This window comes from Microcebus murinus, chromosome 11 (assembly GCF_040939455.1).
Source record: "Microcebus murinus isolate Inina chromosome 11, M.murinus_Inina_mat1.0, whole genome shotgun sequence".
In the NCBI taxonomy this organism is placed as follows: Eukaryota; Metazoa; Chordata; class Mammalia; order Primates; family Cheirogaleidae; genus Microcebus; species Microcebus murinus.
The window spans coordinates 64,324,693-64,613,050 of NC_134114.1; the positions used below are offsets into that span (position 1 = coordinate 64,324,693).

At 35.5% G+C, this 288,358-nt stretch overlaps 1 protein-coding gene, 1 long non-coding RNA gene and 1 pseudogene across 13 annotated transcripts; 1 reads left to right on the forward strand and 2 right to left on the reverse strand.

The window, feature by feature from the left end:
* Window positions 1–33,438: 33,438 nt before the first annotated feature.
* TMEM161B (transmembrane protein 161B) lies at window positions 33,439–115,458 on the reverse strand. 8 transcript variants are annotated; one of them, XM_012781462.2, is made up of 13 exons: window positions 115,323–115,453; window positions 94,171–94,274; window positions 81,690–81,773; window positions 79,211–79,308; window positions 74,785–74,941; window positions 55,235–55,386; window positions 54,661–54,721; window positions 54,032–54,172; window positions 51,263–51,376; window positions 48,100–48,274; window positions 46,581–46,677; window positions 45,287–45,399; window positions 33,439–44,828 (listed from the first exon to the last, which is right to left on the reverse strand). In XM_012781462.2, exons 1-13 carry the CDS (start codon window positions 115,323–115,325, stop codon window positions 44,769–44,771), a joined length of 1,359 nt encoding a protein of 452 aa, XP_012636916.1. In that variant the 5' UTR covers window positions 115,326–115,453; the 3' UTR covers window positions 33,439–44,768. The 8 variants fall into 8 exon arrangements, with proteins under 8 accessions (XP_012636916.1, XP_012636918.1, XP_012636915.1 ...); XM_012781464.2 differs by lacking the exon at window positions 46,581–46,677; XM_012781461.3 differs by having other exon boundaries at window positions 33,439–45,399.
* A 28-nt stretch (window positions 115,459–115,486) lies between these two features.
* On the forward strand, window positions 115,487–221,100 carry LOC105880432 (uncharacterized). 5 transcript variants are annotated; one of them, XR_012921706.1, is made up of 6 exons: window positions 115,551–115,789; window positions 118,658–118,764; window positions 123,842–123,953; window positions 195,055–195,156; window positions 220,362–220,501; window positions 221,023–221,100. It is a non-coding gene; the product is annotated as an uncharacterized LOC105880432 (long non-coding RNA). The 5 variants fall into 5 exon arrangements; XR_001158226.3 differs by lacking the exons at window positions 115,551–115,789; window positions 195,055–195,156; window positions 220,362–220,501; window positions 221,023–221,100 and adding exons at window positions 115,487–115,524; window positions 125,539–125,756; XR_001158232.3 differs by lacking the exons at window positions 195,055–195,156; window positions 220,362–220,501; window positions 221,023–221,100 and adding an exon at window positions 125,539–125,756 and having other exon boundaries at window positions 115,556–115,686.
* Window positions 199,901–201,146, reverse strand: LOC105880431 (large ribosomal subunit protein uL4 pseudogene; annotated as a pseudogene).
* Window positions 221,101–288,358: the final 67,258 nt, after the last annotated feature.

The following is a 288,358-nucleotide window of genomic DNA, read 5'->3' on the forward strand; positions in this document are numbered from 1 at the left end:
CTCATATACCCAGAGAAATGCAGATTAGTCTGGAAAAAGATATAAAACTTATCTACAGGTTGGGTGAACTTAAATCAAAGGCAATAACATTTTAAGTTAGTTTTTATTCAGACATTTAAAGTGCATTGTTAGAACGTTTTCATAAAAAACAAAAGGTCAATTAGAAGATGATTTAATACATTTATATTAATGTGTTTGCATCTAAGGTTCCTATCTTGTAAGTTTTGTAGGTCCTATGATTAGTGGTTTTTTTTTAAAATCATGTTATTCATCTTTCATAGAACTCATTTGTTTTAAAATTGTATTGTCAATTTTGTTTTTGTAATCAATTGTGTCAAATAGTAACTTATATGCCTAATCATTCAGAAAATGATCATATTTTATTTATAAATTTCTAATAATGTATGATAAACATATAGATTCATAAAGTGAAGTTTTTTAATAATGGCAGTTTAGGTTAAACAGACATTCCTGAATATTGCATTTAACTTCTGTATCTGTTGCACTGAGCTAATTTTAGAAGATGGCTTAAGGTAGGGTTTAGTGTGGTCACTTAAGTTATAAAAACATGCTTTTATCTCACGTTAGCTCATTCCCTTCATGATTTTGGGCAAATCATGTAATGGTTTTTGTGCCTCAATAATTTCTTTTTGAAAAACATGATAGTACTGTGGTGAGGAATATTATTTTTAAGTTCTTTATATTTGCTGTGATAACTGCTGAGTAGAAATTACAATGGAATTAATTAAACCATATGAGAATTCTTTAGGAGTTATGTATATATTGTGTTCATCAGATGTTTAAATTATTCCTTCATGTATGATGTCCAGGGGCCAAGTACAATGAAAAAGATGTACTGTTTTTCAAATTGAATTTTTAAAAAATTAGGAAAAGTAAAATTTCTAATTGTTACTTTTAGTATTTATTATATTTTTTTTTCCATTACTTTTTTTTTTTAATTATTTTTTTTATTTTGGCATATTATGGGGGTACAGATTTTAAGGTTTCAATAAATGCCCATTTCCCCCCCTCCCCCCAAAAGTCTGAGTCTCCATCATGACCATCCCCCAGATGGTGCACATCTCACTCACTATGTATGTATATACCCGCCCCCCTCCCCCCTCCCACCTGCCCAATACCCTATTACTGTAGCACCTATGTGTCCACTTAGGTGCTACTCAGTTAATACCAGTTTGCTGGAGAATATATCTGGTGCTTGTTTTTCCATTCTTGGGATACTTCACTTAGTAGTATGGGTTCCAGCTCTAACCAGGAAAATATAAGGTGTGCTATATCACCATTGTTTCTTAGAGCTGAATAGTACTCCATGGTGTACATATACCACATTTTATTAATCCATTCTTTGATTGATGGGCACTTGGGCTGTTTCCACAGCCTTGCAATTATGAATTGTGCTGCTATAAACATTCGAGTGCAGGTGTCTTTTTTGTAGAGTGTCACTGGATCATTTGGGTAGATGCCCAGCAATGGGATTGCTGGATCAAATGGTAGATTCACTTGTATCGCTTTAAGGTATCTCCATATTGCTTTCCACAGAGTATTTATTATATTTTTAATGAGAGCCTGTAAACAAACAGTATAGGGTGTGCTGTGCATTGTCAGCCCTATGATATGGTATTTTATACTGTTGGGTTAAAAATCACTGTCCTTCTCTGCCTTTTGTACGTTAGAAGCTGATTATAAGCTGAGAAAAGCAGAGCACTCTGCTTTTGCTCAATATCATGGCTTATCCAGTTTGAAATTACAACCAGAGAAATGGTTTTTTGTTTCAATAAAAATATACTTGAATGATGAATTTATATGAACACAAAGTCCTCTGAAAAATTAATGGCTTTTAATTTGTTGTCTTCTTGAAAACTGAATTTAAGGAGTATTTAAACAGAAAAGTGTCAGAAATCAAATGCAGTATTTCCCTCTCCCTTTTATAGATGTTTAAGTACTTGGGTTTTTGTATAGATTTTTGTATTACAAGTGTGTATTTACAATATGTGTAATGTATATAAAATAAAATAAGAATAAATCTGAATTGCAATTCAAAAAAAAAAAAAGTAATCTTTGACCCCTTCTTCTATCCGAACAATGCAGCCCTAACGGCAGAGTTGGGCTGAACACGGCAGGCATCCATGCTAGCGGAAAGGGGTCCCTGCTATGGTTTGAATGTGTACCCCCCAAATTCTTATGTTGGGACCTAAGACCAATGTATAGTATTAAGAGGTGGGGCCTTTATGTAATTAGGCCATGAGGGCTCTGCCTTCATGAATGGGATTAGTGCCTTATAAAAGGGCTGGAGGGAACTAGCTGAGTCGTTATGTCCTTCTGTCTCTTCTCCCGTGTGAGGACATGGCATTTGTCCCTTCCAGAGGATGCAGCAACAAGGTGCCAATTTGGAAATAGAGACCAGGTCCTCACCAGACACTGAAACTGCCAGTGCTCTGCTCTTGGACTTCCAGCCTCCAGAACTGTGAGAAATAAATTGTTATTCTCTATAAATTACTTAGTCTGTGGTATTTTGTTATGGTAGTTTTGTTATAGTAGCATGAATGGACTAAGACAGCCCTCATGGTGCATAGCCGGGAGTTGGAGCCCAAAAGGGGTGAGGAGGGCATCCACGTAAGGGATGGTCCAGTGCTGTTTTCAGAGCTGAAGTGGGGTACGGAGCTTTTACGTAGAGGGTAAATATATACCTAAGAAGTCAAATAACACACATTTCTTTTTTTTTGATACAGAGTCTCACTGTGTTGCCCAGGCTTGAGTGAGTGCTGTGGCGTCAGCCTAGCTCACAGCAACCTCAAACTCCTGGGCTCAAGCGATCCTTCTGCCTCAGCCTCCCGAGTAGCTGGGACTACAGGCATGTGCCACCATACCCCACTAATTTTTTCCATATATATTAGTTGGCCAATTAATTTCTTTCTGTTTATAGTAGAGACGGGGTCTCGCTCTTGCTCAGGCTGGTTTTGAACTCCTGACCTCGAGCAATCCGCCTGCCTCGGCCTCCCAGAGTGCTAGGATTATAGGCCTGAGCCACCACCGCCGGCCTAACACACATTTCTTATATGGCATTAGGGTTTTAATTTACACATTTCTAACCAGTTGCTTCAGATAGCTTTGTACTTATGGCTATGCCAGTCCCGTGCAGGGAGTCACAGCCTAAGCAGGATGAGCAGAGCATCCACACTGGGGAGTGCATGGTGCTGGTGATATTAGATTAGTTACAAACAAGAAGATTGGGCAAATATAAGTAAATCAATGAAGGATAACAGGATCAGATTTCTCACTGTCAAAAAAGGGAGTTACAAATTTGGAAAAGGAGATTAAGTGGATCCTGTGGTGTCTACTGTCCACTGTGAAGTTCTAGAAACAATGACAATCCAAAAGAAATAAATGCACCAACGTGTTCAACTTATGCTTTCTAAATATCATTCTCCACTAAAGGAAACCAAGGTTTCTTGGAGCAATGGTTGATTACAGAGTACAGAAAGTACAAGACTAGTTTGGAATGCTTTGCTGGCCAGGAAGTAACAAGTGCTCAAAGAATGATGGGGGCATGTCAAAGGTCACAGGAACCAGCTTGAAGAAGCTTCCATTGGCTAAATCTGGGACAATTTGAGCATCAAGGTAAATAATGATAGTAACTAATAATGGCCTATTGAATAAACATGAGTTTATATGATATAAATAAACATTAATTTATACAAAGGACCAAGATATTTATATTATTTTAAGGTACCTCTCCACAAAATACTTACCAATAACAAAGGGATAAAGACTACTTTCCAGAGGCAAACACAACCTAAATCAAAGAATTAAAGTGAATATCACCAGTAATTGTGTGCCAGCAGATACATGCAATGGGAGAAGCTTAGTGTCACTTGTGTGATAGTCCTGCCAAAGTTGAATAACCTGAATTTACTCATGAGAAAACATCCCCTAAGTCCAAACTGAGATCATCCTACAAAATAACTGGCCTATAGTCTGCAAAATGGTTAAGGCCATGAAAACCAAGAAAAGATTAAGGAGCTATTTCACACTGAAGGGCTGGAATAGAGACATGACAACTAAATTCTATTCTGCACTAGATCACTATAAAGGACATTATTGGAACAATTGGTGAAACTTGACTGTGGTCTAAAGTTTAAATGGAAGTCATATATCAGTATCAAATTCCTAATTTTGATGATTGTATTGTGATTGTATAAGAGAATGTCCTTGTTTGGCAAGATAACACATTAAAGTATTAATGGGTGAAAGGGCATCTTGTGAGCAATTTACTATGAAATGGTTCAGCAAATTCTTTTAAAAAATGTGTCCTTTTTACTACACTTGCAATTTTACTATAAGTTTAAGATAGTTTCAAAATAACTAAAGATAATAATAATCTTTTTTTTTTTTGAGCCTTTCTATGTATAAATCAAGCTCTTTACTAAGTCCTAGGGATATAGTAGGGGGGAAAAAAAACCTTGGTTTCTGCCACCCGGTTCTCATAGCAAGGAAAACAAGAGTCAAACAAGTAATTACACATGAAAGGGAGGAAACTATTCAACTGTAGAGATTCAAGGCAGGCCTCCATGAAAAGGTGATCTTTATGCTAAGGATGCATAGGCTTAGCTGAGTGAAGAGTAAATGAGTGTGTGGGCGCTGTGGATTTTGGATTTTGGCAACATGACATCACATGGCAATGCTGTAACTGTGTAAAAACCACTAGACATGCAAAGAAACAGATGAACAGATGATGGATGTCCACCATCAATTGTAACGGATGTTAAAGTGTACATGCCAATAAATAGCTTTAGTTCTCAATAATTAATTTAATTTATTGAGATAATACCTCCTATTAACATGTATGAAAAGTAGATTAAACTTTGAAAGAAAAATATGCTATAACATCTTGACTTTTTTTAGGCACACAAATGGAAGCACATAAATATCTTTAAATAGCTCTTTCTCTCAAAGAAATTCAACATATTTTCATTTATTATTCCATTTTCAAACATTATTGTTAAGAAGGAGAAGTGGTTCATTACTACTACTTAACACTTGGGGAAATGGAGGCAAATGATTTGCACATAATTATTTAGATGTACAGTCAGGACTACATCCTTAATTTTTAAATTTCATCCAATTTTTTTTTTAATTACTTGCATTGAAAACATGTCAGCCATGTTCATAGGCTCAGAACATGAAAAAGAGGAAAATATTTTATATAGTATAGAAACAAAAATAGATTTAAAAAGCGAGAGCACTATTGAACACTCAGTACAAATATACTATTATATATCTGATCAATGTTGTTAACTAGAATGTTTTTCCCACTATAGCCTCACTCAATTTCTCTTCTGTCTCCAGTCCATTTTACTTTTTGATGACTATTTGACTTCTTAAAAATTTCAGACCTTTCCCTTTGCAATTCATTCTCAAACATATATGATGAGCTTCTACTTCAGTGCTTCTTAGCCCATTTTTATTTATTTTATTTATTTTTTTAATTTCAGAATATTATGAGGGTACAAACATTTTGGTTACATATAATGCCTTTGCCTAGCCCAAGCCAGAGCTACAAGCATGCCCTTCCCCCATACAGTGTGCTCTGTATCCCTTAGTTATGAGTTTATCCGTGCCCCCACAGCCCCCCGCCTGATCAGCATCTGATGAATATTATTTCCATGTGAGCACCTTACTGTTGATCGGTTAGTAGTACCAATTTGATGGCGAGTACATGTTGTGCTTGTTTTTCCATTTTTGTGATATTTCACTTCGAAGGATGGTCTGCAGCTCTACCATTGTTTTTTGTAGTTGAATAGTACTCCATGGTATACATATACCACATTTTATTAATGCACTCATGGATGGGCACTTGGGTTGTTTCCACATCTTTGCAATTGTGAATTGTGCTACCATAAATGTTCAAGTTCAGATGTCTTTATTACAGAATGTCTTTTTTTCCTTTGGGTAGATGCCCAGTAATAGGATTGCTGGATCAAATGGCAGTTCTACTTGTAGGTCTTGCGGTGTCTGCGTATTACTTTCCACAGAGGTTGTATTAGTTTGCAGTCCCACCAGCAGTGTATGAGTGTTCATATCTCTGTGCATCTATGCCAACATTTATTATTTGGGTACTTTTTGATAAAGACCATTCTCACTGGAGTTAGGTGATATCTCATTGTAGTTTTGATTTGCATTTCCCTAATGATTAGAGATGTTGAGCACTTTTGTATATGTTTGTTGGCCATTATTCTGTCTTCTTTTGAAAAGTTTCAGTTCATATCCGTGGCCACTTTTTGATGAGGTTATTTTTCTGTTGTTGTTTCTTGTTAACTTTCTTAAGTTCTATATAGATTCTTGTTATCAGCCCTTTATCAGATGTGTACCATGCAAATATTTTCTTCCATTCTATAGGTTATCTATTTACTCTCATGATAGTTTCCTTGGCTCTACAAAAGCTTTTTAATTTGATCAGGTCCCATTTATTTATTTTTGTTGATGCTGTGATTGCTTTGGGGGTCCTCTTCATAACTTCTTTGTCTAGGCTTTTATCTATAAAATTTTCCCAACATTTTCTTCTAGAATTCTTAAAGTTTCATGCCTTGGGTTTAAGTCTGTTATCCATTGTGAATTGATTTTTGTGAGAGGTGACAGGTGGGGATCCAGTTTTAATCTTCTGCATGTGGTTAATCGGTTTTCCCAGCACCATTTATTTGAGATTCTTTTCCCCAGAGTATATTTTTGTTTGCTTTGTCAAAGATTAGATGACAATACAAGGATGGTTTTATATCTGGGTTCTCAGTCCTGTTCCAAAGTTCTATATCTCTGTTCTTGTGCCAATGCCATGCTGTTTTTGTTACCATAGCCTTGTAGTAAAGCGTGAAGTCTGGTAGAATAATGCCCCAGAATTTGTTCTTTTTGATTAAGATTACTTTGGTTATACAAGGTCTTCTCTGGTTCCATATGAAGCATAGAATTATTTTTCCTAGCTCTGTAAAGAATGATGATGTTACTTTGATAGGGATTGAATTAATTCTGTAGATCACTTTAGATAGTATGGACATTTTAACACTATTGATTATGACAATCCATGAGCATGGTAGGGTTTTCCATCTGTTTATATCTTCTACAGTTTCTTTTCTCAGTGTTTTATAGTTCTCCTGGTATAGGTCTCTCAACTCCTTTTTAAAATATATTCCTAAAAATTTAATTTTCTTTGACGCTATTGTGAAAGGTTGCAAATTTTGGCTTGACTTTTATTGGCGTACATGAATATCACTGATTTGTGTGCATTGATTTTATAGCCTAAGAATTTACTGAATTCATTTGTCAATTCTGGAGTCTCTTGGTTGAATCCTTGGGATTTTCTAGATATAATATCATAACATCACCAAAGAGTGAGAGTTTGACCTCTTCTGCCCCCATTTGGACACCCTTAATTCCCCTCTCTTGTCTGATTGCTGTGTCAAGGACTTTCAGCACTATGTTGAATAGAAATAGAGATAGTGGGCAACTTTGTCTGGTTCTATTTTTAGTCACAGATCTCTTTAAGAATTTGATAGAAGTTATGAACTTCTTACTTCTCCAAATGTTCACACACAGAAATATATGCATGAAATTTCAAGAAGTTTAGTGAGCACCCCCCCTTCTCAATGGACCCCAGAATGAACCCCTGCTATTCTGAGTGCCAGCCATTGATTATCTCAATTTTATTTTCATAACCCTCAGTGGAAGGTACAGGATTCTTCATAAGATAGCAGAGGAAACAGGGCCATATTATGTGGCATATCTAGCATTTGAATCAATGCGTCTTGCCTTCCCTGGGTCATTTCACCTACATATTCTTACATACAAAATAGACCTCTACACTCACTCACCTAAACCTAAAGTCTTACATTCAGGTCCATCCTTCCAATCAGCTGCTTCCATGTGCCAAATCATTTAACCATGTTTCCACTAGGAAAAATTAAATCTAGGAAATCTGCCAAACCCTTTAAGATGCTCATAGAATTATTATTTTAATAGCTATTCTCTTACTATGAGGTCTCTGGTGGCACTTCCAAAAAAATTAAAAACTCTCTCTAGCTTCTAAAGTCACTGGAAGCTATTTTAGAAGTTTCCCAGTGAGGAATAGTTCCATTGTCCACCACCGCTTCTATTTGTCACTATCAGGCTGATGACAAATAGGGGTGTCACTGGGCTTGATTTTTTAAGTTCTTGTCCTTCTTTTTCTGGCCTGTTGACCTTCTTGGTGACAATGTATACTCTTCAATAGACCTTGAAGACCTATAGTCTTCAATAGACTATGACTTTCATCCTCCTTCAATATTAAACAAAGAAAGAAGTATATGATAGTCGAATAGGGTTTTGAAATTACTAGTTACATGTAACTGAAATTCAAACAAGTGAAAACACTACCTCAACCAGGCAGTTACTTGGTTTTTTTTAAGATTTATACATCTAAAGGTGAAATAAAAATTTCACCCTCTTGTACTTCTATGCATCAGCAGGCAAATGGACAAGGTTATTGTTGTTGTTTGTTTGACCAATTGATTAATTATTAGAACAAGGGGGAAAATGAGTTAAAGTCCCATTATATGAATTAAGCATGGGCAGATTAAGGTTTTGTGAAGCCTGAAGCATAAACAATTTTGCATATCCTCCTGAAGAAAAAATATATAATTATGTATACAAATTTAGGTTAAAAAGTGAATATTTACTTAGAATAAAAATTGCATCAAATCACAATTATTATTATAACATTTAAAATTACACAAATGTCACAAAATCCGGGAAAATAGCAATACTTTTATTAGGTGACCCATCTCTGACCCAGCATCTCATGACATGATGCTGGATGAGTCAGCACAGTGGGAATTAGGAATATTCTAGAAGTCAGGTCAATATTTAGATGGCCACCAATAACCTAACTATACATGAGACTGGCAGAACACCACATAAACATACTCCACTAAGCCCAAATGACATGTATCAGCAATTCAACTTCCCTTGGCTGGACACCCAGCCACTCCAACTAACATCACCCAACCTCAAGGGTGTTGGAACCAGGGGGGATGTCTGAGTAGAGTCAGCCATTTTACACAACTTTGAATTTTTCAGCTATTGTTAAAATTGGAGACAACACAGAAAAACAGGTAGTACAACTTTTTAAATTTTACCTAGCAGCAAATAAAATTGTCTTCTGAGACTAGCACATGGTCTTTGCCTTGGCATTGAATCTGGAAAGACATTGTGCTGTAAGATTACCTCTCCTCTCTGCAGGACAGAACTCATACTTCCTCCATTTTCTCTAATCTGAACCTCACCTCTAACCTTCTCAAGCTTGGTCTCTGGATAAATGTATGCTTTATATACTTAGTGTTTTCTGCTACAAGTTGTATTTTGTTACCAGTTACAATGATAAAGAGTTTTAGGAAAGGGACTCTGAGACAGATTTTTATCTTTTTCTTAATCTTGCGGACAAGGAATCCTGCTCAAAACAGGTTTATAATTCAGACTCTCAAACTTCTAAAATAGTGTTTTAAATAATGTTTTATACTGCTACTTGTATCTGGGATTCTAGTATATGTCATTTTTTTCAATATTATTGCAACTGCTTAGTTTAAGGTTTCTGCTTTGAATACCCTGTCTTTTCTTAACGATCAGCCATCTACCACACAAACTCCAATTTTCAAGACAGCTTTTGTCTTCCATGAAGTTTTCCCTTAAAATCAAATGTGTATTAGTCCTTAATGAAGCACTTACCATACTATATGGCAACCACATCTCTCAACTAGATTATGAGCCACTTCAGGGCAAAGACTGTCTTGTTCACATTTACATACACAGCACATATTAAAGTGGCATAGTAACCACTAAATGTTTGCTGGGCAAACTAATGCATATTAGAATGAAGGATACACATTACTAAAACACACACTTTATAGAGGTATGACTATCATTGTGAACACTTGGGACTCTGTCTTGCTTTTTTCACTTAACTGTTACCACACAAGGCAATAGGTTGTAGAAGTTGATAGAGGTTTTATTTATTATCAAATAGCCTCAAAAGGTTAGTCAGTGGAACTTTCAACTCTTGCAATCTAGGAATAAAATTCCCCAGCTCACTATAACCCTAAAACATAAAAACTCACAACTAACCTATTTGGGTTCCATTATGGACAGATTCATATTAATCGCCTTCTGAATCCATTGCCCTAGGGTGCCATATTCTCCAGAGTCTTCATTTTCTTCTTAACTGAGAGGAGTTGATAAAGGAATTCTTTTCTTTGATTTTGAACTTTGGAAGGTCCTGGCACTTCCTCCTACCACTGGACGCCCCAGTGAAATTGTGGGAAATCTTTGCTTTTGTTTTACTTGGTTCTTCTGCTTTGATTTCCTTTGCTCAAGTATGGCAGAAGTAGAAGACACTCATCTAGAATCTTAATATGTAGAGGTAGATGTAAGAGAAACACCATAAAGCAATACTATTTTTGCTCTGCCTAGCAGGAGGAGCAAGTCTCTGAAAGAGTTTTTAGGAACTGAATTGCTGAAGGATATGGATCTCAGACTTTTTTATTTCAGAGACTAATAAACCAACTTTTGATAGTACTAGTATAATAGTAAACTAAATATACTATTAGCATCTCTTTAAAGCAAAATATATTTTAACATCACAAACTCTGGAAATAATCTCAGAATAAATAATCATTTAAATTGTATCAATTTAGCTTCATTAAAAACATATTACATTGTCCTATTCTCCCATTCTTGCTACAGAAGAGGAAGTATCCCATTACATTAAAAAACCCAACTATGAGCTCTATTCTTATTGTCTCTGCATTCCTAGGGTCTAATATTTACATAATTTAACTTTTAGACAAACTTCATATATATTTTAAATAAGATTTTTATTTTAGAATAGTTAGTTTTAGATTTACAGTAGTCCCCCCTTATCCATGGAGGGATACATTCCAAGAATTTGAATGGATGCCTGAAACCATGGATAGTACAAAACCCTATATGTATTATTTTTTCCTAATCATACATACTTATGATGCAGTTTAATTTATAAGTTAGTTACAGTAAGAGATTAACAATAAATAATAAAATAGAACAATTGTAACAATATACTGTACTAAAGGTTATGTGAATGTGGTCGCTCTCTCTTTCAAAATTGGTATTGTGTTGTATTCACCCTTCTTCATGTGATCTGTTAATCTGAAAACTGAGCTAACTAAATGGCTAATGGCTGCGTAATATATACAGCATGGAGATGCTGGACAAAGGGGTGATTCAAGTCCCAAAGTGGGTCAGCAAGAAGTCCTCCTCTCTCTCTTCAGAATGACATGCAATTGAAAACTTATACATTGTTTATATCTGAAATTTTTTATTTAATATTTTCAGACCATGGTTGATCATAGGTAACTAAAATCACAAAAACAAAACTGGACTAGAAATAGTGGTTCATGTCTGTAATCCTCCAGCACTTTGGGAAGCTGAGGTGGGAGGATTGCTTGAGGCCGGGAGTTCAAGACCAGCCTGGGCAACATAGTGAAACCCTGTTTCTACAAAAAAGATTTTCTTTATTAATTAGCCAGGTGCCCTTGTGCACACCTGAAGTCCCATTTATTCAGGAGGCTGAGGTGGGAAGATTGCTTGAGTACAGGAGTTCAGTTGCAGTATGCTATATTATCATCCCACTGCACTCCAGCCTGGGTGACACAGAGAGACCTTGTCTCTTAAACAAACAAAGAAAGCAAAACAGCAGATAAGAGGAACTACCATACAGAAAAATTGCAAAGATAGTACAGAGAACTCCAAACTCACTTGCCCTCATTATTATTTACATATTGGTATGGCACATTTATCACAGCTAATGAATAAATTCCAATACATTATTATAATTAAAGTTTATATTTCATTCAGATTTCCTAGTTTTTACCTAAATCCTCTTTCTGTTCCAGGACTGTGCCTAGGATGCCACAATACATTTACTTGTCATGACTCCTTAGTTAGTCCCTTCTGGAATTTAAGTTTCTCTGAACTTCCTTGTTTTTGACATTCTTTTTAAGTTTTTTGTTTTTTAATTTTATTTCAGGAAATTATGAGAGTACAAACATTTTGGTTACATTTTATATCTTTGCCTCTCCCTAGTAAGAGTTGGAGGCATGCCTTTCCCATCTTCAATGCTCACCATGTCTCTACCCCCAACTCCCTAATCCCTGGAGAACACTACCACCATGTGAGCATAGTGTTAATCAGTCAGTACCAATTTGATGGCAAGTACATGGGGAGCCCATTCTTCTGATCTTGTGTCACCTCACTTTGGATAATGGGCTTAAGATCAATCCAGGAAAATATAAGTGGTGCTAGATCACTGTGGTTTCTTATAATTGAGTAATATTCCATTGTATACATATACCAAATATTAATAGTCCACTCATGAATTGACAGGCACTTGGGTTTTTTCCATGTCCTTGCTATAGTGAATTGTGCTGCCATAAACATTCAGGTGCAGATGTTTTTATTATAGAATGTCTTTCACTTTTTTGGGAGGATGCCTAATGGTGCTATTGCTGTATCGAATGGTATTTCTATTTTTAACTCTTTGAGGTATCTCCAAATTCTTTTCCACAGAGGTTGCACTAATTTGCAGTCCCACCAGCAGCGTAAGACTGTTCCTGTCTCTCCACATCCTCACCAGCATTTGTTGTTTTGGAATTTTTTGATAGAGGCCAATCTCACTGGGGTTAAGTGATATCTCATTGTGATTTTGATTTGCATTTCTCTAATGATTAGAGATGTTGAGCATTTGTTTTCATATGTTTGCTGGCCATTATTCTGTCTTCTTTTGAAAAGTTTCTGTTCATTTCCATTGCCCATTTCTTCATGGGGTTGTTCGATTTTTTCTTGTTCATTCTTTTAAGTTCCAGATAGATTCTTGTTATCAAACCTTTATCAGATATGTAGAGAGCAAATATTTTCTCTCATCCTGTAGGCTGTCTATTTGCTCTAATGATAGTTTCCTTGGCTGTGCAAAAGCTTTTTAATTTGATCAGATCCCATTTGTTTATTTTTGTTGCTGTGGTGGTTGCTATGGGGGTCTTCTTCAAAAATTCTTTGCCTAGGCCATTGTCTGAAAGGGTCTTCCCAACATCTTCTTCTAGAATTCTTAAGGTTTCATGCCCTAGGTTTAAGTCTGTTATCCATCTTGAGTGGATTTTTGTGAGAGGTGAGAGGTAGGGATCCAGTTTCATTTTTTGCATGTAGCTATCCAGTTTTCCCGGCACCATTTGTTGAAAAGAGATTCTTTTCCCCAATGTATATTTTTGTCTGCTTTATCAAAGATTAGATTACCATATGCAGATGGTTTCATCTCTGGAATCTCAGTCCTGTTCCAAAGATCAATGTCTCTGTTCTTGTGCCAGTACAAAGATGCTTTCATTATTATTGCTTTGTAGTACAGCTTGAAGTCTGGAAGACTGATACCCCAAGTCAGGTATTTTGTAGAATGACCCTCAATTTGGATTTTTCTGATGTTTTTCTTATGATTAGACTGGTGTTATGAGTTTCTGAGAGAAAAAGGACGGAGATAAAGTGCTATTCTAATCATGTCATATCAAAAGTACATAGTATTAACATATCTTATCATTGTTGATGTAAACCTTGATCACTTGGCTAAGGTGATGTTTTTCAGATTTTTCCACCATAAAGTTCTTTTTTCTCCTTTCCATACTAGACTTTTGTAAGGAAGTCACTATACATGTCCCACGTTTAAGCAATGGGGAGTTATGTTCTCTCTCCTTGAAGGTGAAATATCTATGGAAACTTTGCAACTTTTCTGCATTGGAAATTTGTCTATCCTCCATTTATTTACTTATTCAATCACTTATTTGTACCAGTATGAACTCATGGATATTTACTTCATGCTTTGGATTATAAATTAATACCACTTTATTTATTGTACTGCTCAAATTGTTCCACTTTGGCTACTGGGAGCATTTTCAGTTGGCTCCTGTGTCCCTTTTACATAATCTTAATTTTTTTATGTTTGGTTTGATTTTGGTTCTGGCTTTTTGGTTGTTGCTGGTGGTCATAGTTATTTTTTGTTTTGTTTTGGGCACTTCCTTACATTTGGGCACAAGAAGTCCCTTACTTGTCCTGTATATTTCTTGCTCCAACTCTAGAATTAGCCATTTCTCCAAAGAGCCCTGGTTCATTTTATTGAAGAATGGTATTAGAAACTAAGATACAGATGTTAGGAATAATAGGCCATGTAGCCTTTTCAGATTGTCTTTTATTTAGCAATATGCAGTTAAGACTCATCCAAATCTTTGCATGACTTGATAACTCCTTCATTTCCATTGCTGAATTGTACTCCATCATATGGACGTACAACAGTTTGCTTATTTTTCTACCTATTGAAGAACATCTTGGTTGCTCCTAGTTTTTGTTGATTATGAATAAAGCTGCTATAAACATTTGTATGTAGATTTGGGCATTCACATAAGTTTCCAAAACAGTTGGATAAATACCTAGGAGTGTGACTGCTGGATGGTATGAAAAGGCTACATTTTCTTTGTAAGAAATTGCCAAATTGCCTTCCAAAGTGACTGTACCATTTCACATTCCCATCAGTAATGAATAAGAATTCTTGTTTTACATCCTTGCCAGCAATTCGTATTCTTGGGTTTTTGGAATTTAGCTATCTTAATAAGTATGTAGTAGTGTCTAATTGGTGTTTTATACACACACACACACACACACACACTTTTTATGTATAAATATATGACTCAGTGAATGAATAGTTTAATGATTTAATCATGAGTTTACATCATGTTACATAAGCAGAGGAAGCAATCATTTATTTCTCATTTCCAACTCCTGACTCCATTAAAAAAACCTAAGCATTAGGGCAGTAGGAATATTATTCAACGGACAACTTTCACATTGCCTAGATACCACATAACTAAAAATTTTTGGCCAGGTACGAAAGCTCATCCTTGTAATCTCAGCACTTTGGCAGGTCAAGGCAGGAGGATCTCCTGAGGCCAGATGTTTGAGGCTGCAGTGAATTATGATGGCACCACTGCACTCCAGTCTGAGCAACAGAGACCCTGTCTTTCAATAAAATAAATAAAAATAAAACTATTAAAACCCTGATCAAAAAGTGTATGACAATACCAAATATTAACAGATCCTATAATTAGATATTGGTATAGATAGTTGCCTAATAATAGTTGAATAGCTGCTGAGGAGCTACTTGTCTTATTTATTATTAAAAATAGCATATGCATTCCCCACATGCCAAGTAATCAATCAAGCATTGAGTGCCAAGCTTCAAAGCTGCAGGCCCCAACCCCCATGTCAGACCCGGCTGCAGAGCTCTGCCACCCCTCAACATCCTTCCCTACTACGTACATGGAAAATGATCTTTGGTGCAAAAACGGTTGGGGACCACTGCTTTAAAGGATTACATCATCTTACTTTTGGTCTGAGCTAAGAAGAACCAGGTTATATAATATTTTAGAGGAAGAATGTAAGCAACCACCTAATTAAAAGGCTAAAATAATTATTGATCTTCGATCTCACAGTTGCTCTATGATTTAGTTGGCATCTCTTAAAATCAAAGTTATTAAATATACCGCATTTAAAAGCAGTATAAATTCAAAGTTTAGAGTGATCGATTTAACAATGCTGAAAACAAAAAAATTCTTAAAACATTGATTGAAACATCATTTTGTACATTTGGAAGTCCCTTCTTCAATATCTATTTGCTAATCCCAATCAGCATGATTAAGATTTCAAATACTTAGATACTAATACTAAAATATTATTACTAAAATTCTAAATATTTCTATTGTAGCCATTTTGAGCTTCCATATTCAGCAATTGGAAATCAGATTAGCTTTGATTTTTTTTTTTAGGAGTGGGTCGGGGTAAAATTAAAATTTAAAAATAGATTAGCAGGAAAGTATTTTCAGGTATGATTTCATAATGGTTACTTGGGAGGGACCCCACTATTTTAAGTTGATCAGATACTTATCAGTAGCATCATTAATTTTAACTTTTTCTCTGAATCATAATATTTATATAGGAAACTGCATTTATAATTTTATAGCTCAAATTTTCACAAATAGAACACAATCCTATAGCTAGTACTGAGATTTAGAAGTAATACAGTTCCAGCACCTCATAAGCCCTTCAAGCTACTTTACAGTCATTGCACCACCCATACCTTAACAGCATATGTTTGTTTTGCCTGTTTTAGTACTTTGTATAAATGGAATTGCAAAGTAATCTTGTTGCATGTTGTCTTAGTCTCAGTGTTGGTGAGAGTTATCCACACTGTTGCATATGGTTATAGACTATTCATTTCCATTGCTATGTACTACATTATGCTATACCGTGTTCTGTTGTGACTCTATCACAATTTACCCATTTTAGTGTCACTTGTCACAGTATTCCACTGTGAATATACCACAATCTATTCATTGTGATACTGAATGGCATTTGAATATTTCTCAGTTTAGGACATTTGTCCAATACTGCTGTCACATATGGTATAATACATATCTTTTAATAACCTTTGTATCGAATTTGGGGAGTTAATACCTACTAGTGAAATTGCTGAGTTATAAGGAGCATATGCTTAGTCTTAGAAGAAAATGACTAAGTTTTTCAAAGTGATTGTCCTAATTTACATTCGCATGCGAGTTTTCATACTCCACATTCTTGTCACTGCTTGAATTTTCCACCTTTTAAATTTTAGCCCTTTTGTTAGATGTGTGGTGGTATCACATTCATTGTACTTTTAGTTTTGATTCTCCTGATGACTAACGAAGTTGTGCACATTTTCATATTATTGACAATTTGGATATCCTCATTTGTAAAGTGACATTTTCTATTTTCTAGCATCTTTTAGAAATACATAAATATAACTGATTGTAAATGTACTTTATAGATTCTGGGTATGAGTTCTTTTTGAATATATTTATTTTTTTTATCTCATTCTCAGGGCTGCTGCTTTGTCATCTTGATGGTATTATTTGTGAAAAGAGATTTTTAATATAGTCCAATTTAGCCATTTTCTTTTATTAGCAGTTTTTTTAACCAATCTTTGCCTAGTCACATGTAGATTAGATCTGTAATCTAAAATGAATTTTTATATATGGGTTTTTGAGAAAAGGGTCAAGATATACTTTTTTCCATGTGAATATGCAAAGGACTTTAAATTATTAAATGAAAGATCATTTTTTTGTATTTAATTGCAGTATGACCTGTCAAAAAGTAGTTGTGTATGTATGGGTCAGTTTCTGGACTCTCTAGTCTATTTTATTAGTCACTTTTTTTTACTTTTTTAAATAGGGTATTGCTCTGAAACCCAGGCTGGAATGTAGTAGCACAATTGTAACTCACTGTATCTTTGGACTACTAGGGTCAGGTGTTCCTCTCATTTCAGCCTCCTGAGTAGCTGGGACTATAGACACGTGCCACCACGCCCAGCTAGTTTAAAAACATGGTGTTTTGTTTTTCTTTATAGAGACAGGGTTGGTCTCTATGTTGCCCAGGCTGGTCTCAAACTCCTGGCCTCAATGATCTTCTCACCTCAGCCTCCCAAGTACCTGGGACTACAGGTATGTGCCACCATGCCTGACTAGGTCACATTTTTAAAAAGCCATTTAGCAATACCAAACTGACTTTATTAGAAGAGCTTTAGAATGAATCATTTTATCTGACAGTGTAAATTTCCTGTGGTCTTCTTTTTCAAAATTGCATTAACTATTTTTGGTCCTTTGCACAGGAACTTTTAAATCAACTCCTCAATTTTCACAAAAATACCTGCTGAGCTTTTTATTGGGCTTGTACTGAAATTGTAGATTAATTGGAGGGAATGGCATCTTTGTAGTAAGACAAACTCATGAATATATCTTCCTCCATTTATTTAAAATTCTTCAATTCCTCACAAAAATGTTTTGTGATTTTTTAGTGAAAAAGCCTTGGTGCATCTTTTATTAGATTTACTTTTAAATATCTGAGAACTTTTTTTTTTAATTTTTTTATGCCCTCGCCCAACCCCGACAAGTCTGAGTTTCCAGCATGACCATCCCCCAGATGGTGCACATGTCACTCCTTATGTATATATATACCCGCCCCCCCTACCCCTCCCACCTGCCCAATACCCTATTACTGTAGTACCTATGTGTCCACTTAGGTGCTATTCAGTTAATACCAGTTTGCTGGAGAATATATCTGGTGCTTGTTTTTCCATTCTTGGGATACTTCACTTAGTAGTATGGGTTCCAGCACTAACCAGGAAAATATAAGATGTGCTATATCACTGTTGTTTTCTAGAGCTGAATAGTACTCCATGGTATACATATACCACATTTTATTAATCCATTCTTGGATTGATGGGCACTTGGGCTGTTTCCACAGCCTTGCAATTATAAATTGTGCTGCTATAAACATTCGAGTGTAGGTGTCTTTTTTGTAGAGTATCATTGGATCATTTGGATAGATGCCCAGCAATGGGATTGCTGGATCAAATGGTAGATTCACTTGTATCGCTTTAAGGTATCTCCATATTGCTTTCCACAGAGGTTGAACTAGTTTGCAGTCCCACCAGCAGTGTAGGAGTGTTCCTCTCTCTCCGCATCCACGCCAGCATTTGTTATTTGGATACTTTTTGATAAAGGCCATTCTCACTGGAGTTAAGTGATATCTCATTGTAGTTCTGATTTGCATTTCCCTGATGATTAGAGATGATGAGCATTTTTTCATATGTTTGTTGGCCATTCTTCTGTCTTCTTTAGAAAAGTTTCTGTTCAAGTCCTTTGCCCACTTTTTAATAGGGTTATTTGATTTTTTTTCTTGCTGATTTTTGTGAGTTCTAAGTATATTCTAGTTATCAGCCTTTTATCGGATACGTAGGATGCAAAAAATTTCTCCCATTCTGTAGGTTGTCTGTTTACTTTCATGACTATTTCTTTGGCTGTGCAGAATCTTTGTAGTTTCATCATGTCCCATTTATTTATTTTTGTTGCTGCTTTGATTGCCTTTGGGGACTTCTTCATAAACTCTTTGCCTAGGCCGATGTGTAGGAGAGTGTTTCCAACATTTTCCTCTAGAATTCTAATAGTTTCATACCTTAGGTTTAAGTCTGTTATCCAGCGTGAGTTGATTTTTCTGAGAGGTGAAAGGTGTGGGTCCTGCTTTAGCCTTCTACAAGTGGCTATCCAGTTTTCCAGCACCATATATTGAAAAGGGATTCTTTTCTCCAGCGTATGTTTTTGTCTGCTTTGTCAAAGATTAGATAGCTATATGAGGATGGTTTTATATTAGGATTCTCAGAGCTGTTCCACTGGTCAATATTCCTATTTTTGTGCCAATACCAGATTGTTTTAATTACTACAGCTTTGCAATATAGTTTGATATCTGGCATATTAATACCTCCCATTTTGTTTTTGTTGCTTAGAATTGCTCTTGATATTCGGGGTCTTCTTTGGTTCCATACGAAGCGTAAAATTATTTTTTCTATATCTGTGAAGAATGCTGATGGGATTTTAATAGGTATTGCATTGAATCTGTAGATCAGTTTGGGTAGTATAGTCATTTTAATGATGTTGAGTCTGCTGATTCATGAGCATGGAATGGATTTCCATCTGTTTACATCCTCTGCTATTTCCTTCCTCAGTGTTTCATAGTTCTCCCTGTAGAGGTCTTTTACATCGTTGGTTAAGTATATTCCTAGGTACTTTAATTTCTTTGTTGCTATTGTGAAGGGTATTGAGTCTTTAATTTGGTTCTCAATTTGATTGTTGTTGGCGTATACGAATGCCTCTGATTTCTGTGTATTGATTTTGTATCCTGAGAATTTACTAAATTCATTGATCAGTTCCAGGAGTTTCTTGGTTGAATCCTTGGGGTTTTCTAGATACAATATCATATCATCAGCAAACAGTGAAAGTTTGATCTCTTCTGCCCCTATTTGGATACCTTTAATTCAACTTTCCTGTCTGATTGCTGTAGCCAGGACTTCCAGCACTATGTTGAATAGAAGTGGAGATAGTGGGCAGCCTTGTCTGCTTCCAGTTCTAAGTGGGAATGTTTTCAGTTTTTCCCCATTCAGTATAATGTTGGCTATGGGTCTGTCATATATGGCTTGTATCATTTTTAGGTATGTCCCTTCTATGCCTATTTTCTTAAGTGTTCGTATCATGAAAGGGTGTTGAATTTTGTCAAAAGCTTTTTCTGCATCTATTGAAAGAATCATGTGGTCTTTGTTTTTGCTTCTGTTTATGTGGTGAATTGCATTTATAGATTTACGTATGTTGAACCATCCCTGCATCTCTGGGATGAAGCCCACTTGGTCGTGATGGATTATTTTTTTAATAAGCGCCTGGATTCGGTGAGCTAAGATTTGTTAAAATTTTTGCATCTATATTCATTAGGGATATTGGTCTGTAGTTTTCTTTTTTTGTTGCATCCTTTCCTGGTTTTGGTATCAGAGTAATATTCGCTTCATAAAAGGTGTCGGGGAGGTTTCCGTTCTTCTCGATGTTGTGGAATAGTTTCTGCAAGATAGGTACCAGTTCTTCTTTGTAAGTGTGGTAAAATTCGGGTGTGAAGCCATCTGGACCAGGACTTTTCGTTTTAGGGAGATTTTTAATTGCTGTTTCTATTTCAGCAGTTGAGATTGGTTTGTTCAGGGAATCTATTTCTTCCTGATTGGGCCTAGGGAGGCTATGTGTTTCTAGAAATTTGTCCATTTCCTCCACATTTTCCAATTTGTGTGAATAAAGATTTTTGTAGTACTCATAAATTATATCTTGTATCTCTTTGGGATCAGTTGTGATATCTCCTTTTTTGTTTCTGATGGAGCTTATTAGATATTTCTCTTTTCTGGTTTTCGTTAGCTTAGCCAGTGGTGTGTCAATTTTGTTTATTTTTTCAAAGAACCAACTTTTTGTTTTGTTAATCTCCTGAATAGCTTCCCTATTTTCATTTTCGTTTAGTTCTGATTTGATCTTGTTGATTTCACTTCTTCTGCTGGGTTTGGGGTTGGTCTATTCTTCTTTTTCGAGCTCTTTGAGTCATTTCATTAGACTGTCTATTTGTGATCTTTTTGACTTTTGGTTATAGGCATTTATGGAGATAAACTTTCCTCTCAGAACTGCTTTAGCTGTGTTCCAGAGAATTTGATAACTTGTCTCTCCATTGTCATTTTCTTCATAGAATTTTTTTATTTCCATCTTGATTTCTTCATTTATGAAGTAATCATTTAGTAGGAGGTTGTTTAATTTCCACGTTTTTGCGTAGAAATGTGAGTTTCTGTTACGGTTGATTTCTACTTTTATTCCACTGTGATCTGAGAAGATACATGGTATGATTTCTATTTTTTTAAATTTCTTGAGGTTTACTTTGTGTCCTAGGATATGGTCAATCTTAGAGAATGTCCCGTGTGCTGATAAGAAGAACATATATTCAGTGGATTTTGGGTAGAATGTTCTGTAAATGTCAGTCAGACCCAATTGTTGTAGAGTTTTGTTTAAGTCCATTATTTCTTTATTAATTTTCTGTTTGGAGGATCTGTCTCGTGCCGTCAGTGGGGTGTTGAAATCTCTGGTGATTATGGAGTTGCTATTAATCCATTTGCTTAGCTCCAGTAAGGTTTGCTTTATGAATCTGGGTGCACCTAAGTTGGGTGCATATATATTTAAAATTATCTCTTCTTGTTGAAGTGTGCCCTTCACCATTATATAATGACCGTCTTTGTCTTTCACCACTTTTGTTGCTTTAAAAACTAAATCGTCTGAAATTAGAACTGCCACACCAGCCTTCTTTTGGCTTCTATTTGCTTGGAATATTGATCTCCACCCTTTTATTTTTAGTCTATATGCATCCTTGCAGGTTAGATGTGTTTCCTGAAGACAGCATAGACGTGGCCTGTATTTTCTTATCCATTCAGCCAGCCTATGTCTCTTGAGTGGAGAGTTTAAGCCATTCACATTTATTGAGAGAACTGATAGGTAAGGTAGATTACTGTTCATTCTGTTGGGTTGGATGTTGTTGCTATGATTTCTGTCTTGAGCCATTGTAATATCTGGCCTTTAATATCTTTGGGTTTTGGTTGGTTTTATATTCGTGGGTTATTGTTATGATGTTCCGTGCATAACGCTGTTTTAAGTACTTCTTGTAGGGCTGGTCTTGTCTTGGTGAATTCTCTGAGCCTTTGCTTGTCTGAGAATGTCTATATTTCTCCTTCATATACGAAGCTTAGTTTTGCAGGGAATAATCTTCTAGGCTGGGCATTGTTTTGTTTCAAAAGAGTGAGAATGGGGCCCCAGTTCCTCCTTGCTTGTAAAGTCTCATTAGAGAAGTCTGGTGTTATTTGAATTGGCTTTCCCTTGTATATCACTTGCTTTTTTCGTCTTACAGCTCTTAGAAGGGCCTCTTTAGTTGATACTTTGGTTAGTCTGATGACTGCATGTCGTGACGTCTTCCTGTTTGCATTGAATCTCCCAGGGGTCCTCTGAGCTTCTTGAACTTGTATATCAAGATTTTGAGCAAGGCCTGGGAAATTTTCCTCTATTATATCTTCAAACAGCTTGTCCAACCCTTGAGTGTTATCTTCTTCCCCTTCTGGTAACACTATGACCCTCACGTTGGGTTTCTTCACATAATCCCACAGCCCTTGTAGGCTTTGCTCTTTTCTCTTGTTTCTGTGCTCTATTTCTGTGATTGATTTATTTAATTGGAGGGTGTTATCTTCAAGTTCTGAGATTCTTTCTTCTGTTTGATCTACCCTGTTCTTGAGACTTTCCACTGTATTTTGTAGTTCTTTGAATTGATTCTTCATTTCCAGGAGTTCGGTTAAACTTTTCTTCATTGTGTCCATTTCTTTTTCCATATCCTGGAGGCTTTTTGTGGTTTCTTTGTGTTGGTTATTGAGTTGTTGTTGCAGCTCGGTGAGTGTTCTTATGATCCACATAGGAAATTCCTCTTCTGTCATTTTGGTCGCCTGATTTTGGTTGGTGCCCGTTTCTAGGGGGCTGGGGTTCCTCTTTGAGGGAGAGTTTTCCATTTGGTTCCCCATATTTCCTGAGTTCCTTCGCTGATTTCTTCCCATATCGATCAGTTGTTGTTTCTTTTCTTTAGGTTTTTTTTTTGGGTATTCACACGCCTTGTTTAGTTTCTGAGCCAGAAGGTGGTGTCTGTGGGTGAGATTCCTCCACTCCGTCCTGATAAGGGTGTGCAGGATGCTCTCCCTGTCAGTAGGTGGCGCTTGTTTGGAGGAACAGGCTACGCTATTGTTTTTATGCCCTGTTATTAGCTCTTTTTCCTGTAGAGAGAACTCTAGTGCCTCAGGTGGTGGGTGGGGCCCTGGGACTTCCAGGTGTGTCCTTTTCTCCCCTTCAGTGAGGGCTAGTCTAGGAGAGAGTCTGGGCAGAGCTGGGTTGGGTAAGCCTGCCCTCAGGCAACACCAATGTCGTTAGCAGGGGTCAAAGTTCTGTTCTCTGCTTCCAGGCAAAGCTTTCAGGTCAGGGCTGGAATGGCCCTGCTTAGTTAGAGAGTCTACGTGTGGGGATGGGGCTGTCTGAGACCTGCAGTCTGGAGCGGGCCTGGCTTCTTTCCACCATCCCCAACTCCGCAGCTACTGCTGGGCCTCTGCCCGCAGGCCAGATCACACGCCACCACTCCTCCCCTGGCTGTGCTACCTGCGGGGAGGTTCCCTAGGCGGGAACACCACCTGGGCTGGGTGCAGGGCCTCCCTTTGGAGGGAGGGTTGCCCTCTAGGATGCTGATCTGCCCCTGAAGGCACACACACCGCAGTAGGCTGTTCACAAATATCCCTTCTGTGCCCCAGGCAATGCGAGGCCTCGGTGCACGGGATGTGGTCTGCAGGTCTGACCTCTGGGTCCCAGAGTTCAAACTATATCCCCACCAGGGAGAGCAGTGCCAGTCCCAATTCACCCACAGGGAGCCCAAGCTGAGTCTATGTCTCTCAACCTCAGAGTCTGCCCCGTTCTCCTGGGATCACCGTGCCAGCAGCACCTGGGAGGGCTGGCAGGTAGGGAGCTCACAGTCTGAGTTCCCCTTAGTCAGCTGTAGGGCCCCCAAAGGGAAGGTTCAGTCCCTGTAGGTGCCTCCGGCTGGTGGCTATATTGTCTGTCTCTCTAGGCAGCCTCGGGTAGGGTCAGGGGAGAGGAGGAGGAGGCAATATGGCGTCTGCTGTGCAGCTTGGGTCTGTGCACATGGAGGTGCCCCGAGGGAGTTGGGAGCCCGGTGCTGCCTCCGCCACTGGCTTACCGCTCACTGGCAATGGCCGTTGCTGGGCTGGTGTCTGCAGGTCTCTCCACTCACTGGGGAGCCCACCAGCAGTCCGGGATGCAGGGGAGGGGAAACAGCCGATACTTCCCACTGGTCTCCAGGCTGCTCCAGCGGTCCCAGCTTCCAGTTCTCCTCCATGACCTCCTCCCGTGGAGTCTACCGTGGTCTCAGGTACTCCTCTCTTTCCGACCCTCATCCAATGTAGGCTCATCTTCTTGCTCTTTTCTTCTGATTTCTGCTAGAATCTATCTTTTCTGCAGAGACACTCTGTCTGGCAGTGTTTCTCATCCGCCATCTTTTTTTCTGGAACTTTTAATATGTTATTATCAAAGGTAACATTTAAAATATTTTTTTGTCAATGAGTTGCTGACATGTGAAAATACAACTGATTCTTTAATACTGACTTATGCCCCGGGACCTTGCCAAATACACTGGTTAGTTCTCATATTTTGGTGTATTTAAAAACTATATTTTTATAGATTTAGGGGATACAAATGGAGTTTTGTTATATGCATATAATGCATAGCAGCAAAGTCTGGGCTTTTACCATAACTATCACTCGAACAGCATACACTGTACCCACTGATTTTTCATCCCACAACTCTCTCCCACCGTTATGAGTCTACAATGTCTATTATTGCACTCTATATGTGCATGTGTACACATTATAAATTATTTATTTTAGGTACACATACACAATCTTATTATTGAATGACAATTTTGTCCTTTCCAATCTTTTTTTAAATTTATTTCAGGATATTATGGGGGTACAAACATTTCCAATCTTAATGGTTTTTTTAATGCTTTTTTAAAAAAAGTCTTGCCTTATTCTACTATAAGTAGAGGATCAACAATACAAGCTTGGGTGGAAATGGCTGTAGCAGGAATCCTTGTCTTATTTCTGAGCAAACAAAATAACACGCTTCATGATTGATGTTTGCTGTTTGTTTTTGTTATTCTTCCTCCAATTAAGGATGTTTCTCTGTATTCCTAATTATCTATAAGGCTTTATTATGGATGGCTATTCATATTGTTAAATGCTTTTCTTGAATCACAAGATTTAGCCCTCCATATTTTTTTTTTCTGTTCATTTGATGAATTATGTCAATTGGCTTTCAGATGTCAAACTCCCCTTGTGAACCTGGTGTAAATCTCACTTGGTTGTAATGAATTATCCTATCACCAAATTTGATTTGCTGATACTTTTTATCAAGGATAGTAACATCTGTTAATATAATCATGGGTGATTGGTTTTTAATATATTCCTTTCTTGTAATATCTTTTCAGGTTCTGGAGTCAATACTATCCTTTCTTACAAAAAGCGTAAGGAAATATTCACTCTTTTCTATTCTCTGGAAGAGTTTGTGCAAAATCAGTGTTACTTCTTCTAGTATTGGGCAGAATTTGCTGATGAGGCCATCTGGGCCTGAAGTTTTCTTTATAGGGAAGTTTTGTAATAATGGATTTATTTTCTTTGACAGCTAGTAGACTATTAAGATCCTCATACTTCTTCTTTTATTGCTTTGGTAGTTTGCCTTTTTAAATAAGTCTGTTCATTTAATTTAAATTGTCAAATTTATTGATGTAAGGCTCTTTATAATACAGATGAATATCCCTTATCCAAAATGCTTGGGATTATTAGAAGTGTTCAGATTTCATATCTTTTCAGATTTTAGAATATTTGCATTTTACTTACTGGTTGAACAACCCAAGTTCAAAAATCCGAAATCCCAAATTCTCAAAGTAAACATTTCCTTTGAGCATCAAGTTGACAATTAAAAAGTTTTGGATTGTAGAGCATTTCAGATTTCTGATTTTCAAATTTGGGATGCTCAACCTACATATTCTTTGTTTTTCAAAATTTTATTGTAAATATTTTAAGTAATAAAAGTTTTGCAAGGCTGAATTTTACAACACACGTACCCTCCACTTGGATGCTATCATTAAAATTTTATTACACATTTTAAATGTATATATCCATCAATCCATCACTCATCATTCCAGCAATCTCATCTTTGAAGAAATTTCAAAGTAAATTAGAGATAATACAGTTCCCTGTATTCCTGCATAAATATTCCATGCATATTATTAGGGTCCAATATATGTTTAGTTTTTTTTTTTTCCCTTTGAGGTAAACATTCAGGGAAATGCACAAATTTTAAGCGTATATCCATTGAATTTTGATAAATACAAGGTATTCCAAATCCTACTGATATAAAATATTATTCTCATTTCAGAAAGTTTCCTTATGTCTTTTCCCTATCTCTACCCCCCATTGCCCAGAGGCAACCATTCTTCTATTTTTCATCATACAATAAACTATTCTAGAAATTTATATAAATGGAATTAAAGCATGCATTCTGTTGTATGAGGCTTCTCATTTCAGTCTATTATTTTAAAGATTTATCCAGGTTTTGCATGAATCAACAGTTTGTACCTTTTCATTGCTGAGTATTATTCCATTGCACAAATATATCATTATGTTTATATATTCTACTCTTAATGAACATGGGCTTTTTCCAGTTTGAGGCTATTATGAATAAAGCTGCTATGTATATTCTTGACAAGTCTTTTTGTAGAATGTTATTTCTCTTGGGTAAACACATAAATGTAAAATTGTTGGGTCATAGGGTGGGTGTATATTTTGTTTTATAAGAAATGACTAAAACTTTTTGTAAAGTGGTTATATCATTTACAAAGTAGTTGTAGCATAAAGTATGAGAATTCTAGTTGCTTCATATCCTTGTCAACATTTGGTGGCATCAGACTTTTTACTTTTAGCCATTCTAGTAACTATGTAGTGGCATTTCATTGTGGTCTTAATTAGCATTTCCCTGGTGACCAAAGATGTTAAGTTACACATCTTTTACAATAATATGTGAATAATTCAGAACGTCTCTGAATGGAGTCTTAGCGGGGAACAAAAAGTCTCTAGCAAGAAATTAAAATTGGGAGCTGGGGCCTATCTCTTCTAACTAAGATGGAGTTAATGGGAACCAAATTTACTCTTCTATTTTACAAAAGTAAAAACCAAAGGAAATACATGAAACAAATTTTCAATTACATTGAACAGGCAGCAGAAGACCAGAAAAAAAAAATGAAATAAATGAAATAAACATTTGATTATTTCAGCTTATTGACTTTAAGTCACACAGCACAGCGGAAAAACCTAAACAGAACCCAGCGGTCGGTCTCCCTGAGTTGAGAATCTGGTAAAGGAAAGGCAACTAGAGTTCACAGAAGAGTGCCAGAAAGGAAAGTTGCAAAGCAACAGAGATCTATCCAGGTAGAGGCTTCCCTCACATCTTCAGCTGAGTTCTGATTAATACATGTATATGAGGAAATTTCCCAATGTTGGGGAAAGAATCACCAAAAAGGAACAAGCAGAATAGGCAAACAGGCACAACCTCAGGATTCATACAAGGATGGGAATAGTTTAATTCCTGCTCTCACCAGCCAAAGTGGGGAAACCTTGTAATACAGGGGAGACTGGTAGAGGACTCAAAAGGGTATTGCCTCAGTAGTGAGTAAGTTAGTACTAAATTAGAGCCTGTTTCAAAAGAATCAAAACTGTCTCCTAACCAACCTAATAACTTAGCTACATTCCAGCACAAAGCTCAAGAATACCAGTCATGCATTGGTTGGCAACAGGGATGGGTTCTGAGAAATGCATCATTAGGCAATTTCCTCATTGTGCAAACATCATAGAGTGTACTGAACACAAACCTAGATGGTATAGCCTACTAAATACCTAGGCCATAAGGCATACCCTATTGCTCCTAGGCTACAAACCTTTACAACTTGTTACTGTGCTGATTGGTAAGCAGCTTTAACACAATGGTATTTGTGTATTTAAACATATTTAATCATAGAAAAGGTATGTAAAATATAGTATAAAAGAAAAAAAATGGTACACCTGTATAGGGCACTTACCATGAATGGTGCTTGCAGGACTGGACGTTTCTTTGGGTGAATCAGTGAGTGGTGAATGAACGTCAAGGCCTAGGACATTACTATACACTACTGTGCACTTTATAAACTATACACTTAGGCTACACTAAATACATAAAAATTTTTTTCCTCAATAATAAATTAACCTTAGCTTACTGTAACTTTCTTTATAAACTTTTTTTAAATTTTTAAGCTCTTTTAATAACTTACCTTAAAACATAAACACATTATACAGCTGTACAAAAATATTGTTTTTAATGAAATACTTTTATTTTCTTTGCTATTTTTTAATTCTTTTTAATTTTCTTTCTTTGTAGTCTTATTCTGTGAGCTTTTTTATTTTTAAATTAAATTTTTTTTAACTTTTCAAACTTTTTTGTTAAAAACTGAGACACAAACACACACATTAGCCTAGGCCTACAGAGGTTCAGGATCATCAATATCACTGTCTTCCACCTCCACATCTTGTCCCACTGGAAGGTCTTCAGGGGCAATAAGATGCATAGAGCTGTCATCTCCTAAGATAACAATGCCTTCTTCTGGAAAACCTTCTAAAGGACCAGCCTGAAGCTGTTTTACAGTTAACATTTTTCTTTAATAGGTAGGACTATACTCTAAAATAACAATAAATAATATAGCAAATATCTAAACCAGTAACATAGTCACTTATTATTTTTAAATATTATGTGCTATGCATAACTATATGTGCTATATACACTTTCATATGACTGGGCATGACAGGTTTCTTTGCACCAGTATCCCCACAAACGCATAATGCATTGCACTATGATGTTTTGATGGCTATGATGTCACTAAGATGATAGGAATTTTTCAGCTTCATTATAATCTTATGAGACCACTGTCATATATTCTATCCATTATTAATTAAATAATGCAGCACATGACTGTATTTAAAGAAAAACAAAAATATCCAGCACTCAACAAGGAATTTGGAATCTGTTCATTGATTTTCAGGAATGCAAACAAGCAAGAAAATATGAACCACAATGAGAAGAAAAATTAGTCAATAGATACAAGTCCTAATATGACACACAAGAAAATTAGTAGATAATGACATTGGATCTCCCATTATAACTATATTTCTATATGTTCAAGAAAGGAAAGCATGAACACATTAAGGAGACATGGAAAAAATAAACATGATGTTAACTGAACGTCTAGAGATTTTTAAAAGTGTCTGAGATAACAAAAATTCACTAGATGAGTTAAACACTGGACTAGATGCTGCAAAAAAGAAAAAGTTAGCAAACTTGAATAGCTATAAAAACTATCCCAAAGGAAATACAGAAAGAAAAAAAAAAACCTGGAAAAAAAATGAACAGAGCAACAATGAGTTGTGGGACAAATTCTATCAAACAGACCAAAAAAGTTTTTATTACTTTACAAGTCAGCAACAAATATAGCTGAATAATTATAAGCATGGTACTTCTAATCCTCAAATTGAGAGTCAAGATCAGGAAAGTGCTCTTCCACTCAAAATACATTTGTTAAAACTGAAATCCACAACTTCTGCCAAGACCTTTAATATTTGCAAACAAAATCAAAGAAAATTATTATCAAGTTTATTCCATGTCTGATTATGTAATTGAAGTCTTTTATGTTTTATACAGGTAGTGCTTTTGCAGAACATTTTATGTAACCATCCTAGGCACTTTTAACAAACTAACACCTTTTTTGCTTTCAACACATTCTTTCGCAGAAAAAGATGTCAAGAAAATGCCTGTAAAATCCAACGATGCACTGTAATCACATTTCTACTTCTTTCCTCAAGAGGAAAAACTAGTCAGCCTTTAACATGCCTGAGATAAAAAGCCAGTGGTCAAGAACCTCCATTCCAGGCAAGAAGCAAAGAAAACTATACCAAGGATCACCATAATCAAATTGCTAGAGGTTGAACACTTTTTCATGTGTTTTTTGGTCAACTGTGAAGTGCCTATTCCTTGCCCCTCCTTTAATATTTTTAAATTTTTTTGGTAGTTCTTTAGATATCATAAATACCAGTCCTTTGTCTCACATTTTGCAAATATTTTACATCAAACTGTAACATTTCTATTTTTTTAGGTTTTTCTTATGAGAAGTTTTAAATTTCTGTGAAATCTATTTTATCATTAAAAAATTTCTGGCCAGGAGCGGTGGCTCATGCCTGTAATCCTAGCACTCTGGGAGGCCGAGGCGGGTGGATTGCTCCAGGTCAGGAGTTTGAAACCAGCCTGAGCAAGAGTGAGACCCCATCTCTACTATAAATAGAAGGAAATTAATTGGCCACTTAATACATATAGAAAAAATTAGCTGGGCATGCTGGCGCATGTCTGTAGTCCCAGCTACTTGGGAGGCTGAGGCAGAAGTATTGCTTGAGTCCAGGAGTTTGAGGTTGCTGTGAGCTAGGCTGACGCCACAGCACTCACTCTAGCCTGGGCAACAAAGAGAAACTCTGTCTCAAAAAACAACAAAAAAAAATTTTATGGTTACTATTTGTTTCCTAAGAAACCTATGTTCACCACTAAAATTGTCAAACTATTTTTTTAATAGTAACCTCTAAAAACTTCAGTTTTAGCTTTTATATTTGGTTCTTGGTTTTTGTATGTAATATGAGGTGGGGATTGAAGTTCATTCTTTAAACTGTGGATATCCAATTATTCTAGAACATATTGTTGCAATCTCTCTCCTTTCCTCATTATATTGCTTTGACACCTTTGTCAAAAATCAAATGTTTAAGTGTCAGTCTATTTCTGAATTGTATATTCTCTTCCATTGATCCATTTGTCTATGTCAGTAACAAAGTGTAGATTCATAGTAAATCTTCAAGTCCTCTTTTTTTTTTCTTCCTTTTCAAAATACTTTGGACATTCTAGGTACTTCATATTTCCATATAAATTTAGAATCACCTAGCAAATATTAAAAAGTTTGGTGGAATTATTTGGATTGTGTTGAATTTATATAACTGAGCCTTTTAATTCACGGATGTAAAATATATCTTCACTTACTTCTATCTACAAAACCAATGTTTTTTATTTAGATTTCAGCGTAAAGGTGTTGTACATTTTGGTAAAAACTTCTAACTTGCTTTTTGACACCATTAAAACTAGAATTTTTAATTTGAATTTTCAATTGTTCACTGCTGATATTCTTAACCTCTTTACTTTGAAGGTATTATGTTCCTGTTCAATGACCTCTTTTATTATGATGAAATATATCTCTTTAGTAATAATGCTTGTCTTTTTTTTTTTTTTTTTTTTTTTGAGGCAGAGTCTCACTCTGTTGCATGGGCTAGTGTGCTGTGGCATCAGCCTAGCTCACAGCAACCTCAAACTCCTGGGCTCAAGCAATCCTACTGCCTCAGCCTCCGAGTAGCTGGGACTACAGGCATGTGCCACCATGCCTGGCTAATTTTTTCTATATGTTTTTAGTTGTCCAGCTAATTCCTTTCTATTTTTTATAGTAGAGATTGGGTCTCACTCTTGCTCAGGCTGGTCCCAAGCAATGCTTCTTGTCTTAATGTAGACTTTGTTATAATAGTGTAACTACATTAGTTTTCTTTTAGTGTTTCACCCTTTATATTTTTACTTTTTTACTTCACACAGCTGTGTGTTTTTAGTTTAGATTTGCCTCTTAAAAGCACCAGCTATAGTTTCCTTTTCATTAAGTAATCTAAAAACACTTTTATTTGAGGTAATTAGTCCATTTACATTTAATCTAATGACTGATATAGTTGTGTACATTCCCACTACTCTTAATTTCACACTGTCTTATTTATGTTTGTTTTTTCCATCTTGTAAATTAACATTATTCCATTTTCCTCTTCCATTAATGCTTTTATTGCTATTTTTGAGATTACAATGTGCATCTTCTTTTATCACAAGTTATAAATTACTTTCACTGCTTTCATGACACTGTTAAAAAAATACATTCTTTTAACTTCTTTACCCTTTCCTTTGTGTTATTGTGAACTTTAGGTCTGCTGAATTTTTAAATAACATAAGACATTCAATTCTTTTTTTCAGTCTATATTTATTTGCTTATGTATATATAATGTCTCCCTTGTGTACTTCCATGTTTTCATCTGGGATTCTTGTCCTTCATCTGGCAGAACTCCCTTATATATTTTAGTGCAGTCCAGTTGCCAATAAATTCCCTTAGTTTTTCTTTACTAAAAATCTTTATTTCACTATTATATCTAAAGGGCACAGAATCCTACTAGCAGTAATTTCAACATATTAAAGATGTAATTTCAATAGAGATAGCGACACCAGCAAGATGGCAGAACAGAAGTCGTAGACTATTCACCCCTTCGCAGAGACGCCACCTCAACAATACATGACCAATTCCGTTGGGGAGAAATACAAAAGCCAGTTAAGAGGCTCCTGCAACCCAGGTGAGCAGGAAACCAGATGCATCCAACCTTGGTAGGAAAACTTGTGGCACTCACTTGCCACAGTCCTTTCTCCATAGGTCAGGGAGGAGCCACTGAGAAAAAAAACTCCCAGTTCATACATTCTCCCTGGGGAGGGAAAGAAAAGACTGAAACGTAATATACGAGACTTTTCAGGGCGCTGCCCTCAGACACTGGTTTCACAGTGACAAGACCTAGCATACTCTTGCTCATCTAGTCCTTGTTGCATCTACTGGTTTCTTATGTGTTTTTTTTTTTTTTAATTTGACACGACTAATTCTAGTTGTTACAGTGGGATCGTTAGAATGCTACAACCAAATACATTCAATCCAGATGACTCATCATTTTGTTAAAGGACATGCAAAACTTTTGTCTAAATACATTTAAAGCAAGATGAGAAAAACAGTTACAAATTAACTAGATTTCTGTCATCTCTAATATGCAATTACATTATTAAAACACACAACCATACCACATTGTAAAAAATCCTTAAAGAATGCTAAGGTTTTACTGAATTCTGTATAAGCTTGTCTTTTGAATCATATTACACATATCCAAAAATAAAAATTTAAAAGGTGAAAACTAAAAACTGGGGTTAGTGGGGGGAGAATCTGTGTTCACTGAAAGTAAATTTTCTGCTTAATTCCCAAACTATATATCTTTGGTGCGCTTTTACTGTAAGAACAACACACACATACACTCGGCAATATTATGATGGTTTTATGTCTGGGTTCTCTGTTCTGATCCACTGGTCTAGGTCTCTGTTACTGTGTCAATACCATTTTGGTTACTATAGCCTTGTAGTATAGCTTGAAGTCTGATAAAGTGATGCCTTTTTTTTTTTTTTTTTTTTTTTTTTTGAGACAGAGTCTCCCTTTGTTGTCCAGGCTAGAGTGAGTGCCGTGGCGTCAGGCTAGCTCACAGCAACCTCAAACTCCTGGGCTCGAGTGATCCTTCTGCCTCAGCCTCCCGAGTAGCTGGGACTACAGGCATGCGCCACCATGCCCGGCTAATTTTTCATATACATATCAGTTGGCCAATTAATTTCTTCCTATTTATAGTAGAGACGGGGTCTCGCTCTTGCTCAGGCTGGTTTTGAACTCCTGACCTTGAGCAATCCGCCCGCCTCGGCCTCCCAGAGAGCTAGGATTACAGGCGTGAGCCACCACGCCCGGCCTAAGTGATGCCTCTTGATTTGTTCTTTTTACTTAAGGTTGCTTTGGCTATGTGGGGTCTTTTCTGGTTCTATACATAGCACAGAATTATTTTTTCTAGATCTGCAAAAAATGATGTTGGTACTTTAATGGTAATTGCATTGAATCTGTAAATCACTTCGGGTAGCATAGACATTTTATCAATGTTGGTTCTGCCAATGCATAAGCATGTTTTTCCATTTGTTTACATCCTCTGTGATTCCCTTCCTCAGTGTCTCATAGTTCTCCCTGTATGAGTCTTTCACCTCCTTGGTTAAATATATTCCTAGGAATTTTATTTTCTTTGTTGCTGTTGTGAAAGGTAATGAGTCTTTGATTCTCAGCTTTACAGTTGTTGGTGTTTAGGAATGCTATTGATATGTATTGATTTTGTAGCCTGAAACTGCTCAGTTTATTTATCAACTCCAGGAGTCTCTTGGCAGAATCTTGAGGTTTTCTAGAAATAAGATCCTATTATCAGCAAGAGTAGTAATTTTGACCTCTTCTTTCCCCCATTTGGATACCATTGATTTCCTTCTCTTGTCTGATTGCTTTGGCTAGGACTTATAACACTATGTAAACAATAAAAAAAACCCAAAATACTGAACTTCACTCAGTAGTATTTTTCCTTAGTAATAATATTGGTACTGTAATTTTAATTAATCTGTTTAGGGGTAGGGAGAGACTAGCATTTACAACCTATAGGAGATACAAATTATTGAATGCTAACATTGATATTGTGTTGAAATACACAGTTTGCTTTGCTGTTTATGAGTCAAAGAGAACCACCAAAGATACTTCTTTGGTAAAAGTTTATTTTTAAATTTGTGAATGGTAATAGTATAAAAACCATTTCACTATAGCTTAATGCAGGTAACACTAAAACACATAACATAGGCATTCATCCCAGGGTTTAAAACCATCATTATGGGGTGTAATATACTTAACTACAAGATCTATTCTACCATCAGAGATTTCATAACCTTTGACCAATATTCTGTACATTTTGAGGTGAACCAATTTTAAATATACTGTTCTTTTTTGGTATACTAGCTATTCCAATTTATACCAACCAAATGGGATAGAACCCTTTTGATTCTTTTTTTTCTTTTTTAAATACAAGTGCTTAAATGTGGTCCACTGTCAAGCTGCAGGATGCAAGGAAAACTGGTCAAAAATAAACAGCCACAATAAATGGACCTATAAAGAGTGCAGTGATTCCTTATTTAAAGTATTACAAGTATTCATATCATAAAACTGACTTCTACGCTTGATCCTTTGGAAAAAGGACCACCAACCAGTACTTGCAGGTATTTGTTTGTGAATACAGAAAACACTATCCAAAATCTTGATGATGGAAATGTTCTACATATGCACTGTTCAATATGGTAGCCATTTTTAAAGACATAAATGCCTCTTAGTACGTTTCTATATTGCCATACAAACATGGCTAGTTTTCTTACAAAGAAACATTTAAGTGTGATGACTAAAGATTGTTACCAATTCTTTGACATTTCCCCTCCCTTTTAACCTAAGCTGGTCTTTGTCTGAACTAACTAATAAGAGCTAGAAGCCCTACATTGCTTGACTACCTTAACAGGTAGTCAAGGCCCACATGAAAAGGCCCTGAGAAATGGATTGGGAGGATAGGCTGAGCCCAGCTTCTCAAGCCTTCTCCATGAAGGCACCTGGCATGTAAGTGAAATCATGTTGGACTCTCCAGCCCCACTGAGTAACTCAGTATATATGATATGGAGTAGAATCATCAGAGAACTGCACCCTGCCTGAACTGCTGGCCCAAAAAATCAGGACCAATAAAATAGTTGTTTTAAGTCACTAACTTTTAGAATAGATTTGTTTTATTTTGGGTTTTGATCAATAAATAATTGGAACAGATGGCAGTCAATGACAATAGCTTTTGGAAGGAAAACACTGCCAAAATTTTCTTTCCTTTGTCAAAATGTTTTAGTCATTTTTATGAACTGCTGAGAAGTATAAACTTTCATTTTCTTCTTACTTGTTGGTTTTAGATACATAATATCATGACTTGATCTTATTCAACCTGACAAAATAATTTGCTTATTCAAATTAGAATGCTCGTATATACTATAAGGAATAATTTTAAGTCACCAAATAATTTAATTTTTTTACTTAATAAACTTAACACAGTATCATGAAATGAAGAACTTTCAAAGATCAAATACTTGGCTGAGAAAATCATTTATTTACATTTGTATATAGTCTACATGTGGATGGCTACAGACTTATAAAGTTATAAAAAGTATAAAAATGAATCCACAGCATAATTTATAATCTTCTGAAAATACTATTAACACCATCATTGCAGCACAAACATACTAAATAACATTCTATAAGTAATACCTTTCTTGCTCAAAACCCAGGTAGAAATGTTACACTTTGGGGACAAAACTAAAAATACTTATCAGCAGGGCTGTCCGGAAAGTATCCAGCCATTGTTAATACAATAACAGTTGGCATGACATTGATGTAACCTGGCAGCCAAGGAGAGTGGACTGTAATGTGCATGTGTGAACAATGACTTCACTGTACTAGTCAGTGGGCACTAGACGCTGTTGAGTGAGCATGTGGACTGTATGGCCATCACATTCAAGATGACTAAATAGAGCAACGAATTTCCATCAAATTTTGCCTTAAGCTTGAACATTCCTCCGAGGGAACAATTTGGATGATTCAAAAGACTTTTGGAGATGATGCAGTGAATGTGGCACAAATATAAGTGCAGCACAAATGCTCAAAGATGGTTGAAAATCTGTTGAAAGTGATCCACATTCTGGAGGGCCTGCAACAAGAACACCTGAGAATATTGAACATGTCTGGTTTAGACTAAGAGACACTGGAAGAACGGTATGAGGTTCCAAAGTGCCTACTTTGAAAGGGAATGAGGAGTTATTGTCCTATGTACAATGGATCTTATATCTTGTGTCTTCTTCGATTAACAGCATTATTTTTCATATGACATTGCTGGGTACTTTGCAGACAGACCTTGTACACATCTATGAATATTATAAGCTCTCCTAAGATTACAGAAATCTCCATTTTCCTACTATTGATCCTAAAGAATTACATTTGGTATGCTTTTGTTAAAGAAGATAAAGTTACTTAACTTACTGTTGTAAAATATAATGTCAAACATTTTGTTTGCTTAGTCTTTGAGGTGGAACTAGATAATAGAAATGCACTGATGTTTGTTTTTGGTCTAAGCCATTTGGAAGGCCAAATAGCTGAATGCCTCCTTCAATATCACTTCTGAGTGCTCCAAACTTGTACTTAAAAAAAAAATTAAGTAGATTTAGGTGGTACAAGTGGCTTTTTGATACATGAATGAACTGTATAATGCATAAGCATGTATTTGATCAACAAATCTCTGATTATGTAACACAAAGACTCTGTTCAGATATATATAGTTAATACGCATACACAAAGTCCTAATGATTTTCAAGTAGTTAAATAAACAGTGAAATAGATATTTAAGAATATTAGAGTCATACAAAAGATAACTTTAAGAACAGTATTATATAGTTTTATACCAGATAATACTTACATAAATTTAAGTAAGAGATGTTAGACCATAGCATGCTTCTAATCCATGAGGAAAATTTGGTATACTAGCACTTATTCATTAACAAAAACCACATTTAATTAGATACAGGTATACCTTGGAAATATTGTGGGTTCAGTTTCAGACCACTACAACAAAGCAAATATCACAATAAAGCAAGTCACAAATTTTTGGTTTCCCAGTGAATATAAAAGTTATGTTTATACTATATGGTAGTCTACTAAGTAGGCAATAGCATTATGTCTAAAAACTATACATACTTTAATTAAAAAATATTTTATTGCTGAAAAATGCTAAGGATCATCTGAGCCTTTAGCAAGTTATCTTTTTGCTGATAGCAGGTCCTGCTTTGATGTGTTAGCAGGCATGAAAAACAACCTTAATCTCCTGGTACATGTCCATCAGAACTGTTTTTGAGCAGCAGGTCTCAACAGTGGGCATAAATTTCAGAAAATCATGCTGTAAACAGATGTGCTGTCATCTAGGCTTTGTTGTTCTATTTATAGAGCACAGGCAGAGTAGATTTAGCATAATTCTTAAGGGCCCTAGGATTTTCAGAATGGTAAATGATCATTTGCTTCCACTTAAAATTACCAGCTGCATTAGCCTGTAACAAGAAAGGCAATCTATACTATGAATCCAGGCATTGATTTCTTCCCTCTAGTTATGAAAGTCCTGCATGGCATCTTCTTTCAATGGAAGGCTGCTTCATCTACATTGAAAGTCAGCTGTTGAGTACAGCCACCTTCTTCAGTGACCCTAGCTAGATCTTCCACATTAGCACTTACTGCTTCACCTTGTACTTTTATGTTATGGAGATAGCTTCTTTCTTTAATCCTCACAAACCAACCTCTGCTAGCTTCAAACTTTTCTTCTGCAATTTCTTCAGCTCTCTCAGCCTTCATAGAATTGAAGAATTAGAGCCTTGCTCTGGATTACACTTTGGATTAAGGCAATGCTGTAGTTAGTTTGATCTTCTATCCACACCATGAAAACTTTCTCCATATCAGCAAAAAGGCTATTTTACTTTCTTATCATTTGTGTATTCAATGGAGCAGCACTTTTAATTTCCTTCAAGAACTTTTCCTTCACATTCACAACTTGGCTGTTTGGTGCAAGAGATAGCTTTCAGCCTATTTCAGCTTTTGACTTGCATTTCTCACTAAGCTTGATCACTTCTAGCTTTTGATTTAAAGTGAGAGATGTGTGACTCTTCCTCTCACTTGAACACTTACTGGCCATGGTAGGGTTGGAATTGGCCTAATTTCAATACTGCTATGTTTCAGGAAATAGGGAGGCCCGAGGAGAGGGAGAGAAGAGGAGGATGGTGGGTCACTGGAGCAGTTACACTACACACATTTATTGATTAATTCACCCTCTTATACTGGCATGGTTCGTAGTGCCGCAAAACAATTACAATAGTAACGTCAAAGATCACTGGTCACAAATCACCATAACAAATAATAATAAAAACATTTCAAATATTGTTGAGAATTAGCAAAACGTGAGACAGAGACATGAAATGAGCATGTACTGTTAGAAAAACGGTTCCAACAGACTTGCTCCACTCAGGGTTACCATAAACCTTCAATTTGTAAAAAACATCAATATCTGAGAAGTGCAATAAAACAAAGTATACCTTTAATTCCATTTAGGCTGTAAGTCTTATTTAGAAATTCTGCACACCCTATGAAAACAGATTTTTTTAAAGTGTTACTTGATGTCAAAATTCTAAGGAGTAAAAACCTCAAAATCACGTACAGCATCCATGATAAGCAATCTCTGATTATTTACTTTGAAACAAACAGGCACAGCCCTTCAATCAAATACCACACTTGAGCAGGTTTAGAGACCAAGATCCCCTTGAATGAAGGGGAGGCCAGCTTCCCTTGAGGAAGGACCTGGGTATGCTACCAAAAACTTATACTTTTAATCTTTCTCCTTATAGGGACCTATAGTCTTTTTTACAGAGTAATTATGTATTTGGGAAAAGGAAATAGTCTGACCTTTTGGGGATTACTAGACACTGGTTCTGAATTGACACTAATTGCAGGGGACTCAAAATGTCCACACGTCAGAGTAGGAGCCTATGGAGGTCAGGCAATCAGTGGAGTTTTGGGTCAGGTCTGCCTCACAGTGGGCTTCGTGGGTCCCCGAACCCATCCTGTGATTACTTCTCCAGTTCCAAAATACACAATTGGGACATATATACTCAGCAGCTGGTAGAGTTCTGACACTAGAAATTCAAGTATAGAAAGAAAGGAGTCAAGTAATTTAAGAATATAAAGAACGCAGAGAGGAAAAAAGGAAAATGTTCAAAAGAATTACTTTTCCTTAACTAGTGTTGTTTTTTTAAAATTTTACTAATTTTTTGATTGTAATGATTGAAAAATTTTAAATAATTTTTTATTACTATAATTCAGTTGTCAATATTAACTTTAAATATCTGCCACTTATCCAAAATAGGTACAAGACCACCTATTATAATGATAGAAGTTTAAATATGTGAAAAAACTTGTATTTATGCTTGAAGGAATTGCTAAAAATAGAAATGAAAGAACAAGTAAATATATACACAAATACAATTATAGTAATTCCTGTGTCTTATTATTGCTACCTGAAGTAATTCATGTTTCTTTTTGTTAGTCTTTTGGAAATTTATACTCAAAAGTAGGAAATGTTTCACTGTCGGGTAACAGGATGAAAAATGCATTCCAAACAAATACAGTATATGTTAAAGCTAATTTTTGTAAAGCACTATTTTAAAAATGTGATAAGTTAATCCAAATCTGTCTTTAGTCATATTACCCTTAATGTTTACCTTTATGTAACAGATTAATTAACATATTAAAGGACTATGGGTTGAATTTCTCTGCCAAATGGACACATACTGCTCTAGGGTCCTACAACTCTTCTGAATCTCTTTGAGTCTTTAAAAGTTCTACTGAAATAAAATGTAAACATGTCCAAATTAAGTTAAAAGCACTTGAGAGAAAAATTATAAAAGGTGGACTCAGAAGACGATATTATCACACGCAAACATTCAACATTTGATACAATGGCTACACTCTTTCCTATACAACACACCAATTGAACAAAGAAATACATTTTCTATTAAAAAAAATTTCCTTAGTGACCTCAGCTAGCAAACTCATAATAATTAGGGTGTTTTGCCTACCAATGAATCACAGCAATGTTAAGAGAAAACCACTACGATGGTCCTTGTTTCCTTCGATTCATTACTCAGAAATCACCTTTTCAAAAGTGAGGCTTCCCTTGGTTGCCTTTTTTAAAATTTTAACTTTATCTCTACCCTCCAACTTCATACTCCCCTTTCCTTGATTCCTTCCCATGCCCCTAACTCACTGGATTTTACCACTATCTAACATATCCTTCATTAAACTCTTCATCTTTGTTTATTATCTTCATTCCTCCACTAGATGCTAAGCTGTGGAGGAAAGGAATTTTGTTATTTTGTTCACTGCTATATCTAGGGCAAGTGGAACATTCCATGGCACACTATAGGCACTCAATAAGTATTTATTGAATAATTAAATAAGTACAAATCAAAATATTCCCAAGAAAAGATTTTCTGTGAAGTCATCTTCGAATAACAATACCCTCCAAAATGATCCATAACCATCCCTGAAGACAAAAATAGCTCTATGTTTTTCTTACGCTGATATAAAGGAAATCAATTATAAGATTTAGAAATATATAATCATACATTTAATGTAAACTCTTAATTTTAAAGATGATAAAACTGAGGTCAACAGTGATAATAATTTAGTTCTACTTAATTAATATGGATTGAAGGCTTAGTAAGTACAAAAAATAGCTAATTATAAGCAGAAATGGGATGAGAAGAAATGCTTTCTGATTCTTAGATTAGCATTCTTTCCACAAAATTATGCTACTTCATTTAAGAGCATGAATTGCCTTTTGCTAAATGAGAATAAAGAGAGAAGCAACTATATGTTGAGAGATATAGGGTTAAAAAAAATAAAAATAAAAAATAAGATGGAAGGCTGGGCGTGGTGGCTGACGTCTGTAATCCTAGTGCTCTGGGAGGCCAAGGCAGGGGGATTGCTTTAGGTCGGGAGTTGGAGACCAGCCTTAGCTAAAAGAGATCCAGTCTATACAAAACATAGAAAAATTAGATGGGCATGGTGGAACACATTTATAGCCCCAACTACTAGGGAAGCTGAGGTGGAAGGACTGCTTGAGCCCAGGAGTTGCAGTGAGCTGTGATGACACCACTGCACTATAGCATGGGTGACAGAGTGAGATCGAGTCTCTAAATAAATAAACAAACAAACAAACAAACAAACAAATAAATAAATAAATAAGATGGAAAAACAGAATCTCTGACCCATTAGAAATAGGCCCATCCACCATAAATAATTTGTAGCTAAAAAAAAAAATGGGTCCAATGGTAACAGAAAAAAATATATAAAAAGGCTATACTTTTTTCTTAGGAAGAAAAAAAATAAGTGAAAATGTTTATCACTTCAAAGAAGGGAAAAGTTGATATTAGTCTTCTCATCATCCTTAGTGTCAGAGTTTTCATGGCATATAACCAAGCTCAGCTATAAAGCCAGGGTATGGACATAATGAGATGAATAGGAGTTAAAAGATGAGACTATACAACTATCTGAGACACTGGGTTTAAGCTCCAGTATCGAAGTGTGTTTAAATCTGATTCTTTAAGCCACCTAAAGCTCTGTGAAGACACAGGATAATCTGCATTCAAAAATCACTTAGTTTTATTTTGCTGAATGGAGTCATATACCTTGATAAACCATTTTCAATTATGTGATGGCTCAGAAAGTATGTATGAATTCAGAGAATGTTGAGACCTCATGCTTTGCAATACTGAGAATTTAATCTTTCATTTGAAAGAATAAAATCTATCCAGTGAAGTTCCAATTATAGATTTCATAATGAATTCTATTTATTGCTTCCTGGACCTGCCAATTCCATTAATGGATGAATATCTCTTCCGAATCATAACTCAAGAAGAAACGTCACTATTTTACCAATGATATTTATATCAAAAACAATAAGACAATGAGCCCATTCTGTTTGCACGCATTGGTCATTTTATATACAGTAATTGGAATTCAGGGGAAAATACCAAAGATAATCAAAATGTACACAGATATTAAGATAAAATTATGTACTTTTCATTTCAGACAAATCAACAGGGGTAGAAGCAGAAATATAGCTCTGATTTGGAGTAGAGGGAGGGTGGAGAGGAGTCAAATTGTCAAATAAAATTCTACAAATCATAGTAATATAAAGCAAGATTATAAGGGTTTCTATAATGTGGCAAACATATATAATTAAAATATCTGAACTTTGGAGCACATTATATTGACTAGAATACAATATAAAAGAACTCTACTGGTCTAATTTAGGGATATTAAAATATTACTTCGTTACATGAAGTACAAACTTTTGCACTAAAAGAAGGTAAAACTTTTGCACTAAAAGCAGGTGTCTTGGTTCAAAGACAAAATGTGTACATAAGCCACTTCAAATTTGTTTTAAAAGGCTAATAAAAACTAAACCAAATCTATTGCTTTAAAATAATGTGCAGTTTGCCCAAGTTCACAGTTTACTTAGGTAGAGGTTCAAGTTTTAAAAGAGTGAATCAACAGAATTTTAGAAATACAACATGTATAATGATTTCTATGCTTTTCCACCCATAACTACTCCACTGTACAATCTTTGAAACTCAAAACAATAACGTTAATTTTTTAAATGTAGCTATTCGGTAAGAATGGTTATAAATACCACCACCAGGTGAGATTCTTTTCAAGTCCAACATGTGAGAACTTTCACATACAAAATAAAAGTCAAACTGTGGTATCATCTTTTTGTAAGATACACACTTATTTTGGTGATGCTGATGTAACTCAAAGTACATTTGAAATGCTTCTTCTGGAAATACACATGAAATAATCATTAGGCTATATATTAATTTCAATCAGACTTTCTTTAGTTTAAGCACTTATTACTCAGTCTTTCAAAATACCAGCTATTTTAAAAATATTTAAATATACACAAAAGACAGGAATTTGGTGTATTAAAGTTTTTCAAGTGATTGTGAAGGCTTAACCTTGACAGTAATTCCAAAATGGGTTTCAAACTTGCTTTCAATAGTGTTAACAGCACTGAAATATATATATAGCCTTCCAAGAGAGTTATATGCAAAAAAAAATTTATTTGTTAAAAAAGAAAAACCCTGTTTATCTCTTGTAGTCATTCACTTTGCAATCTTAACCCTTCATTTTGATCTTCAGATATAAAAAACATCAAAAGGAACTTTACTCTTTTTCTTTTTTCATTTTACTTGAGTGTTTCATTCAAAGTTCCTCAATTTTGGTCAGTAATAAAACAAAACTTAATATTTCTAATTCTAGAAACTACAAATTCAAAACAAGTACCATTTAATAAGGGTATATATGACACCTGTGGGGACTTGGTTAGCGAGGGAAAGATTCTGATTTTTTGAAAATGACAGAAAAAGAATTATAAATTGGGAGAAATCACCTAAGCATCCATAAAACTTTAAGTACTTTCACACATAGGCAACACAAAGAAACGGCTTGCTCTGTTGAACTTTCAAAATGTATTTTAATCTCATTCCAAAAAGAAATAAAATTTCTAGATATAACTACATCCCATTCAAATCACTTTTTAACATACATTCAGCAACATAAAATATTATAAGAATTCAATATTTTCATCTTTTATAATCTCAATATATTATATGTTTAATATATAATATATACACAATACATACAGGTAGTCAGCAGGATTACAAAGTAATTTTTTAAAAGTCTGATCAATATTGATAAATATTTTTAGACTATTAAAAGGAACTATTCAGGATCATAGAATAAAATAAAATATGGCAGGCCAAACCTAACAGCAAGATTGCAGATGTTATATGGCCTATCATTTAAAAAGAACTCTCAAGTTGGGTAGTATACATTTTAAAACATCTTGCTACTCTCAAGCAGCAGTACTTGTAGATATTCAGCACGTACATCTCCATTAAATTTAAAATAACTATGCAGCTTTCTTTACTGTAATATACAGTAGCAATGTCTTGCTTTCTGTTGGATTTTACTGTTGTTGTTTGAACAGTAACTGATATATTACCAACAGAAGTAACTTTAGCTCTTTTCCCTCCCCTAAAGCATGGCTCAGGTTGAAGACTGCTCTATAGGTAACCACGATGACTATTAACAGTACCTTAATACCATTAAGCACAATCAGTAACTGGAGTCATATGAGATGTTTCAACGAAGACTGCTGGAGGTTTCTGTAAACCAAGGTAATCATAAGTATTACCCTTGTAGATAGCCCTCTCACATCAGTAAATACAAAGAGTTAAAATTCCAATGCCACAGTGTAACAGTGAACAATCTATTCTGTGATTTTAAATATTATAGCATTAATTCACCCTGAGAATACAGAGGAAACATTTAAAATAAGATATATTGATATGTTCTTTTTATCTTTGTATTTGCCTTCTTCTGGTTTTCATCAGCCCTTCAAGGGCATACATATTTGAATTTAAAGTAAGACTTGTATTTCCTTTTTGTTAACTGAGATTCACGCCACAGTCAGATACTGGTGATAGAAAAGCCCAAAAAGGCTTGTAGAAAAGAGGCAAGCTGCAATCCACCAGGTCAGAAAAGATAGAAGTCCTCGAAAGAGGAGAGGAGTAAAAATATTTTTTAAGCTGCTCAGTGCCACAGTTATTTGTGTAACAGTTACCTTCATCTTCCCATCAGCAGATGGTAATTCAGAGTAAACAGAATTGGAGAGTAGGCTATTATCCACTGGCAAGGTAGACAGAGATTCTGGATAAATCCCCCAAGAATGATTACCTAGAAAATTCAAGACATAAATAAAACTTGAAAAGTAACTAATTCCAAAGCTTTATATTGAAAAAACAATTCTTTAGCCTATATTTGAAATTCACAAGAAGTTTAGTGACACAGTATATCATTTTATGTTAAAAAAAAAGTAAAATAATAATCTTATTCTATATTTCTAAAAATTAACTTGACCAGACTATCTGGCCTCATCAGTAAAGGTACACATAAAAGCAAGAAGTCTGATATACTTTTAATTAACTGCACTAAAATCTGGTCAAATGATAAAAACAATTTTTTCCTTGTTCAAGACATGAATCAACTACCTCTACTGGAGTAACAGGGAACGATTCAGTAGTTTCTGAGAAATCCTTTCTACCTCTAGAATATCAGAATAAATTTCTTTCTCAGAAACTATCTACGATTTCAGTGTGAGAAACTATTAATAACTTCCAGAAATTTTTTTCATCATATACTTTCCTACATTGGATAGGATATGAGTCACATAATTTACAATCGAGCTATCTACCACTTTACGTTCCTTAGATTCCTAAAGGGCATTTATACCTATCATTATCTCTATGGTATCTACTAAGCACACCTAAATAATACTTTTAGTTCCTCTGGGCTTCTTAAAACCCCACATGGCAGACTGCCTGATCTAGGCCAGGGGAAATGATCAATGCAATAATAGATAGTTCATCAATAACACCACACAAGGACTTGACAACAGCTTAGTACAGGAGAACTTTATTCTTTCACATAGAAATCTTTACCCTCACAACATAAGTTATCTAAAATAGACTTCACCAGATGATTCTGTAATTTATGTAAATTTACAAGTAAAATTGTAATAATTTAAATATTAGGCACTAACAAAACCTGAAATCATCCTCTTATAACACAAAAGTAACTAAGATCAACAGTGTTCACTCAAGTTTACTTGATTAATTTAGAAACTAACCTTTAGTAAACAATTCTTATAAATAAAGCACAAAGTTATAAAACCATATGGGCCTCAGTTTTTAAATCAAGATTATCAATGAACTTTCACAGCTAAAACTGTGCCATGCTTCTTAAAACTTTTAAAGAGAAACAATTTTAAGAGGCATACTCCTTTGTAGGTAACGAAAAGTATTATTAATTACAGGTAGAAAATAAAAGATGTTTCCCAGTTGCCAGGGCATGCCTACCTAATGTTTTCAAAAGCAGAGTTGTGTGAAGCAGCATTACCAGAGGTGCCACATACTGCAGTGCAATGACACAAAGGTAATAAAAGACTCGAGCCACCTGCAACCAACAATATTCTTAAGTATCTAATACAGCTGACATGTTATGAGTGAATTAAACTTTCATGTAATTGTCAAACTGGAATGCTTAAGAGATAAGCAATCCTTTCATGAGAAGGAAGCTAAATGTTAATAAGTTTGCACTCCATTATAAATGTCCCCTTTATGAAAACTGACTTCAGAAAGGCCCCATTTGAAAAATTAGTTATTAAAATGTGAGAATATTAATATAGATTCCATAAAATTAGTTCTTTATACACAGAAATTAATATATATGTATATATTAGTTCTGTATACATACAAATTTAATCATTAAAATTTAAACAGTGTACATTCACTTACATCTCAACAACAAAATTCTTACATCTGTAAGATCTACCTAAAACATCAAACTAAACAATAGTAGACAACATTATATATGACCATAAACTCTTCATAAATCAATATTAAATCCCCATTCTACATGAACACATTTGATTAAAGTCAAATATGGAGAATATAAAAATATATGAAAGGTGAAACAAAAAAAGTGTTTAAATCTTGATAAATGCCCCTGACCATGGAAGTGAATCAAAAACAGGTAACGCAACACCAAATCGCTGAAAAAGACATGATCAGGCCAGGTGCGGTGGCTCACACCTGTAATCCTAGTATTCTGGGAGGTCAAGGTGGGAGAATTGCTTGAGCTCAGGAGTTTGAGACCAGCCTGAGCAAGAGTGAGACCCTGTCTCTACTAAAAATAGAAAGAAATCAGCTGGACAACTAAATATATATAGAAAAAATTAGCCAGGTATGGTGGCGCATGCCTGTAGTCCCAGCTACTCGGAGGCTGAGGCAGGAGGATTGCCTGAGCCCAAGAGTTTGAGGTGCTGTGAGCTAGGCTGATGCCACGGCACTCTAGCCCAAGCAACAGAGTGAGACTCTGTCTCAAAAAAACACATTATCAGGTTATAGTTCTACTATAACAGTAGATGGATTCCTATCCCTTTCCTTCTCTGGAATCCTCATTAAGTTAAATACTTATATTTTATGTTCAAGTACATGGAATTAAAAGAAGTAAATTTAGCCACTAGTATTTCCTATCTGTTAAGTCATAAAGTCTGAACAATATATTATGTCTTTCAAATCAATTAGAAGAGTTCCTTTTAGCAATGGTAGGCATACCACAGCTTTATATCTTCCAACTGTATCCTACTTAAAGCACTTAAGACAGCCGGAAGAGGAATTGAGATCCTTTCTTAACTTAGCACCAAAATCAGATCAAAGTCTCTTTGATATGTCAGCTTTAGATTATTCAGTTTATTTACAATAAGAATACTATGTGTTAAAACATTAATTACTGTCTATTAAGGGAAACCAAATTCTTCTTTTTTAACAACACAGATTTTGCTATTTTTCAATTTGACTATGGTATAAAACTTACCATTTTCTGTAGCTCAACTGTACTTATTCGCCCTGCTTCTTTTTTCATCTGATCCACACATTTTTGGGCTAAGTTTAAATAAGCTTGCAGGTGACTACGCATCATGGCCAACCGTAAAGCACACAGCAGGATTATTAGCCAGAGTCGCAGAGTATCGAATGTAGCTTCTGTCATTCTACAGATCAAAAAGTTGATAGGGTGCTCTCAAAGACCACAATATTCTAGCATGCTAGTTATATGTTAATGTTCACCATATAAAAGAAATCTACTCTTAGCTACAGTTGGAGACATAAAAGAATCCCATTCGGCCATAGACTTATCTATATAATACTTTCACTTATATAATAGAACTAAATAGATAAATGTATCATAAAAGTATAAGAAGAAACATATCTAGAAGGAAAAAGTAGAGAAATACTTGGGATCCTTTTCTACCCTCCTCTATGGAAGAAAAATTGGCTGTGACACAAAATTAGAAGTTGGGGGCCCTTAAACTAGAGACTAGGGGGAAGAAAGAAGAAAACTGCAGAGATTGCCTGTGGAACTAATCAAGTTAATGACCTATCATTGGCTATAGTTTAGTCTGATTATATACATATTTGGATGAGATCCTCACTCTGCTGAGTTTCTAACTGGAACAATGGGAAAATTATTAATAAAAATTCTGATACATTATGAAGAAATCTGATGCCTCAGATTCCTCTACAATTCACTTAACTTGCTTTGTGCTGAAGCTGGCTCAGTTCTGAGCAATTCCTCAAGGCTAAGGTGAGGATTCCAGGTGAAAGGATGTACCCTTAGGACATCTTTTCAGAAACTAGATCACTGGTGAGGGCTCCTTAAAGGGTTTAGAAAGAAGGGAAAATTAACTTCTGAAAGTTTTTTGGGGTTTAATGTTCATAAAAGACCATGGTTTCTTCCCTGATAAAAGACTACATTGTGAGTAATTCAAAAGTAATGACTAGACCACCCCTGGTATTTAGTTTAATCTATAGCACATATCAGGCACTTAATATGACTCTTAAAATGCAGACTGCTTTGCCAGATAGGACCTGGAACTTAGCAGGGACATGGTCTCCCTGAAATTCTTAAGAACATGAAGGTGGAATACATGAATATAAAGAGTACATGAGAAAAGATTTTTTTAAAAAAACCTCATAATACTTCTCCCTCAAACAGGCTCCCAACCTCTGTCTAGTAGCAAGCACCTAGGAAAGAAACTAAACTAAAAACTGGGGAAATAATGTTGAAGAATAATACAAGAAATAGAAAAGGCAGAAAAGACATGAAAGTATACAATTTTGTTTCATCTGTTTATGCAACAGTTCAAAAATGCAGATGGGTCAAAGAGGGAAGAAAACTATATGAAGAGGACCTCAAGTCTTCATTTATGAACAACGGTTTTCCTGTAATTTAATATACACCAAGAGGAAAGTTCCTTATCCCATTATTCCATTATTCCATATCCCATTATTCCATTAAGTATTCACTACTAATAAATTCATGCAAAGTTTAGTCAGGCTGAGAGTGGGAAGTATAGAACCACCAAATGTTTTATGTATACCAAATATGCCTGAATAACCTTAGCCAAATTATTTAAACTCTGAGTCTCTTATTTCATCTCTAAAATGGGATGAGAAGAGCAACCACAATAGACAATTACTGTAAAAATAATTTGTAAAAAATATGTAAAGTATCAATACCTAAGCATAACTGGTATATCATAAATACTACTTTCCTTGTTTTCTCAATTTAAGGTCAATATAAAATCAGAGAACATAATTACAGGAATATGAAATCCAATTTTTATAACCAAATTTCAAGGAAGGATTAGGAATGCTTTTAGCATTGAAGACATGAATTAGAAGTTTCTCTGAGATTTTGTCTAGAAACTTATGATCCTTAGAATTATATTTAAATACTTAGGGTATCTGTCAAGTTAAAATTACCATTAAGGTTTAGTTGTGTGGGGAAAAAAATATTGCTTCTTCAATGAATATTTCCCTAGTTCAATAGAATTAACTGTAAACAAACAAACAAACAACTGTCATGGTCATCACCAATTATATACTCCAAAACAAATGAATTTGTAACCCAGATCTAAAAGAAGTACATAAAATGTGCATTGTGGAATCTATGACTACTCGAGTTTTTCTACTTTAATTTTGATGAGGCAAAGCAGTGAAAGGAATATTTATTAAGCACTTACTTCCAGCTGGTTGCATTACATGTGTTCTTTCATTTAATTCCAATGATAACCTTGTGAGGTAGATACTACTATCTTCATTTTCCAGATGTGGAAACAGGGGCTCAGAGAAGTTAAATATCTACCTCAACTGACAGTTTTAGTGAGAGGCAGAGCTGGAGTTTGAACGACCTCTGTCTGAATCTTTCTAATACTCAAACATAGTTCCACAAGGCTAATGAGTTAACATATCAAGTATAGTTATTAATGCCTTTTAATAAATTGTTTCTATGTTTCCTTACCATCTTCTTCTGTTAAAATGCGGTTTGCTAACTGGAGAAATACGAACTAGTATTAGATAATAATGTTAAAGCATTATTTTAAATTTTCTTACATGTGATAATATTGTTATGTAGAAAAATATAATTTTTAGAGATGCATATTAAAGTACTTAGGGATAAAATTATTATGTCTCTAATTTAATTGAAAAATACTTCATCAAAAAACAAAACCCAAAAAATTAATGAAGTAAATATGGAAAATGTGAACAACTGTTAAATACAGGTGATGAGCGTATGAGTTTCCCTTTATACTATCCTTTTTTTCTCCATAATTTTCACAATTAAAAAAAATAAAAGATCTGCAGAAGGTATCAGAAGGTATCTAAACAATAGGCACAATGACAACAGAAAAATGTCAGATGACAACAACTGAACATTAAGAAGAGAAAAAACTTACAAGTATGCAAGATAGTATTAGTGCAAGGTAATAATCACTAACATTCATTAACAAAGATCGCAACAAGGTTAAATGATGGCCTGTAGCTTTAATTTTATATCACATCTTGTAGCATTTCTATTGATGTTTGAAAAATACAGTGTCCTAATTTATCATTTAAGAACTTTACAAATAACATTTAGGAAAGCAGTTTTGATTATGTAACGAACTGAAAATTAGCCCTCAAATACCCATACTTACAAAGGGACATTTTCTTTACCCAGTGGTGGGTTCATAATGTAGTCTTTGGTGATTGGTTTTACCCAGAGGAGAACCATAAATAAAGGTGCCAAGAAGTTGATATGAAGTAATGTTCTGAAAGTATGTAAGAAATAAACATAAAAATCCAGAAACAACATGTGCTTAAAAAAGTACAGAAACTTAGTCTTACTAAAATGAAGGCAGGAACTATTTGCAGTATGTTACATTATAGTACTACTGTCACTATTATTCTACAGTTATCGTTATCATTTAACACTGATTTGAGCCCATGAAAAACTATATCGTTATCTTAAATTTTTATCCAGGAAAGTTAAAGACTTGCTCATGACAACATAATAGGTTAGGGGCAGATCTAGGACTAAAATCCAGATTTGTTCACTTCTATTCTAGTATTCTTTAATAATCCTATACTATATCCCTGATTCAATAAGCAGATATTTTAATGATTCTCTAACTTTAGAGAGTCAATGAATCTAATGGATTTTCAGAATGGTAGAGTCAACTGAATCAAAGTGCCTGGTCATTATTTACAAGTAAATGACAGTGATTAGCCAGTTCCATAACACCAGAAAGCATATGGCAGCAGGAACCTACTGCAACAACTTGTAAACTGAGGAAATGTTTCAATATGTAATGATCATTATCATGTTTAAATTACATTGTTAAACTCATAAGTGATTCCACATTTTTATTTCTTTTTCAACTGTTATTAACATATCTGAAATTTACTCATCCTATATATATGTCAAGAAAATTTACATTACTCTTGACAAGGCAATATACCTAATATAGCAAAGAGTTTCAGGACTGAGCCGTAATTTCACTATTAATTGTTCAAGTTTGTAATCTACAGAGACAGATGGCTGGCAAAAATTTTTCTTATTTTAGAAAAAAAGGCAAATTCTTCAGACTATTTTATTACCATGTACTGCTTTCATTATCAACCACACTTAAGGGCTAAACTGGAGGATTAAAAATACACATACAAACATACGCATTTTAAAATATCACTACATAGGCAAGAGACAGTGATGTGTACACAAACAGGACTGAGTCAGGAAGCCATAAACAACTGACAGGGAAAGGTAGAACTCTGGTTCTAACCTGATATTAAAATAGGTCCTAGTGCCTGGCCACAGGGGGTGAACAGAATGCTGCTCTTTGCGCCAGTCATGTTATTCTCATAACAGAACTAGCTTGCCCATACCCTTGTATCAAGGCAGAGTGCTACAACACGAGGGGCTACAATAAACTGAAAATAAAATAAAATCCCAAATCTCCAAGGGAAAAAAAATCTTTTAAAAAAGCCATGTTTTACTAAAAAGGACACTAAAAGGACCTAACCCCCCCCCCCCAACCACCACTAAATGCTTTAAATGTTTTTATAAAGTGATTCTTTCATCCCACAGCCTGGGTAAACCATCAGATCTGGGGGAAGAAAGAAGCAGTATTAGGTATGCAGTGTTGCTAGGGAACACTCTAGTATCAAGGAGCAGCCCACAGCGGTTTCAGTAGCTTGTGAAGGGCTCCCCTCCACCCACCCTTTTCAGCTTATTTAAATCATAACACTGGGGTTAGTGGACTGAAGTGTGTGTGCAGAGAGGAGGGGGAGAACCAGGTTTTGTTTTAAAAGAAGCCATTAGAGAGACGGGTGGTGGGAGAAAGGCAGGATGTAGCCAAAAGCATGCTGAGTAAAAGGAGGGAAAAAAGAGAGGGAAGAAGGAGTGTGTAGTGGGAGGTGAGAATAAGTAAACACACGCACAAAGAATATGTAGAAAAATGGAGGTGAGGTAAAAAAAAAAGGCTGTCAAAATTAAATTAAAGGAAAATGACACAGGTAAAAGAGAATGTGAAAAAATTGGCATCATTAAAAATAGGGTTTTAAAGAGCAGAAATGTTAGAAAATACAATCACCCAGAGAACTTAATGACTATAAATACGCATATCAAAATGGAATAGTCTCAAGTTGGGCTTCCACTGCAAAACAAAACGATGAGACAGGAACTTTGATCTGAATTGAGTTGAAGTAGATATAAGCCTGCCTTTCTGTCAATATGTCTACATCAACAAAAATCTGTGACAATGACAACCACAAAGAATATAGTAAATGGGCTTTGAACTATATGGAGAGATTCAATATGATTTTCTCCATTTCAAAACTAAAATAGAATGTTAGTTCAAAGTAATCTACAATATGTAACTTCATACCATATTAGCAGTCTCACAATAAAATAACGTATAATTTTAACAAGAGTCTAATAAGTAGATCAATGACTTAAGGAAAATAAACATTTCTTATTATATAAAGCTTTCATCTGGAAAATGTTTTAATATATTTAAAATGAGACATTAAGTTATTTAAATAAATTTAAATAATATTTAGATCAGTATTCTTAAGTAAAATGATCTAATTTTTACAGAGAAATTTCCTTAGGTCCTCAGTTCAGTTGCAGAGATTGCAGTATCATAAGCATCTGAATTCAAAAGAACTAACATAAATTTGGGTATTTCCATATTAACAGGTAAAACAGAAATCCTAATCAATGGTATTTTTTAATATAAGACAAAATTTAGAAGCAAATAAAAGAAACTTGCTGATATTTGAAAGAGAAAGTAGTGTAACATCAAATGGTTATTTGATTATTAATTTTCAATACAATAATTTATGATTACATTACAATAATATACCTTCATTAAGATGGAAAACATATATTTATCTGCATGTGCTTATGTACATTTTCCGCTTACTGTGTAATTTTTTCTGTTGCCAAATTCAGGGCATCCAGATGCATTTGAGCCAGCCGTAATCCAGGAAATGTCAAAAAAGCCCCAATAAGTGAACAGAAAATAGCCAGGAAAAATTTGAAAGTAAGTTTTGAAACAGGACCCCTAAAAATAAAATTTTTAAAAAAGCTGATCAATTTTTATAATTAATTTTCTAAGAGTTTCCTTTCTTCTAATTGATTACTTTACAAATCACAATAATAACAGTAAAACAAACAAGTTTTTACAAAAAGACTGCTGCTATTCAAGTACCTATAATGGATCTTGGTGAACTGTAAACTAAACCAGGTTATCACTTTAGTTACAGTCATAACAACCCAACTTACATATTCAATACGAAATTAAAATATGATTTGGACATATATCTAGTTTAATTTCTGAAGGCAGAGGAATTAAATAAAATAAAATCTATATAAGAATTCTATAAAAGATACTAATTTTACATAGCTGTAAAAATTATGAGTACTGATATTTCTAGAAGTGACAATCCAACTTAAAAAGAACTCTTTTCACTGATTTAAAACAAGCATTTATAGTAAATATTATTTTATTAAAAATAGCAAATTTAAATGCTTAATTTTCCAAAAACTTACTGAGATTCTAAACCTTGCTTTTCAAGAAATTGCATCGCACTGTCTGAAAAATTTGTAAACCCTGTAGAAAAAAAAGAGATTACTCTTATCACTAGGGTAAAATACAGAATCTTTCCTTGGAAATAAAACACTAGAAAACAGAGCATCTAAATTTTGAAGTGACTAGCTTAGCTCTTTCATGTGTTAATTAGTATGCCATAATGCAATAAAATTTGGTTATTAGCAGGAACAGTCTTTGAAAACATCCCTTTGATATTTGTACATTCCATGAGTGTGCATAAAATTTGCATTAATTCTTTAACTATGTGAGTAAACTTTAGCATTACAGAAACTTATTTAACTGTAAGAAAAATGAGGAGACAGTATTTTTGGAAAGAGGTTAATAAAAAACTTAGCTAAAACAAAGGGAAAAAAGATCATAAAAATAATAAAGGTTAATTATTTAGAACACTGCAGAGTATATAACTAAATTTAATTTTAAAAAATTATCAGATATAATACTTCAACATTGAGGTTAAAAATATTAACACTAGATAAAACAAAACTGATGTTTAAAGTTGTATGAAACTATTACCTGTTTCAAGTCCAAATTCGAGATAATTTTCTGTTACAATCAAGACTGCCATTGCTTTGACGAAGAAAAAAAATCCAAAGGTGACACAAACTGATCTTTCACCGCCATCTTCTACTTTAAAATAGTGTGTAGTTAATGAAAATAGAACTTTGCTGCAGAAGGAAAAGTTCAGGAAAAACCACAAATAACTTTGTGGGAGCTATACACAACCATCTTAACAGGACCTGAACTCCAATAAAATTTGGTTACAACATTTATTTTGATTCTATAACATGCTTATCTACAAGATACCCTTTGGAAGGAAGTGAAAAACTATTAACAAAAATCTGAAGTCTTCCATGAACCACGACATAAAAACAAAGCAAATCTAAGTGCAGTTTATAACATTTTTAAATTAAGGAAAAGTGCACCCACATATTAAGTTTTAATTAGGAAATTTATTTCTAGTTTACTTCACTCAAATTTTACTAGGAGGTTATCACAGGAATTTTATGCAATAGGTTTTCTGTGACATGAAAAGCAAGGGTAGAGGTTATTTTAGGGATATATCTTTACTGAGCATATTTGTCAAACAGTTAACAATTATAACTCAACACACAACACACATCACGGGTATCATCTGTAATCGCCCAACAATTAAAATGAGAATCTCTAACACCCACTGTTGATCTGTGAAATTTGAGATCACCACTTGCATTAAGCAAAAATCTCTAGAGAAAACAACTTCCAATTGAGTATTCAAAACCAGCCAAAGTTTCAAAATGCTTACCTATTAAAAAATACTGAAGAGATCATCCTATCTGAATCACCCCCCCAACACACACACACACACACACACACACACACACACCCCAAGATTAAATCAGTGCATGTGGATATCCAGAGCTACAACTCAGATCTCTACTATACCAAACTGTTCTTAAAAGTATAAAACAAACAAAATAAGGTACTTGGCAAACAAATCTAGAAAAGCAACTTTTGTTGCTTTTAAACTTTATATCAAGCACGGAAAATAGTAACAGCTATCATTTAGTATTTGCGCTGTGCCAGGAGACATTACCAACTAACTCATTTAATCTTATTATCACTACTTTACAGATTTCTTAAAAACCTTAAAAAATAGGGCCAGGCACAGTGGCTAACACCTGTAATTCCTGCACTTCGGGAGGCCAGCTTTGAGGCTGGGAATTCAACACCAGCATGGGCAACATAGTGAAATCTTGGCTCTACAAAAAAACACACCAAAAAACAAACCTGAGTGTGGTGGTGCACGCTTGTAGTCCAAGCTACTCAGGAGGCTGAGGGAGAAGGAACAACTGAGCCCAGGAGTTTAAGGTTGTAATGAACTATGTTGGGCCACTGCACTCCAGCCTGGGTGAGCAAGACCGTCTCTTAAAAACAATGTGGCAGAGAGGTTAAAAACCTGTCACAAAGCTAGATTAGAGGGAACTGGTGTTGAAATCAAGGCAGCCTGGATCCAGAGTCTATGCACTTAACAATTGACTGTACTGCCTCTACCAAACTGTATGCAACACTTAAGCTAATGTGGTAGTTTAGTAGTAGTAATAAATGAAATCTTTTCAAAACAGAGCTGCCCTGACAGAAGAGTTCAAACACTGTCAGAATAAGAATCAGAATCCTTACTCAGGAAAAGTTGGGCAAGGATTAAGACTCCCATCATTTCTCCTTAAAAGTTGTCCTTTGCTGCACTATTTAAAAATGGTTAATATAGTTTTTATAGGTCACTAAATATGAAATGTCCAAATTTGAATCAAAAGTGTAGTTTATTATATCTCAAACAAGAAGCAGTACAATTAGGCAAAGTATGTGCTTAAACTATTCACACAGTCTTGCCATCTTAACAGTAGCTTGTTTATGTCAGCAGTGAAGAAGCCCAGAGAGTGAGTGTAGATGAAATCGGGAAAGGCATTTTCCATGGCTTGTTGAGAATTGAGTATGGGTCTTTGCAATAAGTGGTCCAAAGCCTGGAAGAAGAGGTAATCAGTTAGTGCAAGGTCTGGTGAATACAGTGGATGACACAGAGTTTACAAGTCCAGCCTCTGTAGTTTGAGCAGCTTTGTGTGACATGTGGTCGAGCATTGTCTTGCAAGAGGATTGGCCTGTCTCTATTGACCAGTCTACGCTGCTTAATCACAAGCATCCCCATCATTTCATCTAACTGGTTGTAGTAGACATCTGCTGTAATAGACTGACCAGGTTTCATGAAGTTGTAGTGGATAATACCAGCACTGGATCATATGACACCATTAGCTTTCTTTGACGAATATTTGATTATGGACTGTGTTTCAACACTTCATCTTTATCCAACTGTCGTGCCAAATGCTTGCGATTATCAAAAAGAATCCACTTTTCAACACATGCCACAATACGGTGTAGAAATGGTTTCGCCTTTATGTCACGACAACAAAGAAAGGCAACCTTCCAGATGATGATTTCTCTTCTGACATTCATTTAATTAATGGGGAGCCCATCTATCCAGTTTTTTTACCTTGCCGATTTGTTTCAAATGGCCCAATACTGTTGAAATAGTAACGTCAAACCTTACTGCTAATTCACGCATAGGTTGAGATGGATTCACTTGCACTGCAGTTTTCAGCTCATCATTATCCACTGTGGCTCATATTCAAGATTAAGGTCACCAGATTTCTCAAACCATCCAAGTACTGTGCCTTCATGAGCCACATCCTTTCCAAACACTTCACTGATATTTCAAGCTTCTGTGCTGCATTGGTTCCACGATAGAACTCATATTAAAAAATAACACCAACTTTTTACTTACCCATGGTTTCACAAAAATTGCTCTAAAAAAATTTTGAAAGATAATCACAAGCCCAAATGTGCATGTGAAAGACTGATGATGTACCTTCACAGTAAAAATAAAACAAGAAGTGTCGAAGTGAACTGTCAGAGATATCAACTGTCAAAGTTAGTACTTAAGGATATCAGACATTTCATATTTAATAACCTAATATTCCTTCTCTACTCTTAGGGTACTCAGGTCATTGGATATAAACGTAGAGTCCCAGCTGCTCTAACTATGGGCACCTACCTCCATGTAGGCCAACTTGATGGTGATGAAGATAACTTTCTGATATCTTTCAAATGTAACTTGAAATAAATCTCTACTAGAATGTAAACTCCATGAGAGCAAAGATTCTTTTTCCTTTTGTTCACTATTACAGTCAGAGTAACAAGAACAGTGCCTGGCACATAATAGGTTCTCAAACAATTGGTAAAGAAATTTTGCCACAGAAATAATGTTTTACATGGTAGTTCAGATAAGCAGAAATAGAATGATATGAATAACAACATTTTCCCTGAGATAATATACCTGAAGTCCAAAATAATCAATGCTTTTTTAGAAAAAGTTTTACTCTAAAGTCTGTTTTTATTGGTAATAATAAAAATATAAATTATTTACTACTCACAGGTACAAAGAATTTTCTGGGTTTTATAAAGGCTAACACTTTGTTTTCCTAAGGCTTATTAGCAGATAGTTTCCCTTAAAAATGTCAAAAAAAAAAAAAAAAAAAAAAAAAAACCACTAAGTACAGGGGTATCTCATTTTTACCTACCTATTCCTAGGGCAACCAGGACCTCAGAACAATGAGCGATGGGAAATACTTTTATTAGCCTCCTTTAGTTAAGCACCTTGCTTTTCATTGAGTATTGTCCCTTTTCTTGCCATTCATTGTTCTTAGTTCATCCCATTCTAGTCTCCTTTTCACACAAATCTGTTTTTTTCTCAAATACCACCATTCAAGATAAATAAAACACTTTCTCAACTTTATTTTCCTAATTACTTATTTAGCAATAGCAGTATTTTCTTTGAAAACATATGGTCCTGTATGCTACATTACAGATCAAATGAATTTTCATGGGCTAAATTTGGGAGGAGGGAGATGCTATTTATAGTATTATTTCTCTAAGAAAAGGAAACTTTATTTTCAGGCATTTTAGAATGCAATCTACATGTAAGTTGGAGGTATTATCTAAAAAATTGCTATACTAGCAACTAATTTCTACTTTTTAACATATTTCTTTATAGACTATTATAAAGGTACTATTTATAATATCATATTTTATAAATTAAGTACTTACTTCTGAGACAAGACAAAATCAAATAATAAAAAGCTAGATGATAACCCCTGAACTTTCTGATTAAAAAGACTTCTGCAGGTTTACATATTTGCTATAACAAATATATGCTTTAAGATACAATGAACTAGAAAAATTTATTAATATAAAAAGCTTCAGTTTACATATTCTGAAGACATTTATTTACCATGTTTGTTACTTTCATTCAAACTATCTTCTTATATCCCCCATAACTCAGGTTACATATAATGGTCAAGTACTCGAACAAATTACTTCTTTAATGTACGGAATAAATTACTAAACAAGTAAATGCCATTAGTTTACATTCAATACCCCCCATATATGCAGCTCCCTAACATAAGGTTATATTACTCAATTTAACTCTGCAATATTCTGGTTATACAATAATGCAGAAATCTGAAACTCTACTGAAGTAAAAAAGCTGATCCACATAATAATAGGTATCAGTTATTCCAATGAATTTAGCATTAGGAGAAAGGAGAAGCTAAATTATTTTTAAAATACAAGATATAAATTTTAAAGTCTTATAAACCTGCAAAACCAACAATCTGAGCCAAGTATTGTAAGAATTTAAAGACTAATATTTACATTCCAGTTCTTATTTTGCAATGTAGTATCTGGTGATGTTTCCATGTTATTCCTTCAAAAATTCTTTATAAAATCACCTAACATCATTGTACAAGTTTTCCATAAACATATTTGTCAATCTTCTTCCTAGTTTGGATAACAGCCACTAAATCATTTAAAAATAATAAGAACATACTGCAACACTGTAGAAGTTAGCACATTCAGTAATACCAAGCTTAACCAGGATTATCAAATTTACAGACTGTCAATTTCAATTAAAATGACTTACAGAGTTTCACAAAAACACATTTAGATTCTATGTCATTTTAAGAAAAAAAATGTGAATTTTTTTCACTTTTCTACAACTTAATCTTTGCACACAAGTTACCACTATTCTTTTCTCCTTTTCTATAATAGCATTCATTTCAGAGTTTTTGCATTTATGCTCTCACCTCAAAGACAAACATTGGTACTCTACAGTTATACTAAAAAGACTTTCTGAGGAAAAAAATTGGAAAGACTATCTATATTGAGAGACTAAGACCCTAACAGTAATCAGCAGTTTCCAGCTAGAGAAGACACAGACAGGACCTGCCTCACCATCAATGCAAACCTATCTATCCCCTTAGCCTGAGAAAAAATACATTGTTTCTAATGAAAAATGCTTCTGATAGGAGCCAGCTGTGTGTGCTGAGCAGAAAAAAAGGTTAAAAGGAATTCATCTAAACCATCCTGCATAATCTTAAATTCTTGGAATAGTTTTATAATTAACCAAAGGAATAAACATGCTGTAGTTTAACTTTACATTATTATTTACTTTTAGGTACTTTAATAAAGAAAAAAACGACAAAATTAAGACTTCCCTGCTTTCTTCTAAGAACTTTCTAACTTCTCCTCAGAGGATAAAACAAAGTATTATACACAGACGAGTCTAGTACATAACTACTTTTAAAATCATGCAATTTTAAAGCATAACCTTACTACATGTATGATTAATAAGTGATATTACTCACTTAGTAACAGAGTTGAAAGCCAGGTTAATTAAGTGTGAAAAGGATGAAAGCAAACAACAGAGAACAAAAGATCTGATTTTAAATAGAGTAAATAGGACCTAGTAAAGCTTTTTTCCATGCAAATTGTGGTTTTTCTTTTACAAAGTAGAGACTCTATCTCTGAATACCATGTTTTCTAAAAAACAAATTAGGAAAAATTATTATAAGTCTTAAAAGAAACTTTAAACCTCAACATTTAAGATAGAATTTAAGAAACACAAAATACTATTTAAGACTGGTGATGAGATTCTACAATACAGTTGCTCAAACTTTTCGCTCCAGGATATTCTGAATTCCATGTTTTTTACTTACTTATCTTTTCTCCAAAACAAACAAATAAACAACAAAAAAACCCAAAAGCCAGTGGTTTATTTTACTAGTACAGGCTGAATATCTCTTAACCAAAATGCTTGGGATCAGAGGTGTTTCAAATTTTAGATATTTCCAGATTTTGGAATATCTGCATATACATAATGAGATATCTCGGAGATGAGACCCAAGTCTAAACCTGAAATTCATTTATATATCATATACACTGTATGGACACATAGCCTAAAGGTAATTTTATACAATATTTTTAATAATTTTGTACATGAAACAAAATTTTGACTGCATTTTGAATGCAACGTGTCACATGAGATCAGGTGTGGAATTTTCCACTTGTGGTGTCATGTTGATGCTCAAAAAGTTTCAGATCATGGATCATTTTGGATTTCAGATTTTCGGATTAGGGATGCTATATCAAACACCTGGTCCATCTCTTTTTCTTGGCACTGTAAGCAAGAGCTTACACAAGAGAAGAGAACAAGGAAAAGGGAGTAAAGGGAATTTTGAAAAACAAAATATAAAAATACCAAAACCACAACCAAACTGCTTTTGATTACACAGCTATGATCTCTCTCAGAGCTTAAGGGCCCTAAGCTCAGGTTTGAAAAACCCTGCTTTATTTTTACTGACTGGATACTAGAATCTATAAAGACACAATTTCCAAATCCTTCATTATACCTAAAAAAAAAAAATAACATCTTTGGCCAAAAGTGATGCCAAATGATCAGAATGAAATTTCCCAAAAATAATATCTACCGCCACACTTTGTTACTCTAAAATAATAAATTATAAAATATGTCAACTAAATTCAAGGAAAACAAACTTAGATGCAACTTGATACAGGCATGAAGGATGATAGTGTCCTTATTAGTGCTTTATAATTTCACTCCACAAATGCCTAAAATCCTATAATCTCTACATCCTCAATTCATATTGCATACTGGGATAAACATTAAAACCACGTATTTACTGAGTCCCACATTAAAACAAAGTCTTAACCCATATGTAATTCTATGACCTGGCCACACCCACATGTTTAGCTTTCATTCAAACTTCACCTAAATCAGAATAGTGTATTTACCATCTCTTGAATGTAATCACTACATCGTCTTGGATCATAATCTCCATCACCTGAATTCCCCTCTTCCCTTCCCCCCATCTACTCAAAGACTCAACTAATGTGTCATGCTTCAAGACACCATATCCTCTCCTGCCCAATTTCTTTGCTCTTCTGAACTCACTGTAGCACTTACTACTATAATTTACTTGCCACATAATGCTATCATGTTATCTCAAGCTGTAGTGTAACAAAGTTGCAAAGACAGAATTCTCTATGGCTAGGCATGGTGGCTCATGCCTGTAATCTTAGCACTTTGAAGTGGGAGGATCACTTGAGGCCAAGAGTTAGAAACCAGCAAAATCCTGTCTCCACAAAAAATAGAAAAATTAGTTGACTGTGGTGGCACCTGTAGTTCCAGTTACCTGGGAGGCTGAGGAAGGAGAACAGCTTGAGCCCAGGAGTCTGAGGTTTGCAGTGAGCTATGCTGATGCCCCTGCACTCTTGCCCAAGGTACAGAGCAAGACCCTGCCACAAAAAAATAAAAAAAGATTCTAGATCCAGAGTGCCTGGCTGAATTCTGGTTCTACTCTGTGGTGCTCTTCCACATGAAAATTAATTAACCTCTCTCTGTGTTTCTTCACTTCTAAAATGCAGCCATTATATCCACCACTTCAGAGAGTTATTGTGAAAATGAAGGATTTTTTTTCTAGTTCTCAGTAACAACTTGACGTTTTCTAGATAACTGAATTAAATATGAAACTTCTAATACCAAAAAGTAATTAAGGAATGTACAAAAGGACAGATGTATCACATACGATACAATTCCTAGGTGTTTTTAAATCTTTTAACCTTTTCCATAAAGATCTAATTTAAAAAGAACAAGATTCCTAAAGTGGTAGTGGTGTAGTGTGGGCTGAATATATACTAATAGGCGGGGGCTGACCTCTACATAGGTACCAACTGAACTCCCAACTCTCCACTCCCACTGCCTTCCTATGAAGCCAGGTAAGAAACCCCACTCTGATTACAATAGAACACTAAGATTTTACCTTTGAAGAAAGTAAACCTGAGGCACAGCAGAGTTTAGATTAAGTCAACTGTATTGAAACTAGGATGATTAAGTGAAAGTCTACATACTAAAGGTAGTACTCATCTTGGAAACAAGCACAGTAGATTTGTACACTCCAAGCAGGAGATTAAGAAACTCTCCTCTAGATAAACTAAAGGGCTTCAAAGAAAAGACCAACAGACAATGACATTATGGGCTACCTAAAATAAAACCAGCTTCATTATTACCAAGTTATTCTTTAGTAAAACTAACCAATATTTTAGGTTTTGCAGGCCATATACAGTCTTGTAGCATATTTGTTCAACTCTTTAAAAATGTTAAAAACCATTCTTAGCACAAAACCTGTACCAAAATAGGCTGCAGTCCAGATACTGCAAGCCATAGTTTACCGACCTGTATTTAGAGCATAACATCTTATAAAAAATACAATAGAACAGTGACAGGAAAAAAGTAATTTAGAGGGAAATAAAAGATACAGACAGCAGAATAAAAAGTTTTAATATACATATAACTATGTATTAATTAGACATACATATACATGTGTTTATACACAGATATCTATACATATATGACATCTATATTCTATAATGCTAAGGAAAGATAAATGCATCCTTCAAGTAAGAGCAGGATGCTCTAAAAAGCAATGGTTAGAATCAAAAATAAGCTCAGAAAAATTAAAAATAGGACCAGCAAAATTAAAGAAAACATAGGTTTGGAAGATGAAGTTGAGGAAAAGTTCCCTTAAGCACAACAAAATGACACGCAGAAAATAAGAAAAAAGGTAATAAACAAAATCCCAGTACACGAAAGTAAAAAAGATCCTCATGAAGTACATCATCATGAACCTTCAGAAACCAGACAAGAGAAGACTGAAAATTTCCTGAGAAGGAAAATAAAGCAAAACAAGTCATATGTAAAAGATTTAACTATCATAATGGTACAGTAATTCTTAATAGCAACTTTCAAAATTAAGGATCAACAAGGCAATGTCTTCATATAAAGAAAAATGTCTTCTATAAAGAAAAATACTGACAACCTAGAATTCTATATCCAACCAAATACCAAAGAAATAAATGGGAATATAAAAGTACGACACTTTCAAAACCACAGAGTCCAAAAATAGTTACCTCACATGCCTACTTTGGGATAAAGCTCCACCAAAAACATCTGAACAAGCAAAGAAAGAGAAAAACACTGAATTCTGGAAATGTGAAACTAAATTTGGGAGAAAGATAATGGGAATTCCTACGATGATAGCAAAAATAAGTCCCAGGATAATAGTTATGCAGCTAGCCTGAAGGGTAACCAACCCAAATAAAAGCCAAAGAATGGAGCTCTCTAGGAAAGGCATTTCCATAAGAAAGAAAAAGGAACTAATATAAGTTATAAGTAACCTTGTGGAAAACTGTACTGAAAAGCTAACGGAATTAGTAATAAAGAAAAAAAAAGTTGATTTTTACAAAAAGCAAAAATTCTGAAAAAATTGCAAAAGAAAAGCAATGGTGTTTAACAGAACCTAGGATACATACAAATTCACAGTATGTGTGTGTGTGTATATATATATATATATTTTATTAATCTTTAAAATGTCATGTACTGAGATTATTTCTAGGTCCTATGAATTAAAATATACTGAAATGCTCATGATGATCAATTAACATTAACCCACGATTAGAAATGTTTACTATGCTTGTGAACACTATCATAAAACATTGATTTCAATACAATCTAGTCCTTTACACACAAAGACCTGAGACAGATATAGATAAGCAGATTAAATATACCCAGAATAAAACAAATCAAGTATTTAATCTATTTTATAGAGAAGTAAAGTTAACAGGCTGCTTTTGTAAGGGTTATACTCTCCCTCCAAAAGAAAAAAACCAGTTGAAGACCACTCTGGGATTCTATGAAAACAGGAAATAAAATTCTGATAGAAGAGACAGAAGAGATTATTTTTGTAGACTCTTCATTATGTTTCAATTCAAACATTGTTCTACCAAACCTTTAGAGCAAAGTGCATTACATTCTATTATAATTATATATAATAAATCCAAAAAGAAGCACATGGTAGTAGACCAAACAAAACCTTTTAAAATGACAACTGTTACCATTAGACCTAACAGGATATAAATCTGGCTTTTTTTTTTAAAGACACACAAGAAATAACTACTACGGTGTGGTGACCCATTTAGAGTTCCTCAGTGACAACTGTGGTAACTTTGAGAAATTTGATAGACTAAGGCAGTAACTAAGTTTCTCATTGAGCTAATTTGCAAATTTCTCTAATACCTATATAACAAATTATTTTAAAAGAAGGAAGAAAAATCCTTGTATGCTCTAATCCCAGGGGTCTTCAAACTATGGCCCTTGGGCCACATGCAGCCCGCCAGGTGTTTTTGCCACTGCTGCCTGTACTTGTCCCGGGGCCATGTGCGCCGCACTCTCCAATGGTCTGAGGGACAGTGAACTGGCCCCCTGTTTAAAAAGTTTGAGGACCACTGTTCTAATTACATGAACAGTAAGTTATTCACATAGAAAAATAAATCATAAACTATATCTGAAATATTATAAGAACATCTTTCAAAATAAATTTCCATCAGAGTTATTTCCCTTGAAACAGATCTTCATAAATTATCCATAATTTATGAAGTAAATTAGATGTATTCACTTTTGCCATTTTGTACACAAATACAGCCTGATAATATAAACATATAAACGTTACGATAATGTCAAAATTAGGTTTTTACATTTATAGACATGTACAACACTAGTTTTAACACTAGTTAAAAACATGGTATTTAAAAAAAAACATGGCATTTATTTATTTATGGCTTCAACAATGGAGATAATAAAAGTCAAGTACTTTCATTCTGAATAAACACTTTTCCCCACCACTATGCCCCTACATATTTTCACAGATCATTCTGTAAGTTAGACTTTAATAAAGAAAATTATACTAGTAAATATTCAAACCTGCATATGGGAAACTAATGATACAAATAGTCATTTTCTTTTAACAATTTTTTTTCTCTTTATCCCTCATTTCTAGCTGAATGGACCACCTATTTTACATGTTAAGTTATTTTGTTTTATATTACAAAATATCTACCCTTGAATCAAAGAATGTTAGGAGTGGAATAATTTTTTTTCTGCCAAAGGCTGACATTTTTAAAGTTCTAATTTAATGTTAACATCTTTTGCAATTGGAAATAGGCCATATTTTATAGATGCAAATATAAAACTTCTAATAGCAAAGAAAAATCAAGGATAAGAGGGAAGATTTATTCAGGAAGAAGTATTTTAAATATTTTTACCTTCAAGGTGAAAATAAGAGCTTTCAAATGAACAGGCTTAATTTTTTTAGCTCTAAAATGGCAAATTTCTGTCAGATCTAGGAAAACTACTTAATTAATATATACTTATCAAGGTATCATTATGTTTCAACTTTGTTTTATACGCACATTGCTTTAAAGACCCAATTCTCATATTAAGAAAACATGTCTTCTATGCCCTAACATCCTGAAATTATTCAAAGACATTTTATCAATTTTTTTGAGAAATAACGAACCATATTCCAAGAATATTTTGCTGTCAATACACATATATGATTAATAGTATCCTAAAGAATAAACATAGGTTTCTCAAACATTTTGCACAAATTTATGACTATCTTCTTAAAATAGATCATTTCTATTCAACTAAGCAATTGTCATGTAAATTCAAAGCTTTTCTACTATATGAAAAAAAAGATTATATTCTTATTTTTTGTGACCACAATCAATAAAAAAATCCTAATTTTTTTCAAATGATTAAACTTCCATCTATTTTTCCATAAGAAAAGGTGAAATACTCAAAACACACTACACTTCACATTCTATACTGCAAAGAAACTAGAAACCACACCAAAAATCAATTAGTGATGTACACTGAAAATTAACAATAAGTATATTAATTATTATGACCTAGCAGCAAGTAAAATCCTTTTAAAAATAGTCTAATCCTGTCTTCCAATGTTAAAAAAAAATAAAGAAAAATAAAAAGAAATAAAATTTGGATAATTTTTAACTAAAATATATCTCCTATGTTTGATATGCAGGTTCAATTACTTTAAGTATAAAAAAAAAAAACCTAAAATTCTTTCGGGTATAAGCAAAATATCATGATGCATGTTTAAAACTTCATCCCCTAGTTAGCCAGCACCAATTTAACTAATCTGTGAAGAGAAATAACAGCCAAAGATTTTTGAAAGCATAAAACATAAGCATTTAAAAAACAAAAGAGGGCTATCCTTAAATTTTTAGTTTCAGAAGGAAAATTATCACTTTGCAGCTGAAAGAGAAAAAAGTGAGACTCAGTTATAAATTAAACAAAATAAAGCCTGGTTTATGCCTATAATCCCAGTACTTTGGGAATCCCAGGCAGGAGGACTGCTTGAGGCCAGGAGTTTCAGAACAGCCTGGGCAATATAGGGAGACACCATCTCTACCAAAAAAAAAAAAAAAAAAAAAATTAACTAGGCAGGGTGGTGTACACCTGTAGTCTCAGCTGTTTGGGAAGCTACAGGAGGATAGCTTGAACCTAAGAATTTGAAGTTACAGTGAGCTATGATAGCACCACTGCACTCCAGCCTGGAGTGACAGAGTGATTCCCCGTCTCAAAAAAAAAAAAAAGATAAATTCTTACTACTCGAGTTCCCTATTTAACTCAAGGTTTCCATCCCGAAATCTGAGTAATTTGGCAGCATTATGTTACAGAAAGTCTCCAAAAGTTTATAAAAAGAACAAATCTTGACATAACATACTATATTCAACTTTTCAATAATAAACAAGTACATTGGCTCAGATTCACTAATTTTGAGTCTTTGTTCCCCTCTCACTAGACCTTCTACTATATTTCATGTACTTTACTTCAAGGTTTAGTGTTCCATTTTCCTCATTAGTGTAAAGCAGAACATTTTTGTAAACTAAAAGAATATTGTAATTTGGAATCTTTTAAGGAATTTAGAAGTGGTGACTAAATTATGCTAGTTTCCTATAGTTGCCTACTTTGCACAGCAAACAAATACAGCATTTAATTTGTAGACCTTTAATTTACAAATCTACATATAGAACTGAATATTAAACCAGAAAATCTTAGAATTTATTTTAATTTAAACCATTCATAACTTTTAGCTTTGTATAAAATGTGTATGCGTTGGCAACCAAGGCAAATTAAAATTTTAGAACACAGTCCTATAAACATATATAATAGGGTTTTGTACCATAAACCATTCACATTATAAAACATGAGCACTGTGGAAATGTGACTAATGATCTAGTCCTTTGCCCACATGTAACAGGACTACGGAGAAGCTTTATCATTCTTTGTAGAATAGCTTTCTTCTTGCTCAAATTTATGTAATTGACTCAATATTACTCTCTGTGCTAGAGCTTATTCCTAAGTTTCTTTGAAAAAAAAATCTATACATTGTAGAGTATTTTAATTTTTAACAGTTACTTCCACCAAAGGTCTCTTTTTTGCAAGCACCATTGTTACCTTTTTACTTTTCATTTATTCATAAATTAAAATATGCTTCATATCATAAAATCAGTAGACATTTCTGCAGTGACTAAGATTTCATGGACCATCATACAGGAAAGACAATTACTAGAAGTGTTCTGTCCTCATTGCAAAGCTTTCTTCACTCTTTGTGTTCCCCATCCGATGTAACTTGACATAAATGGAAGTGGAACACAACTTGGTCAAAGAAAGTGGTGATAACTACAAAGAGGAAAGAAGAGTAGAACTGAGAATCAGTTTGGGTTTAGGAGTGAGACTGGAAGCAGGTGTGATAGCTGAGATGCATGAACAATTGAGTTGAAGCAGAAAGCATAGCTGATGATAAGAGTAGACTCAGTCCTAGGTTTCAGGATTCAAAATTTTAGTGTCATATATTTTATAAAGTAATTCTTGTACTTTTAGAACTCTCAAGATTCTGCAGAAATTATAATTGCTGTCCCCTACATAAGTATGTCAAATATAACTGATGGATGAAGAAAACAAAATGACAATAGAAAAAAACAATTTTATTCCTCACTTGTTAATGAATTCATTACTTAAGTTATATGTATCTAATTTAGGGACCATTTTAACAAAGAACATTTCATCAAAAAGAATATCGAAATTAAATGAGGTATTTATAACTCTAGAATTAAACAGAGGTATTGTCCTATATAATAAAGGAGAAATGTGTTTGACTAGTAAGTAAACACATACAACAAGAAAATGAAGAGAAGCCAGACAGGTCACATCTACTAAGATTCCGTTCCTAGGGTATAAAAGGAAAAACAGATAAATTATAAATAAGATAAAAGATAGGGTATAAACAGATTCCTCACTGGTGTTAATCTGGATATCTGGAATTTAATTCTGGTCTCCTATATGCTGTTAAAAGGAATACATCATATTCTCACATGCTACAGGAATGAACAACAAAACAAAATCACACACCCAAGCACGCACCTACCCCCTTTATGGAGGGTCAAAGTTGGCAGAAAATAGCCTGGATTATACACTCTTCAGCACTTTCTATCCTCTCTGGGATGGGGAGACAGCCAGCTACAAGATTCCCACAGGGATGCTATTGTTTAGTGCCTTTCAGTACTTAAAACTAAGCAGAGCCAGTTTAGTATGTGAGATCTTTGCTCTCACATTAGGCATTACTGAATAAAGATAAAATTTATTCACATATACAATAGAGCATCTATTAACAAGTATGTTTTTCCATAATAATTTTACTAGTAGGTAGGCATTAAGAGATGAATAAAATTAAAACTGGTTATCAAAAATATTCATTCACACATAGGTATAAACCATAAAGTGAATGAAAAAATATACCATAATAAACGATGTTTTGGAGAACATGAGAACTCAATAAAATATGAAAAAGTACCAGTACATGTAGTCAGCTAGTGCTAATTATCAAATTAAAATATTTTTAGTGTGTTTTATATGTCTCCACGTCTAAGGATAGGGCTTTATTCTGATTGAATGGTTATTTTCACATATTTAATACTACAGAATTAAACAGCAACATTTTAAATGCTTGAACTTGAATCTGTTCTTGACATTAGTGCTACACTGGACTGTGGATGTTTCTCAACTAGTAACACATGATCAGTATTTCTACCCAGTACGTTACTATATACTCTTGAAAATGTTGACTCTTAAGGCTTTGTTCTCACCCTTCTGGTCTAAATTATATCTAAATCAATCCAAAAGAGTCAACAGAGAGATAACACAGTGGTGATGAAATGTCAAATCATATCATATATTTAAAATGGTATTCACTTACAGCTCTAAAAGATGGTTCTGCAGTCTCTGGCTAAATATAAAAGATGTGAGACATGCATCTTCTCCACTCACTCTTAACTAAATAAACCACATAAAAAAGAAAGTAAAAATCTTCAAGAACAAATAATAAGAGACAACTGCAGAAAAAAGTCAACAAAATTTTGGAAGAAAGTTTAAGTGGATGGAAAAGCATTAACTAATTTAGGTTTCGGCTTTCTCTGTTATGCTGGGTCTGCAAGAGGAGGAACCCAATGAGAAGAAAGCAAATTCATTTACTAGAAGCCCTGGAAAAGTCAAGAATTGGACACACCAGGTACCTCTAAATGCAAGGTTGCACAATAAATGAAAATAGGAAGACTGGTTGGAAGTCTGTATTATGAATAATTAAGATTTCCCAGATTTTTTTTGTCTTGCCTAATCATATAGATTAGGTGTTGGCTTTTCACCAACTCTGACAAAAACCTATAATGATTACTATCTAAAGATGTTAAACTACAGAAGAATGGCTTTGGAGTATTATCCAAAAGTTAGGGTGACAATGAAGAATAAAAAACCATAGGGGAATAAATAAATGTCAGTACACTGATTGTTGAGACTCTAACCCCCTTCTTGGATCAATTCCTGTAACACTGGCTGTCACTTACTCTACAGTTGGGAAAATGGACAATTCCTCTCTGGAGAAATTGAGAGCCCTCAAATGTACAGGCACTGATATTTATAAGTGCCCTCCAAAATACTGTTAGGTCCCTGCTCAATCATCCACAAAAAGGCCTAGCAATCAACAAGGTAAGCTCCAGCCACTTGCAAAAAACTTCCAATGTTTAAGGGCCTTCTTATATATAAACAGATACTCAAAGATCACAAGTCATTTTAGAATAATCTCCGCCTGTGATTAAAACAAAAAGGGGAAAAAAAACTCAGAAAAGAATGCAAGGCACAACTTAGAATATGCTTATTTATTTCTAACATGCTTAGAAATAGAAAGATATTACATATCCATGACACAAGAATGTTATGAAATATAACATTTAAAAATGTCTTAAAAATTAAAACAAATTGATATAAAAATTCAACACAAGGGTTAAAAGACAAAATTAGGAAGAAAAAAATCAAGAAAATAGTATAAAATAAACGAAAAAAGGGAAATAAAAAAAATTAAAGAATCATTCAAGGAAACTGAATATCTCACTAACAAGTTCCTAAAAAAGATGATAGAAAATGATTTAGTAGTAGTCCCAGCTACTTGGGAGGCTGTGGTGGGAGGATCTCTTGAGCCCAGGAGGTCAAGTCCAGCCTAGACCATATAGTGAGATCCCCATCTCTTATAAAAAAGAACAAAAAGAAAAACAGCAGCAAATTAAGTACATCACTTACTTTTGGTCTCTTTCTAAACCCCATTAAAATGATGGCAAAGGAATCTGTTTTTAGGAATATAAATAAAGTGAATGAAAAAAGAAAAAAAAGGCAATAAAATTTTGGAAGCTAGAAAGCAGGCAGATAAATGATTTACTAAAAACAATGAGAAAGCTGAATCAGAAAGCCAAGAAACAATCTGATTTTACTACAGAACTCCCAGAAAGGACAGAGAATTGGTTAGATGACACACAACTCTCTATATTGGCGTGCAAGTACCAGTTACTGAATGTGTGTAGTGGGAGTAATAGTAAGTATTAATAACAAGTACTACTAAAAAAAAGTACATTTAAAAAGTAGTCAGTTTAATCCACCCCTATCTAAATTAGCTTTGGCGATTTATGCTTTGGAGAAGGTAAAAAAATATAATCTCTGGCCTTGCCACATTATTCAACAACATGCCCTCACCATGTGCTCAGAGCGCCCATTCTAGTTTCCAGTGTCTCCAACCTAAATATGGACAGGCCAACATATATCACTTGAGCTATGTGAGAAAAGCCTGTAACATGAAAAACAGCAGCCAAACCAAACTAACAGAAGCAACATATAGTAAAAAGATATCTTAGCAGAAAAAACCTTTTAACAAAATCTATCATTAATATCTTGAAACAGACATAAGAAGATAATGTAATAACAAAACAAGCAGGATTCCATAAAGGGGGAACAAGGGAAGAGAAGAAAAAAACTCCTTAAAATTAAAAATTATAGCAGAAATTCAAAACAGTAAACTCAATAAAATGGTTGAGAAGGTGAATACATTTTCCCAAAAAACCAAATAATATAAAAATATAAACATGATCATATATATGAAAAGAAGATGATAGTCTTAAAAAACAGTCTAGGAGATCCAATATTTGAATAAGCATTCCAAAAAGAGAGAAAATGGGGAAGAAGAAATCACCAAAAAACTAACCCAAGAAAATTTTCTAGAATTCAAGAACATGTGTTTCCAGATTGGTAAAGTACCAGCACAGGAGATGAAAACAGATCCTCAATAAGGCACACAGTCATACAATTTCAACATACTAGGTAGCTAGCTAAAGGAAAGACAGTAAAAATTCCACACAGAAAAAAATAGAACATAAATACTCAGAAATTGAAATAGCAGCTAGAATTTTTAGAGTAAGAATGAAACTTCAAAGACAATGAAATAATGCCTTCAAAATTTTCAAGAGAATAATTTCAACCTAGAATTCAATTCTCAGCCAAAGGACCAATTAATTTTTAGGGCAAAATTAAAATGTACTTCGCATGCAACCTTTTCTGAAGATGATACTGGAGGATATACTCCACCAAAATGAGAGAGTAAACCAAGTAGGAGGCAGGCATGGAATATAAGAAAAAAAGAGCTCCAATTTGAGAGATGCAAAGAGAATGCCTAATAAGATAATGACTGAAGGCAAGGGCACAGCTGCATATCAGATAGGAAGGGCAACCAATCCAGACTCAGGCTTACACGAGGGCTCCGGGAAACCCTCTCTATGAAGATGAAATTGACACACTCCATGATACTTCTGAAGATATTGAGATTTCAAAATAAAATAAAATAAATCTCCCAGTAGTAAAACATAGGAGTTTTTGGATTTAAAGGGTAAATCTAGACCTTAACACAATTAATAATAAGACTTCAGAAACCAAAAAGAATAAAGAGAAAAAGCTTCAGGAGGGTCTAGGTGGGGGTAGAGGGAAGTAGGTATGTAAGAAAAGCAAAAGGGCATCCAATTTCTCAAGAGCCTTCAAAATTGAGGAAAAATTATTCCTAAAATTCTTAGAATTTTCTACTGAACAAAACTATCACTCAAGTATGGGGAAAAAAAATAAAGATAATTTCAGGCATGCAAGATTTCAAAAAACAATTTACCATCCTTTCTAAGGACACTATAGGAGAATGTACTCTGCCAAAAGGAAAGTAAACCAAGGAAAAGGAGATCATGGGATCCAGAAAAAGGTTAGATGGAATTCTCAGGAACATAATGAAGGAAGTGCCAGGATAACAGCTATGCAGGAACTTTAGAAAACTCAAGGCTGCAGGAGAATATTTCTGTGGGAAACACCAAAAACGAAGTATGTGAATTACTGAAATTCTATTAATTTGTAGAAGAGTTTAGTTTCCACATAATAAAAATAAAAAATTGTTCATGGAAAGTAATAATACACTGTAATGCCTGGCTATCAATAAGTTTTCATAGTTATAACATGGTAAAACTGACTATAAAGTCAATACAATGTTATCTCTAGTTAGTTATTTTGGGAGAATGAAAGGGAAGGAAAGAGGAAGAAAGGTACAACAATATATAAAATTAAAGTAGTACCATTATCCCATAATATTTAAACATAAGGAAAGAAATCCCAAAAGAAATGCCTAAAAGAGATGAAAGTGGCAGCCTCTGTCACATTAGACTTCAATAAGAACGAAAAGGCAGGAAATTGGCTTTTTAAACTACTTACTGTATCTGAAAATTGTTTCAATTACACAAAGTAGAATTCAACAAAGAAAAGTTGACCTAAAATCTTTTTCAAATCAAAGATTAGATTTAATGGTGTTAACTGCAAAATAAGTTAATATTAATGATGTTTTGAAGGATACATTGCAAAAGACAAAACAAGCAGGCACCAGACTAAGCTGATGTTCATTTCCTGTGTCGGCTTCATAAAATTGTAGTAGACTTCAGTTACTAGATACACAACTGTAGCAGCCACTGTGAAATCCACCAGCCACTGGTATTCTGGAAAGTAATGCAATGCTGCAAAATAAAGGTTAAAAAAAAAGTTTCACTTAAATTTTCTTAAGAAGCTTATGAAATTTATTAAAAATTAAGTAGGCTAGACTTATTCTATTTGTCCATTTGCAATGAAAAGTTTGCAAATGTAACACTCTAAAAATGCAGGAAATAGACTGAGAATGTTAGCATCCAAAATTAAATTTCAATGCTTCGTATATTAAATAATTAAAATAAACCTGAAAGGATAAGCAAAAATTATTTAAATTGTTATTAAAATATGATTGTAAATGTGTTGGTATTTTCTTAATTAGCCATTTTTTATACAAATCATTAAATTTTTTTTAAGGACCTACCTATAACCTTAACTTAAGAATAAAACTTAGAAATATAACAGATTTACTTATATTATTCATTTCTGTGAAATAAGAAATATTTTACAGTTTGATATAGTTATTAATTGCACTAGTCGTAGATTAGTAATTTTGTGAGTTACTGTAGATTAAACTAATAAATAATACTTTTTATTCTCTCTTCTGTTCTGCAAAAAAAGCTGAATGTCTATTGGTTTTCCATAAAACCATACCCCTTTAACAAACTATTCCATTATAATCATTTGTATTAAAATTAACATTCTTTGAAAGTAAATATAATTCCACCACCCTCTGCATCTCAGATATTTTAAACTTCTTATCTGGTATAGATAATCTGATTTACTTCTACTAGAATGTAGTCCAAAAGACCAACATCATTTTTTAGAAGGCCTCCTAAAAATGTGGAAGTAATTCATGTACATAAACATCAATACATATGTTCTTACTAGCACATAAGAAAATGATCTACATTACCCTGGAAAACTCTCAATTGTAAAATGTAATACAATTATACCTGATATAATATCCTCATAAAAAAAAGTATTTTAAAAATAAAATACCACTGAAAGACCTATTAAAAATGTCAAAACAGACTAACCAAAATTATACCGTTACTATAAGGTGATAGCAAGGTTTTTAAAATACCAAATTTTTTTATGATTGGGTAAACTTTTCAAATTTTCTGAGTTATTTTAACACTCTTAATTTGCTTCAAGTTATTTTAACTGCTTTAGATATTCTGCTATGATTGAGCTTCTGAGTAACAGCCTGAAAGATTTATTCTAAAATGGCTGTAGGATGCCTACCCTCAATCACTCATCACCTCCCCTTGCAAAGAAAAAAAAAAAAATCCACACTGAACCTTTTAAATACTGGAAGGAGGAAAAGGAGATGGATAGAAAATATAAACAAAAATCCATTCATCTAAATGTTTTAAATTTTTATTAACAATAATTGAAGTAAGTGTTCTAATTCTCTAAGGTTATCCACACTAACAGGGGCTTCCTCGATGGAACTCACTCATAGCAAACAGCTAAGTGACATTTAAAAGTTCTTATGTTCTGTAAGAGGTTCTTATAATAAATAGCTAATATGAACTAAGAAAAACTTTCAAGATAGTTACTGGGATATCAACAATACATACATTCAACAAAAATTCAAATTATATATATTCTTGGTTATATATTTAAGTGTTGTATTCTTTTTGTATTAAATAATTATATATGTGCCTTTTAATAGAATATTGAAGTCAAAAGACATTCAGACAGAAAATCCTCTACTATTAGCTAAACAAATACATATACGCAACATGCAATCACAAAGGATTATATATATTTATAAGCATAAACATCTCCTTGCTAGTCTGGTTAACTGGAAATGCCCTTGACATTGTATGACCAGTTGTTAAACTAGTACCATTTGCAATGAATTCTCAAAATGGTACAAGGGAAACCAAATAGTCAATAAACTATACGCTGAAGCTACATTACCCTAATTTCAATATTTTAAGTTCATTAAAATAGCCTAATTCTCACTGACTGGCTCTAAGACATTTAGTGTGTAACCCTGCCTAGGTTATTTAATTCTTTCTAATGAGGGGGGAAAAAAGGATAATAATTACCCACCTCAGAATTGTGAGGATTAGCTAATATAAGTATTATAATAATGTTTAATATTCAATAATTTTAAGATATATTAAAGTTAATTAGCTGTTAATTATTCAAAAAGCATTAGCTATTAGTAAAAATATTAAAAACTAAAAATAACAAAGAATGTGTACATATTCTTGTATTTATACATGTCTGTGAACATTTTATACAAATAAACACATGTATGAGATTAAGAAAACAAACATGACAACTACTAATCAAATAGTCGAAGTACCTTTAAATGTTTTAAATGTTGCATAAAAAATAGTTAAAAAGAAAAAAGATGACATAACCAGTCTTAAGAGTCTGAATATTAGACAACTGATTTCTATTGTTCTCCACTGATATTTTTGGGATCTCAGACACCCTTTCCATATATATTACAATCTTTGTAGATGTATTAATCAACTTTCAAATTTTTTGAAGCCACTTTGTACCAAAAAATAATTCTATATGAGATGCTAGATAAATCTGTTAAGGTTTCTTGCAGGTGATCTGATTTAACCCCAAAAGGGCCAAACTGCCCTTTTCGATATGATAGCCTATATGACATTATTAAAATTACATTTAAAAAAACACATATTTTATTTCTTGATTTATCACATAAACCATAAATTGGTCAAAAATCAAAGTCACTTGGAGTACTTTTAAAAATATAAATTCTCAGAACCTAATCTAGATTCACTGAATCTCCAAGGGTGGGATTCACTGAATCTCCAAGGGTGGAATAGGAAATCTTCCTTACTTCTTTCTTTCCTCTCTCCCTCCCTTCTTTCCTCTTCTCCCTTCCTTCCTTTCTTTGTGACAGGGTCTCACTCTGTCACTCAGGTTGGAGTGCAGTGGGGTGATGACAGCTCACTGAATGCTCAAACTCCTAGGCTCAAGCATTCCTCTCACTTCAGCCTCCTGAGTAGCTGGGACTATGGGCCTGTGCCACCACATCCAGCTTTTTTTTTTTTTTTTTGTAAAGACAGGGTCTCACTATGTTGCCAAGGCAGGTCTCAAACTCCTGGCCTCAAATGATCCTCCTATCCCTAATGAATAGAATTACAGGCATAAGCCACTACATCCAGCTGGGAATCTTTATTTTTAGAGTATCTCAAGTGATTTTGATGCATACCAAGGTTTAAAAACCAGTGTTTTAAATAATATATCATCATCTTAGATGCCTTTCCTTTCTAGGAACAATTTCATATAAATTTCATTTCAAACTTAAAGTCATTGTAGTCATTATACAATTATAGAAATTAAGATACAGGAGGAAAATTAAATGACTTATATTCAGAGATACCCAATGGGTAAAGGTGATCTTAAATAAGTGAAGTTTTCTAATTCCTAATCCAGTTCATTATTCTAAAACTACTTTCCTTTCTACTAAAATGTGAGAATAAAATTGAAATATAGCTAATTTTTTTTCTTTTTTTTTTCCAGACCTTGTGAATAGGAAGTAAAATATAGGCAATTTAATTCAAATACAGTTGACCCTTGAACAACGTGAGTTTGAACTGCACAGGTCCACTTATCTGTGGATTTTCTTCTGCCTTTGCCACCAGAGACAGCAAAACCAATCTCAATGTGAAGATGTTGAGAATGAAGATATTATGATGATCCACTTCTCCTTTATTGAATATTAAACATATTTTCACTTCCTTATGATTTTAATATTTTCTTTTTTTCTAGCTTACTTTATTGTAAGAATACAGTATATAATACATATACAAAATATGTGTTCATTGACTGTTTATGTTATTCATAAGGCTTCCAGTCAACAGACTATTAGTAGTTAAGTTTTGGGGGAGTCAGAAATTATACTTGGATTTTCGACTATGCAGGAGTCAGCAACCCTACCCCCTACCACCCCACCGCTCAAGGTTCAACTGTATTCAAATGTAGTTTTGCAAGTCACATTAGAAAAGGAGAAGGCTGGCATAGATAGCAAAAAAAAAGAAAAAAAAAGTCTAGAATTCTAGATTATAAAAACTGTGATCTCAATTTAATAAACAGAAACTGTGTAACAAATTTGTGTAAGTCAGCCTTTTCTGAAAAATGGGCAAAATAATACAAGCTAGGTGAACAGAAAAAGAAATTTAATTCAATGAAGTCATTTTTAAGTTTTAAGTTCTTAGAAAGAGTCCATATTCTATACAATGAATTTAAAGATTAGAAAAACATTTAAAGCAAATCTATCTACAATAGATAGAATGAAAGTACTTTCACTACCATAATATAAAACTGAGATTTCCAGAATATTTTATCAAGATTTCCCTTACCTAAAGTATCCACTTCTGTAACTGACTTTGTTTCTAGATGAAGGTCAATATCCTTTGGAATGGTTAATGGCTTACTTTCAATGTGACCATTATATTTCCTATAAAAATCAGACAAGTGACACAAAAAACAAGTTACCTACACTGTTAATCCAAGTGCTTGTTTCAAACTAATTACAAATGAGATTTTAAATTTCACAGTGAAGAGAAGCAGAATTTCTAATTATTTCATCAAAAAGGAGGGCAAGATAATCAAAGGTAGTTTTAAAGGGGGGACTACAAAATGTGGAGGTAAATTATCATGTGCATATATAGATCAGGTAAAGAATTGCTTAAATTAGTGACAGCAACAAAATCATTTCTCACCCATTTCTCCTACTCTCTCTTCTGTAGATTCAAAGACAACCTAACATCTCTTTCTTTAGGCACAAGAGTAAACACAAATGAAGACAAAGTATACTTCTCTTTGAAATGATATTAAGCACATACATACATATAAACAGACCTGTAACTATACACAAGTCAAGAGTTGAAGAAATATAAGATTTATATGCATGAGAAATTCAGAAACATGAAAGACTAACTTGGAATAGCTTTTACTAAAAATCACATGTGAAGGAAAACAATAGAATTGTTTGAGTGCACTTGTATGATTTCCAAATTTAATTCCTAAAGACAAACATATATATAAAGCAATAAACTAAGTTTTAATAACACTAATTTCAAAACTGGAAAATAATTTTGCATTTATTCTTAAATAAGTATAAACTGGGAAAACGTCAATAAAAATTATTTCATGTCAATAAGTCAAACAATGATTTTTGCTACTATAAACACATCATCAATAATTTATCTTTTTGTAAATATAAAACATGTTCAACAGATAAAAATTATTGTAAAATAAAATTATTGATTATAAACCATGAGAATTCAAATATTTACAAAATGAATCCTATACCTACAGTCCCCAACCCCTGGGCCGAGGACAGGTACCAGTCCATGGCCTATAAAGGACTGGCCTGTATCCCACTTCCCCCACCTGCCCTAACTCATGGAAAAATCGTCTTCCATGAAACTTAGGAGAGGGCAGGAAGAGCAGGAGGTGAGCTGAACTCCCCATTACTCCCATTACTGCCTGCCTCCCCCAAACCCCAACCCTGTCCTTGGAAAAACTGTCTTCCGTGAAACCCACCCCTGGTGCCAAAAAGGTTGGGGACTGCGGCTATAATACATAACTAAACTTTACAAATGTTGGATATGATAGCTATAATAGTTAAGAAACATAGAAACTAAAAACTAACCTGGAGGGATTAAAATCCTGGGCCTTAACAGTTATGCGAACATGGACAACTCATCTAACGTCTCTGATCAACAGCTTCTCATTCATTAGTAAAGTGTACGTTAAATTATCAGCTAATACTCAGGGTTGCTGTGTAGATTAAAAATAACTGTGTAGTGCAAACATGTTTTAGAAACTATGTTAGGCAGGAATTTTTCATTAAAGAACCTAACTACTGGAATAAAAAGAAGGAAGGTTTACAATTAATATTCTAATAAGCTTCAAGGTATATCTGTAGTAAGTGAAAAAGAGGGTGGTAGTAGTATCAGAAAAGATAGTCTTTTCAAATTTCCAATTTCAGAGCAAATAATCATTAATATTTAAGGAATTTTTTTTTACCTACAAATGTAGTATATCAGGTTAACATAATTTTTATGACATACATACATTAGAAATTTGGTGATAATTTGTTGCCATTTACATCTTAAAATATATTAGAATCATGATTTCAGAGTCAGAGAGGATGAGCTAAGTAGATTTCCTGGAGCCTGAGATGAGAAAACTAAGGCCTGTTCAGAAAGGCTAATTAACATGCACTTTCCCTGAGAATTCAATTTAAATAGAGATACAACATCTTAAAGCTGGAAGGATCCTTCAAAATAACTATGTTCATTCTTTTCATTTAACAGATGAGGCTACCATGGTCCATTCAGGCAGTTCTCCTCATAAACTTTAAACATGGATAGGATATTCAAGAGTTACATGTGACTTACAGAGTTACACTGTCCATCCCTTTTATTTTAAAAATGAAGAATATGAGAACAAACGTAGGTCAATTTGCCCAATAACACAACACAAAGTAGTAGCAAAACCTGGAAAAGAACCCAAATCAACTGACATCTTTAAATGTGTTGCAGGATAAATAATAAAGACATGGATTACAGTTCTCTCCCCAATCAACCCTGACTAAATTTTAATATGATGGCGATTCTGTCTCATAATTTACACACAAAGAAAAAGTTAACCATTCTTGAGTAAAATAATCACTGTTTTGTGTGTCTATAGTAGATTACTACATATTGGATTTTCATGGATTTTGATTTCAAATTTATCAACTGCTTACAACATAATCGGTAAATGTTCCCTAGATACATAAATTGTGTTAAACATTTGACACTTGACAAGCTCAACAATATAACTTACCTATCTTTTCTGCTTTTTCCTTTTTGTTGTTTCCCTGCAAGAATTCTTAATTCTTCTTCTGTAGGATGTTGATACCACCTCAGACTAAGGAAAAAAAGGGGAAAAAAGGAATCATTTCAAATAAAGCACTTATAATCACCAGAATTATTTGTTTACCCTATAAATAGTTATTGAGATTCTTATTTTTGAAGACACTTAGGGAAATAGATGAAAACTGTAATCCAAAACAGATACCATTGCTTAAGCCTTAAAAGGGTTCAGGTTAAAATCCAGCAAATACTCACCAAGCACTTACTAGATGCCAGGCCCTGCAATGCTGTTTGTATGTATGTTTCTTACAACTGAGAATGTATTAATATATATTAAGATTATATAGGCTTACTGTTAAAAGTAAATGAAGTGAACTCTGCAGTAAGGCCGGGGAGTGAGGGAGAACACATTAATTCTCCAGCAATCCTTCATTTCGTGGAACTGATAGTCATAGTTTGAATGCTTTCACATTTACATTTCCTTTCTTTCTCTAATTTAGTTTGAGAATAGAGAAAATATTTAATTAAAAACCTTTTACTCATGGCTGTATTTAACCTTCAGTTAGGGTTCCAACAGAGATGGGTGTGTTCACCTCCACCGCATAGTCAAGATACTGTAATGTGGAGGAATACACAAGATCCAAACAAATCATTTATTATTCCCTCCCAGGCATCAACTGGCTCATTCTAAATTTCATGTCTTGCCAAGTGGTCCTACGATCTATCAGTCACTTAAATTTGATATTCAGATCTTACCTTCTATGTGCCCTCTCCACATGCTATCATCAATTCTGTTCAACTCATAAAATTCTAAATTCTGCCTGCTCTACTGCAAAGATCTTAGTTCAAACCTTAGTTCAGCATATCGTCCTCTGTAGCTCTATTGCAAAACTCTCTAATTGGCCACCTAGCCTTCCCCTGGACATATTCCTCACCAAATTCATTCTGAGCTCACCTTTAGTTATTTTTCTATAATGGAAATCTTATCAAGGTACATGCCTGTTTAAATCTTTTCCAATGCTTCTCTCAGAGTAAAGCAATGAGTAAGGTAATTAGGCAAGGACTCTGCCCAATTGTTATAAAGAAATGCAGACCTTGTACTGCTAGACCTTCCAATTTTTCAACTGAAATAATTCAGACTTTTTAATGTGAAATATCCCAATTTTTAAAAAATATTAGCAACTGATTTCCTGGGGGCTTTTTTGTTTTTTTAGAGATAGGGTCTCACTCTGTCACCCTAGGCTGAAATGCAGTGGATTGAACAGAGCTCACTGTAACCTCCAACTCCTGAACTCAAGTAATCCTCCTATCTCAGCCTCCCAAGTAGCTGGGACTACAAGTACATACCACCATGCCCACTTAGTTTTTAAATTTTTTTTTCATAGAAATGGGGTCTTGCTATATTGTCCAGGCTGGTCTCAAACTTCTGGCCTCAAGCCATCCTCCCATTTCGGCATCCCAAAGTGCTGGGATTACAGATGCGAGCCACCACACCCAACTTGATTTGTTTTTAAAAACACTACAGACCTAGCAATTTGAGTACTGAGTACTGATGTTAAGGAATTGTTATAAACTTTTAGCTATTATAATAAGATTGTGGTAATTTTTTAAAAGCTGAAATACCTATGACTAAAATAATAAGATGTTTGGAATTTGCTACAAAATATATTGGGGGTAGGGGAGATAAAGGGGAGTACAGATAAAACAGGTTTAGCCACCAGCTATTAAATTGTGATGCACATAAGAGTTTGTTATATTATTGTCTACTCTGTAAGTTTGAAATTTTCCATTAAAACACACATTACAAGGCCCAAATATCTATGGGGCTTGTGACCCCCTGCTTCCACAGCCCTTCATGACTGACCTCTACCTACTTCTCCAGATAATCTTCAACCATTCCCAATTGAACGTGACACATTCTAGGTTGACCAAATGATATTTGATTCCTTACAAATTCTTTCATCTCCTGCTGCTTTTGCAAATATTCTTCTCTCTGCTTTTAAACACCTGGAAAACTCCTAATTTACCTCTTGTTTACAGAGCAATCTCCCTGTAGTATAATAAAGAATATAACTGCTCTTTGTCCCAGGTACCTGGCACAGAGCTTCAGAAGTCCTTATAATATCCTGAGTGGTAGGGGTGTCGTTGTTATGCTAATGAGGTGACTCAATGTAGGCCCCAGATAGCTCTAGGTTGGGTGCAGGTTAATCAATCTAAAAAATCAATGACTTAAAACTCCAGAAAAACTCTGGACACCAAAGATCAGAGGACTTCCTGGCTGGTTAACACATTTTTGTGCCCAGAGAGTGAGATCCCTGACTTCACAAGGAAGGAGCATAGAAACTCTGCACTTTCCCACACCTCACCCTATGTGTATCCTTTTAATGAAGCTTAATAATTGTAAGTATAGCAGTTTCCTGAGTTCTGTGAGTCATTCTAGCAAATTATTAAACCTGAGAGGATTATGGAAATACCCAAATTTGTAGACAGTCAGTCAGAAGTGCAAGTGGCTTGGGTACCCCAAGAACTTGAAGCTGATATCTGAAGTGAGGGTGGTCTTGTGGAGGACTTTACCTTTAACCTGTGGAGACTGAGCTAACTACAGGTAATCAGTGTCAGAACAGAATTACAGCATACCCAGTTGGTGTCAATGGATTAAAGTTGATTAAACTTTGGAATAGATTAAAATGGAATGCTCCCCTAAACTGAAAGTTTTTTGGAATAAAGATTTTATGATGGCCTTGTTTTTATACACTTCAAAGCTAGTACAGTTACTGGCATATAGTAAGTGCTCAAAAAGGATGACTAAACCAAAATGAATTCAGTTCTTCTCTTAATAGTTTTAAAACAAAATGCATAGCTCAACAAAATGTCCCTGAATTATAATTAACAGATGAGGAGGCACTTTCTGAAATTTCAATTGAAGTCCAGAATTTTAACTTACAGTTGATTCTCGTTATTCGCAGTAGTTACATTCTATAAAGTCACCGCGAATACTGAACCATTGCTCCTAGGGGAAATATAGGGTTAGGTTCCTGCAAGCCTCAGGTCATAATATTTTCATTAACTGATTAAAACATAACCTTGTGTTATCTGTGTTTCTGTTTAAAGATGCCTTATTGAATACATCTCGTTGATGCACTAACACTGAATTCACAGCCAACAGCACTGTAACTCATGCCTGAGCAAAGTTTACTTATTACCTGTAATTCTATGTATAGCATCTTACTGAGTACTGTGAATCATTCCAGCACATTTCTACCATGCAGCACATCAGAGCCTTCTTGCACTCAGGAATACCAGACAGTATCTTCTGGTACTATGCTTGGGGGCCATTTGAAACAATGAAATCACTAACAAAAAGCAAAAATGTGAAAAGTGTGGCCCTAAATAGATAATAAAAGGGAGACTTGTTCATAATTTGACAGCTGAAACAAGAAGGCAGAGTGTTGCTTTGTTAGTTTTCAACTGGAAACATGAGCATTGGGCCACTCAAATTTTTCATCACTCTGTCCATCAATAACCATAAAAGCACCACACGTACTGATTTTGGAGTTACAAATAAATTTTATCGAGTAGGCAAATCACAAATACAGAATCCACAAATAATGAGGATGAGTGCATAACACTTGGAAGAACAATAAAGCAATAACTCATTTATAAAGACTAAAATTAGTTGTTCAGTTTTGAGAAACAATACATAATTAGTAAAATAACTTTTAGTATAGGAAAACTTAGGTTATACTTAGAGCCCTATAATATTGAAATTTTTTATTTAAGATCCTTACAGTTTCTAAGAAACATGCTTTTTAAATACACTCAAGCCCATTTAATCCTATTTTGTAAACTAATTTTTCTAAAATGGATTAGACTTATTACAGCTCCTACTGGATAGTTCATGGTGACTTCACTAGTAACAATTATTGTTCGAAGGTAGAATCTAAAGATGCTGGATGCTTTCAGGGCTACTTACTGCTCTATTCTGTTATTCCACTACTCATTCATTCATCAGCTATTTGTGGTGAGCTTTCTGTGTTCAGGTATTCTGGTAGGCAACAGAGATATAATCATGCCCAATAAAACCTGAAGTCCCTGCCTTTTTCATGTTTATATGCTAGTTGGGGTAGAATTTAACCAATTAAAAAACTGAAAAATAAATGATAAATTGTGATATTACATGAAAGAACCAAACAAGTGAGAATGAGAGACAGTCTCAGATATTGGGTTAAAAAAACTTCTCTGTGGCAACATAAAGAATGAGAAAATGGAGGCAGAGAACAGCAAGTACAAAAAGCACAGAGACATGAAAGAACACAGAATATTGCAGTAACTAAAAAACCACGGAGGCAGTAGCATTAAGGAGAAACACAAGAGGGAGGCTGATGAGATAAGAAAACAGATCATGCAAATCCTCACAGGTCATGGTATGGAGTTTAGATTTTATGCTAAAACAATGGTCTCAAAGCAATGGAGAGAAATAATTCAATATATATTTTAAGATCCCTTTTGCTGTTCTATGAATTAGAGGGAGGCAAGAATAGTAGGGAAGATATATCTTGGATAGCAAACCAAAAGGTCTTGCTGAAGGGAGTGAAAAAAGCAAACAACACAGTATGATAGCCACATTTCTGATTTGAGGAAGACAGTGGTATACTTTGTAATATGGAACAGAGCAGGAAGAAATGAAGAACTTAAACATGTTGAGTTTTAAGTGTCAGAAGGGAAACTGCATATTAGAACCTAGAGTTCAGTAATGATTTGAGGTCAGTACATAATTGTGGTATTTAAATCCATAGGAATTAGTAAAATCGCCTAAAAAGAAAGTAAAACATGGTATAAGACTAAAGAGTTAATAAGGAAATGCAAAAGCAGAGTCTACATAGACAACTCATGTAATTAATTTGGCTATAAAGGGACACAAGACAAAAACTAAGAAATGGATATGGAAGGACTTTGTTTTTTACAGAGGGAGGGAGGCAAGGAGTGACTTTTATTTCTTTTCATTACTTTTAATGGGAGATATTTTTAAAAAATATATGTGTGCGCTGCCAGGAATGATCCAACAGAAATGATACAACTGATGACACAGAAGAGAAGGAATGTCCAAAGCAGCAAAGTCCAGGTGAAGGAAGAGAGAATAATGTACAGAGTACAAATGTAGGAAATTGGGCTGTGACAGACAGGATACTTCCTCCATAGGACAAAATTTAAATATATACACTTAAAAAAAAATACAGAAGAGGGGTTGCACATGTAACTAGGGTTGTGGATATGGTAATGTGAAAATAAGTGATGGTGTCTGGTTTTAGGAGCTTATAGTAAGGTTGAGACAGGCATGCTGAAGGTATGAAGAGAAAGGATTCAGGCTGAAAAACTGTCTGAGAAGTACAGCATACAAACATGGAGCAGCCATCTAAAGTCCATGATCATGGATTCAAAGTAAAACTCAGAAGTACAGTTGCACAATTTTCTTTAATAGTCAGTGTGTCATACACAGTTTGATTCCATACTCCATGGTTCCCATTTACTATACTTTGTATTCTGGTCTCAATTTTTAGTCTTTTCCTTTGCTGTTAGTTGATATGTCTATGTCAGCAAAATGCCTGCTTGCAATTGCTGCACTATGCCTTTCTAATTTGGGTTTGGAAGACAGATATAAAAGTATTAGATTTAGAGTCTATGTAGCAGTCAATAATAGTTACAAAAATATAATTAGATAAAAATGATTTATGTTAACATGTTAAGCAAAAGGAACACAATGTAAAATTACGCACACAATATATCACAAGAAGGAGAAGAAATATAAATAGAAATGATCAAAAAGAAATGCAACCAAATTTATATAGTGATTATCTTTGGGTGATGGGAATATAGTCCATCAACTTATTTTTATTTTTTTATCAATTTACCATCTTTTTCCACATTGTAGGCATGTACTGTTTTGAAATGTGAAAAAAAATTGAATTAAAGTTTATTTTAAAAATAGAACATTAATAGGACCCCACTAGAAAGTGCACCTCTGGCATTTAAGCCAAAGATATTAATCTCAGTGTACTTTATGACTTTTCCTTTGGTTATTCAATGGCTTTTTTCACTTACGCTCAGATTATCAGCAGCATCTCAGATAATAAAGCCAATCTGGTATTATATTCCACTAAATTATTAAAATAATTTTTCAATGATCATTCTTGTATAAACCACTTACATAAAATATTATCAGACCAAGACAACTCTTACTAAAGCAGTTCAACAGCACTGAAAGAATATGTAGCAGAAAATACAGAATGTACTGACGTATACTTTATTTTTAAAATTTAAGGAGCAATGTCATTTATAGCAAACCACTTCAGAAATTTTGACAACTAAAACTTTTAGAAATGTAAAATGAAACCTAAACACAAATATAGAAAAGCATAGTTTTAATAGAGCAAGCTAAAAAAGCTTAATACATAAATAATCATATAAAACTCGATTTCAGGGTATACAACATAAATCACTGTTACAGAGTGAATATTTATGTCCCCTTCAAAATTCTTATATTGAAATCTGATCCCCAGTGTGGTATTTGAAAGTGAGACTTTTGGGAGATTATTAGATCATGAGGGTAGAGCCCTTGAGAATAGGATTACTGCCCTTTTAAGGGACCGGAGGGCTAGCTTGCTCTCTTTCTGCCTCATTAGCATATAAGAAGTTAGCAGTCTGCAGCCTGTGAGAGTGCCCTCACCAGAACCCAACCATGCTAGTATCCTGACCTAGAACTTCCAGCCTCCAGCACTATGAGAAATAAATTTCTGCTGTTTATAAGCCACCCAGTCTATAGTACTTTGTCACAGCAGCCCGAACTGACTAAAACAGTCACCGAAGACAGTTTTAGTCTCCATTTTAACTTAGTCTCCATAATTTTGACCAGTGAAGGGTAGAGGGAGAACAACTCAAGAGAAAACAAATACCATATTAAACCTAGGTAATCTTTTCAGTGCACACAGCTAAAATATCATTTGTTATACAAACATCCTCCTGTTATTTGTTGGAAATTTTAATAGAATATCACGAACATTCTGGAACTGAAAGTTAAGACAGCTAAGGCAAGAAGAGCAAGGACTCTGGCATTCCATAAGGGTAGTAGCTGAAGGTTTAAACCTTTCCCTTAAGTCATAGGTCCCACCTACTGTGCATTTGAATAGTAGGTTTCTCTCATCAAGGAGAACTTGCAGATTGTTGGACCAGGCAACATGCAACAAAGAACAGGCAAAAAGAATGAAAGCAAGTAAATATTAAGGTGTTATAACACCCTCTTTACCCAATATGGGATGATACAAAATCAGAGTAAATCTGACCATAATATATTTTTGATGAGGGACGTATGAAGGGAAGTAGACCAAAGTTAGAGCTTAGGAAGATAAAGGGGTAGAGAAAAATGCATGAGGTTTGAGCTGAACAATTAGGAAAATGGAAAGCAGGTTCAGCAAGAAAGCTATTATAAAGAATAAGCAATATCCTATTCCTCATGCAAAACCCACTATTCAAATGTACAAAGAACGTAACCTATCACTTACCTCTCCAAGGAAAGTGGGGCCAAGCAAACTTCAAAACAAAAAGGAACTTTAATTAAAATAGAAAGTGAATACTTTGGCTACAAATCACAGGTATGCGGTATATGATACAAAGAACATCTTTAACTGATATGAGCAACTGTTAGAACAAGTGTTCCTTAAAACAGGGAAAGCAGTTCACACTATAGGTACAGAGAAAGCAACTCTCAGGACTTTTCTTCTCTTTGGGAAGGAAAAGAGAAGGAGGGTAGTCTGAGAGCATTAGGCCCTTCACAGTTGAGTTTTTCTAGATAAATAATACATCTCATGGGTTATGGACCTAAGATATCTTATTACTCAAGTTCTTGTTAAAGGAGGAATTTCTTCAGCAAAATCTCATAGTACAAAAAGGTACGTAAAAAAGAATAACATTTCCTATAATATTTTTCTATAAAAAACTGAAAGAATGGAATAATTTAGTGACATGGGATTACAATAATTTAGTAACATGGAATAAATTTAATCTCAAGTGTCAAGGTACAGGTTGAACAGATGATATTTCTTATACTTTACTTTATACTTAGCATGTTTTCGATAATCAGAATTAATGCTGGAGCCAGATGTAGTGGCTCACATCTGTAATCCTAACACTTTGGAAGGCAGAGGCAGAAGGAGCACTCAAGGCCAGAAGTTCAATACCGGCCTGGGCAACTTAGTGAGAACCAGTCACTACAAAAAAAAAAAAAAAAAAATTAGCCAGGTATGGTGGTGCACACACCTGTAAGTCCTAGCTACTTAGGAGACTGAAGGTGAGGCAAAAAGATCACTTGAGCCCAACCTGGGTTGACACAGCAAGACTCTGTCTCTTTAAAAAAAAAAAAAAAAAAAAAAGGAAAAAAGTCAATGCTGATATGTCTTTTAAGTTAGTTTAGAAAAAAAGTTGATTATGTGGCCATAGAACATAGTAAGTTAAGAGACACTATATACTGAAGGATATATTCTAAAAGGCAAAGTACAGCTAAAAAAAAAAAAAAAAGATAGAAAATAATCTTAAATAAATTACTCCGTAGACTGCCAATAAAAGTCATCAGAAAAGTTGTATTTGTCTCCCCCACCAAATTTAAAACAGTGTTCAAATATGACAGTTTGGGATAAGATCTGGAGTTGACGAGTAGCCATAAATCAAAGAAATACTAGACTATGACTCAGACTTCCAGTTTATGATGTATGGATCTGTTTCATTTCTCAGTATGTAAAATTGAGTAAATCATTTAAAACTTATTTTCTCATTTATAGAAATGGGAAAAAATATCATCCATTGTAGAAAAGAACTAGGTACTCATCAAATTTGTTATTCCCTAGGGACATTTCCTAGCCTCCCCTGCACTTTGCCCAGAACTAGTTATGGAGTCTCAGCCTATGTAATGTGGGCAAAAAATGATGCATCTACTTCTAACCTTGATATTCCAATCTCCAGAAAGATCCATAGCCTACTCTCTCTTCACCTGTCAACTGGCACAGCAATCTAACAGAGGACTCCAAGGTAGCATAAGGAACACAGGTGAAGAAGGCCAGAATCCCAAAGTCATAATGTTTAACAGAAGATAGCTGAACGTGTAACCTTAAATTGTCATTTGTGAAAGGACCTACCCAGAGAGCTGCCTAATCCCTTTCTGATTCTGCATTTGACCCTGATTCCTATCTAAAGAAACTAAGTAAAAAACTTTTATTATTAGTAATTTCATACAGTGAGATTTTGAAGGTCACAATATACCCCAATGTCATTTTCCCTCCTACCTAGCTCAGTGTATACAGATAAAAAATGAAATAAAAGACTTAAAAGATGTTACCAGTATAAAGCTTTATATAATTATAAATGTAATATTAATAAACTTAAACCAAGCTAAAAGACTATATACAGTTTTTTAAGACAGTAAAAGTTTTTTAAAAAAACACTAATAGCAATATATGTATTAGTTAACAAGTTAGAAAATTAGTCAATTTTTTACATTAAAAATCAACAGTCTGCTAAGTAAAAATTGCTTATTCCTTCAGGTATAAATATTTATTCCTTCAAGGTACTGAATCCTTCAGGAAAATGGCTTACTTATCAAGTCAACATATACTTGTCCCTGGGTATGGGGGGGAAGGCTGGTTCCAGGACCACCCAATTCCCCAACCTCCCCAGCCCCAGGACACCAAAATCCAAAGACACTCACGTCCCTTATATTATATAAAGTGGCACAGTATTTGCATATAACCTATGTATCTCTTCCTCCCATATACCTTAAAATCATCTCTAGATTACTTATAATACCTAATACAATGCAAATGCTATGTCAATAGTTTTTTATTTTTTTAAAACTTGTATTATGCTTTATTTTTTTTCCCAAATATTTTCAATCCACAAATGGCTGAATCCATGAATACAGAGGGCCAACTGTACTAGAATAAGGTGCCACTTCAAACACTTCATTTCAAAGGGACAAAGGTCAATGAGAGATGGGGACAAAGATTAATTAACATGATAGCAAAAGAGAAGCCATAACTTTTAAGAAAATATGAACATTTATTTACAATTTCAAGTTAGGACACCAGTGGAATAAATGAATATTAAGATATATACAGAAACCAAAAAAGAGTTTCTTCTGCCATACTCATGATTCATCTATCATGGTATCTATACATCTATTCATTTGAATAGTTCTATTTAATAATTTTATTCAATATAGTCATTCCCAAGTCATCCTATACTTCTCACAGATTTTAAAAAGTCATCATAAGCCTCTCCCTTAAATTCTTTTAAACATTTTATAGATCCTAAATTATGTCCTGAGAGCTCTCTCTTCAACTCAACTGCATCATATGACTTAAAATGCAGACTGTCATTTCTGATCATTAATATTTTTACGTGGAAAATTTAGAGGGATTTTTAAATGTTTTTCAATATTTAAAAGTATCATTTCATATTACAAAAGGTTGGTAAAACAATAATTCTACCAAAAATGTAAAATTAATGATCTTATTCAACTGTTAGGCAACAACACTCAGCATTGACTTTCAGGACCTCAAAATTTCTAACATCTAAGAAAGGTAGATGATCTTCAAAACACAAAACAAAACAAAACTGGGAGAAAAGGAAACTAACTATTGCAGAAAAGTAACTATTATTTAGAACCTAATTTGGCATTAAAGACAGCATTAATTACCACAAAAGTTAACCTGTCTACAAAAGCAAATCAAGATCACAAAGAAAATCAACCTCATGTTTTATTTTTAAAAACTGAGCTCCCCCGCAAATTAGGTATTTATACTTACAACACATTCTTATTTAAAAAGTAAAGATTTTAAACATAAATTATTTTCCATAATAATAAGAAAGATAATTAGGTTTTTGAGATCTAAAGTTTTGGCTTTTACTGGTTTTATAGAAACAAATGAAAAACAGAATATGTAAGAACAAGAAAATGCATATAGACTAAAATGAGACAAGACTCTCAAGATTTTTAACAGCCAAAAGAGATCTGGAAGTACCACTGGATCATAAGCATAAAGTTTAGAAACATATAATTCTCAGAAGAAAATAGCATCTTAATGTATTTTATGTAGTTTACTCACTGAGATCCCATTTGCTCAGAATTAATAACAACATGCCCTGCTGATGTTTACCCTTTCAAGATTTATGAAAAATGGTTTTGCTAAGCAAAATAAGTAAACAAGATTGCACCAGGCATGTTAAACCTACCTAGTAAAAAACTAGTTATAGATGATTGATTTTCACTTACAAATAGATCTGATAGAGGCTTTTCAACTTTATCAAAACTTTAGTCATTATTTATTTTGCTAATAAAATATACATTAGTAAACAGCTGTTCTCTCATTCATTATATACAAACACCCCAAAATTTTAAAGCAGTCTGAAAAATATTTTCCCATATTTAAACATCAATACGGAAAAAATGGAAAGCATAGAGAAGAATATAAATAATTTAAAATAGAAAACAAATTCTATGAAATGTAAGCTTTGTGGATGGAATGGCCCTGAATTAAAGGCTTATTTGTCCTGCAGAACATGAAATCATTACTAGGAGAGCTATCCATTGTTTTCTAACTTCAAAATGTCTAAACAAAAGAAAATCTACATGCAGAGAAAAAACAGAACTTGGTTATTTATTAAAATAAATGATTAATTGAAGTAAATAGTCATAGCACCAAATTTATCACTTACCTTTCAAAACTACACAGGATTTTGGCATGTATTTCTTTTTTGTAAACTTTTCTTGCTTTTGTCTCACTGTATCTATCAGCCACACTCCTTTTACCTTTGATTTGATTTTTTGAACATATTTCAGCAAGGCAATTTAGCTCCTTTGTGGAAGGAGCAGGGATAGTAGTGTGCTTATAATGCAGTAGACAAAATTAAAATCCCATAGTATAACTTCATCCCACCCTTGCTAAAGTTTAAAATTCTTAGTAGTAAAACAAAATCCCCCTAACTCTAATAATAAACTCTGAACTGAATCTGCAACAGAACATGTTTTGAGTCATTTTTTTCCCAACAACGGTGAAAATATTTAAGCACTCAATTTATAATTTCTCATTCCCTCTTGATCATTCTTTTTAAAGATTACTAGAAAAGTTAGGTGGTATTTTCAGTGGCTGTGGACAGAACGAATTAAAGAAACGTAGGAGTAGGCAGAGGACTGAATTCTAATCTGTGATCCTATTATCTTTGTGCTAAACAGATAAATTACTAATATTTCAACTAAGAGAAACAAGGAAGTTCGATTTTTGTCATAACTTTCCTTTGTCATACTTTTAGAAATAGAAATTAGCTCTTAACTTCTAGGAAGTCAGTCAGCTTGGTAAACTAAATAGAGATTGAAAGTCCCAGTGACCATCAGCCTATCCTTGCCTTACCTGCCATTACAGAGTAGCCATCGAGCAAGAGAATAGTGTGGTATAATCTTCTGCATGACACTGGCCATCACCATGGTAACGACCAGCTGTATACCTATCACACCCTGTGTAAAAAAACAAACAAACAAGTTTAACAATGAATGAATCTGGATTTGGGAACACTGCTGGAAAACTTTCTGTACATTTTGAAAAATATATTTTAAGAAAATGATTTTGTTATTAAAATGCATTACAGTCTGCCCTCCATGTCTGTGGGCTCCGCATCCACATCTGCAGATTCTACCAACCACAGACCGAAAATATTGGGAGGAGGCAGTAAAAAACAACAATACAATAATAAAAAAAACAAATAAAAAACAATAAAACGTAACAGCTATTTACATAGCATTTACATTGTATTGGGTATTATAAATAAATAATCTACAGATGATTTAAAGTATACACGTGTGTAGGTTATATGTAAATACTAGACATTTAATTATTTTATGTTTCGTTTTTTATTTAGAGACACGGTCTCACTCTATCACCCAAGCTGAAATGCATTGGAGTGATTATAGCTCACTGTAACCTCAAACTCCTGGGCTGAAGCAATCCTCCCACCTTAGCCTCCCAAGTAGCTGGGACTACAGGCACATTGTCACAGTGTTTGCCTAATTTTTACAAAAATTTTTTAGAGACGGGTCTCATCATGTTGCCCAAGCTGGTCTCAAACTCCCAACCTCAAATGATCCTCCCACCTTGGCCTCCTGAGTCACTGGGATTACGGGCGTGAGCCAATAGGCCTGTCCCTGCACCATATTATATAAGAGATTGAACATCCCTGGGTTTTGGGGTACTGGAGACTGGGAGGACTTGGTCCTGGAACCAGTCTCCTTTGGATAGAAGGACCACTGTATTATTCTGGCATTTTGGTATTCAGGACCACATACTTCAGTTTATGTAGTTTCATCTTATAATTCTCTACAAGTTATGTAAGGGTCTCACATCCATATGAACTAAAGTTAAATGCATTAGCATATGTATTAGAAATCTATTCTCAAGCAATGTTCTGAGGCTGGGTGCAGTGGCTCACACCTATAATCCCAGCAGTTTAGGTCAAGGCAAGAGGATTGCTGAGGCTAGGAATTTGAGAAAAGCCTGGGTGACACAGTGAGATTGTCTCTAAAAAAAAAATTGTTAAAAAATTAGTCAGGAATGGTGACTCACTCCCATAGTCTTAACTAACTACCCAGGAGGTTAAAGTGGGAGGATCACTCGAGCCTAGGAGTTAGAGGCTGCGCTGAGCTATGACTGTGCCACTGCACTGCAGCCTGGGCAACAGAGCAGGACTCCATCTATAAATTTGAACTCATGCTGTCACCACCAACTTCCAGTGAATGGACCTTCAGCAATGTCCAACAATCCTCTTAGTTTGCTTCATTAAGCCCCCCCCCCCATTCTCCATGATAGCTCATTCAAACCATTTTCCTTCTTCTCACACCTCAACCCCCTTCAAACTTCTAACTCTCCACTCAGGCATTTTCTTCTACTTCACAGAAAAAACAGACACAATCAAATGGGAACTCTCTCACTTTCCACCAACAAGCTCACAAAAGTCTCTTGCATCTGCATCTGTCTATTTCCACATTCCCCAGAAATAACAGAACATCTTCTATATAAAGCAAATCCCTTTGTCTGTGTTTCAGAGCCCACTTTCTTTCATTTTCAGGAACCTCAGCCATTGAATGGCCTCGTTCCTCTATCTTCTTTAATCTCTTCTCTTTAAATCCTTCCTATCAACACTGTAACACCTACAAGTCTCTTTCATGTTTCTAAAAAATAACAATAATTTTCCCTTTTTCTACAGCCTCTCCCCATCCTCATATTCACAACAATTTTCAAAAGACTTGTTCTCACTTTTTCCATTTTCTCACATTCCCACATAGTACCCACCCAACTTCTACTTCAAGCAATTCCACTGAAACACATACCATCAAAATCATTCCATCTTGACATATTATTTTTCTGTATCTTAAATCTCAGCAATATCCCACATGAATCCCACATGATAAACCACATCCACCTGCTTTACTTCCACATTGATGACCCATCCTTTATATTCCCCTTTCCTGGCTTCTCCTATAACCAAGCAATCCAAAAGTAAAGTTGAATTCCTACCTCAAATCTAATATACAAAAGGAGCACACAGAAAACATAAACATTTAAAAAGAAAAAACAGTATGGCATATTAGTTTTAAGAGCCGAGACTCTGAACTCAAACTGCCTCGGTCAGAAGCTGGTTTCTATCATTTTACTAGCTGTGTAACTTTGGAAATGTTTCCTAAATATTCTGCACTTCTGGTTCCCTTTTCTACAAAATGGAGTTAAGGCCAGGGACAGTGGCTCATGCCCGTGATCCCAACACTCTGAGAGGCCAAGGCAGGAGGGTAGCTTGAGGACAGGAATTTGAGACTAGCCTGAACAAACTGAGACTCTTATCTCTATAAAAAATTAAAATATTAGCCAGGCGTGGTGGTGTGTACCTGTAGTCCCAGCTACTTGGGAGGCTGAGGCAGAAGGATCACTTGAGCCTAGGAATATGAGGTTGCAGTGAGCTACAATGATGCCATTGCACTCTAGCCCAGGCAACAGAGCAAGATCCTGTCTCTTAAAAAAAAAAAAAAAAAAAAAAGTGGAGTTAATAATTCAACATACTTTATCAAGCTGTGGCTGGAAATTGTGCCCAGTACAGAATAATTAGTAAATGCACGTTAGTACTATTTGTTGTTCTTATCACTGGTACAGAAGGACAAAATTTTTCTTACAATGTCAAGAATAGAGAAAACTTTTCAAACAGTGATATCAGTTCCCTAAGTGATAAAAGGCCAAAAAATGTTGAAAAGGTCAATTTTCTGCAAGAAAAAACAATATAAACAATGTCAGAAGACTAATTAGGAAAAAGTATTTATATATCATATCACAAATGGATAATTTATTAGGTATTATATAGAGATTTCTTATAAATCAATAAAAGATCAGTTGCCTAATTTGAAAAAGAAAAAATGTGCACAGTTCTCGAAAAAGGAATTAAATATGGTTCTAAAACAGGACTGCTTTTAAAATGTCTACTAAACCTGCCTCAACAACGGTTTTATTTGTGGATACTTTAAGGCCTTAAACTCTATCAATTGGGTTGAAATTCAGATCATTTTTATATTTACCTACATCAAAGATTACATTTTGACCTTTTTCTTTCACATTTTCTATCACTTGAATTTACTATTCTATTTTCTGTGTAGTTTGTGTTGGAAGTTCTACAATCTCCATACAATGAATGCCATTACAAAGAACCCTTTCAGGCAGAACAAGGCCAAGAAATACATTAGCAAGTATGTCAGAAGGTTGCTGTATTTGAGATTACAGACTTAAAAGTACAAGATCATTTTTCAGTCAAGGAAAGTTGCATGGACAAAGTGAACTTGAATCTAGCCTTAAAGGAAGTGATGGCATCACAGAAACTATCAGGTCATTTAGTATAGTCTCTCACAACATATATTATATAATATTATAGAGTAGATATGATTTTTGCTCCTTAATAACAGAAATCATATCTTAGTCATATCTAACAGTCACAGCTGTTAAGTGGTATTTATCTGGAAGATATATATGATGAAATGTGACAAATTGGGAAAAAGTGACACCTTGACCAACTCTCTCCTTTTCCTCCAAATCACTTAACACAATGAAATATTGCTACAGACTTACTATTAAAGATGAAAAAACAAACAACTGATTTTTGAGCCAGATTGACTAGAATCAGGAATATCAACTAGATTTCTGCAATAATCCAAACCAGAAACAATAAAACTTTAAATTACAGTGGTATCTTTGGTACCCAGAAGAGAAATGCATTTTAGAGATGTTGTTGAAGAACTCAGAGACTGACCAAATATGAAAACAAAGGAGGAATTAAAGATACTGACCCCAAGAAAGTCAAACACCATAGTATAGTGGCACGTTCTCAGTGATGTAATGTTTGACTGAAAAATGCAAAAATGTAGCCTCACTCTGTTCCTTTACTTTACTATATGATTTCCATCTTTTCAAAGGATGATTTATCAAACCTCACCTGTATACTGTATTAAATAAATATTTATTATATTATTATATTCTTCTAACTTTAACAAAAAATTTTTATAGAGATAGTGTCTCACTATGTTACCCATGCTGGCCTCAAGTGATCCTCCTGCCTCCCAAAGTGTGGGATTACAGGTATGAGCCACCATACCCAGACATATTTTCTAACCTTCTAACAGAAGCCAACAGATCTATCCCAGAATGTATCTGCTATTAAGTGACTATAAATGTGCTAATATAAGAATCTACATAATCTTTAGGAGAGATAATCTTAAAATTATATGGGAAATATTTCACTAGTCATTCCTTTTTAGATATATTTTTAAAAGAGTCCTTGAAATATACTTTCAAAATAGCAATGATTTTAGAGAATTATATGTATTATCAATTTCATAATTACTAGTACTGAATTTGATCAACTTTTAAGATATTACTATGCAATTGACAATTACAGTGCATATACCAAGGATTTACATATTAAGGTATAAAATATCCAATTCATTAACTACGAACGATAATCATTTAAAATTAAAAAAAAACTATTCTAATAACCTGTCTTCTTTGCCTAACTTAGCATCTACGTATAAGTTTATTAAAAAATCGGAATTTTAGCATGTTTAAAAATTAAATTCCCTGAATATTTGTCATTATTTTTAATTAAAGGACGATGCTTAATAAATTTAACCATTAACTTAAATATCACAATAGAAAACTATTCAACTGGGCAGAGATGCAGTGAAGCTATTATACAAAGTCTATCAAGGCTGAAGTCTCAAACACACAACCATATGGGTCATTAACTCAAGTACCCTTAATGGTTTTATTAAGGCTACAAAACAATAACTTGACCAAAGAGATAGTTTCTGTCTGGATTCAATGCCTGTAGGCCCTGATTATCTTGCTAACTGGAACTGGGGAAAGTCATTTAGGAAATAGCTCATAAGCACCCAAGACGGTGAAACATTAGGGTAACTTAGGTTTCAACCTTTCCACATCTATTAACCTGAGGCCATGAAGAGCAAGAAAAAGTCATTTGTCTTTGGTCTCTAGAAGAATGATCATTTCAATTTTTGCCACAACTGTTTCTTGACAGGTTACAAAAATTCTTACCAAAGAACAATATCCTCCAAGAAATAAAATACACCACCAAATAACAATATCTTACCTTGTGTTTGTCAATACTGAAAATAAAATTCTAAAACCTAAATGCAAACATGCTGCAATTTAAAAATTTGAACTTTGAATATTGTGTCACCTAGTGAAGTTGACATTTTATGTTTCATTAAACTAGTTCTCCTACTAACAAACAAATTGGAAAAAAACACACATTGTCCACCATTAGATGGCACATTTGCATGTGTACCTGGGACTCAGACCACTCCAAATGGTTTCAATCATCATCTCCCTGAGTAAGTTAGAAGGGAGAGAAAACAAGAGAATATTATCGCGCTGCCCTTCCTATTTTTTGTTTCTCAGCTGTTTATATGTTTTAGTGACAGCTAAGTAAGTTGAGAAAGACTTCTTTGGGATACTCAATTTATACTCTAAAAGAAGATGCAAACTATGTCATTTGAACCCAGGTTCACATAAAACTTAGAACATAAACCATCTCTGAATAATTTACAAATGAGAAAAACAGGGTCCAAATAACCAAGATCACAGACTACCCAGTTACAGACTCACCCAGAACCTATACAATTTCTAACTTAATGCTTTTCCCACTAAAGACTATTTGATGCATTCAATGAACATTTGTTGAGCAAAAACTACATGTGTGGAGATTAGACCAACAGCAAGAGGGAGAAAGCACACATCAATGAGCAGCCAGTCCACTAGGAAAGTAAACAGACCATTCCAGTACAAAGTGATAAGAGGATAGGAAAAGGATTCTATGAGAAGAGAACAAAAGGAGAGAGAAATTACTGAGAGCAAAATGCTATGAAAGGGTATTCTGGAAGTAATACATGAATCAAGACACAGCAGACCCAAGTAGTGAATCATCAGTGATACCTACTTCGCATGGAAAGAATGTAAGCCAAACTAGATAACTGAAGGGCAAAAGAGTGGGGAACCTGCAGCCTTCTGATTTCAAGATTGTTTTTTAAGCATCAAAGGAGGCAAGAAAAGCTTCATCTTTCTCTACTACACCACTTTTAATAAAAGGATTTGTTCTGTAAAATTTGGATTCTGTCAAAAGGCTGCACTTAAGGACCTAGAAGGCCACAGGCGGCCGTAGGTAAGCAGATCAATATTTAAGAAAAATTACTCTGGATAAAGAATAGATGAGGGACAGCCCAGCAGCACTCAGAAAACTGCTCAAGGATGAGAGGAGGACCTGAACTAAGTATAAGAAGTAGGCCTGTGGTCTCTCTTACTTTGGTGACAAGAACTATTATGTCAATATACATTATGTGACAAATAATTTAGGATCTAAGTCAATGTTAAAAATCACTTTAAATCCAAATTATGTCACCAAAGAAATTATATCTATAAATAGAAAAAGCAAATGAAAATTCAATTAACAGCAACATGCTGTCTATGTACTATGCATCCAATATCTTGATAGATATTTTCAGGGACTTGGCACAAGGATCTTTATGTTTCACTATTAAATCCCAAACACTTAAAGCAATGCCCTTTAGATAGTTCAGGGCACATAGTAGGGCACTTGATATTTGAATGAATGGTATTACTGTAAAAGAATCTGCCTTAACAGAGCTTAAAATCCAAGATTAACATAGTAGATAATAACAAATATACATAGTAAGATAATATTTGAGCATAAAATTACACAGTACTACGAATAAGAGTTATAGAAATTTTAAAAAATGGATATGAAAGTTTCATAGGGCAGATGAAACCTAAGATGGAAACTGAAATCACATAAATGGAAAAGTAAAAGGAAGGTAATTCCAGGCTAAATGACAAATGTGAACGTAGAGAGTATATACAACAGCAAAAAGCCTGGCTCAAAACCAGAGCAGACTTAGTAAATGGAAAGAAATTGTGAGAAATAGGATGAAGACCCAATTTCAAATCATCAAGAGTCTTTAAAACCAAGAGAAGGTATTTAGCTGAAGTGTTTAATAAAAAAATCACCTTGAAGACTTCAGAACAGGCATGGGTAGGGAGTTGAAGTAATGCAAGTAACATATAATGAAAATTAGACATAGCAATATATGATTATTATATATTAATATATATCTTTAATATATCAACTAAAGAGAAAATAAGATACAAATGGTTGAAACTAGGAGGAAAAAACAAAGATAAAAGCTACTTCAGAAGAAAACTAATCAAACCCTGAGTGTGACTGAACATGAAGTATAACAACTGTAGAATAAAACTGAGGAATGTCTCAAAGGTTATTTCAAGATGATTTAGTTTGGGTGACTGGCAGAATACTAGAACCACTGACAGGAAAGTCACAGACTGAAAGAAACTCAAGGAAATGGGCTGACAAGCCTCAGACAGGCCTCCCAAGGATAGCACCTTGACTGCATCCTCAGCCTTTCAGAACACACAGAAAACATACTTTTGCTGGTACATCAAGGAGGATCAATCTGAGACAGAATGGCAATAATTAGGTTTGTAAGAGTTTTGCCAATTAATTTATTGTGAAAACTACCAAGTGAATCAGATATCCAAGTTCACTAAGGATTCCATTCAATTACTGTCTTAATGATACACTGGAAGCCAAATTAGAAGCGGGGTGCTTGGTAAGTAGTGACTTAGAGCAGAAAGCAACAACTATCATTGAAGGATATTTCATTCAGGCAGTGATGAACATCTGATGAAATATACAGAATACTTCTCTAGAGTGTAAAATATTCTCAATCCCAAATAACTTCTGGGTAAGTAAATATGTTCCATTTTGGCTATCTGAACTGTTTTCCTAGACTTTCACCTGATAAAGCTTCTTTACAATTGATACATTCTCTTTAGATAAAACCTATTTAAAAATTACTGTATCTTTTGATATATAAATATGTGGCTATCAACTAGACTATCAAAGGTCCTGGAACCCATTCAAATCTAAGTTCGAGGTAAGAGGACTTAAATCATTTTTCCATCACGTGTTGATTTTATCAAACTCTTACAGTGTAACCAGCCCTCACTGCCACTTACAAATAAAATGTGATAAGTGGTATGGTAGAGGTCAGTGTTATGGAAACACACCAAATAAGGGAGTGATTAAATCTACAAAGGAAGTCTGGGAAAGACTGGTTCACAGAGGTGACATCCAACAAGGTTAAAAAAGTATCCCACTGTCAGAATAGGAAAGCAGAAGTTTAGGCAGATATATCTAATCATACAAAGAAAGCAAATGGTATGATCCAGAAATAATGAGAAGTTCCACCTGGCTATACTTTAGTATGGGTTACACACAATGGACTTTTCTGCAAGTACTTGGAAATATCCCCAGGATCTTAAGCCTGGAAGTAACCAAATCAAATAATGTATTTTAGAAGAATGGTTCTGCCAACATAATGGGAAAAAAACAGGAGAGAAAAAGTAATTGGAAGCAAGGAACTAAACTAGAAATCCACTGAAACAGTCCAAGCAATACCATAAAAGCTTGAACTAAAACAGCTTCAAAAACAGGAAAAATATCAAAAAGAATTAAGAAGGTTTTTAGAGGAAAAAACAAATTAGGCATGAGATGAATACCTATGAAAATAGGTAAGGATTAAACTCAGGTGATTATGTAAAAATAAAATGGAAATAATGGGCATAATTATTCCTTGGATAAACTAAGTAATAAGAGAAAAATATGATGGTTGCTAGAATATATATATGTGTAAATATATATTTATAAAGGGGAAATGTACATGCTTAAGGCAAAAGGGGAAGAACCACTGTTACAGAGGTGCTGAATAGTGAAGTGTGGGAATTTAATCACTTAAGGATCAGAAACAAACAAGAACAAAGGCATTATGCAGCTACTGATGTGGCAAAAGAAAAAAAAAGAAACAAATAAATGAGACCAAAGATTTAAGAATAAAGTACAATTTTATGAGACCTCATCTGTCCTACTGAACAGAAGCACAAATAGGTAGGGGAATGTATTAAATTTGAAAACTGAGGTCTTCGCAGGTTAGGTGAACTTGGCCAGGGTAGTGGAAAAACTAGGTTAAGATTCTGGATGTCCTGCTCTAGTAGATATAGTTAATTTGGGAAAACTCATCACAGATTATTTCAAAGTCCTCAGATCATCTCCTAAGAAATACAGTGGGATGAGGAGTTAAGCTGTAAAAGAAAAGGATGGGGAAGGGACAGCTGAAAGTTGTGAGACTTATGACAAAAAAGGAACATAGAAATTAAATGAATGATTGCCAAGCAACTGCAGATCTGCATGATTCGTAGCTTAGATACATCAGAGAAATGACTGACCTAGACTTAGGACCTTAAAAAGGTTACAAGAATAGGAAAATCCAGATAATTAAGTTGCTAATCAAAAGAGCCAAAGAGAGCACAAACACGGACAAAGTTTTCATGAAGTCCTTGAAAAGTAATCACAACAAGGTCAGGATCTTTGAAGGAGGAAAAAAAGCTGTCATAAAATAAAAATCAGGATTACCACTCTGGCAATGTGACTTAGAGGAGGTTTAGACACTTAAGAAGAAAGGTCTGATGAAATTATAAACATGGATGACTGACAGAACCAAACTGGGTTTTGGAAAATAGTTATTTCCAATAGGTTCTTTAATAGGATTGAAAACTGTCTAGATTTAATCCCAAAGAGAAATTCTTCCATATAATGTCAAAGCTGGTAAAAGCATCAATAAAACAATCATGAACAGACTAGGAGAATTTTGTCCCACAGACCATCTCTCATATCCCAGGGTTCATTATATGGGCTATCCTGGCCTCTATCTGGTATTATTATAACATAGCCGCAGCCCTTACGGACATAGTAAACTAGACTGAAGTAAGAAATGGGGGTCTATGCTAAATATGAAATGAAAATAATGGAGGAATTTGGTAAGAAAGCAATTAAAGATTACCTAGTGACATCTAATATAGATTTATTGATTGAATCACATGAAATCGCTGATATTTAACTGTCTTGACCTAAAAAAACAAAATCACCATTACATATAGCTCAACTTAATCCTACAAATATACATAAAACATAATTATTAACAACTCTCATTTGAACTTAAACATACAGATTTTCAAATTTCATTGTTTACAGACTAAGTTTGGTTTGTCAGCACCAAAGTTTCACAGCACAAAATATGTTTTTCATTACGTTAAAGTAGAAAGTACGAGCATGAATTTTTTGCTATTTTCTAATTCAGAAAAAACAAGAAATTTATTTTAGGCTAAGAATCCTCAATAAAATACCTAAATATATTCTAAATTTCTCAACATTCTGCAAATGTTATAGTCATTTATCAGAATTTGAATAAATTTAGAAATAAGAGAAGACATTTTCCTCAATATACATTGATAAGGCAAATGGAAGACCAACAACAAATAGAAAACAAGGATAAAGATACTTTTTCATAGAAACAGAGGACATTTTAATTAAATATAATTCATAAACCATTTTAACATATTGTTGAAATTAATAGTTGTTTATTTTAAAAGATAACTTTCCTCAGTTACAGGAGGTTGAATAAATAATGCAATATCTCATATAAAGCCATACCACAGTCACTAAAAAGTTGACAAAGAATAAAGTATTTTTAAAGATGTTATCCAGCCACACCATCTCTGGCCAACATATGCATACATGTTTCATTATAGTACTGATAAGTAACAAATAAAAGTTTCAATGAAAGAAGGCATCCTATATTCTGCTACCCTCCCTTAACTGTAAGAGTATTTTCTGATCATTGTAGAAAATATTCCTACAGGTCTATATTAAAGAAGCTTTCAGCCAAAACCAATAAATTACAAGACATATTTGAACAAATCATCTTGTTCAGACTAATTCCTAGTCTTCACCAGTCACATGTTCCTAGATTCTCCAGTTTCTACTAAAAAACAGATGCATAACTCAAAAATAACCTTTATCATGTTCAACTGTGACCACCAATTTAAGGGTATCTCCCTCACTAAACTATATTCATCTCATTTCCTCAGCCCCACCTCCATTCCCAGGACAGTGCCTAGCATGGCAGGTTTTCAATGGAGGTTGAAAAAATACTCACCTTTTGATGAAATAAAATAAAGCATAAATTTGTTCACTGCTCTTCACTATATTCAGGTCCCTACAGTGTGTCAAGCACTGAACTTCAGTATAAGAAAAATTATTTGCCTTAAGAGCAAAAAATAATATATTGTGCTTTCTACATACCTCAAAGATAGAAGTATATCTGTTTTTACAAGATAATCCTCTCAATTTAATGCAGCAGCTTTCTGTTACAAATACTTTCTTTTAAACAAACTAAAAATTACTACTTTGGTAAGTGCACTAATAAAGCTCATTAAACAAATTTAAAATAAAAATTTCAACTTAATCTAAATTTTAAGCCATATACAAATGCCAGAAAACTCTAATGTTTACCTCTAATGTTAACTATTAGGTAAATGTATTCATTGAGAATATTTTAATGTGCTGAATAATTAAACACACTAGGATCGAAGTAGTTCTGTCACTAGATATACAGCAATTAGATAAGCTCCCTCTGGGATTCATTCCTTATTTACAAAATGACAAGAACTGGCACATGATCTCCAAACTCCCAAGCAGATCTTATTGCCTATGATTGCAATATTTTAACTAAATATACAATTAATCATTGGCATTTACAGATTTAACATTTCTAAGCCACCATCAAAGCCTGTGATATATAGTTATTGCTAATGGCAATGAATAACCCTTCCACATAAGGATTAAATGAGTTACTACTTGCAAGACCTGAAAGGAAATCAAAGATCCAAATTATCTAATGTAAAGTAGACCAAAGTAGTCTCACCTCGATTAGTGATTTGTGGGAGTTTCAGTCAGGAAAGATTTGTGAATGCCAATAATTCTATACTTTTTTTTAAAAATGTATCTCAGATACTTGGCCAATTCTCTCTTTTTAAATGATTCATTTTCTTTATAATTTGCGAATTTTCTATTTACTGGCTATCAATAGAAAGAACTATGATGACCTTAAACACTTCTGGTATGAATGATTGGGAAGCTCTCTGTAAGAATCAAGTATAAGCATTCAATAAATGTTAGTTGAAATCAAACTAGAAAAGTTTTAATACTAAAGAACAATATGTCTCAATTAAAGTTATGATCTACCTTACAATGAATGTTTCCAAAGCATACTTATCTGTCCCTACTGACTAGAAAACACATTTTGTTGGCAATTACTTCTAATTCCACTTATTCAGACCCTTTTCTATTTTTCTTGTCTTAAAGATTATAATAAAAAAAAGACCAGTATGTTTGATATGAAACATCCTACCCAAGTAACTAAACTGGCATTAAAGGACATGATGAGACTTCATTGTTCTAAGGTTAATTAATCTAATAGGGGAAGGGAAGATGAAGTCAGTAATTATCAATTTAAACAGAAATAAAATTCTAGTAATGAATTTAACTACTAATAAAAGCAAAACTTTTGGGAAAAAATGTCATGGTTTCTTTTTTGAGTAAGGCTGAATACAGAAACAAATGGTTCTAGTCATGGAACACCATTAATTAAAGTCATATCCCCACAAATCATAAGAATTTGAACTATTTTGTAATCAATCATTTATACTCATCATAAAAATGGTCAAAATTTTCTGAATGATAAAAATGATTAATAAACATTCAAGTTGAAGAACTTTTGGCTTTGGTGGAACAGAATCTTCCTATATGACTTTTGTTTTAGAAAAAGGAAGCAGGAAACTATGACATTGCTTTTTCTAAGTGGATCAGTGCATTGGGGCAAACAGTGGCAACCACCAGGTAAAAGATAACAAAAATCAGCTAAGCACTGTGCAAAGGGCAGGCATACAAGACGTATATAAAGAAATAAGCAATTCAGATTAATATTTCAAAGGGCTTCTAATTACTAATCAAAGATCAAAGTATTAACCTTATTTAAAAAAAACAGCCATAGCCTTATAGTGTCAAGTACTCACAGCATTAACTGTTGATAGTCCATAATTATGTATTTATAAAATTGAGACAACTTGTTGAAGCTCCTTCTTCATAAGCCAGTTTTACACAGTGGAGAAAAGTATTTATCTCATATCTTCCTCACAATCCAAACCTCTCTACTTACAAGATGTATTGCAAAGATCCTACCATTATCACCTATTTTTCCTCTAGAGGATCTCTGTAATAAGTAAATTAATAAACAGTTGATGGCTGTAAAAAAATAACAAGGGATGAAGACCTTTGAAAATTCTCCTAGCAGTAAAAACCTTTGCAGGGACTGTTTGCTGAACATATGGGAGGGAAGCCAAGGAGCTCTACAAGATTATATTTTTCTTTGCAACTTAGAGAGGAAACAAAGTTCTAGTTGCAAGCAACAGGTAGTCCAAGTGAAAAGAAAGGGAGTAAGCCAGTCCTTAGAGGACTCAGGAAAACAGTGAGACAAACTTAAAACAAGAGTGACACACTAAACGTTTACACTAAGAAATTCCAGTTCACAACTCCTCATTGCCAATTTCTGTAACTGCTCTTCACCTCATCAGTGTTACTAGAAGTCCATCCTCAGGCCTAAGGAATATTAATGCTATGGTATGAAGAACTACCTTAACCGGTGCTGTTAAGGCAGAGGAATATGAAGGAGTTCTGAAATTCAATCCTTCCATCTTATCTAACATAAACTATAATCAGAGTGGCACAACAGCACAGTAGCCAAGAAATCTGGTTAGAAGTCAAATTTTATCACCACCAGCTGTGTGATTTTGGACAAAATCTTGCTGTGCTATTTTCTACATCTGTAAAATGGAGGCTAAAAAAAAACCCCATAGGATTTAACTACTGCATATGGATTTAAATGAGTTAATATTAGCAGAGTTTAGAATAATACCTGATAAATATTAACTGCTAAATCAATGTAGTTAATATTATTATTGAGGAAAAGTAAAATTCAATTTCTTATTCATCTGACACATTTTTACTTACCCTTAAAGGTCTAGTCCAACCGACTTTTCTTTATGAAACCCTTTTTAAATCTCTACAAATTGAATATTTCTCCTTTTGTGTCCCACAATATACACTCAACTAAATGTATATCAATAATATTTACAAATTTACACATTCAGAGTGACAAAATCTTGACTCAAAACTATAAAGGTCAAGCTCTAGTTCAAGGACTTTCAATACCATGAACTTATTTTACGTTTCAAAGAGTCATTTTTAGAAATACCTGTGTACAAGCAGATTGGTTTTCATAATATCTTGATCAAAGACTTTATTTAAAAAAAATTATAATCAGATTTTAAGATTCTAAGTCTTAATACCAAACTAGTAAAAGCTGAAATTGTTGCAGGTTTTTCTAAATCTTATAGTTTACAACCAAAATCCAAGACATTTAATCTATTCTGATAACAGAACTATATTTTATATAATAAAAGATATGAATGTAAAATCAGAATATGTGGGGTAAATAAGTTATATTCTGTAAGAACTGTAATAAAAGAGTAAAAACCAGTGGCATATTCTGGAACTACTAAGTGATTATGGTAAGGTTGCAGGATACAAGGTTAATATACAAAAGTACAAAAGTCATCACTTTCCTATAGCAGCAGTGAACAAGTTGAATTTGAAATTAAAAATACAATATCTTTTATATTAGCATCCAAAAAAATGAATACTTAGGTTAAACCTAACAAAACAGGCAAAAGATCTATATGAAGTAAACTATAAAACTCTGATGGCTGAAATCAAAGAACTAAATAAATGGAGAGATACCAAATGTTCATGGAAAGGAAGATACAATATCATCAACATGTCAGTCCTTCCCAACTTGATCTACCTGATTCAATGCAATCCCCATCAAAATCCCAGCAAGCTATTTTGTAGATACCAATAAAATTAATGCTAAAGTTTATTTGGAAAAGCAAAAGGCCCAGAACTGCCAACACAATAATGAAGGAGAAGAACAAAGTTGGAGGACTGACATTAACCAATTTAAAGATCTACTATAAAGTTAGAGTAATCAAGACAGTGTGTTATAGGCAAAAGAGGAAACAAATAGATCAGTGGAACAGAATAGAGAGGCCAGAAATAGGCCCACATAAATATAGCCAAGTAATCTTTGACAAAGGGGCAAAAGCAACACAATGAAGAAAAGATAGTCTTCAACAAATGGTGCTGGAACAACTAGACATTTACATGCAAAAAATTTAATCTAGATACAGATCTTACACTCTTCACAAAAATTAACTCAAATGGATCCTATTCCTAAATGTGAAATACAAAATTATAAAAGTCCTGGAAGATAACACAGGAAACAAGAAAACCTAGATGACTGTGGTAAGGCAATGACTTTTTAGATATAATACCAAATGCAAAACTCATGAAATAGTTGATAAACTGGACTTCATTAAAATTAAAATCTTCTGCTCTGTGAAAGACAATGTCAAGAAAATGAGAAGACAACTCAGACTAGGAGAAAATATTTACAAAAGACATATCTGATAAGGGTTGTTATACAAAATATACAATGAACTCTCAAAACTCGATAATAGGAAAACAACCTTATTAAAAAATGGGCCAAAGACCTTCACCAAAGATTTATAGATGGCATGTAAGCACATGAAAAGATGTTCTACATCATACATCATTAGAGAAATACATATTAAAACGATGAGATTCCATTATACACTTATTAGAATGGCCAAAATCCAGAACACTGACAACAACAAATACTGGCAAGAATGTGGAGCAACAGGAACTCTCATTCATAGCTGGGGAATGCAAAATGGTACAGCCACTTCGGAAGGCAGTTTGGTAGCTTCTTATAAAATTAAAATAGTCTTACCATATGATCCAGCAATTGTACTTCTTGGTATTTACTCAAAGGAGTTAAAAACTTCTATCGACACAAAACCTGCACATGTATATTTATAGCAGTTTTATTCATAATTGCCCAAACTTGGAAGCAACCACAATGGTCTTCAGTGAATGGATAAACTGTGGTACATTCAGACAATAGAATATTATTCAGTCGTATAAAGAAATGAGCTATCACGCCACAAAAAGCCATGGAGGAATCTTAAATGAATATTCCTATGCAAAAGAAGCTAATCTGAAAAGACCACATACTGGATAATTCCACTGTGACATTCTAGAAAAGGTGAAACCATGCAGAAAGTAAAAAGATCAGTGGTTGCCAGAGGTTGGGGATCGGGAGGGATGAATAGACAGAACACAGAAGACTTTTAGGGCAGTAAAAATACTCTCTAGGATACTATATTGATAGATAATGTCATTACGCATCTGTCCAAACCAATAAAATATACAACACCAAGAACAAATCTCAATGTAAATTATGGACTTTGGGTGATTATGACATGTCAATTTAAGTTCATCAATTGTAAGAAATGTGTCATTCTGAAGGAAGTTGATAATGGGGGAGGCTATGCATGTGTGAGGGCAGGGAGTATACGGGAAATTTCTGTATCTCTTAATTTTGCTGTGAACCTAAACTGCTCTAAAAAAAAAAAATAAAGAATTCACAAAAAGTGTTTTTAACATGGCACAAAAATAAAATCAATTAAATAAAATTTCATTATCATCTACTACTATAGATTTTTTAAAAAAACACACATTTCCATTATTTTTCTGTTTACTGTTTGGAAAGGTGACAATAAATAAGTTTATTAAAAGACATAATATACAACTAAAAACAGTATGAGCTTTGTGCATGCTTTTCAGATATACTGTACTACAATAATATTTTAGGGTATAGTTAAATTTATACTCATAGGTACCAAGCACATATATATATATACGAATGAATATATATGACTTTGAATTTGTTATAATGTCATCTCCTCATTGAGGCTTTCCCTAAAGGCCCTATCTAAAATAGGCATTTTCTATCCCCCTTACTCTGCTTCATGTGTCGATTATCATCAGCCTCTACCAATAAAATGTAAGCTCTGTAAGAACAGGGATTGTCTCTGTTTTATTACAGTTATATCCTTGTTGCCAAGAAGAGCAGCTGGAATATAAACGGTAAATAAATAAGTGAATGTTTGAACAACTACCTTTGAGATAATAGTACAATTTTTTAAATGTTTATGTGGTGAAACAAAAGGTACAATCATTTTAATCAAAACCAAGAGAATATTCATTTCACCAGGACTTTAACTTTTTTTTTCCTATAACTCAAGGGTAGGTGGTATAGAAAGAGTAGGAAGGCAGTTTACACTTAAATCTATTTCTATCAAGTTCCTCTAGGATAAGCTGTGTTCATTCTTAACTTAGTACCATGGCCTAAACCACATTACAATAGCAAGAAAATAAGTTCTGTCTTAGAACTGAACACTTAAGATTAACTTGGATTTTCCAAAATCAACTTAATTCACTTTAAGCATTTGTTCCAGTGCAAAAAACAAAGAATGAAATTTTTTAAAAAGTGCATCACAGCTCAAAGTATAAGCCAATCTTAAGAATCAACCAAATTACTAACCAAGAGAATAGTCAGTCTATAATATTATTTCAATTAGGCCTCTTTAGGAAAGTAGTCAAGGAGAAAAGTCAAAAGAAAACCCAAATCTCTACCAGTATGTGGTTAATTGTTAAAACCTGACCAGAATCCATCCTTCAAACTGCACATCTGATTATCACTCAGCTATCGAAGGGACCTCCAATATTTCCATCAAAGTCTCTTGTGCCTGCATTTTCCTCTCACAGTGGTTTAAGAGCTACTAGCTTATGATTTAACTGCATCCAGTGCAGGATAAGAATTCAAAACAGAAAAAGAAAGACTTAACTGCAAAATTCATTAAAAATAAGATTCTAAAACTCCATTCCCACCCCCCAATAAGGAGGCCCTGGTAAGCATTTTTATCAAGCATCACAGGTGATTGCTATGTAAGCTCAAGTTTGAGAACTAGTACCTTAACTAACTGTTCAAAACTAAGTTGAAGTCACTTACTACATACATGACCAGCCCCCAGGAAGTCAGACTTAATGTCTTTCCTCTGTATTCTTTGAGTATATTACATGTACTTCTCTTATAACATTTACCACATTATCTCTTCCCAACACTCCTCTCCACACCACCACCCCCCAAAATAAATCTTTATGTTAATTCCAATTGACTATGGCAGAGGCGTATGATCTTTTTTACCCCCAACAGACCATACCTCAATCCCAGCTGTAAATTACAGGATGCTACATAAACAAACCATGAAATACCTACAGTTCCAGGAGCTAGCTCTAATCTACCTTTCTCCCACAAATTAGCTTGAATAGTAAAAAGATTTCTATCTGATTTAGGTGGTCTGTAATTTTCAGAAAGGAAAGTACAATAAAACATATGGTTTTATTCCATTAGTATAGTTTCAACACACCATTTTCACAACTTGAAAGCACACAAATTCAGAGTGAGCTCAGTATTTTTAGTTTGGTTCATAATCCTAAGGTCATTTGCTCACAATATAAGAATCTTATGGACAGACATCTATTGAGTTCTGGTCTACATAACTTATCAGAGAATGAGATTATAATTGATTAAAACCAAAATAAAATCAAAATGTTCCAAGAGATGTTTTCCATTCTGGAGTAGTATTTAAGATAGTAGTGAAATACTTGGCCAAACATATGGACAAAGATTTCAATTACTACTTACATGATGTAAGAAAAAATGAAAAGAGGAATGATAAACAAAATCAAACTTAAACCAAAATGGCTAGGTAAAAAACCCAGTGGAAATCAGACCAAATTTAATCAGAAACATGTACCTATACTGAAAAGTTCTGAGTTATAGGACCATAATGTACAAATAAAAAGGTTATTTAATCCTCATTAAGTCCTTCTCTTAACTAGGAGGAATTTGGAATTCATATCAAAATTGAATGATTTTTCCAAATTCATATAATAATGGGGAGAATCTGGGTCTTCTGAGTTCAAGTCTAAGGTTTTTGCCATTATATCATTAGGCTCAACTAATGCAAAAGAGGTTCTGATTTCAATCAAGCTGAATCTTAAATAAATTCAGACTATGTTCACTTCATTTAATGGTTAAATCCTTTCTTTTGGAAAACTTCAAGCATTGACCATATTTGCACATATAGACATTATCAATTTCATAGCTGGGAAAGATAAAACTCAGTCAAGTAATTAACTCAGAAATAAAAGCAATGCCAGAATGCAGAGAGCCAACTAGCTGGCCCCTGGTAGTTCGTTCTAAAGTGACATTTGGAAAAACAGCATGAAATTACATTACTTTCTAACATAACTACCTCTTTTGAGCTGGCAATAGAGGGATTCCACTTTTAGTATTTCTGAATACTGGGAACAAGTTCACATTCAGCTTTTCTGCGACTGCGATGAATTTAAGAATTTTAATTACACTTTATCTTCAACTTTTCAGAACAAGAAGTCAAAGAAATATGAGTTTTAGGTGGGTAGGAGGTGAGTGATTGGGCTTTGGTTCTTTCCAGTTCTATTGTTCCTCTTTGTCTACACTCATTAACACAAAGGAAAAGAAACAAAACTCCCTTAATGAATACAAACCATATTATTCACTGAGGTTTGGAAAAAAAAAAAAAAAAAACGCCCTCAAAGAAAGAGATTTTGCAGGTCTTTGTTTTTTTTACATTAAGTTTCTGAAAGTCATTCAAAAGTCAATCATCACACACAGTAACTTAATGTTACAATATTTGGCCCTGAAAATATATGGCAAAAGGAAGCTGAATTCCAAGACAGAAGCAAGCCCCTGCATATGTGGGTTTGAAATCTTTTATGTAGTCAAGAAAATGACAATGTTGAACTTTATCAGAGTCCTGTGATTTTGAAAAACAGCAAAGGTTAGGAACTCTGCCACTCCTTTTGTGTTCTGGGCTCACTACAAAGAATCACTGCTCCCCAGAGAATTAAATTAATCTCATTTAGCTTAAAATCCTACCACCATCCCTTGTTTACTTATGACAAGGCCAGATCTGACCCTTCTAATTCCCATTCTCTGCCTCATAAATGCCTTGCTGAACTACTTGTCCCCACAGATCAATAGTAACAAAATGCTTATTAACCAAACTTTAAGATTCTCTTCTCCTAGGCCTCTGGACTTTGGCCTACCCTCAGCCTGAAACAGCATATACAAACCTCAATATATATATATAAACCCTCCTGAACAGTTCTTTCTCATAATAGGCTGGCCTCAGGCTAAAATATTCTCTGGTTATACCACCCTTGCAACCTACTTCCCCACATCCTACTTCTTTCTAGCCTTACTTACCCTTTCCCATAAAAGGCTTTTTACCTAACCTTTGAGACGCTTGCAGATTTTATGGTCAAGGCATTCCCCCTATTGCAATAGTTCCTTCCTCCACACCCTTGCAATATTCCTTTCGAAGAAAGTATGTCCCTTACTAAATTTGCATTTTTTATTTGACACCTTTTCCAATCCTGAAGTGACTGAGTTTGAACGATAAACGGACTTTGCCCTTTTTTTAAATGACAGGTGTTGACTCTCTTGAAGAAGGGGACCCTCTGTGTCCACTTGGAGAGGCCAAAAACATCACTAAGATCTTAAGTTCTTCACCACTGCCCTGCGGCTGAGAAAGGTGGTGGAGAGGTGATCGTCCGGGCAAGGTCAACACTAGGACCACCTGGCGCCACAGGCCATACAGAGTGAATGGGCCAGGAACAGGCAGGCTACCTCCTCCACACTCCCCGACAGATTCACTTCCACCTCCGTTCCGCTAGTCTCGCGGCCCGGCAGGACCGATGCTGCTTCCGCCAGGGCTCAAGCACTCTGGGGCAGGTGGTGGGTCGTGTCCAGCAGCTCATCCCAGCGCTCCAGCCCGTTCCATTCTGAAAAGAGCGCCCGACCCGCTCTTTTCAAAGGACTGATCTCCCGGCCCGTTTTTCCCCATTTCTGTCACTCTGCCCTCACAGAAGGACTCACCATGACGCCTAGGCTAGGTCGTGGGCCAGGCACCCTGGAGTCACCGGAACCGTCCCAGACCTCACCTCCGCGCCCTGCAGCCGAGAGCCTCTGGAAACCGCGAGGGAGAGGATCTTCCGGTTCTGCCGGAAGTTCTCCCCGCGAGGGACAGGAAGTTCCTCCCCTCTCCTGAACGCCATCGACCTCACGCCGCCACGCAGAGGTGAGGATACGCAGGACGTCCTCTAAACTAAAGCAACTTCCGTGGGTGCTAAGTTAGGGGCTAGGGGCGGTGCTGACCTTGAGAGCGCGCGGGGGAGGCGCAGGCGCAGCGCAGGTAGGTGGGCGGGCGGAGCGGCGTTGCTGCGCCTGCGAGGAACCTGAGGTAGGTTGGGTTCTTTCGGCAGGAGTGCACCCTGAAGCTGGAAGGTGGTGCAGGCGCAAGTTGATGGCTGGGGTGGGAGTCGACCCCAGACGCAAAGGATTTGGTGAGGGTGAAGACCACAGTTACCGTGCGCGTGCTGAGACAGCACTGTAATCGTCTCTGCTTAGCCAATGCCTTTTCTCTTTTTACCCTTTCATTTTCCTGATTCTGCCCCTTCTTGGAGTCTTTCTTCATCTCTGTAGATCTGTCCCTTTGTCGCTTCTGTGCCCTATCACTATGCGTTCTCCAGCTCTACCCTACCTCAGGGCAGTTGAATCTGGTCGCGAGAAGTTTCTTCACTATTCACACATACCAGCTGAAGCCAGAAGGACATCTACCAAGAGCAGACAGAAACCAGGAAGAAAATTCTGTGTGTTTAATACATTCCAATATGGAAGGTTTCCTTTTAGTTAAAAAAAAAAAAAAAAAAAAATGGAAAGAAATGAAACCCCCTGTACTTCTTAATTTTGTGGTTTTTTTCCAAAATCTATACCAGTCAACTTTTCCTGACTTTTATTTGATTATAATGAGACATAGTACTGGAGGCAGGCTTGAAATGGATATACAGAGCACCTTCAACCCAGAAATCTTTCTCACAATTTAGAGATTCTTACTTAAGTCATGGCTATCTGTAATTTCATCCATGAGAATTTTTTTTTTCTTTTTGCCATATTGTCAAGTTTTATAATGAAGTAGGAATTGGGGAGGTTGAAACTAAGCAGCTTCAGAAGTTAAGAAGGTTTAGCAGGCAGAGGTAGCTATGGATGTTAACTTTATCAAAGTACGTGAACAGAATGGTATCCAAACTATAAATAGCCCAAAGATCTGGGGAATCAGGGTTCTCAGACATTCCAAATAAGCATGCCTAGGGCAGTTGCTTTATATTAGAAAAGGGGACAGAGACTGAATATATGAGTGAGTATATGTAGTCTTTTACTTTAAATTTTGTTTTGTCAATAGCATGAGAAAGGAAATATAGGAATCATAAGTATTGACAGAAACTGCTGGAGGTGGGATGGGGCAGGGGAATAGGTTTGTGAAACAGATCCTGCTAAGGATGTATCCAGAACTTCCCTGAGGGTTCCACTTCTGCAGTATGGGGACAAGGTTGTAAATAGACTAGCTCCAGGGCATCTGCAAATGGTTAGTGTAGTAGAGAAGGATTGGAATTGTCTGGTGCTGTATCTGTAGGAAGCAGCTGCTATCCTTGAGGAAGAAAAGGTGGAGAAGGAAAGTGGCTATCAGCCTGTCAGAGACAACACATCCTGTGAAGTCTTACTCTTTCATTTCTGACACTGTGGTTCTTACATCTGTCCTAAACCTGGCAGCCTCATTGAGGTTCACAGAGCATCTCCTTCTATGTGACAGTAAAACTGGAATTAATATCAGGATGGAATCCATTCCTGCCAGAGTAAAACCATGAAAAGAAATCACAGTCAGTTTTTGTTATTTGCTTATCATTTTTAATAGATCACAGGTTCTATGTTCCTTATTTGGTATATGGCAAGTTGATAAATAACCCTTGGTTAATATCCTTTAATATTCATGTTTCTCACAGTTATCTTTGTTACAGTATGAAAAATCTGTTTTTTTTAATGATTAAAATGTATGTATGTTTTAAAGCAATGTTGCCCAGTGTTTTTTATTCTATAGAATAATGTCTTCTATTGGTTGCCTGCCTTAAAGTAGAGAAATTTGCCTGTTTCCATTGCTTAAAATAGGTAGTCATCTTTGACAAAGATACAAAGAAAGGGGAGAATTATGAAAATAAACAAAAGATATAGGTGATGGAGATTAAAAAGAAATTTAGTAGTTTTGGCAAGAGAGTTAGGAGGGCAATCTTTGAGAAAAGTCTTATTTGCTTACCATAGGGCTTTGTGATGAGTTGAATGTCCCATGTGACAACTGTTCTCAAACACTTACAAGCACCAACAAAAAGTTACCTCCCCTGACAACAATCGCACAGACTTGGAACTCAATCAACAATATATTTCACAAAATGTTCTGATTAGTTTCTCCTCTAAGAAATTTCTGCTAGTTTTTCATAATAAGTGTGAATATTATATGCTTTCTTTGTAATTTTTTTTCCTACTGTAGATTTGTTTTCCTAATTGGATTATAAATGACTCAAGAGCTGGGACTTTGTTTTGTTTTGTTTTTTGCCCACCCTCCCCTTAATAAATATTATTTAAATGAACATGATAGACAAAAATATTCCTGTAAATTACCCCTAAAATGCTTTATGTGCCAGGCATAGTGGCTCCTGCCTGTAATCCAAGCACTTTGGAAGGCCAAAGCAGAAGCATCACTGGAGGCCAGGAGTTTGAGACCAGCCTGAGCAACACCGCAAGATCCCATCTCTTTAAAAGATAAAAATTAGCTGGACATGGTGGTACACACCTCTAGTCCCAGCTACTTGGGAGGCTAAGAGAGAGGATCACAAGCCCAGGACTTTGAGGCTGTAGTGAGCTGCGATGGAACCCCTGCACTCCAGCCTGGGTGACAAAGTGAGACCCTGTCTCCAAAAAAAAAAAAAAAGCTTTATGGACAAAGATGTTAATTATAGCAATGCTTATCTACTTATAATGGTAATAAAGTTGGGAACAATCTTATGTTCAACAATAAGATTGGTCAATTCTGTAATATATGCTTAATGGAATATTATCTAGTTCTTTTAAAAAGCTGTTAGATTAATCTTTCAAATGGAAGATGTCTATTTTCTAAGTTAAAAGGACTTTTTATAGACTATTTCTATACCCCCAGAATTCATGTGTTGAAACCTGAATCCTCAATGGCATAGAATTAGTAGGTGGGGCCCTTGGGAGGTGATTAAATTATCAGGGTGGAACCCTCATTGATGGGGTTAGTGCCTTTAAAGGAGAAATACCAAAAAGCTTGTTTCCCTCCTTTCTCTGCTTTCCACCATGTGAAGAGAGTCCAAGAAGGCAGCCAACTACAAAACAGGAAGAGGGCCTACACTAGAACTTGATCATGCTGGCACTCTGATCTCTGACTTTACAACCTCCAGAACTGTGAGAAGTAAGTTTCTGTTATTTAAGTCACCCATTTATGATAGTTTTATTATACAATAATAATACCCCAAATTAAGCCACAGTAGGATGTAAAATTGTACCCAGGGCAATTACTTTGACATGCAAAAATCCTAAGCACAAAATAAAAAGTAACCAAAATATCAGGCACCAGTCCTGGCATTAATACTCTAAAACAACCTTTCTGTATTTGGGATTTTTAAATCTGCGCACTTTCTTTTACTGAAGCAAAGAATGTATGACAGTGTTTTTTTATATTCAAAATTAGTTTGGAAAAAAATATTATTCAGAAATATATTGCAATCTTTTAACAATTCAGTAGATTTCCTCTGAATTTTTTCTTTATTTCCATGTTTCGTACCATAGTTGTACCTAGGATTATACCACATATCTGAGTAATTGATAGAATAACCCCTTAAAATTTTACACAAGTTGTACAATCCACAATTTCAGGAACCACTAACATACATAATGGAATTTTAATACCATTTGATACCTTTTTATATCAGGAAAGACTTTAAACAACCACTACCATCAAGAGCCATACAAAAAATATGAAATTACTTATGTGACTAAAACCTAAATTAGCTTCATTTATTCATTATGTATTCATTGAATATCAACTGTGTACCAGTCACTGTTCTGCACTCTGAGGAAACAGTGGTATAATAAAGCAGACGTGCTAGACACAGTGGCGTGCACCTGTAGTCCCAGGTACTCTCTAGAGGCTGAGGCAGGAGGATTGCTTGAATCCAGGAGTTCTGGGCTGTAGTGCGCTATGCCAATCAGGTGTGCGCACCATGTATGGTATCAATATGGTGACCTCCTGGGAGTAGGGGACCACCAGGTTACCGAAGGAGGGGTGAACTGGCCCAGGTCGGATAAAGCAGACATGGTCCCTACTATTAGGGAATTTACATTTTAGTAGTAATAATAAATAAACAAAAATATAAGAAAATGATAAGTACTAGGCAGGAAATAAAAACATGACTATTTAGATTACATGATTTAGGCAAGCTAAGAAAGTACCACGTAAGCTGCTATTTGAGAAGAGAATCCATCTTTGTAAAAATTGGGGAAACCATTGCTTGCAGAGGGACAACAGTGCAAAATTAACTTGGAATATTTCAAGAGCCACAAAAATACCTGCATGGTTGAAGCATAGTGACTGCAGACTAGAATACTGTAACTTATGTTAGCTTTGAAAGCCAGGTAAGAGCTTAGATTTTATTTTAAGCACAATGGGAAAAAAAATGAGAACATTTTAACCTTAGGAGTGATATGAAATAATATATTTTAAAATCTAATTTGATAATATTTGTTTTTTAATTGGAATAGTCTGCCTACATGTAATACATTTGGACTTAAGTGTATTATTATTTGCTCTTTTTTTATTTGTCCTACTTCCCCTATATTCATTTGCTCTTCTTTTGCCTTTTAGATTGGTTATTTTTAATTATTCCATTTCTCCTACCACATAAGTTGGGCAGTTATATATCTTCTAGTATTCTTTTAAGGGTTTACCTCAGATATTAAAACATGGAACCTTAGTTCATCAACTTCTAATATATATAATATTTGGTATTGTACCTCTTCCTGGACAATGTAAGGACTTAAGAATATTTCAACTTAATTTACTATCCCACCCCATGTTATATACTTTGTGTATTCTTAATATGTATTTCCTAAATTCTCAAGACATTATTATTTTTATACAGGTAGTGTACATTTGCATTTACCCAAACATTTCCCTTTTTATGTTGCTTTGTGATTCCTTGTGTGTGAACATCCATCTGGGATCCTATTTCTTCTCTCTGAAGGTCATACTTTAGTATTTTCTTTTGTGAATGTCTGCTGGTGAAAGGTTCTCTAAATTTTTGTATCTTGAAACTGTCTTATTTTGCTTTCATTTTCTAGGAACATTTTTGCTAAATTGGCAGCTAAAATTATTATAAATTTTATAAAATTATTTATAAAATTATGAATTTTAAATAATAAAATTTATTTTGAATATACATTCATTTTATTGCTTCTGGCTTCCATTATTTCTTCTGAGAAAGTCAGTTTTAGTTTTGCTTCTTCAAAAGTAATCTCTTTCATCTTGTGGCTGCTTTTAAGATGTTTGTCTTAAGCTTGATGTACCTATGTGTTGCTTTTCTTTGTTTTTTGTTTTTCTTTTCTTTTTGAGGTTTATAATACTTCTTGAATCTGGATCTGATGTCCTTAGACTGTTTAGAAAATTCTCAGCTTATCTCATCAGATTCTGCTTCTGCTTTCACTCTCTTCTTTCCCTTCTTCTTCAGGTACTCCACTTATATGCGTATTAGACTACCTCATTTTATCCTTTATGTTTTCCATTCATATTTTTTCTCTTTATGTTTTATTCTGGATAGTTCTGACCATTTCAGTTCACTATTTTATTTTTAATAGTTTCTAAGCTGTTAAAATATCAGTTGAAGCATTTATTTAGCTTTTTGGTTGTTGTTAGTTCAAGCATTTCTGTTTAGTTCTGTTTTATTGTTTGTAGTTATTTATCCAATATCTCAATCTGATCTTTTATTTTTCTCAAACATAATAATCACAGTTATTTTAAAGCCTGTGTCTAATAACTATGGGGTCTGCCATTATCTGGTGCTTGTCTTGTTTCTTTATTGACGTTGTTTATTACATTGTTTTTTATGTCCTTTATTTTTATGTTATGTTATTTTTATATTATTTATGTTTATTTTATAAACATTATATTATAAATATAGTATAAAATTTGGCTATTTTATGTTATGTTGTTTTTTATTGAATATCAGAACTATTTTGCTTGAATTGTATATGAAGAAATTATACCTTGAAGTCCAGTATGATGATATTTTATAAAGAAAGGATTCATGTATACTGACAAGGGTTTTGGGTGCTAGTAATCTAGGATCATCTTAATCTAATTAGTAATTGAGATGATTAGAAACTGGGCAGGTCTACTTTTAGTTCATACATTCTCTCAGGATGTAGATCTTTGAGATCCTAACTCAAAGCCTGCAGAGTTTACCAGAGCAGACCCTGAACTCCAATTTTTGTCTTTTTAACTCCTTGAGTTAGAAGATCTCTCCAGCTTCTTACCAATCATCTCAGGAATTAGCAGATACCTTGGAGAAAAAGATATTATAAATGCTGAATTCAACAACTCTGTTTTTTTCTTCTGGATTTTTCACTGTCTCTAATGCCTTCAGATTTTTGTTTTATATTTTGTCCAGCTTTTCTAGTTGTTCTCATAAGAAAGACTAGTCTAAATTACCCAGCCCATTGTTACTAAAAGTAGAAGTAAAAATATTGTAAGGACATGAACCATTTACAGAAATTAACTATAAAAGTCTTTAAAATTTTCAAATAATTGCTATTATTTAGATCACATTTTCTAATCACCATATAATTAAGCTAGAAATCAATAACAACAGAAGTCTAGAAAGCCTTTCTTATTTGGAAAATAAGAAACCCACTTCTATGTAGGATGGGTCAAATTCAAATAAGGATTCTCACTGATAAATAGAAAATACATATTCAGAAATGAACAATGACAAAAAACTACATACTTGCTGTAAAATGCAGCAAAAACAGTACTTTCAGAGACATTGAAAACCTTAAATACTTAAATTAAGGAGGACTGAAAATTAAAGAGCTAATAATCTAACCTAAGGTATTGGAAAAGAATGGAAGATAGAAGAGAAAAAATTTAATAAGTGAAACAGAAAGCAAATAAGTGTTCAATGCAGAGGAGTAACAATCAAAAATTATAAAAATTTTAATTTTTTATTTTCTTTAAATTGATTCATTATAATTGTACATATTTATGGGGTATAATTTGGTGTTCTGTTACATATCTGTGTTATATAATGACCCAATCTGGGTTCTTGGTATATCCCAAAATTTTATGTTTTAACAAACTAATAGCATTTCCGAATCTTTTACATGATTGCCCAAGAAGGAAAAAGCAGACACAAATAAAGAATATTAGAAATGAAAATGAGGACATTATTACAAATGCTGCAGAGATTGAAGAGAAATCATGAAGATATTTATAATAATAAATGGGAAAACATAAATGAAGTAGATAGCTTCCAGAAAAATAATAACATTTCAAAATGTATGCAAAAAGAAATAGAAAATATAGCCTGATACCTGTGTAAGAAATTGAATCAGTAGAAATTTTCCAACAAAGAAAGCATGGTGATATGATACTTAGGATTATAAATAAAACCATACTAAAATGCAGGAATAAAAATATTTAACAAATGTATACTGTACATGTGCTTTTTAATTAATGCATTAAATAACAAAATCTAGTGGAGGGTCTGATAATATGTATAATTTTGAAGTAATGGACTCCAGTTGTATCTTGAGATATCTACAACTATATATAGTAACATGACAGGAAAATATTTGTGATTTTTATAGGTGAAAAGAGCACCAATACTTCTAATAACACTGTGGTGTATTATCTATGCTCAAAGTTGAAAGAAATGCTAAATTTCATTTAGAAGTTAGCAAAAATTAAGGTTATAATATTTTTCCCACCCAAATTCACAGCCCTCTACTTTATAATCTTAATTCATAGACTTTCTGACGTATGTATTACTTCAGAGACATTCTCCACCCAACTTCCCATTTTCTGGTTTGGGATTATATGCAAAAAGTAATACATAAATAACTTAGTTTATTAGAAATAGAAAATGTTTTTCCACATGATGTACTTGAGTAGGAGGTGAGAAATGGAAATGTGTGAAAATATCCAGAGGTACATATAGACAATGGGAAGGCTGGAACTGCTTTAGGGTGTTTTATGCAAGAGGTTTAAAACTGGTTCCAAACATGTACTGACACATGCAGTCCTTCATAAAAGGGTTCATTATTGATACCACAGTGCCCTGTAGTATAGTATTAATATTTGTCAATACCTGTAGCCATGCAACAATCAAAAATGAAAATTCAAATAGCTGGACACCTTTTAAAAGTTGTATTGGGCTAAAATCAAAACACCTAACAAGTGTTTGACATGCCTTTCTCATGATTTAATGTCCCAGCAGAGCAACTGGGGAACCTAATTCTGACCAACAAGGAGGAATTGCTTGGCTAATTGGAAGTGACAGAAACCTTGGGAGAAAGCAACCACATACCAAGGATAATTATAAGAAGGTAATATGGGCCCTAAAGGATAGTGTCAAGAAACCTGAAGCCCCCAAATGAGGTGAGACTTGCAAAAAATGCTAAAAGAGGACAAAGAACAAGCCTTTTAAAATTCTGTTCAGAACCAGAAGATGATCAAGGAAGGGAAAAGCCCACTTGCAGCTTCTGGTGTAAGGTTAGAACTGATAAAGAAAGTGGATTTCCCTAACTATTATTTGCTTCATTTTCTACAAAGAAAATTTGAAAAGTGGGTTGACATAATAGAAAGAACATGTGTTTGTAGGGTCAGGCAAACCTGGGTTTGAATTCTCTGTTAAAATTTATGGGAGCCCATTATTTTGGACAGAGCTCCTGCACTAGGCCCTACCAGAGCAAACCAAAATGGTGTCACTCATGCTAAAATTCCAGGTCGCCAAACCAAAACTAAGTTTTTTATCTGACCTTCCAGAAATCAGAAGAGAGACAATAGCCAAATTTTCAAACAGGCCAGTTTTAGCTAGCATGATAAGGAAGTCCCCTCATCTTTAACCCCATAAAGAAAGTAACTTTGATATGACCAATTCACTTTTTATTCCTTATTTTTGCCTTCTTTATCCCTTTTCTGCCTAGAAAGACCACCTCCTCTGCTTAGCTTATCAGAGCACCTAGTCTATTTCATAAAATGACATGGTGCCCAATTCCAGAATCACTAATAAAAGCCAATTAGATCTTTAAATTTCTAGAAATTTTGTCTTTTGACAACATTACTAGCTACCTTACTTAGATTGTCCTTTTCCCCATCCATAAAATGGAAATAACCATATCTTTCTCATAGGATTGTTCTGAGTAATGGAAGTAACACATTCAAAACACTGAGCCGGGCTAACAGTGGTGACTCAATAAATAGCAACCTGTTAATATTACTCAAAAGCATGGTATAAATATTCCCAAATAGGGAAAGAAATTCTAAGAGAGTGCTTAACAGTTTGAATTTAGTTTATATCATCTGCTATGAATGGTTTACATTCTAGGCTTTGGAAGGGTACAAGTAGGGGGTACAAATGAGATCTGAGAACAGTGGTCCCCATCTTTGAGGAATTACAGAAAACAGAATAGGCCCTACGACACTAAACATGAGAAAATGTCTGGCTTCAGGATAAAAAGTAGAAATCTTAAATCTTGACTTATTTGCTTTTTGACTAAGTGACTTCCTCCCCCACTGGTGTCATATTCATTTGGCCCAAAGAAGGGTAAATTCCCAAAACAACTGAAACAAAGGAATGGATTGAATTTATTTCCAAAGAAGTGCTTACAATAGAGACACAAGTCTTGAAAGCTAAGGTGATGGGGGGGAAAAAAAAACAAGCCTTGAATTTCTTCAAAGCTTCAAGAGGCAGAGCTTGAAAGAATGAAAAAAAAGTATTCTTAAACAAGATGTGATAGGTTGAATGGTGGCCCCCCAAAAGATATATCAGGTCCTAATCCTGGAACCTGTGAACATCATCTTATTTGGAAAAAAGTCTTTGCAGATATAGTTAAGAATTTTGAGATGAAGAGATCATCCTGGATTATCTGGCTGGCTATAAATCCAACGACATGTATTGTTATATGACAGAAAAGACATGGAGAAGAGGAGGGGGCAATGTGACCATGGAGGCAGAGATCAGAAAAATGTCACAAATCAAGGAATGCTGACAGCCACCAGAAGCTGGAGGAGGCCAAGAATTGACTCTCCCTTAGATCCTCCAGAGGAAATACAGCATTGTTGACACCTTGATTTCAGAATAGTGGCCTCAAAACTATAAAAGAATAAATTTCTGTTGTTTTAAGCCACTAGTTTGTGGTCATTTGTTATGGTAACCCTGCAAAGTTAAATCGGAGTTTAAACAGAATCCAGTAATATCTCAAATAGACTTGTGTATTAGTCAGAGTTCTCCAGAGAAACAAAACAAATAGGATATACATATTGTTAAAGCAAATTAAAATGGATCCTGGGCCTGAAGAATCCCTGAGCAGACAAAACCAGTTAGGCCTCCTAAGTTAAACTTGCTTGATTTGCAAACACACGTGAAACTTAGTCTGAGCTATTGCTTACAAATGAATATATTTTTTAAAAAGCAGAACTTAAGCTCAATCAATCACAAGCAGTCAAACTTAATAATTCTATAACTAGGGACTTTCTAAAAGGATAGATCAATAAGGCAACTGTATAACTGTGACCAATCAAATTTTTTTGCTCTACTTTCATGTTCCTCCCATAAAAGCCTCCCACCTCTGTTCTATCAGTGAAGCTCCCAAACTGCTTCTGGTGTGGAGTTGCCTGATTCATGAGTTGCTACTTGCTCAAATAATCTCTTTAAAACTTTATTGTGATGCCACAGCACTCTAGCCCGGGCAACTGTCTCAAAAATAAATAAATAAATAAAATGTATTGTGCCTCAGCTTCTCTTTTGATAGATGATAGATAGATGGATGGATGGATAGATAGATAGATAGATAGATAGATAGATAGATAGATAGATAGATAGATAGATAGATAGATAGATAGGAGTTTTATTTTGTGAATTGGCTCATGCAATTATAGAGACCCAAGAACTTCTGTCTGCAAGCTGGAGATCCAGGAAAGCCAGTGGTGTAATTCAATTCAAGTTCAAAGGCCTGAAAACCAGGTGAGCCAATAATGTAATCCCCAATTCAAGGCCTGAGAATGGGGAGAATAGTGCTGGTGTGAGTCCTGGAGTCTGAAGGCCCAAGAACTAGAAGCTCTGATGTCCACAGGCAGGAGAAGATGGATATAGCAGCTCTAGAAGATAGCAAGTTCACTCTTCTTCTGCCTTTTTTGTTGTATTTGGGCCAGCTCCCAAATAGATAGGATAGATTAGATGATGTCTACCCAGAGTCGTGAGAGCAGATTTTATTTACTCAGTCTAATGACTCAAATGCTAATTTCTTCCAGAAACACCCTCACAGAGGCACCTATAAATAATATTTTACCAGCTATCTGAATATCTCTTAACACAATCAAGTTGACACACAAAATTAATCATCACAATTAGTTTTCCTGGATTGGAGGGAGTAAGAGCTGATGAAACAGGTGGTGGGAGGGTGGAGAAGGTTTGAGGGACTTCTTGAAGAACTATGTGAAACAGAGTGAAGGCAGTGAATTACCAAATACAGTCTCTGCTCTGACAGATTACCAAGGTTTGAAAGAGGACTGTTAGGGTTACTATGTGTTACCAGAACCATGAAACCATGTGGCAGCTAAGCCAATATCCAAAGATCCCCCAAAGAGTATTTCATGTGCTCAGAGACAGTGACTCTGTTTCATTGACAAATGCTTCCCACTCTCCACCCCCTTAATCTGGAGCAGGAGTAACAGCTGTCTGCAAGCAGATACTTTACGCAATTCCATCTAAGCTACTCACAGTAAAAAGAACTTTTTCAATAGTCCCAAGTATTCACATCTTCAGAAATACAAAAAAGATCATGGACAACTAAAGGGCTTCCAGTGATATAAAATGGAAATTCATATCACTTGGAAACCTCCCTTCAATCTTTACTTGACTGAGACATTCATTATTCATTCAGCTGAGATTCTCTAATACCTATAATCTCCAGTCAAGACCATGTTGATCCTAGGCAAGAATCTGAAAAGAATTATTAAAGGATTCTCTGGGAGCATCTATAAGAGAAAGAGATGCTCTGGGAGCATCTATAATCAATGCAATACAATATGGGTTTACCAACAATAATTTATTTCAGTATAATTTAATTTTCTTCCTGACAAGGTCATTATGCTAGTCCAGTAAAATGCAGTAGGCAGTATATATCTAGGCCCACCAGGTATTACTGACATTTATCATCATATACTCGTAAGTTGTGATGGGGAGGCTGGATGATAATACCTTCAGAGAATGACTTAGCACCCGAAGGATACTGACTCTGGGATGGCAGTCAGCCTCTCCAAAGGTTTTTACTATAGATCCACAGTCCTCATTGGGTCAACACTGTATTTCATTGACTTGAATGAAGATATAGAACCCATATTTACCAAATCTTTACCTGATTCAAAGTTGAGAAGGATAGGGTGCTTTCCAAACTTTAGAACAACTTGATGTTGACTCTGGGCTAAATTCTAAATGGACATAATTGTCCATTGTCCATAATTGTCCATAGATGTCACAAATTTATGGAATATCTACTCTGTGTAAATATCCATATTAGGCTTTAGAATATTAAATAAGGTATTGTCCTTTGACTATAGGAGTTTAAAATGTGGTGAATAAAACAGATCTGTAAGAGATAAAATATACTACAACATAAATATTAATTATAAAGCATTATATTTAGTAAAAATTTAAAAAAATCAATGATCTATATTAATTGTATGAGATGGATGGGAACCGAGATATGTGGAACACCTTTAGACATTTAATAAGCTGGAAAAAATTTGCCACAAATGAACACTTATATACTGCTGGTACAACATAAAATAGTAATTTTGTGGAAAGTTATTATGTATAAGCCAAATTGCTGTACTATTTGATGCAGCAATTTTCTTCTAGGAATTTACTTTAAGAAATAATCTAAAATATATTCATAAAGTTATAAGGAAGTTTATAACAGAATTATTTATAATAGCAAAAAATTTTTAAGATGAATGATTAAAAAGATGGTATAGCTATTTAATAGAATGTCATAATCATAGAGAATTATGTATCTAAAAAAGAGTTTCTGAAATATATTTTTTATAGCATAGCATAGCATATTATATTCAACTAGAAGTCTGAGGGACATGGTTTTTTACTTTAAAACATCTTCAACATTTTGAATTTTGTACCACATTCATGTAACACATTCAAAAAATAAACACTATTTTAAAATGAAGTACTCAGCTTAAAATTTTAAAAATAGATTTATAAATATTTTTTAATGATCTGAGGAAATACTCATGATATACTAAATCAAAGGCAAGGGCATTTCATTATTTTCTGCAGTGGATATGTATAATTGGAAAATGTATATAGTCTGTATACTACTGTATTTTGTTCAATATTTTGCACCATAAGAAATCTGGGACCCTTTTACATAAAAGCAAATAGGATGATGAAGAAGCTCATCTTAGGAAGGGTTGAAAGAAAATATGAATGGTTAGCCTAGAATATATTTGTGAAATCATGACTGTCTTCAAGTATCTGACATTCTGCCATGTGGAAAAGGGACCACAATTCTACTGAAGGGTCTCAGAGGATAGAACTGGACCCATTGGCAAGAGCTATAGTAAGCCATTTCAGCTTAAGGTTAAAACACTTACAAACTTGTTCACTTGTTTATAGGCCATTTCAGTTCAGTGTCAGGAAGCACATCCTAAAAGAACAGAGCCCAGGTTGGGCATGGTGGTTCATGCCTATAGTCCTAGCACTCTGGGAGGTGGAGGTAGGAGGATGGCTTGAGCTCAGGAGTTTGAGACCAGCCTGAGCAAGAGGGAAACTCTGTCTCTACTAAAGATAGAAAAATTAGCTGGGTGTTGTGTTGTGTTTTGCCCCTGTAGTCCCAGCTACTTGCGAGGGTCATGTAGGAGGATCACTTAAAGCCAGGAGTTTGGGGCTGAAGTGAGCTATGATGATGCCACTGCACTCTACCCAGGGTGACAGGGCGAGACTGTCTCAAAACAAAACAAAACAAATCTGCCATGAGATACCAGTATACATATACTAAATTGACTAAAATTTACAAAATAAATAAATAAAACAGGGCCCAAAATTAGCACCTTCCCAATCACTTGAAGAATTCAAGCAAAGCAAATCTCAAAAGATTATATATTGTATGATTGTGTTCATACAACATTCTTAAAATGGCAAAATTATAGTGATGGAAAACAGATCAGTGGTGCCTGGTGTTAGGGTTAGGGGGAAGGTATAATTATGAAGGAGTGGCGTAAGGGAGTTTGTTTGGAGTGATGAAATAGTTCTGTGTCTTGATGGTGGTGATCACTACATTAATCTATTGCATATGATAAAATTTTATAGAACTACATGCCAAAAATAAATTAATATGTTTATTTTCAAGGTTCTGGAAAGCAAGAAAATTTGTATCTTTCTTCAATTTTTGTTCTCATTGACTTTTTTTATGTTTGAACTTTTCATATGATGAACTTATAATCTATAATATGGAATGTTTTTCATATGAAACATTTTTCTTATTGAAGAATGCCATTGAAATGAAAGCGTGAGATGTACTTATTTGAGAGAATAATTTTACTTCTTCTCCTTAAAAAACTAAATAGTGAATAGTAAAATGTGGAAGTTAATTCAGGCAAAGCTAACTTTTATTTATACAGTCATGTCCCACATAATGACATTTTAGTCAATGACAGACCCATACATAGCAGTGGACCCATAAGATTATAATGGAGCTGTAAAATTCCTATTGCCTAGTGACATTGTAGCCATCATAACATCATAGTACACTCTATTACATGTGTATTCATGGTGATGCTGATGTAAACAAACCTACTGCATTGCCAGTCATATAAAAGTCTAGCACATACATTTATGTACAATACATAATACTTGATAATGTAACTGGCTTATGTATTTACCATACCATAATTTTTAATCATTATTTTAGAATATATTGCTCCCATTTATATTAAAAATGTTAACTGTTAAACAGCCTCAGGCAATTCCTTCAGGAGATATTCTAGAAGGTATTATTATCATTAAAGATGACAGCTCCATGCACTGAAGACCTTCTGGTGGGACAAGGTATGGAGGTGGAAGACAGTGATATTGATGATCCTGACCCTGTGTTGGCCTAAGCTAATGTGTACATTTGTCTTAGTTTTTAACAAAAAAGTTTTAAAAGTAAAAAAAAAAAAAAAAAAGCCAGCCAGGCATGGTGGCTCGTGCCTTAATCTTAGCACTTTGGGAGGCCAAAGCAGGAACATCATTTGAGACCAGGAATTTGAGACCAATCTGAGCAAGACAGAGACCCTGTGTCTACAAAAAAATAGAAAAATTAGCCAAGCATGGTGGTGCTCACCTATAGATCCAGCTACTTGGGAGGCTGAGCCAGGAGGATCACTTGAGCCCAGGAGTTCAAGCTTGTAGTGAGCTATGATGAAGCCACTGCACTCTAGCCTGGGTGACAGAGTAAGACTCTGTCTCAAAAAAAAAAAAGTCTATAGAGTAAGGATATGTATAAGGAAAGAAAATATTTTTGTACAACTGTACAGTATATTTGTGTTTTAAGATAAGTGTTATTACAAAAGAGTCAAAAAGTTTTTTAAAAGTTTGTAAATAAAAAATTATAATAACACATCAAAAAGATAATATACCATGATCAAGCAGAATTTATCCTAGGGGTGCAAGGGTGGTTCCATATACACAAATCAAAAGATGTCATACATCATATCAACAGAATAAAGAGCAAAAACCATATGTTCATCTCAATAGATACAGAAAAATATTTGATAAAATTTAATATCCCTTCATGATAAAAACTCCCAGCAAATTAGGCATAGAAGGAACATACCTCAAAATAATAAAGGCCATATATAACAAACCCACAGGTAACATCACACTGAGCAGGGGAAAGCTGAAAACCTTTCATCTAAGTACTGGAACAAGACAAGAATGCCTACTTTCACCACTCTTATTCAATGTAGTTCTGAAAATCCCAGCCAAAGAAATTAGGCAAGAAAAAGAAATAAAAGGCATCCAAATTGGAAAAGAGGAAGTTAAATTGTCCGTCTTTGCAGATGACATGATCTTATATTTAGAAAAACCTAAAGACTCCACCAGAAACCTCTTATAACTGATAGACAAATTTAGCAAAGTTGCAGGACATAAAATTAACATACAAAAATCGGTAGCATTTCTATACACAAATAACAAACTAGTTACAATGGAGAAAGGGCACTCTCTTCAGTTAATGTTACTGGGAAAACTGACCCCTGTTTCTCACCATATAAAAAAATAAATCCAAATGGATTAAAGACTTTAATGTAAGACCTAAAATTATAAAACCACTAGAAGAAAACACAGGAGAAATGCTTTAGGATATTGGTCTAGACAAATATTTTATGTCTAAGACTTCAAAAGCACAGGCAATATAAGCAAAAATAGACAAATGGGACTATATTGAACTAGAAGGCTCTGCACAGCAAAGGTTACAGTCAACAAAATAAAGAGATAACCTGTTTAATGGAAGAAAATATTCACAAATTATTCATTTGACAAAGGACTAACAACCAGAATATACAATGATCTTAAACAACTTAAGAACAAAAATAAATAAATAATCCCATTAAAAAGTGGGCAAAGGGCCGGGCGCGGTGGCTCACGCCTGTAATCCTAGCTCTTGGGAGGCCGAGGCGGGCGGATTGCTCAAGGTCAGGAGTTCAAAACCAGCCTGAGCAAGAGCGAGACCCCGTCTCTACTATAAATAGAAAGAAATTAATTGGCCAACTGATATATATATAAAAAAAAAATTAGCCGGGCATGGTGGCGCATGCCTGTAGTCCCAGCTACTCGGGAGGCTGAGGCAGAAGGATCACTCAAGCCCAGGAGATTGAGGTTGCTGTGAGCTAGGCTGACGCCACGGCACTCACTCTAGCCTGGACAACAAAGTGAGACTCTGTCTCAAAAAAAAAAAAAAAAAAAAAAAAAAAAAAAAAAAAGTGGGCAAAGGATCTGAACAGACATTTCTCAAAAGAAGACATACAAATAGCTAAAAGGTATATGAAAAAAAAATGTTTAACATCTCTAATCATTGGGGAAATACAAATCAAAATCACAATAAGATATCATCTCACTCTAGTTAGAATAGCCTATCATCAAAAAAATGAAAAATAACAAATGCTAGCAAAGATTTGTGGAAAAAATAACTCTTATACACTGTTGGTGGGAATGTAAATTGGTACAGCCATTATGGAAAACAGTATGGAAGTTTCTCAAAAAACTACAAATAGAACTACCATATGATCTAGCTATCCTAATCCTGGGTAATTATCCAAAAAAAGAGAAATCAGTACATCAGAGGGATATGAGTACCCTCATGTTTTTTGCAACACTATTAGCAATAGTCAAGTTATAGAATAAACCTAAATTGTCCCTCAGTGGATAAATTGTGAATTGATAAAGAAAATGCATATATACACAATGCAATACTATTTGACCATAAACAAAGAATGAAATTATGTCATTTATAGCACTATGGATGGAACTGGAGGTCATTATGTTACGTGAATTAAGCCAGGCAGAAAGACAAATATTGCATACTCTCACTCACATATAGGAGCTAAAAAAGTTGATCTCATGGAGGTAAAGAATAGAATGATGGTTACACAGAGGCTGGGAAGAGTAGGAAGGAGATGAGGAGGATGAAGAGAGAAGTTGCTAAATGTGTATGGACATACAGTTAGACAGAAGGGACAATATTCAGTGCAGCAACATGCTGTCTAGGTTTAAAGCCCAGGAGCAATAGGCTATAACATATAGCCTAGGTGTGTAGTAGGCTATATCATCTAGGTTTGTGTATGTATACTCTATGTTTTTTGCACAACAAAAATCACTTAATGATTCATTTCTCAGAATGTATCCCCTGGTTTTTGTAGGGACGGGGTTTTGCTGTAGTGTTCAGGTTGCATGGAATACATTTTCATGGGCAAAATTAGTGTTGTTCAAAATATGTGGATTGGCTAATATATTTTAGACATTCCACCTTTGAAGAATAGGGTATAAAAAGCTACTAAGCACAATAACCTGTATCCTTAGAAATGGGGCACCCAAGGTTTAATCCTCAAAGTTCCAGTATGTAGCAATTGATTCAGTGAATTCTTGTTGCCTGAATCCTTCCTCAAAAATATTGCTGCATCTGCCTTAAATTAATTTTTTATGCATGTTGTCATCATATGTGACAGCTAGCTTTCAAGTTAGCCTTCAGTGACCTAATACCAAAAATCCTTAGTGTTTATACCTTTCTGTAATCCTCTCCCATGTCAAACAGAGTTGACCTCTATAATCAAACGGATATTCTGGAAATGAAGATATGTGACTTCTGAGGCTAAGCCTTAAAAGATGTTGCAGACTCTACCTTGTTCTCTTTTGGATTATCTGTTCTGAAGGAAGACAGTCACCATGTTGAGAAACTGGTTCAAGTAGCCTTTTGGAGAGGTCCACATGGGGAAGAACTGAGGTCTTTTGCCAATAGTTTAACTTGTGAATGAACCATCTTTGAAAGCAGATCCTCTAGCCCCAGTCAAGACTTCAGGTAACAATAGCCCCAGCCAACATCTTGAGTCATGAGAGATATCCTAAACCAAAACTACCCAACAAAGTTGCTCTCAAATCCCTGACCTACAGAAACTGTGAGATAATAAATAAATATTTATGTTTGTTTCAAGTCACTAAATTCTGGGATAATCCGTTATGCAGCAAAAGATAACTAATATACCATAGTACATAAAAGGATACAGAACCAGAGCTCAATTGAGCTTATTGAAGAGATTAAGTTGTTGTATGTATGCCTCCCTGTTAATCACTATGTATTTTTAAAATATCTATTGTATGATAGAATTTGGTATGAGACTTGTTTCATTGTAATTTAGTGTTAATAGCTACCTCTTTCACTTATCTCAACAGATGGTGGCTACTTTTTTCTGTCAAAAAGAACAAAATAGTTGTGCATAACCAAATGTGGTTAGATCGTTTCACAAGAGAGTCCTATGGATTTTTCTGTCTGCGATAGCTTGAGTTAATCCACTTCTCTTTATCACATCATCACTCCAGTCTAGTCCTCTCTTCCCTGGACTATTACAATAACCTTTTAATTCATTTATTCATATCCATTGGTCCTCTTCCATCCCACTGTCGACACTAAAATTAGAGCACTCTTTTAAAAATGCAAATCTATGTGTAATTACACTACCACCTCTACCCTCATTTGAAATTTTCAGTGCTTGGAAAAATGAGGTAAATACATAACATGCCTACAAAATATTTCCAGTTTTTGTTTTGCATGCTTCTCCATTTCACTGTCTGTGATCCCACCACACACTGGCCTTTTTTCAATTACTAGTACTCTTTCTGTTCCCACTCACCACATAGGATTTGTATGTGATGTTTACCCGGCCTTGAAACCCCTCCTTTTCCTCTTTATTTAGTTTAAGTCTGACCATCCTTCATATCTAGTGCATATGTCAGTTCCTCAGCAAAACTTTTCCTAATTTCCCTGATTGATTCTCATAGTATCTTACATCCCTCCTTTGTGTAGCATTCACATGGCAATTTTACATTTGTTTGTGTTATTTTTTGATTAATGTTCATATTCACTGCTAGACCTTACATTCTGTAAGCATAGGTATGATATCTGATATAACTCATTCATGTATACCCTGGAGGCTACCATAGTGCTGAGAACATTATATACATTTGATAAATATTTGATGAATAAATGAATAACTGATTGACTAATTTAATGAGTTCAGGAGATCACAAATGAGAGCCAGAGTGCCTAGGTTCAAATTCTGGCAGTTCCTAGCTATGCAATATTAGGAACAATTTTACTTTGTTGTCCCTTAGATTTGTTCTCTATAAATTGGGAATAATAATTACCTTATAGAGTTTTGAAAGGATTAAATGAGCTGTATATATTAAGGGTTTAAAGCAATTTCTGATAGAGTAAGTACTAGTATATAGCAGCTGCAATCATTTTTATTAATATAGTTAGTCATTTTGTCTTACTAGTTCTTTAGGCCATGGCCACCAATACCTGGGATAAGTTCATTCATTCCACGTAGATACAGAATTGCAAGTGTCTGTATAAAAACCAGAAGCTGTGTCAAATACATAAATTGAAGGTAGAAACATTTAAGACTTTTTGGGTGGTACATACGATTTTGACTTAGGTGTAGGGATGCTAATGTTAAGTTCCATATAAGTGGTCTTTATTTGGTAATTTACTACTTATACAAAAAGACCAATGGAGCAGTGTTTGTATTTAATGAGAACCTCAAAAGAGTTCTATACCTACCTTTTAGTAGTGCACCAAAACAGTCTACAATCTCTCTATGAGTTTTTTTACATTGGCTACTTACTTGTAGAACTCCCTTATTAATCTTTATTGAGCCTCAATAATGACAACATATTAACATCATATAAATGTTATTGATTTCTTTGGGCTATATACCTTCCACACCAACGCCACTGACTTTAAAATGTTAAAACAGTTGGTTTACAACTTTTGAACACCATATGTTAAAAACTATTGAAATTATATTCCTTCTTATTCAACAGTAGAAATGTTCTTCACACTCAGTGCAAAAGCAGCCAATGATTAGACTGTATTTAGCTGCTAATGCTTTTTACAAAAGTTGTGAATGCTGGCATTTTATTATATTCAGGGACCCCATCTAGAGACAAGTCCATTGTAAGCTGTCATTGATTTAGGCAATAAGTCATAAACTGAAGACTTGTTTTTGGTTAAGTGTTACCAGTGATGCATTCTGTTCTTTGTTTACTACCAACCATGAAAAACAACACTTTGTACTTTGCAGAGAAACTGAGATCACCCAGTCCTTGCTACTTAGGTCATTTCAGTCTGGGTGGAAAAAAAAAAGAACTCTTTTCAACTCTTTGCCAGTTCCTCCTGGCTTTTTGAGAGGAAGATACCTCTGAAAGAAAATAGATCAAAGTTACATGAGACTAAGGGCAGATCAGATAGCTATACTTTGTAGTCTGTTGAAAACAGAACTAGCTTTACTGGAAGAGAGATCTTGTTCTATAGCTATAAGGGTTAGAGGGAAGGTTAGAGTGAAGGTTACTAACCTAAAAAAAAAATCTAACCACCATCCTTCTACCAGTTTGTCAGAATTTGAAATTCTACCATCAGAAATTCATTTTAAAACATAATTTAAAAGATAATTCCTTAAAGCAGTTACCTATGGAAAAAAGTGAATTCTCTATCAAATCTTTTTCCTGAAAGTGAATTTTGAAAGCAAAACTAATAGTTAATACTAGCTCCTGAAAGTTCTGCTTTGACCGTAAGGGTGCTGTGAAAAGAAAAGGTTGGAAGAGCACAGACTGCTTTTGAGAGAGGCTAGTGAGAAATCTCTGGCCATGGAAAACAGTGATTTTAATGTGTAATGACTATGCGAAAAATGATAAAAAAAAAAGAGAAATTGAGTTTTAAAAAACTTACTGCTCTGGGCATATATAATAGAGGAAAGAAAACATGTTATCCATGATGAGATACAAAGGGGCACTCAGGTAAAATTGAGAGGATCATTATTTTTTCATACCTAGAATGTGAGAGCAACTCTATTTCTTAAATATCCTGGTCATTAGTTTTTTCCCAGCCATAATCATGCCAACTTTATTCCATACTTATAAAATGATTAGTATATGCAGAGCCCCTTGAGGTTGATAAGAATTTTTAAGTTTTCTGTCTTTGGGGATTTCTCAATGGGTCCTCTCTTCTAGTGATTCACTCATCAATACACAAATTATTTACATGTTAAACTAGACATAATAAATTGAGCCTCCCCCTATTTGTCTTATAGTAAGGAACCAAGGAAAGTAAAGATAGTATTAGTAGACAAAGAAGGAGGCTAGTACAAGAGTTATCCATTTAGTTGTTATTATGTGGTTGATATTTACCAGTTGAACTAGGAAGGAAAAATTATTAAATATGTGTGGTAAAGAAATCTTTCATCTTGTGCTAATCAAAGGAATTTTGTGGCAGAATGAGAAGTTGCTAATGGATAGAGGGGAGATAAGAATTGGGAGGGACAGAATGGTTGTAACAATTTATCACTTACCAGCAATGTAGTAGTAGTGCAAATTTTGAAAATTTTAGTATGTAATAATACCTGATTATATTTCTAATTTGCCTAATAAATAATAATATTGAATCAGTTTTCTTTTTAAAAAATTTTTATTTTTCATTTGACTTTGAATAATGAATCTTTGTTCATATGCTTGTTATATATCTACATTTACAAAGGGCCTAATTGAATCTTTTGTCCATTTTTAAAAACATTGAGTTGTCTCATCGATATATAGTAGTGCTTTATATATTTTGGATATAAATCCTTTGTTAATAGTTGTTTTATATTTTTCTTCTTCTAGTCCCTAGATTGTTTTCTCACTCTCTTAATGGCTTTTGATGAATAGAAGTTCTTAATTTTAATGTAGTCTATTTTATCAGTCTCTTCTTTCATAGTTAGTGCCTTTTGTATTTAAGAAAACATTGCCTTTGTTTTATCCTTTGCATTTAATCTTTGATCCATTTTTTTTTTTTTTTTTTTTTTTTTTTTTTTTTTTTTTTTTTTTTTTTTTTTGAGACAGAGTCTCACTTTGTTGCCCAGGCTAGAGTGAGTGCCGTGGCGTCAGCCTGGCTCACAGCAACCTCAAACTCCGGGGCTCAGCGATCCTACTGCCTCAGCCTCCCGAGTAGTTGGGACTACAGGCATGCGCCACCATGCCCGGCTAATTTTTTGTATATATATTTTTAGTTGGTCAATTAATTTATTTCTATTTTTGGTAGAGACGGGGTCTCGCTCAGGCTGGTTTCGAACTCCTGACCTTGAGCAATCAGCCCGCCTCAGCCTCCCAAAGTGCTAGGATTACAGGCGTGAGCCACCACGCCCGGCTCTTTGATCCATTTTGAATTAATTTTGTGTATAATGTGAAAAAGGGTCAGGCTCATTTTTTTTCTATATGGTTATCTATTTGGCCTAGAACCATTTATTCAAAAGATCATCCTTTCCTCACTGATTGCACCTTTGTCATAAATCACGCAATTGTATATGTGTGATAACCTTCCTAAAATATTTTTAAAATATATTGAGTGAACAATGTACTCAGTAAAAAAATAAAATAAAAAATGAAAAACACAAATACATAAAAAAAAACTAAGTTTGAAAGGGCACAAAAATGCATATAGTAAAGAGTAGAAGTAAATGTACTTTCTACTCTGTTCTTCAGAATTCCATTTTTATCTCCAGAAGCAATCACAGGTATTAGTTACCAGATTTGCCAAACATCTCTGCTTAACTTTCTAGGGCCCTGAAAAAAGAAAGCCCTTTATCTCAAAGTCCACCCCTGATTCTTATGGAATGCTTTTTCTAGGTGATTTTGATACTGTGTTTCCAAGTAGTTCTGATACTTTGTTCCAATATAATTTTAGTTTCCTTTACTCTTTTAAAAAGCATATAACTGGGGGTTTTTGAAGGCCAATTAGACACAGGCTTTATTTTAGTAGGGGGGGTTAATTTATTTATATTTATTGTGATTGGATTTATTTCTGTGATTTTATATTATTTACTACTTTTGATCTTTTTTACCTTTTATAAAATTAAACTGCTTCCTTTCTTATTTTAGTAACTTAGAAATTATACATCCTTTTTTTTTATTCTGCTCATAGGAATTTACCCTTTAACCACCATTTTACATATATTTTCTCCTAAATCTTAAAATTAAGCAGAACCTGTATGTTGTCTTTGATCACTTTCACTTCCTTTGGTCTCCTTTCTCCTAGTAGTGCTATGTTGTATCATTCTAGGAGATCATCTATAATTTACTTCCAGATTATTATTAATTTTACTTTCTTTTTTAATTAATTAATTTTACTTTCAATGCAAATAATTATTTGAAATTAGCTCTAAGTATTTCTGGACTTCTTGCACACAACCTCCATGGCTACCACCCTAGGAAAAACTATTACCATCTCTGCTTAGACCACACCTATAACCTCTGACTTTCCTACTTCAATTTTTACCCTCTGTACCCCCTCCCCCATATTCTTTACCTGCCACATAGAGCCAAGAATGATTCTTTGAAAACTACAAGTCAAATTATACCATTGCTTAAAACTCTCCTGTGGTATCTCAACACATTTAGAACAAAATTCTAAGTCCTTACCATGGCTTGCCTACAAGGCTTTACCTGAACTATCCGCTATGCCTACATCTCCAACCTCAACTACCAATTTATCTCAGTGCTCTGCTTTGGCCACTAATACCTTGTGAATTCTCAATTCACCAAAAACACTCCTGCTTGAGAGTCTTGATACTTACTACTCAGTCCTTCCTGAAATTCTCTTTTATTCACTTATTTATTTGCTTATTTTTTTGTCTCTTTTCCTTACCAGATTGAAAGCTCCATTGAAATAGGGACACAGACTTGCCCAGCTACCTCAGACTCATCCAACTGCCATGGCCTCATGCACCATGCACCCTGGAAGCCCTGCTACATAACTGGTAGCACCATGCACATCAGTGACCCCACACACACTCCACACTGCCCGGCCACTCTGGCACTGCCCGTCACACACAAATGCAGATCAGCTTGCTGGCAGTTACCCCCTCCATGTACTGCCACTGTGCCTGGACCTCAGTAGAGCAAATGCAAACTCCCACACTAACTGTCTCTATGGAGAGGGACTTGCTCACTCTCCCGCCCAATCTTCCAGTAGTGGCCTGGGGACCAACCTATCACTCCCCACAAATATCCCCTAGCACTGGTTTGGACTGTGACAACCACAGGGGAATCAGATGATGCAGGAGAACAACTGAATTACAGGCTCTCAGTTTATCTGTCCCCTCCCAAGTAGGACACAATTGTACCATCTAGGGATGTCTTTTTCTTTTCACTAAGTTGGAGGAGTTTCCATTAGAGGAGATTAGGTACACGGAAAACTTACCTGCCTTGACCTGAGAGATATTTCAGATGAGAAGAAACCAGCATAAGAACCCTGGAAACATGAAGAAAGAAAAAGCTGTTTCGGTACTCCCAAAGGATCACAATAGGTTTCCAGTAATGGACCCCAAGCTAAAGGAAATTATCAAATGTCAGATATGGAATTCAGAATATGAATGTCAAATAAGATGCATGGAATTGATGAGAAACTCAAAAACCAACACAAAGAAAACAAAAATAATTTAGGACATGAATGAAAAGTTCTCTAAAAAGATAAATAACATAAGAAAAGATATAACAGAACTTAAAGACATTGAAAGACTCATTTAGTAATTGTCAAAGTATAGCAGAAACATTTAACAACAGCTAGACAAAGCAGAACAAAGAATTGCAGAACTTGAAGATAAGGCTTTCAAATTAACCTAGTCAGTTAAAAATGTAGAAAAAAGAATAAAGAAGAATGAACAATCACTCAGAAAAATTTGGCGAGTATATAAAATGAGCTCATATAAGAATCATAGATATTCCTGAGGGAGAAAATAAAAATCAAAAAGCATGGAAAATGTATCAGAGGGAATAAATGAGGAAAACTTCTCTGGTATGACCAAGGGATTTAAACACAAGATGATCATTGAACACCTGGAAAATTCATAGGGACATCAACAAGACACATAGTCATCAGTCTGGCCAAAGGCAAAATGAAGGAGAAAATCCCATAAGCTACAAGATGAAAACAATAGGTAGCTTACAAATGAAAACTCATAAAATTAACAGACTTTTCAGCAGAGACTTTATAAGCCAAAAGGTGTTGGAGTCCCATTTTCAGGCTTCTTTAACAGAATAACTTCCAGCTAAGCAATCCTGCAAAACTATGTTTCATAAATGAAGGAGAAATAAAATCTTTCTCAGACAAGTAAAAACTAAGGATATTTGTCACCCCTAGAATTACACTACAGGAAATGCTCAATAGTTCTCTATACATGGAACAGAACAATTGATACCCACCAATGTAAAAACACCTGAAAGTTAAAGTTCACAGCTCTTATAAAATAGTAGCACAAGGGGAAAATAAAACAACAAAGTATCAGTAAGCATGATAAAGAGCACTTCACATAGCAATACTAACATTGAATGTAAATGGTCTTAATGCTCCACTTAAAAGATATAAATTGGCTAAATGGATGAAAAAACCCAACCCAAACATATGCTGTTTCCATGAAACCCATTTAACTTGTGAGGGCTCTCATAGGCTCAAGGTGATGGGATGGATAAAAAATCCATGCAAATGGAAATCAAAAGTGGGCAAGAATAGCTATTCTCATATCAGATAAAATAGACTTTAAATAAACTATGGTTAAAAAAGCCAATGGTGGTCATTTTCTAATGTTTAAGGGAGGAATTCAGCAAGATGATATAACAATCTTAAATGTGCATGCACCTAACTCAGGAGCCCCAGATTCATAAACCTCATTCTATTAGATCTAAGTAAAGAAATAAGCCAGAGCATCATAATAGCCAGGGACTTCAACAATTGACTGACAGAATTGGACACATCATCAAAGCAGAAAATCAACAAAGAAACACTGGACTTAATTGAGACTCTAGAACAGCCAGAGCTAACACACATTTAGAGAAGATTCCACCTCAAAACTGCAGAATATACATTCTTCCCATCAGCTCATGTGACATCTTCAAAGATTGATCATATGTTAGGCCACAAAATAAAACTTGGCAAATTCCGAAAAATGAAAATTATACCATGTATCATCTCAGACCACAGTGGAATAAAACTGAAATTCAATTCCAAGAGGAACTCTCCAATCTACACAAAGTTGTGGAAATTAAACACCCCGTTGATGAATGATCCTTGGGTCAATGATGAAGTTAAAATGGAAATTAAAAGATGTTTCCAACTGAATGATGAAGACACAAGCTTCCAAAAATCTATGGGGTACAGAAAAAACATTGCTAAGGGGAAAATTCATAACCTTAAATGCTTACATCACAAAGACAAAAAGATCACAAATTAACAACTTAATATTACACCTCAAGGAAATAAAGAAGAATAAACCAAACTAAAACATACCAGAAGAAAAGAAATTATGAAGCTCATAGCACAACTAAACAAAATGAAAAACAAAAAAATACAAAGGATCAATGAAACAAAATGTTGGTTCTTTGAAAACAAACAAAATTGATAGACCTCTAGCCAGATTAACCACAAATAGAAGAGAAAGGACTCAAATAAGCTCAGTCAGAATTGAAAAAGGAGACATTACAACTGATACTACAGAAATACAAAATATTATACATGATTATTATGAAAACCTCTGTGCACACAAACTAAAAAACCTACAGGAAATGGATAAATTTTTGGAAATACACAACCTCCAAAGCCTCAACCAAGAAGACATAGAAATCCTGAACAAAGCAATTACATGGAGCAAGTTTGAAATTGTAATTTTATATAAAAAAAAAAAACTCTCCCAAACAACAACAGCAACAACAATAACAAAAAAACCCTTGACCAGATGGATTCGCACCTAAATTGTACCAGACCTACAAAGAAGAACTGGTACCTAATCTTCTGAAACTATTCCATAACATTGAGAAGGAGGGAACCCTCCCTAACTCATTCTACAAAGCCAGTATCACATTGATACCAAAGCCAGGAAAGGACACAACAACAACAAAAAAAGAAAACTACAGACCGTATGATCATCTAAATACATGCACAAAAAGCATTCAATAAAATCCAGCACCCTTTCATGACAAAAACCCTCAATAAACTAGCTGTGGAAGGAACAATCCTCAAAATAATAAAAGCTATGTATGACAGACCCACAGCCAAAACATCAAACTGAATGGGGAAAAATGGAAAGCATTCTCTCTTAAGAACTGGAATAAGACAAGCACCGACTGTCACCACTTCTTTTCAACATAGTACTGCAATTCCTAGCCAGAAGAATCAGGCAAGAAAAGGAAATAAAGGCAATCCAGATTAGGAAAGAGGAGGTCAAACTATCCCTGACAGTGGATCATATGATTTGTATCTAGAAAACCCTAAGAGTCCAGCAAAAGACTTCTAGAATTGATAAATGAATTCAGCAAAGTGTTATGTTACAAAATCAATGTAAACAAATCAGTAGCATTTCTATATAATTAGTAACAGTCTAGCTAGCTGAGATTCAAATTAAGAATTCAATACCATTTACAATAGCTGCAAAGAAAATAAAATACCTAGGAAAATACTTAACCAAGTTGGTGAAAGATATTACAAGTATAACTACAAACACTGATAAGAGAAATCATAAATGCCACAAACAAATGGGAAAGTTCCAGCTTATGGACTGGAAGAATTAACATTGTTAAAATGTCCATACTTCCCAATGTGATGTACAGATTCAATGCAATTCCCATCAAAATACCCCTGTCATTTTTCATAGTTTGAGGTAACTTAATCTTAAACTTCATATGGAACCAAAAAGAGCCTGAATAGCCAAAGCAATCTTATGCAAAAAGAACAAATATGAAGGCATTACATTACCTGACTTCCAATTATACTATTAATACAAGGCTATGGTAACCTAAACAGCATGTGACTGGTATAAAGTAGAGACATAGACCAATGGAACAGAATAGAGAACCCAGAAATAAAACCACATAGCTATGACCAATTGATCTTGGACAAAGCAGACAAAAACATAGAGTGGGGAAAGGATGTCATATTCAAAAAATGGTACTGGAATAAATGGATAACCACATGCAGAAGAATGACACAGGATCACTGTCTCTCACCACATAGGAAAATTAACTCAAGATGAGTTAAAGACTTAAATGTAAAACCTGAATCCATAAAAATTCTAGAAGAAAATGTAGGAAAAACTCTTCTAGACATTGGCCTAGGCAAAGAATTTATAACTAAGACTCAAATGGCAAATATAGCAACTACGAAAATAAATAAATGGAATTAAACTAAAAAGTTTCTGCACAACAAGGGAAATAATTAACAGAGTAAATAGACAACAGAATGGGAGAAAATGTTTGCAAACTATACATCCAATAAAGGGCTAATATCCAGAATCTACAAATAACTCAAATCAGCAAGAAAAAAAAATCAAATAACCCAATTAAAATGTGAGCAATAGACAGGAACAGAGAAAAGTTGCTGTTCAAGCTGGCTGACTGGAGATACCAGCTGCCATAGTGTCTCAGTAAGAAGGAGAAGTTTTAGATGAAATAGAAAAACAAAACCCGAACAGATAGATCAGATGTGGGTCTAAAGGAAAGGTGCCAGAGCATTCAGGAGACTCCATGGAAAGAAATTACAGGGCAGAATTAGAGAGAGAAAGGTATCGGTAATCATCATCCCTGAGAGGCTTAGAATCCAGTGAAAAGGGTAGGTGGGGAGTACTTTGCTTCTCCCTCCCCTATATCTCTGACAATTGGTGGGATCCCCAATTGCTGGAGAGATGTTCAGCCCACCAAAAGACCAAAGGCTGCTGCCAGCAGTGATCTGGGAACTGCTTATGAAAAGGGCACCAGACTCCCAGCACCCCTGGGGCACTTCCTGCCCCCACAGACCCAAGCTAGGATGGCAGGCACCATATTGCTTCTCTACCCACTGTGTGCTTTTGTCTTCCTCAGAGGGCTTCAACTCCTCAAGTTTCATCCTGCTCATTCCCATATAGACATTTCCCAACTCTGGCCCAGACTGCTAGCACTTCTCCATACAGATTCTTTTTCTTCCCTTCTTCTCCCACATCCATGGATGCCAAGAAAGACATTTTGAGCCACCACACGGAGGCTTCCATGGAGAGTGGGGCTCAGGCCTTTGCTCTTGGGGTCCTGCAGCAGACCAAGGGGTGCTCAGGCTGTGAGCTCTCTGCTCGTTGGCTCCGTCATATATCAGGGCATGCCTGACGCAAATGGACATCAATCCTTCTTGGGCACATCATAGACAACTTGGGATTGGCGCATTTCTCCCTCACATGGTCAGGGATAGACCTTCTTGGTCCAAGGAGGCAAGGAAGTCTACATAGGCATATCAGGGGGGAGAGTGCAGTATTAGTCCTAGCTGCAATGTGCTTGCAGGACACCTTTTTGGAAGGACTATGGAAGGAAGGACTACACTCTCAGCTCAGGGTGGATCCTGGGCAGGGAAGCTCTCTGCCTGCAGCACAGTCATGGGGGAGCTTGGCTGGTTTGGGCTCCTGCCTGCCAGCAGATGCTAGGGAAAGACTATGGAGAAAGGAAGGGGGAGAGGAGCAAGGCCCACTGAAGACTACCAGTCTGTGAATTTCAGATGGACTTGCCTCCACAGATTTTCTGGATGGGTGGGGCCTCATTAGCCTCTCCCTGGTGGCTCTGCCCAGAAGCTGGGAGCTGACCTTTGATCCCTGAAAAAACAGCTACCTTGTTAGATTCTGTGGAGCCTGAGGGCAAGCTTACTGAACTCAGCCCTGCCCAGCACACCCCCTCACCTGCCTCTGCTGTGGCAAAAATTAAGGACTTACCTGGAAGTTCTGGGGTCCCACCCATGACCTGGGGCATTCAAGTACTTCTCTTGAGGAACTAGAGCCAATCACAGGATCTAAAAACCACATTGCAGCTTGTTCTTTCAAGCCAGTACCACCTACTGACAGGGAAGTTAATTTGCATACCCTTTACAGCATTTACTGACTCAAACTCATAGGATGTGTGGGGATCCAAGGAGTGGTCATTTGGGAAAATGCCTACCCTTCCCCACAGAAAAACTGTACTACTGGATAAGTGCAGAAAGAACCCAGGCTGGTGCCTTACATACAAGTGTTTAGGCCCCTCACCCATGAATAGCCGTCCCATTTTTGGAGAGCTTGTCCTTACCCTCTTACCAGTAGCTCCCCCTACTGGCTAGAAAAGCAATATCTGAGCCCCACTGAGGCTTTGCAAAGACTTTCAGGCTCATACAACCTAGCCACAAACTGCCTTACTTCTCCCTCGACCTTAGTGGTGGTGGAGATCAAGAAACTCCCTGGGAACTATAGGGTCCCTCCTAAAGCTTGCAGCACTCAAATACTCCACCTGAGAGACCAGAGTGTACCACAGACACAAAAGAACATCTCAGCAGCTGGCTCTATCACAAAAACATCAATCAATGTGAGGGAGAACAATGATATACCCCATCATAGTGTCTTTCATCTCAAGCAAACAAGGTGTGGCTGATTCACACTCACAAGTACCACTCATTGTCACCAAGAATAAGCTGAGGAACCTAATTTACTACACACTGTTGAGATGAGGTGAAGACAATAGGTCAGAGGTAATCCAGGATGTACACCCAACCTGCTAGAACACCACATGGGCAACTCAGGACTAGCACTCCTCTCCCTGGCATGGTCAGGGATAAATCATCAGGGACCTGAATGCAGTCCTGTAAGCCAGACCTAGCACCCCTAGGTGTCGACTAAGAGACCAGATGAGAAGGAATCATCAAAAGAACTCCAGAAACATGAAAAATCAAAGTGAAAGGACAGTACCAAAAGAAAACAATAACTCCTTAACAATGCATATTAACCAAAATGAAAAGATTGAAATGACAGATGAAGAATTTTGAATATGGATTGTAAGAAAGCTCAATTTAAATGCAAGAGAAAATAGAAACCCAACACCAAGACACCAAAAAATGCAGGAAATGAATGAAAAATTTACTAAGGAAACCAAATTATTAAAAAAACTCAAACAGAACTTCTGGAAATGAAACATTCATTGAAAGAAATACAAAACACAGTGGAAAGCCTTAAGAATAGGCTAGAAGGAAAAAAGAATGAATCTCAGAGCTTGAAAACAACACCTTTGAGTTAAACAAATCAGCAATAGAGAAAGATCTGGGAGGAGGATCAAGATGGCGGACGAGAAACACCGCCAGACAGAGTGTCTCTGCAGAAAAGACAGATTCTAGCAGAAATTAGAAAAAAGCAAGAAGGTGAGCATACAGCAGACGAGGCCGGAAGGAGGGGTACCTGAGACCCTGGGAGACTCCACAGGAGGAGGCTGCTGAGGAGAACTGGAAGCTGAGACCTCCGGAGCAGCCCAGAGACCAGCGGGAAGGGTAGGTGGATAAATCATCTTTCCCCTCCCCTGCATTTGGGACTGCTGGTGGGCTCCCCAGTGGGTGGAGAGACCTGCGGACACCAGCCCAGAGACAGCCGCCGCCAGCTAGCGGTGAGCCTGTAGCGGATGCGGCACCAGACTCCCAAATCCCTCGGGGCACCTCTGTGTGCACAGACCCGAGCCGTGCGGCAGGCACCATATTGCCTCCTTCTCCCCTCCGCCGACCCTACCCATGGCTGCCAAGAGAGACAATACAGCCACCAGCCAGAGGCACCTCCAGGGAACGGGACCTTCCCTTTGGGGACCCTACAGCTGACTAAGAGGAACTCAGACTGTGAGCTCCCTACCCACCAGCCCTCCCAGGTGCTGCTGGCACGGTGTTCCCAGGAGAATGGTGCCGACTCAGAGGCTGAGAGACACAGACACAGCTTGGGCTCCCTGTGGGTGAATTGGGACCGGAACTCCTCTCCCTAGTGGGGATACAGTTTGAACTCTGGGACCCAGAGGTCAGACCTGCAGACCAGATCCCGTGCACCAAGGTCTAGCATTGCCTGGGGCACAGAAGGGATATTTGTGAACAGCCTGCTGAGGTGTGTGTGCCTCCAGGAGCAGATCGGCGTCCTAGAGGGCAACCCTCCCCCCAAAGGGAGGCCGTGCACCCAGCCCAGGTGGCGTTTCTGTGCAGGGAACCTCCCTGCCGGCATCACAATCCAGGGAGGCCTGGTGGCGTGTGGTCTGGCCTGCAGGCAGAGGCCCAGGAGTAGCTGTGGAGTTGGGGAGGGTGGAAAGAAGGAGGCCTGCTCCAGACTGCGGGTTTCAGACAGCCCCACCCCCACACACAGACTTTCTGGCTGAGCGGGACCATTCCAGCCCAGCCCTGACAGCTTTTCCTGGAAGCAGAGAACAGAATTTTGACCCCTGCTAACGGCATTGGTGGTGCCCAAGGGCAGGCTTACCCAACCCAGCTCCGCCCAGAATAAGAGCTGATAACTGGACACAAAATCAACAGCATAGCCTGTTCCTCCAAGCAAGCACCACCTACTGACAGGGACGGCATCCTGCACAGCCTTTTCACGGCACCCACTGACTCATTATACAGGGAGTGGTCGAATCTCACCCACAGACACCACCTAATGGCTCAGAAACTAAACAAGGTGTGTGAATACCCAAACAAAAACCTAAAGGAAAGAAACAACAACTGATCGACATGGGAAGAAATCAGCGAAGGAACTCAGTAAATATGAAGAACCAAACGGAAAACACACCCCCAAAGAGGAGCACCAGCCCCCTAGAAACGGACACCAACCCAAATCAGGCAACCAAAATGACAGAAGAGGAATTTCCTATGTGGATCATAAGAACACTCACCGTCCTGCGACAACAACTCAATAACCAACACAAAGAAACCACAAAAAGCCTCCAGAACCTAGAAGAAAAGTTCACTAAAGAGATAGACACAATGAAGAAAAGTTTAACCGAACTCCTGGAAATGAAAAATCAATTCAGGGAACTACAAAGTACAGTGGAAAGTCTCAAGAACAGGGTAGATCAAACAGAAGAAAGAATCTCAGAGATTGAAGATAACACCCTCCAACTAAATAAAACTATCACAGAGATAGAGCAGAGAAACAAGAGAAAAGAGCAAAGCCTACAAGAGATGTGGGATTATGTGAAGAAACCTAATGTGAGGGTCATAGGGTTACTAGAAGGGGAAGAGGACAACACCCAAGGGTTGGACAAGCTATTTGAAGATATAATAGAGGAAAATTTCCCAGGTCTTGCTCAAAATCTTGATATACAAGTTCAAGAAGCTCAGAGGACCCCTGGGAGATTCAATGCAAACAGGAAGACGTCACGACATGCAGTCATCAGACTGACCAAAATATCAACTAAAGAGGCCCTTCTAAGAGCTGTAAGACGAAAGAAGCAAGTGATATACAAGGGAAAGCCAATTTGAATAACACCAGACTTCTCTAATGAGACTTTACAAGCAAGGAGGGACTGGGGCCCCATTCTCACTCTTTTGAAACAAAACAATGCCCAGCCTAGAATCTTATTCCCTGCAAAACTAATTTCATATATGAAGGAGAAATAAAGACATTCTCAGACAAGCAAAGTCTCAGAGAATTCACCAAGACAAGACCAGCCCTACAAGAAGTACTCAAAACAGTGTTGTGCACGGAACACCATAATAAAAACTCACAAATATAAAAACAACCAAAACCCAAACATTAAAGGCCAGATAATACAATGGCTCAAGAGAGAAATCAAAGCAACAACATCCAACCCAACAGAATGAACAGTAATCTACTTTACCTATCAGTTCTCTCAATAAATGTGAATGGCTTAAACTCTCCACTCAAGAGACATAGGCTGGCTGAATGGATAAGAAAATACAGGCCAAGTCTATGCTGTCTTCAGGAAACACATCTAACCTGCAAGGATGCATATAGACTAAAAGTAAAAGGGTGGAGAGCAGTATTCCAGGCAAGTGGAAGCCAAAAGAAGGCTGGCGTGGCAGTTCTAATTTCAGACGATTTAGTTTTTAAAGCAACAAAAGTAGTGAAAGACAAATAGGGTCATTATATAATGGTGAAGGGCACACTTCAACAAGAAGAGATAACAATTTTAAATATATATGCACCCAACTTAGGTGCACCCAGTTTCATATAGCAAACCTTACTGGAGCTAAGCAAATGGATTAATAGCAACTCCATAATCACTGGAGATTTCAACACCCCACTGATGGCACAAGACAGATCCTCCAAACAGAAAATTAATAAAGAAATAATGGACTTAAACAAAACCCTGGAACAACTGGGTCTGACTGACATCTATAGGACATTCTACCCAAAATCCACTCAATATACATTCTTCTCATCAGCTCATGGGACATTCTCTAAGATTGACCATATCCTAGGACACAAAGTAAATCTCAAGAAATTTAAAAAAATAGAAAACATACCATGTACCTTCTCAGATCACAGTGGAATAAAAGTAGAAATCAACCCTGACAGAAACTCACATTTCTATACAAAAACGTGGAAATTAAACAACCTCCTACTAAATGATTACTTCATAAATGAAGAAATCAAGATGGAAATAAAAAAATTCTATACTTCTATACTGCTGGTGGGACTGCAAATTAGTTCAACCTCTGTGGAAAGCAATATGGAGATACCTTAAAGCGATACAAGTGATTCTACCATTTGATCCAGCAATCCCATTGCTGGGCATCTACCCAAAAGATCTAATGACACTCTACAAAAAATACACCTGCACTCGAATGTTTATAGCAGCACAATTCATAATTGCAAGGCTGTGGAAATAGCCCAAGTGCCCATCAATCCAAGAATGGATTAATAAACTATGGTAAATGTATACCATGGAGTACTATTCAGCTCTAAGAAACAATGGTGATATAGCACATCTTATATTTTCCTGGTTAGAGCTGGAACCCATACTATTAAGTGAAGTTTCCCAAGAATGGAAAAACAAGCACCACATATACTCACCAGCAAATTGGTATTAACTGAACACCACCTAAGTGATCACATAGGTACTGCAGTAATAGGGTAGGGGCAAGGGGGACGGGTATATACATATATAATGAGTGACATGTGCACCATCTGGGGGATGGTCATGCTGGAGACTCAGACTTGTGGGGGGATGGGGGAAATGGGCATTTATTGAAACCTTAAAATCTGTACCCCCATAATATGCTGAAATTAAAAAAAAAAAAGAGAAAGATCCGAGAAACAAGAGGAATGAACAAAACTGACAAGAAATATGGGACTATGTAAAGAGACCCAACATAAAAATCATAGACATTCATGAGGGCAAAGAAGAAAATACACAAGGATTGGAAAACCTGTTTGAGGGACTAATTGAAGAAAATTTCCCTGGTCTTGCCAGAAATATAGATATCCAGGTTCAAGAAGCTCAAAGGACCCCTGAGTGATTCACCATGAAATGGGAATCACCATGATACATAATCATTAGGTCAAAATAAACAAAAAAGAGGCATGTATATAGATGTAAGGTGAAAGCAGCAACAAAGGAAAACCCATCAGACTAACTATAGACTTGTCAACTGAGCCCTTACAAACTATAAATCATTGGGTCCCCATTCTTAGTCTTATCAAACAGAATAATGCCAAACCTAGAATTTTGTATCCTGCAAAGCTAAGCTGTTTATATGAGGAAGAAATAAAGTGTTTCTCAGACAAGCAAACACTGAGGGAATTTGTCAAGACCAAAACTACATTATACACAGATCAGTACAACAGACACCCAACAATGTAAAACCACCCAAAAGCTAAAGGTCAGAGTCCAGATACCACAATGGCTCAAGAGGTAAAACAAAGCAATAAAGTTCTACTTAATAGGATGAACAGAAATTAATCTCATTTATCAATTTTTTTCAATAAATATCAATGGCTTGAGCTCCTCACTCAAGAGACATTGGCTATATTAATGGATAAAAAAATATAAGCCAAGTATCTGCTGTCTTCAGGAAACACGTTTAACCCAAAATGATTCATTAAGACTCAAGGTGAAGGATGGAAAACAATATTCCATGCAAATGGAAACTACAAGAAAGATGGTGTTGCCATTCGTCTATTAGATAACATAGACTTCAAGTCCACAAAAGTAAGGAAAGATAAAGATGGTCATTATATAATGGTGAAGGGAACAATTCAACTATAAGACATAACAATCCCAAATATTTATGCACCTAACACAAGTGCACCCAGGTTCATAAAGCAAACCCTACTGGATGTAAACAAAATGATAAACAGCAGCATCATACTAGCCAGGGACTTCACTACCACACTGACAGAACAGGACAGGTCCTCCAAGCAGAAAATAAGCAAAGAAACAATGGACTTAAACAGAACTCTAGAACAAATGGGCCTAACAGATATTTACAGAGCATTCTACCCCCAAAACACTGAATATACATTTTTCTCATCAGCTCATGAGACATTCTCTAAGATTGATCATATCCTAGGCTACAAAACATATCTCAATGCATTTAAAAAAAATAGAAATTATACGAAATATCTTTTCATACCACAGTGTAATAAAATTAGAAATCAATTCCAACAGAAGCACTCAACTCTACACAACGTCATAGTAATTAAACAACCTATTGCTGAATGATTATTGGGTCAAGAAGGAAATAAGTTGGAAATCAAGAGTCTTTGAAATAAATGATAAAGGAGACACAAATTATCAAAATCTGTGGGATTCAGCAAAAACAGTCATAAGAGGAAAAGTAATAGCCATAAATAGCTACATCCAAAAGATAGAAAGGCCACAATTCAACAATCCAATTAATTGTCTCAAGGAATTGAAAGAGAAAGAGCAAACCAATCCCAAACCCAGCAGAAAAAAAGAGCAAAACTAAATAAAATTGATAACCTTAGAATTATACAGAAGATTAATGAAATAAAAGGTTGGTTCTTTGAAAGGATAAATAAAATCAGCATTCCTCTCTCTAGATTAACCAGAAACAGAAAAGAAAACACCCTAATAGCTCAATCAAAAGTGAAAAGGCAGATATTACAAGTGATACCACGGAAATACAAAATATCGTCTCTGAATGCTATAAAAATATCTGTGCACATAAACTTGAAAACACTGAGGAAACGGACAAGTTCTTGGAAACACACAACCTGCCTAGGTTCAGTCAGGAACAAATAGAACTCCTGAACAGACCAATATCAAGTAACAAAATTGAAGCAGCAATAATAAAATAAAAATCTTCCAACAACAACAAAAATCTCCCAGACCAGATGATTTCCACAGCCAAATTTTACCTACAAAGAAGAATGATACCTATACTGCAGAAATTATTTCATAACAAAGAGAAGGAAAGAATTGTGTCTAACTCATTCTGCAAAGCCAATATCACTGACATACTAAAGCCTGGAAAGGACACCACAAAAAAACAAACAAATAAAAAACAAAAACAAAAAAACCCACTACAGACCAATATCCCTTATAAATATAGATGTAAAAATCCTGAATAAAATTCTAGCAAGCCAAATTCAGCAGCACATCAAAAAATAGTCTGCTATGATCAAGTGGGCTTCACCCCAGAGATGCAAGAATGGCTCAATATATGCAAATCTATAAATGTGATTCACCACATAAATAGAAGCAAATAAAGACTGTATGATCCTCTCAATGCATGCAGAAAAAGCATTTGACAAATTTCAGCACTCTTTTATGATAAGAACTCTTACAAAAACACATATAGATGAAATATACATCAATATTGCTAAAGCCTTATATGACAAACCCAAAGCTATCATCATACTGAATGGAAAAAAAAACTGAAAGTATTCCCTCTTAAAGCTGTAACCAGACAAGACTGTCCACTGTCACCACATCTGTTCAACATAGTGCTGTAAGTCCTAACCAGAACAATCAGGCAAGAGAAGGAAATCACGTGTATCCAAATGGAGAAAGAAGAGGTGAAACTATCACTCTTTGCTGATGATATGATCTTATATCTAGAAAACTCCAAAGATTCTGCCTAGAGACTCCTAGAATTGGTAAATAAAGTCAGGAAAGTCTCAGGCTACTAAATCAAATTACAGAAATCAGTAGCATTACATGAACAACAGTCAAGCTGAGAATCAAATCCAGGACTCAATACCTTTCACAAAAGCAACAAAGAAAATAAAATACCTAGCAATATATTTAACCAAGGATGTGAAAGGCCTCTATAGGGAGAACAATCAAACACTGAGGAAGGAAACAGAGGATGTTGCAGAGGATGTAAATGGAAAAACATATTATGCTCATGAATCAGCAGAATCAATATTGTTAAAATGTCTATACTACCCAATGTGATTTACAGATTCAATGTAATCCCATCAAAGTACCAATGTCATTTTTTGCTGATCTAAAGAAAATAATTCTACACTTTGTATGGAACCAGAAAAAAACTCTTAATAGCCAAAGCAACCTTAAGCGAAAGGAAGATATCGGGAGCCATCACTTTACAAGACTTCAAACTATATCACAAGGATATAGTAACTAAAACATCATGAGATTGGCACAAGAAAAGAGACATAGATCAATGGATCAGAACAGAAAATGCAGATATAAAACCATCCTCATATGTTGCCATCTGCTTTTTGACAAAGCAGATGAAAACATACACTGGAGAAAAGAATCCGTATTCAATAAATGGTGCTGGGAAAAATGGATAGCCACAGGTAGAAGACTTAAATAGGATTCACACCTCTTACTTGTCACAAAATTTAATTCAAGCTGGATAACAGACTTAAAACTAAGGAATGAAACTATAAAAATTCTAGAAGAGGTATGAAAAATTCTCATAGATATTGACCTAGGCAAAGAATTTATGAAGAAAACCTCCAAAGGCAATCACAGCAGCAACAATAGTAAATTAATGGGACCTGATTAAATTAAAAGGCTTCTGTATAGCCAAGGAAGCAATCAATATAGCAAACAGACAACCTACCAATAAAGGACTAATAACCAGAATCTACAAATAACTGAAGTAAATGAGGAAGAAAAAACATCAAACAACCCCATTAAAAAGTGGACAAAAGACATGAACAGAAGCTTTTCAAAAGAAGATAGACTAATGCCAATAAGTATATGTAAAAATGCTCAATATCTCTAATCATCATGGAAATGCAAATCAAAACCACAATGAGATATCACCTAACTCCAGTGAGAATGGCTTTTATTAAAAAGTCCCAAAACAACAGATGCTAAGACATTAACAGAGTTTTGTCAAGAGAAGATAGTCAAATGGCCAACAAACATATGGAAAAATGTTCAGCATCACTAACCACCAGGGAAATGCAAATTAAAACCACCATAAGATACTATCTTACCCTGTTAAAATGGCCATTTTAAAAAATCCAAAAACAAGGCCAGATGTGGTGGCTCACACCTATAACCCTGGCACTCTAGGAGGCCCAGGCAGGAGGATCGCTTGAGGTCAGGACTCCTAGAGCAGCCTCAGCAAGAGGCTGCTGTCTCTTTAGTAGAGACCCTGTCTCTACTAAAAATAGGAATTAGCCGGACAACTAAAAATAGAAAAAAAATTAGTCAGGTGTGGTGGCACTCACCTGTAGTCACAGCTTCTTGAGAGGCTGAGGCAGGAAGATTGCTTGAGCCCAAGACTTTGAGGTTGCTGTGAGCTAGGCTGATGCCACGGCACTATAGGCCAGGCAAGAGAGTGAGACTCTGTCTCAAAAAAACAAAAAACAAAACAAAACAAAACAAAAAAACCCACAAAAACAATCGATTCAGTGATAAAGGAATACTTATATGCTGTTGGTGAGACTGTAAATTTGTACTACCTCTATGGAAAGCAGTATGGATGTTTCTCAAGGAGCTAGAAATAGACCTACCACTTGGTCCAGCATTCCACTACTGAGTATCTACCCAAAGGAAGTCATTATATCAAAAAAACACCCACACCCAAATGTTTATTACAGGACAATTCACAATTGCAAAGATATGGAATCAACCTAAGTGCCCATCAATTCATGAGTGAATAAAGAAAATGTGGTGTATATACATATACCATTGAGTAAAATAATCAGCCATAAAGGGGAATGAAATAATGCCTTTTGGAGCAACTTGGATGGAACTGGAGAACATTATCCTAAGCAAAGTATTCCAGGAATGGAAAAAGAAGCGCCACACGTTCTCACTAATAAATTGGGAGCTAAATGATGGATATACATGGTTATATAGTGGTGTAAAGGACATTGGAAACTAAGAAGATGGGAGCTTATGAGGGGGATGAGGGATTGGGTACACAATGTACACTACTCCGGTGATGGGCACACTAAAAGCTCTCACTTCAGCATTATTCTTTTCATCCATGTAACAAAACCACTTGTACCCCATTAATATTTTGAAATAGAAAAATAAGGAAAGAAAAAGGAAATACAGACTTGATTTTGTTCCCTGTGATATCCTTATACTTAAAACAGTGCCTGGCACCTAGTATGCACTTTCTACATGTTATCTGAATTGATACACTAATGAATGGAGACTCCAGATCTACTCTCAACTTTGCAGGAATCCTTTTTTTAAGAGTTAATCTGATTCTGCCTGCTTGTGCTTTCATGAATTCCTTAAAATTGCGGTCTGGCAATAAAACCTATTCATGTTCTAAGTAAAGCTATGAGTTTTGTTTATTTTTTTCTGAGGATTTTTTTCTGAAAAGAAAAACAGATTGATGAGCTAAGTTTATCATCTTGATCTATTTTGTCAGGGTGTTTAAATCATTGGTCAGAATACTTTTTAACATGTTAAATTTTAAGGCTCAGAATTTCTTTACTTTTACCTTCTCATGTTACAGATTTTAAAATGAGACTTGGAAAAGTGGTTTAGCTTATCCAAAACCCCCTACAAAATACATCTCTAAATAAAAATAAATTATTTGCAACTGCAAAGTATTGTACGGGTTCACTTGTAAGGCATGCAGGAAACTCAACAGTTGTCAGGGAGAAAGCTTGGAAATGGCAGGCTAGATCTGGGAAATAATCTTAGTTGTAAGGATTGGCCCAAAGAGAGTGGCAGTAGTTTACATCATAGAGCTCAGCAAACCCAGGCTGATGTCATGCTACAAGAGACTTCAATCAGAGAGGTGAACTACAGCAATGGAAATCTCCAGTGTGGTCATTTTTCATTTGGGCAGGGGATAGAACTTGGTTCTGGGAAATCTACCACATGACAAAGAATTAGTGATCCAAGAGACAAGGTTTGGATCCTGTATGAGGGGCTGGCAAGGGTTATACAGTTCAATATTGATCAAATCAGGAAATGAAGAATCTTCCCATCTTCCTTTAGTGGTTCCTCATTACCTTGTCAAACTTCCCCAGAGATGTGATGATAGGAAAAGGTAAGATGACACTTTCAAGGAGCTAACCAGTAACTTTAGCACAGGCAGCCCTCTGCTTTGAAATCTCTTAATTTATATCTAAAACTCAGTCAATATGGCATTCTAAACCTTAATATATTTGTGTTTGCTTAAATATAAACGTAATACATTAAAGAGTTGCCATTATATGATAGACTCTCCAGAAAGATACACCATGTTCATCTTATGGCTTTCCATACTCCATGTCCTCTACAAATTAAGAGGTATAACGTTGAGACCACAAGATAGTGTTTCAAATTCCTCAGCATGGCATTCAAACCTGTCCAAGGGCCAACCTCTGACTACTTCTCCAACCTTGTTTCATACCACTCTGAAATTTATATTCTAGTAACTCTGAATTGCATATATTGGTATACCAATTTATCTGAATCACCTTTTCTTGTCACACTTCTGAGCCTTGCTTATAGTGTTACTTCTTCCTGTAATGCACTTTCTTCTCCACATCCCCTATTTGACTTACTCCTTCCTCATCCTTTTAAACAGCTCAGATATGTCCTTCAGAGAGTTTTCCCTGTCTTTTCTTTGTATATCTCCTCCTTCTTCTCCCCTTTCTTCCTCTGCTTAGGCTGGAAAAAGTATCTCTCCTTTCTATTCCCATTGTTCATCACTGTGTTTGGTCAGAGAACTAGCTATATCTTATTAAAATTATTGTTTATGATCTCTGTTTCAGTTATCTATTTATTGTTTAAGGCGTAATGCCTTAAAGCAAGTTTATTATTATTTTTCGTGGTCCTATGAGTTTGTCACTTACTGTCTCTTATATGGATGCAGTCAGATATCAGCTGGGACTGGCCGACCAAGAAGGATTCTTCACTGATGTGTCCGGTGTCTCCACTGAAACAGCTGATCTTTGCCAGGAATCTCTCTCTCCCTGTGGCTTCTCCTTATGGTTAACATGGACTTTTTCATATCATGGGCTCAATGTAGTTGGAATTTTTAGGAAGTATCTTTTAAGCATTCCAAGATGAGACACAGCAGCTGTAAAGCTTCTTACCATGTAGCCTAGGAAATCTCAAGATATTCTTTCTGCTGACTTCTATCAGTCAAGTTCTATTGGTCTGCTGGCCCAGATTCATTGAGAATGGAATTTAGAGTCCACTTCTTGATAGTATAAGCAGTATAATGCTCATACTTACACTAGAAAGGAACTGACTGAAATCATCTTAGAAGTATCTGTCACCAGTTCTACTCTGCTAATAGCATAAATTGTGTTTTTAAATTAGATTCCATTTTGTAACCTTAATTCCTAGCATCTAGTAGACTTTTTCCTTTTTTTTTTTTTTTTTTTTTTTTCTGACAGAGTCTTGCTCTGTTCCCCAGGCTAGCATACAGTGGCATTATCATAACTCATTCACTGTAATTTCAAATGCCAGGATGCCTGGACTCAAGCAATTCTCTTGACTCAGCCTCCTGAATAGCTAGAACTATAGGCATGCACCACCAAGCCTGGCTAATTAAAAAAAAAAAAAAAAAAAAAAAAAAAAAAGCTGTAGAGATAGTGTCTTGCTATGTCTCTCAGGCTGGTCTCAAACTCCTTACTCTAAGTGATACTTCTGCCTTGGCCTCCCAGAGTGCTGGGATTACAGGTGTGGGCCACTGGGCCTGGCCAGTCTAACAGACTTCCAATAAATGTCTGTCAACCTGAGGAGTCATATAGTTTGAAAAAATTATAGATGACTATGAGTAGGAAATGCTATAACTCTATAGTAACCCAGGGTCCATATCAGCTTACAGGATACCGTATAATCGGTAGACCTACAGTCTTGTCTCTGAGCATGGTTAGAATTGAGTCAGGAACCAAGTCAGGGAAATGGTGGGGTTGAAACTTCAAGCTGTCTGTGTCTCCCATATTTGGTTCATTATAATAATTATCTAGGGCACTTACAGATTTTCTCCCTTCCCCTGGATTTTCTGTGTTCGTGGATATAGGGAAACCCTAAAGACTATAAAGTTTATGAGCATAGTGATCCTGCCCATCTTCACTAATGTATTTTCAGTGTCTAACACAGTGGCTGTCACATTGCAGGCACTCAGTAACAATTTGTTGAACACATGAATATGTAGTGCTACAAAACTGACAGCTTGAACAGGGAAAGATCTAATTTTGTGTAGCTTGAAACTTGTACATTTTTGGGGAGCCACTTTTAAACAATTTGAAATTCTAAGTTTAAAAATTGGGTAAAGACTGGAAATGGTGGCTCACTTCTGTAATTCTAGCAATTGGGAGGCCGAGGAGGGAGGATTGCTCAGGCTAGACATTTGTTCAAGTTGCCCTGAATATATGTTCAGGTCAGCAGCACTTACAAGTGGACTTTTAAAGGAAAAGAAGCAGTTCCTAAGTTGTTTACCAAGAATTTTCATTAAAATAACATAAGCTATTAGTCTATCTTCTTTTGAAAATCTTCTGTTCATGTCTTTTGCCTACTTTTTAATGGTGTTGTTTGATTTTTTTTTTTTTTCTGATTTGCTTGCGTTCTTTGTAGATTCTGGTTATTAGCCCTTTATTGGATGTATAGCATGCAAATATTTTCTCCCATTCTGTAGGTTGTCTGTTAGCTCTGTTGATTGTTTCCTTGGCTGTGCTGAAGCTTTTTAATTTAGACCATTCTCCTTAGTGAATTATCACAAGAATGGAAAGCAAACACTGCGTATACTCACTATTAAATTGAAACTAACCAAATAGCACTCACAGGCACAGATGGAAGTAAAACTCAACTGGAAAGCAAGCGGGTGGGAGGGGGGAGGAGAAGATAGGTGAAATCAAACATAACAGGGACAATGTACACTATCTGGGTGATAGACACGCTTATAAGTTTGTCTCAAGCAGTATAAGAGGAATCCATGTAACCAAAACATTTGTACCCCTGTAATATTCTGAAATTAAAAAAAAAAATAACAGAAACTATTGATTGACTATACATTGTTTTTTGTATCACAAATTCCAGGAACAAAAAGATAATGGATAAAGAAGATAGTCAAGAACTAAATGCCTTGAACAATTGCCCCTAGTTGTGGGTGGGTGGGTGGGGTGAGGCATGACTGAAGTCTCCAACTGCTATCTCTCTGGGCCTGATTAATTTTCCATACCATGTGGCCAAGAATGACAGGATTTCATTCTTTTTGTGGTGTCATAGAATTTTGTTGTTTACACATACCACACAATATTTTCTTTATCCATTCATCTGTTGTTGGACACCTAGGTTGATTTCATATCTTGGCTGTTGGGAATAGTACTGCAATAAATATGGGGGTATAGATGTCTCTTTCACCTACTAATTTCCTTTCCTTTGGATAAATGCCCAGTACTGGGATTGCTGTATCATATGAAACTTCTATTTGTAGTTTTTTGAGGAACCTCCATACTGTTCCCCATAGTAGCTATACTAGTTTACATTTCCACCAACAGTATATAAAAGTTCCCTTTTCTTTGTATCCTCGCCAGCAATTGTTATTTTTTGTCTTTTTGGTAATCACCATCCTAACTGGGGTGAGATGATACCTTATTGTGGTTTTGATTTGCATTTCTCTGATGATTAGTAATATTGAGCTTTTTTTCATATATTTGTTAGCCATTCATATGTCTTCTTTTGAGAAATGTTTGTTCAGATAATTTTCCCATTTTTAATCAGCTTTTTTTCTTTTTCTTTCTCTGAGAGGTTTCAATTCCATATATATTCCGGTTATCAATTTCTTGTTGGATGAATTGTTTGTAAATATTTTCTTCCATTCTGTAGGCTGTCCTTTCACTCTGTTCCTTTGCTGTGCAGAAGCTTTCTAGTTTGCTATAATCTCATTTGTTTATTTTTGCCTTTGTTGCCTGTGCTTTTGAATTCTTTATAAAATCTTTTCCCAGACCAATATCCTGAAGCATTTCCTCTATATTTTCTTCTGGTAGTTTTATAGTTTTGGGTCCTGCATTTAGGTCTTTGATCCATTTTGAATTGAATTTTGGATAGGGTGAGATGTCGGAGTTTAGTTTCATTCTTCTGCATATGGAAATCCACTTTTCCCAGCACTATTGATTGAAGAGACTGTCCTTTCCCCAATGTATGCTCTTGGTGACTTTGTCAAAAATAAGTTGGCTATAGGATTAATTGGCTACATGGATTAATTTCTGGGTTCTCTATTCTGCTCCATTGGTCTATGTTTCTCTTTTTTGTGCCAATACCATGCTGGATTTGTTCCTACAGCTTTGTAGTACATTTTGAAATCTGGTTGTGTGATGCCTCCAGCTTTGTTCATTTTGCTCAGTATTAATTTGGCTATTCAGGGTCTTTTGTAGTTCAGTATAAATTTTAATTGTTTTCTATTTCTGTGAAGATTGTCATTGGTATTTTGATAGGGATTGCATTGAATCTGTAGATTGCTTTGGGTAATAGTATCCTAAGTGTATACCGTTGGATAGCAGAATTATAAGATGATTTACTTTCTCTTTTCTGCCTTTTAGAATTTTCTAAATTTCTAGAATAGATCTGCTTTACAATTGGAAAAAAGGATATTAATTCTTTTTGAATAAAAGAAATGAAAGATACTAACGTCTACTGAGGACCTACCATGAGCTGGGTACTACCCCATTTTAAAATTTTATGATTATTTTTTATTTTTTTCAGCATATTATAGGGGTCCAAATGTTAAGGTTACGTATATTGCCCTTGCCCCCCCATGCCCTTTAGTCAGAGCTTCAAGCCTGTCCATCCCCCAATTGGTGTGCATCGCACTCATTATGTATGATTTTTTTAAACCAGAGAAAACTATCTTTAAAATTAACTGCTAAGGTGCAGTTTAAAAGAATATTTATTTTTCATCTTAATAATACCTCTTGGTGTGTTTTTCAATAGGGGCCTTTCTGGGCCTTCCCTCATTAATGTTAATAGCAGATGCGATCTAGACACACATCAAAACTGGGATGCAATAATAGGTGAGAAAAACCAATGCTCCTTCAGTGTACCCAGGCATTAAATTTTACCTCTAGCACTCTTAGAAAGGGGCAATTTTCCTATTGCCTTCCAGACATTTGTGAGTTACCTAAACGTGTAGGATTGTGTCCTTTATTCTAAGGAGTAATAAAAGATTTTATTTAATGCAGGAGCAGTAACACCTTTTATCCAATTTCCTTCAATTTTCCAGGTTTTTTCTTCTCACTCTTCCAGGATGCTTACTTAAATAAGAAAAGTAAATTCCAAAGTCAACTGTGTTCATAGTAGAGCAAGGCTGAGCAAAGTACAGCTGACTACTTGCAAAGCATTGGAGGCCAAGCAAACTCTTCAGTTCTCATTTTCTGGGGACCAAAAGCAGCTTCTGTGTTCTTGCCTAGGGCTCACTCTCAGTGCCTTCTAGGTAAATTACCTTGACTTCTCTCTCCTAGCCAGGGGAAAGGTGATTGGATTGAGTTGTGTTTCATCTGAAGTATTTTGGCCCCTTATCTGAAGCAGCAGTCATTACATCTTGAGGCAGTTGTAACTAGGACTGTTGTAATGATTTGACAAAAGACCTACTCCTCCAACATTACCAGTCATTAACTCTCCAAGACAAGATGTGACATGCCACAGCCCTCAGACAGTTCATCCAGAAGGAGTCTCATCTTGACAAATACAATCCCTCTTCACCTTTGTTCATGACAATTTTATTTCTTCCACAGTGTCAAACTACCAATTTTTCCAAGTCAGCATTCCCTAGTTGGACCGGGGGACTTTTTCACTTCAAAGGGAGGTGCTACCATCTTTTCACTTTTGATTATCCCTACTTTAATTGTCTTTCTTAGGATAATAGTTTTAAGTAGATATATATTTAAAGTGGCAAAGCCTGATACATTATTTTTGCTGCAAATTTTACAGTATAAAGTAAAAAAGTTTAAAAGTCTATTTTAATCATATGTCACTATATCATATTTAGTATGCACAAATAAAAACTTATTCCACAGATGTGATGTCAGAATGGATACAAACAAACAGTCAAGGTATTTGCCTGTAATTAAAAGTGAAGCAGGACACTTGGTGTCTAGTCTTCAATTCTTAACTTTATTTCAGTAACTTTGCCTACCAAGAAGATCATAAAATAATTTCTTTTGTAAAAATATGACTATTGCTTCAAAATATCTCTATCCTTTTCCCTCCAATGGTTAAACCTATACAGAACTATAAAACTGATATGAAAACTGTGGAGAAGCAGATTTCTCTGAAGATTATGATTCCCCAGAGGGTCTCATTAGCTAGAGTCTCAGTATAACTACCTGCACCGTAGTGCTCGGTTCTGAACAAAAGTAAGATAGAGCATGGTTCTTTGACTTAAAATGTAACTAAGCAAACAATATAGGAGTGCATGGAAATGAAGCTGATAGATTCAGAGTAAAAACAGATGACAGAGAGCCTAATGGCCTCTTAGCAGTCTGAGATGGCAACCTGAAGAATGTTCAGGGAAAGGCATTCCATGTCAAGTTCAGGAACTGACTGAATGGAATCAAAGAAAGTGGACTATGTAATTGCCACATGAAGTGTGAATACATAAGGGTATGGACTCTCTTATTGGACCCAAATTCTCTCTAGATGATCTTCACTGGAGTATAGAATAGCAAAGTTCAGTGAGATGGAGTTTCTGAAGGGTTAACTTAAGATGAAAAAGAAAGAGAAAGAGGGGAAAACTAAGGAATGCAGAAAGGGGTAGTAACTTCAATGTTTTGTTTAAGAAAGAAGAAACTCTTGTTCTCTTCTGAGGACATTCACATTGAGTCTAACAGGATTTATCTGCATGATAATGAGAGCTGAGTCAATGAACTCTTAAGAATTGAAAGACATCAAATGCTTATGTTTGAGTGATGGTTGATATCTAGAGAGGTGAGGCTAGAAGGAGAAAGAAAGTCCCCTAGGGGAGATAGAGAATAAGGGTCGGATATAGGGGAGTAAATTTATGAATAATGTTTATATTTAATTATTGACCTCTATGTAACTTCCAGCTCTTTGGTTACAGAGGAAACGCACATTTTGAGGTTACATGTACTTTTCTTCTCATAAAAGTGTTGTTAGAGGTGCTCTACGTCCCCTATATGTGTATATATATGTATATATATATATAATTAAAAAATAATAGTCTGGATTGTGAACTAAAAAAGCTGGTTACTAGCATGTAACTGTTTTATGCAATGTGATATAATTGTTTACTAATATTTCTATGTTCTATGATTTGTTTCTTTCTCTTCTAATTAGCTCTTCAGCACCTCCAGGGCTAGGCAAATATCATACAACACTTAAACACCTAAACTCTGAAGAACTCTGATAGAACTGGGTGTGATTCCTAGCCTTTCTTATCAGTGTGGCCTTGAGCAAATTATTAGCCTCTCTAAAACTCAGTTTCCTCACATGTAAAATGGGAATAATAAGAATATATTCTTCATAGGGTTGTACTGAGGAATAAATAATGTAAGATGAATAAAATGATGTAAAATAAATAAAATGTTTCCACTTTGTGATAATCAGCATAGCATTTAAGTTTACTAATGTCAAAATAGGACGTATCTACCTTATTTTCTTCTATCATATATGCTTTTAATTCTGTTGTGGAAAGCTGGTTTTGTAGAATGTATTCTATGTATCTGTTATCACATCATGCGAAAAGTTCAGGACGAATTTTACCCAAATTTGAGGTTATGTTTGGTCTAATCTGACTGAAACTAAAGATTCAAAAATGCAATAATCCCTCAGGATGGCTGAAATTAAGGCACAACATGGCATCCGTGTGAGAGGCATTTCACAGGCAACAAGATGCAATGGAAGGGATAAACAAGCAATGGTTTCTAAGGGTCAGGAACTCCAAGTGGCTGCTCCCCAATCTGGGTATATACTCCAGAGATAGCAGCAGATTATTTATTTATTTTGAGGTTTTTTTTAAATTTTTTTTTAATTTCAGCATATTACAGGGGTACAAATGTTTAAGTTACATATATTGCCTTTGCCCCACCTGAGTCAGAGCTTCAAGCATGTCCATCTCTCCAGATGGTACACACTGCATCCATTAGGTATATTTTCCTTTTTATAAATTTCTTTTTGTGACAATACATTCATTATGAAGACATGAGCATAGGAGAAAATAATAACTATGCTAAACAGATGAAAATATTTACATAACCTCAAATAATTGCAAATACAAAGCCAACAAGAAGCGAATTGGATTACAATCATAAAGAGACTATTTGATTGGGGGAGGTGACTCAGGTCTCTAATCCTAGCACTTTGGGAGGCTGAAGTGGGAGGATCACTTGAGGCCAGGAGTTCGAGACCAGCCTGAGTGAGACCCTGTCTCAATAGAAAAATAGAAAAATTAGCTGGGCATGGTAGCGTATGCATGTAGTCCCAGCTATTCAGGAGGCTAAAACAAAATGATTGCCTGAGATCAGGAGTTTGAGGTTGCAGTGAGCTATGATGACACCACTGTACTCTGGCTGATGTGACAGAGTCTCCCTCTGTCTCAAAAAAGAAAATAAAAAGAACAAAAAAAGAAAAGAAAACAGAAACTATTAGACCCAGCCATTGAGCGAGCTTCCTTGCTACTTTCCATGTTTCTAGAACCTCTGCACACCCACTTCTGTCCCTCTCCCAACCTGAATAATCAATGTAAAAACAATACCAGTTTAAGTTGAACTGTGATTAGTGTAACTGAGTCATATAATAAACTGGAAGGAGCCATCTAAGGAAAAAGGAAAACATATACTATAATTGAAGACATATAACATTCACTCAAGCTATAATAGCATTTCTAAGAATATATGTATGTATTTATATATGACATATATAAGTATAATATGCATAACTATAGTTACTAGGCAATCACCAGAAAGTATGTAAGGTAAATTACATATACTATCAAAATCTGTCATATATCATATTTTATTTAGTACATCCAAATGCCCGATTGATTACTAAATGGAAGCCAGCTGTCAAGTTGCTTGTTGTCTCTAGAAAATTAGATATAAGACTGTGTTAGAAATCTTCCAGGGCTAGAAGTAAACAGAAAACAACTAAGACTAATTGTTTGCATAGTTGTTAATATTAAATTAAAATATACCATGTAGATATTAATGATAATAAACCTTTAAGATATTAAACAAAATTTCTTGGTTTTAAATGTGAAGAGTGCCTCCTCTAAAGTATTCCTGAAATAAAACAAAATACTTAATTATATAAGTAACTATGATAGAGCTCAGTGTTTCATCACCTCATTTTATTTGTCTAGTGATAAATGAAGGATTGCAGTTCTTCATTTGGTATCTTTTAGAAGCACTAAATGTCCAAAAAGAAAAGTAACCATTTTTTGTTTTCTGATATGCTTTCAGTTGTTTTTTTGGTTTTTTGGTTGTTTGGTTATGTTGTTTTTGTTGTTGTTGTTGTTTTTTGAGACAGAGCTCACTGTGTCACCCAGGGTAGAGTGCAGTGGTATAATCATAGCTCACTGCAGCCTCAAATTCTTGGGCTCAGGCAAGCCTCCTGCCTCTGCCTCCCGAAGAGCTAGGACTACAAGTGTGCACCACCATGCCCAGCTAATTTTTTATATTTTTTTGTAGAGACAGTGTCTCACTATGTTTCCCAGGCTGGTGTCAAACTTCTGGCCTCAAGTCATCCTCCCACCTCGACCTCCCAAAGTGCTGGGATTACAGGATGAGCCACCATGCTATGGTTTAAAAATGTACTCCAAAATGTATGTGGTGGAAACTTAGTCCCCAGTGTAGCAGTGTTGAGAGGTGAGGGCTCCACCCTTGTGAATGGATTAATGCCAATTGTAAAAGGGCTTGAGGCTGTGAGTTCAGTCTCTTGCTCTTTCATACTCTTGTGCCTGACATGACACATCAGGCTTTTGCCATGGCATGACACAGCAGGAAGACCGTCACAAGATACTGGCACTTTGATATTGGACTTCCCAGCTTCCAGAACTGTAAGAAATAAAATTTATTTCTGTGTAAATTACTCAGTCTGTGGTATTCTGCTGTAGCAACACAAAATACACTGAGAACTTGCTATAAAATTTAATTTTTCAATCAGACTTTTAAAAAATTAGTTACTTGGAGCTAATGATGGGAAACATGACAGAGATGAAAGATTAAGTTGTTTGATATTGTTGCTATAAGATTGAAGCCAACACAGCATGTGTGAGATATTATCCTGGCCCCTCTGCTCTACTGCACTCTGAGGCACTTGTAGGCATGCAGCGATAGATAGCTCTGGTGCCATGTGATTGAGGACTTCAACTGCCAGGATACAGAGACAGCCCATAATTTGGGAAGCAGTGAAGAACAATTGAAGATTAAAAGGAAAGCAGGGGATTATGCTTCGAAAAATAAATTCTAGGGAAGGCAACTCAAAAATTTACCTAGTGTGGAAAACTGGTAACTAAAGAATTTGAAACAAAGACTTTGAAACACAATGTCTAACTCAGGCATTTACTAATAATCATATAATCTGTAATAGGGCTTCACAAGTGATTGTTTTGTCAGAGGTTCTTTAGGTACAAGTGAAATTTTACTTAGAGGTCAGTAGTTTTCAAACACTTTTCTTTAAATAATGAGCAGTTAAATTTTAAAATAATAATAAAAAAGAAGCAACCATACACAACATCACACTAAGACCACAACATCTCACTAAGCAAAGCTGCTTATAGAAACAAGGGCACCCAACAGGTCTCAGTATAGTTTTAGGCTTCTCTGCCCAATTTTAGGGCACTGCCCAATAAAAGTAATAAGGGCTAAACAGATGACTTATCCAGGTACTTTATATTTTCCTGTCAGTGATAAACCAGCCTAATCTTCACAAAGATGTGTCCTTAGATCTTTGCAAATTTCCAAATTAGTCAATGCCACCAAAGTATCTAATCTTCTCCTCCACTCCAATATCAGGGCTAGGCATGGTAGCTCACACCTACAATCTCAGCACTTTGGTAGGCTAATTTGGAAGGATCACTTGAGGCCAGGAGTTCAAGACCAGCCTGGGCAATATAGTGAGAACCTGCTTCTACAAAAAATAAAAATAAAAAATTAGCAGAGCGACTATACATACAATAAGTAAAAACTGCAGAAACATCTTGAAATGATGGTGCTGGGTAACTCCCTAGGCTCACTTGTTATCTACAAGACCTTTTCCCTTGTATCATCCTTGAATAATATGGTAACTGTTTAGATAATCTTTTTTAATATTCAATAAATTGATTTTTCTGGCATTATTGAGGTATAGTTGACTAATAAAAATTGTTCATATTTAAGATCTATAACACAATGTTTTGAGATATGCATATATTGTGAAATGATTATCATAACCACACTAATTAACAGATCCATCACCTCACATACTTACTTTTTTTTGTGTGTGTGGTAAGAATACTGAAGATCTATTCTTTCAGCAAATTTCAAGTATACGATACATTATTAACTATAGGCCCTGTGCTGTATATCAGGTCTTCCAAATTTATCTGTCTTATAACTGAAAGCTTATAATCTTTAACCAACAATTTCCCATTTCCCCTCCCCATTTAGATTCCTCATATGATATCATGCCATATTTGTCTTTCTGTGCCTGGCTTATTTCAATTAGAATAATGTTCTCCAGGTTCATCCATGTTGTTGCAAATATCAGGATTTCCATCTTTTTGAAGACTGAGTAATATTCCATTATATACATTTTCTTTATTCATTCCTCAGTTGATGGACACTTAGATTGATTCTCTATCTTTACTGTTGTAAATAAGGCTGCAATGAACATGGGAGTGTACCTATCTCTTTGGGAGAGTGATTTTATTTTCAAGCAATCTTTCCACCTTGGCCTCCCAGAGTGCTAGGATTACAGGCTTCAGCCACTGTGCCTGGCCTCTCTTTCTCTCTCTCTCTTTTTAAAGAGATGGGGTTTAAATATGTTTCCCAGGCTGTATTTGAACTCTTAGGCTCAAGCAATCCTCCTGCCTCAGGCTCCTGGTGATATCTCATTTTGTTTTGGTTTTGATTTGCATTTCCCTCATGATTCATGATATCAAGCACTTATTGACCATTTTAATGTCTTCTTTGGGAAAATGTATATTCAGATCTTTTTCCCATTTTTAACTTGGGTTCTTTGTTTTTTTGCTATTGAATTGTTTGAATTCCTTATATATTTTGGATATTAACCCCTTTTGAATATATACCTTGCAAATATTTTCTTCCACTCCATAGGTTGGTTTTCATTTGTTGGTTGTTTCCTTTGCTGTGCAGAAACTTTTCAATTTGACATAATCCCCCTTGTTTAATTTTGCTTTTGTTGCCTATGCTTTTGGTGTCATATGCAACAAATCATTGCTAAGTCCAATGTCATGAAGCTTTTCTCCTATGTTTTCTTCTATGAGTTTTATAGTTTCAGGTCTTACATTTAAATCTTTAATTTGTTTTGAGTTGATTTTTGTATACAACATAAGGTAAGAATCCAATTTCATCTTTTGCATGTGAATATCTGGCTTTCCTAATGCCATTTATTGAAGGGACTATCCTTTCTCCCTCATTATGTATTCTTGGAGCTTTTGTTGAAAATTAGTTGACCATATATCAGATAGAGTCTTTTGCATAGTCTTTTCCATAATCCCATTTTTGGTTTAATGTTGGATTTAGTATTTCACTCCAAAGTGTGCATAAGCATAATAGAAATGAAACACAACCCACAATTTCATTCTCAACACTAGAAATTATTGTGGAAACATAGTAAATGGTTTTGTGAAGTTTATATTTTCAATTCTATAAGTTTTCTAAGATATGATGAAATTCTTGAATCAATGAAATATTAAGTTTGAAGAAATTAAGGCTGTTTATATTTTAAAAACACAAACACTAACAACTACAATTAAAGACTTTCTCTAAGAATTCAAAATGCTTCACAGATGATTCTTCATCATTCCTGTTAATGAAGGACAGATGATCTTCATTTTAGTTAATTGCTTTAATTTTCCACACTGCCAAATTTTTTGCTGACCCCTATTGCTAACTAATTTAAACTTTATGCCCTCTTTCTCTCTTTGCATCATCTTTTGAGAGGAGAGTTAGTGAATAACAAAAACAAATTGGACAACAGATCTAGAAAGGGCAAAAAATAAATTCCAAATGGTTCATAACCTGTATAATCAATAGGATCTCATAATTCTCCTGTGAGCTAGAATGGGAATATGCAATTTGTTAATAAGGAAACAGGCAAAGAGAATATATTCACTATGCTAATTCCACATCATTTATCCAATGTCACCCTGAGCTAAGGCTCAGCATAGAATTGAGTGATTATTGAGATAATCCAAACAGGGCATGGGATTACTAAAGAAGCACATGGATCTTCTTCTCAGAAAATTTAAAAATAGGATTGGTGCTCATGTTGGCTTTATATAGAGACAATTTTTCAAACAATATGATTATTAACTCTAAGGAAATAACTCCTTTTAAAATAGCATTAGGTATTGTGATTCAATTTCCAAAAATGTGTTGTTTTTTCCTATTAGACTCAATGCTGAGTTGGTGCTGAAGGCAGCAGCACAGAGCCCTTACCTTCAACAGACTTTACATCTAGGAGAGAATATGAAATAAATGTAAACAACTATGAAATGCTTATAGCAATAATAGTTCTGTAAAAGAGATGCAAAGAGAAGGAAGTGATTATATTCAACTTAGAACTTGATAAAAAAAGAGAAGGTAGCAGGTAGGAGTATATGAATCAAGACTAGGCATGAGTTGATAATTATTGAAGCTATATAATGGGTACATGATGGTTCATTGTGTTACTTTGGTCATTTTTTAATACATTGAATTTTTTTATAATCGAAAGTGTCTCTTAAAAGGGTTTCATGAAAGAAGCGGCATTTGAGATAGACATATTTTGATAAACCAAGAAGTGCAGGTAGAAAGAGGAAGATTGACATGTAGTTGAAAATGCTCTGAGGTGTTCAGACTTAAAGTTGTACTTCTTAGCCGGAGCTTAAAGTATTGTATATATTGGGGTGTACAAAAATAAAGCTAAACATTATTTTTACTATTGTTTTGATGACTTTGAATGTTAAATTGTGACATTTAAAATTATTACAACAGTCAATAGCCATTAATGACTTTACTATGACTTGATGAGAGCTTTGATTATGGGGGAAAGAAAGAGACTGAAGTGAAGCAGACCTGAATTCACATTCCAGTTAAGGGGATATTAGAACATTTGGGAGAGGTTATACAGCACAGAAAATAACACTAACAGGAAACCCAGAAAAGAGAAGACAAAAAAGAAAGGAGCTATAGAGGGAGAATATTGGAATAATTGATTGAATTGTGAGGAGAGACAAGGAGGACAGAGAGAATCAAAGATAAATGCAAGATTATATTCTCAGTCTGAGTGCACAGAAACAGGGACATCAGGATCCAGATTAATGAAGACAAGGTAGGTTTTGGCCATGACTACTAGTCTGAAGGGTGAGGAAGAGGCCATCTAGATAGAGGCGACCAAAAGGCAGAGGGAAGTATTCTTTCTCTAAAAGAGAGAGAAATGAGAGATCTAATGTACAACAAAAGGACTAAGTTAAAAAATTATATTGTTTTAGGGATTTTAAGCAGATTTTAGCTGTTCCTGTCATAAAAAGAAGTAACTATGTGAGAGGACATATGTTAATCTGCTTCACTATAGTAACCATTGTATTAATATTGTCTATATGTATCCCATAACATAATGTTGTAAACCTCAAATATATACAGTAAAATTTATTTTTTCAAAAAATAAAAATAAGAGAGTAATAGGGGAAGAGAGAAACTTGGGACTTATTAACATGGAACAGATCACTGAAGCATGAAATTGCTGAGCAGATGGTTGAGTAAAAAGAATAAAGACAAGAGGACTGAAAACAAAATCTTGGAGAAGCAAGGACTTGGCTTGATATGAGAAAACAAAAAGAGCTAAAGACAGAAGAGGACTCAGATAGTAATACTAACATCCTGTGTTTACTTAAGGTTAGCTAAACATAAATAATGCCAAATTAATTAATTAATTTAGTTAGTTAGTTATTTGTTTGTTTGTTTAGAGACAAGGTTTTGCTTCTTGTTCTGTTACCCAGGCTGGAGAATAGTCGCACAATCTTAGCTCACTATAACCTCAAACTCCCGGGCTCAAGGGATTCTCCCACCTCAGCTACCCAAGTAGCTAGTCACCCAGCCCCACCCAACAATGCCAGATTTAAATAGCTTAAAGCAATAAAAGTTTATTTCTCACTCAAGCAATAGTCTAACATGGATGTTCCTGGTTAGGCAGCTTTTCTCTTAGCAGCAGTGCAGGAATTCGGACTCCTTCCACCTTATGGTTCCACCCTTCTGTAAGTCCTTGAAGTTTTTTCCATTTAGGCAAAAGATAGGGAAGCAAATGGAAGATCATGGTGGGAAGATGTTGTGGGTTAGACCCCAAAGTGATGTGTATCACTTTTGCCCACATACCATTAGCCAAAATTCAGTCACCTGGCTGCACCAAAATGCAAGTCCAAACTAGTTAGAATTTTGACACATATTTGTATCACACATACTTTAGAAGATTCTTATATCCGTCGGTATACAGTACATTTCATGAAAAGCAATACAGCACAGTAGTTAGAAGTATGAACTCCAGAGTTAAAATCACTTGGATTTGTGTCCTGGCTTCATTACTGAGTAGCATAGATGTCATGTAGGATAATTTAATTCACCTTTTTATATCTTATCTATAAAATGGTGACAAAAATAACATCTAACCCATAGGGTTTTTAGGAAGTTAATAGATGTTAATTTATTAAAATTTAATAAATATCAAATGGTACTTATTTAGAATTTAATAAATATATACATAGTTTATACATAAAGTGTTAAAATAGTGCCTAGCATGTGTCTGTCACATAGTAAGTACTCAGCAAGGATTAGCCATTAGTATTTAATATCATATTAGGACTGTGGTAATTCAATGGTGGAATGGGCATTAAATAACATGAAATGTATAAAGGCGGCAGCAGTGGCTGAAGAAAAATTCATCAATTTTTCCATTAAGCCATATGAATAATTGTAGAAAATTGTGCTTTGTGCAGTTGTTTAGCACCACCCAAATAAGAGGTGAGAGAGGCAGGATTACCAACTACCAGCAATTTTCGGTTCATATATTTAGAAATACAGAATAAATGACCTCTGAGAAAATCACATGACATTGCAGTCAAGTTAAGTCCTAGAAGGTTCAGATGGGGTCTTATTCTAAATGTCTCATACTGAGATAAGTAAACTATATCTTGGAGAAAGAGTACTTATGAATTTAAGATTCACTTACTATCCTTCCTTTTCTCAGGACAAAAACTTTTAGTAAGTCACAACCGAGTCAGTTAATTTCTCCTGAGCAAGTCTCTGACTGTACCTTATATATACACTGTTGTAAACATCAATATTGCTCATGAGATTTTCTTTATTTTTAGAAGGTTCACTTTCTTCTCTATTTTCTATTGCTCCTTCTTCAAAGGAATGTTTGGAGAAATAATGTTTCTCCGCCAAATAATGTTTCCCTTTTGTCCCTCTTACAGTTTCTTGGTAAATGTCCAAATATTCTGTTTTTAAAATCTTACTTCCAAGTTAAACCTTTTGTTTTGACATAACTGTAGATTCACATGCAGTTGTAAGATTATAATACATAGATGCAATGTACCCTTTACCTACCCAGTTTCCCCCAGTGGTAGCATCTTTATCATGAGTCCAATATAGTACAGCATACCATGATGTCACAAACAGAATATTGACATTGATACAATCAAGATACAGAATAGATCCATAACCTAGAGGATTCCTCATGTTGCCCTTTTATAGCCACCCCAACTACCCTCCCATCCTACCCTTCCCTTAAACTCTGACGACTACTAATCTGTTTTCCATTTTTATAAATTTTATCATTTTATCATAAATTTTGTCATTTTTAAGAATGTTACATAAATGAAATAAACAGTATGTACCTTTGGCATTGGTTTTTTTAACCCAGTACAATTCTCTGGTGATTATTTTAGGTTGTTGTATGTATCAATAGTTCTTTTTCAGAGAGTCTTCAAAACTAACTGGTATTACATTTTACTTGTGATTTTCTTCTTTAGCCTATTTAATATGGTTGATTTGATTGACTCTGAACAATGATTTTTGAATTTTGAACTACATTTGTATCCATGGATAAACTCCACTAGGTCATGGTAGATAATTCCTTTTATATATTATTGAATTCTATTTACTAATATTTTGTTAAGGTTTTTTAAAATCAATATTCATAATCAGGGATTTTGGTCTATAGTTTTTTAATGTTGTTTATATTGTCTTTGTCTAGTTTGGATATCATAAAATGAATGGGGAACTGTTTTTTTTTCTCTTCCATTTTTTTGAAGAGATTGTATAGAACTGGTGTTAATTATTTTTTAAATATTTGATAGAGCTTAGTAGTGAAACCATCTGAGCTTGGAGCTTTCTTTTTCAGGAATTTTAAATTAGAAATTCAATTTTCTTAGTTTCGTAGTTACAGTCCTCTTCATATTATTTATCTAAGGCTGGGTGCAGTAATCCCAGCATTGTAATTACAGGGATACCTGTAATCCCAGCATTTTGGGAGGCTGAGGCTGGAGGATTGCTTGAAGCAATAGTGAGACTCAGTCTCTAAAAAAAGTAAAAAAAAAAAAAAAAAAAAAAAATTAGCCAGGTGTGCTGGCATACACCTGTAATCCCAGTTACTCAGGGAGCTAAGGAAGGAGAATTACTTGAGCCCAGGAGTTTGAAGTTGTGGTGAGCTATGATGACACCACTGCACTCTAGCCTGGGTGACAAAGTGATATTCTGCCTCAAAAATAAATTAACTACTTTAAAAATATTATTTATTTATTATTATTGGTTGAGTTTTGTGATAATTTGTATTTCTCTAGGAATTGCCAAATTTATGTGTGTAGAGCTGTTCATAGTATTATTTTCCTATAATCTTTTAGATGTCTGCAGGGTCTGTGGTGATGTCCCCTGTTTCACTTCTGATGTTCGCATCTGCTCTCCCTTTTTCTTTGTCAGTCCTGCTAGAGGTTTGTCAATTTTATTGATATTTTCACAAAACCAGCAATTTGTTCCATTGATTTTTCTCTATTGTTTTTCTGTTTTCAATTTCATTTATTTCTGCTTTTATCTTTATTATATATTTTTTTTCTGTTTGCTCTGAGATTATTTTGCTCTTGATTTTCTAGGTTCTTAAAGTGAAAGCTTATATATTGATTTGACATTTTCCCTCTTTCCTAAGTTATGCTTAGGAAAAACTGTATAAACTTCCCTTTCAGCACTACCTTAGCTGTGGCCCAGAAATCTGATGTGTATATTTTCATTTTCATTTGATGTAATTTGAAAAATCTTTCAGAATATTCTAACATTTCTGTCATCTCCATGTTGGCATGTATTGATTGTCTTTTTTCATTCAGTTTGAGATCTTCTTTGTTCTTGGTATGAGTAATTTTTAATTGAGAAGTGGACATTTTGATATTATGTTATGAGACTCTGGATCTTATTTAAACTTTATGTTTTAGCTGGCTTAATTTTTTTTTTGGAATAGTGCTCTGGCTGGGAGAGTAGGGGTATCACCTCATTATTGCCAGGTGGAGGCAGAAGGCCAGGTTCTCTTGTCAGCTTCCATTGATGCCTGAGAGGGGGAGATTCCTTGTTGCTGCAGGTCAGGGGAGTTCCAGCTCCTGCACATGGCCCCCACTGACACCATTATAGCAATAGTTGCATTACCAATGGGCAATGAGGAAAGGTTTGGCTCTCCATTAGGATTATTCTGGTATAGCCCCAGCAGAGAAGAGAAGAAATACCTCCTTACTGGCAGGTGAGGAAGACAGTCCACACTCTTCATTTGGTCTCCACTGACACCATGGGGTATGATTGTTACCAGCTGGTGGGATAAAAGCTGGCTCTCTTATTTTGCCTTTTCTGGTACCACCTAGGCAGGGGTGTTAGGGACCCTTGTTACAACTTTATAAGAGTGGAAATCTAGGCTTCCCACTTGGCCTTTGCTGGTGGAGTTTGGGGTGAGACCACAGTATTTTGTGGGATTTGGCTGTAGTAAAGTGATTATTTCTTATAAAGTTTTTTGTCATGTTAAGCTAATCCTTTACTGGTCCTTTGGTTAGAGATAGTAGGATTTGTTAGAGGAATTTTTTTGTCTGTTCCCATTGGTAGTTCCTAGTTTTCAGCCTTTTTACTTCCAAGTCTAGAATATATGAGGCAAGAAGAAAAACCCATGGAACTACCACTATGTCATTCCTCAGATCTTGTCATCTCTAATCAATCTTCCTGTTTCTCTCTACCTTCCAGAGTCTTCTTATGTTTGTTTTATCTCTGATATTTAGGGTTTTTATTTTTACTTATTGGGAGAAATAGGGAAAAGTACATCTACTCCATTTTCTCAGAAGCAGGAATCTTATGCCTGTTTTTTTTCATGACAGTACTGTAGCCATTTTTACATGCCAGTATTATAGTCTGTCATTTTCACACTTTACCAAAGCCCCATAGATTTGTACCAATTTGGAAACTAGTATTTTATTAGACTGAAGTTTCAACTGGAAAATTTAAAACAAGGCCCTCACTAAATGGAAGGCTGAATCAACTTGGAAAGTTCTTTATCTGATCCTTTCCAGGATGATAATAACATGAATTAATCATTAGAGTGTGTTCCCAGTTAAGGTGGACACTGAATATAACACCAGTCTCTTTGTAAGGGTACCTGGTATTTGTTTTAATCAAGTGTGATAAGAAACAGACAGGAAAAGACTGTCACAAAGGAAGAAGTTTATACTCACAGATTCCCTAGAAACAAAAGACATGGGGCGAAGCAGGGGAAGCAGGCTCAGGATTGGCTAGTTTGAATAATTTCAGTGGGCTTCGGGGTACAGGGCCTGTCTCTAGTTATCTGGTAGCTGGCCCTGGGGTAATTACAGCAGATGGATAGTGGCCAAGAGTGTGAGAGCCCAGTGAGAGCCAGATAAAGTAGGTGGTTAAGGTATGGGCTCCAGATTGCTTGCTTTGCCTATGAAAGAGTTGTTTGGTATCTTTAGGAATTTGTTAACTCTGGGAGGGGCAGTCCTTCCAATGCCAGCAAAGTCCGAGGATGTCAAAGCATGAGGAAATACAGAAAATAAAAGACATGATTAATAGGAGCACGCTGCCCAGTGAAAACAGGAACAGATCTTATTTAGGCAGCATTCTGTAAGAGGAGCCTGGACTTCCATCAAAGGCCATAATAACCTAGATGATACTTGTAAATTGGATCTGCCAGGTTAAGGTTAAAATCTCATGAGTTCTTTTTAATTGTGATTTGGTAATAACCACAAAACGAACTGCTATGACTATAAAATAAACTAAAAGTTTATCAGACAATTAACTTAAACAAGATGTTTACAACAAACTGAATATAGCATGCTGTATTATTTTGATTTGAATATAGCATGTTGTATTATTTGATAATTCTAATCTTTCAGTGGAGAATCTGAAAAACCTCCAGTCAGGTATAGCTTTGTAGTGAGGTGAGTACTGATTCTATCTCAATTTTCTCTTTTGCCTTGTGGTTCTGGGTCAAATGCTGATTCCTCTACTATATTTTCACTATTCAACATCCTACACTAGATAAGATAGTGTCTGACTAGTTACTACCTGTATATTGACTGGTGCTTAATACAGAGAAATCTATGTCTTTTGCAATTACTCAGAATTCAGACTTTAAGTAGTATCTGCCTCAAAAGTATTTCTAAGTATTTATTCTGGCTTTTCAACTTTCTCTACCATTCCTTTAAAATACTAATAATGAGCTGTGCTGTTTCAATAGCATAGAGACTAGAAATCTTAGTCATAGACATTTCAAACATCAGAAGAAAATTTTATTTCCTAGAATTTGGGTGCAGGATGCTGTAGTGCAGGGTCAGGCTCCAGGAGAAACATAGTGGGAGAATTCTATCCATCCACTTACAGCGTGTTCCCCTACCTTAAAGAAAAGGAACCCACATCAACCATAGGGAAGCAAACCACCTCCACACTGGGCAGGAGATGCTTCTAGGGAGGACAGTGCCATTGCAACTTCCTCACTCTCCAGTCATTCCCACACCTAACCTTGCAGTTTCACCTCCCTATATAAGTAGGCAGAACTCCAAGAGAAGAGCTGGGAGGGCTCAGATATTTAATTAAAGTGGGCATCATTTTATATCTGGGTACATAAAAAGAGTAAACCAGGAAGAGCAATAGCAAGAGAGTAACTCATAATTATCCTATATGACCCAGCATAAACCACATTTGCCATACTAAGATACACAGGCAGCAAGATCAAGTTATTTTATTTTATTTTTTGACCAAAAGATCTACACTTGCAGAGATCCAGAAAGTTGGATATAAACATATCAACTAGCCCTCCAGCTTAATATCTAATGCAATGTATCCAGGAACAACTAAGTAGACAATGAGGGGAAGACTGGAATAGACAGATTTTGTTTTCCTTATTCATGAATATATAGGGGAAAAAACCAGATGAGGTTGTAATCGGTTCTATAGAGAAACAGAACCCGCCAAAGGCTGAAGGCATGAGAACTAGGCGGGGACTGGGCAGGTGGAGCTACTGCTGATGTAAGGCTCAGAGTCCTAAGGCCTCAGAGCCAGGAGCTCTGATGTCCAAAGACATCAGATGGATGTCTCAGCTCAAAAAAGAGAGGATTCACCCTTCCCCCAAATCCAGGAAAATTTAGATGTTATGAATCAGGAGCTAGAAAATGAGAGAAATAGACTGGGATGAAAAGAGAGATGGCTAGGAACTAGGTGAACTGAGTTATGTACAGAAAGATTAGAAACAAACAAAAGCGCATGTGTAGAATTGAAAGCAGAATCATAAGCAATAAATTACAGATATAAAAATGTTTTGGCATTAAGAAAGACTCACTAGGGTAAATCTAATGAAAAAAAGAAAAATAAAATTATGAAAGGAAAGATCATAGAAATAGAAGGCAGAGAACAGAGAGTCAAAAACTGAAAGACAGAACAAATAAAAGTATATTTCACGTTTAATAGAAGGAAGTTTCTGGTCTGAAGAAAGACTAGTGTATATATACATCAAACAGACTCACAGGTGACAAAATTAATGAAAAGACATTACTGCAAAAAGAGATTACTATTTAAATATACTCTCGTGACCTCACGGAATTTCAATCAAAAAGAAAGGTCCTGTAAGGCATCAGGAAGAAAAACAGATTTCTTATCCTGGAATAAGAATTGGGCTTGTCTTTGACATCTTATAGAAATAAAGTAAACATCTCATAGTAAACCAGGAAAAAATAGAGAAACATTTACAGTTTTGAGGGAAAAAAAGATCGAGACTCAAGAATTTCATACAAAAGCAAATTTGTCATCTATATGTGAAGGCAGCAGAAATAAATCTCAGTTATATAAGGCATTAGAACATATGCCACTCATTTATTCCTCTTAAATAAACTATAAGGACATATGTCAACTAAAGGAGCAATAAAGCAAACATAAAGCTCAATAATGGTATTAAAGGGTTTAGTTGTAAACATCGAAGACAATGAAAAGCAGAATAAAATTAATAAAAGGGTTTTTGGGTTTTTTTTTATTTTGTTTTTTGAGACAGGATCTCAGTCTATCACTTAGATTGGAGTGCAATGGTGTGATCCTAACTTACTACAGCCTTGAACTTCTGGACTCAAGCAATTATCCTGCCTCAGCCTGGGACTACAGGTGCATGCCACATCGCCCAGCTAATTTTTTAAAAATTATTTTAGAGACAGGGTCTCACTATGTTGCCGAGGCAAGTGTTGAACTCTTGGCCTCAAGCAATCTTTCTGCCTTGGCCTCCCAAAATGCTGAGATTACAGGCAGGAGTGAGCTGCTATGCCTGGCCAAAAAGAATTTTTTAAATGGTTTCAAACCAAGAAGACAAAGAACACTTAAAAAAAAAAAGGCAAATAGTACAAAAACCTTATACAATAATATGGATGTTGTGTGGATAGGAATAGTAATTTGTTCGTATTAATATCATACATTTTGTTTTATTCCACATACTAATCATTAAGGAAACATGAATTCATTTATTTAATATAATGGTAATCATTGCATGACAAATATGGATAGCATCAAAACTACTAGAATAAGTGTGTCAATTTTAGTTTTCATAAGGCAAAACTAAAAGTAGAAATATCAATGAAGTGTAACAACAAAGTTGAAATGATACATGTTAACATGCACAAAGATGTCAGCTATGGCAATAACTATCGATGGGTTAAATTTTTCAGTGAAGAAAAAAGTAAGATGGCAGACTAGAAACAGCCTTCACAATGTTGCTCTCATGGACAGGATCAAAGATTGGGGCTAGATATCCACCTTTGGATCAATTGTTTGAATTTGAGCACTGGGAATCCACGGAAAGTAGGAAGAGTGAAATGAAAAAGATACAGTGGGATGAGCTGCTCAGCAGGACAGGAGGTAATTAGGGAAGGTGCCCACATGTGAGAAAGAAAAAGAGGAGACAATTCCTGATTCCACGCTTCTCCTGAGGATATGGCAACCAGAGCAGTGGGAGGGACCCTCCACTGCATAAGGCCTCCAGACTGATACAGAGACCTGACTGGAGGCTGTGCAGCTGCATTCCTCCAGACAAAAAGGAGTCCTGGCTTGCAAGCCCTGGGCACTGTGCTATTGCCATTATAACATCTCGACCCCAGAATGCTACTTTTGTCCAAGGGTCAGATCTCTGACTACTGCTTCCCCATTACCCCTGCTAGGCAGCGAAGGATGTGAGGAATTTCAGCACTCACATGCATCCTTTGGGCAGGTGATGTATACCCTTACAACTGCTACCACCACTTAGAGCTTTTGTGGAGACCAAGGGCCTGGCAGTGTGTGTGGCCTGGGTGATCCCGTTCAACTGCACTTAGCACTAGTGTGGCCTGGGTGATCCTGTTCAACTGTACTTCCTGAAAGACCTGGGTGGAACATGTGCCCATAGCCCTTGGTGCCCACTGCCCACTACCAGGGCAGCTGGACCAGTAATGCCACTGCCTGAAAGTACCTGAGCAGGGAGAATGCCAGCAAATCTGTGACCTTTGGATCAGGACAGTCTGCACGACACAGACCCACACCATCCTACACAAGCACCCTGGATGCCATGCTCTGCCTGTACCCTTCCCAAACCATGGCTGCCCTGGCCCATGTGAATGACAACAATGTCCCATGGATCTGCTCCATCCCAAATAGGCATACTGCCCTATAGGTCTGCTCTGTCTGGGGGTCATACTTCACCCTGCACATGAGCTGTGACCTCCTGGCCCGCTCTGCACTGGGAGCCACTCTGCCCCACGCCCCATAGGCCTGCAGGGGTGCTATGCCCTGAGCATCTAGGCAGACCTCACCCAGACTATGGACCTGGGACCTTGGCTGCCCAGGCTTGCATGTGTGTGCCATGCCCAGCAGACCTCTTCCATCCTGCGCACACACCCTGTCCTGCCATCAAGCTCCACCTTGTGTGCACACCTAGCCACAGTGGCACACTGTCAAACACAGTGAAACAGAGGAAACACAGCAGAACAGCAGTGTTAAAGACTCACTGTGCATCTGCCTCTCCACTTCCTAGTCAAGCATGCAGAGTAGGACCCAAGCATACCATCAAAGGACCCATGCTTATCTTCATTGAGCAACAGAGGTCTCAGCAGAGAACAGGTGTACCATATATGCTATTTGTTTTGACATGAGAGAAGAGGCCCCAGATACAAAGGCATCAACATAGAAAACACCAGCAACATGAAAAAACAGGCTGTCTTGACACCCCCAAAAGATCAGAATACGTCTCCAATAATGTACTCTAACCAAAACAAAACTGGTGAAATGACAGATACAGAATTCAGGTTATGGGTGGCTAGTAAAATGAATGGAATTGAGATGGTAGAAAACCATCTCTAAAAACCAAAATGAATAAATAAGGACATGAAGGAAAAATTCACTAAAGAGATAGGTAATATTACAAAAGAGATAACAGAACTTAAACAAATAAAAGAGTCATTTAGGGAATTTCAAAATACATCAGAAAGCTTTAAAAACAGACTAGACCAAACAGAAGAAAGAATTGAAATTCTTTCTTGAAAATAAGGATTTCAAAGTAACCCAGTAAAAAATTCAGGAAAAAAAAAAAAGAAGAAGAATGAACAATCACTGTGAGAAATGTGCAATTATGCAAAACAAATATAAAAATTATAGGTATTCCAGAGGGAGAAGAAGAAAAACAATAACCATGAAAAACCTGTTTGAGAGAATAATAAAGGAAAACACCTCTGGTATCATTAGACGTTTAGATATAGAGAAAGAAGATGATCATCTAACACCTGGAAGATTCATAGCAAATAGGACATCACAAAGATATATAGTCATCAGCCTGACTAAAGTCAAAGAGAAGAAGAAAATTTTGCAACCTACAAAATGAAAGCACAACTTACTTAACCAAAGAAAACTGATCAGACTAAAAGTAGAAACCTTTTAAGCCAAAAGTGATGGGGGTCTCGTTTTTAGTCTTCTTAAACAGAATAACTGCCATAAAGAATTTTGTATCCTGCAAAACTAAAGTTCATAACTGAAGGAGAAATAAAGTCTTTCCCAGACAAGCAAACACTAAGGGAATTTGTCACCACTTGACCTGCCCTACAGGAAATGCTTAAAAGTGCTACATACATGGAAAAAAATAATTGATACCCACCAGTGTAAAAACACATGAAATTTAAAGCTAACGATCCTTATAAAACAGTAACACAAGGGAGAAAATATGGCAACTAAGTATCATTCAACATCGTGAACAGAGCAGTATCTCACATATCAATACTAACATTATCAAGCATAGAAACTGAAGCAGCAATTACAAATCTTCTAACAAAAAAAAGTGGCTTCATACATGAATTTTATCAAACTTACAAAGAACTCATACCTATACTGGACAAATTATTCCACAACATTGAGAAAGATGGTATCCGCCTCAACTCATTTTACAAAGCCAATATCACCTTGATAACAAAGGCAGGAAAGGATAAAAAAAAAAAAAGAAAACTACAGACCAATATTCCTCAAATATACATGCAAAAATCCTCAACAAAATCTTAGCAAACCGATTCAACAGCACATCAAAAAAAAAATTCATCATGACCAAGTGGGCTTTATCCCAGAGATGCAAGTATTATTGCATAGTTCAACATATGCAAATCTACAAATGCAATTTACCACATAAATAAAAGCAAGAAGAAAGATCATATAATTCTCTCAATAGATGCAGAAAAAGCATTTGACAAAATCCAGCACAGTTTTATGATAAAAAATTTTAACAAAACAGGCACAGATAGGTTATACCTTAAAATTATTAAAGCCATATACGATAAACCCACAGCCAATATTGTACTGAATAGGGAAAAATTGAAAGCATTCCCACTTAGAACTGGAACCAGACAAGTTTGCCCACTGTCTCCACTTCTATTCAACATAGTGCTGGAAGTTCTTGCCACAGGAATCAGACTAGAGAGGGGAATTAAGGGTGTCCAAATGGAGGCAGAGAGCTCAAACGCTCACTCTTTGCTTATGATATCGTATTATAACTAGAAAATCCCAAGGATTCAACCAAGATTGCTGGAATTAATAAATGAATTTAGTAAAGTCTTAGAATAAAAAAAATCAATGCACACAAATCAGTGGCATTCATATATGCCAATAACAGTCAAGCTGAAAATCAAATCAAAGATGCAACATATTTCATAATAGCATCAAAGAAAATTAAATATTTAGGAATATATTTAATGAAAGAGGTGAGAGACCTATATTGGGAGAACTATGAAACACCGAAAAAAACTGTAGAAGATGTAAACACATGGAAAACCCAACCATGCTCATGGATCGGCAGAATCAATATTGTTAAAATGTCCACACTACCTAAAGTGATCTACAGAATTAATGCAATCCCTATCAAAATATTATCATCATTCTTTACAGATCTAGAAGAAATAATTCTACACTTTGTATGGAATGGGAGAAGACCTCATATAGCCAAAGCAATCTTAAGCAAAAACAACAAACTGGGGCATCAGTCTACCAGACTTCAAGCTTTACTACAAGGCTATAGTATCCAAGACAGCATAGCACTGGCACAAGAACAGAGATATAGACCTTTGGAACAGGACTGAGAACCCAGATATAAAACCATCTGCATATTGTCATCTAATCTTTGACAATGTAGACAAAAATATACACTGGAGAAAAGAATTTTTACTCAATAAATGGTGCTGGGAAAACTGGATAACCACATACAGAACATTGAAAGTGGATCCTCACCTCTCACTTCTCAGAAAACTCAACTCACAATAAGTAACAAACTTAAACCTAAGGCATAAAACCTTAAGAATATAGAAGAAAATTTTGGGAAAACTCTTATAGACATCAGCGTAGGCAAAGAATTTATGAAGACCCCCAAAGCAATCACAGCATCAACAAAAATAAATAAATAGGACCTGATCAAATTAAAAAGCTTCTGCAGAACCAAGTAAACTATCATTAGAGCAAATAGACAACTTATAGAATGGGAGAAAATATTTTCATGCTACACATTTGATAAAGGGCTGATAACTAGACTCTATACAGAACTTAAGAAAATTAACAAGAAAAAAATCAAACAACGCTATCACAAAGTGGGCAAAGGACATGAACTGAAACTTTTCTTTTTTATAGCTAGAATGTGATTGCATTCATGTTTTATTTCCTTGTACCTTTTTTTCAACAATTGACACATTTTCCTTTTGAACACAGAATTATTTTAATTGGTTCAAGAAACGCAAAAATTAATTTATTTAATAAGTGACATAAAATGACAAAAAGGCTTCACAGAGCATACGCTTTCATAGCTTTAACATAAACACCACTATTTGGATTCCATTTTGTCTTTCCTCCTGTGACCTTGCCCCATAAATCACCCTGTACTTTGTCTAGTTCTTCAAGTACTTTCATCCAGATGTTTACACTCTGAGGAAACACAATTCTTCTTGAGCTAACACCCCATTTCTTGAAGTGCTGTATTGAAAATTCTTCACAATATGATCTACACTTGCTGCCTCCTCACTCTCCCCAACCTGGCTGGATCTGACTCCTCCTCTGGCTCTGTAGTTTCCAGTTCCCAAGACCATGTCTCAGCTGTTTCTTCCTGAACCCTGAACCTCTTTCTGTGACCGTTAGTACTATTGACTACCTACTCTATTTGGAATTCTCTGTTGGTTTTCCCAACCTCTTTTTTTTTTTTTTTTTTTTTGGTATCTCACATTCTTTCTCTGTCTGTGACCCCTCCATCCTCCTCATAGTCTCTGCATCCTTCAATTTTTTGTTTCTTAACTCCTGAATGTAAGCATGCCCTTGAGTTCTGTTTTTGGCTCCATTCTTTGCTAAACATTTATTCTTTATTGTTTAAAAATATAAGAACTAGACACTTTTATCTTCCCTTTATGCTTCTATGAACAGAAACTTTTCAAAAGAAGGCAGAATAATGGCCAGCAAACATATAAAAAAGTGCTTGACATCTCTAATCATTAGGGAAATGCAAATCAAAACCACAATGAGATATCACCTAACTCCAGTAAGAATGGCCTTTATCAAAAATTCCCCAACACCAAATGCTGGCATGGATATGGAGAGATAGGAACACTTACACTGCTGGTGGGACTGCAAATTAGTACAACCCCTGTGGAAAGTAATTTGGAGATATGTCAAAGAACTAAAAATAGAAATATCATTTGACCCAGCAATCCCACTACTAGGCATCTACCCAAAGGAAAACAAGACATTCTAGACATCTACACTCTCAAAAACATCTGCACTCGAATGTTTATGGCAGCACAGTTCACAATTGCAAAGATGTGGAAACAACCCAAGTGCTCATCAATACATGAGTTAATTAATGAAATGTGATATATGTATACCACAGAACACCACTCAACTACAAAAAAAATGGTGATCTATCACCTCTTATATTATCCTGGACATAGCTGTAGCCCATTCTTTGAAGTGAGATATCACAAGAATGGAAACACAAGCACCACATGTACGCGCCATCAAATTGGTACTGACTAATCAACATTAAGGTGCTCAAATGGAAGTAATATTCATTGGGTACTGGTCAGGTGGGAGGGAATGATGGTGATGGGTAAACTCATAACTAAGGGGTTCAGAGCACACTGTATGGGGGAATGACACACTTGTGGCTCTGGTTTCTGTGCGGCAAAGGCATTATATGTAACCGAAATGTTTGTACCCCCATAATAATCTGAAATTATAAAAAAGAAAATTAAAAAAAAAACCACACACATCAAGAAAAAAAATAATAGTCATATATGGTCTCTTTTTACAAATGTTTCATGTTTTCTTTAAAAATAGTGGATATATTTGTTTGATATGCATATATATGTAATTATATATGTATCTATATAAATTGAGCTTATTATTTTATGTAATTCCTCATATCTATGTTGATTATTTACTTAAGCTTTCAGTTTCTCAGAGGGGAATGTTAGAGTCACTGATCATAGTTGTTCATTTATTTCTGTCAGTTGTTGCTTGATATACTTTGAAACTATGTTAAAGATATATATTTTGATAATTGAAAAAATACTAACATTAAACTTAAATGGTCTTGATGCACATTTAAAAAGATCTAGACTAGCTGAATGGATGAAAAAACACACCCCAAGTATCTGTAGTCTCTAAGAAATCCATCCAACTTACAAGGATACTCATAGACTCAAAGTAAAAAATATTCCACATGAATGCAAACCAAAAGTGAGAAGGAGTAGTTATTCTCATATCATATAAAATATACTTTAAATTTAGAAAAATGACAAATGGGATCATTAAATAGTGATAAATGGAGAAATTCAGCAAAAAGATATAACAATCCTAAATATGTATGCACTAAACAGAGAAGCTTCTAGACTCATAAATAAAATACCACTACATCTAAGCAAAGAAATAAACAGCAACACCACAATGAATGGGGACTTCAACACTCCACTGACAGAAGTGAACAAATCATCAAGGCACAAGATCAACAAAGAAACACTAGACTTAAAGAAGATGCTAGAACAATTGGACCTAAGAGACATCTACAGAACACTACCCAAAAGTACAGAATATACGTTCTTCTTATCACCACATGAGACATATTTCAAGATAGATCATATGATAGCCCACAAAATAAGCCTTAACAAATTCAGAAAAATTGAAATCATTCCATGCATCTTCTCAGCTCACAGTGAAAAAAACTAGAAATCAACTTCTCAGTGAAATAAAACTAGAAATCAACTCCAAGAAGAACTCTCTACACAAAGTCATGGAAATTAGCCACCTGATGAATGATCCTTGGGTCAATGATGAAATTAAGATGGAAATTAAAGATTTTTCAAACTGAATGATAATCATGACACACCATCCAAAATCTATGGGATACAGCAAAATCAATGTTAAGAGGGAATTCATAGCCTTAAATGTTTACATAAAAAAGATAGATCAAAAATTAACAACCTTATGTCAAACTTCAAAGAACTAGAAAAAGAAGAATCCAAACCTAAAGCTAGCAGAAAAAAAAGAAATAACAAAGCTCAGAGCAGAACTAAATGAAATGGAAGCCAAAAAGAAAAAATACAAAGTATCAAAGAATAAAAAGTTGGTTCTTTGAAAAGACAAAATTAATAGACCTCTAGCTAGATCCACCAGAATTAGAAGAGAAAGTGTTTAAATAAATTGAATCAGAAACAAGAAAGGAGACATTACAACTGATACCACAGAAATACAAAATGTCAGCCATGAATACTACTAAAGTCTCTATAGACACAAACCAGAAATTGTAGAAGATATGGATAAATTCCTGGAAATATACAACTTCCCAGTCCTTAATCAGGAAGAAATAGAAAACTTGAACAGACCAATAACGAGCAGCAAGATTGAAGCAGTAATAAAAAAAATCTACCAACAAAAAAAAAGCCTGGACCAGATGGATTCACAGCCAAATTCTACCAGAGTGACAAAGAAGAACTGGTACACATGCTATAAAAATTATTCCATAACATTGAGCAGGAGGGAATCCTCCATATCTGATTCTATGTAACCAGTATTACCTTGATACCAAACCCAGAAAAGGACACAACAAAAAAGAAAACTATAAACCAATATCCTTTATGAATACAGATGCAAAAATCCTCAACAAAATACTGAATTCAACAGCACATCAAAAAAATAATTCACCATGATCAAGTGAGTTTCATCTCAGGGATGCAAGGATGGTTCAACATAAATAAATCAATTAATGTGATTTGCCACATAAACAGAAGCAAAAACAAAGACCACATGATCATCTCAATAGAAGGAGAAAAAATATTTGATAAAATCCAGCACCCTTGCTTGATAAAACCCTCAAAAACTAGACATGAAGGAACATACTTAAAATTATAAAAGCCATATATGATAAACCCATAGCCAACATTATGCCAAATGGGGAAAAGTTGAAAGTATTCCCACTAAGAACTGGAAGAAGACAAAGCTGCCCACTGTAACCACTTCTATTCAACATAGTACTAGAAGTGTTAGCCAGAGTAATGATGCAAGAGAAAAAAGAAAGGGCATTCAAATTGAGAATGAGGAGGTCGAACAATCTCTGTTCACTGATGATATGATCTTGTATCTAGAAAACCCTAAATACCACACCAAAAAACTCCCAAAATTGATAAATAAATTTAGCAAAGTCTCAAAATCAGGTTACAAAATCAATGTACATAAATAAGTAGCATTTATACATTCTAACAGTCAAGTTGAGAGTAAAATCAATTCAATATCATTTACAGTAGCTACAAAGAAAATAGAATATCTAGAAATATAGTTAACCCAGGAGGTCAAAGATCTCTACAAAGATAACTACAAAACACTGATGAAAGGAATCATAGGTGACCCAAACAAATGGAAAAACATCCCATGATCATTGATTGGTAGAATAAACATTGTTAAAATGTCCATACAGCCCAATGTGATTTACAGATTCAATACAATTTCCATCAAATATTAATATATTTTTTCTCAGACCTAGAAAAGAATAATTCTACACTTCATTTGGAACCCAAAAAGAGCCTAAATAGCCAAAGCAATCTTATGCAAAAAGAACAAATCTGGAGGCATCACATTATCTCACTTCAAATTGTACTACAAGACTACAGTAACCAAAACAGCATGGTAATAGCATAAAAGTAGAGACCAATGGGGCAGAATATAGAGAACTCAAAAATAAAACCATATATCTACAACCAACTGATTCTTCACAAAGCAGATGAAAATATATACTGGGGAAAGGAAGCCCTATTCAATAAATGGTGCTGGAACAAATGGATAGCCACATGCAGAAGAATGAAATAAGACCTTTATATCTTGCCGTATACAAATATTAATTCAAGATGGAAAAAAGAATTAAATGTAAGGCATAAAACCTTCAAAAATTATATCATAGAGGAAAACATAGGAAAAACTCTTCTAGACAGCAGCCTATGCAAAGAATTTCTGACTGAGGCCCCAAAGGCAAGTACAGCAATAACAAAAATAAACAAATGGGATTTAATTAAATTAAAAAGCTTTTGCACAGGAAAGGATATAATCAGCAGAGTCAATAGACAACCTACAGAATGGGAGAAAATATTCACACACTACACATCCAACAAAGGGCAAATATCCAGAATCTACAAAGAACTCAAACAAGAAAAAAACAAACAGCTCCATCAAAAATTGTACAAAAGACATAAACAGAAGTTTTTCAAAAGAAGATAGAAAATGGCCAACAAACATGTGAAAAAATGCTCAACATCATTAATCATCAGGAAAATGCAAATTAAAACCACAATGAGATATATCACCTTTCTCCTGTCAAAATGGCCATTATTAAAAAGTAAAAAAAAACAATAGATGCTGCTATGAAACCAGAGATATTGGAATGCTTATACACTGCTGGTGGGACTGCAAATTAGTACAGCCTCTATGGAAAACAGTATGGAATTTCCTCAAAGAAATAAATGTAGACATACTATTCAATCCAGTAATCCCACTACTAGTTATCTACCCAAAAGAAAGGAAGTCATTTTATCAAAAAAATCACCTTTGCTTGATTGTTTATTACAATAAAATTCACAATCACAAAGATGTGGAATCAACCTAAGTGCTCATCAATTCTTCAGAGGATAAAGAAAATGTGGTGTATATATACCATGGAGTACTACTCAGCCATAAAAAGGGATGAAATGTCTTTTGCAGCAACTTGGATGGAACTGGAGACCATTATCCAAACTGATGTTATCTCAGGAATGGAAAAACAAACATCACATGTACTCTAAAATCGGGAGCTAAATGATGGGTACACACAGGCACAAAGAGATATAAAGGACATTGGAAACCAAGAAAGGGGAAAGGTGGGAGGAAGTGAGGGGTAAAATCTTATCTATCATGTACAATGAACACTCTTCTGGTGAAGAGCCCCAATAAAGCCCCCAACTTAAGCATTACACAAGGTATCTATGTAACAAAAACATTTGTACTTCTTAATATTTTGAAATAACAATTTTTTTCAATTAAAAATAAATATTCTCAGATTTAGTCAAAATACTAAGTCACATAAATGCTCTTTACACAATCACAATGTCAAATGAAATAAGAATATTTTAAAGTAAAAGACTTAAAATATTTCAGGCAAAACTAAAAAGGGAAAGAAAGCAGATGTTACATTATTAATGCTGGTCAGAGTAGAACCCAAGGCAAGGAAAGAGCATTAAACAGGACAAAGATAATGATTATTTTGTTTTTTATAAGGACAGCTCTATAGCAGACATAAGTGATTGTGCATACAACATACCATCAAAATGTTTAAAGCAACATTATAGAAGTTATAGATAATATTTTGAATTGACAAAGTGTATTTAATAAGTTTACATGGTATCTGAACAGCATAATTTTTAAGGTTGAGTTGGAGATATTTTTCTCTGTATATACAGAGAAATACACACATATACAGATACACACCCAAACACACTTAGTTAAATATATATATGTATATATATATATTTCATGAACAGAGGATAAAGTATCTTTCGAGAATCCTCAACAATATTTGATAGCACAACAAAGTGAGTATAATCAACAATAAGTTAGGGTATACTTTAAAATAACTGAAAGAGTGGAATTGGAATGTTCCTAACACAAAGAAATGTTAAATGCCTGAGGTGATGGATACCCCAATTACCCTGATTTGATTAAATCACATTGTATGCCTGTATAAATTATACAATTATTATGTATCCATAATAAAAAATTTAAAAAAGACTCCATGGAAAAATTGAGCATAAATTAGACCACAAAGAAAACCCTGATAATTTAAAAAAATTATACAAACCTCATTCTTTCACTATGAAGAAATAAAATATAAAATCAATAATCAAAGCTTAAACAAAAACAAAGACTCAAGTATTCAAATATCTGAAATGTCATAAATAATTATAAATTAAAAGGATATAAAAGTGCAGTTATAAAACCTTTTTAAAACAAATATAATTTTTAAAAATTTTTCTGTAGATTTAAAGACTTTCATAATAAAAAGTTTTGAAAATGACAATACGAGAACAGGATAAGTTTGACCACTCTCTTATTCTGTTATCTTTGCTATATACTTGTGAAGGGAAGGCATTTCATGGATGACTTTGGCTTTTGTTACAATGAGAACAAATTCCGTGGTGAATAAATAACTGGAAGAATTGTGTGCTTTGAAATAGTTTGAAGGATCACTCCTGGCAGCACCTTGGAGACTTATTTTTTAACTAACGTAGGCTCACAAGGTCGGGGCTTCAAGAGCATGTGTCCATTCAAACCACTTACACACTTTAATACAATCTCCATAATAGGAGTTATTCATGTGGTTATTTGAGGCCTGGTGGTATAATCCCCTCATATGATAGTGTACTTTTGTGAGTCAGAAGTCAACATTAAAAAGGCTCACAGAGTTAATTTAGGTTCTGTCTGATTCATCACTCAGCCAGTTATTGCTAACTACAGCATACTGTCATTGGGGGAGTGGGAAGAAAAGTGCCAGAGCTCTACAGTTTCAGATAGAATTAAAATCTTCAATCTGTGGCACTATCGTACTCAGAATAATGTTTACCCTTTGGTGGGAATTCAGGATTTACATGCTAAATCCAAAAGATCAAGGCAACTTGACTTTTTAAAAAAATATTTTTTAGATGTGAAAATATAATAAATGGTAAAGCTATGGAGGAACATTAAGAGATGAGCAATGCCCCAATTCAAAATGATACATTGTTCCCAGTAGTGATTCAGGTAAATAAATATTTTCCAGTTGGACTTCCAGTCTCATATCTGTTCCTTTACTTGGTCAGTGTTAAAATGCAGTTCCCAAATCTTTGATAGTTTCTGCCTCCTTCTCTTCAAATTTCTGTGGCACTTAACACTTTATTTTTTTTAATCTTTTTCTTATCCTTCCTATTTTGACTAAGTAACCTCATTATGCAATTACCAAATTAACAGTTTTTAAGTGATGGAACAAGAGAGAGTTCAAGAGTATCTTCAGAGGATCTAAAAACATGATCATCTTAAATCTTGCAATTAAAATTATTCTTAAATAGTATATAATTCTAAAATTTGAGTTTATGAGACTCAAATTTATTTGAGTTTATGAGACTCAAGTTTATGAGACTCAGCATTTATTAGTCATTGTTTTTACTAATAACATCAAGATAATAAAAGTTAATCACAGACATGTTAAATTTCTCTAAGTTTTATGTTTTGCTTTGTGTCATTTATCTAGTTTCTAGATAAGTGTCTAAATTCAGTGGTGGAGAGCACAGACCTAATGAACCATATCTTTAGAAGTGTTTTCCCTCTGGTAAAGTCCAAGAAACTGTTGAAGTATGACTGCCTCTAGGAATGAAAATTTTTTATCCTAATAATTAAAGTAACTTGGGAATAGAATAGTTAAGTATCAGTGTGTTTACCAGGTTCATCTCCCTAGATGAGAAAAGAAAGAAAGAATAAAACTTCTTTGTTAAATTTCCTTTGTCAATCTTCACAGACTAGAAAAAGAGAAAAATGTACTTTGGAAAAGCTGACGTTTAATATTTTACAGACCACATAGAATTTATTTATCTTTATGTCATAGGATTTAAATAGAGATAAGATACTATGAATAAAATAATATCCAATCAAAATATTTGCCACATTCTCTAGTTAAGCCTATCCTCTTCCCATCCCGTATAATCTCCTTTTCTACTTTTACAGTATATCATCTAAAAAACTAGTTTTTATGCACCCATGATAGCATGCCTTAGGATGGATGCTTTGATTTTAGCTTCAGAAGAAAAAAGAAAAGAAGTGGGCAATAGAATTTTGATAATAGAGCACATTTTCTTAAATTTGATTCCAATTCTATTTAGAGTTAATGAAATTTTACAAAACCTTATACCTTACAAAAATACATGTTTATATATATTTGAGGTGAAAATGGCAGAAGTTTGTAGGCATCATAAAAATAAAAGGCATTCTGAGACTAAACACTATCTCTCATCAAAAGGGATGGACAGAGCTAAAAAGAAAAAGAAGACTGTCTTACATTAGGACATCTCATTAAGGCTACAATATATATTATATTTTAATAGGAAGAAACCTTTCCTCAAAATGACCCACAACTACCAACCTTATACACAAAATCTTCATTATGCCAGTCTGTTTTTCTGCCCTAGTGACCCCACTTGGGAATGAATAGATGTTAAAACAACCAATCCATTCACTTGCTTTAAAAACCTCTTACTCCTCTTGCTTGAGTTAGCCAGGCCTCACCTATATTATGGTGTCTCTAAATCAGAGATTAGGAGCTATTGGCTTTTACTAATTGTATTTTATTCCTGTGTGCCTGCTCCGCTCATCAAAATTTATATGTAATCTAAATCTTTAAATATTCACAAGGAAGTAAGAAAAAAGAACCCACAGAAAACAGATGAAATAAACTCATACCCAGACATAGTATTGTAAATTTTAGTACACTGGGAATGGTGTTCTAGAGAGAAAAAATAGGTCACATAAAAAGAATTAAAAATCAAAAGTGTTGCATACTTCTCACTGGAATAGACAAATTTTAAGGTCATTGGAAGCACACCTTTAAAATTCTGAAGGAATGACTTCTAACGTAACATTGTATACCAAGCCGAATCTTAATCAAGTTTCAGGGTAGAATAAATACAGTTCAGGCATGAAAAATGTATTTTCCTTGTTCCCTTCTCTTAGAAAGCTCCTGGAGGCTGAGTTCTACCAAAATGAGGGAGCAAACAAGAAATAGAAGATATGGCAAAACAGAAGCAGTATGTTTAACCTAAGAAAGAGGCGAAGGTAATAATTATGATGTTAATGAAGAGAGATCCTAGAATGAAAGATGCAGGCATAGAAAGTAACCCATACATCTTGGAGCATGGCAGAAGGTGCTGTGAGAAACTCTATTAAGAAGATAAAATTGATGGAAATTCTGATGTATTTGAACATTTTGAAAGAAGATGTAGACAATTGTGAGGAGTTTGCATGGAATCAGATAAATACATGTAAAACTAAGCAAATAAGAAAAGATAATTATTAAGTTCAAGACAAATAGAAGTTAAGCTGTAATGAAAAATTATGTCCTTTCCAGTCCAGCTGAGAATAGTGTTTAAATTATATTGGTATAAGTACGCCATCTCTGTTTTGGTAACCATTTCCAAAGTGTATATTTTTTCCATCCTTTTACTTTCAATATATTTCTGTCTTCGTAAAGTATATCTCTCATACATAGCACATATTTGGGTTATGTTTTTTAATCCATCTGTCAATCTCTGCCTTTTGATTAGAGTGTTTAATCCATTTATATTTAATGCATTTACTGAGAAAGTAGAATCTATGACTGCCATTTGAATATTTTTTTATGTCTTTATCTGTTCCTCTGTTCCTCCATTATTGCCTTTTTTGTGTGTCAATAGATATTTTCTAGTACACCATTTTACTTCACTTGTTTGTTTCTTTTGCTAGTTTTTTAGTTATTTTCTTAGTGGTTGCCTTCACAATTACAATTAAAATCTTAAAGAGTCTAGTTTCTTTGGATGTTTTTTTCTTCTTCTTTTTATATGAGGTGGGGTCTTGCTATGTTGCTTTGGCTGACCTTGACTCCTGGGGCTCAAGCGACCCTCCCACCTCAGCCTACCAAGTAGCTGGGATTACTGCAAGCCACCATGCCTAGCTTAAACAATATAGTTTGGATTAATACCAAAACTTTGCTTCAAACTGGCTCTTTTCTTTCCCCTCCTTAGTGATATTATTATCATATAAACTATATCTTTGTTTATTATAAGCCCATCAAAAGTTTTATAATTGTTGCTTTATACAGTTGTTTTTTAAGTCAGATAAGAGGTACAAACAAAAATAAATGCATACTGTCTTTCACATTTACTTATATAGTTACCTTTATAAATGTTCTATATTTCTTTGTGTAGACTCAAGTTACTGTCTAGTGTCCTTTCATTTCAGCCTGAAGTATTCCCTTTATTATTTCTCGTAGTACATGTCTTCTAGTCACAAATTCTTTCAGTTTTTGTTTATTCTGAGGTGGTCTTAATTTCCCCTTCATTTTGAAGGATAGTTTTGCTGAATATAGAGTTCTTCAATGATAGTTCCTTGAAGTGATGAGTCATTTTTCTTTTGTTGGTTTCAAGATTCTCTTTTTATCTTTGGCTTTTGACAATGTGTCTATGATATATGTGTGTAATGATTTGAATTTATCCCACTTGGAGTTTGTTGAGCACTTGGATGTATGGATTTATGTTTTTCATCAAATTAGGAATGTTTTTGGTCAGTACTTCTCCAAATATTTTCTGTGTATCTTTATCTCCCACCTCTCCTTCTGGGACTTACATTATGCAGATGTTAGATGCTTGGTGTCTCACAGATCTCTTAGGCTCTATTCATTTTTCTTCCTTTCTTTTTCCTTACTGTTCCTCAGAATGCATAATCCATATTGATTTATCTTCAAGTTCATTGATTCTCTCTTTTGCAAACTCAAATCTTCTTGGATTACTGGCATGAGCCACTGTACCTGGCCCCTCTCTAATAAATTTTTCATTCTAGGTATTGTCCTTATCAACTACAAAATTTCCGTTCGAATTATTTAATACTTTCTATCTCTTCATTGATATTTTCTGTTTGGTGAAACATCATTTTCAGACTTTCGTTTAATGCTTTGGAGACAGTTTCCTTTAGTTCTCTGAACATATTTATAAAAGTTGATTTAAAGTCTTTGTCTATTAGCCCAATATTTGGGCTTCCTTAAGGACAATTTCTATGAACTGCTTTATCCCTCCCTCTCTGTATAGGCCATACTTCCTTAGTTTTTTTTACCCCCTATCCCATAATTTTAATTGAAAGGTGGACATTTTAAAGGATATTGTGGTAATTCTGGAAATCAGAATTACCTCACCCCAGAGTTTTTTGTTGTTGTTTCTTACTAGCTGTTTTGCTCAGTAGTGATTTTTCTGTACTAATTCTGTAGAGTCTGCATGCCCTGTTGTGTTTAGCCACTGATATTTTTCCTTGGTTAGCTTTGTAGTCAGATAATAATTGGACATAGATGTCCTGAAATGTCTTGAACTAATAAATCTTCAACCCTTTGCCCCATAGGGTCTCTTTGTGTATACTGGGGCTCTGGCAGTTGGCAACCCCACTTTAGTCTTTATTTCCTGATTGTACAAGGCCTCAGGGTCAGCCAGAGTTGAAAGATAAAAGTGTTCTCAGGGTTTTTTCCTGGACAAATACATTATTTTGCCTATGCTCATGGCCTTCCAGATTCCCATGAATATGCTGGATTTTTAACATCCCCCTATATGGACATCTCATACTCTATATATTCCTGTTAAGTCTTTTGACCATCCTCTGTTTGCCCCTACTGGCATCACTCAAATAATGATATGTCAATATAGGCCCATCAATTGTAAGTAATGTGCCACTCTGGTGGGAGCTGTTGATAATGAGGGAGGCTATACATGTGCGTGGAACAGGGGGTATATGGAAAATCTCTATACCTTCCACTAAAGTTTTCTGTGAACCTAAAACGGTTCGCTCTAAAAAATAATGACTATTAAAAAATTCATCCCCAGAGAATTGTCACTATTCGAGATGTCTGGAAATTCCAGGAAAAAGTTTATTTGCAAAGCTTGTCATTATTTGTCCTGATTCAGAGCTTGCTCAGTGAAAAAAGCCCTATCCCCAGAGTGTTTGTCAAAAATAATCAGAAGAAATTGTTTAACATAGCAGCTTCCCGAGCCAGTGATACCAACAAGGGCTGGTTTCTTATATTACTCACAGGAGCAACCCAAAATTCTCTGACTCATATCTTAGGGAAAGAGCCTCTCATTCCTTCTCCTCTGCTCATCTCTGTTGCCAACAAAGTGCAAGAAGAAGCTACTGGGTCCATTCAGTGCCCATGTATCCTTAGAAGCTTACTGTCTGGCAGGGCTCACGTGGACAGTTTATCCATGGACAGAGAGACATTGCCATTTGCATAGACTCACTCACTGTCTGCGTGCACTGTGGCTTAAACCTCAGATGTCACACTGCATTCCTGTGCTTAGGATTCCCCACTAGCTGCCTAGACAGGCTAGACAGCAGAATCTGGAAATGCTGGGGAACTGATATTCAGTGGAGTAAACTTTGACCAAGGGGACACATAAACTGTTACATATATTTTCTCTTTTTAAAATGATCTCCATAAACACATCCCACAAGACCAAGCAATCTGCTACACTTACCACAAAGCTGACACCAGCTACCTACTGCATACTCTGTTATTTGTTCCCCCCTCTTTTCCTTTCTGACTTTATTTTTCCCTCACTACTGTGTTCCTGGATTGCACCACAAAGTATATATATACATACTTTGCACCACAAAGTGTATATATATATATATATATATATATATATATATATAACAGAAGCTTTTGCTTTGAACCCAGTTTTCTAGAGATTCCAAGGAAGGAGACTGTGATTTTTCCTAAAATACCTATAAAACTATTTTTTTCAAACTGAGTACATGCATAATTTTGATAAAAATAAATTTTAAAAAAAGATGAGAAGGAGAAAAAAAGATACTGGAGAGTGTTCTTCTATCTAAATAAGAAAGTATATCAAGAAAGAAGATATTTGATCCAAAAAACACAGGACTCATCAGAAGTGTGATAAAGAGAAGTTTTGGAATGATACCTAAGGCATGGTCTAAAGTAGAGGGATAAAAAATGCACATTTACTATCCAGCATGGAGGTGCATGCCTGTAGTCCCAGCTACTGGGGAGGCTCAGGCAGAAGGATCCCCTGAGCCCAGGAGTTTGAGGCTGCAGTGAGCTATCATCATGCCACTGCACCTCAGCCAGGATAACAGGGTGAGACTCTGTCTCTTAAAAAAAAACACAAACATTTAAATTTAAAAATTAAGAAAAGAAATAAAGGTTTGCATGAGAGAGGCACCAGAACAAAATGAAACGGATAGATTTTTTGATGTCTGTCATTCTGGAAAATAATATTAAAAAGGTTTAACCATGTAGCTTTTAGGGTATTTTGGAAGAATTAGCAATATGTACATAGAGAGCCAAGGAAATTTTAAAAAGCAGTTATTAATTTTAGTAAAAGCAACAGTGCTCATAAAGGAAAACTAATCAGAACACAATTTAGCTCAACAGTGAACAAAATTACATAATTATAGTAAATTGAACACTGAATGTAGATTAGCCAAAAGTTGTGACATATATAATGGGAGATGAGTAGAAGGAGTACGGTGAAAGAGAGGTAAATCCTCATCTACCATCGCTGGAAGTCAGTGGGCACTGTCCAAAATGGATAAACGAAAAAAATGCCACAAAAGCACATATTTAGAAATATAGTAAAGCCATGAGAAATAATTCAATGAATTGCAAACAGTTGCCACTAGGACAAAAGACTTGCAGTAATGACAGGAAAGGCTGCTTTTTCTTTTACTTTTTTTTTTTTTTGTCTCTTTGATCATGTCTTTATTCAGAATAAGTTGTTGAAAAGGATTTGACCTTTATGGAATAAACAAATTTAAGAGTTTATGCAGCAGGCTTCTTTTTTTCTGCCATTGTGATTTCCGCTGGCTTCTTTTCAGCTGCTAGTTTCTTGGTAGAGGCAGCCTTTTTTTTTTGCTTCTTAACACCAACAGGCTTTTCCCCTTTCTTCACTACTACAGTCTTCTTGCCTGCAACCCCCTTCTCAACTGATTTGGCTTATATTGCTGCAGCTGTCTTATCCACCCAGAGTTTGTGATTCCTGGCTTGGCGAAAAATGGTACTGTGGCACACGGTCTTTGCATATGGGTTCAGCATCAGTATGATTCTCTGGTTTTCCAGTGGACTCTTCTTCAGGACTCTGCGATGAATCTTCTTGTGCGGTGCTCAAAGAGCTCTTTGGATCCCTGGGCTTTTCAAGATTCTGCTCAGGCCTGTGTTGATCATCTTGTGCATGGGAAGGTGTAGTTACTTTTGAGTGAAGCAGCTTTACACCAAGTGCCGTACAATTCCTCTAACTTCTGGAAAGCACTTTCAGTCCAAATGCAGAAACATCCTACATGCCCCCCCAGGAGCAAGTTTCAAAATGTTCAGCTTGCTTACATTAAGAAAAGTAATTCCAGGGATATTTCCAAAAGCCTTGATGATACCATTGTCCTCACAATAGATAATACAGGATCCTCTACACTGGATATGATGATGGTTTCTCACTTTGCCCTTGCCAGCCTTTATTCGCTGAGAGGCATAGATTCTTTTGATATCATTCCAGGTCTTCAGTTTCTTAACAAATAAAGCAGCCTCCTTGGTGTTCTTGTAGCCTTCAACTTTATCTGCGACCACCAAAGGAAGTTCAGAAACTTCAATATGATGACCTTTAGACAAGACCAGTGCCGGTAAGACTGAGGCAGCAGGACAGAACAGATGGCATATCACTTTTGGGTTGTGTCTACTCTACGGTGCCAGCGATGCCAGGTTTTGGTTGGTGCAAACATGCAGCCTCCATGACACGTATTTCCAAAAGCACCCTGACCAGAACGGTGAGTCCCACCACCTTGAACTCTGGGAATTATAGCCACAGCTCTGCCAGTACTCCAAGACTCAGCACTGGTCTGATGACCTGCTAATTCTCTGACAGCATAGGGCTGTTCTTTAGATGCAAGTTGGTGTGGACAAAGTTCACAATATCTGGTTGAATGGGAGGCTTGAAGACAGCAGGCAAAGTGACATTTCTGCCAGATGATTCCTTCTTTTCAGAGTACGCCAATATCAGTGGACGTGCACAAACCATGGCAGGGAGAGGAGGAGGCCACGCTCCTTCCACCTGCCAGCTCCTCCAGGAAAAGCTGCTGCTTTTCATTTTAAGCATTGTAGTTACATTGACTTTTTTTTTTTTTAGTTATCTAATTTATTTATTTCATTTTCCTTTTTCCAAAAATAGACTTTATTTTTTAGAATAGTTTAGATTTACAGAAAGCTTGAGAAGTTAATACAGTTTCCGTACAGTCCATACCAGTTTCCCTACTATTGACATCTTACTTTAGTATGGTACATTCCTTACAATCAATGACCAAACATTGGTTTATTATTATTAACCAAAGCCCACGCTGTATTCAAATTGTTTTAGTTTGCACCTAATGTTCCTTTTCTGTTCCAGGACACCACATTGTATTTTGTCGTCTTGTCTCCTCAGGCTCCTCATGGCTGGGATAGTTGCTTAGGCTTCGTTTTTGTTTTTAATAATCTTGACAGTTGTGAGAAATACTGGTGAAGTATTTTGGAAGATGCTTCTCTATTGAAATTTGTCTTATGTTTTCCTCATGCTTATAGTGGGGTTATAGGTTTTTGGGAGGAAGAGCTCAGAGGTAAAGTGCCATTTTCATCACATCATATCTAGGGTACATAGTGTAAAAGGGCTTATCACTGCTGCTATTGGACTTGGTCATCTGGCTGTGGTAGTGTTTGGCTGGTTTCTCTAAAGTTATTCTCCTTCCTCCCACCTCCACCTTTTCTGGACTGCACTCTTCATTGACTTAATTTTTTTTTTTTTAAATTCATGAAAGTTGAGACATACCCATTTGTCACCACAGGGTTTTAAAATTGGATCAATTTGATGCTAGGGCCAGAGCTTTTAGTCTCTGTAATATGCTGCCTCCTTCTGTTGACTTTTAAAATTATGCACATGTATTACTTTCATTAAATTTAGAATTAATGAAAATATGTTGGCATTTTCTAGATGTTTTATTTCTGAACCATATGGTATATTCCTAGAACTGTGGACAGCAGCATGCAAAAGTGCAAGACAACTAGCCAACAAAGAGCCACAGTGAACACAATGGGGCATGTACCTTGGGAGAAGCAGACAGCCTGAGATATGTCAGGGTGAACTGTGTCAAAACCATCCTCAGGTTCAGGAGTAGCTATGGATTGAAGGCACATGGATTAGACATTGATGGGTGGTGTCTAAGGGCTCAGACAGCGAGAACTGAGATAGACTAAGATGCTGCAAAGCACTGAAGTAGGTTGGACAGAGACAGTTCTTAAGCAAAGCGTTTGAGTATCAGAAATTTAAAGATCTGACTATATAAGCAGATTAATAATGGGTCAGGAACTTAAGCAAAGAATCTGAATAATAGGAACAGAGCACACCTGAAAGAAAGAACAAAAACACAATTTGACATTCTAAAGACCTATGTCTCAGGTCAGAGACTGTTTCTGAATATGGGAACCAGCCTCCTGCATTAACTACCTTGAAGCTTTTCAGCTGGAGTCCTTGAGGCCAGGCTGGATCCCTTGGCTGGCGAGGGGAAGGTGGAAGCAGCATTTCTGATGTGGTATAAATCATATCTTGGTGATGTATGTCATAAAGTTTCAATAAAATGACACAGTTAACATTTTATGTATTTGATAAATTGAAGCTGGTATTCCTTCAGTCTCCAGAAGTGTATAAGCCACTATTTTGAGCCAGAAGGAATAAAAAACCCCATTTTCTTCTGAGATATTTTTCTAGAACTGATTGCCTCTACAACAATAATCAAAATTGCTTTCCCACATAGTTTTATAAGGGACAGTGAAGGGTAGCAGTGCTTGCAGCCAGATCTTTGTCTAATCAAAATCGCTCCTTCTGGGCCCAAATGTCATGCCTATGCAGAAAGAGAGAAATAATCTCCATGAGACCTCCCATGCCTGCCCCTCGTTCGTTCACCCATGGAAGTCACAAACAGTTCTCAGACCATTGTCCATCTTCATAGGGATAAAGGCTGGCTGTTAGTTTAATTAAATAATTTAGGAGTTAAACCCTAATGCACCTCTCAACTGTCCTAGAACTCCTCAAGGGGCCAGGGATACAAGATAAAGAGGAGCCCAGCCTCTGCTCTCAGAAACTCACATTCGATTGAGGGCTTGAGGCAAGAGCACAGCCCTGTTCCCCAGTGTGATTAGTCCTCTGCTTAGGGTAACTACACGACATTTTGGAATCTCTCAGGGGAGTATCTAACCCAATCTTGGGGGGTAGGCAAGCTTGCTAGAGTAATGATATTGTGAAAGAAAAACAAATCTGTGCTTAGGTAAGGAGAGATTTTATTCAAAAGGGTTATTGCAATACGGGGAAGGGGAGTATTGCAATCGGGAGAGTGCTTCGACTATAAGATCTGCAAACATCTGAAAGGTCATGTAGAAAAAAATGTTCTTTTTATAGGGAGGGAGAAAATGACTAGAAAGAATCAGATATGGCGGAATAGGATAAGCAGGCGGCATGATTGGACATTTGATCAGGGAATGTTTTTCCTTGTGATCTGCTGATTGTCTGGAGAGGGTGTTAATGAGGGACAGTTCTGTGTTCCAATACTCAAAGGTGGGGCAAAGTTTAGGGGAGGGAGAGAATCCTGACTAAAGTTTGGTCAAGTTCAGTATTTTGTCCATATTGGTCAGTGGGGACAAACAGTGTAGCTAATCATTAGGAGACAAAGAATGGAAATTGGAGGGTCTGTGTCTGGCCTTGTCATAGGTAAACAAGGACTATCTCCTTGTTTAGATAAGTGAGTCTTATCTAAGTTGAAAAAGAAAGAGTGGTTCTTTGCAGTAAGTCTTTTCCTGCAGCACAAAAGGATGCCTGGGGGTTGGGGGTGCAGTAATTATCAACTGTAGCTATTTTCCAATAGCACAGGTCTCAGGGAAAATTGCACATCATCAATATCTATTAATAAAATGATGCTATGAAGCAAATCAGGGGGCATTTAAGCAGGGGAATAGCCATGAGGTAGGATAAATGGGGCAAATTTAAGAAACATTAGGAATTAGTGCGGTTGATCCTAGAAGTAGGTAGAAGGCTACTGTTAGAAGGGTAATGCAGCAATTCAGAAAGAATTGTTCACTGGAATCAAGGAGTGGTAGTCAAATACTCAGCTGAATGTTGTCCTATGAGATGGAGTAAAGCTGTTGTAAAGAGAAATCTGGACAATGTGAGCTATAAAACTACTAAGGAGTTTTACTAAGAAAGAAAATGCACCTCAGCTGAGAAAGCAGTCAAAGCAATAATCAGATCAAAAGGATGGGCACTCAGCTTGATCTGAGATATCAGATTATATCCAGGAGGCCAAGAGGTAGAACTACATAAAGCAGACATATTTTAAGCCAATTAGATGACTATGAACCCACTGTGATGTCATACTGCACCACCATGTTCATATTGTCAGTATCGATAGCTTTGAATTAAACAATACATCTTATAACTACCCACATTTATAGACTCAACTAAGTATATCCAGTACTAATCCAGAGCTTTAAGTACATAACTCAGTTTAGAGATCAAATTTCTCTCCAACAAATTTCTCCTCTAGAGATGAACTTATAGCTTTCCCAAAGGTATACATCCATTCTCATCCTCAAATACTGTCTCTGGAGAAATTTCCCCAAATATTGCACCTGAAATTGAGCCTCCATCTTCTTAAAAGTAACACAAAATCAAGACCATGTTTCCTCCAAACAACAAGTAAAATGGATTTTGGTCAATATTTGTCTTACATAATTAATGTCAAAAAATACTAATATTAACCCAGTAGGGTTTGTTATCGTTTTCTTTTGTTTTATACTGTTTGCATTGGTGAAATTAACTGGGAACCTGTTGTGTCTCTTACCGTCAGATAGATTTTGCAAATGTTATAACCTCTAAGATTTATATCTCTTAATAGACTTTCTCTTTTCCATACATCTATCCAATAGTTATTGAGTAACTGTCATGTGCCAGAAAATGAGATAAGTTTTAGGAATACAAAAAATGAATAGGACTTTATAGTCAAAGATTTCACAGTAATGAAAGAGATAAGCATCCATATAGATAGTTACAATATATTGTATATGTATCATGTGCTAATTTATAAACTATTATGTGAGCTCTTACATTACCTAGAGTCACACTCACCCTGGCTTTTTTGTGTGTGGTTGGGGAGCTAAGGATGTTTTCTGCATTTTTAAAGGGCTTTTAGAAAACAACAAAGAAGATAACTCAGACATGACATTTCGCCTGCAAAAGCAAAAATATTTACTAGCTACCTCTTACAGAAAAAATTTACTTATGCCTACTCTAGATCAGTAATTTTTAAAATGAATGCATCCCTCACAATCACTTGTGCACTTCATTTGTTATTTTAAATACACATGCTGGATGGGATCCTGGCATTGGTATTTTTACCAGATTCAGGTGATTCTTATATGTACAGTGGTTGAGAAGCTCTGCTTTACACACTTTCCCTAAGACAGTTCCCAGAACACTTACCTAGGTTTATAAAGACTTTTAGCAAAGACTTTCTTCATTAACACAGCTTACCCTATATATTGTAGAATATTCCTTTTACCCTATTTCATGTGACTTTGTAGGATATCCCCCTTACCTCTTGTAAAATAACATATTAAATTAATATAGTTAGCTCTCTGAAAGGCATAAAATACATTATCTGTTATATAACTTAATCCTAATAATAATAAGGCATAGAATTACTACTTTACAGATAGAGAAACTAAAGTTCAGAGAAGTCAAATGGCTCAAGGTCATACAGGGCTTCTAACTCCTACTCTATTGTTCTTTCTCAACACTGTCTCCTACTTACTTTTTCCGATTCTCCATTGAAATAGACTACACAGTCTATTCTTACTACCCAGTAGCAAAATTTCATTACATTCCATAAATCTGTTAGCTAAAGAATGTAATTCCTGTTTAACTTGAGAGCCTGTATGTCTTAAGGCAGACTTGTGTTACAATAATTCCTCTAATTTGCAAGCACTTTTTCACATATATTATGTACTTGAAATAAACTAGACGCTAACTCCTACTCGAGTATAAATGGAGAAAAAAGTATCTCTCTAGAGCATTATTCAACATAAAGCTCATGAAATAATTTGCAGAGGCACAAGGTTCATCCTGCCTAAGCAAATTAAACAATTTTGTTAACCCTCATGTCTTTTGTTAGAAGTGAAATTTATGATAACTGTGTTGGCTCTGCACTACATAGCACCCAGAAGCCTTTGTTTGCTCTCAGCTAGAGCTATTTATACCCCAGGATATTGATATTCTTCTACTTAATCAAAATGTACTACAACTAAAAATAAATATAAATGCCACATTCTTTTGAGTATGCAAAGCCAAGACAAAGGGAAAATGATAATTGAAGAATTATTTACAAACATTTTGTGATACATATTTTTACTTCATCCTTTACAAAAGTCTTTAATTTTTGACCAATCATTATATTTAAAGGATGTCAGAAGAGATATAACTCAAATCTATCCATTATTAAATTGTATATTTGTCCAGTTTCATTGAAGAATAAACTTGGATATTATTGATGGTGGGAATGAAAGAGTTAACCCATTTTTACCCCATATTGGCTTATCTTGGGAGGATATTTAATACTGCTACATAGGAAGAGTTTCCATGTGTCCATTTAGGGAGGGGTAAAGAAATCAATTAGGAATAAATTTAGAAGTTCATGCCGAAAAAGATAGTAGAAAACACAATTCTGGCCAGAGGATTTTGAGTATACTTTTTAAAACATAGACTTCATTCTTTAGAGCAATTTAAGATTTACAGAAAGATTATGCAGGAATTGTACTCCTTCTCTCATGCTCCTCCCGCCCCCACTCTGTTTTCCTATTATTAATATCTTTCATTGGTACATTTATTACAGCTGATGAACAAATATTGATACATCACTGAGTACTTTTTAGAGAAAACAAGTTCTAGTCTTATGTAAGTCAAAAGAGGAGTTATTTGGGGCTAATAAGTAATTAATAACAACAATTTTGAAGAGAATATTGTAAGAAGTAAAGTATTACAAGGATTTTTCACTAATCCAAATCAAAGTGACATGAGATTAACTTTTCTAGGGGCTTCTTGAAAAGAAGGTTCCTCACTTTTCTGTGGTAGCTCCATAAGCCAGCCCTCTCTTTCTGTAGTCATTTTGCCAAGACAAGAGAAACCAACTTTAGGATGATGATGATGATATGGAAGACAGGAGAGAGACCAATACAACAAAACAAAACAAAATAAGTTAATTTTGTTTTACTATCTTTAAGTCATTGAATCAAACCAATCCTGAAGCCCATTCTTTACTGTTTAAGCTAGTTTCAATTGGATTTTCAGTGTTTACAATATAAAGTGTCCTAAATGATGCGATAATTACATTAAAGATAACTGCATAATTTTGTGATACTCTTTATGAATGGACATCTAGATCACCGTTATGATCAAGATTCTGTAAACCAGTGGCAGACTAGGCAAGCTGCAACCCATGTGCAAATTTCTTCCTTAACTGCTTTTATTTCTGTCTGAGTGTGGTATCATAATGTTGTGCTTACCCAGATTGTTGACCATGCTGAGAAAGATCATTGTGCCTGAAGGAACAGTGGGCATACAGCCAAAGTTCCAAGATGCAAGAATATTTTGAACACTCCTTACCCCACTTAACCTCACAAATAGGCATAAAAGAAGAGAGCACATTACTAACACAATTTGGTATGAAAAACAGAGGGGAGTGCATGTAGCTTGAAACTCTTTTTGTAAAGTTAAAAACAAGATAAAAACATTGTTTAACTTCTTTAACTACTATTTATAAATGCACTAAGACTACATAAAAAGAAAAGCATGAGAATTATGAAATAGGATGCTGAATGGTGGGTATGTCAAGTTAGAATGATGACTTTCTCATATGGTAGAGAACCAAAGGTTAGTCACAAATTTTCTCCATGGTCCTAGATTTTGTCTTGAGTGGTGCTTTTGCGGGTGCTTATTACATTATTTTTTTAAAAAAACATTAATTAAATAATAAAATTATAAAAGATTAAAGGGTTAATTTGTGTAAAATAGACTAATATTTTTAATTTCCCTTGTGGAATTAGACACCTTCAGAAATTAAGCACAGTATATTATTAAAGTGTCCTAAGTAGAAGATGTGTTCCCAAGAACTTTTCGAATGTCTCATTATTTTTTGGTTTAGCTCTGCTTTCTTTGCTGACAGCATAAAGACTTTTCATTGGCTTGCCTATTTGCTTTAATTAAATTTGAATGGGACAGGTAATGGCTAACAAAGTTAGATTAGGCGAATCAAATGCTACACTTTCTTCCTTGCTCTTTTGTCTCCCAGGGAGACTAGGTATATATTTTCGGTTACTAACTCTCTGAAATTCTTTTTTTTTTTTTTCTTGGCAAAACTAACTTATGTAGTCATCTTAGTCCTTTAATTTACAAATTATAAATAGCTTCCTCATATCTTTATATATTAGGTCAGAGAACATTCTAAGAGCAGTTTAGACCAAAACTTTTGACCGAATTAATCATCTCAGTTTGTTTATACAGAAGATTAATTGAAATGAAGAATATAACTGGGTCTCTGCTGGTCTGGCCACCCTGGAGATGGTACATGGTTGTTGGTGTTGGTGGTCGGTCCCCTCTGACCTTAGTGTCTAGACAGAATCTAAGAGGTGAAGACACAAACAGTAACAGTATCTACAAAAGAGCTGTAGCCACAAACCAAACTTCACTTCTCTATGCTTCCACATATGTTATTGGTTATGACATAGTTTTTTCTGCCACATCTGTGTGTGAGGATAGTAATCAATGTCAGCAGAATTTTCCTTAAATGTAACAGATAACTATATATGTGCATTCATACAAACACACACACACACACACGCATACACACACACTTAATTTGTTTCAGAAATCGTCTTCTTTTTTCAACTAATCATTCTTTTTCTGGCAGCAAAATACCAAAAACACTTTAATGTGATACTTAGGTCCAAACAAGTTGTTGTTTTTCAAATTTGGGGGGTAATGAACTAAGTTTTTCGAATTGCAATAAAGTCTCATATAAGAATATTCATAAAATAACTTTATGCATCTTAGGCAAGCAAATGGCAGACTTGAGACTTCTCTTTTGACACCGAAGTATGAAAATTACTCTCTCCACTTCATTTATGAAATGGTTGCTGCTCCTGTAAAGCTAACTTTTAATTTACTTATCAATGGTGAAACTATTTTTCTTTTGTGAATTAAGAATAAAGTTGTTGAGCAAAAAGTGGATTCTTGCTGAGAAATGTGGGACGTACAGGAAAGACCTGCAGTGTGTTATGACTTGGTTTAACTACTAAACACTAATACAGTTTTGACAATAACTCTCATTAGAACATTTCATTCCTTTTGAAATACATATGAGAGGTTTGGATATTTTCTTCTTCGTCTATCATTTGAGTTGGCGATTTTATTTAAAAAAATATTTACAGTTCAGGTACATTCAAATCTTTAAAAATTGATATTCATGACTGACAATAAGAATTTAATTAAGTTAAATGTAGTCTATTTTCTCACTTGTGGCCTGTGTGTATCAAAGTCTTAGCATGAATATGAGAATGTAAAATGGAGAGAAGTGTTCTAGATGTGTACTGAAGAAAATGTAAAGTCCCTTTCAATACGTCTAAATAGATGTGAACAATAGACTTGTACCTGCAGTGCATGAATGAGGAAAAGTAGCTTCTGTGGGGTGCAGGAACAGGATCACTGAGGGTCTTCTGGGTCAGAAATGCAATTTAAAACCACTCCACTGCTTCACAAGGAACCAGTTTAAAGAACAAAGTCAATAGATGTGCTCTGAGGCTGAGAAGTGAGTTAACAACCTGTTGGCAACCACCTTCAAAAGCTGTGCAGAAGTGCTCTCGGCCCACTCCCTAAGGTATTCCAAGGCTGGGGCATGGCAATCCCACCTACTGACACTCGATTTTGACAAAAATACAATGAAAGGACTTTGCTGACCCTGAAACTTGTTTCTCTGGAGGGCCTCTGAGGTTAAAGTGTAAGGTTAAAGAAGCTGCAACTCTGGACACCAGTAAATAATGACCTGGACCTCACAAGTAAGCATTTTTGCAAACTGAGCAGGCTGCCTTTGGTTTCTTAAACCAGTTACAACTTCAGGAAGCCTTAATTCATGGAAATTGTGGCAACCTCACCTCAAAGTGACTTTTTGGAATTGTTGAAACGGAATAGCATGATTATATTTGGGGAAGTCAACATTTTTGTTCAACTACAGGGGACATCCTTTGTTCCTAATAAGTAAATTAATAATTATAAGTATTAATATTATACACAAAAAGTGATTTAGGAAGGCTCACCCTCACTAATAGGATTTGTGTCCTAAAGATATTCAAAATGCTTTGTTTATACCACATTGTAATAATTAGTGCTTCAGTGGGGGTCAAATAGAAGTATGTTTCAGTGATTAGCAAATCAAAGCCATTAAAGACTTTGGTGTTTTTCATGTATTTCTTGCTTCTTAGGATTAGTATTAAATGAAAGAAATAAGATTCCTTTTAATTTGGAAAAAAACCTGAAATGATCTGATGTGGACTGACTGGAGACAAAGTTTAGATACATCCAAATATGCTAAAAATGAGATTAAGAGGAGGAATTTAAATTTCTTAAAAGGATGAAAACATTTATGTTTGCCTGGTAGTGATTATAAAATTATCCTCACAGCAAAAATATAAGGAAATATAATATTTCATAAGAGTGACCATTAGTTACTGGTAAAATGAATAGCATAATCTCATTTCTGGCAAAGGATTTTCAAGCATTTGATATTTTGTATTTTCATGGGAAAATATTCATTTCTGGATTACAATTGAGTTTAGAGAGACCTTTGAAAAAGCAAAGTGCTTTCAACCATGCCTTGGTGTGTTATTTTGATTAAAAAAATAGCCCCTCAGGTAAAATTTAAATATATTTTCCAAAAACGTCATATTAGTATATTTTTCTAGCAAATTCAAACAATTACTCAGAAGCACACTCATCAGTATTAGCAATTATTAGTAATAATGGTGATTAAATATTTATATGAACAATGAGCACAATTATTTACCTTTAAAATTTACTTATAATCAAGCAAGCGTACTCTCCACCTGATATTAAACTGTGCACTGGTGAGTGAACATTTTTTCATTTAATATCCTTATTCGCATTTTTCTTGATGCTTATTTGTATATTTCTATTGATGTAATAGTTTGCAAGAAAAAGAGCTCATGTCTCTGCCTGAAGGTGGAATCTTATGAATATGCAAATAATGTTTTGATGAGATGAAGTTTTTCTTTGGAATGGAACTGTGCCCTCTTAAGTTATATTGAATATTAGCCATCACTTAGGACACAAAGCACATGAAGACCTGAGTTTTTAAAGAAAAAATATCTGAGAAATAGTTGCTTTTTGGTTATAAAAAATGCTGCATTGTTGAATCTGGTCTTCTCAATTTAGGTTAATGTTTTGTTGTAAAAAAAAAAAGCCATTTAATTTTTATTGTATAGAAGATAGGGAACCAGTAATATGAAAAGATGTATGGATTGTCTATCCTGCTTGTTACAGTGTACTTCTTAAAGTGCAAATTCTGGGGGCACATCTTTTAACAGTTTCAATTTAACCCGGTGTGATATGTCCAGATGGCTTAAAAATGTTTCTTTGGTGGACTCTGCAGAATAAGCCAGTTTTTTATAGTATCATGTACTGTAAAAATAGTTTACTGATGTTCAATTTCAACTCTAGACAAAAGTCTTGCACACAAACCCCAGTAAAGTATTAGGTTGAGAGCTTAGCAAGATAGCAACACTGGCCTCTGCAGCTATTGTTAGGGTCTGGACAGGCTGATTATATTTTCTACTCAAGGTTAGATTGGCCCACAGCTGGAGAGGACTGCCTCACTTTTGCCTTTTCTCCAAACACCAAACCAGAAGTTCTCAAACTTTGCTTGGTATCAAAAATACCTTGGGATTGGATAAAAATATAAAGGCCCAGGCCCTATCCTAATTTAATGAGCCTGGGGCAGTGTTCTTTTTTGGTTCTCTGAGATTCTGATACACACCAAAGTTTGGGAACCACTACATTAAACAAAAGCTTAAAAGAAAATATTGAGATAATAAAAGGAAGCCTATGAAATAGGTCAAGCAGTTCAAAATATTTGAAGTATGGCTATAGTTCAATAGAATAAAATAATATTTTTAAAGAAAGAGAAAAAAATACCTGGTATAAGACTGTATGTAGCAACAATGAAACTGCCTCTTTCTTTCTCACATTAAGAATTTGGAAATAAGATCACCCTTTGAGAGTTACACTAATAAAAATTTATAGTTAAAGAAATTAGTTCCTTAGAAGTAATCCAAGATACTTTGTCTAAAGGTGAGACAGAGATTTGGAGCATTATGAAAATACCAATCAGGATAAAATAGGTCCAATATATGTCCGTAATTTAAAAATGTGAAATCCAGGCCAGGCATGGTAACTCACGCCTATAATCCTAGCACTATGGAAGGCTGAGGCAGGAGAATTGCTTGAACCCAGGACTTTGAGACCAGCATGAACAACACAGTGAGACCTCATCTCTACAAAAAATAGAAAAATTATTAATAGTTGGGCATGGTGGTGAGTGCCTGTGGTCCCAGATACTCAACAGGCTGAGGTAGGAGGATCACTTGAGCCTAGGCATTTGAGGTTGCAGTGAGCTATGATGATGCCACTGCATACTACCCGGGTCAATAGAGTGAGACCCTGTCTCAATAAACAATTTAATTAATTAATATGAAAAATATGAAATCCAGTCAACCATATTTCACCCTTTTTAAAGAAAGATTGTGTTAAAAAAAATGTAGCCAAAGAAGATATAAAGATGGCAAATAAGCATATAAAAAGATACTCAACATCATTTGTCATTAGAGAAATACAAATTAAAATAGCAATGAGATACCACTATACACGTATTAAAATGGTCAAAATCCAAAACTTGTCAATACCAATTGTTGGCAAGGAGGTGGAATAACAGGAACTTTTATTTATTGCTGATGGAATGCAAAATAGTACAGCCATTTTATTGCTGTTTTCAACCACAAAGAGTTTAATTCAATTAGAAACAGTTTGATAGTTTCTTATAAAGTTAAACATAACTGATTTGAAAACTTATGTCCACATAAAAACCTGTATTTCGCAATTATTCCTAATTTGAAATTATTCATAATTGTGAAAAATTGGAAGCAATAAAGATGCCCTTCAAAAGATAAATGAATAAACAAACTGTTGTACATTCATGCAATGAAATACTATGTAGCAATAAGAAGGAATGAACCATCAAGCCATGCAAAGACAATGAAAAATCTTAACTATATATTGCTAAGTGAAAGAAGACATTCTAAACCAGTATACAGGTATACTGGAATTGAGCAATTAAGTAAATGGATGATTGCAATGGTTTGAATGTGTCCCCCAAAGTTCATGTGTTGGAAACTCAATCCGCAATGTATCAGTGTTGAGAGGTAGGACCTTTAAGAGTTTATTGGGCTCTGCTCTCATAAATGAATAACTACTGTTATCGTGTGAGTGGGTTAGTTACCATGGGAGGGGGTTTCTGAAAAATGTTGAGTTCAGCCTCTTCTTGCCTTCTCTGGCATGTGCTCTCTGGACACATGATGCCTTCCACCATATTGTGACACAGCAAGAAGGCCCTCACCAGATGCAGCCTCTAAACCTTGGACTTCACAGCCTCCAGAACTGTGAAACAAATAAACCTCTTTTGTTTATAAATGACTCAGTCAGTGGTATTCTGTTACAGCAGCACAAAAAGGGCTAGAACAATAATGAATCGTGGGAGCCAGGTTTCTTACTATTGGAGTGGGAGATTACAGATCAGCAAGGTTAAAAGGCTTGAATGATACGTATGGTAATGGGTTAGAGTTGGAGACTTCAGTATGAAATCATATTAGCTTAATATAGATGCAAATATATACATAGAGAGATATACATATATGTATATATTTGAGTGTGTGTATATATATATACCTGAGTTAATATACACACATATATTTCTTTGTTTCAGCTTCCATTTTGTCAGCTGACAGAGCCTAGAAGCAATGGCATCCCAATAGTGACAGGCACATCTAGTTTCCACACCTTGGTTTCTAATACTATTCTCCTATGAAAGGAACCAGGGCTTTTTGGAGAAACAGCTTATTCTAGGACTGGGGAAGAAAATACACACAGAGAGTTTGGAGTATCTTATAGTGCCAGAAAGTAAGGAAGTGCTAAAACAAAACAAAACAAAACAAAACAAAACAAAACAAAACACCACAATAGGTATATGTCAAAAGAATACAGGAGCTAACTGAAAAAGTTCCCACTGACCAAATAGAAAAATTTGAACAACAAAATAAATATAATGATATTGAATTGTAACCCAAAGTATAAAATAAATAGCCATGAGTCCATACTGATATAAAAATGATTAAATAGATATATGTGAGGAAATAGATACATCTCTTCTGCAGAAGAATTCAAAAGAATTTATGTATTATAGATATTCTTCCCTCAGAGAGGTGGAATTACAATTCATCACTCCTTCCTTAGGTGTGAGCTATGCATAGTGACTGCTTTACAAAGAACTTGATGTGGAAAAAGCAAAAAAGAGTAACCTTAACAGTGGAGAAAACTGACAAAGATCACCTCAGCAACATGATCAAGGTTAACATCAACAAGGATAAGTCATACTGATAGTACATGCCCTTAATAAAATATGATGAGAATAGCATTTTACCCCTGTGGTCTCCCCCACACACCATAATCCCAGTCTAATCATGAAAAAAATCTCAAATTCTAATTGAAGGACATTCTACGAAATACCTGATCAGCACTCCAGAAAACTCAGGCGTCATCAAACACCAATCTAAAAAACTGTCACAGCCAAGAGGAGCCTAAAGAGACATGCTAAGTAAATGTAATGTGGTGTTTTGGATGAGATTATGGAATAGAAAAAAGACATTAGGTAAAAACTTCAGAAACCTGAATAGAGACTTTGGTTAATAATATTGTTTGTTTGTTTTGGAAACAGGGTCATCCAGGCTAGAGTATAGTGACAGGATTATAGCACACTATATCCTGGAGCTCTTGGATTCAATCTATTCTCTTTCCTCAGTCTTTCAAGTAGCTGGGATTACAGGGCACACCACCACATTTAGCTATTTTTCTTTTATTTTTTGTAGAGATGGAGTCTTGCTATGTTGTCCAGGCTGGTCTCAAACTCCTATCCTTAAACGATCCTCCCAGCTCAGCTTCCCAAAGCACTGGGATTACAGGCACAGCCATCATGCCCAGCCTAGTTAATATTTTATTAATCTTTGTTCATTGATTGAATGAAATGTACCATATGAATGTAAGATGTTAGTAATAGGAAAAACTGAGTGTGGAGTATAGAGGAACTCTATCTTTACAACACTTTTATAAATCTAAAACTATATCAAAATAAAATACACACATGCATACACACACATACACACACAGAATCTGGAAAAAAAAAAAATAAGACAAGAACAAGACCCCACTCACGTGTCCTTTTGCCAAAGGTATGGGGAACCTGAGGAGTGAACAGGACAGGTTACCTCAAACTGAATTTTTATATTCCACTCTGCCCTATTCATTGGCCATTTTCTCTTTCTTTCCTCCTTTCTTTTTTGCTGTCTCTCCATTTACAAATTTCTGTCCTTTTCTAAGGCAGAACTATTTAATTATACTGTTTGTTTTCTTGTTGCCTGTTATCTCTGACCTCAGGATCTCCTTTCCACCTTATAAAGACACCACACTGGCCAGGGAAAATCTATGGCCACAATCTTCTTTATCTTTTCTCCTTTGCTGTCTACGGGGACTGCTCCTACCAACCCCCTATGCTAATGAACTCTTTCTTCTGATAATATTTAATGCATTAATTTACACATGTCTTTTATATATATTTCTGCTATACCTTCTTGAGATTATAGCCTACTTTTATGTCTTGGACAGCAATGTGCTGAATTGTTTTTTGTTTGTTTATTTAAAAAATTACTTCCAAGTAATATATCTTTCATTTTGAAATAATTTACCAGCTGAAAGAGCTATATATACTAAAACTAAACAAGTGAGCATTTCTATCTTACATAGTTCAAGTAGGAAGCTCCAGCTTAAGAAGGGTTTCCCCATTTCTGGAGTACAACATTTTTTATTGTTGATTGTGGTATTCTAGTAGATGTTTAAAAACAGGTTCTTTAAAAAAAGAAAATAATTATGTCATTTGTGGAGTTCACTGATTTGCATGGTATGAAATACTCCCACCAAAGCCAATAGCAAACTACCAACATAACATTATTAAACATGGAGTTGAGAAGAGATGCACAGTAGCACATCTTTATATAGTATTGCCAACATAAAGATACAAAAATGTAAATAACTTTAAGACAAAATAATAAAATGTAGTAAAATAATTAGGAAGTGATTTGATTTTTTAGTATTTATTGCCCTTGTTTTTAACATAATTTTTAATTATAATTCTGTATAATTTAACTTTTCATATGGCTATGCTTAACAACCAGTTTGCAAAGTTCCTGAAAATTTAAGAATCAACTCTCATAGCCCACTACACCACTGCCTACCACACACCTTGGAATTGAATGATTTTGATTAAGAATGCACAATTTCAGGTGAAACTAAGGCAAAGAAAAAGAAATTTTACCAAAAAAACCCCAAGTAAACCTAACTTTAAAACCAAATTTTACACTGGGTTTTGAAGCATGTGAGATCATCACAACACCCATTCATTTTCACAGCCTGAAAGCCTGAAGGAAGTCTATGACCTGCAACAGGAGGAATGAGAGTGAGGCTGGTGGATCATTGCTAGGATAGGGATAGGAGGAAAGTGGTAATTTTGCACCAGAAGAAATGTAATTTTGGGAAGTAGGGATTTATTTAAGATTCTAAGGTGCATAGCCACACATATACTCTCAAGGATCAGAAATTAGGTCCCTTGTTTCAGATGAAAAGCCAATGTAGTAGTTAGTATAGATTAGGCTGCAGTAACAAATATATAGATACATAATATATATGTTATATATATATAATTTATATAAAACAGTCCAGGGCAGCTGCTCAGGTTGGCAGGGCCAGCACCTCTACGTGCAGCCATTCAGGGCCCTAGGCTCCTTCAACTTCTAGTTCTACCATCTGGTGCCTCCTCATTATCTGCATTAAGATGGCAGAAGGAGAAGGCACATGATGAAGCATGGGCGAGACCTGGGAGTGGCACATGTTCCTTCCATTCATGTTCCATTGGCTAACCTATCTGCATGATATAGGAAATATATATTTCTCTTTGCCCAAGGGGAAGGGAGAATAGTGGACAGTTAGTAGTCTCTTTGACACCCAGGTAATATACTCTTAAGCCTAAAAAGTTTAGCTAGTAGAGATCAGAGCAGGATGCCCACAGGTCCACATAGTTAAAAATGAGATCAAAATCAACCAGGAGGTAGCAGAGGTCCTCTATTGGTGAGTTAAGCATTTCAGAGAAAGATTAGAAGGCTTTGACATCATGTTAACCATGCCATTCATCACCGAAGAAAAGAAGGAATGTCTTGGATGCGTCAATGCAGTAATGTCAGAGCTCATGAGGCACCAACTGTTCCACTTAGATAACTCACCTAGGAGCAGATAGAAGTCCCTTCAAATGAGAGGTTTGCTTCTAGTTATAGCTTTTCCACTGAGAGAAGAAAATACATGTCAGGTATGCAAGGTGCTTTGCTAATTTCAGTGGGTAGATCAATCCTATGTGGATTTAGAAGAGGGGCACCTACCACATGTAAGCAATATTAGCTCATTTGGCATTTTCCCCCTAAAATCACTTCTGCAAGAATCTAATATAAATTGAATTTTGTTTGTTTGTGTGCTTCATACAGAATATTCTTAACTTTTCTTGTGAGAATACTTTCCTAAAAATGTAGCCTCATACATATATTGTAATAATTATGCTTCAAAGACTAAATATTTTTGGAATCCTTTCCCCTTTTAAATTCATCTTTACAACTAAATCTTAAGCCACCCCCCCAAAGTAACTTGTATTATTTTATTTTCATACCTTGATTTTTATCCAAATAGCTTTATGACGTTTGACTACTGAAATCTAATGTGATTCCAAATGATTTCTGATTCTTTTAAAATGTTAAATTCATGAATTGACACCTGTAAAGTTATTTAAAGAAGTTTGCAGGCTTTGAAATTCTGCAGACAGCTCCAAAAATATTTCAGGTAGTTGCAACAACTTTGAACTAAGTGCCCAACTTCTTAAGGGGAAAGCTTTGAAAAAAACCATTCATTTGATGTCTAAGTTCAAGTAAACTTGATTTTAAAACATAACAACAAAATGAACATTATAGTGAACTTATATAATAGTCAATATATCAAGTATAAAAAAATAAACCAGTTATCTAGATAATTGCTTTATTTATTCATTTCTTCATTTCTTTTGTGTTTTGCATCAGAGTTATATTTGCATATTTAAAAATGTAAAATAAATATATAAACCTTATTATAGGAAAATGGCAGTCTTCTACCTCTCTTCCTATTCCATTCCCTTTTCCTCAGGAGCACTTCCTTTTCACCATTTTTGGCTGATTTTTGATATTTACCTTCCAAATGGCATGCTTGCATAGCCTCCTTTTTTTTTTTTGACAGTTTTAGTGTTATCTATTGCTCTATTGAAATAGAAGTTGAAGATCTAGCTCACTTCCCTCATTATGTCTCTAAAACATACACACAACCTAATTATTCCTTTATTCTCCATATATTTATTCCCCAATTTAATGTTTACATTATTATGACTATGTAAACATTCTTCATGTGTCATGTATGTAGCTGTACCATGTAGTAAACATAGCTGTGTCATGTAGTCAACCCGGATTTCTTTCCCTTTACTGCACAACTTTTTCATTTAATCACTTTATATTGTTATTTTCTTGGTTTTTCCTAACTTATTTACCACTAATTCAAGCCCCGATTCTTGGTCAATTGTCTAAATTTCTCACAAATATATTAAGATGCAGTATGTATTCTATCAATTTCATTCTCTATTCTCAATTTCATCTTGCAGAAGAAATCTTTCTTGAAGTCTCTCACTAACCCAATCCTGGGTATGTTGCTTTCTCAACCCTGCACAATAATTGTTTGGGCTCTTCTTTACCATCATCTTGGGATTCCCTTTGCCTTATACCTATGTTAATTCTCCTGTTTTATTTGTCTTCTTGTATTTTTCACCTTTTTGATGCAGCAAATCCTTAGGCACTCTTCTGAGTAAAGGTACATGGGCAATAGTTGAGATCTTACACATGAAAATGTCTTTATTTTATCCTAAAATTAGATTGGTAGTTTTTCTAAGTATAAAATTCAAGTGTGGAAGCTGTGTACATTATCTCACTCCTATAATCCCAGTACTCTGGAAGGCTGAGGATCACTTGAGGCCAGGAGTTGGAGACCAGCCTGGGCAACATAGTGAGACCCCATCTCTATGAAAAATAAAACTTAAAAAAAACGTAATTAAAGTCAGAAATCATTTTACTTCATGATTTTGAAGGCATTGTTCCATTGCATTTAGAAATACAATGCCATTTTCATCTCTAATCCTTTGTTTTGTGACATGCCCCTCTGAAAGTTTATCAGATGCTCTTGTGACTAACAGTTTTTTCAAAGTCTGGAGTGGATCTATTTTCATTATTATGCTGGCATTCAGTGAGTTCTTTTAATCTGGAAAATCATGTGTTTCAGATCTGATCAATTGTCTGATCTTTCTTTAGTGATTGGCTTCCCTTCTCAGAATTCTAAGATGGCCCATGAGTTCCACCTCCTGGTATACATGTCTGTATAGGAATTCCTCTCCTTGAGTATGAGTGGAACTTTGAGCTTGCTTTTAACCAACAGAATATGGCAACGGTGATGAAACAGCACTCCCATGATTGTATTATGTTATGTGACAAAGGCGAAGGAATTTTACAGGCCCCCAATCAGTTTATTTCAAGTTAGTTCATCAAAAGACAGATTATCTTGGGTGGGCCTGACTTGGACTGGTGAGGCTTTTAAAAGACAGTAAAGAAGTGAGAGTCTCTATCTCCTTTTCTCTCTCTCTCTCTTTTGCTGGCCTTGAAAAAGAAAGCTACCAAGGGTTCTAAAGCTGCAAAGAAATGAATTCTGCCAACAAATGCATGAATTTAGAAGTGAACCCTGAGAAGACCCCAGTCCTTGCCAACTCCTTGAATGCAGCCTTCTGAGACCCTAAACGGAAGATCCAGGTAAAGTGTACTTTGAATTCTGGCCCATGGAAACTGTGGAATAATAAATATATGTTGTCTTAAGTACCAAGTTTGTGATAATTTATCAAACAGCAATAGAAGACTAATACATCCGCAACCCCCCACATTTTTTACCTATTTCTGAGATTCCCATTATTTGGATTTTGGATCTCCTAGGCTAGTTATTTCTTAATCTATTTTTTAATATTCTATGTCTCTGTGTTTCTATTCTACTCTCTGGGAAATTTCTTCATAAATTTTTACCTTCCAATCCTTCTGCTATAGTTTGAATGTGTCCCCCAAAGTTTATGTTTTGGAAACTTAATCCCCAATGCAACCATGTAGAGAAGTAGGACCTCTAATTGATTAGGTCATGAGGGCTCTGCTTTCATGAATGGATTAATTAATGAGTGGGTTAGTTATCTCAGGAGTGGGTTCCTGATGAAAAGATGAGTTTGATTCCCTTCTTTTCTTTTCACATGCTCTTATGCCATTCTGCTCTTCAACCATGAATGATGTAGCAAGAAGGCCCTAACCAGATGCATCCCTTCAATCTTGGACTTCCCAGCCTTCAGTGAGCCAAATAAACTTCTATTGATTATAAATTACCTTGTCTGTGGTGTTCTGTTATACCAGCACAAAATGGACTATGACACCTTCTAATCTGTTTTTCATTACTGCTATCACATATATATTTTTAAAAAATTCAATAGCTTGTTTTGTTTTCTGAATATTCTCATTTATCATAGTATCCTATTCTTGTTTCATGATTGTAATATCTTTTTTTTTAACCTTTCTGAGGATATGACTTACGTTTTATTTTGTTTTTGGAGTTTTCTTTTCCATGTAGGGCATGTGTTTCTTAGAAGCTGCTTTTATCTGTTGCTTATTTTGGTCCTTTTACCCCTCAAGTTAAACATTTCCCTCAAATAAAAAAGACATTAGGCATCTCTGAGTGAGTCTGTTTGAGTGTGTGTATGTGTGTGTGTGTGTGTGTGTGTGAGTGTGTAGGAGTATTGGGGCTGGGGTGGGGAAGTACCTTCTCCAACCACTTTTTAACGTTAGGGTTATCTGGCTTGGCTGTTTAGTTGAGGAGCCTAGAATGCCAGTGTGTTTTTTTCCATGTGCCATGCACTCTGATAATTTTTATTCTATTTTAATTTTTTTAAAAAATGCTGATGTAACCCCCTAAGTTGATTTCATTACTCACATCAATGGATATTGAACACTCTAGGCACTGTTTTCTAAAACAGGTAGTAGTGGGAGATAAAACCAATCATGTGCTTTGGAAGAGTAAAATTAAGCAGAAGCAAAAATAATTTGGAAAAAGACTGCGTGGGAGAATGCAGTAATGATAGAGAAGAGTGAATGGGAATGAAGAGATCATTTCAGGAGTTTTTAAAAGACAGAATATTCTGAACTGACTGACTAGATATTCAGAGAAAGGGACAGGGCAGAACTAGAGAGAATACTGTGGTTTCCAGCATAGGTGGATGGGCAGACCAAGTGCCTTTAAAAGGAATGGTGAGGGGGAGGGGTAATAAAAAAATAAAAATAAAAGGAATAGGGAAGTGCGGGGGTAAGTATATGTGTATATAAGATTATCAATCATAATTTAGACAAAGTGTTGGTGGGAGGTGGAGATTTGGAGGAAATTGTTAGTAGGTACGCTGACTATAGCACAGAAGTTGAGATTCAGGAACATTCATTCTATTTTCTAAAATTAGGTGTTGCCCGAGGAGGGTGGGGGGAAAAAAGAAGAAGCTGGGATTAGAACCCAAAGAGAAATACAGGGTTTAATCCCAGGGAGGGCAGTTCAAATTATGACAGAAGATGAGCTGCGTCGGAAAAAATGAGAGAAGAAAAAGGATTAGGATAGGGCACCTTTACGGTTAAGAAAAAGGATCCTGGAGGGAGAAAGTTTCCACAAGGGGGTGAATTAAGAGCAGCAGATGCTACTGAGATAGAAAGATAAGGACCGAGAAAAGAGACCTTGAGTGAGTGTGAGAGAAGCCCAATTCAACAGGATTAAGCAGTAAGTGACGGTAAGAAAGTGAAATAAATTCAAGTTTGTCCACACGCCTCGCGGGTTTGTTCTTTGTTTTGTTTTTTGCTTTGCACTCTGTAGCCTTCCAGATAGTGATTTGAATGATTAAGTCAAGCTCTTCTTAGATAAGTGTCCTAGTCCCAGCTAAAATCTGCTTGAGAGTCTCTTCGGCGCTATCAGTGCCCAGCCGGTCCCCACTACCCGCAGTGCCCCTGGCCGGATGTGAGAGGCGAAGGCAGGGAGCATTTCCGGAGCGGTGAGGTGGCGCCACCCATGACCAAGCAACGCCCTTCTCCAAAGAGCACATCCGTCCATGCGGGTCTCGGAGCCGTCGTGCCTCATGTCGCAGTTGCCAAGCAGCTGAGATTGGTGGAGTCGACTTTCTCGCCTCTCCTGGCCTGGAGGAAGGTCTTCGTGGACTCTGCATTCTTCTCAAAGGGGCAGAATTGGACCAGAACCTGCTTAGCAGACCAGAAACCAGGTGGAGCCAAGGTGGAGGCCATGGTGACCTCTGCCCCGGAAGCAAAGGCCAATACCTTTAAACCTTTTTTTTTTTTTTAGCTACTCAGACCCTGTGAAGACGGAACTTCCAAACTCCAGGTTGAGGGTAAAAATTTCTCAACTATTCTGAAAGCTGAATAACTAAGAGGAGTAGGGTTTTCGGCATTTAACGTGTATTATTTTTCCTGCTTTCAGTATCCTATCCTATCCTCACTTTCAACCCCAACCCAGCCAAAAGACCCTGTGTTTAACCTTCCCCGGACACTAGATCTCCAATCCTCTGCTAACGCCAGGGTGTTAGGGGGTGGAGAAAAGGGTGGTGATTGCCTGGATGCTGGGAAATGGAGAGCACGTCATTGACGGATCTGACTGATTTTTTTTGACTTTCATTCAGTCTTTCTATTTTACCTACCCCCATGCCCTCCTTCCTAGAACCTTGTGCAGTCTCTGGTGTAAAATTGGGTTAGTCCACAGCTTTCCACTTTTTGGCTTTGTGTTTCCTATTCTCATGTCACATTCTTTTTTACCACTCATTCATTTGCTTTCCATTCTCCAGGTTGTTCGTTTGCTTGCTTCTTTGTTTTGTTCTGCTCTTCTGTTCTTTCTGTTCTTACTGATTTGCACTTCCTAAAAATGCCTTTTATTGCCATTTCTGGGGTTTGAGAAGAAAGTAAAAGTAGATGTATGTGTCCAATTTGTCATATTTACCAGTGAGTCTGTTTGTATTTTACTGGAATAATTTTTTGATTTTCAGAGAAAAAGATATTTCAGATAACTGCTCTACTGAAAAACAAACATACCAAAAACCCACCTGCCCTATCTTTTCTGGGATCTATCTGAGAAAATACATTCCTTTTTTCCACCAAAGCTTTGATTCAGGTCAGTAAGTTGATTAAACAATTTTAGAAATGGTTCTTTCCTCTGGGGAGATAAAAACATTCATTTGTCAATAAATATGTGAACTCTAAAAGAAGTAAATACCTTTTCATTGATAATTAATTTTTCATGCTCACATAAAATCAGCAACTTCCACCTACAGATAGATTATTTTGGAAGACTGTTGCTTGAAGCTGAGGTTTCTTCCTGTTAATGCTGGCTTCGTTCCATTGTCGACAGCCTAGTCCATCAAACCAGAAGAGGTTCTCAGAAAGTGATGAAGAACCAAAATTGCCTTTGTCTCCTTTATTTTGTTTTTAGTACTTGTTCACATGGCAACCATCTAAGACAAAATGTAAGCCAATTTGTGAATGTGAAAGAATGTTCATAATGTAAGGCATTATCTCCCTAAAAAAATGGTCTTGTGTATTTGGCAAGTTCAAGGTTGAGAACATCATTATAAAGATGATCACAACTGCTATTTAAAAATCTGTGCCTCTAGGGACATTTGTTAGATTCTCCCAATATTTCTAACCTTGGCAGAGATGACCCTGCAATATTTGTTTTTGTTAGAAGAACTCTTAGGAAGTTCACTTCCCTGAGCAAAGTGTCCCAATAGTGTACCCGAAGGACTTTCTCTAAGTCATAAATCTCTTATGTCTCTATGTAATGTCATCTCAGAAAGGTCTTTCCTGCCCACTCTATCCAAAATAGTCCCTTACCTGCAGCCTACAACTCTCTCTTTTATTTCTTTATAACACATATCACTATCTGAAATTATGTTATCTATCATTTACCTACCTTTAATTTTCTAAACCCCCCCCCCCCAACCAGAGGTAAATGGCATGAAGGCAAGGGTCTTATTAGCCTTGCTCTCTGGACCCCCAGCTCCAGTACAGTAGTTTTTGCACTTCTTTAGCCTGAGTGCTTTTCCCCCACTGTTCATATTACTTGTTCCTTCACATTCTTCCTCCCGCAGTCCAAATCTCATCTTCTAAAAGAGACCTCCTTGACCACAGTGTCCAAAGTTGATCTTTTTTCATTGCTGTCTGTTTTCATCATGGCCTTCAGTTGTAAGAAATCAAAGATGACTTTGGTTGGTTAAGAAGAAAAAGAAATTAATAAAAGGATATTTTGTGGTTTACTGTATTGTTGAGAGGGCTAGAGAGTTAGGCTTGGACTAAGTTTTCAGAATAACATCCAAAACTATATTACAGAACAGATCTGGTGAAGGAATAACTCTAGCTACCAAGGACAAGTCGGCTCTTTTGTGCCATGTATTATCTTGTAGCCCCAGCTATTATAGGAGAGAGAGATCGATAGGTAGAGAGAGAGAAAAAGGGAGAGGGAGTGAAGGAGGAAGGTAAAAGAATGGAGGGAAAGAGGGAAAAAGAGAAATTACCTGAACTATCCTTTGCTTTTACATCACTGGCTTCTGATTCAAATTCTATTAATAGCATGGCCATATCTAATCAGTGGAACCCAGGGACAAATGTCTGTTCTCTAGCTGGAAAGGAGACAGATAACTCCTACAGGGGGAGCTAATCTTTGTCTATCACCAAAATTCATGCATTGGAGCATTCTGAAAGCATTAAAAAGTTTTCAGATGTGCCTATTATAGCCTTATTCATTATAATGTGCAAATACTCTTTTGTATGTGTATATATATTTGTTATTTCCACTAGAATACAAACACAAAGAAATTTGGAATTGTATTAGTTTTGTACTGCTGCTGTGACAAGTTCCCACAAATAGAGTGGCTTTGAAACAACACAAAACCTATTATCTTTCAGTTCTGGAGATCAGAAATCTGACACAGGTCTCACTGTACTAAAATGAAAGTGTTGACAGGGCTGTTTTCCCTCTAAAGCCAGAAACAGCAGATTGCATCCCTCTCACATTTTCAATCTGTCCCTTTTTGTTGTCTCCTCTTTCTCCCAGCTTGGAAAGGTTCTCAGATTTTAAGAACCCACATGATTAGATTAGGCCCACCTGGATAATACAGGATAATTTCTTCTCAAAGTCTGTACTCTCACATCTGCAAAGTCTCTTTTGCCATATAAGGCAAAACTATTCTCAGGCTCTGGGAGAGTAGTGCGCAGACATCTCTGGGGGCCAATATTCTGCCTACCATGGTGACCTTGTCTGTCTTCACTATTATGTCCCCACTGTCTCAAATGATGCCTGCCACATACTTAATAAGTATTGATGGGATGAAAGAACTTAGACAATGGCAGAGTTGGATCAGGTTTTCTGTGCTCTCTATTGTCTTACACCCAGTCTGCCTTGACTGGGGCCCACTCTGGTAGCAGAGGAGGAAGTTTAGATGGCAGAACTCCATTAACAGCCCATAAGGGAACTGGCTGGCAGTGATGCTTCACCCAGACTCATTTTGAACTGGAATGTTGGGCCCCATATTTACCACCTCTCCTGCCCATCTGAGTCTATATCACTGGCAGTTAGATATAGGTCAAACAAAAATCTTTGGAAACTTGGGGTCTCAGAAACTAATGGATATCATGAGACAGGTAGAGCAATCACTCTTACAAATGAATTCAAGATGCTCCCAGTTCAACTAAATCTTGGTCGTGTGACCACTCAGACAGTTGAAACCTTGTGTTTAGCATGCTCCTCAGTGAAACCCTGTAGACATATCAATGCATGTGCAGGAATGTATGGGTGGACTAAGACCCACACAGTCACCATGGCATCTCTTTCCAGAGAGTCAATTTAAATAATAGCAAGTATTTTAAAGTATTGTTTTCACGTGAAACAACGTGAACCTGTTACAGGGTAGCATATAACAACTGCTTAACATTTCAAGGAAAACAACCACAATATTTTTAAGACATTTCAGACTTACTCTCAATAGTTCTCCTGGTTCTTGCCACCACTGGTGTAATTCTGTTGATGGGGTTTTGCCACCCCAAACTTCCTCCTCAGCTACTAGTTAGGGGTACTTTGGTGGAAAATGTTACGAAAGCTGCTCGAAAGCTACCTAAAGTATCAGTTATCTGGTTTATGATATAGCTTATATCGGAACATACATTTTATCTTTCAGGGGCTGGAACTACCTGAAAGATGACTAAGAGGTGATATTTTGCAGATATCACTCAAAATTGATAAAATCCAAATTCTCTAATAAGGTTTCTAAGTTCACAGATTCCTGAGTTAATAAATTGTCACCAAGATCCTTAGGCAAAAAGGATGCAAAGTTTTCCTTGGCCACCCCTCTACCTATTTTTCTATAGACATCCAGAGCCGTCTAGTAACCATGAGTTTCCACTGTGACATCCCATTCTGGGACACCTTTTCCAAATTCTCCATGCTCTAAAATGATCTCTCACTTTTTATTGTTTTTCTCTGTTTTCTGCCCTGCAGCCTCATCATAAGCAACAAAACTGAGCTATTGCTAATTAATACCCTCCTAGAGCAAATAGCCACAAAAATTGGTTATTCATCTAAAGTAATTCTTACTAAAATATGGATGGCTAAGAAGTAAATTTTGAAAATAGAACAGATATCTCAATTATTTCATTCAATAGCGTAGGGATTGTGTCTGTTTGTTCATTCTCAGGCTTCTAACATATGCCTAACAGGAAAGGAGTACTCAATATTTGTTGGTTGACTAGGAAAATATTTAGAGATGGTAGCTTTGAATAAGGAAGGCATCTTAGTGCTCAGGTTTTTCTTCCACATCCTTACTTATTTTGGCAGGCAGAAAAATAAGGCTAGTCGTTTGTTTGTTTGCTTTTGGTTACTTACAGCTAAAGATTTCCCTCATTTATGTTGTTGCATAATAATAAATAATAAATAAATAGGGTCTTGGTTTTTGAGAGGAGAGGGTTTTGACTTAGAAATTTCTCTTCCTGCAAAAGATGTTTTAAACTTTTTCTCTAGAATTATTTGGGACAGACCCAAATAAGAAAATAAGCCCATAAGCCCATGAGTGGGGAATTTCAATGCAGTTCTCTATAGGACTTAGCACATGGCAATTGATCAATAAACATTGACTGAATCAAATTTGAGAAGCAACGTATATGATACAGAGCCTAGAATAAAAGTCCAGGTTTCCAGTATAGATGCAACCAGTTGTATGAGCACACACAATCATTTAACTACTTTGATGAGTTGTTTTTTTCCCACTATTTCCACATCTTGCTCCAAACCTACTAACCTGTGAGGGTTAGGATATTTAATTAAAGTTGTACTAAATTGTTTTCAAAGAAAATCAAAATGTCAACAATGATACAAATTATACAGGCCTTACCCTTCCGGAAGGAGATTTAAGATGCAATATACAAAATATGAGCTATGTAGCTGCAATGAACAATGCTAGAATTGAATTCTGTTATATTTTTAGGTGAGCTCATCCATGTTCCAGGTAAAAGCTAAACACAGAAAATAACATAGCTTCGTGCTTAAGGGGAAATGCGTAATAATGCCCACTGGGGAGATGGTACAATCAAGATGTGGCTCTAATAGTGACCTTGCTTGTCAGGCCTTTCCTGCCCACGTTCTCCTTCCTTTTGTTGTCCTCTTCTTCTGGGGGTATACTCTCACTGGCAAGGAGTATAAAAAGCTATTATAAAAAGAAACTGGTAAAGTGATAAAGTATTGACCCAGTGTGTAAGGAAATGAATTTTACAACTATAGAATGGTGTGTGGGAAAATGTGTACAGACAGGAGATGAATAAAGAGAGGCACTGAGCATGTTACTAACTGGGACAGGAATAAAAAAAAATCCTATCATCTCACTTTTTCCCTGTCTTATTTTTCTGGGTAGATTTGACAGCTTGGATTTCCTCAGTGACCCTGTTTTTTCTTATTTCACATCTTTTTGGTTCATCTTTCTTCCCTTCTTTTCAGTTTTTAAGCTCCCATTCCAAACTTAAAAAAAAGAAAAGAAAGAAAGAAGAATCACAAGCCTGAGGCTTGCCCATAACTCTTCATGACTCAGAGATGTCTCAGCTTTTCTGCACTTGTGTCTTTTCATCTGTAAAGTGGGCACAATAATACTTGTCCCAACTACAAAACAGGAACATGTGACTAGCAAATGGGAGAACATGTACAAAAATTAACCTCCCCAGTGGCATAATCACTATTTCTGCTCTCAGATCTTTCCTCAACTTGGCACAAGACTTGTTGTGTGCCTCCAGGGCCCCATGCCTTTCCATCTGTTTTCACAGCCACAATCCTTTTAATTGCCCAACCCCGGAAATGTTCTTTTATTTGCCTATGCTGCCATTCCATTTTATTCTTTCTGTTTCTCTTCTTTTTAGTTCAAATGAACTAATAGCTCATCAATATCTGTAATCTGTTTATCTATGAATTTTAAAAACCACATAAAATTTTATTCTTATGTGAAATTAAAATGCCAATTCTAGTTCTTCCTTAAATTAGGACAATGTGAATTTTTCTTTAAAACCTAAAAAATAAATCATATTTATAAATAAGAAAGCTTAATTTTAATATTCTTATGTATTCACTATAGTTACTGATGTCTTCTTTGCTTTCTCTAACTGACCTCTTTTGAAATTGCCCTTAAAAAAAAATTCCCCTCAGTATTTATAGGAATAAAATATGATAAGTAGAACAAGTCCCCTAAACTCCTAAAAATTTCGGTAGGAAACATATTTCCTTGACACTGCCCACACCGACTCAATACCATGAAAACCTTTTCTTCTTTCATCTTTACACCCTGAAGAAAAAATAAAAATGAAAAGTTTGCTCCCCATGTTACTTCAAGAGTATAAATTTTCTTATTTGATAAGAGATTCTGAAATATCTCCTGCAACATTGTCCCTACTTTTCCTTGTTTAGTTCTTAACAGTTATTATTTTATTTTATATTTTTAGAAACACAGTCTTGCTGTGTCACCCAGGTTGCAGAACAGTGGCATGATCACACCTCACTGTAACCTTGAACTCCTGGGTTCAAACAATCCTCCTGCCTCAGCCTCCTGAGTAGCTAGGATTACAGGCATGTGCCACCATGCCTGGCCACTTTTTAAATTTTTGTAGAGGTAGGGTCTCACTATATTGCCCAGGCTGGTCTAAAACTCCTGGTCTCAAACAATCCTCCTGTGTTGGCCTCCCAAAGTGCTGGGATTATAGGTGTGAGCCGCCAAGTCTCCCCTACAATTATTGTTTTAAAGAAAGCAAGTTAAACAAAACAAATGGTGACACTGGACTGGAGTTCTCTGATGCAAAATTATAGATCTTAGAGAGTCTTTTAAATATGTCTTACCTAGTTGCTATTTATCATCAAACATACCCAAATGTTTGTAGTGTGTGAATATTTTAAAACAAACCTATCATAGTGTCTGACCTGTGAGGGTTAGGATATTTAATTAAAGTTGTACTAAATTGTTTTCAAAGAAAATCAAAATGTCAACAATGATACAAATTATACAGGCCTTACCCTTCCGGAAGGAGATTTAAGATGCAATATACAAAATATGAGCTATGTAGCTGCAATGAACAATGCTAGAATTGAATTCTGTTATATTTTTAGGTGAGCTCATCCATGTTCCAGGTAAAAGCTAAACACAGAAAATAACATAGCTTCGTGCTTAAGGGGAAATGCGTAATAATGCCCACTGGGGAGATGGTACAATCAAGATGTGGCTCTAATAGTGACCTTGCTTGTCAGGCCTTTCCTGCCCACGTTCTCCTTCCTTTTGTTGTCCTCTTCTTCTGGGGGTATACTCTCACTGGCAAGGAGTATAAAAAGCTATTATAAAAAGAAACTGGTAAAGTGATAAAGTATTGACCCAGTGTGTAAGGAAATGAATTTTACAACTATAGAATGGTGTGTGGGAAAATGTGTACAGACAGGAGATGAATAAAGAGAGGCACTGAGCATGTTACTAACTGGGACAGGAATAAAAAAAAATCCTATCATCTCACTTTTTCCCTGTCTTATTTTTCTGGGTAGATTTGACAGCTTGGATTTCCTCAGTGACCCTGTTTTTTCTTATTTCACATCTTTTTGGTTCATCTTTCTTCCCTTCTTTTCAGTTTTTAAGCTCCCATTCCAAACTTAAAAAAAAGAAAAGAAAGAAAGAAGAATCACAAGCCTGAGGCTTGCCCATAACTCTTCATGACTCAGAGATGTCTCAGCTTTTCTGCACTTGTGTCTTTTCATCTGTAAAGTGGGCACAATAATACTTGTCCCAACTACAAAACAGGAACATGTGACTAGCAAATGGGAGAACATGTACAAAAATTAACCTCCCCAGTGGCATAATCACTATTTCTGCTCTCAGATCTTTCCTCAACTTGGCACAAGACTTGTTGTGTGCCTCCAGGGCCCCATGCCTTTCCATCTGTTTTCACAGCCACAATCCTTTTAATTGCCCAACCCCGGAAATGTTCTTTTATTTGCCTATGCTGCCATTCCATTTTATTCTTTCTGTTTCTCTTCTTTTTAGTTCAAATGAACTAATAGCTCATCAATATCTGTAATCTGTTTATCTATGAATTTTAAAAACCACATAAAATTTTATTCTTATGTGAAATTAAAATGCCAATTCTAGTTCTTCCTTAAATTAGGACAATGTGAATTTTTCTTTAAAACCTAAAAAATAAATCATATTTATAAATAAGAAAGCTTAATTTTAATATTCTTATGTATTCACTATAGTTACTGATGTCTTCTTTGCTTTCTCTAACTGACCTCTTTTGAAATTGCCCTTAAAAAAAAATTCCCCTCAGTATTTATAGGAATAAAATATGATAAGTAGAACAAGTCCCCTAAACTCCTAAAAATTTCGGTAGGAAACATATTTCCTTGACACTGCCCACACCGACTCAATACCATGAAAACCTTTTCTTCTTTCATCTTTACACCCTGAAGAAAAAATAAAAATGAAAAGTTTGCTCCCCATGTTACTTCAAGAGTATAAATTTTCTTATTTGATAAGAGATTCTGAAATATCTCCTGCAACATTGTCCCTACTTTTCCTTGTTTAGTTCTTAACAGTTATTATTTTATTTTATATTTTTAGAAACACAGTCTTGCTGTGTCACCCAGGTTGCAGAACAGTGGCATGATCACACCTCACTGTAACCTTGAACTCCTGGGTTCAAACAATCCTCCTGCCTCAGCCTCCTGAGTAGCTAGGATTACAGGCATGTGCCACCATGCCTGGCCACTTTTTAAATTTTTGTAGAGGTAGGGTCTCACTATATTGCCCAGGCTGGTCTAAAACTCCTGGTCTCAAACAATCCTCCTGTGTTGGCCTCCCAAAGTGCTGGGATTATAGGTGTGAGCCGCCAAGTCTCCCCTACAATTATTGTTTTAAAGAAAGCAAGTTAAACAAAACAAATGGTGACACTGGACTGGAGTTCTCTGATGCAAAATTATAGATCTTAGAGAGTCTTTTAAATATGTCTTACCTAGTTGCTATTTATCATCAAACATACCCAAATGTTTGTAGTGTGTGAATATTTTAAAACAAACCTATCATAGTGTCTGAGTACAGAGTTAAGTCAATAGTTTGCAAACGTTCCTTTGTTTCTTTATATGCATTTAGCTACTGATATACCTTTTTCAATGAATGAAGCAGACCTGAGCATGCACAATAAAGGAAAGCAAAAATTACCAGGTTTGGACTTCACTTCACAGCCGGAAAGATTCTGTTGAGTCTGCCAGCAGGGGATCTTGCGTATTAATACCCTACCTGGAAGAGCTGACATGTTGAAAATGAGATTAACACCTTCCTATTTTACATTAACTAAGGCTAAAGTGTCATTTGCCTTATCAGGGGAAAAATTCAATACTGAAATGATAGGGTTGTGAACAAGGTATGGTTTTAAGAAAATGCTAAAATTTGAAGTAGGGTTTTTGCTATGGTGGTGGTGTGGTGGCGATTCTTTGAAGAGAAATACCTTGTGCAAATAAAAGCCAAAATAATCAGGATGACTCAAAAGCTAAATATAAACACATGTAGCACAGTATCTCCTTTTCAGGCCAGTGCTAATTGACACAGTAAACAACTTGTCAGAGTGCTTAAAAAAATAAAAATACATGAATACACTATGTCAGAGAGTACTGATGCTTAGGTATTTGTTGCCAATTCCAGACCAGCCTGGAAACAGAAGAGCTAATATAAATGATTTATTCATTCAGATATAAGATAGCACTTTTTAATTCCCTCACTTCACAATCCATCTAGTCATGTATTTACTAAAGATGAGCATTTAGATGAAACAATATTAAAAATTCTAATGTGGGAAAGCCTCAAAATCATTGTCAGATATAAGTGGAAATGGGGGGGGGGGGCAGGGGAGAAGTGGGCCAGGAGTGGCTTGACATCTCCCTCACCCAGACAGGCTCAAAAAAGGTACTTTTGGCCTTTTCTCAGGCTCAGAAGGCTGAGATATCATCAGTACCTCATTTTCAGCCATTGGAGTCACTGTGTTGTGCCCAGCTCTCTCATAGGAGTGGCAGAAAAACCAGAAAGGAGGAGATAAGTTCTTTGTCCTCCAGGCCTCATGGTCTAGTGTGCAGATGGACATCACCAATAGCTGGATCACAAAGCCGACCCTGATAGGTGGTAGAGGAGACGCATAAACACCCATGATGGGAGCCCTGAGGGAGGGAGAACTCTTGTGGGAGGACCTGGGAAATTTCCTAGAGGAGATGTGCTGTGAGCTGGATCCTGCAGAATGGGTAACATTTTAACAGGTGGGAAGGGAAAATGGTGGAGAGAGCTTTCTCAGTAGAATGGACCAACTCATTATATTTTGACACCAAGATCACAGAGAGCATTATGGTTAAATAGACACCTCAAATATATTAATGGAAAATATATTATTATAGAAATTACTGTCAGTAATACACTTTTAAAAGATAACTATACATGTATACTGAATATACAAGTGATAAGAAAAAGAAATAAAATCGGCCTTTATTCTGCTTGCTAACTGCCTACTATTCAAGTCTTAAGAATAAAACACATGGGTAGCTATTGTTTCTGTTCATTTCAGAGCTTCTAATTGCTGCTATCTTATGGGGTCTCAATGAGAAGACAGGGAAGAGGAGGAGGGATGAAAATGCATGAGATTTTCAGGAATGTCAGTAACGTGAAGTTGGACTCCTACTCTACTTTCATTCATGTTCCAGAGGTGACAGTGGTCTGTTTTGTTCAAAGGGAGCCAGACGAGGACAAGCGGTTTTAAGGTAGCACAAAGGAAGGCAACTTAATGCCTCCCTAAGGAGAAGCCGCAGAGGGCTGTGCTGGTGGCGGAGAGCATGATAATAGCAATAATAACAATAAAAAAGAGTATAGGATTGGGGTGGGCTGGGGCAGGAGTCCTGATAACTTGGGATGAGGTGGGAGGAAGAGGTGGAGGTAACCTTTGCAGGTGTATGAGGAGGGTCTGTAAAGGATGCAAAAATAAGGACTCCTAAAGCTGTGAGGCAGGATCATATCCAGTGAGCTCCCAGGAATAATGGAGAGCACACATTGCATCACCAGGATCACTGAGACCCGAATCCTCCGGGGAAGTCATGTCTTTTTTGTACTAGATGTTTTGAAGCTGAGCTGGGGCGGGGAATGGGGGGAGTGAAAGAGGAGGGGAAAATCACTGGGAAAAAATTAAGCAGTCTGAAAGGAGGGTAAGATTATGAAGATAAATGTTTACCTCTCTGCTGCATTGTATCTCTTGAAATGAAACTGTTTTTGAATAGTGCTGCATCGGTACTGCAAGAACGTGGGCATTGTGAACAAATTGACTGTCTCAGATGATTTGACACATTTTGATTTCTGCTTAGGAAAATATCTGTTAATCCTATTAGAAAGAGAAGGAGAGGGTCTGAGCAGGAATGCAAAAGATCAAATCCTTCCCCATCTTTTGCACACTCTCCCAATGCCAAGGTATTAAAGTCTCAGCTATTTCCAAAAGACCCCGAGCCTCATCCCTGCCCTGCTTGGCATTACATCAGAATCCCTTCTTCTCCACCTTCCCAGCCTTCCCTGGCACTGGCTAAAATCAAGACAAAACTGGATGGCTGCCCCTCTCTCTCTGGCAAACTAAAGCAGAAAAGAGATCTTATTTTACACTTTTCTCTTCATTTAATTCCTTCCTTTCTTCCTATTTTCCTTTTCTTCCTTCTCCCTCCCTGTCTTCCTTTCTTCTTTATGTGGTTTGCTGTTTGCTAATATCCTACTCCAGACCATTCTTTATGTTTGGCAAAGGAAGCAGTTTTATTGTTTGGTAACTCCGGGGGGGATATGGTGTCTATGATGTTGTCTAGGCCAAACCTCCCCCAGGAAGGTTAACTACCTCTACCCTACTCTCAAAAGGGAAAAGATGGCAACCACACACTCGAGCACCAGCCATTCGTTCTCTCTCTCAGGAAAGCCGATCCATTCCTGCCCAGAAGTCCATTTTCTCCCCACAATGGTATATCTCAATGTTGCAGTGCAACTTATTGGGACTAGGACCAGCTATTTGGAATATGAATCTATAGAGTGCACATTAGGAATAAGAGAAAGAGGAGACATTTTTCCCCCAACTACTTTCTGAGAAAAAGATTCTTCTTGGAGCAACACCCAAGTCTGATCAAAGGGTCTGTTCATCTGTCTCAAGAGCCAACACTGAAGCCCAGCATGGAGCTAAAAATATGCACTCACAGTCCTAGAAAATTGTATTCATTAAACTCTACCTACAGGTCCTCACCCAGAATCTGCTCTATGCCAAAGCAGCGTGCTGCTGTTAATCCTCCTTTATAGATTAGGCAGTAAAATAAAGAGGGTGGGGCTGAAATGCAGGGGAAGTCTGCACACGTGTTTGGAAAAGAAGAAAAGGAAAAGCACAGGGAATTCTTGTTCTCTCCTTCATGTTCTGAGTTGCCAGGGTTGTCCAGACACCACTGAGAGACACAGGGTTTTTTAGCACTCACAGTATTTTTACTTCCATAGGGTAAGTGCTACATGTAAAATGGGAATTTGGAGACAAGATCAAATAAATGCCTTTCAAACTGAGTCCACATTGTTATTTCTGGATCCCTTCCTTCTTTGTGTGTTAAGGAGGAAATAATAATAATCATAGCTGACATTATTGAGCACTTACTATGTGCCAAGCACTGTGGTATGTTATTTACGTAATCTCGTTTCATTCTTCTAAGATGCCTATGAGGGCCGGGCGCGGTGGCTCACGCCTGTAATCCTAGCACTTTGGGAGGCGGAGGCGGGCGGATTGCTCAAGGTCAGGAGTTCGAAACCAGCCTGAGCAAGACCCCGTCTCTTAAAAAAAAAAAAAAAAAAAAAGATGCCTATGAGGTAGGTGCTTGTGTTGCCACCCTTTTGCAGATGATGTCATTACAGTTTAGAAAGGCAAAGTAACTTGAGCAAGTAAGTGGCAAAGCCGGGATTTGAGCCCAAAGCTTCCAAAGCCTCACTCTTAACATGGATGCCATAATGCCATCTCTAAATACTTTCCTTAAAAGTATGTTTTCATTTAAAATTTGGTGATTGCTCCTTAATAATAGTTCTGCTATTATCTTAATCTTTACAATTTTCTGCAATCAAGTGATAGGGTTCCTTGGAGGCAGAAACTGTGTCTCTCTCACCTTTGGATCCCCTGCAGCTCTTAAAACAAAGTATTTTACCCAGAGTAGGAGCCTAAATAATTATTTGTTGAAATGCACTTTACATTATCTCTGTATCTAAAAAAAAAAAAAAAAAAAAAGCCCATCTCAACAAGTCCACTTTCCAAACACTGGGGTTTTCCTCTTCTTTATAGCCATCCCCTTCTCCTTGTTTTGTTTTCAAAAGGTTGATTTTGAACTGGAGGGACATTGCAGTTGTCTTGTCACTTAGCAGGATTTGAAAGTGAGAGTCTGTGTAGTGTTTTAGCCTGCCCTCAGCAATCAGGCCTCACACTCGCAAGGCTCTGATTGTAGGAGTTGCCTTATTTGCATTGATGAGGATGAGCCAGCTGCTAGAGCATACAGAACTGCACCTGACACAATCACCGAGTTCAGGATTAGCGCGGGGAATCAGGAATCCACTGCGCTGGCTGTGTGGCAATCTCAGCCCTACATTAGAGTCACTCATGCAAAATGACCCAAATTTGCAATGAGCACAATTAGCAATCCAAAGATGCGTGTTAACTTGGGGTCCTGATATTTTCCTACATTTCTCTAAATTAAAAATAATAAATACACTCTTTCCTGGACAAGTCTGGGCATGGAAACAATTCAGGGGATTACGGGTTTGTAAAAAAAAAAAATGTACAAACCCTAGAAAATGTGGATTTCTTTGGGTAACTAGTAACACCCCCACCACCACCACCACCAGAGGTATTAAGTTTTGCATCAAATGGGGTAAGGGCTTCGTGGTATCATGCCTCTTTTTAAATCATTAGAAAATAACTATTTACAAGGGTAAAAATAATAATAGCTATAATATGTGGGAAAGGAAAAGTTAAGTTTTAAAGAAAGGATTTCATATTTTATATTATTTATTAATATTTCTGAGACTATGTTTGGGTCACACATAACCACAGATACATGCAGTTATTTCAGGATTTCCTAAAAGTACAAGGATTGTGTTGAATTTTTATTAAACAGAGTTTATAAATCAAATTGAACATTCTCAAACCCTGGGCTGTGTTTCCATATGTTTGTAATCTATAGGTATTGAAATGCTCACCTATACTTTAGGAAAAAAACCCACAACATTTTGCAAAGATTGAATAAATGATCATTCGAAGCAAAAGCATGCAGTTCAAAAGCTAAACCTCCCATTGGAGAACAGAAAATTTAATGAGCTTTTAATGGAATGCAATGCTCAGAGTAGTAAATTATTTGTTAGTTGACGATGCAATCAGCATGCTGATTAAGGTTGCTTGGTTTTTTACTAAACATTAACTGAATGAAAACGGGTAGTCCTTGTTCTGCTTGGGGGGCTTTAAGGAAGCAAATGGACTTTCAGAACAGAGATTGTCAATAAAGGTGAGTGCACTCCAGGTGTCATTTGAATATGATGATAAAATACTAGTGATAAATATTTAAAAGCATTTTAAATCCACAATGTTCGCCTAGAGTATTATGGACTCTGTTTAAAGAAACAGTGGGCCTTAGCAGGCCTAACAACAATCCCTCTATCTCTCTCTAGAAAGAAATATCTAGATCTGCTTTCTTTTATCGCAAAAGAAAAAAGGGGGGTGGGTATGCTTTGAAAATATAAACTAGCATGGGTTCAGGGACCAGGAATTGTTTGGGAGTTTGGAATGTAAACCTATAAAAAAGACAAAAAGGACAAAAATCAAAACAAAGAAAAAATATTCTGACAGCAAATAAAAGAGACATCTGTTTCTCTGGATAGATTAAGATAAAAATTTAATTAAACAGTTTCAATATTCTGACGTTTTAAAATAATTGCTATTAGAATATATATATTTAAATTTATAAATGATGGCATTCTCAGGGCAAGAAATATTGTGATATTGGAATTATATTCTGTCTAATTTAGGAGGTCTGAAAAGGAATTAAAGAAAAAAATATTGGAAATAAATTATGTAATGCTTATTTTTGTTGTTAGAGTGCTAATACAAAATTTATAAAAATATCATTTACTATATATTAATTGATATGTACATTAGCCATAAAATATTGCTTCTGAGAGAGATTTTGTTACTTACTCTGTTTAAATTGTTAGATTTATTTTTCTCCCCAAAGAGGGGTTTTTTGTTTGTTTTTCTCCCTACCAAGTGAGGAATCGTGGGTTTGTAGGTTAATTTTCTTTGAATAGCTACAAAGTTCCTTTTCTATAAATCCCAATTAGTTTCATCATCGGTGATTCTCTGGCAATGATCAGGTACCCTTAAAATCCGATAAATAACTACCTCTCACTTTTAACTATTCCTGTTTATGACCCAAGAGGTTAAAAGCCTTTGACTGGCATTTGACTTCTGACCTCATATAAATGTTATCTTATCAGTTCCTGCTTGTTAACTTGTATTGAGTGCTTGTCCCTGATGGCTTTTAGATAAAGGGTTGTGGGTTTTTTTCCTTTTTTTTTCTTTTTAATATATTTCCTATAGGAACTAAGCCATTTGCTTTGTTCTTTGCCTAGCGTAGTCAGGATTACACAGTAACCTGCTGTAAATCTGTTAGAAAGCACCAAATATACTTTTATTTATTCCCCACATTATTTTTAGTTTAGCTTTATGGGTGGGATTTTATGATTAAAAGTATATATTTATTATAATTAATACTAGTAATTACTAGTGATCTTAATCTTTTAACATGTTTGTCAGGAAGCTGGTTAAGTTGATATTCTCTCTTTTTAAAAAAATAAAAAAAATAGAAAAACAATTTTAGCGTTGCATTTTGTACCAGCATGAGATGAGTTAGAGAGATAATTTATGGAAATCTTGTCTCCCCAGACTTCAGAAGTCCGCCTAATGAGAGAGTCATCAGTAAGATATATCTTTTTTAAAAAATCAAATCCAAACCATGAACAGTGCATTTTCTAACCTTTGGGGAGGAAGGTGGTGGCCTGGCGCCCTCCTTTGCCCTTCTGTCCTAAGAATTAAGAAGGATTTTGGCCTTTTATTCCATTGCAGCTGTGTATGTTGTTCACACATTCAAGTGTGCATGTGTGTGTCTAGTCACTATGTATAAACCTAAATACATTTGAATGTTTGCATTTTAATCTCTCTCCATACCTCAATGGCATCATGAGGGTATCCTAGGCAGATGTTGGTGCCTCAGAGGCTGCCTCATTTGCAAATGACCTACAATGTGATTTCTAAACAAAATATTACGTTAATTTCTATGTTGAAAACAGGCAGTAAGGGGGAGGAAGAAGGAAGAGGCAGCCATCTTGGAGTCATTTTGCCTTTTAGCCTCATTCTTTTTCCTCCTAATGCTCGACAGTTAGAATATTATCTTTATTTTTAATTGGCCCTCAACATAAAGCAAGAGGCATATACAAGAGACCTTTGTATTCGTGTTTGGAGCAGAAAAAAGTTGTAACCTCTTTGGACTTTAAATAATAACTGCGACTATAGACAGACTACATCTATTATTCTCTATCCTTCTAAATAAATATACATATAAATGAAGCATTTGCCACAGCTTGTAAGAGACCTGTACAAAACCTATTAAGGGAAACAAATGTCTATTTGGACCATTCATTTACTGCTATCTAAAGAATTAATATGTCAGTAAAGTTATCTGCCCTTCCTCCTCCCCCATTCTTTCTTTTCTCCCCAAACACACACTCACATGCACGCACACAAACACACACATTCAGACACCTCTACCATGGAGAAATGGCAACCCTGGAAACTTTTTTTTTAAATGGGAATTCCCTTTCTCTTAGGTCATGATATTTAAGAAAAAGGAAAAAAAAATGACAAAAACAAAACAAAAACAAAAACAAAAAACTCCCAGCATTTACTTTTTATTTTGTTTTAATTTTCTGTGTGTGGAGAGCTGCTATGGCTATATAATGTTCCAACACTGCTTTCATCATGCTCATATTCTGGCAACGCACAGGTTTAATGCAATTTGTCCTAACTTTTCATTTCAACCATTGCCTTTCTCAAAGTGGCCAGAGTTTAAAGACTGCAAAAGCAAAGGGAAAAGAAATACCACGGCAGGGGGAAAAAACAAACCAACCCCCAAACTGGTGCTGGTATTCACTGCATTGACACATTCTCAAATGTTTTCTCTGTAGTTATAACACAAAAGCGCTTTCTTCCCTGTTTTGATGTGTTAAAGACAGAAAGAGAGGACACTTCGAAGTGGTAAAATAAGTATTTGGAAAGCTCAGGGAAAGTATTTCTCCTTTGAATGTCCAGCATGTGTCAATAACATATAGATACTCTACAGTTTAATAGTAATTAAATTTTTTAAAAATGGAAAGAGTGTGAAAAGTTAAATTTAAGCATATTGTATTGGATCTACTGAACTTTTAGCCTTCTTTTTTGTATAATTAGGAAAGCATCCAGAGCCAATCATTTTACTATCTCTGAAATAAGGAGAACAGGAATGCTAAGTCCCCCTGAGAAGTATATGAGTGGATCACTAACAAATTATTGTCTAATTCTGATATTTGGCAGAAAAAAGCATAAACTTTACTCCTGTAATATCAGTAATATGAACTAATTTTCCAAGGCAATATTATTTGCAGATTGTTTTACTGAGTAAAACAAATAAGGATTTGAAAGATAAATAATGACCTGGTTCCTAAACATGGTCTCCTATTCTAAGTACCAAATTCTCTGAATTGAATCCAAGAGTCCTTTACAATTGTACTTTGTATCTGTTTTTTTTTTCTTTTCTTTTTTTAAAAAAAGATTTAAAAATGTAAGCTAGATGATTTCAAAACTGTTGAAAGTTATATCACATTCTTATTCATATCTAATTCATATTTTAATATGTGGTCATTAATTTTAGTATATCTAAAGCAGAAAGGTGTGTTTACTTAAACCAGTTCCTATACCAATCAAACCTAACTCCCTCCAAATATTTTTGTTGTAATAATTTTAAATCATTGTAGTTGGAACAAGATGAAGGGAAATCAAGGCCTTAGGGTTTTCTGGATAGCTGTATTATCTCCCTTTATAAAGTTACTTATGGCTGTATTTTAAAATATTACTTATACATTTATATGTTTATAAACATACCCTAAGAATATATTAAGAAATATAGTCCATTTGATTTTTTTCCCATTCCTTGCTTCAAAAATCAAACCTGCTGTGTTTGGAAAAAGCAGAGGCTTCTGTGTTACCATGGACCTTTTTGTGCTTCAGCAAGGGAATTGAGGCTGTGGAGTCAGAAATATCAAAATTTTTAGGACCCAAGTTATTGCTGTTAAGGTTGTAGCCTTTCCTTTGTGAAGACTGATGCAGATGGATTTCTAATTTCCTTTGGTCTCTTTCCTCTCTTTTGTGTGTTTTCTTTATTTGTATAAATTGCATTGTCCTTTCTACTAGAATGTCTAATTTGAGCACACTCTCCCTGACAGATTTTCATTCTCACTCTCCTCAGTTTGTTTGAGGTTTAGAATTGGGGAGGGAGGGTTTCCTTGTTTTAAAAGCTTTGTAATTTAGACTCAGAGAGCCAGGACTGGTTTTCTATCCATCTGGACATGCTCAAAGGTCACACTCAAGATCATAAGCCATGTTCACATCCTTCTTATGGGAAAATGATAAAATAATATCCACAGGCATCTGATAGTAGGAGCATGGCCTGGACATACACCTTGCCCTCTTCCCCTTGGCCTTGCCTGCCCTGCAGAATGAATACATCTATCCCCAAAGTTGATGCTTCGAGGCGACCAGTCAGATGCTAGCAGGTCAGCTGGCTGTCCTCTTGGACAGAGGGTCCATAAATCAGAGAAATGTTGGTGTGGTTGAAAGAGGAAGGTAGCTCAGCCTCGGGGAAGCCACGTAAATCTCTCCTGGAGCTTTGTTCTAGTAGGGAGTGGGGGTGAGAGTTGGGGTAGCTCAGGCTGTGGGCTGTTATTAATGCCCTTGCCCTCCTGCAGTGGGTGCTAACTTGTTGTGCATGAGAGCTGCCACCACCCTTCCCAAACATCGGGCCGCTTGGAAAAGTCAAGCACGGCTGAGCCCTGATTTTCATTTAATAGTCAAAACCAAGATGCATTTGGGCTATGATGCTAGGACAGCTCCCCTGAAAAGATTATTTGAACTACAAAGGCATTCATTTAGGGCTAGCAATGTTGCAAAAGGGCCTGCTAGAAATTAGCAGCCTGTCCTGGTATTTGGAGAGCAAGAGTGACAACTTATTGGAAGTTCTCAAGGAATCATTTATATTTCACACTCCACTAGGCAGCTGATTTGAGATTGTCTGTTAGCATAACAAAGGCTCTGAGCCTGTGAACTTCAGAAACCTTTCGACCTCTTAGCTGCTGGCATGAATAGCCCCCAGTCCTGCCTATAGAGATCTCCCAAAGCTCCCCTGTTCGTGGCTAAATTGTTAATCAGGGTAATTTAATATAGTTTTCAATATGCCTCATCTCTTATTGGGAAAGGTATTCACAGCTTCCCTACCCCTGAAAAAAAAAGTTCTTTTATTCAAGTGTGAGAGGGGCAGCTGCAGACAGACCCCCATCCCTCCCTGCGTCCCCCCCCCCACACTCCTCCCTCTCAGCAGCAAGGTTCTGAGCAGCAACCATGGTGAAGGGCCAGGAGGAGAAACTGGGAGCGAACCACGGTGATGCCTTTCCGTGCACTCCACCCTGAACCTGAAACTCCAGCCTGTTTATGCCAGGAACCGGCAACACAAAACCCAAGGCTCAGCCATAACTAAAACCTCAGAGCCACACATACACACACCCCACACACAGACACACAGACACGCGTGCGCGCGCACGCACATGCCACACCCCCTTCTCCACCCTCCCTGCGCCACAACCCTTCCCCTCCCCCTTCATCTCCCAACTAAGCTGCTCTTGTGGCTCCCGACAAAACGCACCAGACCCCAAGGCCTGCTAATTTTCATTTCTCTCACTCTTTCCAGGCAGCCCACACCGTCCTGCACGCTCCTTCGCACAGTCACACTCAGCTTGTCCCCTGCATCCACTCCCAGTGTCATACACACTTGCTCTCACCCGCTCCCTCGAACACTATCAATTCACATGCACATTAGTTAGCTGAAAAGTGCCGGAGCACAAATATACTCATTTTAATCCAGTTAAGACCTAAGAGGTCTCTTGGATATTATTTAATAGTTTGAAAACTAAGTGTAAAACTCAGGTTTTGCTACACTGCTTCTTCATCTCACAGAGGCCTACAGTATGCCTTTCTTTCACTTTGTACCAGGTACATATTCTAAACAATAATAAGATAACCTGAATTTTTAGAAAAATCACAAGCAAAGCACCCAGCTTCAGGCGGACACTCTGCTCAGCTAATATTATGTTATCTTTTTTTTTTTTTTAAAGATTGGCTACATCTGTGGAAAATGTTATCTTTTTTAATGACTGTTTCTAGTACCCATGTGCAAATTCAGAATAGAAATTTCATAAAATGAAGGAAAAAATATGAGATCACTAATGACATTTTTAAACATTAAAAATGGAAGGATACAATCTCTTACACTTATTTTTACTCTATCTTTTCCACATGAGAATGTTGAAACATCTACGAAACGTATCTGGATTATTTCTTGATTGCTTTGGTGGTGATTTTCTGTGTAATTTGTGCTTCGTCTTTGTGCGAGTTGAGAGGCTGTGTCTTGCTTCTTTCGGGAACAGCCATTTCTCACTTGTGTCCCGTTTTGGTTGGTGTGTTTGTCTCTCAACCTCCTGAAGTTGGATAAAGGCAGGATCTAGTGCCTGAAGTATTTTCTTTGATTTTTCTCTAGAGTGGAGGTTGGGAGACTTTCTCCATTCACTTGGGATCCTAATCTAGCATCTCAAAACTGCTGGGAGGTGGGGGACAAATTTCTGTTTACAGCATCAGGGAAAGGATTATTAAATCTCCAAAACTGGAAGTACAAATATGGACCCACACTTAATAAAACAAAAGGCCTACCTTCTTTCCCAAGATAATTTTTCTTGGAGTATAAAACAAGAGGTTAAAAAATAGGCTTCCTGGTCAATTTTAATATATAAACAATCCCCAGAGGGTGTTACATTGAAACAGAAAATAAAATAAGTATATCTGGTGATTATATTATATGGCAATCCTAAAATCTGCATTTTCCTTTAAAGAAAGATAAAGGAATCTGGCAGCTCTAATTTCAATGTGTGAAAGTTTTTACATTATAAGCATTTTTGTCAATAATCTATGTATTATTCATTTTAATGATGTACTTTTTGGTCTGTTTTGTTCTATAAGTGATGATTTTCATTTTCTTGATGTCTTAAACCAGAATATTTAAAAAATATCAATTGATAGTCATTACAAATTAGCAAATAAGTATTGCTGGTTTCTCTTTTACAAAGCCAAAAATATGAAATAATTAATATATAAATTATCAGAAGTTTGACTTTCAAAATATGTGTAGAGAGAAAAAAATTATATAGCTTTAAATCCAAGGATGAAAAAAATACACAATTTGCAGTTTTTCAATGCTTTTGCTTAACATTTTTTCATTAGCCTTTTCCTCATTAGAATTGATGATCCATGTCCATCATTACACTTTCACATCTCTGATTTCTGTTAAATTTTCTGACAGAGGCTAATAAATATGAAGGGTAAAAAGGCCTATTTGCTTCCATCTAAAGTACTCAATATTTTAAGGTTGTTTGTATTTGCATTTAAGTTTTTTCCATGTTCTTAATTATATTATTAAAATTTGACTGAAATTAATTCTATTTGGAGTTAAGACGTAGCAGGGGGATTTTTAAAGGGAATTAAACAACATGATTTTGCTAAGTTACAACGTTTTCTTTGGCTTGAGTCATCTAACACCTTCTCCAACATGGCACAATTTGGGCTACATATTTGTGGAAGAAGAAGAGTTGGGGGGAGAAGGATGTATATTTGGAATGGTGTTTGACAGGGGGAATGAACGCAGACACCAGAACAATTATATTACAATCCCGTTGGGAATGCCAGCACCAAATTTAGCCAGACTGATGGGGTACTGTCTAGACGGTCCCTTTTGTGTATCAGCTGTTTTTTCCTTGCTTTATTGCACTGCCTGAATGTGTGAGTTGAACATGCATATGGATCCCAAACATAACCATTCCTGCAACCATACATTGCTATTAAACTTCCTCTCATTTGGCTGAGAATCAGGGGTTGTGTATTCCTACTGTATTCCCTTTACAATATTTTGTAATTAAAATGCAGCTCCTAGATTAGTAGTTTAAAAAAGGTCATAAGACAAAGTAGAAGGTGCCTAGGCTATTTCTTTATATGAAAAAAAAGTACTAGGTAAACATTTCTAGCTTTTCAAACATGTCCACCTCTTTTCTACATAAGTAAAAAGAAGCCAGAAAGAAAAGAAATAAAACAACAGGAGGAAAGAGGCACAGTACATGTAAATTACCACCTTTCCTTTTGAAAAGGGCAAAGGATAGAAAGAAAGAATATTTATTAAATGTTTACAGTATAATTAACAGCAATGTGTGTGGTTTTCCTTTTTTTTTTTTCTTTCTCCCTCTTTATTTGGCAAATGGAGTTCAGTAATCAGCGCTCTTGTGAAGTCCTAGAAATAGATTTTCAAACTCTTTAAAATACATTATTATATGATTGCTGTAGTGTTGTTGGGCAGATAGGAAATACCACAGACAATTCACATCTGGGCAACTGTCAGGATTTTGTTTTGTTTGTCAAGATAGTGCAGGGAGGCTAGGGCTTACTTATATGTGAAAAACTATCCATATAAAGCATTCATTATTCAAAGGAATAGAAATACACCCCTAAATAGGATACATACTCTATGGGTAATGGGTACTAAGGTTGGATGCCTTTGCTAACAACCAAGAATTTGAAATGAACTCAGATTAATTATTCCAATTAGAAAGTGAAAAATAGAAAAACACATTGATGCTAGTGAAAGTAGGTAACAGATCCACCTATTTCTATGAAAGGCTTATCAGCAACTTTTGTCTACAGTCACCAAAAATTGAAAGGTATAAGAAATTGGAATTCCACAAAATATAAGTCATTATAAATAAAATTCTTGCCTTGTAGTAGGATACAAAATGAATCCACTGTTTCAGGAAAGAGAATCCCATATTTCATAGTATAGATAACTTTTGCTAATCCATACACACAAACTTTATTTGGAGCAGGATTTCTACTTTCTGAAATTGTTCTCCCTTAACAAAAAGGAAAAGGAAACATTTTTACCTTAAAGAAAAAAATGCAAAGTTAAAGTTAGTAATAGAAAAAAAAAATTTTTAATAGCTATATTCTTGTTTCATGCATTAAATTTTGTCAGTGACTTCATAATGGAATTTAGATTTTTAAAATAATAATCTTCTGTGCTTTGCTGCTAGAATTTAGTAACTACCACCTACCATGGACAACAAAGATTTTTACCCATCTTCTGAGGACTGAAGAGAGGACTGTAGGAAAGAGAAAGTAAATTTTGTTCCCAATTTTAGTGAACACAATAAGGCAAGAAATGGTCTATTTTTTTGGTTCGTAACATCATAGCAAACCAACAATCATACAATATGACCAGAGACACAGGATTGGGGAAATTCTGGTATTGGAAGAGGAGATGAGACTTGAACTACCAACGTGAAACATGGAGATCTCGAGTAGGCATTGGTATTAGCAACCTTTGAGGCCTAACTTTGGTATGATTAAGAAAAAATATAACCCAAGGCAGGGGCAGAGAGCAAAAGAAACCAAGACTGAAAAAAAGAGAAAGCAAGAGAAAAATGGGGCTGGGTGGGAGGGTGGGTAGGGGGAGTGTGGCATGCAGGGGTAGTGAGTGAGAAAGAAAGAAAGAGAAAGCAGAGAATGAATATTCTAAGCATTGTTTTAATCTAAAACAGAGATGCTTCCAGGAGAATGAATTTCAATGGAGCTGAGCCAAAAATAATTATAGAGATTTTCTTGTTTTGTTTTGTGAATGAAGAGCATCTCTTTTCTCTGGAGATGCAAGAGTGAGAAAGGACCAGAGCCAAGAGATTGAAATGATGCCCCTCTGCCCCTTCACTTCCACACACCACGGTGGCAGACCTTTCTTTCTTCCCTTTTCCAAAAGCTATTGGCACCGAATTGTGCTAGGAAGAGAGGGACGTGGCAGCAGCCTTCAAACCTTTAGCTGGATTCTCTATTCTAACAATAGCTTGTTTATTTGATAAGGCTGAAGTATTGAAATTGGAAGCAAGATTGGGGTGGGAGGGGCAGGGATACATATTTTAGGTTCTAGAAATAAAATTGAGCTATTTACAACTAAAAATTTCCCCCTGTTTGAGATACTTGAAACTTCCTTTGGGGTTTGTTTTACCAATTACATTCGTTTCCTTGTTTTTCATCATCAATAGCAAGCTACTAAAGGAAATAAAGTATTCTCTCAATTTTCCCCCATTTTCTCTATGATGTAAAATCTTTATCTTAGAATCTTTTTTACAGGGGAAAAAAGTTGTCATTTGTTAAAATAGCTTGAGCTATGACTGAATTTTTGTGAAAGCAATATAATATACTCTTCACGAAAACAGGAGTAAAAGGCTTTATACTAATATGAAATGCACAGGATTGGAGGAGAAACCCACTAACATTAATAGACTTTTGTGAGAGAGTAATCATAAACAACTCAGAATTAATACCTAAAGACTATTAATTTCCTTAAGTTAAATTAACTTACATACAAATCCCACCAGTAAGTACTGTCTGAACCTGAATATTCTCTCCAGATCTCTTAAGTGTTGTGCTGTGTTAAAGACCCTGTTGTCATATTTATCATTCAGAGATATTAATTCTACAAGTATTGCATTTGTCTTTGTGTTGCTCAAGTTTTTTTTCAAAAAACAATATGTTTCAGAAACCTAAGAACCAGTTATTTTCCTCTTTGTTATATTTCACAACTTATAAAAATTAACATTTGTTCTTATAAATATTTGACCCAGTAAGTTTTAACAATTTAGTGGCCCAGTAGAAGAACAGCATAAAGAGTTGTAAATTTAATGGGTTAACATCAAAATGACATTGATATGATATAAAACAAGAAAAACTATTCATGTTATATACATAGTCAAGATTATGGCTTAAACATAAACATCTCAGAAAATAGGAAAACTAGATATAATTTCCTTTAAAACTTTTACATCCTAAAATTGTTCCTGTTTACAGAGAAGTATTGAAATACATAGTAATTAGCAATAAAGATATATGACTCTATTCTATAGGTAAGGGTTTTTAAAAATTTTTTGAAGATGAAAAATGTCTTCATGTACATGGAACTTTATTTAGAGATTTTCAAAACATGTTTGAAATGTCACTGTGAATATATTGTGTAAATCTGTGAATATGAGTTTTATGAATCCACATTTAATTTAATTAATCATATCGATTCACTTGACATTTTTCTCCTCCTGAATCCCCCCTCCCCCCTTCTTTTCATCTCTCTATTAAAAGCATTTCTTTCACAGTGGTAGACTAATTTTTGAAGCAGATTTTACAAAATAAAACCAACAATGGTTTTAAAAGAACTTTTAAAAGCATTTCACTTAGATTTTTTTAGAAGTGATTAAATGAATATTTAAAAATCCAAAGTACTTAATCACACTAATCTTAACATTATATTTAAAAACCCAATCCCCAAAATGAGTAGATCTGGTTTTTAAAGAGAGCAATTATTAATATTAAATAACTAGAATAATCACAACTTTGCTCTAAGCCAAATGAATGTATGAGATTAGCAACAAATATTTATTTTTCCAAGGTTTAAAGGAAAACATTACATTTTTAAAAATAAAATAAATTACAAAATAGCCAAAGACTTAATATTTGCCTATTAAAAACCTCAATAGATAAATTTCAAAATTTATATTTGGTTATACTGCATCATTAAAGTTGTTGAAAGAAAATATTAATCAACTAAAACATTTAGAATGTGATATATAATAATTTATTATTAATGGCAATGCAGTATATCATACCAACATATGTATTTACTATCAAGCTCTACAACTGATTAGAAAATGAGGAGATATAGATTTACAATTGATGTGTCCCAAAGATATTACTAATAACTGAGTGAAAATGAATATAGAGCCCTGGATATGTGCACCAAGGTTTCTTTATTTTACAAAAGTACATGTGTATAAAGATATGTTCAATGTGGATATATTTGTCATTTTTTTACACTGACTGACCATCACATAATAAAATGGATTTTTAAAGATTCTATCTTGACTAATTCTTTTCTAACCTCAAATTACTAAACCAATTTCTGAGTTTAGTAACTCAAGTTACTAAACCCAGAAAAGTTGCATTTTACTTGAAACCAACCATGGAAATGCCCCTAAGGCAGCCTTATTTGTTTGTTCTTTTCATTTTGTAGTGGTATGGAGCCCAGTATATGGCTGTAGGGGGGAGGGAGGAAGTAGCAAGAAGCAATTGAAAGGATTAGGATGGAAACTTCCTCAAGCTTCACGGACTTGTTTGCTGGCCACAGATGCCATTATAGTATTTAGATAAGATATGCTTAATATTAAGACTTTAAAAAGAGCCTTCACACTTCTGAAAATTCAGAGGCAAAGCCGAATCTCTTTCTTTTTTAGACCATATACTTCACTCTGTTGGCCCAGGAAGCCTGGCTAAAGATAGTTTCATCCAGCTCACGCGCTTGGGTTTTGTCACTTCATGTCATAACCTCCACATTCCTTAAATGTAGTTTTAAAATGTGTTAAACGGAAATGCTGATATAAGCCTAAATGTAGCTGTACTTGCTGTTTCTGCTCTAAGTTCATTCATGGTGGGTGGATTTAGTTAAAGGGCCCAGAACAGCCATGCTTAACAGCAAGGAAACAAAATCCTCTTGGCTTCAATGGGGGTTAGGAATAAATATGTAAGAGCAGAGCAAACACTGTAGATATTTGAGATAAATACCTTCTGTGGAAATGTACACATTTCATTGATGTCTTCTATAATGTATAGAAAAATATGCTGCATTACAAATAAAGCCCCGTTAACTTTTTTCTCTATGTTAAATGCTATTTTATATATCTTAGACACATACAATATGCAGTAATATTTATGATAGTTATAGCTGACGCCAAACAAGAACTATTAGTGATCCTAGGTGTCTATTTAATCATAATCAAGGACTACCTGGTAAGCATTAAGTGACAATAAAGGGCATTCTTGCTAAAATATTAGATGAATTGATAATAGAGAAAATGGTCACTTAGACAAAAAAGTCAACAGAAAATAGCAGTAATTATATGTGCCTTGTATACAAGCATACTGTGTTCCATCCAGTGTACAATGTGCTATTATAAAAAAAAAGTATGGTTCATCTTCTTGGTGATACAGCTGCATTAGGAAGTTTTATAGAATGGCTTGTTTCCCAGAGTACAAAATTTAGCTTTTCCACATGCTTTTTTGGTAGAATTTCCCCTCCCAGTTAAAAACTGGTTTTCATCACACAACTGCATAATTATTTTTTTTGCAACTAGCTATAATTACTTGTTTTGTGTATCTCTACTAGAGTGAGTCAGTGTTTGCTGTTCTACCTCATAAAATGTATCTGTAGTGGAGGAATGTGAAAAGGAGTATTGACCTTATATAATGTATTGCTATATTGGTAGGGGCACACAGCTCTAATTCTTTGTAAAAGGCACAAAAGTCTATATTGCTTTGAGTTTTCCTTTTTGAATGCTATGTGAGTTTTCTGACTAACACATACAACTGGAGATATCTGGAGACAAGAAACCTCACAACAAGGAAATTACTTAGTACGCAAAGAAACTCCCTCTCCTATAGATGTACAATGGGTGACTGAATAAAAAAGGCTGTTGGAGGGATTTGTTGATAGCAGCATCATAGAAAACCCTGGAATCAGTGTTTGTGAGATTTGTCAAACCAAAAAATCAAACACAGATTTTAAATCATTCAAGAATATCTAATCATTTTATGTCATTCACATAGCTCTCCAAAAATAAAAATGAAAATTAAGCAGAGCCCCTCCTGCCAGTCTTCTTTTATCTACAACTGTCTTTTCCTTCCAACTCCTATTTGTCTATAGTTCTCCTTTCTTTCAAGTTCTCTTTAATCCTTGCTTTCTCATGTCCCTCTTCAGTCTTATTCACTAGTGATGTCAATAACAATAAACAGTCTATTTAAAACAGATGAGCCAAGGCCAAAAACTAAATGATTGATGCGTGCCTTACTATTATTATTTTAGCAGAACTACACCTGTGGCACTGTCTTTTAATTTTTTATATAATTTAAAAAACAAAACACAAAGAAAATAGAGGAGAACTGAAGTGCTGTTTAATGTCTCTGAATTTATTTATAAATACATATAACATTAAATACAGTAAACCGCTTGTGAAACTACTTTTGTGCTGACTGATTCCAGGGTGCAGAATCAGCTTATCCAGAAAAACTCAAAGTCATAATTAGTTTTGTGAATTATAATAATCGGGTCTCATCCTGCATTTCTTTCTCATGTGGTACTCCCAGTGGGAGTTCTGCATGAAAAAAGACTACAGGATTGGGCATTAATAATGGTATACCTGTGAAATATGAGCATTTTCCTATAGTGCCAATCAGTAAAATTAGAAATCTGCCCCATCTTGGTCCTATACCCTTCAATTAAAAGAATAACATCAACAGATTTTTCCAACTTCAAAAAATATATATTTTTAGTTTTTAAAATAGCTCTCAAAATGAAAAAACAAAAATGAAAGTTTTCCCCCAACTATTTCTTTTATTCTTAGCTTAGTTATAAATATAAGGCTGTAATTAATTTTTATTACAAAAAAGTTAACAATACCTAAGTTTTAGAAAGTTTCCTCAGACAAATAGAAACAAAAGACCAAATAAGAAAAGAATAAATGAAATTCAGTGAAAAGCTATATTCATTCTAAAAGATCTCAGATCAGCCATTCTTCCTAACTTGCCAACCCTGAGATTTTGACGTTTCATGAAACAGTAATACTCCTTTGAAGAGTTACATTATGATGAACTGCTAACTAGGCTTAGAAAAATAAATAGACAAAATGCAATAATAATTGTCCATCAACCTAAAGCCCAACACTGCAGCTCTAATAACTCTAAAAATTTAGAGACTAGTCCATCAACAGGTAAATAGATTAAAAAAAATCATAATATATTCTAACAGTGGAATATTAGTCAGCAGTACAAAAGGATAAACCATTGATACATTTTATAACACAGAAGAATCTTAATGTAATTATTTTGAGTGAAAGATGGCTAGACAAAATGAGCACCAATCATTAATGTAACATTCTAGGAAACTCAAACTATTATATACGGTCAAAAAGCAGAGCAGTAGTTATATTGGGAGAGGTCAGAAGGCAAGAATTACAAAGAGGCAGGGGGGAACTTTTGGAGCTGTTGAGTATGTTCATTATCTTGATTGTGGTGATGGTTTCACAGTTGTATACATATGAAAAAATTTAAATTATACAGTTAAATATGAGCATTTTGTTATACATCAATTTACCTCAATAAAGCTGTCAAATATAAATGGACCAATTAGAATGGATACAGCAACCAATAACAATGGGTATCAGCCATTAACAAAAAATTCAAACAATATGTTTTGGAATTACCTGAGCATAGGGGCCATGTATAATTGAATATAAAGAATTTGGGGATTCAGATTGTCCCGTTTATCCCCTGATATTTATGACTCCTGGTTTAACTCAAAATCATTTGCCGTTTTTTCCTCTTAAAAAAAAAGATATAGTCTTGAATTAGGTGAGCGTCACATGTTTCGGATTCCACCTCTAGCAGTACTATAAACTATGTGGCTCAGGGCAAGTGACCAAACCAATGTCAGAATACCACCAGTCAATTGTTTGAGGCAGAGGTAAACTGAAAGATAGTTTTTTTTCTAGAGAAAATAGGCTCCATCTACCAAGCATTTCAATTTTACAATTGTGTGTTTAGTGATAACATCTCCAAAGATTTTCTTTTCCCTTTCTTTACTACCATGTATAATAAAAATGGAGTGGGGAGGTTCAGTGGGGGATGTTGTTAGCCAAATAAGAGAAATTCCCTGAATATATTTGCCTCAGGTAGATATCACTATGTGAACGGATCGACTTTAATTTGTTTTAGCAAAAATTTATTAAAATCCACAATAAAGTACAAAAACACCATGTCAAGACTCTATTTGAAATGGAGGATGATTGAACTATCAAAGTAACTTGTGCAATACAGAATAAAGGACTGACATAGCTCTGGGTTGTTATTTCTATTGTTCTATTTTTTTATTATAGTCAATGTTGTATTATTTACTCACAACTGAGTTTTTAGATGCATAACTTGAGTTAGGCCAGTCCTCATCTTAGGGAGGGGGAAATATTTTTTAAGAACCTTAGGGACTAAACTAAAAGTCAATAAACCTATGGGGAAAAAAGACTGTAAGCAAATTGAATATATGTGCAAATTGACATTTTACTAAAAGAAAATGCTTAAAACTTTGGGTTTATCAAGCATATGTCAGTAAAATTGAAACCAAAATCTATTCAGCAAGAGGAATATATTTGAGAATGCAGAAATACATGTATTTTACATTACCTGAAAAGCAAATTTTTTTCCATCTTATCATATTATGATTTAAATGTATTTTTCTGGTTTTAGAGATACAATATTTAAAATGTATTAATGAAAACATTTCCATTTAGAGAGTTAGACACATTTTAGTTTTTTAAAATGTTCATCTTTTTGCCAGGGTCAATCCTTACACTTCATAGTTAGATTTCTAATATAAGATTTATAATAATAAAAATGTACTATTGACCTTGAACATAACTTATAACTGATCTTACATTGATATGTAGCTACCACCTGCATTTTAAACCTTTATACAATAGATATAGTTATTTTTTGTTCTGGATGTTTTTTCAAAATGGAAAAAAACAAGAGAGATTCAATTTCTTTAACTTTTCTTTTGTTCTTTGCTCAGTGGCCAGCTGCCATAGCTCATGCTTATAATTCCAGCACTTTGGATGGCTAAGGTGGGAGGATCGCTTGAGGCCAGGAGTTTGAGACCAGCCTGGACAACATAGAGAAACCCCATCTCTACAAAAAATTAAAAATTAAAAATTGACTGGGCATGACGGCATGTGCCTGTAGTCCCAGCTACTCATTCAGAAGGGTGAGGGTCATCGAGCCTGAGAGTTACAGGTTGTAGTGAGCTGTGATCGTGCCACTGTACTCCAGCCTAGGCAACAGAGTGAGACTCTATCTCAAAAAAAAAAAAAAAAAAAAAGTCAGTGACCAAGATATTGTCTTAACCTTGAAAATGCAATTGTTTTAGGCAAGTCCCCTTACTATTTCTTGACTGTGCACTGAGGGTTAAAGCAGTCATCAGATACATTATCCCTCTTTGTACAGTATCTATAAATTTTTTTAACCCAGATCATAATACATGCATCTATGAGATTGTTTTCTTTTGTAATCTCTTTGTTTAGGATTTTAGTTTTAATCAGGACTATCTCAATAACAATGGAATTCATATGGTGTTTTAAAGTTTTTATTTGTTTATTTATTTTATCTAGAAATAAGATCTCAATATGTTGCCCAGGCTGGACTTGAACTTCTGGACTCAAACAATCCTTTGGCCTCAGCCTCGCAAATAGGTGGAGCTACAGGCACATGCCACTGTGCCCAGCCAGAATTCAAAACATTTTTAAAAGTTCCCACAGCTGCTACACCTACCTGATTCCTGATGTTCCATATAATCTAACGAGATAAGTATGCCTTTTTCCCTTCAGTATATTTGAGAAGGGATCCCAAATCAATCTTTTAGGGAGCCAATACATACAGGCAAAACCTGTACTTAGGTTCCTGGAACTGGGGACTGTTTTGCTAGAAAAACTCAGAAGGGTCTTTTGTTATCGAGATGAAGATTTCTGTACAAGCTGACTTCTCTCTGTGGAATCATCTCTTTGTCATCTGCTCAGCTGTGACTTCCTGTTGTTGAGGCTTTCAGTCAACTTCTTATCCCTCTCCTACTCCTTATCTGAGGGGAGATATAAATTGGCATCATATTTATGATTCCTCATGGCCACATTCCAGATGTCTGTGTTTATTATCTCAGTATACATTGGCAAAAAATCTGCCCTACCTATCTCATTGGATTTTCTTTAAGACTCAATGTGATAATCTATGTGAAATCCCTTTGCAGACTATAAAGTATAATAAAAATGTAAGATGGTCTTACTGGAAACAATAGAAGACTAGAAACTGATGTGAGATAGCCATATCAGTCAGATATATATTGGTTGATTCAGGCCCTTCTTTTTTTTAGGTCCTGACAAACCACTTTGTGCAGATAGACTTTTTGTTAGCTCAGAGGGAACCAGATCATTAGTTGGAGTAGTGAGTTGCTCCTTGTGATATTTTACTGTGTTAATCTGGAAGAAACGTTGGGGTAGTTGTCAGCATTGAATCATTTGGATGTAGAGAGTCTCATGAGAAAAAAAAATATTGTCTTCTCAGAAGAAATGTGAAAAAAATATCTATAGTCAAGCCATTTAGATGATATCTTTAACAGGTTCTATCCTCTATTAAATTTCCACATATCCACTCTCCCTAAAACATAAAGACTTTCCTTTTTCTCTCATCTATCCGTTAACATAAAGTCACTTTCTACTTCACTATTATATGTAATTACAATTAGAATGGATTTATTAATTAATGGTTATTATAATCATTATTAATTACCCTTAACTATGCAGCATTTCATATAATCTGCTCCATAACTCTTCATCTTTAGAAAGAGAATTCAAAGTTACCCCCGAGGACAATGAAACTGACAAAATCAGTTATGGACTATAATGAGAACAAAGAAATAAAAGTATTTAGCACTTCAAAATGAAGTGCTAAACAGACCTTGCAAATCTTCGTGTTTATTTTGCTTGCATCAGATTAACTGTCTTAAAATTGCAAGACCAATACAATCTACAAATTTCATTTCATGCATTTCTTTTATTCCTCAACTAGCCAAGAAATATGTTGACTCCACATTTTTATCTGTATATGTCTGTGACATTCCAATAGACATAGAACAATTTCATCTACTTTCATTAAACTTTTCACAAAAAAATTAAGAGAAGGGAGTTTTCCAGAATCTAAAAAATTTCGGGAGAAGTTAATATTGATTGAAAACAAAACATTATATCAATTTATGTATGCCTCAAGAAACTTATGGAGTATTTTAGAATCTACCAATTTCCATGTATTTACTTTACCTAAAATGACATTCTTTGCTATACACATTATTTATCTGAAACTACAGGAATTATGGACTGCCTGACTTATGGTGTTCTGTACTTATGAACAGGCTCATAAGGCTCCCCATAGGATAATTTTTTGAGTTATTTTAATACATTTTATTTGTTTGTTTTCTCTTGTTTAAATTTTATTTCTTTTATTTTTAAATTTTCTTTTAGGGGAGTGCAAATGTTTTTATTACATGGATATCTTATATATGATGTTTAAGTCAGGGCTTTGGTGTGCCCATCACCAGAATAGTGTTCTTTATACCCAATAGATAAGTTTTTATCCTTCACCTACCGCACCTTTCCCCTCTCCCCCTCCCTGGTTTCTCATGTTCTTGATATGGCTTTGTGCACATGTATCCATCTATTAGCTCCCACTTATTGGTGAGAATATATGGTGTTTGGTATTCCATTCCTGACATGCTTCACTTAGGATAATGATCTCCAGTTCCCTCCAAGTTGTTGTAAATGACATTACTTCATTCCTTTTAATGGCTGAGTTGTACTCCATGATGTATACACACCACATTTTCTTTATCCACTCATGAATGGAAGAGCACTTAGGTTTATTCCACATCTTTGCAATTGTGAATTGTTATGCACCATAGGATGATTTATAATTAAATAAACAAATTAATAATTCAGGAAGTAGTTTCTCCCATGAATATACACAAACCTTCATGGTGTGAGTGGTTCACTGGTCCAGCATCTTTACGCTAGCAGCTAGTCCCATAGATAGGGAAGCAGCTGATTGAAACACAAGAACACAAAGAACCAGATGATCCAGAGCCAAGAAAGTTTATGACAGAAGAATGAGCTGAAGCCTTTCGTTTCATTGAAGCAGGATTTTCTAAGCTCGAGGAGTAAGATCTTAACATTGAGCGGTTTACAAAGGTTTACTGTGCAGTTAATGAGAACATCAGCTGCTACGAGGCCATTTATGATGAAAGAAAAAGGCTGTGCAAACAACCCTAGATATCTTTTCCAAGAAATCAACTTCAGTGGTAAGCTCCCCTTCCTCCAGCAACAGAACCAAATCCTGATTCTCCAACACCTACTCCATCCTCTCCACACCATCTCCGTCATCATCTTCTGATTAATGTTACCTATCCTCTTGCCTCAAAAATGCCCCTTCAATAAGCAAGACATTGGTGCAACATTAGGTAAGTGTTAAGCTTTAATATTCTTTTTTGTAATTTCTCCTATCTAAACTTTATGTATGAGTTTGTTTTTGTGTTTCTTTGAATTAAAAGAAAGAGCACAATAGTTCCTGCAACTCATTATTACAGTACTGGAGTATTATTATTACTACAGTATTATACTGTATTAATATTACCACATAGGAGCTATTTTAGTACTGTTGTACTCTCATTGTTAATATTATTATTACTGTATATGTACTGTTCATCAGGGATCCAAGTTACATACAAAATTTGACCTAAAGATGTTCTCAGGAATATATCTCATCTATAACTTGGGTACTACTTGTAATTATTTTTACAGGCTGTTTACTGTTCTATCCAAAAAACCCCACAACATATCATGTCAACACTTTCTCCAATACATTGGCAAGCATCAAGAACAAATTGTACAGAATCCTATTTCAAAGTAAGCGAAATTATGCTATGGGAAAGACCAATGTAGCCTAAGCAGATATGGTAAGCAAAGACAGACAGTCAGATATGACATAAAAGCAAAATTCTTTGCCTTAAGATCTCCTAGAATGAAGTTGAGTTAGAGGAGCTAAAAATGACATATAATTAAACATAAATTCTATCTTTTCCTTAAATAGCTTACTCAGTTTTTCCTTTCTACTGGCCATTTATGGCTCAATACAATAATCTGTTACTGTGATACAGTTGAAATATTTTGCCTCACTTCTTGTGACCATCTATCTCAAGAAAGATGTTGCATGACATCTTTTAATTTGCCATCATACAAGACCAGCAAGTATGCACCTGGTTAAATGTTCCTAACACAAAATAATGATAAATGCATGACGTAAAATAGATACCCCATTTTTACCCTGATTTGATTAATTTACATTATATGCTTGTATCAAAACAACATATATACTCTATAAAGATATATAATTATTATGTACCCATAATAATTAAAAAATAAAAATATATAATTTAAAAAATGGCTTGGATAAGAAATGGGATATTCTGCAGAATCCTACAAATCCCTCCTCCTTGGCTCCCTGGTTTCTGTCAGTTACCTTGGTTGGTTTTAGCAGATGCCAGTCCTTGGTTCTTGCTCTTACCTCATAATTTGGCATTTCCCATATGACTCCTGGTAATCGAACTTAGCTACTTTCATGACCTGCCTGAACTAATGTTCCCCTCCTCTTTGCTAGTACTCGTGCTACCATCTTTCTGAAGTCTAGCTGTACCTAGCCCCACATTGTGCATTGTCTGGCGTCTATGTCAGGTGTGCTATTTTTTAGCATATGTGATTGGTTCACATTCAGGAAAACATGTAGTTTATTTTGATACTTATTTGACAACCCGGGAAGTCAATTAGGAAATTGCTGTGTAGAGTAGTCAAAGACCATGAGATTCAGAACTAAGGTGGTAGCAGTGAAGATGAAGACATGACGGGCTTAATAGCTATCGAAAAGATAGAATCAACATGATTTGACGACTGATTGGATGAAGGAGTAAAGGATAGGGAAAAGTCATGGCACATGCTTTATTTCTGGCTCAAAAAATTAACAGGAAAAAATCAAACAACCCCATCAAGAAATGGGCAAAAGAAATGAACAGAAACTTTTCTAAAGAAGACAGAATAATGGCCAGCAAACATATTAAAAAATGCTCAACATCACTAATCATTAGAGAAATGCAAATCAAAACCACAATGAGATATCATCTAACCCCAGTGAGAATGGTCTGTATCAAGAAATCCCAAAACAACAAATGCTGGCAAGGATGTAGAGAGACAGGAACACTCTTACACTGCTGGTGGGACTGCAAATTAGTGCAACCTTTGTGGAAAAGAATTTGGAGTTATCTCAAAGAGCTAAAAATAGAAATATCATTCGACCCAGCAATAGCATTATTAGGCATCTACCCAAAAGAGCATAAGACATTCAATTATAAACACATCTGCACCCGACTATTTATGGCAGCACAATTCACTATAGGAAGGATGTGGAAACGTCCTTGCCAGACAGCCCAAGTGCCCGTCAATTCATGAGTGGATTATTAAAATTTGGTATATGTTTACAATGGAATATTACTCAATTGTAAGAAACGACAGCGAACTAGCACCACTTATATTATCCTGGATTGAGCTTAAGCCCATTATCCAAAGTGAGGTGACACAAGATCAGAATAATGGGCTCCATATATATTTGCCATCAAATTGGTACTGACTGATTAACACTATGGTGCTCAAAGGGTGGTGGTGTTCACCAGGGATTCGGGGGTGGGAGGGGTAGTCCCACACCTGAGGGATGTGGTGAGCATTGTGGAGGGGAAGGACATACTTCTAACCCTGGCTAGGAAGAGGCAAAGATATAAAATGTAACCAAATGTTAAGAAAAAAAAGAAAAACAAACATTTGTCGAGTGTGGGGCAGGTGGGAGGGGGAGGAGGGAATGGGCACATACATACATAGTGAATGTGATGCACACTGTCTGGGGGATGGACACGCTTGAAGCTCTGCCTCAAGGGGGGAGGGGAGATAAGGGCAATGTATGTAATCTTAACGATTGTACCTCTATAATATTCTGAAATTTAAAAAATTGAGGTAATATGAAGCCATTTATTGACATGGGAAATACAAAAGGGAAAGCAGATTTGGGGTGAGGGAGATGTGGTCAATTCATTTTCACATAATTGAATAATAGGTGTGTCTGTAAGACATCTAAGTTGTTTAGTGTTTAGCTGAACATAGGGTCTGTAAGACAACTAAGTTGTTTAGTGTTTAGCTGAACATAGGGTCTGCAGCTCGGGCAAGGAATCTAGGCTCGAGATATACATCTGAGAATAGTATTTTTAAAAGGGCAGAATGATCAAAGGTGTTAAAGTCAATAAAATCACTTATGCTGAGAACTGAAACTTATTGAATTCGCTATGAAAGACTACTGATGAATATGGCAAATAGGCTTTTAGTGATGTGGTGGGGGCAGAAGCTGGAATTCAGAGGATAAAGGAGTAAACAGGAAAGTGAAGGAACGAAAGTGAAAGAATACCCTATTCCTACAATAACAGGTGGATTTTGATCTCATCTCAGAATTAAGAAACATAATTATTTACACATTTCCTAAAAAATTTAAAATGAAATCTTCTGGCTGGATGCCGTGACTCACACCTGTAATCCCAGCACTCTGGGAGGCCAAGGCAGGAGGATTGCTTGAGGCCAGGAGTTCAAGACCAGCCTGAGCAGCCATAGTGAGCCCTCATCTCTACAAAAAAATTAAAAATTAGCTGGGTATGATGGTAAGCACCTATAATCCTGGCTACTCAGGAGGCTGAAGTGGGAGGATTACTCAGGAGTTTGAGGCTACAGTGAGCTATGGTGGTACCACTGCACTCTAGCCTGGGTAACAGAGCAAGATCTTGTCTCTAAAAAAACAAATCTTATACCTTTCTTTTACTTCTCTTCTCTATTATCTCTGCCAACGTACTTTATTTTAAAGAAATAGTGTATACAGAATGTTTAGCATAAAGCCTAACATAGAGAGTGTTCAGTAATCTAACTACACACATCCCTAATTATCTGAATTTAATCTGCTCCTAAAAACATATGGAAGGGCAAATTTATGTGTGGCAGGAGCAAATAGTTTATTACTGTCCATGGGAAAACTAATATTGCATCCTTAGTACACGTATAATAAAACTTCAACAGTTTCCCTAAACATCGTTAAAACTCTCTTAAACACCCATATACTAATCTACTAAAGATTTGTACATTATATAAAACACTTAATACTTGATTATTTTAGCATTTAATAAGCACATTAAGACTGTGCACAGTGGCTCATACCTGTAATCCCAGCACTTTGGGAGGCTGAGGCAGGAGGATCACTTGAGGTCAAGAGTTCCAGATCAGCCTGGGCAACATAGAAAGATCCCACCTCTACAAAAACTTAAAAAAGAAATTAGCTGGGCATTGTGGCACACACCTGTAGTCTTGGCTATTTGGGAGGCTGAGGTAGGAGGACTGCTTGAGCCCAAGAGTTCAAGGTTACAGTGAGCCATGATTATGTAATTGCACTCCAGCCTGGGTGACAGAATGAGAGCCTGTCACTAAAAATCAAAACACATTTAGTAGTGAGGGAGGGAGACCTTTTCACTAATAATGCATAACCCCTCTAAATAAGGCAAACACAAAACGCCATCCTATTCAGATAGTTGCTGAGAAATGAATACAAAGCATCCAGCATCCTCTTGTACAACTCTCTGGAAATTACATAGAGATTCATTTTAACAATTTTAGATTCAAATACATTATTTGGGATAAATGTTCTATTAATTTTAAATAAAAATCACTATTACTATTATTATTATGTACACCTATTGTCTGACCTGAGAGAACGATTATTATGGCGTGAGCAAAAATGCAGAAGTAGAGCAGTGATTCTCAGCTGAGGGTGATTTTGCCCCTCAGGGGACACTTAGAAATGTCCGGGGACATTTTTGGTTGTCATAAAATAGAGGTCAGGGATGCTGCTAAACATCCTACAATGCACAGAATATTTCCCCCACAACAAAGAATAATGCAACCCAAAATGTTCATAATGTTGAACATGAGAAACCCTGACAGAGAATAATGTTCAGAGGCATGTTCTGTGTAGGGGACAATGATGAAATAGATTTGGATAGAACCAAGTGACCAGCTAGGGTCTTTAGAGTACTCAGAGATTGTTGGAGAAATAAAGTGTTGGGTTGTGGGGTAGCTGACTATAACTTCGTGGAGAGTCTTGAATGCAACATGAAGAATTTAGATTCAAGACTTTAATGAAAGACATGTGATGAAAATGGAGTTTGCAGATTTGTGGGTCACTAGATATAGGATATGTTCAAGAGAAGAGAGATTGGCATCATCAAAACCCATTTGGAGTAGGAAAAGAGCAGCATATGCCAGGACTCTCAATGGAAATATAGAAAAAGAGTAAAAAGTAAACCAATATTTCAGAAAAAACCACATGAGAAACAGATTGAATATTGTAAAATCAAGCGTTGGAATGAATATTATTAGCATGGGGGAACTATAAAGTGGAACTTTTCATCAATAGTAGTAATAAATATGAGAAAAAGAGCTTGGTTTAGTGGGGAATATGAGAAAAAATGTTAAATTCAGTTTTTACCATGTTACATGGCAGGTATGAATGAGGCATCCAAGTGCATCAGATAATTTTAATTAATGCAGGAGTTTGTCCTAAGTTTTCTGGTTATTTCCATTTTTAAAGCACTTAGATACTCTTCAGATTATAAGCCAACTAACACATCTGAGCATCAATTCTGTGCCATACATTGTACACTTCTCACATGCAATCTCACTTAAATTTCAAGGAATTACTGGTAGTAATGATACTGTAACCCCATTTTATGGGTGAGATAAATGAGGCTTAGTAAGGTTAAGTGACCAAAGTCACACAGCTACCAAATCAGTGTACTAGAATTTAACCAAATATCTTCTAACTCTTGTTCCTAGGCTTTTTACTTAAATAAATTTCTTTCAGTACTCGTGTGTGTTCCAGTTACTTCACAGAATCTCCTGTAACCACATCCTTATCAAGCTTAATAAGTAACCCCTCAGCTATGTACTCTCATACACATGCATACTTTTTAAATACCTTTTTTTCTTCTTTGAAAAGTAATACATGTCAACGTAGAAATTTAAAAAATACAAAAGAGCACAAGTCAAGAGGATAAAAATCATCATTAATTCTACCATTTAGAAATATACTAATAAATAACTTGTAGGTTATGTTACGAATTTTTGCCATTTTTTCTTTTTCTTTTTCTCTCTGCTGATGGTTTTGCTGCGATACAGTGATATTTCTAAAATAAATCAGAAGGAATTAGAAAGAGGATATGAAGGAAAAGGATGGTACACAAGCTGGAGAATTAGCTCTCAAATCCATGAAGAAGAAACTTGAATGGGGGTGGGGAGAGAGAATGGGGAGAGGGTAATTTCCAGAATCTCTTTTTGCCCAAGGAGCAGTAGGAACTTAATAAATCTTAGTTCATCTGTCATATCTATGCTCTGCTAATGACAAGATTAAATTGAAGCTACACTTTCCTGAGTGCTTATCATTTGCCAGGCAAAGTAGTAAGAGCTTTACTCACATTATCTCATTTTATCCCTGCAGCATATTTCCAACTTAGAGAAGAAGAAACTTAGGCTTAAAGAGGTTTTAAAAACTTGCTCAAGTTCCACATCTAGTAAGCAGGAAAATGAGGATTCAAAAGCAAATTTGTCGGGCCACAGAGGCAGTGTTCATATTCTTTGTGGTGCTGCCGCCTCTTGAAGAAGAAAATCAGGCGTGGAGAAGTATATAATTCAGGAAAGTGAGAGCAGAGCTGAAGGAGATTTTGGGATCTCTGGTATAGAACACTTTCTCATGGTTTCTAGCCTCAGACTCCCATTTCTTTTCTCTTTGTAGGAGTGGGTTGACATTTGGCTTCTGGAATATGGTTCCAAGATTGAGCCATCAGATAGTTTTTATCTGATTCCATTGGAAAAATACAGTGTGCTAAGGAATGCACATGAGAAGATTACTGTGTGTCTTACACATAGTAGGCCCCCGACAGTTTGCTGAAAGAGTGATCAGAGGATGGTAACTCCACCAAAATGAAGACCGTTTTCTGGAGTAACTTTCTTAACAAGCTGAGCCACAGAATCTCACTAAAGTTTACTTTAGTGATCTATTCTAAGTTATCTATTTAGAATGGCTGAATTTCAACAAATGTTGGCTAACTGAAATTACTATTACCTGCTACATTTCTTAAAGTCAGACCGTTACTCTTTGAAAAGAAAAGAATATTACAGTTAAATTGGGTGATTTCAAATTATTACATTTTGGCTCAAATTTAAAATAAATAAATATATTCTTTTGTTTTTGACAAGATGTTTGGAAAACATAGTCTTTGGCTTTTACTTTTAGGCTGTTGGGTGGAGTCATTATGAAAAAGTAAAGACTAAGTGAGTAAAAGTTTGGGTATATTTTCTCAGTTAGTCCTCTTGGTTGGGAAGATTCTGCATGTCTGTGGAAACATGCTTTTCCTGTGAAGATTGATGTAAGCCATTGATTTTACATGAAGGTCTATATTAGTCCGTAATTGTTGAGTAAGAGTCTGTGTTTATTTTAATGATAAATGTTTCAATACTACTGTTCCCTGGGGTCCTCACATAAAGGAAGATGTTTATCTCTTGAATTTTAGCCACACTACAATTAAAATGAAATGCAATTAATAAAATATTAATGTAGGTATGTTTGAAGATCAACTACTTAATAGTTAGGTCCATAATCTATCATTCTGTAGCTTCCTGAAAGTCAATATATAGCAGAGTCAATGAGTTAACCAGCCAATTGGAATCACAATATCTATCAAATTGTGGGGCTGTTAGTAATTCCTTAATGAAGTACATGACTTGATGAGAGTTTATGCTGCCTAGTCTTTTTAAAACCTTTTGCCAAACTGGGCTGCTAAGTTGAGGTTTGAGATTATTGAACACTATGTTTTAACACTAAACATCACTGTAACAGTATAGGAAGGAGACAGGATCATGGATGTTAAAGCAAGAAATGTCTGTCTAGATCCCTTGTGACCTTTTCACTTAGAGATGGGAATACTGAAGACAGGCAAAGACAGTAGAGTTGTTTAATGTCATGCAGTTAGTGGTGGAGCTAGACCTGGAACCCAGAGCTCCTAATTCCCAAGACATTGCTCTCCAAAACACTAAGTCACTGAATTTCAAGATCCTAACCCAGGGTCTGTTTCTGCCCACTGAGTGGGTAATTTGCCCTGTAGTTTGTGGGCCCCAGACTGTGTTCATTTTTTTTACTAGACAGGGTGAAATAGGAATTAAGTAGGTGAAGGCATAAAGGAGCAGCAGAAACTTATGCTAACTAAAACTTCTATCTCACAATGACATATGCCATTGGGATTTTTTGAAACTGCTTTTGGTGAAGGTGAGCCACCCATCTTCCACTTAGAAGTGAGTGTCTGAAATGGCTAACACCAACCTTCTTCTTTTTCTTTATCTTTTTTTTTTTTTTTTTTTTGAGACAGGGTCTCACATCTCACTCTGTCACCCAGGCTGGTGTGCAGTACCATGATCATAGCTCAATGTAGCCTCCAATTTTGGGGCTCCAACCATCCTCATGCCTCAGCCTCTTGAGCAACTAGAACTACAGGTGTGCACTACTACACCTGCTGATTTTTTAAATTTTTTGTTGAGATGGGGTCTTGCTATGTTGCCCAGGCTGGTCTTAAACTCTTGTCTGGGCTTCCCAAAGCACTGGAATTCCTGGCATGAGCCACCATGCCTGGCCCAACCAACTTAAACTTATGAAAGGTATCACCTTTAAGACCCACAGAGATGGATAGATTTCACTGGAGTTCCTGCCAAGTAAGATGGAATATTGAAAAATGTTATTTCAATTGGCATTATGTTGTTTTATTTTGGCAGAGTAAAAAAAAGTGAATTTTCTCACTAATTTTCCATTGTTACTTTCCATGTGAGTAGGCTTTAATGATTCACTTATTTCATGCTGGGTAATAAAAAGTTTCTAAGCTTTGGTCATTTGGTCATTTGGTCATTTGCAGCTCTCTACAAAAGAGAAAGTAGTTTTGGAACCGGGGTTTTACTTTGTGTCTAACCGTACAAGCTTATAGCAAAAACACAACAGAAAACAGAACTATGGACCGATACAGTGGAAATACAAAGCTATACATTTTCACTGTATAAATAGTCACTGGCAAAACAAGTTAAAGATGGTGGGGTAAGTTTGGCAATCATACCAAAGCTGCATAAATCCTCTATTAAAATATAGCTACTTTGATAAGCTGATCCCAGCATTTGCCTTTCAGCTCTGAAAAAAATAGTTTAGATTGATTTCATGACATTTTTGAACCAATTGTTAGATACAGGTCTTTTACAACAGCTAAATCAAGTCAACCAGTTGGATTCTCGTTCCTGCTTTCACACTTCCTCATTACCTTTTCGTGTCTGAACAAGTTACCCAGGATCATGGAGTATAGGGAGAGTCAGCTCTTCCCACAAGATGTTGGTGTTTCAGCTTTTTGAAGCACCAGAAGAAGAATGCACCTCTGTGTGTTTTGTGTGTCTGTAAACTGAAATCAATGATCTCCAATATAATAAACTGCTGAGGACAACACTCAGCCCAGTTTTCTTCCAGGGTGAGGGATGTGGACCACTAGTATGTACAAGATAATTTTGGAAAGCATATGGATAGTGAATGACACAATGAGAAAATTAACTTCTTTTCAGGTTTTTTGAGACTTCTAATTATATCAAGAAGAAAGTCTCAGTCTGGTGCTAACAAAGAACTCTCCAACACTTTTATCTTTCTTTTAAAGAAATAGACGACAAGCCTCAGGCTCAGAGTCTACAGCAAACAACTCTGTAGAGCTAGAATTTAATAATAATGTATGGTTTTCATTAAATTAGAATTTTTTAGGTTGCTGTCTCTATAGATGACACTTTTTTAAATGGCAGAGACGCACAAAGCTTCCTTTTAAAACACACTTATTTAAGTTAAAATACAAGAGTTAATTTAAAGACAAACATTAAGTAAAAATGAGTGTGACTATAGCAGTTCCAATATTACATAATGGCTGTAATCACTGATATGGTAAAAGGCATGAGGTTCTGTGGGAGTGTCAACAGGTTTCCCACTCCCTCACTGAACAGGTGGGAAACCCAAAGCCCAGAGGGGTCAGGAAATCATAAAGTCAGGACAGGCCACTTACCAAATAGATATTACCCCTTTATTTTTAATTTAATTTAATTTAATTTTAATTTATTTATTTTGAGATAGGTTCTCACTCTGTTGCCCCAGCTAGAGTGCCATGGCATCAGCCTAGCTCACAGCAACCTCAAACTCCTGGGCTCACGTGATCCTTCTGCCTCAGTCTTCCTAGTAGCTGGGACTATAGGTGTGAGCCACAGAGCCCAGCCTTTTATCCCTTTATTTGGCAGTTTGAATCATTTTTTCCAAAATGGCCTTTTCCCCATCACTTTGTGAACAATAATACATTGTCTGAACTTGAAAAACAATACAGCTCTACTTCTTTATCCCCGTATTATGACAGGACTGACTTGGCAGGTAATTGAAGATGAATTGTAAATATTAGAAAAACTAAGCCATATTTGTGAGACATGAGTTAATGAGAAGGTTAGATGGAAAAAAATTTCCTCAATATAAAATTAAATTTAAAATCAAAGCCAAATTAGGGTTTTTGTTTCTCTTTTGAGGTCGGTTTGCTGAAGAAAAACTGTATTTTGTTTTGTTTTAAATTTAAAAGTCGTGAATTCTTGATAACATGGCAAGACTACCTTTCTAACCAATCTTTTCTTTTTCAAAACATGTACAGGCTTTCATACGAAAATACAAAACTGAAATGCTACTAGAAAGGGAAAGTCTTAAGGGGAAATTATGTGTCTTACAAATCTTAAAAAATATTATAATTAAATTTGCAGTTTGAGAAATGAAATCTAGATATTTTTGTGTAATCCTTGACAGAAATTATTTCTGAGAGATCTGAGAGGGATGTAGGAGCAATTTCCTCCCACTGTGCAGGGACTGATGGCCTCCAAAGGCATGGGATGCTCCAGCCGAGTTCTGGAGGACAAAGAACAAAATTTCAGAATGACAGAATAGTCACTAGACTAGACCAATAGACCAGAAAGACTATTGGCTTAAAAAATTAATTAAAACTTTCCTCTCAGCATCTTGTCTGCTTATTGTGTATTAACTGAAGCCTGTCTCTCATGGAGGAGTGGAGGGAAAAGGGGGGTAGGCGGCAGGGTCAAGCAGGTTAATCAATGGATTGGGTGTTAAAATACATGTTGCATATGAAAAGAGGTAAAACAGAGTAAGACATTGAATATATTTTAAAATCCCAGCCACCTGGGAACTAGTTCCTTATCCCTGCTCTGCGTCAGTTTCCTCATTCAAACAATGGGACCAATAGCCATCTATGTTACTGGGTTGTCTAAAGAAATAACTGAAAGCAATTAATGATGTATTAAAGCCCAAGGGTTGAATGGGAAATAACTATGTTGGTTCTCTTAAGGTCACTTCCAGGTTGTAAACTAGAAACAGAGAAAATTCACTACCCTTTTAGGCTAGCCAATATTGTGCCATGTTGAGTGTCTTTCTTTTCAGACACACCTCGTGGCTCTGACATGTTCATTCCTGATTCTGAGAGCCCAGCTGAGTAGTCGTTGGAAAAGTTTCAGGCTCTGGGAAATTCTAAGGCACATCATCCCATGCACACCATGCACTCTGTAGAAGGAGGCCACTGGGCATCAGCTCATCAGGGAAGGGAACACTCTGCTGTAGTTTCTTACATTTTCTTTCAAGAATTCCTGAGTAGACCTGGTTCTGATGCAGAATATCTGAGCAGAAACAGAAATGACAATCATTTGAAATTGAGGATCAGTTGTGAGCCATTTTCACAAAGGCCTGAAGTTCATCTTTATAATTCTTTAACTCACTCATGAGACTGCCAGCAGCATCCTATCCTGCAGTCACATCATTTGGGATTTTGGTTTTGGTGCCCAATATTTAGAAATATCACTCCTGAAAAGAGGGATAGGCTAGAAGCAATACTATTTGTGTGTGAAGATTCCATAATGCCTCTTTAGTAATCCATGTCAGTGTTAGTTAATTTGGTTTATGTGATCCACAAATTATTTTTAAGACTTTACTCTTATTTAGAAGGTTCAACTGCTTTATATATATCGTAAATCTCTGCTGTTTCAGCAGTGAGGAATCAGACACAAAGAGCTATTTACTTATTTATCAACACCAAGTCGTCCCATAGTTGTGTCATAATTGGAATAGACTCCAATACTTAGCCTCCCATTCAGATGTTTGTTCTGCCATGCAATTCCCTGTTGTATTCTGTATCTTTAGCTATTACATGAGCTGAGTGAATTGAGGAAGAGATGTTATCTTAAGTTTGCCTATTCTGGTCATTTATGAAGGGTATTACAATTGTCTCATGATACAGATAAGGAAACTGAGTCTCAAGGAGAGGGAAGGATATATCTTAGTTGATGGAGGAAAAACCAGCTAAGTTAGCAATATAAGGTATTGATTCCTTTGGGTTAAAAAAAGTCATTTATTTTTGCTTTTACATGACGTCAAATCCTCCATAACTGGCCTCCTGTTTAGTACTACTTATCAAATATGGGTTCACATTATTCAGCTTAGTTGAAATCACTTGGAATATTTTTCCACACCATCAGCAGCACACACACACACACACATTTGTTCTTTAATCAGTCACAGAAGATGTTTTTTATTCTCTATTATCCTTTAGGTACTTAAGGAGAGCTTTAAATAATTTTCAAAGGAAGCTATTATCAATTGCAATTTTAATAATTGATTTGTGAAACATTAAAAATTTGTAGTGAGATATTATAAATTGAAAACCTTATTGGATACTTTGGTTTCAGAATATTTGAGGAAATGACCAGGAGCTTAAAATCTGTTCTAATGTTGGCCCCTCAAAGATATAATAAACATGGAAGGGGTGAAGACCTTGGAATTGTTTCCAACTCGGTTTTGTCAAAGCAGATGCCTTTACTTTATATATATTTTTCTCTTCTTTACTAATTGTACAAGCAGATAATTACATCCAAATAGCCCCAGGACAAGGAGAATTAAATTGGACTTAATAATAATGTGTTTGATATTTGCCCACTCTGAAAGAACAAGGATGTGACCTCCCTGGGTAAGACCAAAGGAGAAATTTTCCTTTCTCTCATCCCTTCTTAAAAAGTGGTTCCTTTAATAATAAAATATATCAAATCTTAACCTGGCTTCTTTTATCATGGCTTAAGTTTACATTCCACTGTAGAGAGAAAGAGTTGAAACCTATGGGAAGTGGTTGCACTCATAAATTATTTACATTCAACATATTCTTGCTGAGTATCTACTGTATACTAGTCAGATGGCACTAGATGTTAGTGACATGGAAATGTGTGGACAGGCCTTCGAGTTGGACCAAGAAGAAATATGTGCTAGGAAAAATAATTGCAGTCATGTTGTTTAAGAAGTTAGGAAAAATTTCACAAAGGAGACCACATTGGATATAGTCCCAGAAGACTGAGTTGCTGTTTGTCAAGTGGAAGAGGCAAGAAAAATATTTCACATAGAAGGATCAATTATGTGAAAGTGCAGAAGTATGAAAGTTGGAGGATTTAAGCTCAGGAGGTAAATATCTCAAAGTAATTTCAAGATGAATGACAACTGGTCTTCGAGTTCTATAAAAACTTCGATTTGAAGCCAAAATTCATCAGAAAATTTTCTCTCCTCCAATCCTTTAAGAAGTCTAGTTTGTTATGGGAGTGACATCATTTGATTTCCTACAATGCAGACTGATATCATTTGAATCTTATGCACTATTTCATTGCTTCAATGACCAGACTTAAAAGGTCTTTCACAGTATGCCTCTTCCTAAGTCTCTGGTGGGCCAGAAAAGTGCCAGTTGAGAAGTGAGGTGACATTTGGAGGCCCAAATGGTGACAGTCTGATCACTTTCTCCCAAAACACGAGTGCTCATGAGACAGCATGTTGTAAGAATCTTGAGCACACTGATGTAGATACTATTATAAAATTTCATGAAACTGCTCAGTGAAACCTAAGGTTAGTGGGTCTAAACCTTGGGATTGAGAGTAGTTTTTTTTTTGTTTGTTTTTTTTAATTCTCATGTGATCAAATATGTGAGGCAGGGATGTGATGATATGAAAGTGGAGTCCAGTGCCCTTTTGTAAATGATTATGTGAAGTAATGAGAAGGGCCTTTTATGTAAGGAGATATTTTGGCATGACATGAGTTGGTTATATATTTTTAAAAGCAGTATAATTATGTTTTTTTAACTTTCCTTATTATGATAATTTTACATATATAGGTGATCGAGTATCACTGTATAGCAAATTATCCATTTTATGTATCTCCATGCTTCATGCAAATAAGCTTCAGTTGAACAGATTCTTAGGTACCTGATATAAGAAAGAAGGAAAAAAAGCAATAGAGAGAGAGAGAGAGAGGAGGCAGAGGAAGGGAAAGAGGGAGGAAAGGGAAGAAAAGAAGGATCAGAAGGTAGGGAGGGAAGCCATAATTCCTGTCCTTAAGGTGCTCCTATTGTGAGATTGTGAAGAATATGTTACTATGCTGAAAAGCAATCTGAAGACTTTATGAACTACACTCACTTTCAGGAGATACCATAGCAATGGGAATGGTTAAGGCTCAAGATTAAGAGAAATCATTCCAGTGGAAATTGTACCCTATATCATCAGGAGATAAGTCATGAAACCTATCTCCTTTAGAATGTACAAATTTTTTCTCATTAAATAAATGCAGGATCAGTAAGCCATCACATCTTCAGTAGTCTGGAAATGTCAGGATGCCATGGAAGTAGGTGTTCAAGAACATGACCAGAAAAATACTTAAATCTTCAGGCCACTTGAATAAAGCCAAAATATCTACTGTCTACCCCTCCTACTCCAACTGTATCCATCAAATTAGTTCACGGAATTAGTGTCCTTTTTGATGAAGCAGTAATGAGCTGACATCTAATTCTGCTAGATATCATAAGTAAATTACTAGCTCATGCCAGAACAGAGAGAATAGACATTGCCATTGAGGATTGACTATTTTACCTAATACAGAGACCATCATCCATAGGCTACATATAGGATTTTTTATGAAACTCCAGGAGTTCTTGGATAACATTTTGAGAACCACTTATCCATTGTATGTTGGTGGTGTTCTCTTGAATAGTGTATGTCTGGGATAAATAGCTGGAAAGTTTATGCTTCTAGTAAAGTCAGAGATGGAAACTTGAGGTGTGTAACTACAGGAAGACTTCAAAAATCCTCAAGCTAATATGTGCACACTTTACTAACTGGATTGCCTGGAAATGATTTTTGGTCAGTGCTATGGATTGTCCCCCTGTGAGATCATAGCAAGAAAATCTATAGCAGAAAGCAAATCAACCAGCACCTTAAATCTTGGACTTCCCAAGCTTCCAGAACTGTAAGAAAATAAATTTCTGTTGTGAAGACCACCCAGTGTATGATATTTTGTTATGGCAGCCCAAGCAGACTAATACAGTCAGAATAGAGCTTTTTTTGGAAAGCATAGAAAGTTGCTTTTTTTCATATGTGATATTCAGCATTTCAGCCATATGCGCACATTTTATGAGATGCTAAATCATTTTTTGGATTACTTTTCAAGAAGCCTAAAATGAGTTTGGGTTTTCTATGACTTTGATTGGTAAATAAGTATGCAATAGAAGGAAAGTACATCTCATTTTACATTTTCATTTTTTTTCCTCAGAGAGCATATTTGCCAGTCTCTAGTCCTAAATGTGTGTCATCACTGCAATAGTTTTTGGTTGGGCACATGCATAAACCACACATACACACACACACACACACACACACACGCACACACACACACATACACATACACGCCCATCCTCCACTGCCATGTTATAAAGTTTAGGAGTTTGTCATTCTAATTGCCAATTATTAAAATTCTGATTTCTAAATATAATGAAACAAATTGAGAAATCCTTGTATTTTATTTTATCCAATCACTCAGCAAGAGAGATGAGCTTAAGTTAAAAAATGGTGGTGATATAGACTAGATTTCCTATCTAGCAGGGGGATTTATAGCATGAATAAGACATCACTAAATGAACCAACAGGGTACTGAATGTGTTTCTATGTTAAAAGGGAGAAAATATTTTATAGGACTCATGAGCCATTAGTGTAAATGCTTGTGTAAACATGGTTTAGTTCATCATCACCTTTTCCAATTATATTTATGTCCAGCTCCAAAGTACAGCCTCTGCTTCCTTTTTTGAAATGCCACCAACAATATACAATGTTTGCAGCACCCAGGAATGGTGCAGGAATATAGAAGTCCTTTGTTATTTGCAAACTAGACATACCCTCAAAGAGGTGCCTCATTTAGCTCGAACTTAGGTTTAGAGAACTCGTATAGAGAGGTATAGCTTAGCTTTTTGAACAAACCATTTAAATATTATACATCATAAGTCCTCCATGAGATTTTTATATTTCTATAATATTTATCATTATGTAAATAAAAGAATATAATCTTTTATTTCTAGAAAATATAACTTGTATGTCTAAATAGATTAGTAATTAAATCATAGTTTGATAATACAAAACAATTTTGGTTTTTGGGTCAGTGATGGTCTCACTAAATTCTTGGAATCATAATTATAGCTTTGCTTCCGCTGAAGTTTCATTCTTTTTTTTTTTAAAGCAGAGTCTCAGTTTGTTACCCAGGCTAGAGTGCCATGGCATCAGCTTAGCTCACAGCAACCTCAAATTCCTGGGCTCAAGCAATCCTCCTGCCTCACCTCCCAAAGAGCTGGGACTACAGGTGCCTGGAACCACACCTGGCTAAGTTTTTCTATTTTTAAAAAAGGCGGGGTCTCCCTCTCTCTCAGGCTGGTCTCGAACTCCTGACCTCGGCCTCTCAAAGGGCTAGGATTACAGGCGTTAGCCACTGTGCTGGGTGTGAGGTTTTATTCATAGAGGACTAAAATATTTTAACTTCATTAAATATTTAAGCAAGGCATTATTGTGTAGTGGTTAGGAGCAAAAGACTTGAAGAAGACTGCCTGGGTTTGAATCCTAACTTTACTAATTAACTACACAATTTTGGGAAAGTTACCAGGCCTTTTTCTTGCACAGTTCCTCAACTGTAAACTGGAGGTAGTAATACATCCTGTCTGAGAAGTTGTTTGTGAGGATTAAATTAGTAAATATTTCTTACAGAGAACAGTGATAAATAAAAGTGTTAGCTGGATGCAGTGACTCATGCCTGTAATCCTAGCCCTGTGGGAGGCCGAGGTGAGAGGATTGCTTGAGGCCAGGAGTTCCAGGCCAGCCTGAGCAAGAGGAAGACTGCATCTCTACAAAAAGTAGAAAAATTAGCTGGGCGTAGTGGTGCCAGCTGTAGTTCTAGCTACTTGGGATGCTGAAGGCAGGAGGATCACTTGAGCCCAGGAGCTTGAGGTTGCTGGGAGCTATGATGATGCCACAGCACTCTAGCCCCGGTGACAGATTAAGAGTCTGTCTAAAAAAAAAAAAAAAAAAAAAAAAAAAAAAAAAAAAAAAAAACCCTGTTTATTCTTGCTAATAAGTCATTTAACAATAGTAAACAAAGGTGCAAAAAGGAATAAAATGAAAAATATGTAATGTATGGAACAACCAAACAGAAAGGAGGGTTTTCAAGCACTAAGCTCTGAAGGACACAGGTATATTTATGGTCCACTCCAGGAACCAGTACATTGTCTACAAATATTATTGGGTCTTCCTGATTCAGGCATCTTTTCTTAGTAATACCTGAAGACAATGTTTATAACACCTACTTATAATACAAAATCTTATTAAGAATAAATAAGTACTGAATTAACTGCTTTCTGCTTTGACCTTCCCCTTTATCATTCAGGTTTCTCTAGTTTTCAAAGTTTACACATTTGACATTTGACTCTTTTTTTTTCTCACATGTTTGGCTATTGATCCATTTGGCCTTTCTTTCTGTCCTTTCTTAATTTAGTGCAAACTTGGATCATCATCTTTCTTTTGTTAGTTACTCTTTTCTGCTCACCCTGATCCCACCTTTCCCAAATTCAAAAAGGAATATTTTTTAAGGAATGTCGCGCCTCACCTGCTTGGTTATATCCAGCTGTCCTGCTTCTAACAGCATCAGGCCATGTGTCACTGCAGTCAATGATGGATACTGCCCTGCTAGTTCTCAATGGTAGCAGCCCTAGTTGATTCCTCATCAGTATCTCTAAATCGAGGTAAGGAGGAATGACTTTATGGTAAGAAGTGCTATTTTAAAGGTATTGGTCTGGACTTTCTGCTTGAAATCACAGGTTAGCAGAAGAGAGAACCATATATCCTTGTGTCCGAACTGGTGACCTAGACATAAGTCCAAGCACCTGTTAAATACCCCAGAGCTATTCTAGCCCTTAAAGTGTTTTTGCACTGCTCCCTTGAAAACAGACATTAAGGAAGAGAAAAAGGACATGCCGAAAACCAAGCATGAACTAAAGACCTTTAGAAAATCACTCTAATACTTGCCCAAGCATGCTCAGTGGAAGGCTTGCCTTATTGAATCTATACTTTATCAGAATGACTTCTGAGAAGACACCCTGTTTAAAAAAAAAATCTTTGTTCTTCAGAAAGTGAAGTATATAACGGAAGGAAAGAAGAGCCAAAGATGATGATTGGTCCAAGCCTTTGTCCCTTTCTTTATCCTTTTTCCGTTAAAACTCAAGCAAATAACATGGAGAGCAGAATGTGGTGCTGTGGAAAGAACTCTGGATTAGGTCATGGGGCCAGGGTGTGGGTTCAAGGTCTGTTACCTGGAAAAGTCCTACATCTATTCATATTGGAAATAATATTATCTACCTTACAGAAATTTTATAAAGATTAAATGAGACCATTGTATGTTGCTTTAATAATATTGGATATTATTATTCTTTTATAAGCAATAAATAATTTTGATGTTATGGATCTGAATAATTAAGGTCCCCAAACCTTGTTTTCTATCAAACTAGATGGATGATTTCCTTGATTTTTTTTTTTCTCCAGAAATTTGTAATCTGAATGTCTTCTGGGCTGCAGCCTGTGGAGTGCAAAGAGCTCAAACATTGGGGCATAAGAGATCCAAATTCAAACTCTGGCTAAGGCATTCTGGATTCACTTACCAGTTATGCTCTTCGAGTCTCTGACCCTTGGCTTTCCTTTCTGGAAATATGGGGCTAGCAACACTCACTTTCCAGTTGTGGAAAAGATTAGTGATAATGTATGAAGGTACTTTGCATAGTGAATAGAGTGAATAATTAGAGGTCCTCATTAAGGTCCTCATTGTGCTTAATGGGTGGTGAATGATGACGAGACTATACCTTGAAAAATATGCATTTGGATTGATAAAAATCCTCAAAAAATTAAATGGCCCAAAAGCTCTTTTCTGTTCACGTATCCTAATTGGAAATTCTTTAGAAACTCAAGTTTTGTGAGGGATGTAAACATTTATAAGTCATGGTTACTGCCTTCAGGAAACTAGTAGGAGGCATTGCTTTCACTAATATCTGTGTCCAACCAAATGATTTTTTTGTACAATGTCTAGGCTGTGAAGTAAGAAAAAGAAAAATGATTTCAGAAATTAGACAGAAATCTTTAAAGTCATTCTTCTGTCAAAGGGGATGAGTAGTGGGGAGTAAAAGGGTGGGAGGAGGGAATTAAAATCTGTCAACTGTATGTTACATGTCAAACACAGTACTAGGCAATTCATGACCACTGTTTTAGTTAATCCTAGAAACAATACTATTTTTAGGAGATGGATTGCAAAATGTTGACTTCATGGTTGAAAAACTATGGTAACTCAGAAATGTAAAGCAACCTTTTCTAAGATCACACACCCGATAAATGGTGGAGGTAGGATTTTAATGATCGAGGAAAGATTAGAAAGTGAGTTTTATTCAATTGAATTTAAAAATCTTAAAAATTTTGAGTATCTTACCTTCTCCAAAAATTTATTTTCTTCTTTTTTCTAAATTCTTTAAGCATGCATCTCAAGGATCAGTCTCTAAAAATTTCTTATTTTCTCTCCTGGATTTCTTCCTTCTCTTCCTTATTGGGCCCCTGGTGAGTTCAAGCCTAGACTGTGGAACCCTCTGATCAGGGCAGGATCTATAGCTATTCTTTCTGTGCACATAGCCCAATGGTCTTATGTTACTTATCTAACTATTTCTTCTTTTAGCAAGGAAAAGAACTAATAGCTATTTCAGATGTTTAGTCTGGAATGCAAGAAAATGCAAGGAAACTCATCCAATATTAATTTAATTGTAAAAATGCAGTACAGAATATACAATTAAGATATGCAATTCAATCACTTATCCTTTCACTTAATGAGTATTAGTGATCATTGCTCCCACCCCCTAATTAGTCTCAAAACTTTATAAAGCAGTTTCAGATAATCTGTACAGTCAGCTGCACGTGGCAGAAAACCAAATTAACATGTCCTGGCAGAAAAGAATTTTTTCATGTATCAAGAATTCTGAGGATGGAAAATCCAGGGTAGGTAAAGAGGAAGGGTTAAGAGATCACGAGTCTGTCTCTCTTAGAAAGTATTCTTGGAAGCTCTGATTAAAAACTTCAGCTTTTTTCTTTTTGGTCAGAACCCATCACATGGCCACTCTTAGGAGCAAGGCTAGCTGTGTTGTGGTTTGGAAGGTAAATATTATAAGAAAAAGAAAAATATTATCAGAAAGACAGAAAGAGATATTTCTAGAATATCAAGAATTTTAGTTTTCCAGACTCTAGAAAGGCAACTCAATGCAAGAAAACAAATTACTTAAAAAATGGGCAAATTAAAAAATAGAAATTTTTCAAAAGAAAACAAAGAAAGGGGCAAAAGGTATATAAAAACATGCTTAATGTCCCTAATAATCAGGGTAATACAAATCAAAATCACAGGAGCTATCACCTCACACCTGTTAGGATGGCTATTGTCAAAAAGACAAAAGATAAGTGTTGGTGAGGATGTGGAGAAAGGGAATCCTTGCGCACTGTTAGTGGGAATGCAAGTTAGTACAGCCATTATGGAAATCAGTATGAAGCTTTCTCACAAATTCAAAAATGGATCTACCATATGATCCAGCAATCTCACTACTGAGTATATATCCAAAGGAAAATGAAATCAGTATATCAAACAGATAGCTGTACTCCCATGTTTTTTACAACATTATTCACAATAGCCAAGATAGGGAATCTACCTAGGAGTCCATCAAAAGATGAATGGATAAATAAAATGCGGAATATACACACAATGGAATACTATTCAGCCATAAGAAGGAAATCCTGTCATTTGTGACAACATGGATGAACCTGGAGGACATCAAGTTAAGTAAAATAAGCCAAGAAGAGGAAGACAAATACTATTATACCTGATTTCACTTATATGTGGGAACTGAAAAAGGTGATCTCATAGAAGCAGACTGTAAGTGCTAGTTACCAGAGGCTGGGGTGGTTAGGGAGCTGGGGAAAGGACAGGTGTTGGGGGAGAAGTTAGTTAAAGGCTACAGGTTTACAGTTAGTAGGAGGAGTAAGCTTAAGAGATGCATGGTTCCTGAGGTAATGATGATATATTATTGTATTCTTGGAAAATGCTAAGAGAGTAGATGTTAGGTGTTCTCACCACAAAAATGATAAGTATGTGAGGTAATGCATTTGTTAATTAGCTAGATTTAACCATCCCACTATATATATATATATGTGTGTGTGTGTGTGTGTGTGTGCTTCAAACCATCATGTTGCACATGGTAAATACATAAAATTATGTCAATCAAAAATAAATTTGAAAAAACCAAAGAAGAGAAAGAGGCAAGGCAGAAAAGGGGTGTGAGTGACTTTGAGGAAACTAACTTAGCTCATCACAATGTTGGGAAAAGAAAGCTACCGTGTTTCCCTGAAAATAAGACAGGGTCTTATATTTATTTTTTCCTCAACAAGACACCCTAGGGCTTATTTTCAGGGGCTGTGTTTTGTTTTTTTTTAAGTACCGTACAACAATCTACATTTATTCAAATATCGTTAAGTGGTCTTCTTCTGGAACAGCATCATAACTCTTCAAACCCTGAATTCCATCCTGAATTTCTTGCAACTCTATTTCCTTTAGAACCATTGGTCCCAATCTCTCATTTCCAGCAACAGAGCTCTCATGGGGCAGATGAGAAGGGCTGCTCATCTTTACCACTCCGAGATGAAATGCATGGGTTGTGGAGATACACTGCGTAGCCACGCCCATCACTAGGTCTTATTTTCGGGGTAGGGCTTATATTGCACAAATGCTTAGAAATCCTGCTATGGCTTATTTTATGGGTAGGTCTTATTTTCAGGGAAACACAGTACTAATATTAACTGGGCTGTGTTTGATGAAACAATGGGTACTTTGCTTCTATCCCTTATTCAAGTTTCTCAGCCTCTGGAGCAGAGAAAATTGTGGTACTCATTTTAAAAGGTTCTGTGTCCATTTTATGAGCTAGTGAATGTAAAGTGCTTAACGCAATATTGGCTGGCACATAGTAAACTTTAATACATATGAGCAACTATAAAAATAAAAACAATAATCATTGGTCTTATTAAGTAATATAACACTCATATTTCTTCTTAATAGAGTGAACCTTTTTACATTATCTGCATATTGTCTTTGCTTTTTAAAAATATTTTTTGTCCTAGGAATACCCATCTTGAGTTTTGGATACATCCTCTAAGAAGGTACCCATAACACTGAGTGCCTTGGAGGTCAATGCAGATGCCAGGGGAAGGTTCTGTGTCACCTGAGTGTGGACATGCTGATCACTGAAGTTCCTTAATGCAGAGCCACTAATCTCTTATCTGGAGCTGGCTGGAGGCCCATGCTGTCATAAAGCACTGAGAGATGCCATGTCAATTCAAGGCAAGGTCTTTATTGTTGAAACTCTTGCATAATGACATCTTTATTCATGTGAAAACACAGGATGAATTTCAACTGTATGATATTGTTTATGTTCATCAGAAATGTTATTTGTCTTTACAAAGTCTGGTTTCAATAAACTGGCTATGTAATGGATATTAAATAAACATGGAATTTTACACATTCATAATATTTGGTTTCTTGTTGTGATTTTGATGAACTACACTTTCAAGCACTGTCAGTTCATCCTTATTTACAAAGAAACATTTGCTTGTGGCATAGTGATGTAGTGACTTGCTTTACTTTAAGAAAAGTCAACTTTCCTACTCAATCTTTAATGCGAAACTGACTCAAAATGTTCTTTTAGGCCACATTTACATTTCTCTCTATATAACATGCATTTTACTATTTTAACTTAATACTTTGAGCTATATAAATTTAAGACATTCTAATTATATTTTAATGCATTTTTTGCAAGATAAATAATTTATAATTCACTAATAAAATTAAGGAGTTCATATTAAAAGACTTATATTATTGAAATTGATCTATGGAAGTTTACTCTTGAAAGTAATTTTATAAAATCGACTTTATTCTATGAATTCTTGACTACAAATTCAAAACAAAAATGTTGAAACTACTCCATCCTCTACACATTGAAAAGAGGAAATTGAATACTTTCTAACTTTATGATTTTTTGTGTTTCTTAGAAAAAGAAACCAGATGAATAGTAAACGTTTTAGTTGCACATATCAGCTTTTGGCTACCTATTTAAAATCAAAATCCTTTCAAAGTACACCTAGTCTTTTCACATCCTTAAAGCGATATAGTTTTATTTGTGGATATATTCATGAGATGTTCATTTTGCCATCCAGGGAAAAATATACCATTGATTTTGGGGAGCGGGTGGGAGTGAAGGCTGAAAATAGGCAATTCTGAGCCCATGTTCCTTCATCCTGTAGCTTCTCTTCATAACACACACCCTGTGAGCACTCACATACATCTTACAAGATAAGAAAAGCTATGAAAGGGCAAATAAATATGCCAAGCATTAAGGTTCCTTTAACCTTAAAAGGGCTTATTTAAAATGGGCACTCACGCCCAACTAACGTCACCATGCAGGCGTGAGTTGGACATGCTGCCTTTAAAGGGAGGCACCTTTAGATGTCGAGGAGGGGAGAACCAACAGGCTGGTTCAGAGCAGGTTTTAAATAGCATCCTAGTGAGGTCTTCATACCTAGTGTCTGGTTTTCAGTTTTGAAGTTGTGACAGTGGAAAAAAGAGAAACAGAGAGGAGGAGGGAATTGAGGAACCTAAAAAGCAGAGAAAAAGGAATAGAGGAAGTCTATAGGCATTTTAGTGACAAAATGCTGATTCCTGTGGCCACACTGCAGAGCATTCGAAGACTAGTTTGCAAGGGCCAGCAAGGTTATTTAAAGGGTAAGAACTTTGGATTCCAAAAAAAAAAAAAAAAAAAAAAAGCTTTGCTATACCATCTCTTAGATTGGGGTTACTTTTGTCGATGTGTAACCTCACCCATTCCTAAGATTCTTTCCTTTTGACTAGTTTCATTTTTCAGGCAATGACCTTTCCCTGACCTCAGCCCCAAACTCCAGGTCACCTTGCTGTAGCCCTGGTGTAGCACTGAATAGAGGGCTTACCAGATTGTTGGCACTGGATAAGTGGTACTGAGCACAATCGTCCTCTTTCATAAGTGGGAGGGAAGTTTCTTTTCCTACAGTTTAGAGAGTTGGCTGACTCACACCCCCTTTTCATTTTGTTGCCCAGTAATTTTCCCTCTGGCCATATCTGCAAACTGGTTGCCTTGCAGGAAGGTGACATGCACCACTGATGCAAAAAGGGGAAAAAAAGAAAAAGGACTCTTTGTTGGCATTGGCACAACTTTCAATGGTACTTCAAAACAGATGCATTTTATAGCAAAACAGGTCAATTATTTGCCCCAAATAATTAAAAAGTTTAATCGCTTAAAACTTAATCTCTGTTATTCTAAAATTTCTATGCTGTTTGTCCAATTACACTCTTCTTCTGAATAAAATCGTTATGTGTACACCTAGCTATGCCAGTTTTCTAACCCACCCCCAAATTACCCTAGGAAAGAACTTCTTTTACCTTAACATGAAAACAGCCTGTATCCCCCAAGGTTCCAAATAATGAAAGAAAAATTATACCTCAGAGACCCTAAATAATCCCTATCATTTGGCCTCTGTGTTGCCACATAGTCATAGCCCTACCAGAGGATGGTCACTTCTGATGTTCTAGGCTGTTCTGCTTCTTTTCAGGGAAGAAACCAGTCTAATGGGTCCTAATGCTGAGATTCCAGAACTACAGTATCTCAGTCCATTTGGGCTCCTATAAAAAATACCTTAGACTGGGCAATTTATAAACAGTAAGAATTTATTTCTCATGGTTCTGGAGGCTGGAAAGTCCAAGATTAAGGCACCAACACATTTGTGTCTGGTGAGAGCCTGCTTTATGCTTCATAGTTGATGCCTTCCAGTTGAGTCCTCACATGTTGGAAGGGGCAAACAAGCTTCTTTGGGGTCCTTTTGTAAGGACACTAATTCCATTGAGTATGTCTCTGTCTTCATGACCCAATCACCTCTTAAAGGCTCTATCTCAATGCTATTGCACTGGGACTTAGGGTTCAACATAAGAATTCTGGGGGAATATAAACATTCATGCCACAGCATACAACAAATGGCAAACTCTGACATGTCACATTGCTATGCAAGACCAGCATACCAGCCTATCTCTTTTGAATAAATCAATGTGGCAATATTGACAATTTCCAAGGCCACTATCCTATATTCCATATTTGCTCCCATTCTAAGGATGTCAGCACTAAAGAACAAAAAACAAGGAAAAAGAAAAAGAAGGAGGGTCTCAATAGTTAATGGGAAGCATTAAGCTAATCCTTTATCTTGCCATCCAACTTTGTCAGTTTTTGGAAAAACAGTGCTTCAAATTATTTTTCAAAGGAATAGACACATGTCTTATGTTTGGGCATTTAATTAGGCCCAAGGGAGAAAAAAAGAAGTGAAAGTTTTTAATACTATTTTTCTATGCAAAATACTCATGAATATTTCCACCGTATTAGGTAATTCTATATCAAATATACTTGTGATTCTAAGTGGTCTGCCGTGGTTCGGCAGAACGCAACCATCAGTCAATGTTAGCTCTGTGCAGATGCATTGTTCCCTGTGTGCTCTACAGCAATCAAATGAGTCTGCAAATGTTCTTCAAAGAATACATCTAGAATGTTACTTCATTAAACGTCTCCTTGGCATTCATTCTATTTTCCACTTTGAATTGCTGCATTTAGTTTTGTAATGACCTTCTATAGCAAGGAGGTTTTATTAACTCTTTGATCTTCTAGCTTTGGGATGAAAACAAAGAAAATATAAATGAGCACTTTGTGCACTGTCTTAGAGAGGAGACCAGAAGAAAAAAGGAAATATGTTCTCATCAAAAAGATTGGTTTGTGTGGAGACTTTCAGCCCTTCCCGTTCTTTTCTCCCTTTGAGCAAAGTGCTTATCAATGTTGTACATGTGTTTGTTTTAATATCTTCTGTATAACAAAGTCTTTGTTTCTCTTCTCTCTAACTCTGGTAGCTGAGGTTAGGGTCAGATATCTCTTTGTGGATTTTCTTTTTAAGGCCATTCTCCATCCTTTGTTTCCTCTAACTCTGAGTACAATTCTTGGGAAATCTGTCATCATATTTATGGGCTACTGGAAGCCCTGATCTGTTTCCAAGTATTCCTTTGTGTGTGTCTAATAAGCAGCGAAGGGGAGAGGATCTCTGAGCAGGTAGTCGCCTAATACTATGGTGAGAAAAAGATTGAGAACTCTTTGTACCCAAATCCCAGTTCTGCTCTTTATTGTATCTGTGTCTATATAATCTGAGCATTTGGAATACAGCCTCACCATTTAGTTATCTTGCTTCTTAAGTCCTGAACTCACAGCATTATTAATATATGGATGAGATACTGACTTTCAAATGGACTGTATTTTTGGGTTTTTGTTCCCTTTCTGTTTGCTTCCTTTTATATTCACATTTTATCTTTTTTGGTCTTTCACAACTTTGGGAGCAAAACTTTAAGTAAAAGATTATAAAATATCAGCATTTTATGATAAAAATTAAATACAAAGGGTGGAAATGGTTACTAATCAGCACAAACCTCTTCTTTTCTTCAATCTCATAATCAGCAATTTATTATATCAAACACACTTTCTTTAGCATCTTGAAATTTGAAACTCTTATTTGTTGTTAAACCTAAAGCAATCTGACCTAAGAGCTTGGGGACTTTTTTAGATTCACTTAATCTAGACCCTAGAACAACAGGTGAACTAGTTGTGTGCTGATAATGTTATCTGGTTGTATTGCAATGCCTTAGGCTTATCAGAAATGGAAAGCCATTATTCATCCCAAAATGGCTTCATTTCATTTTGGCTAAGTTTTCTTTTTGTTCGACTCACTTAACACTGACCACTGTGGTATTGATGTGTCATATAATTCCACCAACCTCACTTTAGAGATGAAAAAATAATAAGTGATAGTGCCTTGACCAAGTAAAGCAGACCCAATGTTAAAACCACACCTTTTAATTTCCATCAGCTTTAAATTGCTTTTCTGCATCACACAAAGAATGAGGAAAAATAATTAACTACTGGTATGGGAGACATTTGGCTTTCCATCTTGAAGAAATTCAAGTGACATTTTCATATGAAAGAGGGGTGGCAACTGGCTTGGCAAACCCCTCCTCACATCCTCAGTTGATGCCTTTCCATTGCTTTTTTCTGAGAATAATCCTTCTTCATATTAGCAATTCTTCATATTGTTTTATATTTACTTGTCATACTTTAAGTTATAATTTCCCTAAGCTGAAAAGTTGCTTATGTTCTAGAATATGTTCTGAAAGTATTTTGTAATGATATTAATAACTATAAATTCCCCAAAACTGTGAGACTGCTCCTTTTGGGAAATTTGAAATTATAGATAAATAACTTACTTTGAAAGCATGTCACTCTGGCAGTTGTGATCAGAAAACAATTTAAATTTATAAACACATTAGAAATGTTTCTAAATATTCTATTGAAATACCTTTTTACAACAAAACAGGTAATAGAGGTAATAGAATAATCAGTGTTTACATACACGCAATACTTTTAGCTTTAAGTACAAAACAAGAGGAGAAGCAAAGACAGTAACTTAGAATAAATACCAAATGAAAATTTGATATATACATATGGAAGATATTCTGAAATTTGAGATCTTGAAATATTATTAAATATTTTAAATGGTTCCAGAGAGATTAGTAAATATTGGAAAGAAAAAAAAATCAGCTTAATTATGAAATTCTTTTATAGTTTTACATTTTGGTGGTCCAAATAGTTTTGTTTTTTTTTGTTTTGTTTTGTTTTGAGACAGAGTCTCGCTTGTTGACCAGGCTAGAGTGAGTGCCATGGCATCAGCCTAGCTCACAGCAACCTCAAACTCCTGGGCTCAAGCAATCCTACTGCCTCAGCCTCCCGAGTAGCTGGGACTACAGGCATGCACCACCATGCCCGGCTAATTTTTATATATATATTAGTTGGCCAATTAATTTCTTTCTCTTTATAGTAGAGACGGGGTCTTGCTCTTGCTCAGGCTGGTTTCGAACTCCTGACCTCAAGCAATCCGCCCGCCTCAGCCTCCCAGAGTGCTAGGATTACAGGCGTGAGCCACTGGGCCCGGCTTCCAAATAGTTTTAAAAATTATTTTTTACTTATTTTTCTTTAAGAGACAAGGTCCCACCCTGTCACCCATGCTGGAGTACAGTGGCATGATCATAACTCAACACAGCCTTCAATTCCTAGGCTCAAGAGAGTCTCCTGCCTCAACCTCCCAAGTAGCTGAGACTACAGGCACGTGCCACTATACCAGGCTAATTTTTTAATTTTTCTGTAGAGACAAGGTCTTTCTAGGTTGCCCAAGTCAAATTCCTGGTTTCAGGTGATCTTCCTGCTTAGGGCTTTCAAAGTGCTGGAATTACAAATATGAGCCACCATGACTGGCCCCCAGATAGTTTAAAATGGTATAACATTTATTCAGAGGCTAACAGCATTTCAAATCTATTTGATAATATTTTACACTTCTTTAAAAAACCTCAAATACTTAATCAGAAAATAATATAACAGAGTTTATACATAGTGACAGAGATATGTTCTGAGAAATGCATCATTAGGTGATTTTATCATTGTGTAAAAATTATAAATGTACCTACACAAACGTAGATAGCATATCCTACTCCCCCCTAGGCTATGTGGTATAGCCTATTGGTCCTAGGCTAGAAACCTATACCACATGTTACTGTATTGAATACTGTAGGCAACCATAACACAATGGTAAGTGTTTGAGTATCTAAACACAACTAAACATAGAAAAATACAAATATAATATAAAAGATAAAAATGGTACACCTATATATATAGTACTTACCATGAATGGAGCTTGTAGGACTGGAAGTTGTGCTTGGTGAAATAGTGATTGAGTGCTGAGTCAATGTGAAGAACTAGGGACATTATTGTACACTATTACAGACATAAAAATACATTTTACACTCTTCAATGACAAATTAACCTTAGGTTATTATAACCTTTTTACTTTATAAATTTTTAAATTTTTTAAAAATTTTGACACTTTTGTAATAACACAGCTTAAAACACATTGTACAGCTGTGCAAAATTATTTTCTTTCTTTATATCCTTATTCTATAAGCTTTTCTATTTAAAAAATATCTTCTTTACCTTTTAAACTTTTTTGAAAAACTATGATATAACCACACACATTAACCTAGGCCTACACATAGTAAGATCTTCAATACCACTCAGTGTCTTCCATCTCCACATCTTGTCCCACTGGAAGGTCCTCAGAGGCAATAACATGCATGGAGCTGTCATCTCCTATGATAACAATGCCTTCTTCTGGAAATCCTCCTGAAGGACCAGTCTGAGGCTATTTTATAAGTAACATTTCTTTAATAAGTAGAAGAACTACACTCTTAAATAACAATAAATAATATAGTAAATACATAAACCAGTAACATAGTCATTTATTATGATTATCAAGTATTATGTACACATAATCGTATGGGCTATACTTTTTATATGGCTGGCAGTGTGGTAAGTTTGTTTGCATCAACATCACCACAATCATGTGAATAATGTATTGCACTAAGATATTATGATGGCTACAACACCACTAGGTGATAGGAATTATTCAGCTTGATTATAATCTTATGGGTTGACTGTTATGTACATGTGGTCTGTTGTGGATCAAAATGTCATTATGTGGCACATGACTGTATTTATTTAGATTTTCCATCTACGTTACTAGATCAAAACAATAAACTTGATTTTTTTGTACTTTGCAAAATGTGGGAGAAAGAATTTAAGGATCAAGGGCTCTTATGAAAAGATATGATTAAATGATGCAAGTAGGAAAAAAAGGGTTTTCATTAAAAATAGTGAATTAATTATGTGTGCTTATCTCTACTCCTTCCACTAAGTCTGCCAAAATGATAGCAAAAAATAAATAAATAAATAAATTAAATAACAAGGATATTTTCCTATAAGAAAAGAAAATGAGGCTGGGCGCAGTGGCTCACACCTGTAATCCTAGCACTCTGAGAGGCCGAGGCGGGAGGATCGCTCAAGGTCAGAGTTCGAGACCAGCCTGAACAAAATCAAGACTGTCTCTACTATAAATAGAAAGAAAATTAGCCAAACAACTAAAAATAGAAAAAATTAGCTGGGCA

What these genes read in the sequence shown, in the direction of transcription:
- TMEM161B (XM_012781461.3), bottom strand. An exon ending in AAGCAAGGTTTAGAATCTCA is followed by an intron (nt 54,173 to 54,660) that starts GTAAGTTTTTGG and finishes TTTTATTTTTAG; the next exon opens with GGGTCCTGTTTCAAAACTTA. An exon ending in CAGTTGAGCTACAGAAAATG is followed by an intron (nt 46,678 to 48,099) that starts GTAAGTTTTATA and finishes TGTTGGTTGCAG; the next exon opens with GTGGCTCGAGTCTTTTATTA.